We start from the raw sequence: 288358 nt of genomic DNA on the forward strand, positions 1-288358 counted from the left end.
TGTCAGTGCCTTGGTTTTCCTGATCCCATCCCTGCACAACAGCACAGCATTTCTGTACTCTTCCCAGGGCACATGGCCCTGTTTACACCATTTCCATCATGTGTGCATTTCCTTCTTTTGCCCAAGTTTGACCAGAAGATCCTTATTTGTCTGGCAATCATAGAAAATGGTAGGATTTGAACATGCAATTATCTGTCTAATGGAAATCTAAAACAGAATTTGTGAATTTTATAAGAACTTCAGGAATCTGAGTTTCATAAAAAAAAACAAAAAACAGGAAGTTGAGGCAATCCTGCATGGGTGCGCTAGTGACAAGCTTCCACATGACCAAGCACTGTTTGATCCACCGTAGTCAATATGACATTAAATATGCTGAGATTGCAGACACAAACAATTTTATGGAAGGAGGCAGGGCAAGGCTTAGAAATGTTTCTGTGTTTGGCATACCTGCCACATTTGCTTACAGCAATGGTTTTGTTATTTAAGCTATGCTAGTATGCTAGGTCCTCTCCAGAGAGTATCTCACCGGAAGAATTTTCTTATTTTGAAGGGGCCATAGTAGAAGACAAAAATAACTTCCAAGTTCTGTAGCTGGCACCAGAAATGGGTTGCAAAGCACTGGGCTGTACAGCTATAAGGCTATAATGTCATATTTTTGGACGCTACCATCCTTAATTTTGATAGTACTCTACTATTAAACTACTTTAAAATGTGTACGTATGGACATATTTTGCAAGGGAAAACTGGATTGGAACGGGAAGGTGAATTATTACGAGGACTACTAGGGTGGGATAAGAGCATCTCTGTTCCTTTAATATGGATGCAAAACAGCAGTAGGAAGAGATCCTCTTAAGTTATTAGAGAATAAAGGGGGCATGCAGAAACAGCAGGAAGCAGTAAGACGAGTCTGAGCAAGCACAAGCAATATGCACAAAACAAACAAGTCACTTTATTCAGCGAGACGGATAATTCAGTGGTAAAGCAAGTGCCAGTTTTTCTTCCACAGGAAAGCAGGTATACGGCCTCTTCCCCACCTATCCCAGGTGTAAGCAGAAGGACTGCTTGCCATTTCTCTTCTCCTTTTTAAGGTAAACCATTTAGATACCAGTAGGAAAGCCGCACCATACCAGCTTTTTTCCCCACTTCCTGTAATTTGTTTTTATTTTTCATGAGTAATTTGTTTTGCATGTCAGATATTTTTGCCGGGGTGGCTAGTCTGATGAGGCATACAGATTATATGGGATTGGATTTGGTTCCCAGTGGTGTGGAAATGCCCCCGCTACACGTGTGAACAGCACTGTACACAGTGGCTGTTCTTCAATAGCCACCGTGATTGTTCATGCCAACGCATTTACTCTTCTATTACCAGGACCAAGGCACAGCAAAAACAATCTTCTGAGATTAGCAGGGCTCCCAGCTGGCAAGGCGGGCTGTGACACCGTGTGTTTGCAATCTGGAGCCTGTTTGGTGACCTACATTTGAAAGCCGCGATCCCCGTGCTGCAGCTGGTAGCAAGCTGCTCTAGTCACAGCCGCAGAGGAGCGTGCTGGAGTGTTTGCATTGCTAGATGTTTTGGAGAGCTGTGCGGGTTACATTTAAATTTAACCTACAAATGAAGCTCTCGCGCGTTTAGTAAGCGTGTCGTTCAAAATCGATGCAGCCCAGCTTCCACGGGCACCAGCTTGTACACCTATAAACCAAGGAGGAACAACCACCGTGTAAGCAGGGCGCTCACACGAGCCGGGCGATGCCATTCCTGCTCCCCTCACCAACACCAAGCCCGGCTCAGCCACCACCGCACCGCGACCCCCCCCCCCCCCCGCTCAGGGCGGCGACAAGCGGCCGGGCCCCGTAATGGCGGACAGCCCGCCCCGCCCCGACACGGCACGGCACGGCACGGCCGCGAGCAGCGCTCCCCGGCGGCGGGACCGGCACCGCCACCGGCCCCGTGCCCGTGCTGGGCGGGAGGCGGGGCCGTGCTGCCGGAAGGGCCGCGCGGACGGCGGCGGTGAGGGACCGGCGGCTCTTCCGCCGCGACGTAATGGCGGGCCGGCCGTAGGGGTCGGGCTGGCCGGCGGCGGGTGAGTGCGCTTCGCTTCTCTCCGTGGGCGCTGACCGGGGACGGAACGGGACGGGACGGGACGGGGCCCCTCCGCCGCGGGCTGCCGGGTTGCGGCCGTTGAGCCGCTCCGGGTCGGGCCGGCTGCGCCCCGCGCCGGTGCCGGGGGCGGAGGGAGGAGGAGGAGGTGGAGGTGGAGGTAGCGGTGGTGGTGGTGGTGGTGACCCCCCGCCGGTAACCGGCCCGGCCGCCTTCCTCCCCGCTGCCCCCCTCGGGGACGCGGCTCCTGGCGGCGCCGGGCGTGCCTCGTCGCCGGCCTGCTGCCTGGGCGTGGGTTTGTTCCCCGGGATGACTCCGGGGTGAGCCGTTCGTAGGTCACCGGAGCACAGGTTCGGCGGACGTGTCTTTCGTGAAACAGGTAGCAAGTTCGCTTTGTGCGAGCTGGACTTTGTGGTTTGTTTTTTTTTTCTTTTTCGTTTTTGCTCCTGGCTAGAATGGCTGCATCTCCCTGATAACGCACAGCAGACTGTGAGTTCAGCCCCCTTAGGACAGGTGTACAGCTTATTTTGTCAACACATGTGAGAGCAAAGTTCTTCTGCGTACAAGCCATATAAACTCTAAAAGCTTCAAGCCTGTAGAAAGCAGACACTGATGTGCCTGAGGGCGCCTTTGGGGCCTGCAGAATTTTAAAAAAAAAAAGAAAAAAAGTCAAGAACATCAAGCATTATACTTCCATATTAAAGACAACAGAAGTATGTTTCCTACTTAAGTGCTTCCCTAGCTTTCTCTGCACCTTAACCTCATACATCTTTTTTCGAAATTTTTTCTTGTTTGGTTCTATGTGGCAGTAGTTAAACAACCGAATATTCAGCGTAGTTGTAAGCACTGCTTCGTGTGTTTGACTGATCTCTTCCAGGTAGTGCCCACTTTCACAGCCCATGCAGGTTTAAACTATTGACTATTTAAAAACTAAAACTATTTAAACTATTGCTTGAGTTGCAGCTGTCTGTAAGTATTTTACAGTAAGAATGCAGACATGACCAAGTCTGGAGAGCTAACTGGTAACGCAGGTTATTTTTTTAGATAATACCACATTACTATGAAATAAGTATACTTAGTACCCAGTAACGTGAAATCTCTGAATGGCCAGCTAGCTAAAAAGTGCAAAGTGCATTGGGCAGTGCAGGATTGGCTCTTAATCATCATGTGATCTTTGCCTCGCAGGCAGGTAGCAGGAGTTAAGCAACACCTCTGATCACAATTTTCATCCTTAACAAGGCGAATAGTATCGACAACAGGGGAAGGGGAATATTTGTTGGTGTAAACTGGCCATTGGGGCATCCTCTTTATTGCCTTCTACATATATTCTATACATGGCAAAGCCTTTTCAGTGGTTCTTTCAAAGTGTTGCTGTACTGAGATGAGTCTGGTGTGGACTCTGAAAAGTGTTTATCTGTCCAAAAGGCATCTAGAGCTTCCTATGCAAAAAAGTCACGGGCTGTCCCTGCGGTGAGAGACAACCACCCACTGGTTTTAAACATGTTAAGAGCAGAAACCTATGTGATTTTGAACTCTTTTGATTGGAACAAATTTTGCTTTCCACCAAGACTTGCTTGCGTTTATGGTATTACAGAACCATGGCTTTGATTGTTAATACCAAATAATAACCAGTGCACTTACGTTTATTGGTTGATTATTTTTAAAATACTATTTTTAACTTTTTAATTTCTAGGTGTGAATCACTAAATTGAATAGCAATAACCATGGGAGATGCTGCAAAACCCCCTTTTGCCAAACAAAATAAAGAACCAGAAATGTATGAAGAAGAATTAAAAGGAAGTCCATTACAGAAAGACTACCAAGCCATGGATGAATATGGGAATGGCCATAGCAATAACATGGATGTCAGCATGCAAAAGAAGAGGGGAACGCCAGGTCATTATGGAAATAGTCCTAGGCGAGGGCCACGTAATGTTTTGAGTAGCCCCCATTCACTTAAAAACACAACTCACAGTCAAGGATTGAAGTTCAGTGATATCCAAAAAGACCAGATAAAGAAGTGGATATCTGATGACCACCATGGTACTTCTGACAGTTGGAGAGAGTACAGATCTGTAGCATGGATCCCCATGCATAGCAGGACAAGAAAGGACTCTCTTCATGAGGTTGAAGGTGCAGGAAACAGAAACGTAAGACGACAACTTCAGAAAGACCTAACAAATGAAGACGTTCCAGAGATGCAGAAAGGAAACGCTGGTAATCAACATATTTGTTTATTTTTACATAGCTGTACAGTAGCTTTTTGTGTGTGTTACTGAAAAAGTAAAATGTCAAGAATCACCCTTAAGACAAAAATTATTTCTGTTCTGTCATATATTGAAAATTGACTAAAGTGTACTGGAGCACTTTAAATGAATTGACACAGTGTATGATACAGAACTTGTTTTATAAATTGTGTTGACTTGTTAAATTAGTTTTTAAATGGTAGGAGCTAGATTGCAGCATCTGTGTGTTATCCCTGTTTGCAGGTTTTCTGTTAAAATTTGATTGAACCTGTCAAGGCCCATAAGGGATTTTTCAGTTAAGTTGCTGCAGGATAAGATTTTGGTGCTACCAAGGAGGTCCATAAACGTACATCTTAATGAAGACTGAAAACAATGCAGCATAGGTGTTGATGTGAGCAAGAAACAGTGGTACATCAAGAACAAAAACAATAACTCTGTGTATATTAAACTTAGCTGGGGTAATTGATACAAATATTGGGAGTACAAACTCTAAATACTGAAATGAAGAGGAGGGCAGCCTGGATCAGGGTTAAAGTAATCGATAGCATCACATCTGCACTGAACATGAGTATCAGAAGGAAGTGTAAGTGGACCAGAGCAGTGAGAAGAATGACAGACTAGTACACCAGAGGTGCTATTAACAGGGGACAACTTCCTGTTAAAAAGAAATCTCTCTTATTTTGGTGAAGTCTAAGGGTCAAAAGAAATATTGATCTGCCCTCCTCCTGAGAAGGAGAAGTATTGCTGGTTGATGCAAAGATGTCTAGGAATTAATTGTCCTTTCCCTTGATATCAGTTGTAAAAAGAACAAACAAACAAAAAAAACCAAACCTGTGAGCTGGTGCCCAGTGTCTTTCATTGTTAGAAATTAATTGTATACTTGTCAACCTTAGATGGAAAGAGCAGAGTAGAATACTTTCTCAAGTCTATTTTCAATTTTGTTGTGTTTATTGAACTATTTTCGCTTGAAACTTCAGGAACTTGCTGAAATAGATTTTTGGAATGTGACAGTCACACCTAAGACTTTACTCAGAATAAGTGGGTTACTGGCAAGTAGGAAAGGGCAAGCATCTCTTAAAAATTGAATTAAAAATGGTATGCAACTTTAATTTTGGGAATCCATTGTGCAACAAATATTGTTACCTACTGTAAGTATTTGGAGGGTAGCAAAGAAATGAGTAGCAGTAAACATGGATTTGTTGAGAAGAAAGTCCTCCTAATTTATTTATTAAAAATGGTGATCAGTTCCTGCAGTCATGGGAAAAGCAGTTGGTAGGTACTGCTAGTAGTACTCTCAACACTCTTGTCTGATTGTGTGACAGTCGTATAAGTAAACCAGGAGAAAATTCTCTAGACAAAATTAATACAAGAAAGTTGCAGAGATGATCAAATAACTACTCAGAAAATACCAATGATGCTTTCAAAATAATAGGAAGCATTGATCAAAGCTCTACAAGGGCTCTCTTTTGTTGAATGTTTTTTTACAGTAATCTGATGATGAATGAAAACAAGATGCGTATTAATTTGAATATGCTGTAGAGCTGGTATGATCTGAATGTGGAAAAGCAGGAGGAATTAAAAAAATTATTTTTGCAGAACTGAAGGAATGACCTGCGTATAGGATTAAATACAAAATAAATACGTCCAAGCACAATTACTTAAGTACAAATGTCAACTGCACAAGTGAATGAGAAAAAGCTGTTAAGTAGCATTTTTTTCGGATAAGAATCATAATGAATAGGAAGATGGGAAAAGAGCAGTCAATGTCAAGGTGTTGTGAGGCATGAAGTCAATTGCAGTCTGAAGCCCTCCTTTTCTTAAAAGTAAACTCAGTTGCAGTACTGTGTCTAGGTTTGGCACCCCATTTGCATGAATTAAATAGAAACAGCCCAAAGAAAATCAATGGGAATGTCAGGACACCTAGAAAACACACACTAAACAAAGGTTAAGCAGTCCCCAGACCTACTGTAGAAAGTTAGCGTGGGGGGGAGGAGGGAGCGGGGAGCGGGAGGGCAGGCAGACAGATGGAAAAGATAACCGTTTTCAGCTATCTAGAAAGGCATTAACAAGATAGTAGTAATCTCTTTATTGATGATTTAGATGATGGAATTGAGTGCACCCTCAGTAAGTTTGCAGATGACACCAAGCTGGGGGGAAGTGTCAATCTGCCGGAGGTTAGGAAGGCCCTGCAGAGGGACCTGGACAGGATGGGTCGGTGGGCAGAGGCCAGTGGGATGAGGTTCAACATGGCTGAGTGCCGGGTCCTGCATTTAGCTACAACAACCCCATGCAGCGCTACAGGCTTGGGGCAGAGTGGCTAGAAAGCTGTGCAGAGGAAAAGGATCTGGGAGTGTTGGTCAATGCTCACCTGAACATGAGCCGGCAGTGTGCCCAGGTGGCCAAGAAGGCCAACGGCATCCTGGCTTGTATCAGGAATAGTGTAGCCAGCAGGACCAGGGAGGTGACCGTCCCCTTGTATTCTGCTCTGGTGAGGCCGCACCTCGAGTACTGTGTTCAGTTTTGGGCCCCTCACTACAGGGAGGACATCGAGACCCTGGAGCATGTCCAGAGAAGGGCTACGAAGCTGGTGAAGGGCCTGGAGCACAAGTCCTGTGAGGAGCGGCTGAGGGAACTGGGGTTGTTTGGTCTGGAGAAGAGGAGGCTCAGGGCAGACCTCATCGCTCTCTGCAGCTACCTGAAAGGAAGTTGTGGGGAGCTGGGGGTCGGCCTCTTCTCACGGGTAACTAGTGATAAGACCAGAGGGAATGGCCTCAAGTTGGGTCAGGGGAGGTTCAGGTTGGAAATGAGGAGACATTTCTTCTCAGAAAGAGCAGTCAGGCATTGGAATGGTTTGCCCCGGGAGGTGGTGGAGTCACCGTCCCTGGGGGTGTTCAAGGAAAGGTTGGGTGTGGTGCTCAGAGACATGGTTTAGTGCATAGGGGCTTGGTTGGACCAGAGGATCTTGGAGGTCTTTTCCAACATCTATGATTCTATGAATCTGGTTGGTATTTTTCTGATAGAACAAAAAGCAGTGGGCCTAGAATTTAGGAGGTATTGTCAGGGCAACTCATGCAGTCTCTACTTGAAGACCTTTAAAAACTGGTTAGGTGAGCATCACTAGGCGTAGACAAAGTTCATTTCATCCTGCTGTGAAGCACAGGCATGGCATAGCTCACCTCTTGAGGTCCCCTGAAAAACTCTTACTCTCTGTCAAGTAGCAAACAGTTGCTAGAAATTTTCCTTTCCGCATTTCCACTTACTTGACATCTTTGATCCGGTCTTTCCTTTATCTTTATGCCTCTTTACTGTAGCTCACACGGAGGAGTTTGCCCAGTCTGTGGCACTGATTTTGCTACATGATCTTTAGCCTGCCTTTAGTACCTTCTCTATTGATTAGTGTATAACTGGATTGTCACTACAGTAACTAACAAATAATACTAGAAGTATTCCTTCTCTTTGTAATTTTTTAAAGTTACTTAGTGCTTACAGAGGAAAATGATAAGTAGGTAGTTGTCACGCACTCCTGCAAAGATGTTTATTTAATACACTCTTTTCTACAAGTTCTGTCTGAATCGATCAGAAAAAAAGTAGTCAAACAAATGTTGTGGGTCAGAGGAGTTTTAGCAAGAGTCAGTACAGAAAATGAAAGGGATGTATAAAATTAAGACCAACTTCTTTTTCTGTTCTTTGGAATTTGCTTTGGAGAGTACTATCCCCATGACATATTTATTCCAGCATAAGCTTCTGCTGCCAAAAGGAATTATATTACTGTTCTTGCCCCGTTCCTGTTTACAACAGTAACGCACACATGCTGTTCAGTGAACTGAATCAAAAAACTGGTTGAAGATTCACAACTGCGGTGTTTCACTTCTGCCAGTTATTAAGAGATAAAAATTGTGGTCACAGGGAAGAACTCCAAATACATTTGGTAGACTGGTTGTGTTTTGTCATTTACTTTTCTAATTATTACAAATGAAAACCTCATGGTATAACAAGGGTTTTAGAGTTTAGGGAAGTTACATAAACTTTCTCTGAAGCAGGGAACTTTTGAAATTCCATGCATCTGGACATCCTGTGTAGCTAGCTGTTCAAATGAAAGTTAAGATGCAATCTAAAATGAATATCCATGAAAGTCCAGCCTATACATATTAATTCCTGAGTTTTAGTAGCAACTTCTGCTTCAAAATAATGACAAAGCTTAAAAGAAGTGGTATTTGCAGACGTTAGATACAGAACTTTTGCTGTAAACATAAGCTTTCTAACCATGTCTGTTGGCCAAGTTGTGTGGTTTTATTAAGCAACGGGTATAAATACTTAGCCAGTTCATTATTTATTGATGTGTAGCCAAAAAGTATTATTACTGTTTATTTTTTTTTCATTTGTCTACTTAATAATGTGAAGGCAATAGCGATCAATGTGTTGGTTTAATTGAAAGGCAAGTACACATTAAGAGACAGGTACTACTGGCGATAACAAATTGTCAGCTAACCCATTACTGCTATATCATAGTGCAGTTAGCTCTTAGAAATTATTCATATTGGCCTACAGTCACTAATTCTGTGATAGCCTTGGTAGCCTATGGGTTGCTTCATTTTATAGTTTATACGTGTACCTAAGCCTCACAAGGCATCCTGAAGCCCTTGGACATATTCTATCTTTTTTTTGTATAATGACATACAGATACGCCCCAAGTAGGCAGTGAAATCTATTGCATTTAATTTTTTTTCTTTGCCAGTTTTAACAAAACAATATAAATAAGGTTGCTGACCATTTTCAGTGAAACAAACTAGTGTTTCATAGTAGCTCAAAACAAAGATACTGTAGATTCTGACATAGCTATACAGTCTTGCTAGCAATACTAGACATGCACAGAACAGATTGTGGTACCATGCAGGGTAGATGATTTATATCTTCTTTGACTCTCACAGAGATAGAGTGAAAATTAAACAAAACCTAAAATGTTTTATTTTGAAGTTATTTGACGTGTTTACTCTCATAACTCTTTCTAAGAAGTGAAGAAACTCAAGAAAACAAGGAGATCAAGAAGAACTAGAAAAGATGAGTATGATCATGATGATGAAGTGGATGGCCCAGTTATAGATGAATCTCAGCTGTCAGCAAAAGAGCTTCTAGGGTTGCAACAAGCTGAAGAACGTTTGAAGCGAGACTGCATTTACAGACTGAAGAAGGTATCACTGTCTTTACCTATTGTTGTTTCCTAATTTTTTAATCTTTGAATTAAGATGTAGAGGATACACTTTGAGCAATTTATCTGACTATAGCTAGAGAGTCATTATATAATTGATGTAACTGACAAAATGGATACTGTTAATGAACTGTCGAGAAGGCAAGTTATCCTGTGTTTTTTACTAATTAAGTTGTGATTTGGCAGCAAGTTAAGCACAAAAAAGGCTGCTTCTTTAGTTCATCAATTAACATTAGTTCACTAGAGACTGGGGCAGTGTATCAGAAGAAAATAATTGTATATTCTATATTCTGCCATGTGTTTGATTTTTTTTCTAAACACAAAAGCAAGATGTTGGACTTCTTTGACCCAGTAGCGCTGTTCTTCTGGCCTTGTATTAGATATTCAAACTTTATGATTGTAACGACAGAGTTGGAACAGCTAGAGTGTTCATGGATTTCATTGTTACAATCACTCGTCTTAGCAAGGGTATTGAATGAAATGAGGGTAATGTTAATCTATATTTTAATGTTTTTTTTTTTTACCGTCTTTATTTTAGCAACCTCGAAACTATCCATCAGCAAAATATGCCTGCAAATTGTGTGATGTTTTGATTGAGTCAGTGGCTTTTGCTCATAAGCATATTAAGGAGAAGAGGCACAAGAAAAGCATAAAGGTGAGTTAAGGACAGTAGAAGCATAAATGCAGATCTGTGAAACTGTCATCACTCTGCTAATAACAGTGAAACTACATTATCTAAAATCAATCCTCATTTTTTTATGTATTTGAAGCTCCTTGAAAGCGTTTAGTGATGCTGGTAAAAAGAGTAAATATGGAACCTGGACTTTGCTTCCACCTTCACCTTTGAAATTTAATTTGTACTTTTTCCATGTCCATTATTAAAGAAAGTTCTCATTTAAAGTGTCACTCAGTAGTGTTGGGTACTGGTGGTTTAAATATAGTAAACATCTGTAACAACTAGCTCTTCTGCCATTCTCTTACTTTACTTGCGGATTAGTTATGTTTATTCACCTGATTCAGTGGGAGATGTCCCTGCCCATGGCAGGGGGTTTGCAACAAGATGATCCTTAAGGTCCCTTCCAGCCCAAAGCATTCTGTGATTCTGTGATTCCTCCTAATGTTTATTTCACTGACATATTTCAATGATTACATGTTTTGATCAAGTCCAGAGCGATGAGGAGTAGCAATAAGCAAATATAGTTGGTATGGCTGAATTAAAAATTATAACCTACATGTCTGGATGAAGACTGCTATTCAGAATACTGTATATGAAATTAAGAGCTTGTGGAATATTGTAGGCATATTTATATCTGAAGGAAATAGGTTTGTTTTGAGCACAATCAAGCATCAAAGCAACTTCCAGCATACTCTCCATTTTACTGTTTTTAAATTAAATATCTGATGTTCATTTTACTTTCTCGGTTGGAGTAGACAATTATCTTTTTCAGGTTTACTGCTTCTTCCTCATTAACTTCTACTCTTACTTCATCGGTGATGAAAGGGTTGATGATCTTTTTTACATTTCAAATAACTACATATATGTACACACACACACACACTGTATATTACTGAAGCCTTCTGGAATATGTATTTTTTATACCTGCTACATTTTCTCTTTTGTTATTCTTGCTTTCAGTTATTTCCACTGTATTGAAAACCTGTGTTAGTGTTAATTGAGATGAGTTGCATGCATTCATTCTAGTGCATTTAGCTAATGACCAGAATCATTAAAACATTAGTCTTATTATCTTTAAAGGAAAAGCAAGAGGAACAGATGCTGAGCACCCTGCCTCCTCCAACAGCTTCACAGATTAAAGCTATTGGTGTTGCGATTGAAAATGTAGTACAGGAGTTTGGCTTAAGTAATGAAGATTTAGAAGAAAGGCTCAACATTAAAACAGTGATGGAAGGTGTGCTGCATCAAAAATTGCCAGGTATTGTTTGTGATTTGTTCTAAATGCTAGCTATGTCAATTCTAAAAAAAAACATAAAGGCGAAAACTTAATTAAAAGCCTTGACTATTTGAAACGCTATATTTGGTTTCTAATCTGTTAACCGATATGAAGTGGCAATATAGTCTCATACCAGAATTAAGTTACAGTGGTGCTCATGACCCAAATAGACCTGTAGTAAAAAGTAAAGATGAGCAGGATGTGGGGAGCATTTGATCTTCGTGGTAGGCCTTTACTAGCTGCAGAATGAGAGATACGATTTATTAACTGACCTCTGTTCTATTGGAAGATTCTTCTTGAGTTCTTGTGATTATTAAAACTAGAAATAGGTGTAAGATCTATTGGTAATGTTGTAAAGTAGCTACGGACTTAAAATTGGGTGTAGAATAAATGCATTATAAATCTTTTCATTGCAGAGTGCTCATTAAGATTGTACGGCTCCTCCTGTAGCGGATTTGGTTTCAAAACTTCAGACATAAACATAGATATTCAGTTTCCTGCCAGTGTAAGTAAGACTATTTCATTAAATCTGTCGGAGTCGTTTGCACCTGTAAGTGTAGTTTAAATATAAATTACAAAGTGTTAATAGCACTTTTTATGAAAAAGCATTGGGAAAAACAGAGCTACCACATTAATACGGTCTTAAAAAAACATCCCTTGCTTCATAGGGCCAGTAATGGTCAGGTAATGTAACATGACTTTGTGCTTTATCAAATCTTCCTTCTAAAAATCTGAAAACAGCTAAAACATCTGGACTCCTAGCAGTCCTGTGCGACAGGTCAAGTTAACTGTCTTCTCTTAAAGCTGAATTAAATGGATGATCTTGCTTCTGTACTATATATTACATGCATTGGAATTCGATTGCTACATTATTTTTGAGCCATGAAACTATCTTACATCATTTGTTTGTGAGCTAATGTAAAGTCTTGATTTTTTATGCTCGTTGTTTCTGTACATTTTTGTGCTTGAAACTTTGAAAGAAATTCAGGCTGGTGAAAACCTTAGGCTTCCATGCTTAAACTCATTTCTGGTTTGACAGCCAAGTAGCTAAAATCTTGCATTTCTTCAGAGAAGCAAACATTGAAATGTAATGGAGAAAAGAATGATCGATGTTCATAAAATACATATAAAAGCTGTGATTTCAATCTCTTACATGAGGTCCACTACTGTCAGAAGGCAATTGTATTTAAGCACAATGAAACAGTATTTTCATTGTTTTTTTTTTTCCACAACCGAATCTTTGATAGAGATCAGAATAGATTTACTTAGAGCTACTCCAGGATGTTTTACATCTGTCTTCTTTCTGATATACTTTGATGATAGCTAAGAATTAAGATTAGGTTCTTCTCAGTTGCTCTTACTGTTTCCCCCTTGCTTCCCTCTCTGGAAGAAAAATGAAACTGTCCTAGAGGCAGTGTTTTAAAATTCTTTTTGAATTGTAGAAAATCACCTTTTTCACAGCAGTGAAAACAGCTTTATTACTTTTATTCACAGATGAGTCAACCAGATGTTCTCTTACTTGTTCAAGAAAGTCTGCAGAACAGTGGTAAGAAAAAAAATGCTTCCTTTTCAATTCAATTAAACTATTATTGCTTAGTAGTGTTGAATGTCATCTCCATCTAAAGATGGAATCATAGAATGTTTTGTACTGGAAGGGACATTAAAGATCATCTCATTCCATTACCCTCCTGCCATGGGCAGGGACACCTGCCACTAGACCAGGCTGCCCAAAGCCCCATCCAGTCCGGCCTTATACACGTCCACGCATGGGGCATCCACAGCTTCTCTGGACAACCTGATCCACTGCCTCACCATCCTTATAGTAAAGAATTTTTTCCTAATGTCTAATGTAAATCTACCGTTTTTTAATTTAAAACTATTTTTCCTTGTCCTGTCACTACGCTCCCTGACAAAGACCCTTTCCTGCTTGAACAGGTTAACCACGTGACTGTGAGAGTCTTTATAAATAATTTGAAACTGAAAAATATTGCAGAAAATACTACATTGTACTAAGCAAAACTTACGCTTGTGTTTATAGTCAGTTTTATGACTTCTGGAGTACCATCATTTCTGTTCATACCAGAAATGCCTAATGAGACATTTTATTCTGTATTACAAGGGAAGAAGGTGGAATGTGCTGCATCTCTTTCCCGAGACAGCTCTATTAACTATATATACTACCAAAAGTAGCCTAGGCTCTTCTAACTTGTCATCAGACCACGTTGATTGCGGTCTGTTTTCTTTTACCTGCATGACTCCTAATGCAGTGAGCTAATGTACACGTGTTTTTTCAGGTAATGAATACAACTGTATGTACTAATACAGGCAAGTAACATTTAAGATCTTAAAAAATGTACTCAAACCAATTAGAACATACCCAAGCAAAAAATCAAAAGATGGGAAAGAAATTTTGTCCTTTTAAATACAGATTATGACAAGTAACTTTTTGACTTTTTTGCCTTGCTTTGTGTCCACAGATGAGAAATCAGACTTTATGGTTCCAAACAAGTACATTAAACACGCATGTATTTTCTGACCTAGATTTTTTCATTCCTCATAACCTCCCTCCCCAGCCATTGTATGTGCATGTTCTTCTCTACTGAGTAGACTGTTACAGTCGTTGAGGATGGGGTTACTTATTCCTCAACCAGGGTGGAAGAATAGAGGAACTTACAATCTGTAACGTGTTTTGAAAGCACACAATGTTTTCTTTAGTATCTTGTGCAAAGCCTTTTTCTGTAAGTCAAGAGATACTGGGACAGAGTATTAGGTACATTTGAGGTACCTCAGTGGCAAAAGCAAGGTATTCTCAGAGAGATCATGAGTCCTAGTGGCTAGGTGGGAACAAGAAGATTTCCGTTTCACAGTTCTTAAGTTGGGTACCTAAAATTTTTGTTGTTGCTTCTGCACTTGACCCAGTGAAACAGTGAGCTATCAAGTAATAAGTCTAGTTTGGATCAATACTTCTCCAACTGGAAGAAGGACTGCAGTTGCATTTGTAGTTCTTGGTGTTAAGAAAAAAAATGAAGCTGAATTATATTTGGAAAGCTATGTAAAGAATATGGGGAGTGAAAGGGGTAGAAGCATAGCAGGGAGACGTGACAGCAAGCCTGTTCTAATACTTGCTTAAAGCAACGCTGGATTACCAGGGAAAATAAGATTCATTGCTTTCTTTCCACCTAATACTAAGGTAACACTATTTCTTTCATCTTTCGCACTAACGTTGTTTACAGATACCATTGGTCTGTCTATATGCCTGTAGTACTGAAGTTGTTCAAGAGTTTAATCTGCCTACGCTTCAGCTAGCACTTAATCAAAGTATACCTGCTTAACTATACCTACCATATGTATGAATTTTGAAAAGTTAATTTTTTCTTAAGAGTTGTTACTTAAGAAAATGCTTATTAGAGCATAGACCACACTCTTCCTATTGCATTTGAAAAACTTGCTTTAAAATAGTGAATGATTATCAGATCTGATATACTGCATTCTTGGCTGAGTTAATAAAATCACGAATGTTGAGATAATAAAGAAATTGAATGTCAGAAAATAGCTGCACGTCTCTAGTTGTGTCCAGGTCAACATATTTCCACAAACATAGGCTGGGTAGAGAATGGATTGAGAGCAGCCCTGCTGTCAGGGACCTGGGGGAGTGTTGGTTGATGAGAAGCTCAATGTGAGCTGGCAACGTGCGCTTGCAGCCCAGAAAGCCAACCGCATCCTGGGCTGCATCAAAAGCAGGGTGGCCAGCAGGGCGAGGGAGGTGATTGTCCCCCTCTGCTCTGCTCTCGTGAGACGCCACCTGGAGCACTGCATTCAGCTCTAGGGCCCCCAGCACAAGAAGGGCATGGACCTGTTAGAGCAAGTTCAGAGGAGGGCCGCAAGAATGATCAGAGGGCTGGGGCACCTTCCCTGTGAAAACAGGCTGAGGGAGTTGGGTTTGTTCAGCCTGGAGAAGAGAAGGCTCCAGGAAAACCTCATTGCAGCCTTCCAGTACCTAAAGGGGGCCTACAGGAAAGCTGGGGAGGGACTCCTTGTCGGCGATTGTATTGATACAAAGAGTGAAGGCTTTAAACTAAAAAAGGGTAGATTTAGATTAGAAGTAAGGAAAAAATTCTTTACTCAGAGTATGATGACGAAGTGGAACACGTTTCCTGGAGAAGCTGTGGATGCCCCATCCCTGGGGCTGTTCAAGGCCAGGCTGGATGGGGCTTTGGGCAGCCTGGTCTGGTGGGAAGTGTCCCTGCCCATGGCAGGGGGTTGGAACTGGATGATCTTTAACATCCCTTCCAATCCAAACCATTCTACGATTCAATGATATTTTCTGTCAGTACCATAGTTAATGTGGCTTTTTCTCTTTTTTTCCTCCCTAGAATCATTTATTGAAGTTGATGCGGATTTCCATACTAGAATACCAGTGGTGGTGTGCAGAGAAAAGCAAAGGTGTCTGTTGTCACTTTGTGTGTTCTAATAGTATATAGCTATGTAAATTGTGTGTACCAACATCTGACAAGTGACATTCCAGTACTAAATTATTACAATTCTGTTGATCTTGAAACATAAACTAACACTCACGGGCAAGTCATTCCTAGTCTAGAATAAGAGTGTAAGGGTTGTTCGGGCCCCAGCTGCATGTTGCCCGGTCCTTTCAACCTTTATGGTTTCCAGCATATGCCTTTACCGCTCCATTTGGGATAACTGCTTAACAGGAGTTCCTTTGCTGCCTTCTAGATAACTTAGAAACTATATTAAATTAAGGTTTTCTTTAAGGGCAAGATCAGCTTGCTTAACCTCACTAGTATTTCACAAATTTTATTTTGCCCATTTACTGGATATCACTTAAGATTCACCCAACGTTCTGTAAATACTTGCTGGTACAGGTATATTATCAGTTATTTGCTGCTACTTTGATCTCTCACTGCTTGAAAATGTTTCTCGTTCTGTGGAAACAGTGTAGAAACTGTTTTATGATGGGTGTCATGTGGGGAAAATGTTTTTGATTCATAAATGAAATTGGTACTTTAAGTTTTGTTTGTTAACTTTGTGGGTTTTTTTTAGTTCAGTGAATTAATATAATTAGAGTTGATGTCACTAGAAACATACTTAAGTTTGAATTGTACTTGAACACACTTTCACAGAAAGTTACAATGCATGTATTTTCAATCTAATCATAAATCAAATTGGTTTTCTGTGCTTCTTTTAATGTAGATAAGCTGTCTTGGAAAGGCTTTTAAATCTTTCCTGGCAGCCACGTTCTACAATGTTTTGTGAGATGTCTTCTAACCTACCACCATTCTTACAACTCCTTCAATATCTTTACTTTTTTTCTCTTTGTTTTTTAGTGGCCTTATTTGTAAAGTAAGTGCAGGGAATGAGAATGCTTATCTGACAACAAACCATTTGGCTACGCTTGGAAAACTAGAACCCACTGTTGTATCTTTAGTGATTGCCTTCAGATACTGGGCAAAGGTAAGAGTTATTTTTATTCCCCCATCTGTGAAAATATTGAATGAACATTGGTACTATGCTGGTGAGACAATACATATGGTTTAGAAAACAGTTGTTGAAACTGTTCTTAGAGTTGGAAAAGGGATATTCTTTTTGTTATAAGTTATCTCTAGTTGTTTTATAATGTTCCAGTAAATTTCAGAAGTGGAATTTTCAGATTCAGTTACTGGCATGCAAGGCTATAAGTGTCCTGCTCTTTTTCGTTACCAAAGTCAGAATGTATATGAAATGGAATTGGCAGTTTCCTATAAATGTAATCCATCATGAAAAAAAAATGAAAGAAAAACTGATTGTTTCCATATGTAGATTAAAACCTTTCTTTTTCAAGATTTTGTGTATGCAGTTAAAATATGACTTATAAAAGCATAGAAAATCATTTGAACTCAGTATATCTATGGAAAACAAGTCATCGTTTTGAAAATGTTCGGTGTGCTGTTTTGCCAGTCTATGTACTCTGTCTGTGCAGTATATTTGCAGACCAGGACTCTTAACGCTGAAAAGTTTGTATTAATGTTATGACTCCAGTAAACATTCATGCCTTGAGTGGAAGATGTGAATGTTCATGTCTCACAAGAGGTGGTCAAAGATACCTGAGTTTCTCTCAGTATGTGTACTGTGACATGCTTCTGAACAGGAATTAAAATGATATTTTGCAAGTTGTCTCTTGAAACATTAATGACTATCCAATATATTTTTACAGTTGTGCTGTGTTGATCGTCCCGAAGAAGGAGGTTTGTCACCTTACGTGTTTGCATTAATGGTCGTCTTCTTCCTGCAACAGAGGAAAGAGCCTTTTCTACCTGTCTACTTGGGATCATGGGTATGTATATTAATAAACTGAATATTGTGAGTGAGAGGACAATCCTTTTAACTTTTGGTGGTGGTGTAACCTGTCAGCTTTTTGCTATACTGAGCAAGCCATACACCAATCATTTCTGCTGGAATTCAGAAAGAATGTGATTTCAGCCATGCTACACTTAACCTTTATGTACTTGGCTGTAAGGATGCAGTTCACAATCATAGTCACTGAATTAAGTATTACTGTTGACCCTTTAGTGAGTAAGGAGAGTAGGCCATTGAATAATGCAATTTGTAACAACCTACTTCCTCATTTATTCAGTCTTTCTTCCATACTCTTGAGAACTCTGAATACATATAGCTATACCCCAAAACAGTGTCTTGGACTTTAACATCTAATGCTTCATTTCCAGTGAAGAATACGTAGACCACAGTTAGGGAGCACATCAGTTTAGTATTAGTCCATGGGATCAGACTAGGGGTTTAAAACATGTATTTCTTGACTTTAGAAGCCTGAGATGCATCTTAATATTAGGAGTGCTGTTAGCGACAACATCCGGTTTTCCAGGACATCATTCAGCTGTTTGTACCCATGGCATGCATTTTTATTTGTACAGTCACCTGTTAATATTTAGTGTGCATGTTCTAGTTTCCATAAGCAATTACATGGGCCTTGCAGTTAATGATTTCTTTCGCTATGTGATTGACTCATTCCCAAAGTTTCTCCGCACTGTGCACTGGGAGAAAAAAGCCCTATACTATATGACCATACAATTAAAATACATGTATTTATTGTACAGTGTGCCAAGACAAGGTTCGGTGAAATACGGATACCCTTCCAAAAGCACTGTGTCCTTGAGAGCTTTTTGTAGAGAAGTTTAGGGAGAAGAGAGAAGCAGGCTGGGATACTTTCTAGGGCCTGAAACAGCTATTTTTAAACTTTGTTCTGTTTTGGCTTACTACTATATGGGAAATGGTTTAAATTCAGATAATGTTAACTTGTGTTGCTTTTCCTATTTCTTCTAGATTGAAGGATTCTCATTAAACAAATTAACTAATTTTCATATTAAAGAAGTGGAGAATGATGCTGTGGTTTGGGAGCATAACCCTCCTGATGACGCTGATGTGCCACAAGAAACTTCCCCTAAAAGGGACAAGGTGTGAACCGTTTAATTTACTTCTGTAGTAGTCTAGTAGTCTTTGCTGCTTTGGGGGAAGAAAAGAAGAGCTTTCTATTTTTGCTTTGTTTTTGTGTTGCAAAACCATAAGATGAACTGGAAGGTTGCATAGCTGACTAGTACAAGTACAAGGCTTACTATGCTTATCTCTTGCTGCTTAGAAGCCGGCAGGTGTTAATTCAATCTCTTTGATAAGACCCTGGGTTTTAATCTGTTGGGTAGGAAAATGAAGCAATTTCATTTCAGAATTAGGTTAAGCATATGAATGCTGTTTTCTCTTACTGATGTCATCTACCTGGACTCTACCGGCCTGTAAGGCCGTTGACATGGTCACACATAAAGTCCTGATCTCCAAATTGGAGAAATGGATTTGAATGGTGGACCATCCAGTGGATAAGGAGTGGGCTGGATGACCGCACCCAGTGGTCAACAGTTCCATGTCCAGGTGGAGGCTGGTAATGAGTGGTGTCCCTAAATGGTCGGTCTGTCATGGCACCAGTGCAGTGTAATGTCTGTATCAATGGCATAGTGGGATCGAGTGCACCCTCAGCAAGTTTGCAGAAGACACCAAGCTGAGTGGTGCAGCTGATATAACGGAAGGGATGCCATCCAAAGGGACCTGGACAAGCTGTAGAAGTGGGCCCATGTGAACCTAATGAGGTTCAACAAGAATAAGTGCAAGGTGCTCTGCACCCTGACATGAGCATGGACTGAGAGAACTCATTGAGAGCAGACCTACAGAGAAGGACTTAGGGGTTCTGGTGGACGATAAGCTCAACATGAGCCAGCAGTGTGTGCTTGCAGTCCAGAAGGCCAACTGCATCCTGGGCTGCATCAACAGAGGAGTGGGCAGCAGGTGGAGGGAGGTGAAGGTGATTGTCCCCCTCTGCTCTGCCCTTTTGAGGCCCCACCTGGAGTGCTGCATCCAGGGCTGGGGCCCCCAGCACAGGAAAGATGTGGATCTGTTAGAACAGATACAGAGGAGGGCCATGAATCAGAGGGCCAGAGCACCTCTCCTATGACAAAAAAATGAGAGCTGGGGATGTTCAGCCTGGAGAAAAGAAGGCTCTGAGGAGACCACATTGTAATCTTTCAGTACTTAAAGGGGGCTTATAAAAAAAGATGGAGAGCAATTTTTTACATGGGCAGATAGGGATAGGACAAGGGGGGACATTTTTAAAGAGGGGAGATTTACATTAGAGGTTAGGAGGAAATTTTTCACTGTAAGGGTAGTGAGGCAGTGGAACAGGTTACCAGGAGAAGCTGTTGATGCCCCATCCCTGAAAGTGTTCAAGGCCAGGTTAGATGAGTCCCTGGGCAACCTGATCCAGTGGTGTCTCTGCCTATGGCAGGGGGGTTTGAGTTAGATGATCTTTAAGGTCCCTTTCAACCCAAGCCATTCTATGATTCTATGATTAGTTTTGTAACTATTCTTAGAAATCATTTATTTTATAATAATTGTGTAGGCAACAGTGTTACTATGTAGTTGCATGTTACAACATTGAGCAATAAAGTATAGGCTCTATAATCTATTCTGTCAAATGAGATTAGATGTGGGGTTTTTTGAAATTTATAAATTATGACACAGACACTTAAATAAGCAATTGTTAATAATTGACACCTTTAACCATTGCTGCAGTCTTTTGTTCTGAAGTATTACAATACAAGCTTATGCTACCATTTCTTTTTTTTTTTTTTTGCAATTTCTATTGCAATTGCAGGAATATAGAAGCCACTATAAATTTTGTAATATTACATTTCAGATAGAATACAAGGAAATTGAGCTATCTGACGTTATTTACAAATGCATATTCTAGATTAGCAGATCTTTTAAGAGCTAAATACCTATGTATGCATTATATTATTTAAGCTTTTCTTCTGTAATTGACAGGTTCCCTTAGTATTTGATTCGGGACAGCGGTGTTCAGCACCTGCTGGGCAGCTCTGGGTAGAACTGCTTCGTTTCTATGCCTTGGAGTTCAATATGGCTGATTTGGTTATTAGCATACGACTCAAAGAAACAGTGTCTCGTGAATTAAAGGACTGGCCTAAAAAGCGGATTGCTGTGGAAGGTATGTTATCAAACTGTATCAATAGACTTTATAGAACTGTTACCTTTAATTTTGCAGTGTACTTTCTTGGCTATTGACATCATGCGCAGTAACCTAGAATTCTTTAGCACCGAACAGTGATTCCCAATAATACAGTACAACATGTTTTGGTATAATCGGTTTAGTATTTCATTTGGCTATTTTTTAGTATTACCAAAAGTAGTGTAAGTGGATTTTAAAAAAAAGGAGAGGGGGATAATGGGGAGAGGGAGTCTTCAGCACAATTCACAGACTTTATGTGCTTATACAAATTTTTAAAGTAATTAACAGTAGTAGGGTTAATTTTTTAAGGATATAAGTTATAATTTAAAAAAAAATAGGTTAAATTCTACACTGCTGGTTCACTGTTTCTTTCTGCTAGACCCATACTCAGTCAAGAGGAATGTAGCAAGAACTTTGAACAGCCAGCTAATGTATGAGTATATTCTTCACTGCCTGAGAGCAACTTACAAGTATTTTGCCTTGCCTCACAAGAAGGATGTAAAATTGAGCAAAAAGTCCTCTCCAAATGCCAATGAGGAGAAATCCCAAAATCTGGACCATGGAAATGATGCCATAAAGCACGAAAATTCTGACTTGCAAACCTTGGATGATAGAATGAACACAGCAGTAGTGGAAGATTATGTAATTGAAACCACAGATATTCCCCAGGCGCATAGAACTGATTCTTCAAAGGTGTGTGATGGCTCAGAAAGCTTGACAGAAGAAGAATTAGCTGATGATATAAGTCATTTGGGAATTGCCCATGAAGATTCAGACTGCATAGTTGAGGAAGTTATTTCTGGAGATAATGAGGGGTTTAAACCAAGTTGTGAGGAGACAGAGAGTGGAAATGAAGAAGAGGAGGAGGAAGAAGAACAAGGAAGAAGATGGAATATCTTGACTACTGAGCAGGGAATAGATGAAGACAGCGATAGTGGAGATCTTCCTGTTACAGTGATTGAGCATGATATAGAGCCATGCTGTAATTCAGACTTGGAAGGTTTTCAAAACACAGCACTTACAGAGAGTGATGAGTTCGGCTTAGAGTGCAGTGGTATAATTGATGACAAGATTGATGTTGATGAGGAGAGCACTGAAGGTACTGATGAACTGGATGAATCCCCACAAAAATTCATGTGTTCAACACAAAGTCAGTTATCTGAGATGATTAACACTGATGATGAGGAGGAAGAGGAGGAAGAATCAAGTCTTCTAAGCCAAGCAGTGTGTGGTGGCATCATGAGAGCTGAAGGTGAACTAGATAACACATTCCCTGGATCTGGAGATGAGGATGCACTGTCAGAGGAAGATGATGATTTGTCCATCACCAATAAATATGAAGACAAACATTTCAAAGAAAATGTGGACGGATCTCTGAGAATCAATTTGAGTCAAGAGGATCTTACTGAAAAGGGAAGTCTTTATGAAGAGAACACAGCAATAGAACAGTGTTTAGAATCTGAACTCTTTTATAAATTTAGTAAAACAGCTTTTACAAAGGGCAAGGTAAGCAAGCTTTAACAGAACATAAGCATATTGCTAGTGTTCTATTATCAGATATATGAAAGTACTACTCGAATTCATTGAAGGGTTATACTTTTTAAAACCAATCTTGCTTTCTGTTCATGCAGTCTCCTACAGTAGTGTGTAGCTTGTGCAAACGGGAAGGTCACTTAAAGAGGGATTGTCCAGAAGACTTCAAGAAAATTGAGCTAGACCCACTGCCACCGCTGACACCCAAATTTTCAGTTATTCTAGATCAAGTTTGTGTCCAATGTTATCGTAAGTTTTTTCCTTTGCATATTGTGGGGAAGAAAAGAATTGTAAAAACCAATGTAATAACCACAGGCTAATGTTGTTATTATGGAGACCAGTTTATTTGCCACACTGCATCCAACTCTTACGGATATACTTCGTAAGATTTGTAAGGCTACAATAGGACTGTATCTAGAGTGTGTATCTGGAGAAATACAAAATACTTCCACACACTGTCTAATTACTCAGGCATCTTAATATAAATCTAAGAGTTTAGTTTGGGGTGGAATCTTTTGACTGATGCTTCCAAATAAACCATTCAAGTAATGGTTCTTAGCAAGCAAAGACTTCAATGTTCTAGAAGTCTTCAGTGGTCTTCTTCAATGGTCTAGAAGTATACTGTTTTATAACACTTCTCCACTTCTATTCTTTTCAGAGTGACCCAACTTTCCTCCTTTCTCTCTCACCATTTCTGACCTGACAAAATGCATTATTTGTCTAATTAATGTTTTTCTTTGAACAGGTATTTCTCTTCTTCTTCATCCTCGCTTTTTCCTTCACACTTGAATCTTCTCTTGCTCTTCTCTCCTCCCTGCTGTGTGCCCCTCACTTTTTCATTTGAATCTTTGCCATTGACACTTTCTACAGATCAGTTTACCTTAACTGTTTTTTGTTTGTTTATTTTTAAGAGGATTTTGCACCAAATACTGTAGAGGATCAGGCTCGGGAATATATACGACAAAACTTGGAAAACTTCATTAGACTGGAATTCCCAGGTAATTAGGTAGTTCAAGCTTTATATTCATACTTTGGTAAGTTCATAATTGAGTGTTTTCCAAGAAAACCTATCATACCATCATAATAAACATTTTAGTATTGAACATCTGTATTGCTGCTTAGCACTACTATATGTCATTACATTAATTTCTGTTATTTTTCATTAAAATAGCCATTAACTAGTGCAGCTTAATATCTCAGTGTTGTCTATCATGCCCTGGACTCCCTTCCTGTTAACACGAATTTTATTTCTTTGAACAAACAAGACAGGCTCAAACTATGTCAGTTCTTGTTTATTTTTTATTAAAGAAAAACAAGACCACACAGGTTTTGTTTTAAGCCTTCTTGGACTGAGTCATAAATACAACAGTAGCAACGAACAATGACAAGCTAAGGAGAAAATCAAAGTAATAGTAGAACAGTTTTATGATAGGTGGTTTAGCTGCATTCATTAACTAGGCTTCTTATTTATACAACAACAATAAGCTTTTTATAGTCTTTAAGAACCCTCTTAGGATTCCTAATTCCAAGGCTAAAAAACAATATTTTAGTTTATGAACGTGTTTCCGTTTGTTTCAGCACTTCTCTTTGATTTTATATTTTTTTATATTTTGATTACTAAGACATGGAAAAGATGGTAATACCTCAAACACTGCGTATATCTATCTATCTATATGCACTTACATACATATATATATATTAGTCTGTGAGTGTGTATAAATATATTTAAAAATTATGTACAGGGCCAAGAGAGTCTGATCCATATTGTCCCTACCAAAAGTTATTGATTTTGAAATATTTTAAAATTCTGACCTGTCTTCAGACCATATTTGCTTGAAACTATTATTTTGTTTCTGGATTTTTTTATTTAGCACCTTGGAATTCAGTTCATAGTCTTTAAAAATTCACAGAATTTTTTTTTTTTTTTTTTTTTTTTTTGCTGGAGCCTAATATGTTGACAGACGGGTCCCTTATTATGAAGTTTTCTTACAGAGAGCAATCTTGCATATTTTAGTAAGATTTCAGCCTATGCCTGCATGCTGATCATATAGCTCCAGGACCACCTAATTTGTTTCTGAATCTGTCAGACTTCTCTTTTGAACCAATAAAAATTGATATTTTTTTCCAGGTTGATAGGAAATAAATTTTGAAGTGCCATAAAAAAACAGTGTATTAAAACATATTAAAAAGCATACAGTGGTTTGAAGGCTATATATAGTTTGAGATTCTGTGTCAACGTGATTATAATCCATCATATCTTTTACAGGAACAAAGCTGAATTTGTTTGGTTCCTCAAAAAATGGCTTTGGCTTCAAACAAAGTGACCTTGATATCTGTATGACAATGGATGGGCTGGAAACAGCTGAGGTAGCTTGACAAGATTTTGCTGTTTTTCTAATAAATGCACAACTTTGTTTATATTGTACATATATTGTAGCAAATTTATGGTTTTGTGAAAGTTTTTCAGATTAGAATAGATCACTAGTAGGTGGCACAAAAGTAGATGATTCATTTTTTTGGTATTGGTCTAGGCATGAGTTCAAGAACTTCTCTTGGTAGTCAGTTTTCTTCTGAATTATGCACTAGCAAAACTTTGCTGTGCAAATAACACGCTTTGTAGCATGAACAACTAGAAATGGAAGACAATGGAAAAGGACATAAATCTCCTTTCATGCCTAACAAAAACTTTAAAAAAGCCTGTGTTGGGTTACTGTCTAGTGTTGAGATACGGAACTCAATTATCGTTTAAGCTCATTTAAACTTAAGCAACTTTATCTTAAGCAGCTTTAAGCTTAAATAGCAAGTAATAAAAGGCTCGTCTGAAATACTTGTAGCAGATATTTCAGTTTTGACTTTTTCTTTTTTTAATGTCTTAGGGACTTGATTGCATCAGAATCATTGAAGATTTAGCAAAAGTTCTCAAGAAACAGTCAGGTAACTCTTGAATATTAAAATAAGCGGTTCTGTTTGTGACTTCAATTGATGTGATAAAGTTCTGCAGCACTGTAGATGGAAAATCGTTAGTATAAAACTGTACTGATGAAGTTAATATTAGAGTAAGAGTATATATTGTAGCTATTTGGATTTATTTGCACATGCAGGTTTTAAGGTTACAGTGTTTTAAAACTGCATCTGAATTGGACAGATATTAGATTCATAACTTAAATGCATAAGAACAAGCCTTAAGTTTGAGACTTCAAGCTAGCAGTTATGTTGTATGTTCAGTGCCTAACAAGGTAATGGTAAAAGGTAGTCTAATACAAGCTTACACAAGATATTCTGCTCAATCTACAAGAAAATACTATTTTGTTTTGCTTGTTTTGATTTATCTTAAACGACTTTAATATAAGTGGAGTAAACTGTAACTCTGATCTCTTAAGTTTATTTTTGTTACATTTAGACTGATCTTTGTTTTATCGGGGGGCATATGTGTATTTGGATATAATGTATATAGTATATTCATAGTGTTTAACAAATGCCTAAAGTCATTGTTAAAATGTAAGTAATACAAATTTTGGTATCAAGTAAGATTTGATTTTGTAGCATTCTTACTATAGCTGGGCTTAGTTGTAAAGCATTCCATACTGTTATGACTGTATTGCAGCCATGTAGTAATTAAACATTTCTTCCTAGGTCTCAGAAATGTCTTGCCTATAACAACAGCTAAAGTCCCAATTGTCAAATTTTTCCATGTCAGAAGTGGTCTTGAAGTAGACATCAGTTTATATAACACTCTGGTAAGGTGATCTGCTTTTTAACAGAAAAATGTGGGGCTGCTTCTTGACAATAGAATGATAGCTTTGTTGAGGTTCAATAGTCAACTGTTTCCAGTTACCTATTTCTGTTTTAGATTGATAAGCCAAGGGATTTTTTTTGTTTTGTTTTGTTTTAACTGAGTGCAGTCAATTGCACAACTGAGACTTTAGAATTGTGACATCTATAAGACAATATATTAGTTACTCAGTAAGAATAAGCAGTAGAGTTTTAGGTGTTTAATTCTTTCCGTAAATCAGAAAGACAAATTAATACAACTTCAGCTTCCCCATCCCTCACTTCCCATCGCAGCTCTTGCCTAACCTTTAAGACCTGGGACAGTGATTTAGAATCCAGCTTCAGAAAAAAAGACCTTGGCTGAATATTTTAAACAAGTCTTGTTTATTTCAATATCTCTGTACTTCAGTAGCCAGTTCCTTGCAGCATCAAAGGAAAGTAAGTTTTAGAGTGAAACATTAAACTTTATGAAGCTTCTGTTTGAGCCCAAGGGGAGTCTTGAGGAGGATACTTCAACCCATAAGTAAGTCTGCAAGTCTGTTTTTGAAGTTACACGTCCAGATGGGTCAGTTGATCGCTCTCACAGTCTGAAATGAAATCTTTTAGTTCATGATCGTACTTTTTACCATATAGTTGGAAAATGGAGTAGTAGATGAATTCTTCCCTTTCTGTAATACTGTTCTGTGAATGCTGCTTTATACCACTTCAGAGCAGATGAAGGTGGTTTGTCAGCTTTTTAACAGATCAGGTGATAACCTCATTGTCGTATGCTTCCTTTCTCAATATACACTTTACTACACAGGGCTTCATCTGTGTTTGTTGAACACGCTACTCTGTAGACTTTTTGTGGACAAACTGATTATTTTTAAATAAATTAGAATGGAAGAAGTATGCATATACACATGTGAACTCAGTCTGCAGTGCTCTGAATCGTTCATTGACTTTTACTCTCTTAACTTAAAAAAATTTTGTGTTCTCAGCTTATTCCCTCATTTCTTCAGAGCTTCTGTATTTTGTACATGACTTTATTATTTTCATAGGCCTTACATAATACGAGACTCCTGTCATCATATTCAGCCATTGATCCTAGAGTAAAATTTTTGTGTTACACAATGAAAGTCTTCACAAAGGTGAGTTTGTTTCTGACATTCTAGAAGCAGTAATGCCTGCAGCAAGAGATAACAATCACAAAAGATGTAATTTGTTTCTTTTTCTAGATGTGTGACATAGGAGATGCATCTCGAGGTAGCCTTTCTTCTTATGCGTATACTCTTATGGTGCTTTATTTTCTTCAACAGAGAAATCCACCAGTCATCCCTGTTCTTCAAGAGGTATAGTGTATCAAAAGAAATGAGTATCTGTACACAGTATTGACCAGAAGAATGTCAGTGCTGAATCTTAAGGGCTCTTCTAATGAGTTTAATACTATCTTTTCAGATCTACAAAGAACCAAAAAAGCCTGAAATTTTAGTTGATGGTTGGAACGTTTATTTCTTTGATAAGATAGAAGAGTTGGTGAGTAAATCAGAAAGGTGAATTTGAAATGGTGCTACCTGTAGCTCTGCACATGAAAAAGAATTCAGTTTAAGAAACATCCTCAAATATGGTGGTTGAATAAAGAAATGTAACTGGAGTAGCTATTCCTTTGAAAATCCCAACGTGAAGCTTTAGGAATGTGGTCAATTGTATTCAACTCAGTAATGCAAGCATCTATACAACAACAGCAAAAACACCAAAAAAAAAAAAAACCCTGCATATTCTGAAAAAATAGATTTAAAAGAAATTACTTTAAGGTGTTAATCATGATTAGTTGCTGGATGTGCTGTATTACTGGGTAGAGAATTCCTTCAAGTATAAGCTACATATTTGGCAATAGTTGGTTAAATCTGTTGAATAGTTTTGTATTAAGTGAGCACTTAAAGTGAATTAATACTTCTTTTGGAAAACAGGCAAAATCTAATGTTAGAAATATTATTAATTCTACACTTTAATTGTTAATGTTTAAAAAACACACCACTTTAAAATCAATATTTGTCTATTAATACCAACTGTGAAGGGAAGGGAAGTATTCTGGAGTAACTGAATCATGTTTCTTTATAGAACAAAGCTTGCATTGTTGGAGTTTCCAATTTACAATGTTATTCTGCCTAATGTAAGTATTGAAAATATTCCTGTCGTTTTCAGCCAGACGTTTGGCCTGACTTTGGCAAAAACACTGAATCTGTTGGGCAGCTTTGGCTGGGACTTCTCCGTTTTTACACCGAAGAATTTGATTTTAAAGAGCATGTCATCTGCATTAGGAGAAAGAATCTGCTTACAACTTTCAAGAAGCAGTGGACCTCCAAATACATTGTAATTGAAGGTAAAAGCACATAATGTACACATGTGGAATTGCTTTCATGTCCACATGAAAAAAATGATCTTTCCACATGGCTTGCTTATTTTTCTGTTACTAGATTGCAAGTTGCTGTTTCTTCATGTTTTAAAGTCTTTGTATAAAAATTCCCATTGAGTTTCAGTATTGCTAAAAGTTTTTCTTTTTTTCTATCTGCAAAGAAGCTACAAAGCAGACTTCATGCCTGGAGATTTTCTCACTAACACTAATTTTTGCAGAGTCCATATTTGAATAACTGATTTAATGCTGTTTATGTATTACACTGCTAATACCAAGGTCTCGATCAAGAAAATAAAGTGATACATTTCAGAAGTGTTCCCTAAGCCATTTTCTGGCCTATATGACTTTCATGATAAGAACTTCTGTCTTACCCCCACATACAACTTACTCTTTCATAGTATTGTAGAATATCCCAAGTTGGAAGAAACCCACAAGGATCAAGTCAAATTCATGGCTCCACACACGACCACCCCAAAGTCAAACCATACGTCTGACAGTATCCAAATGCTTCTTGAACTTTGGCAGGCTTGGTGCCATGACTACTGTACTGGGGAGCCTGTCCCAGTACCCGACCACCCTCTGGGTGCAGAACCTTTCCCTAACCCCCAGCCTGACCCTCCCCTGTCCCAGCTCCATGCCGTCCCCTCGGGTCCTGTCGCTGTCCCCAGAGAGCGGAGCTCAGCGCCTGCCCCTCCGCTCCCCTCGTGAGGGAGCTGCAGGCTGCCATGAGGCCTCCCCTCAGCCTGCTCTGCTCTGGGCTGAACAAACCAAGGCACCTCGGCTGCTCCTCATATGTCATTTCCTCTAGGTCCTTCACCATCTTTGTTGCCCTCCTTCGAACACTCTCTAATAGTTTTATGCCCTCTTGTATTGTGCACCCAAAACTGGGTGCGTTACTTAAGGTGAGGCTGCACCAGTGCAGAGCAGAGCAGGATAATCACTTTCCTTGACTGTCTAGCTGTACTGTGCTTAATGCACTCCAGGATACTTAAGTCACTTTAGAGATGGACTGCTGTGATCCTGTGTCCATGAACTTTTTCTTTTCATTGGGAAAAAAAATTCTTTTTATTGGGAAATAGCTGCCTTGGCTTATCCATGTGTGTATACATATATTGCTGATCTTGCCCTGGACTTCAATAATGTCTATAATACTCTCTATACAGATCCCTTTGATTTGAACCACAATCTTGGAGCTGGATTATCAAGAAAAAGTGAGTTTCCTGTTGACAAGTTTGTGTACAAAGTGACGATCTTGTCTTAAATCTTATTTTACTGGCTTGCTTGGTGTTTTCACAATGTTTTCTCTTTTTTGTTTCCCTAGTGACAAATTTTATAATGAAGGCTTTTATTAATGGCAGAAGGGTATTTGGTACTCCTGTAAAAATATTTCCTAAAGAATATCCATCAAAAATGGTAAGCTGCTTCTAAGAGAAGTATGTACATGCTCTTGGATGTATAAATTATCGCTTGTGGGAACATGGTTACAGTCTCCTTATTTTCTCTTCTAAATGTCTACAGTTCTCTAATAAATCATTAAGCATTATAATAGATCATAATAATAAAACATTAATAATAATATTAATAAATATTATTTATTATAAATATAATAAATCATTAAGCATAATAATGCATTAAAAAGCATTATTATATACTGCTTTCATGTTGTATAAAATGTGGATGCATGCAGAATACTAATAAACAGATATTCATTGTGCAGATTTTTCAACATTTTAGTCTCTGTCAAAAACAGCTTACCTTTCTTTAAGACTGCGTTTTTAAAAAGAACTTGCAGACTTGGTAGTTGGCAGGCTGCCTGTGAAGAAGAGGCAGCAGTGGACAGTTAATCTCACCAGGTTTTTCAGGAGTTCAGCTGCACACAAAAGGTTTATACTTTTCCGTAACTCCTACTGTAGTTCAACATTTGCTTATCTGTTTTGATCGCCAAGTGTATGGATTTGCAATTTAAATGCATCTTTTTTTATTTTTTTTTTTCAGGAGTACTTCTTTGATCCAGAAGTACTCACAGAAGGAGAATTGGCACCAAATGACAGATGCTGCAGAATTTGTGGTAAAATTGGCCACTTCATGAAAGATTGTCCCTTGAGAAGAAAGTGAGTGTAGTTCTGGGATCTGTGTGCAACATTTCCTTAGGTTTGTTTAGAAGGAAGATTAGAATAGGAATGCTAAAGCTGCACACATGCTGATATATTCTATACAGCATTAGAGCAAAAGTCAATGCATCTCTGAGTCCTCTGTCCAGACACTTCAAATAGGACGTGGTGTTTACAGAAGGCACTCTAGTTGGCTGTCTTCTGGAATCTCTTCTCTTATATTCCACCATCATCTCCAGTTGCTGAATAAGAGATGATACAGCATGCACCTGCTCTGGTAGTCCTCATTTGTGGACTGGAGTTATTTACAATTTTATCTTTTTAAGTGTTTTTTCTGAACCTGATTCTCCTGTTTACCTTCGTTGCTAACTAGTTCCAGAAGTATGCTAAATGCTGTGTAAACTAGTACTACCTTCTTTTACCTCTTTTAAACCAAACTCATTTTAGTTTCATGAACATTTCATAGGCATAGCATTGTAGGGTTTATTCAGTAATGATACTGCCTTCATGGGTTTGTAAGCCATGATTGTGCTTCTTTCCTTCTAGCTTCTTTCCAAGTTTGCGCCATGGCCTTTTTTAATATTTCCTCTTTAGACAGTTGCTCCGTTCATTTTAGCTGCCTTTCTCTGTGCCTTCTCTAACTCCACTACTTCCTTCTTAAAGGATTGAGACCAGATCAACATGCAGTACTCAGATATTGGTACACCATGGTTTTACGTAGTTTAAAAAAAAAAAAGAAAAAAAAAAGTCCCCTTTCCCTTGTTCTTAGTGTTTCATCTGATGATAAACATTAACCTTTTTGGCCAGTACTGTTTGTCAGTTAGTTGATTATTTTTTTTTGAGAGATTTCTTTAAAATTTTTCCAAGATGTCTTTTCTTAGCTCTAATTGCCAGCTCCAAGTTCAACATTGTATGGACATGATTTAGAGTATTTTTACCAGGATGCATTATTCACAATTTATCTATGTTGACACTTGTCTGCCATCATTTTGAGTCATTCAGTTTTTTTAGTTTCTTCCAGTTGCTTGCCATTAGTGCTGCATCTGTGTGAACAAATGAGCTTATTGTCATCTTCAGACCCAGAAGTTTCACTGATTGCTCTTTCTCCATGTCATAGATAAAAAGTTAAATAAACCCAGTAACGACACCTGGGTCCTCACTAATAGGCGACACTTTAAGTCACTTTGAACATTAGAATCTTCTCCCAGATTTTTAGAGATACTGTGAATGTAGACAGTTTGGGAAGGAAGGAAGCTAGATTTCTGATAAAATTGTACAAGTAAGAAATTGATACCCTATTTTTATCTGTTAGCATTTTGCTTGGTGTTTCTTCCACTGTCTTTAAAGCTGCAGCACGCAGATCTTCCTACAGACATTTTTATGTTTTTGAGATATAATTATTAGCTTTTCACCTGTACTGTAATCTAATCGCAAAGTTAAATCATTAAATGTATTTTATATCAGTATAGGACTGTTTGTTAGGAGAGTCAAAGGAGTTAACCTTATTTGACCGTCTGAGGAAATACATTAAATACATTTATTGTCCATATGCAATGCTTGTGGTTTTTTTCCTCCATGTATGTATATAAGGTGTATGAACTCTGTAGCCTTTTCCTCTTGCAGAGTAAGGCGGCGACGTGATTATGAAGATAGCAAAAACCAGAGGTACCCAGAAAACAAAGAGAAAAAAAGCAAAGAGGACAAAGAAACCCAGAATAAAACAACAGAAAAAGAGAGCTCAGTGAAAGAGGGAAAGTTGCATCCATTTACACCTCCAAAGAGCAAACCAACAAGGGGAATAGTGGAAACTGGAAGAGAAAAGAGTCCCAGGCAATCAGCAGAGAAGTGGAAGCGTCTGGAAGACAGAGAGTTAAGAGAAAAACGTTGTTTCATCTGTGGAAGAGAAGGTCATATCAAAAAGGAGTGCCCACAGTATAAAGCAGCTGCAGGTATGAAGCTGATCAACCTGAGTAGCTTAAGCACAACTTATTGTTTGGGAATTTTTAGCAGTGTTGACTAATGGATAAAGATTTTTGCTTTGAATGACATCACATTAATGCTGTCTCAGGTTTTAAAAATGTAGTCACACTTGGTCAGTTTTCTCTTCCTCACGTTTCAAAACTCTGCCGTATCCTGAGATGTGACATGGTTTCTCTTAGCAGGTAAGATGGAAGTAGAAGAAAGAGTAGAGTGTGTGTTGAAATTGCTTTCATTGTCCTCTCTACATAAGAGTTTGCTAACATTTCAAATTACAGCTTCTATTTTGGTGCACTGAAATATCAGTAAAAGGTAGCCTATAGCTCTTCCCATCATCTTCCCATACACAAAATATTTAGTGACCATAAGGTCACTAAATAAAAGAAATTGCTCAGATAAAATACTGTGAATGAAATAAAATAAAGAATGTTCCTCTTTAATCTGTCTTTTTTCCTGGAGTGAAATTGTAACTTTGAGTTAAAAAAAAAAAAAATTACAAAAGGGCCCCACACCGAGATCTTTACCGACAGACTTGAACAAAACAGTGAACTGCTAAGCAGTATCTAAGTCATCCTTCAGATTAGACAGATTTCTTATCATCTGTGTTGAAATGAAAATCACTCTGTAATAAAAATGAAACTTTTTAAGATGATGAATGGTACTTTCAGCTAGCTTCCAAAGGAACACAGTATTACAGTTTTCCCTTACGTAAACCTAAGAGCATTTAAATTCATACTATAGAAAAAATGCTCTACCGATTGCTCAGTCCTTGACATTTTAAAGTAAAAAACAGGAATCTGTTGCATAAACATAATTTCAAACCAGCTTTTCTCTATTAGCAAAAATGTTCCTTCTAGCTCAGATAAGGAGACTCTTCTTAATCAGCTGTATTTAGCAGAAGAGGGCATAAGACTGTACTAGCAAAATACTGGAAGTGGGAGGAAAATGGTTGCAAATATATCCAGAACTTTCAGGGTATTTGGAAGTATTCTTCATTTGATAAACCACTAGAAGTATTAGGTGGACAAAAAAGATGTTTATAAAGTAAGGCCATCCAGCTTCTGATGTTTTGAAGGTGCATGTCAAGTTTAAACTTAACTTTTGAGTTTCTTTATCTTTGAGCATTTCTTGCTACCATTTAATTTGCCATCATGTTGAGTTTTGCTGTGGTGAAAGTCAGTATGTCTGACTGTTCTGTAGTCACTGATGGGAATGATGGGTATTTTGTGAATTACTATATTTGAATTTGAAGAGGAGGAGAATTGATCTAGGTTGGGCTTTTGTTTTTTGCTTGCTTAGTGCCTGAAGTGTTCTCTGTAGTTGAGTAGAAGACTAAGAAGGAGCAGACCCAGAAGATCTGATTTTTGTTCCTTGCTGTGCTACAAACATTCTATGGGACTTTGGACAATTCTCTTAACCCCATGTCTTCATTTGTTCTCTGAAGATCCCAGACTTTCTCTGTAGATCTGGGAGAAGATTCCTTAGATGCTTATCTATAGATGCATCTCATTTCATTGTGCCCACTTTCCATATTATGAAATGGAGGAAAATAGCAATGTCACGTGTTTTCTGTGCTATGAAAGTAGATGCAAGTATCTATGTATTTTTTTTTATGTTATGAAACCTGAAATGGAAACTAGTTTCAAATTAGTAAATCTTGGTTATATGATGACCTTTTCAGGAGGATCAAAGCTGGAAGCATTGTGTGGATCCCCTTCTTTACCAACTGTTGCCAAACATGGTGGTCGATTAAATCAGGTAAACACTATATGTTCCTTTTCCTGGATCTTTTTATCTTTAAATATTCTGAAGCCCATGCAAAGTAACTAAAAATAGCTTTACTTAAGCTTTCGAGGAGAACCTTTGGGGGTGGGGGGTTATTGTTATAATTCAGTTTTGTTCGTTCATCAATACATATGTGTTATTTATAGGGAATGCTTATACATGAAGAAAAAAAGAAACAAAAAGGAAAAGTATTTTTGAGTCCCCAGTCAGGTTTGTATGTCTTAATTTCAATTCAGAACTTCTGTGTAAAAGCATGCATTTTTAACTTGCTTTCTCCATCAGTCCTAACGGGAACTCTGCCCAATTTGCTGAACGCAGCAGTAGTCTGGACAGGTTGCTAGATAATTCTGAAGTGAAAACAGTTTTTTTTTTTCAAGCTGGAAATGTGCATTTTTTCTCAGTTGTGTTTCGGGAGAAGAACACATAAGGCATGTTAATTCTGTCAGCCATTTGTTCTTTATTTAACTCTGATAGATTTATTTTGCAGAAGGATATGGTGTTTTTATCAATCTTTCTCTTCTCTCCCTCTGTTTTGGCATACATGGGGTTCTGTGTTTCTCTTCAGGGACGACATGTGGAGCACTTTCTTGTGAGGCTTCCTCAGAGTAATCGTCTAGAATTCCATATGATCAGCTAACTTAGGAGAGACTATGAAAGCACATCCTTTGTCTGAGCTGCCAAAATGCAAGAAAGTTAAAATTACACTTACAAGTAGCAGTCAGATGATGACATAAAGGCCTTTATGTACTCTCTCTGGATCAGAGATGTTTTGTGCATTGTGTTAGATGCATGGTTGCCGCTGCAGCTTCCTTACAGTAATTTCACACACTTAACTTATTAACTGGTACAATGAAGATTTTAAAAGCAACTGCTTTTTTTTTTTTTAACTTGAGTTTTGAATGCGACTGCAAACCATTTAGCAGCTTGTTTGTTTTCTTTTTCCAGGAAATATATATAAGTCTCTTCTGGGGCACCTGAAGGGGGATTTGAGTAGTATTCACAAACTTCTGAAGACTAAACTGCTATTAAGTACCTCATTAGAGTCTCAGTTTTTTGTGGGGTGGGGATAGTACTTCCTGTTTGAATTGCAAGACTCTTTCAAATCTAAGTTTGGGGATTTAAAGCACAAAGCAGTTTGACATTAGGTGTTTAGTTGGAAAAAAAAAAGTCTTCCTTGTTTCTATTTTAGTATTTCCTACTGTTCTCCAGGAGCTGATGTTATAAAGTTGATCTGTGTGTGATTTCTTTGTAGTTTGACTTAACGGTATTTTCCTCCTGTCTGGTTGTTTCATTTGCTTTATGTCTGTGTTTTTTTTTTTTTAATATTATTTGAAACCTTTAAACCTTTAAAGTGTGATGCTTTTTTTTCCCCCCCAATCTCAGGCAGCCTTTCCAATAAATATATGACTCAGGGAAAAGCCTCACAGAAGAGGACCCAACAAGAATCATGAGGGATATGAAGCACTGTTAAATTGCAATACAGGCCCTTCATTCACTTAAAAACTTACTTTGGCTAAAGCATCTGGATTCACAGGACAGCAGCATAAACAATCTTCAACTTAAAATACCCATATCTCTTTAAATTTAATACAAATTGCTAGTAAAAGAAACTGGATTTTAATATGGTCTCATACCATGGACCCCTGCTCTTAAATAGGTTGTTTTTAAGCATTTTAACAGAAAGCCACCACATTTTGTATTTGTTTACTAGGTAAATCATATAGATAAGGGCAAGTACTAAAAATGGACCAAGGTTTTGTCATTCAGCCTGACCATTTTAAAATGCACTAAAATTGTGTGCAAGCCAAATATGTATTTTCTTCAAAAACTAATTTTTGAAAGAGCAAATATTTATAAATGTTGATTGTTTACTGAATCCTTGTGTAAAATTGTATGAAATGTTTGTAGACTGCTACAGCTGTGTTTGCAAACAGGTTTTTGTGGTGTTTTCTTTTCCCCCATGTACAGAACTGAAAACATGGACACTAGGAAACATATGTAAAAGTCTCTGCAAATAAGCAGTGCCATTAAGGTTTTTGTTTTGTTTTTTCTCCTTCTGTGATTTTATGGGAATTCATTTGCTGCTGTGCTTGTGTACAAGAGGGGAAAAAGAAGAAAAAAAAAAAAAACGGACTATGAAACAGGTCAGTCCTGTTTGATGCTGCTAAGAATCTTTTTCATGACCTTGGGGATACAGACATAACTGCTTTATGTAACAGAGAAATGATATATGGCAACTGGGGAAAACACGTCCATTTTCGTAAAATGTGAATGGAATCCTTGGACCAGCCAAGAATTTAAGTAGTATTATCAACTTGAGCTTTACTTGAAGTCCTTCCAGAGCTGGTAATGTACTCTCTATCTTGTTCAGGAAAGGATTAGTTATGTCATAAAGTTGAAACCACTGTTATTTATGACTTTTAAATAAATTAAAAAAAAAAAAAAGAAATTCAGACTTAAGTTTCTATATTTCTTCTTAGGTTGTAGTTTTCAGTATTCCTTTACTTAAATGTAAGATTAATGATTAACTTGTTAGAATAATCTGTTTTTTGAAATGTCATGTTTAAATCTTTTTTCCCTACCTATCTAATTTTAAACTAAAGGTGAAAGCTAGAATTTCTAAAGTGACTTCAAGAAGCTGAGATCCTATTTTGATTTGCATCCATCTGTAACTGGCTATTTATAAACTTCTAGATTGCAACTTTTCAAAAAAAAAAAAATTTCCTTGACAAATTTTCAATCTTAGCCAGCAACAAACAATAGTTTCTTTTTTTCTGTAACTTCTGTCTTCATATAAAATTAAGCCATTTTTTCCTCTAAAAAAATGTTTTTTCTGTACTTTTTCATTCATACCCCAAAAAGTAGAAAGGCTGACATGGCTTCTGTATGGTTTTAGTACTCTGTTGAGACTCCATTTTTTGCTGATGGGAATTACCTGTATAAACCTTCAAGAGACTAAGGCACAATCTCACAAATAGAAGGTATTTTTAAAATGAAATAAATAATATTTATACATACTCACCCTCTTCCCGTTGTGATATTTTGTAGTTTAACAGTAAAACTTAAAAAATGTGAGATTCTAAACTCACATCCAATTGCAAACTGTTCCGTAGATTACCAGTCTTGTCACTTTGAAGCTGCTGCTTCCTTACACGACTACTAAGTCTGTATACTTACCAATGGCACAGCCCTAGAATAAAACCTCTAAAGTTGGGCTGCACAGTACAGGCATTACACAAATGACTAGTAAATGTCTTTGCCTAAACTATAGTTAAAGAGCACAGTCATAACTTACTAACACAATGATGCATTACAGAGAATAAACACAGATGATGAAGCTGTTGATGATGATGAGCATATCTACTGGATTTGTATGTTGTAAAATTTAGTGAAGGGATTTGTAATTACCTGGACTTCAGTGAAGCATTTGACATTGTCCCCACATGCCATCCTTGTCTCTAAATGGGAGAGACGTGGATTTGGTGGATGGACCACTTGGTGGGTAAGGAATTGGTTGGGTGATCTCACTCAGAGTTGTGGTCAATTGCTCAGTGTCCACGTGGAGTTCAGGAATGAGTGGTGTTCCTCAGGGGTCGGTACTGGGACCAGCACAGTTTAACTTCGTGTCAGTGACATGGACAGTGGGATGGAGTGCACCCTCAGCAAGTTTCCTGATGACACTGAGCTGTGGGTTGCAGTCAACACACTCGAGGGAAGGGATGCCATCCAGAGGGACCTGGACAGGCCTGAGAGGTGTGCCTGTGTGAACCTCATGAAGTTCAACAAGGCCAAGTGCAAGGTCCTGCATCTGGGCTGGGGCTGTCCCAAGCACAAATACAGGCTGGGCAGCGAATGGACTGAGACCAGCCCTGCAGTCAAGGACCTGGGGGTGTTGGTTAATCAGAAGCTCAACGTGCACTTGCAGCCCAGAAAGCCAACTGCATCCTGGACTGCATCAAAAGCAGCGTGGCCAGCAGGGTGAGGGAAGGGGATTCTCCCCCCCTACTCTGCTCTCGTGAGACCCCGCCTGGAGCACTGTGTTCAGCTCTGGGACCTCCAGCACAAGAAGGACGTGGACCTGCTAGAGCAAGTCCAGAGGAGGGCCACAAGAATGATCAGAGGGCTGGAGCACCTCTCCTATGAAGACAGGCTGAGGGAGTTGGGGTTGTTCAGCCTGGAGAAGAGAAGGCTCCGGGGAGACTTTACAGCGGCCTTCCAGTACCTAAAGGGGGCCTACAGGAAATCTGGGGAGGGACTCTTCATCAGGGGGTGTAGTGACAGGACAAGGAGTAATGGCTTTAAACTAAAAGACAGTAGGTTTAGACTAGATGTAAGGAAGAAATTCTTCACGCAGAGGGTGGTGAGGCCCTGGCACAGGCTGCCCAGAGAAGCTGTGGATGCCCCATCCCTGGAGGTGTTCAAGGCCAGGCTGGATGGGGCTTTGGGCAGCCTGGTCTGGTGGGAGGTGTCCCTGCCCATGGCAGGGGGTTGGAACTGGATGGTCTTTAAGGCCCCTTCACACCCAAACCCTTCTATGACTGGAAATCAAAGTAAAATAAAAGTTAGGTTCTCAATAACTTTCTTTTTATCCAAGAGCCTTCTTGCCTTATTGGGAGTATATTCTCAAGAGAGTGACTTTTCACATATATAGAAAAAAAAAAAAAGAGATGCACTGCATCAATAAAAAGCTTCTAAAAAAAAAAAAAACAGCATCAAAACTCATAGTAATAAACTGAACTATTAGTTTACAGCTGAATACTAATATAGAATGTAATAAATATTAATAAACTAATAGTTTAGAAGATTTCTTCTTTACCACTTGTATGTTCAGTACCTCTGTTATATTCAGTCTCCCTAAAGACTACACAATGAACACTGTCCACTGTGCTGTTTGCTGTGATTTTTTTGTTTCAAAGTGCTGTTGTGCTCTTGACATTCTTGTTTCCACAGTTGGAAAATGTCTTGTGCTATGATTACTTAGTTATAAGTGCTGAATAAAGATGAAAGAAGAAGTTCTCTCTCAGGTATACAGCAGAGCTAACTGTCTTCCTTAAATCAGCAATTTAATCTTAGTTTAATAGTTATCTAGATACCTACCTTAATTCATAGTTCCTTTTAAAAGAAAGTGTTCAGACTACAGAGCCAGCTTTTCCAATCCAGTTGTTCTTGTGAGAGTTGCTTTATAGATGTATTTAAAACAGGTTTGTCATTCATTTAATATTTTATTTAAACATCTTTAGTACACAATACTTCCTTTTTTAAACCAATCACAGTCTTATAAGACCTGCAGAAACTGCATCAAAAATGGCCTTGCTAGTGAAGAATATACTTTTTCCTATCGTAATGAAGTTATCAATAATATTTCTTATTGTTTGCTTGAACTACTTAGATTTTAATACCGATTTTACCTTTATCTTCTTTTGGCGTTGTACTGATGATAAAAAACACCTTAACAAAAGGCTGTTTTTCTAGCCTATGCTCAGTTTTATACGCTGAGATACTTCAGTCACCTTTCTGCTCAATGGTGATTGGAAGCTCCCTGGGGAAATACAAGAAGGCGAAGCAATTTATGCCCGCATGGTGGATGGTAATGGTGGGTGTGCATTTGTACACGACTTTACAGCTTGGAAGCACTCGTCTTGCTGACTGAAGCTTTGGACTAATAATGATAATAATAATAATATAAGTCCTAATAATGGACTAATATGAGCCCCCGCGCCCACAGGTGGGTGTGTTTTAGGTGAGGATGTGTGCCCGAGTTTTGTGTAGCTAAAGAAAATGCAATTTTATGGACCTGGTATCTGCTTTCGTAGTTGAGGTAGAAGTGCTGTGCCTTAGTTCTAGTGTTGGAGAGAACAGGTACAATCATGTATGAAATAATAAATAAATACACTTAAAAAAAATAAGTATTTTAAAGCCATTTAAAACTTCTGAAGCTGGCGGTCGGAGCGCCAGGTGCCTGAAGGAGATGTGGTGACGAGGCACGGTGGGGCACGGTGCCTGTGTCTGGGCTTTGCACAGTGACGGTACGCAGGGCTGTCCCGGAGGCGAGAAGCCGGCAGCCGTCACGGCACCGAAAGCCACGGCTGTGTCGTCCCCGCTCTGCCGGGGCTGGCGGAGCGCCCGGGAGCTATCGCGAAACGCTGCCCTGCGCCTCCACCAAGAGCCGCTCAGCCGCCGCCCTCCCTGCTACTGCGCTCCTCCTCGGGGGGGGATGGGAGCGCCGGGCGCCGCCTATCGCCGCCTATCGCCGCCTATCGCCGCCAGCACCCGCCCACCGCCTCAGCGAGGCCCCGGTGGCGCAGCACGGCCGCGGAGGGCGGGGCGCCGCCGGAGGGGCGGGTCCTCCCCGCGCCCATCACAGCCCCTCGGCCAATGGGGGCGGCCGCCGTCAGGGCGCGGCGCGGCGGCCCCGTCACGGCGTGACGTCGGCGGTGCCCATGGCCGAGGGCAGCGCGGGGGGGCCATGGCCTCGTCGGTGGTGCGGGCCACGGTGCGCGCCGTCAGCAAGAGGAAGCTGCAGGCCACGCGCGCCGCCCTCACGCTGGTCAGTGCCCGGCGGCAGCCGGCGGGGCGGGGGTACGGGGCGGGCGCGGCGGGGGGCCAGCCGTTAACGGCCGGGGGGGCGAGCCGTTAACGGCCATGGGGGGGGGGGGTTGGGGGGAAGGGGGGCTGGGATCGGCCCGCTGCGGGCACGGCGGGCGTTGGAGGGGTTGGGGGTGGGGGGGGGGGGGAAGGAAGAGGTCCGTAAATTTTCTGTGCGTAGTTCATCCCTGTCTGTAATGTGCGTTGGGTAAAAGTTCCGGGCGAGCAGAGTTAACGTAGTGAGTTGTAGCAGTGACCTTGGGACAGCAAGCTGCTGTCACGGGGTGAAGTTGTTGAGGTGCCTGTTGGCTGGCAGCGTGCGTGGGGAAGGAAGTAAACAGGCGCTGTGCGCTGCGTGGGGTAGGCTCAGCAGCCTTACGGGGGGTAAACGTCTTGGGATCAGGCATCAGGTGCAAGTAGAGCACAGGGTGGTTTGGGTTGGAAGGGACCTTAATGATCCCCTAGTCCCACCCCCCTGCCATGGGCAGGACACCTCCCACCGGACCAGGCTGCCCAAAGCCCCATCCAGCCTGGCCTTGAACACCTCAGGGATGGGGCATCCACAGCTTCTCCGGGCAGCCTGTGCCAGGGCCTCACCGCCCTCATGGTAATGAGTTTCCTCCCAATATCTAGTCTAAACCTCCTGTCCTTTAGTTTGAAGCCATTGCCCTTGTCCTATCACTACACTCCCATAAGTGTATCTCACGCTCCCATAGGCTAGTCAGTACTGACAGATGGCTGGTGCCGAAGGTGGACGTCTCAGATAGAAAAAGAAGCTAAAACGTGAGACAAAATTAGGTTGCACACAAAGTCAGAAAATTTTACAATACGTGTAAGTATGTTACATGCTTCTTAGTATGTGCAGGCATTCACTACAAATAAAAAGGAGCATTTCAAATTGATGTGCATATTTTTCTTTTTCAGACCCCATCAGCCGTGCAGAAGATAAAACAACTTCTTAAAGATAAACCTGAGCATGTAAGTGTAAACAAGGCCACCCGATAGATAGTGCTGAGGTATTAAGGAATGTGCTAAGGAATTTAGAGATGTTGGTGTCTTTTGTTTGGAGGGGAATGTGTAAGCTTGTTTATTCAGTGTCTTTTTTTTTATAAAATGCAGGAAATAACTATAATGACATTTCATTGTACAGTTACTTTTGAGATAGATAAAAGTGAAGAAAAAGATTAAGCTTCAAAGTATTTTTAAGCTATTTTTTAATTAAATTTTCTAATGTGGCATAGTCATGACTTCTGGTAGAACCAGAGATCTTCAGCTGTTAATATTAGGATGTTACCAATTAGTTTTTGTAGGAATTCTCACTGTGAAGTAAATAATTACAAAACTAGATTAATACCTGTTGGAAAACATACAATTCTTGAGAAATTTGACATAAAATGCATTTTTCTTTATATATATGTGTATATAAAAAATATAGACGTATTTTTATATATTATTTATATTTAAACATATATATTGTGTATATGTATGATTTATGTCGTAATATATTATAAATATTATATTTGTGTGAATATATATATAATATGTATATATATTCATATATTTTAGAGAGAGAGAGTCTTTATGTATAAATAATCACCATTTTACAATGTAACTGAGCTTGTCATCTTTTTCTTCATAGGAAAAAAACACAGTTTTGCTTTCTAACCGTTATAAAAACAAGCGTTAGGTTTTCTGCTTCACAGCAAGTACTATTTCAAGAAGTATATTTCTTTTCCAACTTTGGTACAAGGCCCATTGTTTCTCTTGCTTCCTGTACATCTGCACCTATCTAGACTCTTTGTTCTAACACTTTAAACCATCATGAGGAAGCCCAAAGCCCACAGCTTAGCTGGTCAGTCACCTCCTTGTTACAGATGGTGTTCCTGTTTTCCAGCATATTTTTATCTAGTAGCTCCTGCAGAGAGAGCTGTTTAGTCTGGACAGATCATACACTGTTTGTCTGAAATCCCGCTTGGTGGCGAGTGATAATGTTTTGATCCATTTTTATCATAACATTGAATATGTGGATAGACGGCATATTTTTCCAATTTAATTATGAAGCGGTTGTGTGCTGAAAATGGAACAGCCACTTTTGAAAGATTCTTGTGCACATGTAGTTTTCTGGTTCCGTGCCACCTTACCTTAGTTCTTTACCTGCACAGATACCCTTTTGGTCAGACATAGAAGGCTGTGTTGGATAGCTGTCAGTGGTTACAAATATACCATCTGTGTTGGCTTTCAACAAGGATTAAAGCATGAAACAAATGGACGTGTTTGGTGTAAGGAAGGGATCGAGCTTTACAGGTGAATGGCAGTAGGGGTAATGAAGAAATTAAAGTAATTTCTTTCAGAACTTTGTATTGAAGTAAAAGTTTTCTGATGGTCATTAGAGGAGGAATGTAAAAATCTAGCCACTGCCCTTGGCCTGGCCTCACAGCTTCATAAATAAATTACTGTAAATAATCTTAAAATAGTGCCTGAATTAGCATCTGAATAATCTTTAACTTGAAGTCACAAAAACATGTTTAAAATTTCACCGTCTTTATGAGAGGAGGCACCTACAGGAGAGGCAATAGTTTATTGTTACTTCTATTGTACTTCAAGACTTTTTTTAAAAATGATTTAGAGCTTGGTCCACAGTTGTAATCATCTGATACTTATCCTTACCTTAGTAGTCAATTTTGTAAAAGGGAAAAAGTGTTACCTCTTAATCTATAATACTAACGCACTTCTGGTTTAGCACTGCCTTTGGGGTAATGGAGGACAGATATCAGCATTTTGTGTTCTATGTTTTATCTCGGTACTGCAGAACAGGCTTAAGAATGACTTTTTTCTATGTTTCTGGGTTGTGTTTTTTTCAGGTAGGTGTGAAAGTAGGTGTTCGTACAAGAGGATGCAATGGACTCTCTTACACATTAGAATATACAAAGTCTAAAGGAGACTCTGATGAAGAAGTAGTTCAAGATGGTGAGTTTCTGATGCAGTACAGCAAACTTGTGTGGTGATGGGGGAGAAGAACCTAATTACAGATTTGAAGGGACAGGTTAGAAATTCCTTGAAGTAGCAAGTTACAGCAAGAGGTTCTAGCTTTCCGATGCTGGGATTACTGTTGCATTGTTTTCTGTGTTGAAGTTACCGTTAAAATCTGCAGCTTTGCAGTCTCTGGTTCAGAGACTACTGCGTAAGTCATATAGCCTGTCACTCACGTCTTTGGAGGTGGCTGACTGCAGATATTTAGAGAAAATACAGAACCATGAGTGTATAAAGGGATTCTTTATCAGCATGCTTAAAGCAAGGCTTGGCAAAATAAAGATTTTATTTGCAAAAAGATTTAGCAGCTATTTTCTCTGATTAGTCTTATGCTTCATTGATAGGTAATTTGTTTTTAACCTGTTTATGCTTTTGATCTTTGAAATGTTTTGTAACAACACTTCTACAATTTGAATTAAGCATTTTTTTATTTTTTTTCATATGCTGGTGTTTAAGCTTGATTCCTGATAATTTCATTGTGTGTCCCATCACAGGTCTGTTGCTAAAGTACTGAAACTTCCATTAATTTTTTCCATGTTTATAAGAATTTCTTTTTGGTCTTCCCGTCAAATATGGATTTTTTTAATTTTTTTATTTTTTTACAGAAGCATAATAATTCTCCTTTTATAAAAGTTCCTAAAATATTTATTTTGTGTTCGGAGTTTTTGCTTTGTTTTGTTTTTAAGCTTTATTGAACTCTCTTGTATTTGCATTTGGGATAATTACGTTTAATCTAACAGAGAAGTAGGAGATTAGAATAAGAATGCAGTATCACAGTTACTTTCTTTTAAAAGGTATGCTGCTAGGCAGAGCCCATTCTTCCAGCTGTCTTGGAAATATCTATGACCAACCCATACATTTTATTATTTTAAAAAAAAGAAGTAGTCGGGGCTTCAGCAAATGATTAGTTTGAACTGGAACGCATGAGATTGAGAGTGCCACACAGTTCTGCAAATGCCTCTTGATTTCAAACTTAGCTTGCTTCTGGTATTACGTCTTCTGCTTGACTTAGAGAGCTGCTCTGACTTTATAGGGATGAAAACGCATTTTTCAGAATGCATTTCCTGATTTCAATCTTGAGGAGGGTAAAAGCAGTTTCCCTGAGTCAAGACAGAGACCTGCAACTCCAAAGCCAAACAGCATTTTGGATGTGTCTGTGCAGTTTTCTTTGGCTAGACTTTTATCCATTGGAGGCAGACTTCCACTGAAGGCTTTGACTTTTATATAGCTCTATACTCTGTGAGCTGGTGGCTTTGGATACCAGCCCAAATTTTCTGGCATTTAGGTAGCAAGTGGCTGCTTCATGGATCAAGTCCATAAACTCTTTCATTAGATATAGCCCTCCCCGAAAATGTATTTGGGGCAAATTCAACTCAGTTGCCCCCAGGCTTGTGTTGTTAGCAATATGTTTTGTATTTTGACCGTGATAGAACGGCTTTCCATCAATCTCTCATATAACTTAACCAGTTCTTGTTGCTGTTTACTGATGCAACTTTAAATTTTTCTTTTTGTTATTCCCTAGTCTGTAGATAGCTAAGGCAATTCACTCGTGTCTTTGTATTGGACTTGGAGATTTAAAGTTCAGTATCTTTGCAGGCTGATACTTTGCGTGCTTTAGAAAAGTGATCCCTTTCTGATTCCTAAGATGAACTACTAATTCTTAGTCCTTAAAAGTTACTATATCTTTGAAAGGCCACACATTTGGCTTGGTATAGGATTCAGTACTGCTAATAGTTCATGTAGACCTAATAATTTTGGTAGAACAAAGGACATTCCCATGTGAGAGAAGAACTTTTTTTGACCTCTTGTTGGTCAGATGTTGTCAGACTTTTAAGAATGGTAGGAAATGGGTTAACAACTATAATGCATGAGAAGTATCAAAGCTGATATTCGTTCCCAAATTCTACAACTTATTTCCCTGGTTATTGTGTTTCTAATTCCAAACAAAAAAATGTATGCATTCACATATACATACAAATAACAGTGCTAGGCTGTTATTAGAGTGTTATAGTAGGGTAAAAAATAAAATCAAAGTGTTTCAAGTTGGTCAAGGGAAAACATGTTTTAATGATAGTCTTGAAATTTTGCTTCCATTTTTATCAAGGTTGAAACAGAAAGTTTATCCAGTTCTATTCTAGTTGAAACAGAATTTCAAGGTAAGTGATGAATGATTTTGCTGTATGTAAATGTTTTTTCTTTGTCTTCAAGGGGTTAGAGTGTTTATTGAGAAGAAAGCACAGCTGACGCTTCTAGGAACTGAAATGGACTATGTAGAAGACAAACTGTCCAGTGAATTTGTCTTCAATAACCCAAACATCAAAGGAACGTGTGGCTGTGGAGAAAGCTTTAACATCTGAAACTTAGGACTAATTTTTTGACTTTGAACACCACGAAACACTTGCTGTTTTTCTTTCAGAAGCAAATGAATTTTCTTCAGGTTCTTAAGCTGTGTCAAGTGTGGATGCCATTAAGGAAAATAAAGCATGTTGAAATTCTAAATTGTGTGTTATATTCCAGCACTGGTATAGTCATGCTGTTTTTGTGATGAGTTGGGATCCAAAAGGTAAGAACAGTAAGTGCTATAGCAACATCTCTGTACTCTCACATGCCAAGGAAATAAACCTCACTGTTCCTTTCCTTTGCCATTTTCTTTGTCCAGTGTACTCACAATTCCCCATCCAAAACCCATGCAATTATCAGAAATATATTCTGATTTGATTTGGGGGGGAAGGAAATAACGAAAACCAACATTTATAGGTGTTTGTTTATATACACCCATCTATGGTCTTCAGCTTCAAAGTTCACGGATTATGTAGATGCTTACTTTATGTTCTTAGATTTCTGATGGTTTCATGTTTTTTATGTGTAGGTTTTCTGGTATCCTATTTTCCTGTAAATCCAAGGAAGTCCGAAAAGAAGTTAATGTATTAATGTAGTAGGCTGTTAGAGCACTGTTTGTAGAAATACTTCAAAATATGCTAATCCAATTTTAATCCTGCTCCTTGCCTTGTTGAAGGCAGAGCTTATGTTGTTTGTGTTTCAACAACTTGAAACACGTTCAGGCAATGGAGTGCTAAAGCAGGAGTAAAGCAGGTCTTGTTTCTCACATTTCTGCTGTTTGTCCTCATCCTTCTTGACTTAAATTGCAAAGTCGATAACACTGCTCAGAATTCAGATTTCCAGTGGTCACGGAACATGTATATGCTCTCATATGCTGTCTGTGCACCAAAGCTATATGCATGGGGTTTCTTGAGAGGAAAAAAAAAAAGTACTTTTTTCTTTTTGTAGACATGTGTGCTACTAATCTTGTTAGAATTTGAATTCTCTGTAATGACTGTGTAGGTACTAGGATTCTTCCCTTACAAAACTTTACGGTAACTTCTATTTAATTCCCATGTTGAGGTCAATTTACTAACAGGAAATGTTTGTGATTTAAAAACAAAAAACCTGTATTTAATAATTGTTTAAAAATAATCTAGTCGGTAATTAAAACAATTATACTTACAGGATGCTATTTTTTCTTTGGGATTAATGTACTTTCTTTTAATCAGATTATTCCTTTTTTAAGACAGTGTTTTTCAAGCCGATTGTCTTCAGTACTTCTTCTACTGGAGCTCAGGCAGAAGTGTAAATGTTTCTCCAGACCTTCCCAAAGGTGGTAGGAAAAAAAGTACTGTTCCATTCTAATGTATCTCTAATTTCCCTGATTGTCCAAAGAGGACACTGTGCAGCTGAGCTACTTAGTTGCGTAGAAGAGAGATGGTAACTTGTCTGCCTGGGAAACTGACCTGAGCAGTTAGTCAAAAGGCTGGAAATCGGAAGCAGAGGACAAGAGGAGTAAGGCTCTTAGAGTCATACCATGTGCCTGTGAACAACTTTACAGCAGCAATGTGCTGAAGTTGTGGGATTGCAGCTGGGTAGATCCAGTTTGAGAAAAGTTGTACAGAGAAAAATAAAAATGAAAAATTCTCAAGATGTACTGCGTAAGAAAAGAAGGCCAGGATTTCCACAGCTATAGTTAATATTAAGTACTTGAATTTTAGTTGTATACTGTATCACCTTTTGATGCAAAAACACTTTTCCCTGCAGTGGTCAACTATTGTACACAGTTACTTTATTTTATACAGTAATTCAGGAATAACTGGTAGTACACTGGTTAGCTGAATTTATAGTGCTGTATGTCCTTTGGTCTTGCCAAACAAAAATCCAGTTAATGTGATACAGCTGAATTAGTATGTCTAAAACTCTGAGTTAAGGGCATCTCTTCAGATTACATTTCTATGCTTCTTGCTAGGGGATAAGACTATGAATGTAGTAGCACTGGTGTTTCCTAAGAATGCTGTTATTTACTCAGCTTGTTTCAGTGTGCATTTGTTTTGTTTTGGGAGGGAGGGTTTTTTTTTTTTGTTAGTAGTTAAATATTTTTTTTTGGACCTGTGGTGCTCACAGCAATCCTTTTCATGTGTTTTGTGTATATGCCTTGAATGAGAGTTTGCACTTCCATACACCCATGAAATAATCCTCTAAGAATGATCAATTTACTGACACTTAACGCACAGTGTGTTAAAGTAAGCTTCTGTAAAGTGCTATTAACAGTTATATAGGAACATGGTTTTGTCAGTTGATACATTATAATTTTGTGCAATACTGTATGTAGAGTTCTCAGTTATAACAATAAATACTGCCTGTTCGTAAACATGAAAGATTCTGATCTTGAAATTCTGTTAAGAGTAACAAAGGAGGATGGGGCAGAGGGGGTGGAAGGGAGTTATGTTTGTGTGCCTTTAAAAACTAGATACAATGCTACTGTTACCTGAATTAATAACTCTTAGAAATACTACCAAATTTTGGAGAAAATGCTAGAGATTACTGATACATGCTCTTTGTCTGTATTGACTGGCCATACAGCAAGCAGTTTGTCCTGCTCTATTTTTATTACCACTTGCAAAATATGCTGCTTTGACAAGGAAAGCTAAAATGCAAATATTTAGCACAGTTCCACATGCATTTGGGTTTGAGCAGCATTTGAATTGTAATTTTTTAAGCAGTAGCTGTCATGTTTCTTAAAGAGAGATACAGTAAGGGAAGTCTGTCTGCTGACTTGAAGCTAGCTCTTCGCCCTCATCTCTTACAGCTCCTTTCAGTGGGTCATTTCTTAACCTGTGTGCATCTTAACTGGTAGCAGAGCTCCACAAGATCCTCAAACTGTGGAACCCGCTTTCCTAGACGAGGCCTGTCTAGCTTTTCCATGAACTCAACCCAGATTCCTAGTTCGTGGGAACGCATACCTGCTGCCACAGGATGGCAGCAAGCTTACAGTCCACTCATTTCAAAATGAGAACCGCCTCTGCCTTGATTCTCATGTTCTGTTTCCTGTTTTATTTCATGAATACTAGAGTGCTCTTGCTTATACTGTTTGAAACTGTTGTGTTGTTTGCCCTTTTATTCTGTTCTGTGCTTTCTGCCTCTTTCTGAAGGATGGCAGATGGCTACAGAAATGCAGAATGCCACATCACTGTAAGACCTCCTGATGGGAAGAGTAACAAAGTGCAAAGCATAGCTTGCTTGCCAGCTTTTGCTATTAAAACATTGGATTTTTCACTGTTCCGCTTACTAGTAGTGTGATAATGTACTTCATTTATGTTGTATCTAACTCTGAATTACTGCAAATGAATGCTCTCATCCCCTACACCTTACTCATCTGGGTTTTTACTGACTGCATAGTGATTTTACTACATTTTAGTGAAGAATTCCTTCCATAGCTTACTGAAACTAAATCGAGATAGCGGGAATAAGTTCCCCTTAACTGGCTAGTGAAATGAGAGAGCCTCTGAAACTTGAAATGGAATAGTAGAATTCATTTCACAGAGATTTCCAGCCAGCCACTTCCTTTTTCATCCATAGTCTGTAATTTGTTCATGGTGAGTCATTCACACAGACCTTTCATTCCTAAGCACAGTATTCCTTCTGATTCAATGCTAAATAGTTGTATGGGGTAGCAAAACTGTATTTAAATTAGATTGTTTTGCTGTTAATTACACTCTTTCCTTCTTTGCGCTTGTTTCACATCAGAAGCTTAAATACAAGCAAGTATTCAAATAAGGAGAAAAGGCAAGATTAATGTGGTGGGATGTTACGAAGAACACAGGTACTAGGGAATGGGAAATAGTCCCTCCTGTCAACCTCCATTTTCACAAGAAATTTACAGCGTGTGATCCTCCTGTTTGCAAATTAGATTTGGTTTAAGTGTATAGTAAAAATTGGTTCTCTAGTGAATATCTAATGAATATTCCACCCTCCACAAAAATAAATAAATAAATAGAAAATCCAATACTTGGGTGTAAATAGTGATAATGTAAATCTGATGTTTGGAAGCTTTGTTTAGAAATCATACTGCTTCTCCCTGAGATATATCTTCTGAATTTCTGCCTTTACTATTCAAGCTATGAACTAAGATTCAAGCAGATTAGTGAAACAAGTGCTTGAATCTAAGCTAGTGAAGCTGAGTTTATGTTAACATGTTGCATTGTGCATTTCAATGCTTTAAGAGAGGAACCTATTTTCTTTTGCTGAAATACGGAAAAACCATAGTGCAGTGATAGCTATAGTGAGTGTATGTTACTTAAACTACCCTATTAAGATGAGCTAGAGATCACATGCCTATGTCCTAGGGAGCCTCAACTACTTGCCGCAAGGTTATTGTCAGTTGCCTCCCACAATATTCTTTTCATGAAGAATCTGTTTTCTACAATTAACTTAGAATTTCAGAATGCTCATGCAATCCACAAATCCAAAGGCTGTTAGACATTTAACAAGGATCTTCACCGTTCTCATCTTACAGGCATTGCCCGTAACAGAACTGTGGAGCAGTTATGCTGGACTCGGAACAACTGTCATGAATTCCAGGTTTGGGTCCTTACAAAGAAAGCTATTCACATTTAATCTGTGTATGTGCCATCCTTTGTCTTAATGAAATCAGTGCAGCCAGGGCTGTCGCAAAGCTGGTTAGAACAGCCTCGTGTTATAATTAGGCCCATGTGCCTCAATAAAGAGGTTTTGCATGCACGCAATTCTAAAAACAGAACCCTTGGTTCATTATTAATTTGAAAAATATTTCCTGGAAAATAGTACTCCGGTGGGAATCTGCCCGAGCTGAGTTTTGAACAGAGAATGTTTTGGTGCATTGCAAAGGCAGTGGCTTTTTTTCCGTCTGCTGACACCTCCGGCCCTGCTAGCTCAAGAAACCTGCCTGCATAGTCACCTGCTGCCTGAAGAAAGCCTGCCACAGCTCACGGCACTTCTCACTCCCCAAAGCGGCCTTTGGGGCAGGAGGTGGGAGGAGAGTGAAAGCAGGCAGGAAAGAGAATTTTTTCACCCCAGGTAAAATATTTAGTAAAATTTAGGCAAATAAAAATTAAACACTACCAGCAGGTCAAGGCCCCACTGGTGGCGGCCATCTTCCCCCAGCCGCCATCTTCCCCCAGCCGCCATCTTCCCCCCCTGCCCCCGGCAGTGCCTCAGCACTCCCTGGCGCTCCCTGCTCTGAGCCTCTCTGAGGGCCAAGGGAGGCCAAGCTGTGGCCTCCATGGTGGATCCCCAGCAGGCCAAAGGGCGAGGCCCCCTCGGGTGTTTTGGCACTGGCAATCGTCTCGCAAGGAAAGGGAGAAATCCTGCCATTTTAGAGAGGCTTTTATACACTGGTGGGCAAAGTACTGTGATGCTGTGGTGGCTGTACCCTGCTGGGCAGCTGAACTCTACCACAACCGCTCTCCGCTCTCTCACTCCCCTCCCTTAGAAGAGGGGGGAGAAGAAAGTGTGCTGGAAAGAAAAAAGCTTACGGGTTGAGTTAAGGATAATTTAATTAAAGGGAAAAGGAAGAGAAAAAAAGAAAAAAAGAAAAAAAAAGCAATGTCATGCAGAAGAGAAGCACAGAGAAAGAGAGAGAGAGAGAGGAAAAAAAATTTACTCTCTAATTCCAATCAATAAGCAATGTTTGGCCATGTCCTGGCACGCAGGGCCTCAATATGCATAGCGGTTGTTTGGGTGAACAGATGTCTTCATAATGAGAGCTTCCACCGCCCCCTCCGCCTTTTCCTTTCCCACCCGTTATTGCTGAGTGTGACATCACGTGGCACGCAATATCCCTTTGGCTGGTTCAGGTCAGCTGCCCTGGTGATGTCCCTTCCTCCCCTCTTGCCCACCCCCAGCCTGCTGGCTCTGGGGAGCAGTCCTGATGCTGTGCCAGCACTGCTCAGCAGCAGACACAACACTGGGGTGATACCAGTGCTGTCCTAGCTGCAAGTGCAGCGCCCAGCGCTGTATGGGCTGCTGCAGGGAAAGTTAACTCCATCCCAGCCAGACCCAGTACAGATGCGTAATACAGAAATACCACTGTTAGTTCACAGGATGCTGAGAAACGTGGAATTGGGTCCCTTTTGGGCATTTGTATTTTTCCTATTAAACTTTTCCCCTTTTAAACCTATCATTTTCAGGTATTTTAATTAAAACGTCTTTCATTTTTTTCAGCAGAGTGAGGCCACAATGGATCAAACTGGGAATGATATAGTGCCAGAAGATCCAGAGCAGAAGAAACAGTCTTTCTCTTTTGGTTGTAAAGTAAGAACTGTAACAGTATAAAACCCATTTGTAGGCTTTCTGTGTCTACTTCCTTATATCTTCAGTGTTGGTGGGGTTTGTTTTGTTTTGTTTTTCCAAAAACAATTGCCTAGGTACCTCTACAGTACCAAATTAGTATTTGTTCAAAATGCTTTTTGGTATGTATAGTGGAACTGTCAGAGTGAGGAGATATGCCAGGCTTTAATGGAAAGATGCCTAGCAAGAAAATACAGAGGAACTTTTTTAAGAGTCACAAATATATTTGCATTTAATTTTTGTAGCAGAAAAAAGAATTGGTACCAGAATTTGTAGCAGTTTATCATTTCAAGTTCAGTATTTATAAGCATAGTATTTCAATTACTATCATTTGCTCCTATTCTGAAAATATATATTTGTCTTATGTTCATGCAGTAAATCAACAAGATCATTTTGTTTGTTTCTCGTTGTTCTATATATATGAGAATGCTTGATCAGAACATCAGTAAGTGCCAGATATCAGATTCCACTTTGTCTTTTAGATTATGTGTCCCTTAATACTCAGTTATCTTAATGGAAGCAGCTCACTTGATTTCTTCTGTAAACGTTGAGTGCTATTTGAATAAAACGAAGGACATTGTAATCTCAACAGCAGGCATTCTGTCTGAAGTAGTTTTTATTCTAAGCAATGCTAACTACATCTGCACAGAAATTGTCAGTTTCTATGAGTTTTCAGTAAAATAAAATAACTTTTAATGCATAATATTTGGATCCAGTACATAATAGTATATGACAGCAAATAAACAGCACATTCTTTTCCTGATTTGGTGCATCATCTTAGTAGCTTCCTGGTAAGAGATTCGCTGGCACTGAGTGTGGGACATAGGCTAAGTAGAGGGATACAAAATGTTACAGCTTCTCTACATTCATTTTCTCACTTTTAGTGATCTGTTTTATACACATAGCCTGTGTAGTGGAATGCATTTTTCAGGTCAAACGACATTTTAAAAGTAGTTTTGGACAATTTTGTTAATCAAGGCATGAAGTAGAAAAATTAGAGATGAGTTTTCATGGAGCTGTTGTCATCTACAGTCTGTTATAAACATTATAAAAGAAACATCTATACATATTGATATAAATCAATCCAAAGGGAACTGTCATCATTGTGGAGTATTGGGAACACAGCTCATTATATCTTACATCATCATTTTGCTTTTATCTTCATCTCTAGCCCTTGAATACTGTTTTATCTTATGTTTGTTATGCAAGATTTTTGTGGCAAGCATGATCTGTTTGCATGGTATGAAGATTAATGTCTACCAAACCATGATTTTTATCAAAACGTATATTCTTTTAAAGAATGAAAGTAATAACAAAATATTAACAAAATAAAACTTCTTAGTCATCCACAGAATTTATCTTCATAGCCATTAATGAGAAAAAAATCCTTTTTTTTTTTTTTCAGGTGTCAGAATTGTTGTTATCCCTCAGAAATATTAAAAATGAGCAGGAAAAGTACCGATGGCTTTTGGAACAAATGCACATCTCTCTCTTTCATACCATACAGTCAGCTGTAAGATCTAATAACTGGGATGCTGCAGCACATAACAAATGCAGTTTTCTTTGTCGTGATTTTGTTAGTAGCATTTATTCACAAATAGATTTTGTAAAGAAAAATGCTGACTCACCAAGAACAGAAATGACAATCCCAGGCAGTTTTATATCTGAAGATGTCAAACAGCTGCTTAAATCAAAGCCAAAAATATCTGTTGCTGGAGGACACAAAAAATATGATGTTTGTGGCCCACTGCAAAAACTTATTTTACCTTACGTGTTTCTGATCAAAAGTTGCCTTCCAATGCCAGTTTCTTTGATCCAAGACAAATGTTTCAGCGGGGAGATATTATGCAAGATACAATATTTCAGGAAAGAGAAAAAGCTCCAGCCAGCATTTGAGACTTCTGCCATTTCAAAATTACACAGTTCTGAAGGTGAGTAGTCTCTACTGATATTTATTTATGTGTGGCTCCAAATAGCACAAATGGGATTAGCTAGAAACAACAGGGGAAAAAAAAAAAAAAAAGTAAAAATAAAAAGGAAAATAACTGAGACTGAATTCTGAGATAGACCTCCTGAATATTCGAACTCAGGTATTAAATTCTGAACTGATTTCCAAATAATGGAAGTGTGAATATATGGGACATGGAAAGAATGTTTGTCAAAGCAAAAGCAGGCAAGCAGTCTGCAGTATTTATTTACACCAAACTTTTATTTTTCCAGACGAGTCTATAACAAATATTAAAAAGTTCTACAAAATCATGACAGGCTTTTGGGAATTCTCTCCAGTTGAGGCCCTTGTGCACTTTTGAGAATTCTGTCAGTGTTGTACACAGAGGCAGTTAATCCTTACAAGCTTTTTAGTTGCTCCTGACATTGAATTCAGTGGGAATCTTGGCTTGGATTTTTGTGAGAGTTGGGTTCATGTAAACAATTTTCACATTTAAACAAAGCAGTAGATTCTCCTAATCAACAGCTTCAATAGCTCTTGAACGATTTATTATTATTATCATTATTACTATTATTTTAACTGTACATCTGCTCTGAAGCATATTACCAGGCTTTTTTATGGATCTGCTACACCTAACAACTTGCAGACGCTGTGACCATTCTGCCTGGAGAGTCCACCACACCAGAGTATCTTTTTGCTACCACTCAAGCAGCAGAGTGCAAAATCTGTGCCAAAGCAACATTGTCCATATTCCTACCCCCACACACACTGGACCTGAGGACTGCCATAGCATCCACTTTTTCTTTGCAGACCTCAAGAAGCAGACAAGTGTTCAAGCTGCTAGTTTAAACTGGTTCTCATGCTTATCAGCCAAGGTCCCTCATAGGCCAACAGTGAAAAAAATATGCCTAGATGGCCAAGGACATTTTAATATGGAAACAGGATAAAACTAGGTGAATTGAGATCTGTTTTTTTACTTCAAATAACAGGTGCAACATAGGTGGCATCAGTACCCATATGTCTTCCCTGATTTGTCAGCAACTCACATCTGTGAGAGCGTGCAGCTGCTAAGTGTTGACATCTAGTCAGTTTTTGGCCTAGTGAATGTGACTGGGGTGACATGAGTGCCAAGCAGTGAGGATATGTGAAGTATTTTTCCTCCTGACGTGGTAATCAGGAAGAATCTCTCCACACATCCAAATGGAAGCAGTACTAGCTTTATGTGTTTCATTTTGTTTTGATTTCAAAACAACAACAATAACAAACAATATAGGCATTTATCGGTGTGTATACCTCACTGCAGATCTGGGTCCTGAACTTTAGTTTAGATTATAGCATACAGAGGTCAGTGTTCTGCCTTGTTACGGTGTATTTCTAATTATTTGAGAGGAAAGGTTGTTGTTACATATATAGTAACATAATACATACCTTATTGCCAGTGTCAGAAATACCATATGTGATCTTCCATAATCTGAGGGGACTGCAGTGGAAATTGTATAAAGGCATGGCGAAGAGGAAGGAGCCTTTCCAAATATTTTGGAGAGAAGCAAATTACAGAACTTTCACAATATTAGAGGAAAAACCTGAGAAGACAGACTACATCCTCCCTTTGATTTTTAAGGATTCAATAATTTTCTCAGTTTATCCTGCGTATCCTGTTCTACGCCTTGAATTTAAGTGGAAATGACTGCAGTTCACCAGAAAAGGAAATAAAGCTGCAAGTACCTTAGGCAATTAAAAAGCTATCGTTATTTTAATTATTCTTCTGACTATAGTAGTGGCTTGAATTTGAGCCTGGAGCATGACTTCCTCACAGTATCCAAACACAGCATAATAAAATGACTCCCGGAGATTTTTTGGCTTCTCAGTGTGGAGCAGCTGAAGGGAAACATAAGCCTTCAGACAAAGTTCACATATTTCTCCATCTCTCCAGGAATATAAGTTGCTGTTTGTATAACAAATGTTCTCTTTTTCTGTTAAATGTAGTTCTCAGTCTAGGGAGTCTGGCTCAGTTAACTGCTACCCAAGATACCCCCAAATCAGATGTTGTTTTGGAAGTAGGCATGTTCTAGGACAAGTCTGTCCTTCCTTTCCTCATCTTTCTGCCTTTTATACATCCCCCCCCCCCTTTTTTTTTTCTTCTTATTTGTCACTTCTCTATTTCTCCATTTTTTTCTACCTTCTCTTCAAACAATGCCTTAGTTCTTTTTTAATCACCCTTTTTCTCTCTCTTCTTGTTAGTCATGAATCGATCTTTGCATGCAGATGCCCAGGGGACAGCCTCTCTTTCAGTTTGCTTTGCTTCAGGAGTGAATTTCCCATATGTATTCCTCCCCCTTCTCCCATTTTCCTTTGACACATCAGGCTCTCCTGTTTTATGATAGGATTCTCTCCATCCTAATTACAAAGGGGATCACTCTGCCAGACCCACAATCCAGTGTCCAAGTGTCTGCAAGACCTTTTGCTTGCCTGGTTGGCACTGCTAATCAGTTAGTCCAGTTGTGTTGCCTCTCCAGGAGGACTCCTCTCTTTCCTGGTGTCCAGAGCAGCCACAGTTGTTGTCTTCGTGCTGCTTAGAGGCCTCCACCGATGGGAGCTGCCGAACTGCACTCTTTTTTTGTCTTCATCATGCGAGCAAGTTATTCCCTGGAGATGCATGTGACTATGAAACACAGAAGATTAAGGCAGATATTTCTTCATTGGTGAGATACTAAGCATGTGCAGTCCTCATACACCAGATGGTGTTTATGAAGATACTTAAAGAAAGAGGGCTGAAGTTGCCTTAGCTACCCACCTCTAGTCATTCTCATGAAAAGCCCACTGGGTGAAAGCTGGCTAAGGATTTATTCTAAAGCTGTAAATTATTTTCCTCAGATGCTTAAGGGTTGTGGGAAAGAGCTGAGTGAAAACCTCAACTGGGTTCTACTTTGCACAGCTTTTATTGTACCCCCACCCAGAGGCTGGTATCTAGGTGGTGGTGCACTACTTTGTGTCTCTTTTTCTGAAGATCTGATCTGAAACCTGTCAAAGTTAATGAAAACCCACAGGCTTCGGTGAACTTTGGATTAGGACTACAAACCGTGAAATGGATTTCTTCTGACATATGAAAGATAACTATTCAACGAGTTTCCCGGCTATTTTCTGGTAAAGGCTGTCCCTGCTTCTGAATTTTAGTTTAGAAGGATGCACAGCTTTACTCCCCAGACATGTACTGCTGGGACAAAGCACTGCTTCTAAAAAACGGTGTGCAAAAGGGTGCTAGCTGAAGGAGGAGAATAGAAATTTGCTAAAGAAATTATTCCTTTAAGAAGAAGGCTATGTTTTAACCCTGGCCAAAACTAAGACCGTGTCTTAGCTCTTGCATCACAAGCCTGATGGTGGTGTCACACTGCAGACATGTTGTTCCCTCCCAAAATGATCAACAGAATGATAAAATGGATGCTATACCTCTGATTCCTGAGTAATACACTCAAAATCTGAAGTTTATTTCTATTTAGACCACTTCATATTACTGGAGTGGAATCATCTAGTCCAACTGTTAACCTAGTGCTGCCAAGTCTACCACAAAACAATGTCTGAGCACATCTACACTTCTTTTGAGTATCTCCGGGGATGGTGACTCAACTACTTTCGTGGACAGCCTGTTCCAATGCTTCACAACCCTTGCCGTGAAGAAACCTTTCCTAATACCCAACCTAAACCTCACTAGCATATCTTGAGGTCATTTCCTCATGTTCTTTCACTTGTTGTTTGGGATAAGAGACATCCTTCCCCCCACCCCAACCTCCTTTGAGGTAGTTGTGTAGAGCAATAAGGTCTGAATAAAGACTGAAGCAAGTAAGGCATTAAGTACCTCAGCATTTTCCTCATCTCTTGTCACTATGTTTCCCCCCTCCATACAGTAAAGGATGGAGATTCTTTTTAGTCCTCCTTTTCTTGTTTATGTACTTAAAAAAGCATTTTTTATTGTCTTTAATAGTGGCAGCCAGGCTGAGCTCCAGTGGGGCTTTGACCCTTCTAATTTTCTCCCTGCATAGCCTCATGAGATCTTTGTAGCCCTTCTGTTTGTCCCCTACCCCACCCCACCCATATTACATAGGTCACAAACCCTTTTTCTTCCTGAGCTCTAGCGCAGCTCTCTCTTCAAACAGGCTGGTCTTCCTCCGCACCAGCTCATCTTTCAGCCCATGGGGACAGCCTGCTCCTGCTCTTTTATGATTTCCTTCTTGAAGAGTGTCCAGCTTTTCCGGACTCCTTTGCCCTTCAGGACTGCATCCCAAGGGATTCCACCAACCAGTCTCCTGAACAGGCCGAAGCCTGCCCTCTGGAAGTACAGGGTGACAGTTCTGCTAACACCCCCTCCTTACTCTTCCAGGAATTGAAAACTATTAATTCATGATCACTGTGGCCAAGACAGCCTCCAGCCTTCACATCTCCCATGAGCCTTTCACAGTTCACAAGAAAAAGGTCCAGCAGGATGCCTTCCCTAGCTGGCTCACTCAGCAGCTGTGTCAGGAAGTTATCTTCCACACGCCCCCAAAACATCCTAGACTGTTTCCTCTCTGCTGTGTTGTATTTCCAGCAGGCATCTGGTAAGTTGAACCCCCCCCCCCCCCCCCCCCCCAACAAGAACAAGGGCTACTGGTTGTGAGACTGCTGCTTATGGATTTCAACTTGTAACACAAAGCCTGTGTAGATCTTATCATATGTGCCTATAAAACAAAAGGAAATAGTACTTGTAATGTTTGTGCTTCAGTTATAGCACTGTCATAATGGATCCCTGTCTGTAAGTTGCAGGAAAAACAGCTTGCCTACTACAAAACAAAAATTTCATAATGTCAAGGAAGTCTACTTAGGCTGTTATTTATTTATGATACTTACACCCCTCCCCCCCCTGCCCCCCCCCCAGAGTATAAGCAATACTCTTATCTTTTTCATTTTACCTTGATAATGTATTCCTTTTGTTTTGTATGATATTAGAGCTTCACATTTCTTCCGTGTTATATGCATGGTTCACATAAACACACTGGACAACTGCTGACCTCACCAGCTAAAAAGCATGTAGTCTCTGTAAGGAATAAACATGCCGGGAGCTTAAATACAGAGTTTGCTCTCCCAAGGGCACACAGACAAAGTGTCACAGCTAGAAATAGTACTCGAGAGCTCTTGCCTTTAGTCTCTTTTATTATGCCCTGTAAAACATGCATTGTCCCAAAGCAGTTATGTATATTTTGCTTCCCTTGATTGTAAAGGGCCCTGTGCACAGCCAGAGCAGCATGAATGGGGGTACGTGTAACCAATTGTCACACTTCACAGCTGTAAATCTTGTGCAGTGCAGATGTAAGGTCCTGTCTGTGCTTTCTGGGAGAACTGTAGATTAAGAGGCTGCCAGATTTTGAAAAAAGTGCTGGGGCCTGAGGCATGGCAAGAGTTGGGGATGTAGCACAAATCATAGCAGATACAAACAGAGTCCCAAAAGAAAAGCTGCTCGGCTCTTCTTGCAATTGCTTCACATGATTGCCTTCTGTATTGGGGTTGGGATGGGGTCAAATCTGAATGGAGACAATTAAAGATGTCCCTGGATCCTCCTTCTTTCCCGAAAAGGAAACATAGGGAAGTGTTACAGGTCTAGGAAGGAAACCCTTGTTTTCTTTAAAGTTTTTTGTTTGTCTGCTCAGGTTGTTGAAAGATTTTGAAAGTTCCTACTGTCTGTGGTGGGAGAGTAATATTAGTGGGGTGGGTGGCACACAGATCATGGCCAACAGTAGGTCTGCAGACTTGGAACGCTGCTGAGCAAACATTGTAAGAAAAGCGAGAACAGGTTTGCATTCTCCCATGTCCTGGAGTATTGTGGGGCGGGTACAAGTCTGCTGGCAGCAGTCACTTGGGAAATGGTCCTCAGGTCTGTAATTGTTTGTGCTGGCAGCTGATCTCAGACTCTTAGATATTATGTTCATATGATCAGGGAAGAGAAATGATCAATGCAGTTAGTCCCCACTTACCGATCCTCAGGCACTGAGCGAGACAGTCTGTGCTGAGCTGTGCTCCAGAGCGCTGTCACATTCTGGTCTTGAGTGTATTATTTCAAATGCATTATTTTTAGAGCCTTTGCGTCTATAAAAGCCTATGAATGTTGGATTGGGGCCAGCTTTGACTGCATTTCTACAAGGGGTGGCCACAAATTGCTGTTCAGGTTGTTGCAGCGGACGACATACAGATCTGCTGAGCTCCAAGACTATTCTGGGCCACGTGTGCTTTTCTGTGCTGTTGGGGAACCAGCTCATGAAAGGTACTTGCATGCAGTTTATCATCAGACCTAAGGCAGTCCACAGCTGTGCAGAGGAGTATGAATTGATTTCAGGAGTTAGCCTTAGCATGCCATCGGCAGGCAAAAGAAAGCAGAGCCCCTACCTATCGCTGTGTTTCAACTGCATGTCTGCTTCCTTTTCTAAGATACGGCGACAGGATCACATCTCTGTGCCATGCATCATATCCTCATTGCTGCTGCTACGAACAGTCTTTTGCCTCCTGTTTCCTATACGAATTCAATGATAGGATTAGCACTGCAAGCATTAATTTTTCTACCACTGCCTCTCTGTTTATCCATGGCCCTATTAAAATAATTTAATGTTTTAGAGGAAAGGCGGAATATAATATCAAAAAAAAATATTTCTTCTCAAGGGAAACCGTAGCAACAGTTAAAGAGAAGAACACAGGTGCCTTAATTTCTGTAATGACAAAGGAGATGGTAGAAGCAGGAGCAAGGTGTCATTTATTATAAAGTCTTGGTCTCCCCTACTTCCGCTACTATGATCACTGTCCAGGAAACAACAGAGCAATGCAGACAGAGAATGTGGGCATTCTGATGGGATCTTGTCATACATATTTCCACCACAGATCTACCAGCTGCCACTACAGTATCAAGGGAAGAGGTAGAGACGAGACCCAGGAATGCATTAGGGACCAAGAAGAAGTTAGAGACAGGCAACTTACAACAATTTACCTCCGGGTACAGAAACCAGAACTGTTGTTTATACATATTTTGAAAGCAAAGCCATCCAAAACAGTGTCCTATGGTTCTGATGTTGTATCAGTGTATGTATCAGTGTTTTGCAAGCACAGGTCACTTGGCAAGCCAAGCAGCATGTCCATCCTTGTGCAGAGCTGGCAGATATATTGTGAACTCTTCAAAATCTATTCTTTCCTGTCAACATCTCAGCTCATAAGCGGTGAAGCTCTGGAAACAAAATAACAACAATTTTTACGGTGGAAGCTCCCAGAAGGCCTGATGCGCTATCCTTTATACTCTCACTCACTTTTGGAAACCTTCGAAAGTAGAAGAAACGACAATATTTGATTAGGATCTGTGTATGCATTTTTCAGTGGGACAGGACAGATTTCCATCAGTGCCTAGAACAGCCTAGGCATTGTTAATATTGGCTTAATAACAGCCGCTCACTATTGTTTGAGTGAGCAGCTGATATTAAGATAGAGTATGTTGCTCAAAAATGTTCCTGGAATGTGCACTATCCACTTTTCCAATCTTTATGCAGAAACTATCAGGCAAAGAGTTTAGAAAACACCACAGGCTGTTGGACTTCAGACTGAGAATCAAATCTGACAATGAAGCAGCTCGTTAATCAAATAGTACTGTCAACCATACTGCTGTTTTTTGCAGACATCCTAATTTCATATCACCTGTTTGCCAGAAGGAACATAAAGGGTGTGTTCTGCCAACAGGAGCAGTGACCTTGGAGAGTGTTTCTCATTGGTGTTTTTGGTGTAGGAGAGTTTGAGCATTTGTTGACAATTTTTGTAATATTTTTAGAGTTCAGCCCTTTCACATATATAAGCACACAGTAAAAATGTGTTAGTGATCACAAGAAATCCAGTGTAACTGGGAAAATTCAACAGATACCCGTACTCTGTGGTTGGTACCATCTGGCAGTGATCACCATACACTGCGTTTTTATTTGCTAATTATTTTTATCCTTTCAAACAGCAGGGATGCATGCAAAACCAACGGATTTATTTTTGATTTTGATTTTTTGAAAATGTGCCTGTTGTGCAGCACCAATTTTTGCAAGCTTGCAGAAGTAACAGATTATTGCAAAGGTTGTGTTTAAGCTGGACCTTCAGTCTCCGCGGCGGCACCCACGTTTTTACAGAACAGAAGCTGGGAAAGCTGTTGATGTGACACATTCCAAGGGTGACAAGTCCCTGTTCCTGCTGCTGTGCTGGGAGCGTAGCAACACCATTCACTCAGTTTCAGTGGCGTCCTGTACGCACCATCTTTGAACTGCTGATGGCAAAAGGAGATTTGACGCATGTAGCCAGTGAGATGATGGTGGCAGCAGCCTCACCACAAGTGTGGACAGCTATCTAGCAACCCTAGTGGAATTGTTTTGCCTTGTCTCCAAACTGAATCACTAGTAAGTCCCCTGTTTTAACCGTGAGATGACAAATCAGGTTCACACACAGGCGCTTGTGTCTCACAGGCACTAATCCCAGAAAACAACGTATTACCTTCACATAAACAAATAACAGCATGTGAAACTTGTGATTTGAACCTCTGTATATTTAATAGACTTTTTTTTTTTTTTTTGGCTTGCTAGTACTCTGGCATTTATAGACTCCCTTGCTAGATGATCCTGTTTTCCACCTGCATTTCCAAAGTACACATAGCTGTTCCCTCATGATTGCTACCATTGCTTCTCTCTCCTCCCTGTGCAGTACATGTGCTACGAACAAGGCAGTGCAGAATTTGTGTAACGAGGTGTAAGTCACCCTGCACTTTATCTAGAGCTCAGACCACTGTACCAAAGTGCACTGTCAGAGCAAAATGCTGTGGCTGGCAGGTGATTAGAGAGATACCCTATCGTACATTACCATAGCCTGCTGCACAGTGTGGACCCTGGCACAAGGAAATGATAAAATGATCTATATATGGTCTACCTTCCTGTAAGTTGAAGTGAGTAATACGTTAGCCAAAACTGTACGTAGTTACCATGTTAGCTACCACTTCCCCTCCTCGCAGAATTGCAGCTTTGTGTCACTGATGTTTTTTCTAAAAAATATGGAGTGAGGCCGTTGTTGGCTGGGTGGACATTCAAGATCTGGGGAGAATTTTTGTAACCTTTACCCTGTTTTATGAATATCGGACTAGCCATGTGCTATCCCTAATAAACTAAGCTTCTCAGTGCTCTTATTAGGAGGACAAAGCATCGTCATTCTCCTAAACTCACTTAAGGCATACTTGCTTGATTTCACTCAAATAGGACAAAGTTTTGCAAATGACAGACTATGTTCTAGGAAAAACAGGCTGTGTTATTCCTGCAACTTGTGCATGTGGCCACAAACCTGCACACAAAGTTGCAGCAAATGCCAGCAAATCTGGCGTCCTTTATTGCATATGCAGTCAGTGTAATGGAAATTTATCCATCTGTATAACATACATAGAAAAGTGCGTTGCATTCCTTTTACTGTCTTATACCTCCGAAAGCTAAAAGTGTAGAAAATAAGGGACTAATTTCATAATATTTTAATATCAGGGCGCTTTCTCTTCCTTTACTCTTTTCTATATTGTTTTGAAAGAGAAAAGACTAAATTCTGGCTACACAGATAGCCCAAGTGAACTATCAAGAGTGAATATAGATACTGACTTCAGGTAATATTCTTCCCAAGAAAACTGCATAACCAGTATTGAAGAGTAACGTTAGTCAGTGAACTCTCTGAAGCAACTTTCAGAGATATATCCTATGAATGAAAAACCCGTTTTGCAAAGCAGGACAGGGAAGCTGTCAACATACCATAGGGACAGAAGCAAGCTGAACAGAAAGAAGTTACACGATGAGGATCCTGGAGAGATTCAACCAGCTCCCAAAGCCAAAATGTTCTTTGCTAAGGTGTTTTTTTACTGCATACTGAGTGCGTATTTATTTTATGTCTTTCTACAGAGACATCATTGTCTAATTGTAACTCTTGCAGCTAGCCCAGATTTCCCATGAAGCAGTACGTTTTCATATCAGAGCATATCGGGCATTTTCTCTAAATGAGGCTGCACAATTAAGCAGGAGAGCTGATACTTTGAGGCAAATGCTCCAGAGCTGCAGAAGCCACAGTGGCGATGCCATTTGGAGAAGCTACGCCCAGGGCCAGCATCCAGGGTTATTCAGAGTAACTCAGAGAGTATACAAAAGCTGGGAAGGGCAGAGAAAACCTTTTTATCATCTGCCTGTGATAGTATGCCTGTGCTTCAGTAATGCAGGACTGCAGTCAGATTTCAGCTGACAGTTCCTCTGGGGACTGCCGCAGTGGGAAATAAACCGCTCCCTGATTCCTATTTGTTGTTGTTTTGTTTGTGCATGCCTTTTATTTTTTTTTTTTTAGCATGACAAAGCAATTACCTAAATAGAGAGTTTCTATGTCTGCAAACAAAGAGATGTGTTGGAATCCAGATGAAACACTCATTCTGAGTGCATTTCTTTTAAAATGGAAGTAGAAAATACTACCTAATACTAATTCCTATGTGAGCACATAATTACTCCTATTTCCAGTTAGCAACTGAACTCCAGCTCAATACAAAGCACTGTAAGTAAATCCAGTTCTAAGGAGTAAAAGAATTAAAACATGCAGAACATTATGTGTGCTGCTTGATCTTAATAGTGCATGTCAATCTTTTCTAGTAAATTCTCACTAGAAAACTCTAACTAGAAAATTCTCACTTCTTTGCTTTCATTATGTAAATTAATTGGTTTGTGTAAGTGTTAGTTTTCACTCAGTGCTTCAGACTGCACCCATTTTAGTGGAAGATTTGTTGGAGGTATATTTTCAAGGCCAAAGGAGGTCATTAAGTGTACATGCTGTAAAATGCAGGCTACAGAACGACATCCAGTGATGGGGAAGCCTGTAATTATTCTGATGTAAGAACAGACCCTGTGAATGTACACATAAGTCAGTATGAACTTAGAACAAATACATGCATATGTATTGTGCAGAAGAAAAGATCATATTACTTTTTGTCTGCTATAAAGAAACGTGTTGCAAATGTGTGGTTTTTATATCCTATAATATGCTCTGCACCTCTGAAGAACACAACATGGACTCTAGATGCTCTCCCTTGAGAAAAGGAGACAGGAGGTAAGGGAGATCATTCATCTCCCAGCAGCTGCCTTCAGCGTTTCAGTCCTTTCTGATTTTGGTACATAGCCCTGACTTAATGAAACATTAATAACAAACAACAACAACAACAGAACCCAAAAACAACAACAACAACAAAAGAGAAGACCATATTTTGTTTCATGTTAATTATTTTTGATAATTTTATGAATATTTTGGATGCTTAAAGTATAAATCTTAAGTTCCTCACGCTAGACTAGATGTTCATGGGAATCATACAGCCATTAAGGTTGGAAAAGACCTCCAAGATCATCTGGTCCAACCGTCCACCTACCACCAATATTACCCACTAAACCATGTCCCTAACCCTTTCCTTAAACACCTCCAGGGACCTTGAACTCTCTCTTCAAAGAACCAGACCTTGAAAGACAGGATCCTCAAAGAGATGAGACTGACAGGAAGAAACAGAGATGTCTGGCAAATTAAGTTAATAACATATGGAGAAAAGGGAATGCATTAAAACTTAACTTCACTGGATGCTCTGGGGAGTTACATGCCTGTTGTTTGGGACCTTTGGGAATAACAGTAAAACTGTTGACTATACTCATACTAAAACATGTCTAGTGTCTTTCTCTAGTAGTCTGAAATTTTCCACCTGTGCTGGGTGATAGCAATCTGACAATACTTTGATTATGGATCTCCAGAGAATGATCTCATGACTGGATTTGACCATCTTGTTCTACCAGAAAACTTTCAGTAGCTTTGGCAAGGTGGAATGATGTTTTCTTTTTTTATTATTATTATTATTTTTTAGTTTTTAGTTTTATTTTTTAATGAAAGGATATTGACAGTTGGACTGTTTTAGCTTACCATTTGGCAGGGAAAAAAAAAAGGCATATTAGGAAAGAAACAAATGGTTCAAGGTAATCTATTTCTATCTATTTCTCTACAAAGTCTTGAGAGTTACTCCTTCTCTGTCAGGTAACAGGAGAGGTAAAGTAGTATTAAAAAGGAAAAAAAAAGAAAAGGTCTTTGAGGATGAAGCAGAAAAGAGACTGGGAAGTAGGACTGATAAGGAAGAAGTTAGCAATTTCAGTTGCTATTAGACAGTAGTAAACTTGTTAGGTAAGATGTATACACGAAAACTTCTTGATTTTAAATCCTCTTTCTCAGTTTGCTTTGGAGTGGAAGAAGTGAAGAGCATAGCAACAAATCTGCTGATGTCAAAAGTGCAATCAACACCTCTAATGAAGTGAAGCTTTTTTTTTTTTTTTTTTTGTTTACATTTGGTGTTTTAGGATTTTTTTTCCCATCGATCCTTGAAAAGAAGTTCTGACTGGAAAAGACACAAGATAAAATCTTGGCCTTTAACATGTGAGTGACTAAACTTCTTTGGCTTTCAGAGGGACAGGATTCTCCTGCAGGAAAAGTGAGGCTGTTTGACATCATAGTTCAATAGTTTGTTAAATTCCAGTATCCCAGAGTAAGTGTAGGATCTACTTCGACAGATTTTCCTTGCACTTGACTCCTCTCTACCTTAATCCTTTCTCTTTATTGCTGTTGCTGGTGTTGTTCTCTGTTGTTGTTTTGTTTTGTTTTGTTTTGTTTTGTTTTGTTTTGGGAGGCAGGATGCAGAGAGGAGCAGCAGGCTTGTGCTTGAAATGCATTCAACCTGGATAGTTAGAACAAGTCTATCATTATGATGTTCTTCTCTGTGACAAAAAAGGTGACTCAAAATTAAATAATGCCCTAAATCTTGCTTTGCTTCATCTAGGCCTGAAGTTAGAGTTACGCTTACAGTTCTTCAGCATCTAGAATTGTAAGACACTGTATTTTTTCACTAGTTTTTGTGACTTACTTTTTATATGCATTTATTGTGTTTTCATAATGAGAAGAAACACTACCAAGTTGCAATTACTAACCTATGAAAAATTCCATAAAAAGCTTTCTATAAAAAACATCCACAAGAAAATACTTTTAAATCCTTGTGTTGCAGTAAGGACATGAGATATCTTCTGAAGTACCACCAGTTCAAAGACTTTTAAAAGGTGGGATACACAGTCACTACACAGTACTAAGGGAAATATTTTAAATTACTTTTGATTTTTAATTTTGTTTTATCCAAGGGCACTATATATATTTATATATGTGTATATATTTAAAAGTGAAAAGAAAATACTGAAACTTACTCTGCACCAGCTGTATGTCTTTTCCCTGTCTGTGAGATAGATATTTATTTTCCAACCTAACATTTTAAATGACATACTCAGGGCTGCACAGAAATCAATGTCAGGGATAGGATTAGAATCAGATTTCTTAAAATCTGTTCACTCTCTGCTAGACCAATGTTTTCTTGCCTGACTAATGCTGCTGGAACAAAACTTTTACAATTTTTTTTAAAGATGAAGAGGCAGAGCTTCTGGAAGTATTGGAGAGATGACCAGAGAAGTGCAGCTCACATCTAACAATCTGTAGGAGATATGTATTCGAATAGGGATGCTCAAGTGTTCATGGGGAAATTTGTTTACAGCAGTCAAGTATTACCCGTGTACTTGTATGTATGTACAAACGACCATAACAAAGGTCAGGAGAAAAGGTAAATACATTTGTGAGTGGTATCCTCAGGATCAAGTGTATTAAACTACTAGTTTTGCAAGGAATGAATATCTGCAAAACAGTGCAACTTATAAATATGTTTTTCCTCACAAGTAGGCAGAAACCTATGGAATTTGAAACAAAGGCTACAATTCCATCTCTCACACGTGTTTAAACAATGCAAATCACAAAAAAGATCAGCTACCTGTGTGATCAGCAGGTCACACTTACAGTTCATTTTACAGGAATTCATGAATTCAGATAACATATATGATTGCGTGCGTACAATGGAAAATAAAACACTTTTTGTGTTTGAGATGTACTGTAAGTTCATGCCACTGAGGTATTACACCTTAAATAACTAATAAACTTTTAGAGAAGCCTGAACTATTCAAGAAGAGCTTATTCAGAAGGGCCTGACCAACCCATCCTGAACAGTCAAAATGTGGCACTTAAAAATGATGTCTCTCTTTTCCCATATATTAGAAAGGTAAACAATTTGAATCCTTGTGCTTCAGATAATGAGGAAGGTACAATGCAAAATTAGAAGGCATTTTCTAAGATATCAAAGAGAAAGTGTTGTTGTTGTTGTTATTTTTAGCATTACTTTTGCTCATTACTGGAGATATCAGAAACATTACATTAAGCACAGACACGTTAACACTGGGCTGGTAGTATCTAACAGCTGTGGATTGTACATGTCAGGAAGGCTATACATCAGCCACTCCCTGAAAACTTAGTACTTCTGTGCTTCAGAACAATCCTCTCGCATGGATTAATTCTCCTGAGTTATTTGTCCAAATATTCAAGAAAGAGTGGATGTACTATCTCCATGGCATCAGCTGCAAAGTACGTTGTACCTCAGGTGTTTTTCTTTCAAAGGAAATTTTAACATCTGTCAAAACCTGATGTTTACAGTGAAGTTCTGATGCAGAGCCCTAGCAACACAACAGAACTCCTATGATAAAGGCTTGTGCTGAATCCTGTTCTCTCTCACAGGACAACTCTTAACGTTAAAAGAAAAAACTGCACTTCAGTCAGTTTTAATATTTATGACATGGATAAAACATTTTTTTCCCTACCATTGACTGATTTGCTGACTTTTTCTGTGCGAATGCATCCTGGTTTCATTAGTATGCCAGCTATATACATGTGTGTGCCAATGTTCACACATCTACTGTTGTGTTTCAGGTTAATTTCATGATAAATAACTATTATTATACAAGTTTGAGTCTTTTTAATTCCTCTTCCTCAAAGCACATCTAATTTTCTTCACTTTAACCTCTAGTCTTGATTTTCACAAATGTTTGCAAACAAACAAACAAAAATTACACAGGCAATCCACCTCCAGCACTTTTCTGCAAATCACTTTACTTCTAGATGACGTTTCTCATGCACAATATTTCAGCAGTAGTAAGTCACTAAAACTCATTTCCAGTGTGTAGTGTTTTCAATTACAAATCTGGCTTCACTCTCAGCACCAGCTCTGCCCTGGTCTGAGGGCTGCACTGTCTTGTGAAGCTCATATAAACAGACCTTTATCAAGTTTACTACTTCTAGTACTGGTCCCAAGAGACCTTGCTGAGTTACTTAACTTCTCTGCAGTTTAGCATATGTATAAGTGCATTTCTGTTGGCTCCAAAGAAGTTTTAGGACATAGTTCTGAAAGACCATGGTGGTATTGTGCGCATACAGGAATCAGGAAATAATGCTGAGCTGTTTTGCATTTTCTACTAATTTTTATGCAAGACTGGTTACAGTTGTAGCCTAGAGCATTTGTTAATAGGGACAGTAATGATGGCTATGAAACTTAAATACAGAAGGTTTTTATTTTTATGTTTTTACATAAGAGCCATTGCTCTGCAGCATCTGATGTTTTCGCAACTACCTCTCTGTCAGTATCAGTTACTAATATTTTCTAAAACATTGGTAGGTGATGGCTACTGACAAATGCTGTTAACTAGTTCTGTAACTGTCAATGTCCTTAAATGTTCATAAAATCACTTTTTGCAAACTGCATAGTGTAGTTTCTGAACTCAATTAATTTATTCTCATTGGATGCATACTGCAGACAGTGCTGGACTTGAAACCTTCACTCTTGCTATTGAAAACGGGCTTTATAGTCAATTAGCTTTTGAGACCTGTCAGCTATTTATGTATATAAGAGACTTTTTATTCCTGATCTTTCTGTACAGAACAGCTACTCATCAAGACAATCTACCGAGAAAGGGAAAATAATGGGGTTATGTCTCCAGAAGTATTGGCTGCCTGTAACGAAGCAGGGCAAAATTAGTCAATGAGTGGTCCCAGCTGCAGACAGTCCTCACATTTTCTGCTTGCACAATGATTCCTAATTAATATTTTTATCGGTGTTTATTTTTAACATCTTTCTTGTCTTACTTACAAAGACAAATGAGTTGTTTTCTGACTGCCATTGTGTTTCTATGAATCTTGGCAAACAGTTCAGTTCCCTAAACATCGAAGCCCTGTTTTTAGTCAAATTATAACTCTAGGCTTTGCATGTGCTGCAAAGAAGGATTCACTTTTCCTTAAAAAAATATGAAAGAGCAAATTGCTCCCAGTCAGGAAATTACTTATCTCCCTAACTAGATGAGAAGAGGGATGTGCTCCAACACGGCTTTGAACTTGCAACAAAAATTTGTTTCTGACCTAGACAAACGTTTTGTACATATTGTTAAAAAAAAAAAAAAAAAAAAGCTCTCTCAGGTGAAAATGCTAAAATGCATGTCTTACTCTGATCATTTTAAAATAGTCTTTAAGGAACAGAAGAAAGGATCAAGCACGGCATTGCTAGTTGGTTGAGGGAAATGATTGTCCCGCTCTACTCTGCGCTGGTGCGGCCTCACCTCGAGTACTGTGTGCAGTTCTGGGCACCACAGTACAAAAAAAGGACGTGAAACTGTTGGAGAGTGTCCAGAGGAGGGCTACGAAGATGGTGAAGGGCCTAGAGGGGAAGACATATGAGGAGCGCCTGAGGTCACTGGGCCTGTTCAGCCTGGAGAAGAGGAGGCTGAGGGGAGACCTCATCACAGCCTACAACTTCCTCGCGAGGGGGAGCGGAGGGGCAGGCACCGGTCTGTTCTCTTTAGTGACCAGCGATAGGACCTGCGGGAATGGAGTCAAGCTGCAACAGGGGAGGTTTAGGCTGGACATCAGGAAGAGGTTCTTCACTGAGAGGGTTGTCACACACAGGAACAGGCTCCCCAGGGACGTGGTCACTGCGCCAAGCCTGTCGGAGTTTAAGAAGTGTTTGGGCTGTGCTCTTAGTCATACGGTCTGAATTTTTGGGTAGACCTGTGTGGTGCCAGGAGTTGGACTCGATCCTTGTGGGTCCCTTCCAACTCGGGATATTCTGTGATTCTATGATCATGTTCAGTACTACCTTCTGATGGTGAAAGATATTTTTTTAAAATTTGAGCTACCTGTTCAGTCATAAATTACTTTTTAATTGTTTTATATTTTTTAATGATGCCTACTGCCCCAGATCTGTTAAGGACGCTGATCTCGGAAGAACAACCACTTCCCAAAGCCCTCGCACGGCTCACAGCCCAGAGCTGCGTTGGGGCAGCCTCGTGCCCGCCTGCCGCCCGCACCGCTCCCGTAACGCCGCCGCAAGCTGAGGGGCAGGAGCAATATTCAGGACCGCGGGGGGTGGAAAGCCTCGACGCGCCTCTGCCCTGCCCTGCCCGGCCCTGCCCGCCCGCCAGCGCCGCCCTCTCCGGCAGGAGGTGCCGGGGGCTGGGGCGAGAGAGGCGGCGGCCGCCTTCCTGCTCCGGCGGGGCCAGCCCGGCAGCGGTAACGGCGGCGAGGTGAGCGGGGAGAGCGGCGCCGCGGCCTCCGCCGCGCTGTGGGGCCGCGGCCCGGCGTGTGGGGGCGGCGTGAGGGAGCGGGGAGCCGCGGGGCGGGCAGCGCGGTGCCTCTCGCCCCGCTGTGCCGGGGGACCCGGCCCTGGCGGCCGGGCCGGGCACGGGCGGGCCGGGCTGGCTCCCTCCGGGCCTCCCTCAGCCGCTTTGCAGCCGCTGCTCGCGGCTCCGTGCCAACGGGGGGCGGGGGGGCGGCCGGGCCTCTCGTCCTGCGGCCCCGCTGAGCCGAGGGGTGCCCCGGGGGGCTGCCCTGCCCTGCCTCGGTCCTGTGGCAGCCCGCAGGGGATGCCCGTGTCTCTGGTTGAGCCCGTGCCAGTCTTGCATCTGCACAGCACCGTGCTCCCGAAGAGCCGCTCGCACCGCTGGTTTTCTGCGTTTCTTACTTCGTAGCGGGCGGTCTGTGCGCTTCCCAGCGAGACCACGCGTGTAGCCGGGCAGGGCTGGGAGCAGCGCGGTGGTGGTGTGGCTCTCTCAGTGCCTGCCTAAACCCGCCGTGACCCTTTTCCACTTACTGTGTTTCACGATCAAGTTGGGGGTCCTTTTGATTTAGATCCTAACAGGGTAGTTCATTCCGCATGGAAAAAGCACCGAGAGCAATCTGTTTTCTTGAAAAGAAATGAGCAGTCCAAGCGTTGAGGTTGCTCTCGTAACTTTCTCATTTAATTCTCTTTTCGTACACAAATTTTTATGGTTGCTGGTAGTGATGTCTACAAACGCATCCGGAAAATGCGTGCCTGAAAACTTCATGAGGGTGTTTTACAAGATTTTGTCCGGTTACTTTTGGTTATAGAGCTGCCTTAATCAGAAGAGATACCTAACGCAAACCACTAGCGACTTATTAGCTACAAGCCTGCTTGGGTCTTCTCTTCAAAATCAAAAGAGCGTAAAGAGCAGCACGTTGTGGGTGACGGAGTCAGTTCTGGTTGATGGCCTCTTCTGGTCAGCTGCAGGACGAAATTCTTCTGTAAAATTTGTAAAATAGCTGGTGGGGCAGCGGTAGCGACCGGCCTCTCCCTGAGCAGACACCTCTTCAGCGTTTTCATACTCTCCTGATCTGTTTAAAACATGGTTTAAAATGCTTGAGGAAGGGAAGACCTACAGACCCAATCTGAGTATCCAGTGATGATTTTTCCTGAGAATGGTGAAAATGCAGTCACCAAACCTGTTACACCAAGTGCCTCCCCTCCTCTTCCTGGGGAAAGTGTAACTTGATAATTTGGACAAATAGTGACTCAGTAACATCCTGCAGCATCTGTGTGTGAATTTTTCTGGCTAGTTGCCACCCTGAAGTGAACCAGTTGTCCGGAGCATGGAATTTTGTAAAGTGGCTGTTGCTGAACACTTCAGGATTATTTTTTTATTTATTGCTTTCAGCCTGCAGTTTGTGGGTTCCTGTGAAAGACGCTTGGGAAGAAGAGGTCTGGCTCTCTCAGCCCGCAGCATCCTCGTGCCTGCAGCTCCAGGTTGCCCTTCCCAGATACATCTGTGCTGTAAGGTGAGACAAGGAATCGAGCCTACTCTGGGAAAGGGTCGCTGCACTTCCGTGGAGGCTGCTGTGTTTCCCTGCTGGGTTTGTCTTCGTGCTGTTGCTTGTGCTGGTTTTGTGCCTTGCAGTGGCTGAGCAGTCAGCGGGCAAGGGGCAGGCAATAAGTGCCGGCAGGCTACGTGCCGTCCGCTTTGTTAGCTTGTAAGTGTTGGTTAACGAATGAGAACACTTGATCAGGATGTCATTATGATGTTGGTCTGGTGTAGCTTAGTCTGTTGATGAAGCTGATCCATTATATTTTTTAATTTTTTTGGAAAGTAGGGCTCACCCAATAAGGAATTAGGATATCAACCCCCAAGTCTCCAGTGGGTTTTGTCTTCGGGTTACTATGTCTGAGGGGAGGCAGAGGCGTTGCCCAGAAGTCCCCCAGGTTTTTAGTGAGTGCTTTGTTTGGTCTGCTGGCCCTCGCTCGGCGGGTCTCGCACAAATATGCCAAGCTGGGCCCTGTAAGCAGGGAGACTTGGCTTTCCTCTTGGGATTTTGGCACGCACAAATCATCTTGCTTTGTCTTTGCTTATAAAGTCCTTGTCCGGAGTTGGTGCGTTCGTTGGCTGCCTGTACTGGAAGCTGCTTGATAGCAACTACCTACATGACAGCTGTAAAAGAAAGATTTGCTTAGACTGATGGTATTTTCAAACAAGGAAGGATAGATGTTAGTTTGCCTGAATATCCTAAAGTCTAACACACCTCCTTCTCCATGGAGCTCTGCTAGGCTGGCAAAGTAGAAGACTGAAATCGGCTGTGCTGAAGTCAGGAATTTTGTGCTCTACCAAATGTAGAGCACTATATCTGTGATACAGCGTCTGATTTTCACATCTGTAGTAAACATTCATGAGAGATGGATTCCTTCATGTTCAGTAAAATCACTTTCTTACCCATAAAATCAGAAACATATTTTCTTTTCAACTCAAATCACTGTGCCAAACCAGATATTTCCTGGAAAACAGCACGACAAATACATTTCCATATAAATGTATTTGCTGAGCTGATTTGCTTATCTTTCCACCAGAACACGTGTGTATATCCCTGGTAGAAAGTTACGGAGATTTTATTTTTAGGCTGATGAGAGAGGAAATACCGATACTGCAACTGAGGTTATGTGTTGTGTCTGCACTGGTTAGACAGAAGGTCCTTCTGTGTGTCTCTCCCCTTTACTCTTCCTTTTGCCTTTCCTTCTGGTGGCTGTAAAATATATTCTCCATTAACATAAAGGCAAGCAACACCGAGTTTTCTAGAGGGGAAAAACATATGGAAGTTGAGCATGCTTTAGTGAAATCAGTGCTTGCTTCCCAGCTTTTAGCAGCTGAAAGAAGCAGGAAAGGAATTCAGGCTACTCAGTTTGCACGCTGGGTAGGTGTAACGTTTTGCACCTGTGCTTTAAGGTGTGCCCTGAACTAATCGTTTGTCCTTTGTATAATTGCTTTACCTGCTGAGTCTTCTGGAGCTAAGCAGCTAGTCTAAATAGTAGTTAATTTCCAGTGTAAGCTTCTATAGCTGATAAGATGTATTGCTTCCCCTGCTTCTGACTGGCAGGAGGAAAATACCAATTGTTTTATTCAAGTAATGCTTGGAATGACGCACTATATATTGCAGTTTATATTTGGTAATTTTTTCCATGTTTTTAAGTGTGCCAACTAATAAGTTTACGATGAATAACAGGATGCTGGTGACTTCTTGATGGATTTTGATATACATTTTTTGAAGTGTGGTATTTTATTTGTACAAGTATTTTAGATTTGTGGTTTTCTGGTAAGCAAAAATAAACAAATTACTTTGTTCTTAGCTGATGTGGTCATGCCCATTTGCTGCATGTTGTTTTTGCCACTCCGGACATCTGCAGTTCTAGGTTTTCAGGGAGCCTGTGGAGACAAGGATGCCGTGTAAATCTCAGGCGCTCCTCTTAACATGGCACAGCAGGAAGAACAGTCTGTACAATGCTGTACACACTTCCATAATCCTTAGCCTTGTGTTGGAAATGTGTACGTATCTATATGTGTGTGATTTAGTCCGCTGCATCTTGATTTTGTGCTTTATGACTAAAATTTGTGCCTCTTCCCCACCCTGCCGTGGCCTTGCACGTGTCCCTGTGGCTGCTGTCGGGGCTGTGCTGTGTGCAACCGCTGGATCCTTAGCAGAAACCTGGACTTGGGGTGTTGGACCCATGCAACTGTGTGCTTTGTGTGCTTCACCTGCTCCTCAGCAGGACGGGTTTACAACTCATAGAATCATAGAATTATTAAGGTTGGAAAAGACCCCAAATCATCTGGTCCAACCATCCCCCTACCACCAATGTCACCCACTGAACCATGTCCTTGAGCACCACACCCAACCTTTCCTTGAACACCCCCAGGGATGGTGACGCCACCACCTCCCTGGGAAACCCATTCCAATGCCTGACAGCTCTTTCTGAAAAGAAACTTTTCATTTCCAACCCAGACCTCCCCTGGCACAACTTGAGGCCAGCTGCCGGTCAAGGTGCGGCACGAGTGAAGAGGTGGCACTTTCAGGAAGCTGCCTCCTGCCGTTCGGCGCCCGTCCCCGAATAAATAGATAAACTCACACAGTGTTTTCAAATGAGCAAATAGACTTGAAGCACTTATCGGACTGGCAGTCTTGTGCAATTCCTGCTGGGGAAAGGTGAAGAAAGGTTGTGTCTTACGCTGAATCCAAAGAGGAGTGTTCCAGAGTTGGTTTTGCTCTGGATGCATGCACACATTAAATGTAGGTGAGCTGTTGTGGGACCTAAGCACTGGGAATAGAGTAATACCAACATCTCTGTTCCCTGCCAGCTGCTGACATTTTCTTCTTCCCCTGAGATTACAATGTATGTCCCCACATAAACCCTTTGAGAGTTGCTACCATTTATTAATTTATAAATACATTACAGCCTGTAAATTGCATCCATAGGGAAAAAGAAGTCATTTTAAGAGCATTCACTTGGGAGACTGTACGGTGTTTTAGCAGCAAATGCACCCATTTCATGTTGAGATAGTGTCTTGCAGTACATCAGTGTTTGCTGTTTGATCTTCTGTGTTTATTTTTGCTGGCTTTTGTCTGCAGTAGTACACAAAGGAGAGAAAAAAGGTTAATATTAGTTTGCAAGAGAGCAGTCGGTATTACAAACTGTGCCCAAGGTTCCCAGTCCAGTTTGAGGATTCGTTGAGCTAGGTGTTATTGCATTCATTAAGCCCAGATTTTATCGCATCATGGGAAGATTATGGCCTGTTGCAAGCAGAATTGCAGCTGCCCTTTGCCCTCATTCTATGTTGGAATAGGCAGCTCCACAGAATAAACCAAGGCTCAACAGCAATTGCTACTCTTCGTTTGTTAAACCTCGCTTATTAAATAAAGCAAGTTTTTTTTGTTGTTGTTGTTGTTAGGAGCAGAAGAAAGCTGAGTATCAAGAGAAACATCACTTGGTACAATTTCCCATTGAAATCAACAGAGTGTTTGCTTAACTTTTATTTATTTATATATTTTTTAGATTATCCATAAAATAATTTGGTACAATCTGATTTGTTTACTGACTGACTAACTAGTGTGGAACCAAAATGTTAGAATCATATTACCAGGGCAAAAAGTTGAACTACCCAAGTTTTGAAAGCAAAGTGTAAATTACTCCTGAAACCATGAGACTTGAATTTCGTTACTGACTAAATGAGATTACAAGGAATGTATCCTCTTATCTCGAGTCCAGCATTGTCTAATTAACTTGCTGGATGGAATATATGATAGAAGGATGGCTGGTTTGTTCTGTTCATTGCAGATTTTCATTATATCATCAAGAATATTCAAGACTTAACCCTGCACTTGATGTGAAGCTTTATGTAGAAATTAATAATATGATACGGCTTTTTCTTTTTTTCAGTCCCTCAGATCATAGAACCATAGAATCATTAAGGTTGGAAAAGGAAAAGACCGTCAAGATCATCTGGCCCAACCATCACCCTACCACCAATGTCACCCACTAAACCATGTCCCTAAGCACCACGTCCAACCTTTCCTTGAACACCCCCAGATAGAAATACCTAGGCAGAATGCCTTCCTTGCTAGGTGTAGTCCATTCAGCTGAGAGCTGTTGCATTATTACAGTAAAAGCTTGATAGTGTGTGTAAAGTAATCTAAGTGGAGAACGCGATATGTATTTTGATTTGTATGACATGTATTTTGATTTGCAGATTTCTACACTGTTGTGGTTGTGTGTTTTCGTTAATTTTTATGTTTTATTTTTTGAAATTGCAGGGCTAGGAAACAGCTGCTGAGGGATGAAGTCTCCACCTCTTCTCGTGGCTGCCCTCCTGGCTTGCATCATCGTTTTGGGTTTCAATTACTGGATTGCAAGCTCTCGCAATGCGGATCTGCAGGTAATGTTCCTATTGGTCTGCACGTGGTCTTGCACGTGTATGGTTAATAAGGGTAGTCCACAGCAAGAGGAATGCTTCCTCTGCATGTGGTGAGCTAGGAACTTTGGCTTGCTGTAGGGGTTTACACAAATATTACAGTTGATGCTCATCAGCCGAGGGAGATGGGGAAATGGGAGGAATGCCTGTTTGTAGGTAAGGGGGACCCAAAACCTGAAGACCTACATATGGTGCCTGTAACTTCCGCACACATGTGGCATTCAGCTGGTTTGTTCTGTTTCAGTTTGCAGATGTGGCATCCTGTTGTTTTTCTTATTTTTTTTTCCCTCAGAGCACATTGCAACTTGCCCCCCGTTTTTTAGTCTGAATGGGCCTCCGTAATTTGCTCATCTCCATAAATTATTTTCCTATATTTTCGCCATTCTGGTGACTTCTGTTTTTTAGTATAAAGTAAGATTGACCTCTTTTGATAAATGTTAGACGAATAAGGATGCACACACACTTTACCACCAAGGACAGAGAAATCTAGCTTGTTCAGAAATGGTATTGAGAAATCTGAATTTGTATTTCTTAGAAATCGTTCCTAAAGAAGGCACACAGCTCACATGGAAATAATAACTCTGCTGTTTTGTAGTGGTGACTGTATTTTCTGTGTCTGTTGAGCTTGGGTTTGTTATCCTTACTGGACTGCACATCCTGAAGTTGAGAATTCAGCTCTCCCCGCCCTCCCCTCCCTTTCCTCCCTCCCCTTTCTCCTTTTTTTTTTCCTTTCTTTTTCTTTAACAATCAGCAACAACAAAAACCTGAAAATTTAGTCAGGTGATTAAACATGGCTTATGAGAGCTCTTCCCAAGTTTTTCTATTTAATTATTATTTTCTTTTTAATTGAACTGAATTTTAACACTGCGTTGATGGCTGTTGGAACTGCATTCCTGTTCCACCCCGGAGCTGACACTCTTCAAGCAGGGCATGTCTTGGGCCATGCAGTTGAGGGAACGTCTTAGTTTTCCTGTGGTGACAGGGTATGATGTCATTTCTTCTGGAAACTTGGTCATCTCTCCTCTTTCCTTTAGTGAGGGGCCTCAGGGTGGTGGCTACCAGCTGTTTGTAGCTGTGGCAGTAATACTGAGGCTTTGCTGCACAATCATGGGGCAGCTGATATGAAAATAAGCCAGCATACCAGCTTATCTTGGTCTCAATAACGTACAGACATAAAATCCCGTTTACTGTTACTGATTTACTGTATCATCTTGTACACTTTCCCCAAAGAACACCAATGAATGTACTTTCACTTCTGTGTAGTCAAGCACTCTGACTAGAATAAAAGCACATCCAAAGCTATGAATGGAGCTTTTAAAACACTCCTAAAACACTCATATAACCCATTCGTTTGTTGGCAAGACTTTGCTGCTATTATGACTAACGCGGAATAAGTGCTTTTTTTTGCTTTTCCAGCCCAGCTACAAGTTGTTTTTTTTATTTTTTTATTTTTCCCTCCTCCTCTCCATTCTCTTGCAGTGGCAATGAAGTGGAGTAATGAAACGGTGCTGTCCTCCGTCCATTTTGTCCATGGTCTTAAGTAGAAATTTTTGATGATTTGAGAGATGATTTTTTTCCCTCTGAGTAAGTTTAGGATCAACACCAGAAACTGCAGTGATGTCAGAATGGGCATTTTGAGAAATGTTTTGACCTTGTACTTCAGAAAGATTGTAGACATATTTTTTAATGTATTTCGTTTGTTTTGTTTTTGTTCTGGTGTGTTTTTTTTTGTTTTTTTTTTTGTTTTTTTCTGTGTTTTTTTTTTTTTTTACTGTAAGTATTTAGACAGCTTTGTATTTATTTGATGATCTTTAACTGAAATTTTGATGGCTGCTACAGAATATGAGTTACCAATAATTTATGTAAGTCTGGTGTGTGTGTGTGTGTGTATGCTTACAGGTGGCTGACAGATATCACCAACTGAGGAAATATTTTGATGAGATTAGTATTGTTTGTCTGTTGTATTCTCTGAAGTTAGGTATTCTATGAAAGAATAGAAGAAAAGCCCAGTAAAAAGGAAATTGGGTTTACTTGTTACATATTCCAGTTCTGCCTATGTGAAGTTTGAAAGCATGACCCTCTTAAAACAGTCTCAGAGGGGAAACATTTCTCTTTGTCTTTTGCTAATGTGCTCTTCCCCAGAGTCGGATCATAGGTTTGGAAAGCAAAGTCCGCAGAGCAGCAGCGGAGAGAGGCGCTGTGGAGCTCAAAAAGAATGAATTCCAGGGAGAGCTGGAGAAGCAGCGAGAGCAGATTGATCAAATCCAGTCCTTGCATAGCTTCCAGATGGAAAATGCCAACAGAGCACATCAGGAAGAGAAGGTAGGCCCTGTTCTAGCTACACTTTACAATGAGACTGTGATTTACCATCATGCTCTCTGCAACAGTGTAAGGTTGCTCAAATGTGCAAGCTAATGGGGGTATGGTCAACATTTGTGTGGCAAAATGTTTAACATAAATTATCATAATGTTTAGAAAATGGACGTTGAATCCATATTATGAATGGTTTTAAACTAATCGTAGAACTACAGAATATCCCAAGTTGGAAGGGACCCATAAGGATCATCGAGTCCAACTCCTGGCAGCACGCAGGTCTATCCGAAAATTCAGACCATATGACTAAGAGCACAGTACAAATGCTTCTTAAACTCTGGCAGGCTTGGTGCAGTGACTGCTTCCCTGGGGAGCCTGTTAGTGAAGCAGTTCACCCTCTCAGTGAAGAACCTCTCCCCGGTGCCTAGCCTAAAAAAGAGTTAGGAGGAAATTCTTCACTCAGAGGGTGGTGAGGCAGTGGCACAGGTTGCCCAGAGAAGCTGTGGATGCCCCATCCCTGGAGGTGTTCAAGGCCAGGCTGAGTAGGGCTTTGGGCAGCCTGGTCTGGTGGGAAGTGTCCCTGCCCATGGTAGGGGGTTGGAATTGGATGGTCTTTAATGTCCCCTCCAACCCAAACGTTCTACGATTGTGATTTATAGCCCTCAGAGTGGTAGACTTCTTCAGCAGACTGTAATGGAGAAAACAGAAATACATTGTGGGGAAGAAAAAGAAAGAAACATACAGAATAAGACAAAATCTATCTCTATATATTTTTTTTTTACTGCTGCACATCATCAGCTTTTTGAATATGAAGTATTAAAACTGCAAGTGATAGCACTTCAGAATAATACCTCTACTGTCTCCCTAAGCCATCAATAGAGCTACATTGGGTTGGCCTCTGGCCATTTCCTGTACACTAATGTTTTAAAACTCGAGGAAAACAAGAAACTGTACCAACAGATACATTCGTATTTACTTCCTCAGTAGGCATAATGGTTGATGTTTATTTCTAAATGCATTGCAAATTTTGTGGCATCTTCAGCCTACAAAATATAATAAAAGTGAGAGACACCAGAAGGGTTAGAACAGCCTTTAGTGTTGATGCTCTTGACAGTGCAGTGTTGCAAGAGGCATGAAAGTCCTTTGTGAAGAATGTAAACATACATACTTAAATAACAGTATGTATGATTACCACTAACCATTTTATTTTGTATTTTCTTTGTGTTACAGACACTGCCTCAGATGTGTCAGTAAACCATTAATATAACTTTCTCACTGTTGCCAGGAGTATTTATCTGAGAGTAGTCATTCTGTGTTTATTACTTCTCCTGTAGAGTCTCATGGCCAGAGTTTATAGATCAACTTTCCAGGACTGTAGTTTTCAGCAGACTAAACAGATATAACTGGTGATGGTAATAGGTACTGTTCAGGTGAATGGTTCACTGTTAGATGGCAATTTGCTTTTCAAAACATTTGACAAGCAAACAAAAATTGACTAGAAGAATCTCTGAAAGTTGTAGAAAAAGAAAAACTGAATGAAAATGAGGGTGGAAGCGTGCCATTAATATGCAAATCAATGGCATATATTTTTAAATTATTTTGAAATCATTTTTATCCAAGGTCTTCAAAGAATTAATAAACCAATTATTTTTACCACTTTTGAGACGAACAGTTTTCTTTGATAATTTCTGTCTTCCATTTGAGTTCAATCTTTTGGTACGTTTTTAAAAAAGTGAGGTATGTTTTTGGTTTATTTTTTAATGTATGTGCATATTAAAAAGGTATTCCAGGATATTCAGACAGCATTCGAGTGAATAGAGTCATAGTGTGGTCTGGGTTGGAAGGGACCCCTAAAGATCATCTAGTGCAGCCAGGAGCAGAGCTTATAATAGATCTGGTTACCCAAAGGCCCATCCACCCTGTCTTTGAACAGAGCTGAATGTGGTACTGCAGCTGGGATCTCACAGGGTTGGAGTAGAGGGAGAGAATCACCTCCCTTGACGTGCTGGTAGCACTTCTGTTTATGCAGCTCAGGATACGATTGCCTTCCTGGGCTGCAAATGCACAGTCAGCTCATGCACATTTTTTCATCCACCAGTATCCCCAAGTCCTTCTCTGCAGTGCTGCTCTGAATCAAATCAGCACCAAATCTGTATCAATACTGAGGATTGCTCTGACACAGGTGGAGGACCTTGCACGTGTCCATGGTTTACTTCATGAGGACCACCTGAGCACATTTTTCCAGCCTGTCACGATCCCTCTGGGTGGTATCCTTTCCCTCTGGTGTATCGATTACACCACGCAGCTTGGTGTCATCCACATACTTGCTGAGGATGCACTCCAACCCATCATCATCTATATTATTAATGAAGATGTTAATATCAGCACCTTGAGTAACACCACTTGTTACTGGTTTCCATATGGACTTCGAGGCATTTACTGCACTTTGGATGCAGCTGTCAGCAAATTCCTTATCCGCACTGTAGATCATCTGCCAAATCCGTACCTTTCTAGTTCAGAGATAAGAATATTATGGGACACTGTGTCAAAGGCTTTGCAGAATCTAGGTGGGTGACATTAGTTACTTGTCCCTTTTCCACTGATGCAATTCTTCCGCTGTAGAAGCACACCAGGTTAGTTAGGTATGATTTGCTCTTGGTGCAACTGTTTTGGCTCTTTTTAGTCAACCAGTTGGGCCTCAACACAGTTCCACATGGCTTCTAGCAGGATCTGCTCCATGATCTTGCTGGGAATTGAAGTGTGGCTAACTGGTCGGTAGTTTGCAGGGTCTTTTTACCCTTCTTAAAAATAGGGGTGATATTTCTTCTTTTTTTTTTTTTTTTTCCCAGTCACTGGGAACTTTACCCGACTGCCACAACTTCTCAGATATGATAGGCAGTGGCTTGGCAATTAGGTCCTCCAGTTCTTCTGTACCTTGGAAAGCACCTCGTCAAGTTCCATGGACTTGGGCACATTCAGATCCCTCAGATGGTCTCCAACCCGGTCTTCTCCTATGAGGGGAGGAACTTCACCCAAGTGCTGTCTTGAGATCCGGGGACCTGGGAGATTTGAGAAGATTGATCACTAGTGAAAACAGAGGCAAAAAATTGTTGAGTACTTCAGCTTTTTCCATGTCTGTCATCGCTAGATCTTCTGACTTGTCAGAGAGGGTTCTTTTTCTTTGTTCCTCCTTTTCTGACCAATGTACCTGTAGAAGCCCTTCTGGTTATTTTTCACATTGCTCACCAGGTTCAGTTCCATCTGTGCCTTGGCTTTCCTAATCACATCTCTGCATGCTCGGGCAGCTTTCCTATATTGTTCCCAAGGTGTGTGTTCCTGTTTCCAGTGCCTATGCATTTCCTTCTTGCTCTTCAGTTCAGCCAGGAGGTGTTTATGCAGCCATGCTGGTCTCATGCCTTCCTTGCCTAATTTCTTGCACCTGGGGATCAAGAACTCTTGTGCTTGAAGAAAAATATCCTTGAAGAGCTGCCAACACTTTTCTGCTTCAGTGACCCTAACGGCAGTTTCCCACGGGATTGCATTCACCATTTCCTTAAACAGGTGAAGTTTTTTTTCCTAAAGTTAAAGGTCTTAACTTTGCTCTTTGCCCAGCCCATGTTCTTTGAGATCATGAAGTCTGTCAGGGCATAAGCGCTGCAACCCAGGCTGCCACCTATCCTGACCTCTCCCTGACTCCCCCTCCCAATTATATTATCTGTGTTAGTGAGCAGCAGGTCCAGTAAAGCTATTCCTCTGGTTCCTCTGTAACCTGGATTAAGAAACTGTCCTCTGGGAGACCTCTGCTGTCCTGCTTTTCCAGCGGGTGTCAGGTTGGTTGATGTTCCCCAGCAGGACCAGGACCTGTAAGCATAATGCTTCCTGTAGTTCAGGAAAGAGCAATTCATCAGTGTTCTCCTCTTGATCAGGCGGTAGTAAACACCTATCATGAGGTTTCCTTTGTTGGCTTGGCCTCTAATTCTCAACCGTATTTCTATCAACCTGCTTGGAATAATCTGTAAAGTTTGCTGTTGAAAACTGAGGAGATGTCACTGTAGAAAACATTAGATAAAAGTGATGCAATGGACTTATTTCCTCTCTTTTTCTTTTCATGACTGGAAAGTCTCAGGAGGTGAAGTGCTAGAACGAGCATGTATGTGTCCGTGCACCACTTCAGGGCAAGTTTAGAATTTGCTCTTGTTGTGACACATGAGCAAACATCCCACACAGATATTGTTTGTTTTCCAATTCTGCAACTCAAGAGTAGGGAGAAGTGCTTTACTGGAAAACTATATTTGTCAAAAGATGTCATCAACCAAGTTGGCAAGGATTCATCCACCATAAATTAGAAGCACCCCTGATGTGGCAATGGTGGTGGAAGAGAAGGAAAGCGTCCTTCTCCTTGCTAAGGACCTTAATCTGAAGAAGCTCTTCAGCATCAGTGTTTATTTAACAACAGGATGCAGAATATATAAAAAGACTATTTCTGAGCTTTTTCGTGTGTTTATCTGTATATACGTATGTATAAACATGTGTTGTATATGCACATATGCATACATATATATTTGTATACACACACAAATGCATATCCTTGTTTTTGTCTCCATGGATTCCTGAGGGACAAGTAATAAATTCACCCTTTCTGGTTATACAAACCTCAGTCCTTGAACTGAACTTTATTCCCCTCCCTGGGGATTAACAGTAGGTATTTACCTTTTCCAGGAGGGATGAATGCAAGTCCAAACCCCGAGTCACTCAGCTCTCTTTCCAAGTAATACAAACTGTCTAAATGTAACTAGACAGATGTTTGAATGATAAACAGGATTTTGTTTTAATTTTCATAGTTGTTCTTAAATAAGAACAGTGAAAGTGCAGATGTGTAGAAGTGAATGGTCTATCTCAAAAAAAAAAACCTGCTATTTTTCAGGGAGAATTTATAGGGCATCTGGATGTAGAAAAAAATCTGTACAGGGGCAAACCTTCGCAATCTGGACTTCTCACAAAAGCAACTCTCAGATAAGATTTGAGACCCAGATTAATTGCAGTTCGTCTCTGGTCACTGCATCTTGTTACTCTGCTGATTATATGGATAAGGATGTAGTAATATGCTGATAATATGACAAGGATAATTAAGCCACTGAGTTAGTTTTGTTCCAGACTTCTACACCAGTAAGATACTCTGCAAGTTAAAGTCATTGTTAGAGGCAACGTGACAGCCACTGAGAATTACATCTGCCTGCTTTTCTGGTTACATTGCCCCTGTGCTACTTCAAGAGCAAAGGCACAGAAGGTAGGAGATTGTTGGAGCCTGAAATACCCCATGGGCTCACCATTCGTTGAGGCAATGTAATCCTGGGTAATTGCTGTCATAATTCTTTTCCTATGTCTGAGTATGTCTAAAACATTTCTGTAACCAGTCTGCTTTCAAAAAAATTTGTTTGAACTTTTGAGGATTCATGTAGATTTACCCAATGGATTCTGGAAATCCATACAAAAATAGAGTGAAGAGATCAAGAGAGCTTACGTGAGCTCTCAGTAACAACAAATAAGAAATCGGGAGTGCAAAAGGGCTGTTTGTAATCCATAAACAATTTTCTAAAGCAGAACGATATCCAATCCAGTATGGTTGCTTTTCAGGACTTGTAGTTTCTGAGAGGTACACACCCACAGTAGTCTTTTTGGAGAGTGTAGCAACAGAACAACACACGTAACCTGTTTTTAGTTTTAACCCTTAGAACATACTTTTGCAATTTTCTTTTTCTGTGGATTTCTGTGATGCTTCCCCATCCCATATCTTGTTTTACTGAGGAAGAGCAGCAAGCTTTGTGTGCTGTGGGTGAGAAACACGTCACTGTTACTCATTTAACACTGGCCACAGCTGTTCTCATCCTTCCCTTTGGGAAAATCTCAATTCCCAGTGCAGCATTCTGAGGCAAAGTACCTGGTGGTGTGCTGAGAGTGGACTCTACTGAAACAGAGTGACGGTGGACAGGGGGAAGAGGGAAGAAAAGCCTGCTGTGAAGAGGCACCAATGTATGTTTTGTTTCTGTTTTTGAAAGAAGCAGTGTCATATCTTCTAGTTCTGGAAAGTTTTAAGGAAAGCAGGCACTGTCTTGCCCCCCGCTTTACTTGCTGCTGTGTGGCGTTTCTGAATTAGCGAGAGAAATCAGTCTGCTTACTCGTAACTCGTACAGCATATATCTAGAGAGTATCTCATTTTAAATTGTGTTTCAATATGGTGAAGAAAAAATGGGTGGGCTGGGACTGGCTGAACCATAGGCACCCCGAAAGTGGAAATGTAGAGTATGTGCAGCTTAAGATCACTGACGCTGTGTCTGACCTTTTTCTCCTTGTGAGTGCAAAGCCCCTTTTCACTGGTTTTAGTTCTGAAACAAATATTTACTCTTCTCAGCTACTTTGCTGTTTTATTCTTTTTTCCATCAGGAATCTCATTATGTGCCTGGATATGCTAAGTTCGGTTACTGTTGGAAAACACATACATTGGTTCAGGGTGCTGGGGCTAGCTTGTTTATGATGGTATAAAAAGCCATATACAGCCACTGCTGAAGGAGCTAGTGTAGTATGCCTCCCAGGAGTGTGTTTATTGCAACTGCTGTGTAAGGCATTAATCTGATGAAATGCTTATGTGTAGTTCAGAGCATGTGCTCAAAACATACGCTTTGAGATAGTTTATCTCAGTGCTTCCACGCATGCGTTTCTGTACGTTTCTATTTTTTTTAACTAACAATACCTTTAACGTTTGTGCTTCTTTAGTAGAATATGACTTATGTAGACATGTTCTTTGGTAAATAAAAAATATCTCTCTCAGCTGTCGTTAAAACATTTGCTGTCCAGCTGTAGCAAGATTTTTCCGTTATTTGCTGATGGCAGCATGGCTTTCCATTTGGTTTCTGAGGGCCTGCTGTCCACCATCGGGACCCCCAAGCCGGAGACTGACCTTTCCTGTCTGATAGTCGCAAGGTCTTCTGTGGAAGGCATGCGTGCAAGTACAACAAGCTGGTTCTGTCTAACAGAGTTACTCCCACAGTCAGAGATCAGACTCTGATATGGCAAAATACCGAGTATCCTGAGCTGAATAATCACTGCTAGGGATTATAGGTATTGTTCTGTGGGCTCAACGAGATTTAAAATGTAATTTTTTTTTTCCTAGCTCTGAGTTTAGGCTTGTGTTTGCTGACTGTTACTCTGCATTTTGAAAAATAAAATAGTATCTGCCTAATTCACAGATATGAAGCAAAGATTAGCTGGTGTTTGCATGCCAGGAGGAAGAATGGAAAGCCTGAAGCTATTGATACAGTCAGATAGAAAACTGGCAGTTGAAACACTGCCCTGTAAATTATTAAACAGCATTTCTGCTCAAGTTAAACAGGTGAATAGATTTCCATGATTTCTTACTGTACTCTTACCCTCAAATTCAGGAAGGTAGGTGTGGCATTGTCAAAAGGAAGTTTTATTTGATTTGGATTTATGCAGTCCAAACAAGTAAGATACGTGTTTATTTCTTAATGTTTCAAGGAGACTTTTTGGCTTTTCTGCACATCAGCTAATCACAGTTATTGCTGTTCTAAGGTACAAAACATTTAACTCTTGTCTTTTTCACTGTCAAAATGAAAGAAACGGTTCTGGTATTTGGGGGTTTCATTAAAGAACAAACAAACAAAAATCTGTCTGAACATAAAATGGCCATGTCAAACTAACAGTTTCTCCAGTAAACCAGTGAAAACAAATCCAGAGCCTATTTTATCTTGTCCTATAAGAAAGGAGACGACAGATAGGTAGGAGGTAATCCTAGGTATGTGCTGTTTTTCATGTCATTGCTATTTCTTTTCTTTTTAACAAAGGAGTAAAACCTTTGCTTTTGAGCTTTCACAAATGTTCATGTTTGTTCATAACACCATGAACAATAAGCTCATGGTCTGACTGTATGTATAGAATGGTGTAGGAATATTTCTTTTATTGGGTTGAAAATATCTGCCTCTTCATCAGGACATGAATGGCCACTTCTTTGATTTGGGACTTCTTAAAGGGTAGACAAAAGACAAATCCACGCCTCTGCTGTGTAGTCTCATTTGGATTGATTGAACACTTTCCTTCTCCTCATCAGTTAGTACTTGTTACTGTAGTCTTCAAGAAAATAGGCACTGACTGGCAGCATTGACTGGCATGACACGGGCAGACAGAATGCATGTAGGCTCTTCTTTTTTCCTTTGAAGTGATGTGGGTATGGGTATGCATCAGTACTTGAGCAGCAGCTTTGGGAAACTGTGGGCTTGATGTATCCTGACCTCAGACCCCTGCAGAATATAGGGGTGTCCTGGGAAAACTGCAGATCTAGAAAATTGCAATGAAACATAAGAAATACGCTCTTGAGACTGGATCATTGCTGAAGGATCAGTGGATCTCATCTTTAAGACTCCTGGACCAGGCTTTCTGAATGTTAAATATGAGCATGAGTTATGTTGATATTTGGCTCAGAGGAATTATTTTCATTTAGGCTCATGTTAGTTCAGTGAATATTCTGGTGTTTTGGGGCATTCGTATTTGTGTTGGGAGAGGGTGAGTGAGGGGAAAAAGGGACGAGTCATGTTCATATGTTGACTGCTTCAGAGTGAGAGAGCAAGTGCAAAGTGAGGGAATGGAGCAACATTATGCAGTGCTTTCTTATCAAAGCAGGAGTGGATAATTAGAAATGTGATACAAGGCAAAGGCTTCATGTTGCATTTGCAGAGTTCGCTTATGCTTTCTGTCTCATGCTTGTGTTCCTGAGTGCAGGTGAGCAGGAGTTAACAGCAAGCTATACTACAAGGTATTCTCTTTCATGGAATAAGATTAAACCAGAATGAAGCAGCAAGCAATTTTAGCAGTGGTCTCTGTAAATTCCTTCTACTTTTGTTTGTGATATCTGTGCAGTGATAGCTGTTTTTTCTGTATGTATACTGGGAAATCTGGGTTAAAATAAGTGCTTGTTGTTTGTAATAATAAATCTCTAGAGCAGCTAATAAAGTTTTTGTGTTTGGCTGTAACTCAGCACTCACAAATTAAAAATCCTGTTTTAAGTGCTTTGGTTGTTGTTGTTTATAACCTTAATGGTAACACAGGCCCTTCGCAATTAAAACATCGTTTTCTGTTTTGTGCTTTCCAGGCAGTGCTGATGAACAACATCACAACAAATGAACGATTAATCCAGAGTCTAAAAGGTATGATATAATACCTCCCTGTATCACTCTCATATTGGTCTTTAAGGCTTGTGTTATTACAGTGTCTTCTAGGAATGCTGCCTTCCTTCAAGTTGTGGGGAGGGTGCAGGAGCTGCTGTGACTTCGCTCCTGCATCCACACACTTCCTGTTCAGTGATCTGTCAGTCTGCATACGCCTCAACACCAGAGGGATTTCACAGAAGCATAGGATGGTTTGGATTGGAAGGGACCTTAAAGATCATCTAATTCCAACCAATTCCAATAGTGGGCAGGGACACCTCCCACCAGACCAGCTTCCTCAAAGCCCCGTCCAACCTGGCCTTGAACACCTCCAGGGATGGGGCATCCACGACTTTGTTGGGAAACCTGTTCCAGTGCTTCACCACCCTCTCAGTAAAGAATTTATTTTGAATATCTAATCTAAATCAACCCTCTTTAAGTATAAAGCCATTAATCCTTGTCCTATCAGTCCACACCCTGACGAAGGGTCCCTCCCCAGCTTTTCTGTAGGCCTCCTTTAGGTACTGGAAGGCCACTACAAGGTCTCCCCGGAGCCTTCTCTTCTCCAGGCTGAACAACCCCAACTCCCTCAGCCTGTTTTCATAGGAGAGGTGCTCCAGCCCTCTGATCATCGTCATGGCCCTCCTCTGGACCTTCTCGAGCATGTCCACGTCGTTCTTGTGCGGGGGACCCCAGAGCTGAATGCTGTACTCCAGGAGGGGTCTCATGAGAGCAGAGCGGAGGGGGACAATCCCCTTCCCTCACCCTGCTGGCCATGCTGCTTTTGATGCAGCCCAGGATGCGGTTGGCTTTCTGGGCTGCAAGCACACATTGCTGGCTCACGTTGAGCTTCTCACCAACCAACACCCCCAGGTCCTTCTCCTCAGGGCCGCTCTCAATCTGTATTTATCCATGTAGTGCTTAATGTGGGACTCCTGACCCCTAACTGCTAATGATGTAAAAATGATATGAAGTACAACTAGCTTCTGTACGTATTGTTTATATATTTTTCATTCCACTTTTTGTAGCATATGTTTGCATTCCTCTCTGAGGTGTTTGGGTCATAGGTTTTAGCACCAAGAGAATTTTCAAATTCATATAATAAACGAGAAAATGTAGTCTAATTCCTTTCAGTTCATGTTTGTGCTCCAAAATGTTATTAGCAATTTATGCCTCAGATGTCTCATCATAAGTTCTATAAACAGGCAAATAAATGTATTGCCAGTTCTTCTGATGTCCTCTCACAAAGCTTTCTATCAGAATGTATTTATAATGCTAGAGCGTGATGATGATTCTTCTAACATTAAAAAAAAAAAAAAGATGAATCTTACATTCCTCAAAACCAGAGGAATCTAATAGTAAAATGTATGTTATTCAGGGAAGAGTTGGAAACTTGGTCTTCTGACAGCTAATTAATATGAAAGCTATTTCATACTATGTTCTGATTAGTCTTCCATAGACCTGCATGCTTTTTGGGCTGAAATCTAGCAGAACAAGGGTGTGCAAACAAGTTTCCTAATGTATTTCTAATGAAGAAAAGGAGGTCAAAATATTAACACAAGCTGTGTGACACATATGTGCAGCTGAAAGACTAATCATGCCCAGTCCAGTGCATCTTTGATGAATCAGTTTAGCGATTGTCAGTGCATCTGTATACAAAATGTAATGAATGTAAGAGGAGGATAGAGCTAGTGTACTTACTGACAGATCTGTTGTGTGATATTTATGTTGTAATATATCTGGGTATATATGTGTGTGTATTTTAATACACATTTTAAACCTGTTACGATCAGAACACTTTAAAGAGTTACAGACAGAATATGGAAAACTACAGCTGGATGTTTACCAGTTTCAGAAGAACCAGACTAACCTTCAGAGAAAGTTCTCGTATGACCTGTAAGTATGCTCTTTCTAAATAATGGCTTCTGGAGTTGTAAGTGATTCAGTTATAACCCTAAGTATTCTTGTGATAGCTGTATCGCTGTCAGTAGATGTGCAGTTTTAAGATGAAAGCAGCACCTGACACATCTAAAATTGCTTATGGTCGATCTTGGAGAAGAATATAGTCCTTGCAATGCCCAGCATCTCAGTATGCACAGACTTCTCACACACTTCACATTCCTTCCAGTGCAGGAAGAGAAGGATAGCAATACTCTCATTTAAGAGCTGGGGGAAATGGCAACACAAAGAGGCTAAATGCTGAAGTTTGAGGACTAAGACACGGGAATACCCTTTGAGAAGCTGTACCTCCCTGAGTTGTGGAGGTCACAGCAAATTTCTGATAGAGCTACAGTTCTGCAGTGCACTTTGTACATAGTCATGGTTTTTTAGTTGAGATTTCTCATTGAATAGTGAAGCATGGATAACTGAACACGACTACATACCAGTATCTCTGGTAATACTAACATGTATTTTTGCTATTTCTAAGAATTTTTCATGGTTTCTTTCTGTTCAATAATCTTGTCTCCTCACTACTATTCTCCCCTCTGGTGTGCTGATATAGAAAACCAACAAAATTTGGTGTTTGTATGTTCTCATAAGGATTTACATCAGGCATATATTGTTCTAGTGATATGTATTTTTCCAACAGTCACATTTTAGCCAGATTTTTTAGGAATTCTGACTAGAAGCTCAACGTGTTAATCAAAAAACCTGAGTTTCGCAGGCCAAACTTGAAAACTTGAAATACCTTTTTTTATTATTATTTTTTTGTTTGTTCTTCATTTCCCTGAATTAAGAGTTAAGGATTTGTATTACCACATTTGGGATGTTTACTGATTGTCAGTTGGTTATGTAGTATGTTTCTTTTTTTTTTTTTTAAGACGTTGTTACTCATTTAGTAGTGATGACCCAGATGGAATATATTGGTGGATTTCTAATAATTTGGGACTTTAACATAAAAGTAAAAGGAAGTTGGAGATTTAAGTTTGTACCAGCCTTTTATTAAGCTGTGTTGCACTTACATGTCAATCAAGGTATTTTTTCCCCTTGAAGTTTATTGTGCGCCACAGCTGTGACATAGCTGGGACTGCTGGACCTTTGTTGATGTTTTTTGCTAGCCGGAGAAGAATATCTGTTTTCTAATGTCCTCCTTCGAAGGCTGTGGTCATCAAGAATAAATGTATCTGTAAGTGTACGTGCTGTATAGTCGTGCTCCACATAAGTGGTAAATCCTTGAACCACTGGATTGATAAGCACGTGCAGGAATGTGATACAGAGTAAATGTAGAAAGCCTGGTGTCTGAAAACGCACGCTTATTGCCCCTCTCTTGTGAAATATTTTCAAGTACATCTTGTTTAGCAGAAGGTCGGATCTGGAGGAAGCATCTCCAGGATCACAGCAGGCTCAAGGTGAAGGGATAAACAAGTTAGAGAGATGAAACCGTGCTACTTAGATGGGTTTGCATAGGTCAGGGAAGGTGCAGAGACAGGAATGATAATTCGGCCCACCATTAGATGAACAGGAACTAAGCCGCTAACTTGTCTGCCTTCTCTCAGTCCTGAAGCGGGTGCACTGTCTCCTGCAATCTCCCTTTGGTAATCCACAAAAGCAGTTGTTTTCTCAGTCAAGAAGCTACACTTTCTTCACTAGCTTTGCTGAATAATATTTAGATGTTCATTTTCTATGACCATGAGAGAGTGGTCGGCTACACAACTGAAAGCAGCAGTCCCTTAGTGTTATGACAGAGGAGGCACTGGTAGCACTGTCTAACTGTTAACATTACATATAAAATACTAAACGCTGTCTTCTTTAAGAAATATCCCTTTTGGAACTCACCATAGCTACCGAAGAACTCCTTTCTGTAGCATTTTGTTGTCTTACAGCACTGCACATTGGTGGAATATTGAGAAAGGGTGTGTTTAGTTTGCTAGCAGCAGCTTGCATCTGCTTTTGATTTGACCTAGTACTTTGCTGTTTCCTCTTTGTAACTAAAACCCAAATATGTGTTTCTGTTATCATAACAGAAGATTTTCAAGGATCAAAACTGATTTTGACTTAACTGAAATGGACTGATTAGTCAAAGACAAGAAAATCTGTACAGCTTGTTAAGCTGGTATAGCAAAAACAATTTAATTTCTTAAAGTGGAACTTGGACCACCTGCACCTTGAGTTTGTCTTTAGGACATAGGTTAACATCTTTTTTTTTTCTATGGACTTCTCAAATGTAAGCACAGGTAATAGAACTAAGAAGATTTAAAAAGTAAATAAACAAAAGGAATGGAATAAATAATGTTACAAAACAACATTTTATAAGAGTTATTTTATGGATATGGATGGAAGTTCATGACTGCTCACTTGTTCATGTTTTCTCCAGGTCACAGTGCATCAACCAGATGAAAGAATTAAAAGAACAATGTGAAGAAAGAATAAATGAAATCGCAAAAAAAGGCAGTGATGTATCACAAGTCAGAGAAAATAAAGACTTCCCAGAAGATTCCAAAAAAAGTGGCCAGGTATGGTGGAGGTAGTTTCTTACAAATCTTTTTCTATGTAATTGTTAAGTGGTTCTCCTCCTTTCTGCCATCTTCAGCTAACATTAGCTCATCTCATTAAGTTTTGTACTGCTCTGATTCATATCTGTTGAATGTTTCTGATTTATGTGAAATTGAGAGAATCTGGATACAGAACAAGGCAGAGGCTGCAGGAGACCTTGCCATTCTCCAAATTACTGTCTCTGAGATGCGCAGAGCTCGAGAGCCACTAATGAGAGTGGTGAGGAGCCCTTTCAAGAATACTTGTGCTGCTGAGCTTTGGTCCTTTTGACTTTGTTAAAGGACTTTACAAAGCTTTGTGTGTTGAAGTTGGATGAGGATACATGATGAGGATAAATGTACTGTGAATCACTTCAGAGTACCAGCAAGCCTCGAATATGATACTGTAGTCCATAGGTCTTCACTAGAGACTTTGAGGTTCATCAGTAGGTATAAAGTGCCGTGATTTTCCACGTGAACGCAGATTTCAGACTTTTGCAATGGGAATGAGGGGGAGATGAAATGTTTTAGCTGTTTGCTTTTGGTTATTCTGAATCAAAAAAGGCACGAAAAGCGTTGCTGTATGTACTTTGAGCAGTATCAGTGGAACAGTGCAGGGTTGCCAAAGGGGGTGGCTGTGTGCCCACCCAGTCTTTCCTCCTGAGGTGTGGAGGGTGGGAAAAATGCCGAGAAAATAGAAATCTGAGATGGTCATGTTGTCTTAGCATGTGAATTACTGCTGCTTCTTCAGTGAAGTGGGGTTAGATCAGGGACAGCTTGCTACGAACAACCCTGGAAACAGGTAGTGAAACTTCTGGGTGAAAAGGCAGCTAATTTGTTTGGATGTACAACAATTTATTTGGATGTACCCTTTCATCAAGACTGCAAGCACCTGTGGCAGATGTTACATGTGGCTGCAATTGGGCCTTTTTACCATATATGAGTGGCCAACTCATTGCAAAGGCAAGGGAGTTTAGGTAGTTTCTGCCTTTTAGTCCTTGCCTAGGAAAAGGCCACTTGGAGAAACAATTTGGTGATTTAGTAAGTGGAAAGGGTAAAGCATTGAGAGCTGAATTTGGGTTTTGCAAATAGCTAGAAATGATTGGGAGAATGGCTGAAACATCTTCCCATTGACCCCCGGCGTTCAGATAATGGTTCCAGTCTCTGTTCTATTCTCCTCAAACTCTTTATGTAAAAAGGGAGAATAGAGAACTGCTGAAGCTGTGACCTTTTATCCTGGGAACCTGTGTTATTTGAGAGAACTGCAAAAAGAACGAAGCATTAGAGATAGTAAATGCTAGCCATTTATCCCTTTAGAAGAAAGTGAAATTTCTTGTTTGTCTAACCGGTAATTTTTATGAACAGTGCCAGGTAAGTGAGTAAATAACAAACCCATCATTCGGACACGGCTAGGGAAACCTTGTACAGCAAATACATCTTATTTGATTGAAAGATGGAAAATACAAACCGTTTGGGAAGTTGATGTGGGGAAGAGCATACCAAAGAGGTGATCAACTCAATTTCCAGTGTTGCCTTGCAGCAGAGTTTCATTAACATTGCTTGTGCTGGATGTGGTTTGTTTAAAAGTTCCAGCCTGGTACCTGGGAAGCTCGGCTGAAGCCCCTCTGCAACACACTTACAGCCTCCTTCAGCAAGTCCCATAGCTGAAGGCAGTCATTGCTCAAAGCAGGCAGCAGTTTACCAGTCCTCCTTCCAATCTACAGATGGGTTGGTCCCAGCTGAGATAACCACTGATACAGCCGCAGCCAAAATAAATTCTGTTTCCTTGTGTTCCCTAGTGTCTGTGATAGTGCCTTTTATGTCAAGCTGTAACTTTCGCAGTAGTTTGTTTGCTCAAGGATTGCAACTTTTTCTTGTACAGAGGATGAGTTATGTATTGCCATGAATGTTTTTAACTGGAGCTTTTAGCTGGAATAATTCCGTTTTTTTACAGATCACATTGGCTGAGCTACTGTGGTTTCCTTTTTTTCATGCAGTTTGCAAGATGTACATGCTTATGTAATGGAAAGGTCAGGGTTAAAATAAATCAGAGAAAGATGATGGAATTTTCTCTATTGGTTTGTTAATAAATACAGAGCTACTCTTTACAGCTCTGTCTTTTGAGGACTGATGTATACTCCTTGGTTGAGGGATATATATATATAGTGTCTGTATTAATTTCTCTCTTACGTGTTTAAATTATTATTTTTTTTAGCAAGAAGGCCAACTGCTTCAACTTAAATTTTTTCAGCATACACACTTCTTTTATTCAACACTATCATTAAAAATTACAGAGTTAGATATTTAAGGTAATGTAAATTATGGGCTCTATGTGTCTAATTAAGAGCTGAATTGCAGCTGTTAAGTTCAGGCTTCATATTTTTATGGAATTATTTGTGCCCCAGCCTAAAGTGGAAAATAGATTTTTGTTCAGTGTCTGGTGGAGACGCTTAGTTATGTATAAAAAAGAAGCTTGTTTAAATACAGCATTTTTAGGTTTTAATGACTAGGAGGAAGATAGGGTTCTATTGCAGTAAACTTACCAAATCTTCTGTGGTAATAATTGCTTCTCGAGCTTTCATAAGAGTTAGTGTTATATTATTTGTTGTTGATGTTGGACTTTATGGTGTTGACCCAACAAGGTCTTTAGTTCTGCCTGGCCTCGACTGAGCTTAAACATTTTCAAAATAGCCAAGTAATCATGTCCTACAAATCCTCTGCAACTTCAGTATCTTGATTATTTAAACACTTCTTTCTGCAGATGTTTTCCAAATGACCATAGGAAGACTTGTCAACCTGGTATTTTATTGGCATGCTTAGAACAATAGGTAGCTGCAGTTCATCAACAGTTGTAACAGGAAGCTTTTTGTCTGCTGTATGACTTTCCACACCATGGGGTTTCTTACTCATTTGCGTAGTCAGGTATAAAAATGTTTGTCCCTAAATGTCTGTACACTTGCGCTCTCTGGATCTTTAAAAAGATAAATATGTAAGACAAACAGTTTCATTACGGACTTTTTTTTTTTATGCTGGAATAGTGCAACATGGCCTCCGGACATATTTCACGCCCATGTTTGTGTGAACTGAATTGACATAGCTCTTGGCCAGTTAAATGCTAATATGAGTAAAAGCAGCACAGAAAATTTTGACTCTTGAGTTGGAATATCTTCAAGACAATGTACAACTTAGCCATTAATCTTAAAGCAGATCATATGGGTCAGGCTCTGAGACCAGTCTAGTACCAGCAGTCGATAATCCTTAATTCAAAACTCTTCCTTAAGTGAGTTTCATCCAGTTAAATAGATACTGTTGTCTACTTGGTTGATTTGTATGTTTTGTTTTGTTTTTTTCTTCTCTGAAGCCTGCATTCAACATAATTTTAGTCCCGTTCTGTACAGCCTTGATTAACTGAACTCTGATTATGCACGAACTCGGTTTACCTGTCCCTGTACTAGCAGTAGCTAATGCTGTCTGTTCTTACTGCTCTGCTGGCCCTGATGTGGTAGCAGGGCAACAGCGGAGAAAGGTGCAGCACTACAGGTCTGTGGCCCTCACGGCGTAACAGGTAGTGTTTCTGGTGAAACATTAGCCAAAAACAGTAATCTCAGCTTTAATTAAATTAATGGTATCTTAAGTTCTTGTGATGTGTTACATGCTCTTTATATAGAAACATCACTGCATAATCAAGATCATAATTCCATCAACAGTAGAAAAAATTGAGTGTTTACATTTTTTTTTTTATCTCTACTGAAAATTGAATGGATTCTGACCTAATTTTAGCTTCCAAGTCCAGGAACAGATGTTAAGACCAATGTCTGTCTGTGTATATTCACTTTATAGGCTGATAGTCAGCTGCAAGCCTTGAAGCAATCTGAGTTCAAGCAGACTGACTCAGAACAGCCGAAAGATAACGATGTACCAAAAGAAGAACTTACGGTAAAGAAGACAGACCCTCTGCAGGCTCAAGGTGAGATAGAAATCACTGGTATCTTAGGAATTTGAGTGAGAAAGTTTGTAATTTAATGGAACACTTGAAAATATTTTTGTATACATGATTAAGATGGAAAAGTGACACTGGTAGGCTGAATTATAATCAATTTTCCTTTAGCTGTAGGAGGGTATAATTAGTATCTGTTCAAGTATTTTTATTACTATCATTTCTACTAGTTCAGTTATATTGAAATTGACGTGTTGCATGTAAAGGAAAATAAAAACAGTTACCATTCTATCATGGTCATATCACTCACGTACTGGTGAGAAAATACCTTGCTTTTGGATGCAAAGATTTTTAAGCATGTTTTAAATTTGCGAGTTTTAGTAAGTTTGATATATCTAGGCTGCTGCTCTTCTGTACAGAATGGCTGAAAGTTAGGCTTTAAACAAATGCATGCCTGTGCTTTCCATGTGTTGTCAATGAGCAAAATGCAAGTAATGGAAATGATATGCAGGAGATCAGATTAGATAACCTAGTGGTTGCTTATGGCATTAAACTCTCAAAAACTATTAATTCGAATGGATGTGCCTTGTGCATCAGTCTCACAGAGAACTGTGTGTGAGAAATCCAATTTCCTATTTAATTATTCTTTCATGCTATCTTAAATTACAATCCTGGGAGTAATTTTAGAGCAATTCAAGACAACATCTCCATATAACTTATTTGGGTAAATTTTGTCCTGGTGTTTTTTAGTTAAAAATACAAATACACAGGAAAAGTGATGTGGTAATGTCTGCTGAAAGCAGTAGCCTACCTCCACTTCCTCTGTGAAGGCTTTAAGAACAGCCTTCGTTTAGCTGAAAACCTGCCCATGTAACTGCTTTGTCCTGAGATGCTTTTGCACACCTGATCTGTTTTATTGCCAATAACGAAAATGCAACACACAGAAACCTGATGTTGCATAGCAAATTGCAATTTTTATTTAAACTGCTCTATTTCACCTGCCAAACTTTTTTTAACTCCACATGTGAGCATTCTAAGTAGGTAGCAATGTGAATATGTTGACAGTAGACAATGCCACTAGACTTTACAAGTCTCACCTTTTAGCTGTCCCCAGTCTGAAAAACATGGGTTGTCTTCTGTCTTTCTCTTTGGATCTGGTATGACTGAGAGAAAAACAAGAATTGAATGTAAAAAACAAAGCAGCATTTATTAAAGGTTTTTAACTTGTGCTGCCACTGAAAGATGATATTTTTTTACTCAATCATTTTTATTGTTTACAGAAAGAATAAGTGGCCTAGCTGCCATCAGAAAACAGGACCCTAAAGCAGAAGAGGAGAAACTTTCTGGTGAACTGAAACACCCACAGGGTTCAGTCAAGGCTGTCGCAGGTCATAAGGAGATGCCCCCTGAGTCAGAGAAAGAACTGAACCCGGCTGAAGATGAAAAACACGTAGCTGGGCAAGATGCATTACAGCCGGCCACAGAGCAGGTTGCCAATGAGGAGGTGGAGAGGGAGCAGCTCCTAAATTATGATGCTAAGCAGGGTGCATCACCCCCTGGAAAGGCTGGTTGGTAGCGTGTTGTGTGTTGCAAGTAAAGGAATATAAGTGTGTAATAGAGCGTGATTTCTGAAACAGTGATGGCAGCTGGCTGGACGTAGTATAAGGTTTCATAAAGGTTAGCGTGAGAGGTAAAAGGTTAGTTAATCCCCAGCATGCTTCTAATGTCAGTGGGTGAAGATGCAGGCTTCTGTTCGTGCAACAGGAGCTACCAGGCTGGTTTCTTTCGCACCGCTGTCCCAGCCTTTCCCTCTGTCTCTCCATTGTCTGTACACAGCATTTGGGGACGTTAGTCCCGGAAACCTCTTGGTATTGAGGCTGTGGAAAAATACAATGCTTTTGAAAAGGATGAGACATATTGCCCATCCAAAGCATTGATGAGTAGAGATACTGCATATTAATGTTTCGCACATAGTCATCTTATAATGTTGATGTGTAAACGCTAGCGACCCCTGTTTGAAAATATGTTAGCATGAGTGGAAGTTCACCTGAGACTTCAGGTATCTGAAGTTTATTATCATGCATCTGCAAAAGGTTGTCAGCAGAGGTGACGTTTTTTGGCATCCACCATGTGTGACTGTGAACCAGTGTCTCCACAGTGCTGAGATACTGATGTCTTGTCAAAACCTGGCCAGGATCTAGACATCCCCCTGTCTTGAGGAACTCAGTCTTAGGTAGACTTCAATTTGTGCACGCAGCATGGTGCTCCTAGGATGATCAGCACTTTTTATGGTTATCAGCACTTTTTCACAGAACAAAGCAGTATTTTCTGATGCAGTTGAAGCTTACAGCATTCATGCAGGCTCAGTTCCTTGCTTCTCCTGAGCTCATCCCAGCCTGTCTTGTGTATCTGTCTTTCTACCTGGAGTATCTATCCTAAGGACCTCACTGTGACCTCTTCTGAATGTGGAAATCCTTCACCCTTCCTTGTACGATGCAGTATTGAATCTGTAGCTCAGAGAGTAAACAAGCAGCCTGATGGACCACAGGAAATGCTGTCTATGCTTTTCAACCCAGTGAATGCATTCATATAAAGCATTATGTTATGATGTTACCACAGCGGACTTGGCAGGGATAAATAATCTCATCTGCATTGCAGAAGTAGTGTTTTTCCAACTGCATCAAAAAGATGCTGGCCAGAGCAGGCAGTTCTCCAAAGAGATGTGACTATACATGTTAGCTCTTTCCATTTTAACTGAAGTAACAGAACAATCAGGTGCAAAAATCATCCAAAAATTAGTGCAAGAAAAACTCTGTGGTGCGGCCTGTGAAAGGTCAGAGTTTCTGTGAGAGAAAGACCAGCACAGTATTCTTCAGGCTTGATTGCCAAGCAAAAATACCATACCTTGTGGTGTAGGTTCCTTGCAGCCAAAGGATCATCAAGTAGAAATGGATTTCTTTTACGTTCCCCAAGCATCCTGTCTGTCATATAAAGCTTCTTTTAAAACCTGGAGACCTTTAGGCCTATTACTGTAGGTGTTTTGGTCTGAACATGGACAGGATAAAGCTAAAAGCTTTCAAGCCTGTTTCTAAATCAGTTGCTGTTTAGATATTTTGGCTTTTCTTTCTCCTTGAGAACTAGAGACTCTTCTTCTTTTCTTAACTGGGGTATGGTTATACCTCTGCCACTATGTTTTTTATGGCTGGCAAACTGAAAAATAAAAGTAGGACTTCAGCAGTCAGAAATAATTTACTTCTGAGCAATCTGTAGTAAGAAATCTTCATCTTAAGCAAATTTTACTACATACAAGTTGTATCGAGCAGGATGATTCATGACAGAGTGAAGAAAATCTTTTACAGAAAACCACTTTTGTGTCCAGTTAGCACATAGTAAAGTACTCTTTTTATGCTGAATTGGTGGACAAGCCAAAACAAAAAGGGGGGAATCTGAGGTATGTTTTAGCAGTGGTGCTAATACATTTAAAAGCAACTCCATCAGGTTTTCAGTATCATCTTCAGGTTTCACTGTTTCTCTGGCTGTCATGTAATGTATTCTGAAATTGCGTAATGCTTTTTCTTTGTCCATCTGAATGCATTACTGAATTTTATTCCAAATCCCAAAAGATTGTTACCTTGCTCGTTATACAAGATTTACAGCAAAGGTTTTCCATTCAAAAGGAAAAATAATATTAAAACATACTCTTTAAACAGCAATTAATTCAACAGCAAAATAAATTTTGTGCTAGATATTTACAGTAACTGTATCTTGTGCAGCATAGAACTCATTCAATGTAACGTTTTTCCAGACAACCAGGCACAGGAAGCATTGAAGGACAAGAACGTTGACTACAATGTAGATGAGAATGAAGCTGAATCAGAAAGGGACAAGCAAGCAGCACTTGCAGGCATTGCAAATGGTAAATAGGAAAAAAAAAGAATGTTTTAATTCAAGCTGAAAATGTTACCATGATGTTTTGCATGTTACCCTGTAGCAGATACAGCTATTTTTTTCTCTGTTCTCTGAGCTTTCCCTAATTTTGAGTGTGACCTATTTTCTATGTAGCATTACTGAAACTATTTTTTAATGTGTGTTGGGGAGGGGAAGTATCTGTAACTTTACTCTGCCATGGAGTACTAACAGTCCTTTCAGAATTTTCTAGATGAAGACCTATTGCTTCTGAGCCTTAAAGAGATTTCTGTGTCTTTTTTTTTTCCTAATTAGTTCAAAACGCTGAAGAAAATATGAAGAACCACTTATATGACCAAATTGAAAAACGAGAGAGGTTGTGAACAAAGGAAGTTGATGATGCAACTTAGTCACCTCTTCCTATAAATGCAGCAAGGATGAGAGCAAAGTGATTTAAGAATGTCTGATTATCTTCTCAAGACTTAGATAAGGGCCCAAATGAAGTAATATTTTGTTGCGAAATGTTAGTACTGTTCCAGTGGTGAAAAAAAAAATCATTAAATCTTTCAAGGCTTTTTTTTAAAGCAGCTTGACCTCTGCAATGACTCTTTCCTTCCTACTGATTATAAAATTGAGACCAGCAAGCAATAACTGTAGTAACTTTGAAGTCAGATCACTTGTACAGTCATACTACAATCACAGCGTGCATGGATTGGGTGGTAGATGGGAAAGAGTCCTTGGGCAAGGACAGATTTTTTTCCCCTAATCAATGCAGCAGAGAAATCTCCAACCTAGGTTTAAAAGGGGAGGGTAAGCTAACTTGCCTTGACAAAACGTGAAAAGATGAAAAATGGCCCATGCATGCTGCAGTCTGCCCTTATGCCAGTTCTGACACCATTTTATTGCAGTGTAGGTAGACTCAGCATAATTGTAGTTCCTAGATATTGTGCAGTATGATATAGTTTTCTTGGTCTCATAAATGAAACTCCTAGCTTACATGATCTGTACTAGAAAGCAATCACTGTCTTGGTTGTGTTCTTAGCTTTAAGTTTAAAGTAGATTCTGATAATAGTATCTTCTTAAGAGATTAGCAGGAAAGTTTCCTGAAAGCCTTGCTGAACACCTGTTCACAGAATCAGAAGTACAGTATGGTTCAATTACCACTAACTTCCACAGAGTTCAGTCAAACAGACTCCTGACCTTTTGATGAGAGAGCCCTCCTGAAATGTTGTGCCACATCTACCCTTTATCTAGCCACCATCTTCTTCTGAAGAGTAGAAAGGCAAATGCTTGCCTTATAAAACAGCAGATTCAGCTGTTCAAAAAAGTGAATAATCTCTGCTGGACTTGTGAAGGCAGCAAAACAGACTATGCATTTTCCAGACATTTCACCTTCTCTCACAGATGAAGCTGTAGTCGTTGTGAAGTCGTGCGTTACACACAATGTATCATGTTGTTAATGTTCTGTAGTCTTTGTCTTTTCTGCATCTTTCTGAACGTAAACCAAAAACTAGTTCACTTCGGATAGCCTACAACTACCCGTTGCTGCCACTGAAACAACCTTTAACTTCAGTCTTACCTGCATTGTGTGCAGTCAGCGGTTTTGAAGATTGTGTCTGTCCTTAAGACCGACACCCACGTTTGGAAGTTTGTGAATGTGAACCAACCAGTGTGACCAGACGACAGACACGACCAACTTCCCAAACAGCAACTTCATTGAAAAATATAAAGACTTGTTGTGGCTTTCTCTCAATGTGCTTCATATTACAGCCTCCACGGTGTGTCATTCTTAAGTGTACTGTGCTACAGCTCCTGTACGTTAAGGCGTCTAAATGTGCAAGTAGAGGGTTGGTTCTTTTGTGAATGAAAAGAGTAGGGGTTGTCAAAAGAAGGCAGAGCTCAAGTCAGACAGCGCCTATTACACCCAAATCCGCAAACAGATCACTTGCAGACTTGCCAAATGTAATGAATTCTTTTAAGAGAATCACTAATTGTCCATTACTGAGTTCTTTGTTACTTTTTCACCATTTAAGTCAGATTTTACTGGGCTGGGCTACTATAGTAAGTAATAACAGAGAAATGTTTGTAAGCAGTGAGAAAAGGAGGTAATGAGCATCTTTGAATGACAAATGCTGGGAAACTTGGGATGTTTCTGTTATGCTGGTTCTTTTGCTTTATTTTTTTTTTTTTGCAAACCATGTTATGTTTTGACATCAAAATGTTTACATGTGTTCAGAGTAAAATGGGCATTATTTTAGGACTTGGATCTGTAAACTTATGTAGCTGAGATGAAGTTAATCAGGAATATAATAGTGATTATTAAAGAGCGTACATTTAACTGTATGAAATGTGCAATGAAATGCTGTATTCAAGTTGAATGAATGGCTTTAACTTGAAACTGGTAAAATGCCAAACAAAAAATCCTTTATGTTATTAATATATTGCCAGATAATTCTTTTAGAATTAGAATAGTTCACTTAAAACAGAACTACAAATATCAAGTCCAACTGCCTGACCTCTTGGGGGCTAATAAAATGTTATAGCCTATCAATAAGAAAATTGTCTAAATGGCTCTTGAACACCGACAGGCGCAGGGCATCAGCCAGGGCCTGTTCCAGTGTTTGGCTACCCTCGTATAAGGAAACTGCTCACTGTACTTCTGTACAGTACCTAAAATCTGACAAGGCTCCTTGCTAGCCAGCTAAATGGTGTCCTCCCCTTAAACACAACCTCCTCTGTGCAAATCACAACTGGTGTAACTCTGACAGTAGGGGTCTGAAAGCCTGTGTAAAAGCAATATTCAGAACCGTAATGGAATATAGTCTTAATAACTTTAAGTGCTACACGAATGTAAATAGGGTGGTAGGTTTCTAATGGACAAGGGACCTTTATGTCTACTGTACCGAACTTTAAAGTCCAAGGACTGACTTTTATTTGAACAAACGAGATTCACTGCAAACTGTGGTTTACATAGTGTTTAATCACTAAAACTTTTACTTGCATGAGGGAGGGAAAGTTTCTTGACTAGTCTTCTTGGGGTTAAATTAACACTTGTCCTTGATGTTTTTTAAAAGCAAAGCCTGATCCATTTTAGATAATCATTTTAAAATAAAAGTAATCTTCTCTACTGTGCGCTATCTTGTTCTGTACTGTTGATTCAATTCTAATGTTAATGAAAATGGGATAGGTGAGCATTTTTTTAGAGTTCTGTGAATGTGCTACGATGTAGAACTTGTACTCTCATACCTCCTGCTTCCTTTGGAAAAATATAAAAGGCCGTCCCTTGAGCTGCCGTCATGGAGTTAAAGATTTTGAAGACAAGAAATATTTTTATGATTGCTTACAAGGCAGCAGCAAAAGGTAGATGAATTCTTCATGTCCTGCACTACTACCAGTTTACGATCTTTACAACTGTATTTTCCAGGATTTTCATTCCTCTGGCAGTGATATAGAAACATTCAAGTATATGAATCCACATAAGCAAACATGTACAACAGTATGCAACCTCCTTACCAGAGAAATGAGAAACTACTTCTTGAGAGTTCCTCATTCCAGGAAGCTGCAAATTGCTGCCAGACAAAAGAGTTGTTCTACTTCAGAGGTTCGTTCCTGTTTTCCTGTTATAGCTTACCAGTGCTGTTGCTTATGTGATGCCATTGAAGTGGTATTACCCCATGATACAAAGGTATGTTATAAGAAACATAGTCAAGAGGGAGGTGAAAGCTCATCACTGCCTCATTTCGCAGCAGTATGGTTCATCAGAAAGCAAGTCAGCTTTTTAACATTCCTGTTCTCTTATAGTAGAAGGCTGCTTAACACAGGAGCTAGGCTGTTGTTGTTGCTTCACGCCTGGAAGCACAGGAGGAAGAACTCCTCCAGGAAGGGAAGGGTAGGACTGCGGCTTCCCCTGTTTGGGATTTCTATCCCTACTAACCCTTACAGAAGGCAGCAGTATTCAGCAGCAACACTGGAGTCAAAGCAACACAATGAAGGTCGTGCATCAAGAGCTGATGAAGCAACAGAACAAATTAGCAGTCCTTCCTTTGCATTGGCAAAGTTGTAACAGGATTGAAATCACATAGCAAATTAATTAAAATACGCTCCTGGTGTCTTGTGTTCCAGTGTTGCTAGTGCCTATTCTAGTATTAGCTATGCAGATTCTCAAGTGCCATAAAGAAATAAAAAATAACTTACTCCATTTCTTGCTGTCTTTAAGGACATCTCCTCCATTTGAAACAAAATACCTCCTCCACAACTGACTTCAGTAAAGTCAAGTCAGTGAATGCAGGTGCTAAATGAAGTAATCTAGTTTTTATCTGATTCTGATTTGTATAAAGATTGTTATAGCTTGCTGGACGTGGCAAGAAAGGAAATCAGCCTTTCTACTTGCAAAATGAGCACATCTGATTCAGTTTGGGCAAAAGTATGGAAATTGACCATTTCTCCAAGTGGCTTTGTTCAAAGTAGACTTATAGTAGCTCAGCTGTGCCTCACAGACAATAAGACTACACTGCAGTATTTTTATTCAGCCATGAGTGTTACTAAATCTTTAAAATGCCATTTTTCTGTCAGAGTTCATTCATAAAAATGATTTATGATTAAATCTAATAAAATCAAGTAAGGTACAACATTCTTCAACAATGCAGTTGATTAAAATCAGCTTCACCTGTAAGAACATTATACAAACCACTTTAAAACAGCAATTGTCATTCAGGTCATACAAAGAAGGCAGACTAGAGATATTTCATAAAATAATACTTTTATCCCAGAGATCCTGCTCGGTTGGTACAGCACAAGATACTCCATCTGACAGCCGGTATCTGATTATGCTTCAGGTATCCTAACAATAATCCCATCCTTCAAACAAGCTTCACAACTGGAAAGTATTTATGAGGGGAGAAGTCAAATTCTGGAGGAACCTAGAAGGAAAAGGTTTAAAATTTTACATTGAAGCACTACTGAATTTGTATTCAAAATGAGGTACACCCTGCAGATAGATGAAAACTTTCAAATAGCAGGCGGTTTAAAAAATAATCACAGCTCTTTCCTATCCGGAAAATATCCCAACCCAGTTCTGGATATTCCAGTCACTCTCCAGTGGTCATGGGCGCCAAGTTGTAGAGCGCTGGTGTGCCTTACTTCAGTGTGATCCTTCCCTCTTCCGTGCCCACCACGCAGCAGGAAGCCTGAAGGCCCTCTCCTGAAGCCTGCTACACAAGCTGATGATACGTAGCTACCAATTACTCTCTGCTTTTGAAGACTACCCATACTTGCACAGGTCATCCCACACACGCTTTATCCAATTTTGTTTCAAAGACATTTAAATAGAGAGTTTTATTTATTTAAATAACTACAACAAACTACTTCTAACTATGGCCTCAATCCGCTAAATCAGCTGTAAGAAATCTGTGGTAGCGTTGCATTTATTACTGTACTTCACATTCATTTCAATTGGCATTTTCTTACCTTAGAGTCTTTTTTGTGGCCTCCTGCCAGTAGCTTCATGACCACAATATTGGGTTTAGCAACTTTTAGGATTCGATTGACCTAAACAAAAAACAACAAGAAGTTTTCAAGTGGAAGCATATGACCTCAAAAATAATTCAAGGATAACACTCAAATGTTTACATACTCTAACAATTTTGCAGTCCTCTTCCAGCACCAGTTTATTTCAGATGAGATCAAGGCATTCTAGATGTCCTCTGAATTTCATTAATCCAATTGATATACTTAATTTATTTTAATATTGACTTTTTTATTCAACAGACCATAGAGACCACTGCTTTCCATGGTTAAGTTCAAGGATTGTTAAAATTATGGCAAGTTCTAAGGCACTTGTCCAAATAAAGGTTTAGACAGACTCTTGGTATCTTATCCCATACACTGATCCAAACCTGACGAGGAAGATCAACTTAAGCACCAAGCAGGCTGCTTTTTAATGGAAGTGCTCTGGGCACACTTGAACTACCTCGAACTACTGTTAGCCTCAACTAGCCAGCTCTTGTGTAAGCACCACCAGGAACCAGAGAAGAGGCAGGGATTCCTAAATCCTCAGAAGAACCTAATCCCGTAACTGTTCTTAACCTGCTCGGATGCGACAGAGTAAGTGTCCTTACTTCAAAATACAGTTCACAGACACGTAGTTTTTAGGCTATGAACAAACAGGGAAGAACTCCTACAAGGGTTTACAATTACTGCTGAGAAAACTGCTCCACGAAACAAATGCCAGATTCAAATCCTCTTTCCAGCCTGATGACGCTGAAGCCATTTTTCCCATCTCTCAGGGAAAATGACCAGTTTCCAGGTACGTGAGGCACATGTACGTGTCACCTTCTCGGTAAAAGAGATATGCTCTTTGAATGTGGCCAGAAGGCAGCAAACAAGCATAGATAAATTGCTTCCTATTGTTTAAGATACTCGGCAGGGAGAGGCTTTGGAACAGGGAGCACAACCCAGATTTCATTATCGAATATACTGAAATGAACCACTGCGACACCAGCCTCCTGTCTGCTCCGTAACCAAAACGTTCAGCTTTGCTCATCAGCAGAGTACACGTGAGGCACCCTCGATCTCAAACAAATACTGCTAAAAAACAAACACACTCATTCTGTTATTAGCAACCACTCCTTTTTCCAGTATTTCAGCCTTACCTCATGGTCTGGGTTAGGAATATTCTCAAGAATCATTTTTGCTTGCTGGAAGTGTTTGCTAGCTGCCATGTAGAGATCTGCTGACTGAGGAGGGGGACTGTACTTATTTAAATCAGACATTTCCTAGCATGTTAAAGAAAAATATAAAGACATAGTAAGATCAGTTGCCAAGGAATTTTATTTTTATTACCTTAATTGAAAACAAATTACTGTATTGAAGAAGAAAAATTTATGTCAACTAAATACTTTAAGAATAAGCAGTAAAGTTGAAAACATTAATTTTAAAAGGCAAATATCAAGCAGCAATAAATTATTTAAATATCATTTTGTAGTGCCACAAAATGCAATGAACTACTACTCTGGATAAAATTATCCCCGTTCTGAGCAACTTGACATTCACTTGCTTTTTTAGTCCCATGCAGCAGCAAGTGAAAGTACAGGAAAAAACAGGAGGAAAAAAGAGAACAAATGGATGTAATGTTAATTACTCGAGGCATGTTTATGGCAAGTGATAGACTCACGCTTCATTTTACATAATTTTGATCCCTTAACTCTTTTTTTACTCAGAGATAAAACCTTCTATGACAAGGGAGGAAGCCATGATAGTCTTCATTTTCACAACTGTTCATGACACTAATTCAGAAATTGTGGCTGGCATACAAAATAGTACAGTTTCAGTATGAGACAGACCTTTAGAAACTTAAAAGACTGGCCACCAGAAATCTAAGTTCAACATGAAATGTCCAAATTTCTGTATCTGAGGCAGAATAGCCCCACAAATCAGTAGAATGTAGTTGGTTACTAGGTACAGTGAACACCAAGGTGAATACAAGCCAACAGGGTGATCTTAAGCTCCCTGTTAATGGCACACAATATAACACAGGGAGAAAGACCACAAATTGCATGAGGAGGAAAGGCTAATAGCACAGCCCTGAATCAGGTTATCCAAAGACTAAGAGGATCTGAAAATGTATGGGATCAGGTTATCCAGACAGGTTGGAGATATCCCTGGATTTTTTTCAGACTTGTTAGACAAAGACACAGCTGGTTTGATCTATAATACTACTTCAGGGAGGAGACTGGACAGAACAAGCCTCCACAGATTGCTTCCAACCAGCACTTCTGTGATTTAAAACTGAAATTTAATTTTATCTTTGTTTCATTTTCCTATTTGCTTGCTGCAGTAATAAAAACATTCTGCTAGGTAAAACACAACCAAAAAGTGTGTCAATGGACTTTCAATAAACTTTATTTTCATGCAAACCAACACAAGCATCTCAAACTGCCGAAGATGACCAATTTTTAAGCATCTAACAGTCTGAGTTTACTAAGAATTCAAAACCATGTTTTTCCTTGCATGCAACTAAAGCTAGAAATCCTTGCAATTTTGACTTATAGAAACAGAATGGTTTGTGTTGGAAGGGACCTTAAAGATCATCTAGTTCAAACCCCCCTGCCATGGGCAGGGACACCTTCCACTAGGTGAGGTTGCCCAGGTAAGCCTTAATGTGAACTTCGAGATGTTAAGAGCAATTTTTACAATGACAAAATTGTCTATAGCAGGTAAACAAATGATTTTTATAAAAGAATGAGTGGTGCCACGTTTTAAGATTACTCACTTTAAACTGCAGGTAGTGCACTGGGGGTGGTGTGATAACACTGTTGAACGGAGCAAACCTGTGCTCATATCGCACTTGTTCACTATCCAGCTCAAACTTAGGCTTTCTTACTTTGCCATCCATGTCAAATGCGATCATTGTCTAAAAAGGACAGGACAGAGTACAGTGAAAAGGGTTAGCTTTATGTTGTATTTTGCTGTGAGCAAGGTGGAAGTTATGATTTAGCTATAATTGGAAGGAGGTAATAGTAGTAAATAATTTACTGTATCACATTATTAACTTGAAATTAATTTCCAGTCCCACTAAAAACAGAGGGTATGCAGGTATACTTCTTATTTTAAAAAAATTAAGCCATTGTTCAGCAAGCACATATAAATTACCTTGTACATTCCAGCACACATATTTTGGTATGCTTGACTCATGGTGATCTCTCTACTCAGAGGGCGAACTGCAAATTTCACAAAGATTTTTTTTTTATTCAACATAAGCACACATACGTATATCACATCAAAATATTTCCTTCACGTTTTCTGAAACTGATGTAATCCTCAAATATCATTAAAAATAAAGAAAGAAAACTGAAGCTTAAATATCAGGAACAAATTTTTGCTCGTCTGACCCCTGAATATACGAAACATCACGAGACATACTTAGTAACAACCATCACATGAACAGGATATTGCCTTCAATGGAATAACTCTGTTCAGACTGTCAATGGTATTAGCATGTCACTATATTACATTAAATGATCTAAAATTTACAGTTTGTTGTTTGCTTAATCCATGTATTTTTTAAACATTTAAGACTAGAAGGTTAAAACTTTTTAACTAGAAAGATCCTTACCCTAATAATATTCCTTGATGCTCCCCTTTAGCTTCCATTGTTTAACTGGCCCCAAATTTGGTACCTTTTTAGAAAGCATAAAATTTGGTAGTAATTTTCCAAATTTCTAGAGCAAAGGGAATTTAGTTGAAATGATCTTGAGCTGTTCATATCTAATTGTTTGTTCTCCTTAAGTGGAAGAGAAGGATATATAAACACAAAAAAGAAGGAACAGCAAAGAAGTAGAACTTCTGCATGCTGTTCAGTTCCAAAGTTAATGCTAAGGTAACTCCAATACATCACAATCTTAGTAACCACTTAGGCATGGAAAATCTGTATTAAATGCTATTTAAAGACTGGTTTGAGCTGCCTCTTTAGTAGCATGCTTATCACTCTGACTACAGTAGCAGTTGGCTATGATTTAGGAAAAGAAATTCTCATCGCCTGTTTTCTGACATACATCAGAGAAAGTCTGACTTTTGAATGAGGTTTCTGCATAATATTACTACCACTGAACTGAAATAGGGCAATTCACCATTGTAAAATTAAGAAACATGCTTGAACACATTCTGAAGCCAAAAAGAAATTACAGAAAGACACTGGAAGTTTGGTTTTTGAATCCAGCTACAGAAGCTTGTTAAAAAAACCATACCTTCACAGGAATTATAGACTGTAAAAATGTAGTGTTTTTCAAAGACAATTGCTCTGGTGCTGTTAATTACACCTTAGAGCATCTAAGACATAACACTACTGGTGAAGCTATGAATATAAATGAGTTTGGGATTTTTTTAAAAAAGCAATTCTGAAATAAACAACCGTGGAAAATTCTTATGCAGAGAATGTTCTTAGTTAAAATGCTTTACTTTCAGTCTTCATTAACTTCAGGAATCTTTTCCCACTCACATAAACGTTCACTTGATTAATTTTAAATTTTAGTTCTACATAGCCACAAGAAGAAAAGAAAAAGTCTGAGTTACACTTTACACCTCAGATACCTTTTTTCTTTTTCTTTGTTTTCTTGCTACTACGGCCTTTCTGTTGTTCCTCCATTATTCTCTCTTCTGCCATTTGAGAGCTGTCAGCACGGCTCAGTGTTGACATCAACCAAGCATACAGGAACTCTGATAGATACCTATGGAAGAAACAGTATGTAGCTGTTACATACCACAGTGTAAATCTTAATGCACACATCCCAACTGAGTGCTAAGTCAGCCAAAGAACTAATCACGAGACTACTAGGACATTTAAATCCACCTGTTTTGAAGAAGGTGCACTGCTGAAATCAACCACTTATTCTGTTTTGTTTTATTAAAAAAGACTCCACACAGAGTCTCAAGGTATGCATACATTTACTAAGTGAAGTGAAAGTTTCTTACTGTTTCAAAATCCATATAAGATTATTTTTTCTAGAATTCTTCCTTCCCCCACCATCATTTTAAAAATGCTTGGTTTGCTGTCTAAATGCTATGTCTCTAGTTTTATTATGAGTTACTACTAGTAACTGTTTCAAGCATTAAAAACCCATAAATAATCACCAAAAAAAGCCAATCCCTCAGGAACACTAGATCCACATGCAATTTCTCTTAATATTTAAGAGAAATCTTTAACAATTCTTTAAGAGACATTTCTTAGTGAGCGGCAGTGGATCCAAAAAGTTCGTAACCTGATTTCAAACCAAAAGGAATGGGGAAAAAAAGAGCAGAAATTACAAATCTGGAGCATGTGAAAAAAAAAAAGTTTCATAAGAAGTTGTAACTCAGAAGAAAAATTACTGAGAAATTTGCAGATCTCCTCTCAGACACTTCCTCTATTTTTTTTTCTTTTCTTCACTTACAGTGAGGAGACAAAACAGCTGATGTGATAGCTCTGGTTAAGAATGATTTTATTAAAATGGGGTTGAGGGGGAAATACAGACAGGTAAAATAGTAAGTTGCAGAAAACCTTGTATTACTTATTAAGGTAATACTTAGAGCATATTGCAATCTTCTGGTAAATATCTATAGTGTTACTTCTCCCACTTAATGTTTAATCCACTAATGAAACAATGCAAAACATAATGAGATGCACTGAAGTTCAAGTCATTTAAACCTGTCTCATCACTCAGAAAGAAGGCTGACAGCTTACATGGTAAGAGCTTTTTTTATTGGTAGCTTCATAAAAAACAAACAAACTCAAAAGTACAGAAGTACTTTAAGGTTCAACATCAATTTTTTAATGCTGAACCAAAAAAAATGAACTATTTAAAATCTTCTGATTTGGACCAAGACATCTACTATGAAAAATAATTTAATGTGAATGAAGATGAATGATAATGAGGTAAAGAAAAAAAAAGTATTTTGACTCCATATAGTGTGATCGTTTTGACTCAATGCAGGTACCTCATCAAATATGCTCAAAGAATAAGATGTTTTTACATAGTCACCTTTTAGATGACAGTCACAACTTTAAAACTCTGAAGTTCTTTTTAAAAATGCTAAAGGGATCAATGAGATTACTGATCTTGATAGGACAAAGACAGAAAAGAATAAAGGAAATTGTTTTCCTTCTGCATTCTCTTCTGCCAAAACCAGTGTATTTTTCATCTATTTTCATTCGAAGATACTGTTTTCAAAAGCTAAACAGAGAACCAATTACTATTTCAAGAAAATGTTAAGTACACTAATTATTAAGTCTAGGAAAGACAGCAATAGATTTTCCTTCTCCACTTGTAATTTTATGAATAGGTAACTAAACAGTGTGTTGAGCAAGCCTGAGATTAAAAGTAATAACTGAAGTCCCTATTTTAACTATTTGCAACTAGAACTCAGTGGGAGCAGCCCTCCCCCAAGAACTGTCAATAAGGCATCCTCTTACCAATATATGTAGTAATATTCATGCATACTGTAAAGTTCCAACTCAAAGCCACTCAGAAGATACTGTATCATAATACGAAGGTTATGATATAGGACCCAGGTGCCCAAGCATGCCAAATGTTGCCTTTGTGGTTCCTGCTTCAGTAACATACTATGAAGTGCTGCATCTACTTTTTCTGCCTACCGAAAAAGAAAGCAAAACAAACTACTCAATAACAGACAGGGAAGGAAGAACATATGACTGGAAGAGCATTTGAGTTCTGCCAGAAATAAAATCTTAACAAAATCTGAATACAAATTGGGTCAGCAAAGCTACGCTCCAGATTAAAAACAGAAATGTTTTTCCAAATACTGTCACCTCTATGCTCTAGAACTGTCAGAAATCAGAAAGGTTACTCACATGCCTGTAAGAAAATTCAGCTCAACAGACAAAAAAATGCTCAATACAGTCATACAGGGAAATAAGTTTATCAACCACTAATAACATTACTCCTATTAAAACTTAAAATTTTAAAGTTGTTAACAGTCATGTGAACACTGGACCTCAAAAAACACAAGTGGGTATCTGTTTTGCTATATTGGCAATTATCTGTTTGGTTTTTTTTTACTTTTTTATGTAGCTGCAATGAAAAAGTATATTTCTAAGCTTAGTATGCAAGAAACGCACTGTGGCCTAACACTGAAAGTAAAACATTAGTAAGACCTATGCAGTCTTAAAAAGTAATTGTACAAAAGATATGAAATATTCCACCGTAGGAATATTATCAGTAGTCCTGAACAAATCACCCCATGTTACCTATTACAAAGTGAAAAAACCAGTGCCTCTGAGCTGCAGTACTGCAGCAAACTCTCAAGCAAACCATTTTCAGAGAAGCCGGAACACACAAATTCTCCCCTCCCCCCCAACTTTCTGGGCTGTCCTCCTTACCATGAAGATCCTGGAAAATATTTGCTTATTTCATTACCTCTGACTGCCAAATAAAACATTCCCATCAAGAGGAAATATACCTTTTCCTGTGTTGTTTTTTTTTTTTGTTTTTTTTTTTACCGCCCATTCTGGAGAAATGTTCAAAACAAGCTGAAGCACATATTTTTTAAGAGTTATTATTTCCTTCACATAAACTTCTTAAAACTTAGAAAAATTTAGCAATTTGCATCCTACAGAGCTATAAATCTTAATTTTCAGAAGTGTCTTGCAAATATGTCTCCCAGAATCACGGAACAGCCCAGGTTGGAATGGACCTCCAAAGACCATCAGGTCCAACCTTTCACGGAACAGGGCACTTCTATGAGATTACCCAGCTCCCTATCCAACCTCATCTTGAAAACCTTCAATGATAAAGATTCCATCACATCCCTAGGGAGGTTGTTCCAGTAACTGGTTGATATCATTGTAAAAAAAAATGTTTTCTTATATCAGGATAAAACCTCTCGCAGTGCAGCTTGTACCTTTTGCCACTTGTCTTCCTCCTTTGCTGGTGCGGTAACACATGTATTGTTGTAACTACTTGATCGTGTGGATTTGGGCTCCAGCTATGCTGGTAAGATGGACGTAATGAAGGTACTGAGAACCTATACCTTGTCAGGATTCTTAGTAACCAGCCTCTCAGTCCTGTTCAACAACGGGTCTACTCTAGCAAGGTTTTTGTAGTCCTCAATGCATAGCTGGCCACAATTCCATACACAGTACTCTTCTTTTTTGCTTTTAAGCACAGACAAAAGCTCATTATTTAGCCAGGGTGGTCTCTTGCTCTGCCTTGTTCCTTTCCCTTTGTAGTGAGTGGTCCATTCTTGCAATTCCAGGAGTTTGTTCTTGAATAACTCCCAGCACTTACAAGCTTCTTTGCCCTTCTATGTGCGCTTCCTAGGAAATCCCTCACAGATGGGTGCTAAGCATACTAAAGTTGGCTCTTCTAAAATCTAGGCGTTTGTCCTATTACTGGTCTTCAGTGTGCTCAGCCAGAACCCAAACCCCACACTGTTACAATTGCTGTATCCAAGGCCACCATTAGTTAAGAACTTAACTAAGTCTTCTCAGTTTGCAAGCAGTAAATTTAGCAATTCAGTGTTCCTAGGTGGCATACTGAGGACCTGTAGCAGGAAGCAGTCCTCAATGCATTCCAGGAACCTGATGGACATCCATCTCGCCCATCTCTCCCTGCTTACATCTTGCAGACCAACAGTTTCAAAAAGGACACAAGACCACAAGCAGTGGAGTTGCCACTGGATTGCAGACACAAGAGCAGATTTCCCCAAAGACTACTTATAGGATAAAATTAATCTAAAATAATAATTAAAAAAAAACAGTATCTTTTTGTTCAACAGATCTAACAAACAGTATGAGTTGCTTCTTTTGCATAGAATCTAATACCATATGCTCCATGAGGGTACAAATATACTTAGAACAATAGGTTTGCTGGCCTGCTGTCTGGGATATTACCTCATCCTGGAGGGTGGCAAATTCCTCGAGAATATGACCCAGTTTATCTCTCTGACGAGCTCTATTGTGTCCATGGATTTGAATCAGACTACAGAATGGCTGAAAGAAACAAAGAGTAGTTTTAATTTTTCAGCACAACTTTGAGACTGCTATTGGGAGGAATACTGTGATGTCTGCTTGGGCGTGTTTTAAACGTGTATTAGGAGGTGGGTTCCTTTAGGTTCCCTGGGGAATGCAAGCTCTGTGGAGCAATGCAAGTGTCTATTTCTCTGTACGTAAGTCAACATGAGATTGAAGGAACATCCCTGAGGAGTCTGATCAGAACAGACCGCTCGTGGGAAGAGAGAAATTACTTAAATCTATTTTCTGATCTTTTCATTGTGCTGCGTTGTAGCAATAAATACAGAACCTTTTCAAACATTTTTTTTTTATTTTTCAAATAGAAGAGAAGGTAAAAAGTATTTTTTACTCTAGTGCTATGCATTTGTTTTGTGGTAGTGGGTGTGGATTTCTAATAATGTGAAGTGTTAGTCAAAATGTTAGTGAAAAACCTGGAAGAACAATACAGGCAAAAAACAGCCATAGTTATTATACCAGCTTTCTAAAAGCGTATTCATTTTCAAGATGGCAAAGTTTTGCAATTTTGCCTTCACATCAGGAATCTGTAAGAAACGGTTTCACTTTCAACACTAGGAAATCTTGGTAAGAAGTACTCATATATGCATTTATTTACTGTAATTGGAATGAACGCTTACCCGGACACAATGTGTCACAAACGAATCAATGTAGTCCTTAGCCTGGTGATTATTATAAAGACAACACCTAGAAGGGAAATACCAATATGCATACATATTAATATAAATGTTACCCATCTACATAGCACAAAATTCAAGAAGAAACATGAAGGCAGCAACAGTAATTAACTTCTTCATGAATAAGCACAAGTAAGTACAAAGTGTGCACGTTCTTCATATGTCCGCAGAAATATTTTTTTTATCATATATGTAAACACATGCAAGTCAATTCAAGATCCACTTACTTTGGAGAAAGTACTGGAGGACTGACAAAAGACCTTAAAGCATCTTTTACCATGTCTTGCATGAGGTGAGTACCAAACACCTTCTTGTTATCTACCAGAAATGTTGTCTGAAAGTAAAAATGTGTTTTTAGAAACATTCTTTAAGTTAAAAGTAATGCTTCAGAAATTACTAATAGGAAGCTGTTATGGTACCTAAATTGTATCAAAAACTTGCAAGATTGCTTTAAAAATTAAAATAATTTGTCTAGGTACAAGGTGACGGTCTCAGAAATAAAGGTATACTGAGATCAGTCACTTATGTGGTTAATCCCTTAATACAAATATAGCTCTGTAAGGTGCATAAGAAAACTGATTTTTTCTTGGACTTCAAAGACAATTGATCAGACAGATGTTTCTTTCTGAAGATTAACAGAAACTAGGCTATGCAGTTTCCCTGGAGGCAGAAAAGGCAAATCTGAAAAGAAATAGGCCTAATGCAGATTTTTCTCTATCCTATAGATACTACTGCTTTCATTGGTTATGTTTGCTGCTCATTCCACTTTTCTCCATGAGTGTGCACTGTCCCTTTCTTACATGGTTTACCAGCAGCTGAAGAAAAAGCTCTGCTGCCAGGTACCCACAGGGACTGCACAAAGACGTGTAGTAGAAAGTCAGAACACACACACACTATGAAAACGTTTTACTTGCCAATAGTTATTTTCCATCAGATGTATTCATGGCTTAATCAGGATCAAAGGGGATGTGATGTTCAGGGACACCCTATTTGAATCAAAATCTCTCATAAGGAAGTATATTTTACTCTGAGTTAAGGAATATATAATATACTCTCAAGGCAAGTGAAACAGTGAGAAAAAAAAATAGAAGCCTGTTGTGCCCTAACCATCAGTTACTCTTGTAGGAATATAAGCAGTCTATATATGAAATTCGGTCACAACAGGGAGACTGAATACAAACACCAGTCCCAGATTAAGGCAGTCTGTACAGAACAGTATAAAAATGCTTGTACAGTTTTAAGGTAGAGAAAAAAAGTTCAACAGTGTGCTCTAATTAGCATGTACTAACATGGTCTAAACATTATTTTAATGTGTTTAAAAAAATGACATCAGAACATAAACTCCATTTATCTGATACTTAAGTACCTAGAGAAAATGTTTACAACTTGTATATTATTAAGTGATATGTAAATAATTTAAATATTTAAAATAAGAAGATGAATCTGTATTTGTCATGAAATTTTAAGTACTTTACTCAACAACATAGATTAGGACTTGCCTGTAACAGAGATCTTGAAAGAACACATGGTGACTGCTCACTAAATTCACAGAAAAAATCCTAGTTATATTTAGGAAAAAAAAAGACAAGTCAGTTTAATATCCAACTTTTTTATCTATCTATATACAGATATATAGAGTTGCATTTTATGTACACATTGCACACGCACACATAAACACAGTTGTGTAAATACACCTATATATATATACACACACAAACACAGACATGCACATAACATAGCTTATACAAATTGTAAGAAAATAAGTATGAATAATTTGAACAAAACAGAAGATATAAGCTAAAATCTATTTCTTCTGTAATTATCCATTATTGAACAGAACAAAAGGTTTTGACTTTTCTTTTTCAGATGCAACAATTAAATGGTTAATATTACAGAAAAAGAGATACTGTGAAACAGCTCAGGTCTCAGCAACATTGAACCAGGTATGTAACAAAACTGCAAAGTTTAATTGGCAGCAGGTATTTCACGCAAATACTGTTTTAGTATATCCTGTAACAGATTACAGGAAGACAAAAGATTTTTGCTTGGTCTTTGAACTACACCTGACATAACTGTTGCTCTTTTGTCAGTCAGCAAATTGTGTTAGAAAGTATCTGAAGCATTTAAATCACTTATAATAAATGCAGGCAGTAACTGAGAGCAGCATCTCTATTCAGGGAAAAACACAGGCAGATGCTTAGCTTTATGTCTATCCAAGGAATTACATGCTTAAATGCAAATGTTTGAAGTGCTCTCTTGTGTTACAGGCACATATGCAGAATAAGGAATACAGTAAGGAATGGTGTCCTGCTATTGCAGATACAGCTCTTCAGCCAAAGAAATAAGAACCAGATAGAAATTAATGTGCTTATGTTCTGTCTTTGCCATGCATTATTACTTAACAGGTAATGGGAAAACGGGAAGTTTGAGTGAAAAGGTCTTTGAAAAAAAAGATGACGATGAAGTATCATGAAAGAGAGTAGGTTCTAAAATGGTACACAGCAATACAAAATACCGAAAGATTTATTGATACAGCACAGTTTTTTCTGCGGTGAGCAACAGCACTGTATATATGGAATGATTTTTTTCAAAAGTCATACTGTAAGATCTTATGTTTGGCTATAAATACAAAATATTAATGCTTACCAGTATACAGTGCAAATTAGTTAAGTTGACCACTTCACATACAGTTTTTATTCGGTCTATTAGTTTGGAAAAATAATTGACCATTTCTTCCCTTTTAATTATTTTTGCATATCGAGGGAAAGTTGGAGGCAGCAATCTCTGGTTAACAAGGGGTTCAAAGCCCATCATAATAGGATGATCTAAGAAAGGGGAAGAGAGAAAGAGAAAAGCTGCACATAAACCGTGTTTTCAGAACTCACTTTGAAGTGTAATACAAATGTTTCCACTAGCAAAAATTAACTTTTTTAACTGATGGCTAATTTCTGGTGACACAAACTCCCCAGCTGAGATAATGATTACTATTAAAGAAAAAAAAACTCAACGCCTTAGCAATTACCCACAAAGAAAGCGAGGTGGTGTTTCTTATCTTGAAATAGCATATGCACTAATTTGGAGTGCAATACACTTTACCAAAAGCTCACATGGTCTCTGGCTTTGACATGATAATATTACTTTCAAAAGAACCAACTTTTAGAGAAATAAAATTGAGATAAAAATGCAGATCTATAACAGCTTGTATAACAAGTATTATTAGTCCAAGATAAGCAGTGATTTTTTTTAAATATACTTCAATATTTGAGTTTATTAAGGCAACATATTTAAGAAATGAATGAAATTATAAAATTTGATACTTACCTCCTTTAGTGGTATCGTTCTGTGCCTGGATACCATGATGTAATGAATTGTGGATGGCAGAAAGCAAGTCAGCTGCCTGAGTCATCAGTTTCTGAGCTTCTGCAACTGCACTTGTCTGAAAGGCAGAGAACAGTTATTAGCACTTCCAGTGAACGTATAAAAAGTTTAAGACCTCCATAAGAGCTAACAGAAGCTGAACAAGATCCATAACTCCGCATAATATTCACCTATTATATCCACAATTCTACTACAATAATAAGCTGCTACACAGACCTAAATCAATTCAAAGTAGACTGTGAAGTTAACTTATACGGTAATCAGACTCTAAGATGACCTGGTTTTGCACATATCATTAACTCATAGCAATTAATACAGAGAATTTGCTTGTAGATCAGAGTAGATCAGTTCCACATCACAGTTTTATTTCCATTCTACAAATGGTTAGAGTGTAATTCTTCTGAACTACTCAATCCCTTTTTCTTGAACATTGATGTCTATCGATTACATTTGGACCTGACAATTTAATAAAGGTCTTTTAAACTGTCCTGTAGGCAGCTAGATATAAACTCAATACCCACATGGATGGAAAAGCTAATGATTCTCTAGAGATGGACACAATACAGCCCAGTGTCAGGTAACTGACAAAGAGACAGGACTTGAGAAAGAAAAGTTTTTCTTGTGAGTGTGAAAAGAGCGATCCCAAACCTGTAAATGTTTTCTTTATGTGTTCTAGAAGTGACATTGTCTCTCTGTACAAGGTCATACTAACATCAGTTACTGCCCATTCACACGTTTTCGTAAGAACTGAACAGAAACTGACAATAGCTACTATAAGGCCTTCCCCAACCCTGCACATGCAGCAACATCAACTCAGGTTCACAGAGTATTTTTTCTGCTTTAGAGAAAGAATTATAATAAAAACACATAAAAAAACAAACGTACCTCTTTTTTGGTAAATGCTATTAGAACAGTCAGTAGTACCCGGGTAAACTTTACTCTGCTGAACACAGCTAAACATTGTTGATGCTGTAATTAAAAAAATGCTTCAAATTACTAAGCAATACACTCAATTAACATTAAATCCTGAAACTTATTAAAATATCTTCCATAAACCTATAACATTATGCTCCCAAGTCTTAAAAACAGGTTATCTACTTTCCTGAAGAAGTGTTACAGAATTTATACAAGAAATCTGTGCTGCTGCCAGAAAAGCACTAACAAAAAAAAAAAAAGCACTAACAAAAAATACAAAGATGCTTTCAGTAAAGTATAACCACTAGCTGACTCCTATGCAAATGCCATTCAAATTTCAGCTTAGGTGAACAGTCACAAGCTATTAAAAGAAACTGACTTTTTCTCTTTTTTTTTTTTTTCCTGAAAATCCACATTACAGGTTATTTCTGAATAAATTAGGTTACTGGGAAAGAAAAACCATACCCTTCCATATGAACTACATCAAATACACTAATCATCACTCGTTTTGGAAGGAGTTACACTGCTTCCATCTTCTCTTCCTAGTTTCTCCCTTGACAGGGAAGCTGACAGCAGCAGTAAACGCTGTTGGAAGGAACTGAGGGAAGAAGGTAGAGGACTGATAATCTACTTTGCTAATTATCTTTTCTTGAGAGATGGATAAATAAATGGCAGCATTGCAGCAGCATCACTATTCTCCCAGCAGTATCAATCAAGAAGCTTTTCAGAGCTTAAAATCCAACCTACTAGGATGGGCTATGCTCAGGGCCACGTTTAGAGAAGCTCAGATATGCGAGCAGTAGCAACACTGGTGACACACACTTCTCACAAGTTGAAATACTGATTTAAGTTAACAACATACTAATTTGTGAAATCAGGAAGAAAAAAGTAACTAATTCATTACTTCAAGTTCAACTTCAGGATCTCTCTCTTCTCCTTGTCGACTTCGAGTGCTCTAAAAGGTAAAGGAATTTGAAATAATTTATTGAAAATTGCAAAGGGAAGCTGCTGAAAAAAACACCTTTATACTCTCTAGAACATCCATCTGTTAAACAGCCCTAAAAAACAATTCTCAAGTTCAAAATTTCGTAATATATAATCTACGTTCTTAAGTCATCCAGAACACTCGTACAGTAATTATACCGACCACGGTCTACTTTGCAAATAGTCAATTTCCACTTTTTATGGAAATTTTAAGAACATTTTATATAGTAGACTTTGACAAAGGAAGATTGAATTCTTCAATGTCACACAGTATACCTACATAAGAGCCAGAAGAATATCAACACCCACAATCAACATTTATAGACAGACTTCTCCCTCTCCCAAACCTACATTAAGCACCCCTTAAGTATAATCAGCAAGGCAAGCATAAGAGAAATACCTTCACTCGTCTTTGCATGTCATCTTCTACATCTTTTAGCATACCTGTAAAAGTGACAATACAGCTAAAAGCTGAGAAGCATTCCTAGGTACACCTACACCACTTAAAGCAAGAAAACTGTATGGAGAAGGCAAGTTTTGAAGTGCTTTAAACACGTATTAGCCAAATACTAGGAAAAAAAAATCATGCGGGATGACAGGATGTCACAGAATCACAGAATCATCTAGGTTGGAAGAGACCTCCAAGATCACCTAGTCCAACCTCTGACCTAACACTAACAAGTCCTCCACTAAACCATGTCACTAAGCTCAACATCCAAACGTCTCTTAAAGACCTCCAGGGATGGTGACTCAATCACTTCCCTGGGCAGCCTATTCCAATGCCTAACAACCCTTTCAGTAAAGAAGTTCTTCCTAATATCCAACCTAAACCTCCCCTGGCACAACTTTAGCCCATTCCCCCTCGTCCTGTCACCAGGCACGTGGGAGAACAGACCAACCCCCACCTCGCTACAGCCTCCTTTAAGGTACCTGTAGAGAGCGATAAGGTCGCCCCTGAGCCTCCTCTTCTCCAGGCTAAACAACCCCAGCTCCCTCAGCCGCTCCTCGTAAGACTTGTTCTCCAGACCCCTCACCAGCTTCGTTGCCCTTCTCTGGACTCTCTCGAGCACCTCCATGTCCTTCTTGTAGTGAGGGGCCCAAAACTGAACACAGTACTCAAGGAGCAGCCTCACCAGAGCCGAGTACAGGGGCACAATCACTTCCCTAGACCTGCTGGCCACACTGTTTCTTATGCAAGCCAGGATGCTGTTGGCCTTCTTGGCCACCTGAGCACACTGCTGGCTCATATTCAGCCGACTATCAACCAATACTCCCAGGTCCTTCTCCACCAGGCAGCTTTCCAGCCACTCATCTCCCAGCCTGTAGCTCTGCTTGGGGTTGTTGCGCCCCAGATGCAGGACCCGGCACTTGGCCTTCTTGAACTTCATACAGTTGACCTCAGCCCATCGGTCCAGCCTATCCGGATCCTCCTGCAGAGCCTTCCTACCCTCGAGCAGATCGACACACGCACCTAATTTGGTGTCGTCTTGCAACAACAGACAAATCAGAGTATACCCAAAGTTAAAGTGTTCCACAAATCTTCTAATATTAAACTAGTTCAAGTCTCTATGAATAACACTGCATAGAAAAGACTAACGTAAATATCTGTGTATACACTAATAACATATGTTATTATAGCTTTAGAACTACTTTTTCCTCAAAAGCACTCCATGTAGATCACAATAAATAGCAAAGTAGAGAAGCAGAATTCAAGAAGAACACTTAGGTGTGATTTGTATCTATCTCAGTCCTGGATGATCCCATGCTTAGCCACTTGGCTGGCATGTATTAAAGCACCTCTCCTGTTTTTCAGGCATTTAACAAATAAATAGCTGAAACTTTTCTTCAAGAAAAAAAAATATGGTTGGCCATATTTGCTTGGTTTTTACCAAGCCACTGGTTTTCACAGAACTAGAAAAAAATAACAACTGAGATTCCTGCTGATTCATTAAATTCAGTTGAAAGTAACCAGCTTGCTCAGACAAGACAGACTAATGGAAAGATAAACAGAAAGCAGAAGCTGTACCTGTAACTCTAAGATCTGTCACACTGTTGGCCATTTTAAATCCATAAGTCATTGATTGAAAATCTTCCTAAAAAAAATTGCAGAAGCATGAAGTAGTGAAATATAAATAAAAACTACAAAAAACTTAAAACTGTTAGCAGCATAAAATAAATAAATAAATAAAAAAACCATAAAATAGAAGTTCGGTTTTATTCTAAGCAATGGAATACAACCTTGGTTAGGGTGCTTTTCCTGCTCAAATCCAGCTTGGGAAAACCATTTTCTGCATAAACCCTTAATACCAGTATGCCTTCATAATTCTTACCAATTGTCATCCTCTCAAAACATTTCAAGAACGATGGATGCACAGTACTATTCAACCAATTTTAGATCTAGTCAGTAAGAAGTACTTGTCCAAGTTCAGAAAACATCAAGGTTTTCTCCGGTACAAGGGCACAGAAAACCAGGTTCTCGTTCCACTGATATATATACATTTCAAATAGACAGACGTGGTTATCTGAAGTAGAAAAATCAAAAACTAAACAGAATGAAAACCACAAGTAAATGTGATTTCAAATGGTTAGCCACAAAATTTGCATTATTTCCTGAATAAAATATTTATGTGCCTCAATATTCAAGCAAAATATAGGAAACATCTCCATTGAAGAAAAATGCATTTTAAAAAGATCAGGTCTAACACCTTCAGGAGGATGAAGTGCTGCTCCTATGGTACCCACCAATCAAACAGGAATAAATTTCTCTAAAATGCTCTTTCATTTGTGTTAAGGAGTCTACATACAGTGTAGCACACTTACCCATAAGATATACTGAAACGTACCTCCTCAAAAACAGCTGCTTTGTTAACTTTTTCTCTGGCAATATCACAGATTTTTAGGATCCCCAGAGCAAAAGCCTTCATAGCAGGATCTTCTATGAAGTCCGGATTATGAATGTAAAGGCAAGTGAATACTGTCTGTGCCAAGGAATGTCCCTCTAACCATGTTATCTAGGGAAAAGAAAATTAAGTGTTTTATTCATGACAGCCAAGTCCTCATTTTTATATCCCCATTCTTTTTGCATCTCACTCTGTGCTTCAGCAAGTAAGAAAGTCCATATCCTCTTAACTTTCCATCTAGCAAAAAGGGTTGGAGAAGGACTCTTAACCTGCCCATCTGCTGTCTGTGAAAGGCAGTAAGTTAATTAACCATAAGCACTATCAAATTGCAGTGTGGGGTAAACCTCTTCTACAGAGTTCAACTCTGCTCTCTAACTGTAGCTTACACATGACAAAGTTAAGAGACCATCAGACTTATAAATTTACTCTATACAAATACAGAACAAAAAAAAGTTTCCTCTATTCAAATACAGAACAAAAAATTAAAGTAGCTATGAAACAATTCAGCAATATTCTGCATGTCCTCTACAACTCACAGCTTCTTTTCACAAACCAATTTCTCTACTTTCATGGTTTAAACTAAAGGGAAAAAGCTTTGGTAATTTAAAATATTATTTCTATCATGCAATACAGTAGGATCAGATTTCTAACATGACCATAGTTCCTTAAAAGTTCAGCAGTTCACCAGTATTTCAAGGGGCTGGAAAAAAGGAATAATGTTACACCACATCAAATATACAGTGACCTTTCTATGGTTTGTTGTGAATAAACTAAACAAAATTGAACTGTTGCTTTAAAAAAAATGAAGTAGTTTTACTGACATAATTTTAAAGAGTATCTTAAAGTATTTTGTATCATCTACTGAGCAAATGAAAAGATACATATAGGAAGAATAGTCACAATTATCATATGTGAAAATATGTAGAAATGTGTGATAATTCACATAATTCCTTTCTAAATGGAATTAGATATTTTCTTTCCATTCCTCAAAACGCCAATGAAAGCTCAAAGTCAATGCTGACTGTACAAAGATGAGCAACAGGCTGCTGTACACTACTGAGTATCACTTGTCATACAGACAAACCCTGACAGACAGCAGGCAGATATACACATGAAAAAACTATCATTATAGAACCTTTTCACATTATTTAAAATATTATCAGTTCTCTTCCATAATGATTTCTAGGAATTAAAAAACAAGCAAACAAACAGAAACATAAAATCAAAGTTATGGCCTGGTATACGCCAGTGCAAATGTATCAATGGAAATCAAAACACAAAGTACATATTTTCTGCTTAGTGGATCCTTGTCCTCAAGTTCTTTTTTTTTTTTCTTTTTTAAATCTGGATTGGGGGATTACATTTGGAAAGCAAGAACATTTAACACTAAGAGCGGAGAAATCCTCACCAAACAACAAAAGCATGTATCCATTATTCCTATCAGCTCAGGTGAAGTGAGATCCTTTATTTTAATGGTGCCATCCTTAAAAAACAAAGAAACAAACAAATTTTAGGAATTTGGAAGACCACAGACAAAATGCGACTTATTATTGGTACAGCCAAAAAAGAAATTACAATTTGGTTAAGATTTCAGAACACTAGCATATGATAAGCTTCACAATGCCTCAAAAATTCTGGAAAAGTTTACTTTCTATCATCGTGTTGAACATCGACCAACAGAGAGCTTTTCAAAGAACAGTATAAAATAAAAATTCTGATTTATGAGTTGCCAATAACAGTTTAAAACCAAGTAACTGGCAACACTCAAAATCACAAAATAGTATGTGTAGCCACAGTAACAACTGAACAAGGAATAATATGTACGACCTATGAAGGCTGCTTTTTACACTGCAGATACTTGTATGTAGTTTTACTGCTTTGAGGGTCAGGAACGGAAGCAGCAACCCTATTTCTTTGATTTTATTTGTTCAGTGTGTGCACATCTGAATCAAGAATTAGATGGCTGTTATTTTACTGGGGCTTCTCTTTCAGTCTGTTCAAAGTATTATGGCAAATTTTTTTTTCCTCTCTGAGTCCATTAGTTTTTCCAAAGTAATAGACAGTCTTTCAGCCTAGCTTCAATCAGTTTTGACTATTCAGAAGTTAATTACCACTGTGAATGTCGTTAAATTTGCCAGCTTCTTTTCGGTGCTAATGAACTGATAGTCACAAAGCGTTAATTTACAGCTTTTGTAGAGAAGCTGGTTTCCTTTCATCTGGAAGATGGACTAACCAATTTATCTTCATATAAAAGACATGTTTTAGGGAAGCACGGGATGACTTGCCAAACTGTTTCTGAAATGTATTTATTTGAGGTATTAATACTTAACAGTTTTACAGTACTTTTCAACTTAAAGAGTTACTATCATTGTGGTAATGTAAATAGCAAAAAAGGCAAGCACCACAAGCTACTTATCCAAAATAAAGAGAAAAGTCAATTTATGTAAAGAGTGAAAACATACATGAAGTTGACTTATGTTTAACTGCAATTTGGTTAAGCTATACCATACTTCTACAGCCAGTGAAAAGGCATAAACAGAAAATTCCCACAAACCTTAATAGCTTGCTCAAAGTTAAGAACCTTTCTGTTAACTTGGTTTCCAATCATACCAGCATCCATCTTGGGATCCATCATTTCAATGGCAGACATGGCTTCAAAAAGACCAAAACTAAAGAGACAAAAATGATCCAAGTTTAATTACCTTATACAAAATGGTCTTCACAAACCAGCGTAAAAGAACATATAATGACAATCCTCTTAAATACATTGCGTTCTGACTGATGACAAGAACCTATAAGAGGAACTGCAGCCATGGGAGAGATTTGCACTGTATCAGGGGAAAAGTGCGAAGAAGGAGGAGCAGCGGAGAGGAACTGGTACGGACTGACTGCAGCACCCATTCCTCATCCCTCTGTACCACTTCAGGGTAGGGAAGGAGAGGTAGAGTAGTTGGGAATGAAGGAGTGAAGTTGAGCCTGGTAAAGAGGGGGAGGAAAGTTGTTGGTTTAATATTTAACTTTTTATTTCACACTACCTGAATGAGTAAATACATTTTAATTGGCAGTAAATTAATTTTCACTGAGAGGGTGGTTGGGCACTGAAACAGGCTCCCAAGGGCAGTGGTAATGGCTCCAAGCCTGTCAGAGTTCAAGAAGTGTTTGGACACCACTCTCAGACACATGGTCTGATTTTTGGGTGGAGCCAGGAGTTGGACTCAATGATCCTTGTGGGTCCCTTCCAACTCAGGATATTTGATTCTATTATCAATCTTGAGAGGGCATGGTTTTCAGAAATTTAAGGATTGTTCAAGAAGTATGTAAGAAAAGAGATGCTTAGCAAAAAACACTTAGTTTTTATTTTAAGCCAAAGAACACTACTTAACCAAATATCACACTAAATCCATGCACACGTTTCTATACACCCCATACAGACATATCACCTTTTTAAAAAATACATAAAATGATAAAATGATGTTAAGTTAAACAGATGTTCTTTATTATGTTACATCCAAAACCCTAAGTAAGGCATATCATAGAATGGCTTGGGTTGGAAGGGGCCTTAAAGATCATCTAATTCCAATCCCTCTGCCATGGGCAGGGGCACCTTCCACTAGATGTGATTGCTCGAAGCCCCATCCAACGTGGCTTTGAACACTTCCAGGGATGGGGCACTCACAGCTTCTCCATTCCAGTGCCTCACCTTCCTCATTGTAAAGAACTTCTTCCTACTATCTAATCTAAATCTACCCTATTCTAGTTTAGCACCCTTCCTCCTAGACTGCCCATGTAAAAAGTTGCTCTCCATTTTTTATAAACCCCCCTTTAAGCATTGAAAGGCTACAATGAGGTCTCCCCAGACCCTTCTCTTCTCCGGGCTGAACATCCCCAGCTCTCAGCCTTTCTTCATAGTTGAGGTGCTCCAGCCCTCTGATTATCTTTGTAGCCCTCCTCTGGACCAGCTCGAACAGGTCCACGTCTTTCTTGTGCTGGGGGCCCCAGATTTGGATGCAGCACTCCAAGTGAGACCTTACAAGTGAGAGCAGAGAGGGACAATCAGCTCCCTCAACCTGCTGGCCACACCTCTTTTGATGCAGCTCAGGAGGCAGCTGGCTTTCTGGGCTGCAAGCTCACACTGCTGGCTCATGTTGAACATTTTGTCCACCAGAACCCCCAAATCCTTCTCCACAGGGCTGCTCTCACAGGGCTGTTCTTCTCCCAGTCTGTGCTCATGTCATGATTGCCCCAACCCAGGTGCAGCACCTTGCACTTGGACTTGTGGAACCTCATTAGGTTCATGTGGGCCCACTTCTCAAGCTTGAATATATATATCCCCCACGAATTAATGGCATTACACATGATATAAACAGTAATATACTTTGAATATACTAGCTTTGTTTCAAATGGGCATTATAAGAAAACTGACACCAAAAATGAACCAAGCAGAAGAACTCCAGCACGTGACAATGTATCTCTTGTAGTCAGCAAGTTCATAAAAGCTTGCTTAAGAGATACACGCAATGAAAGACAGGCCTACAACAACAGGATATAGTGCCTCACTTTTTGTACACTGATATCCAGTGGATTTGCTGAAGAAGCCTTTCTTAAATAAAAAAAGGTTACTGCATGGTGGATGTCCTAATTCTGAGAGGCACTTGTGTATAGAATTATACCATGAAAATGTACTTTGATTCTACTGAGTAACTTTGTGACATCCTTGAACACAATTTTAAGAAATTATATAGCGTGTTTCTGTCTTCTAAGCTATTAGTCTTAAGTGGGCAGTTCTTTCCTTCTGCAAGTGAACAGACTTACACAGTTAAATAATTTACATTTTCTTCAAAATGTTTTAATCTCAATTAATTCTTAAAAAAATAAAAACATTAAGATCTTAGCACATGCTTTTTGTTTAAGTGTATTTTTTCTTAGTCTGTAGAGTTCTCAGTTTCCAATTTGGCATTACGTTTTAGAATTACTCTAAAGCACATCTATCTAAAACTTGCTAGTGACAATTGAGGTAACTGAATTTAAAAACTCTAAACCTTTCTGGTCTTTTTGTGTAAAAGCATGTCCATATAAAATAGGTCAGTAGGTTCACCACTTTCAGCATCACTGATGATAACAAGTTCCATAAACCTCTAATGTTCGCACTGAATCTATTAAAAGAAAAAGTAATGCTATACTGGCACTATGGGAAACGTTCAGCCTTCATATAGATGCATCACATACATACCAATGAGGATGAATGGGTATTCTGAATATTTCAACTACTTTAGTTAAATAAAAATCAAAAGAAACTTAGCTCATACTGCATGACTTCCTCATTAGTAAGTATTAAAGCATTTGCACTAATTCTATGAAAAAAAAACAAAACTATCCTAAAGGCATACTTACAGCTTGTCATGAAGCAGTTCTCCTAACTTCAGTTCTACAAAGAAACAGAACATGATAAATAATTAAAATCATCCTTCCAACAGAACTTGTCCAGGAGAGTTGTATTACTTAAAAATGGTATTACGCTACAAGAGAAACTTTTGGGAAGCAGGCATTTCTACCCTACCTTTATTTGCTTTTACTTAGAAAGCACTTTTAAAACTGAAAGGCTAGAAAAACAGCCCTTCATATTCCCTAATTCTTCGCTGCTATCCTAGCGCTTGAAGGGGTTTAAAATTACCCAACAGTAGCATTTGAATAGCCTGAAACACGGGACATCACTTTTCCGTGCTCCTTTATGAAGATGTCTAATTTTTCCAGAGAAGGTATTTACGGAAATGCTTACTTTTTCTCATTATTTTTAACAAAGCCTTTAGATGTGTTCGATAAGCAAACGAAGTACAGATCACCAATAAAAGGGAATTATTTCAAAGTATAAGGAAATTGTGTCTATCGTTGTGTAACTTCGTTGTGCGGTAAGCTGAAGTTTTACATTTTTTCCTTAACATCATCATAAAATCAATTAAAAAAACTTGCTGTCATAGTAAACTAATAGCTAATAACCATAAAGGTGGTCATTTAAATGAAACCAATTGTTTCCCTGCGAGTGGGACGTATTGCATCTCCTCTGAAAGTCACCCTTATTTCAAAGATGAAAAATGAAGCACTGACCAATTAAATGAAAAAAAAATCATCAGATGCTGCAGATTCAAAAATGTACAGAAAAAAATGTTGATTCTGCATGGATGAGAGGGCTTTCCACTTAGCATGAGACAGGAAAAACTCTTTGCAAAGAAAAAAAAATCAGATGCAAAAATGCATACGATAACAACAGAAAAAACATGACTAGAGAAGATATTTATGTAATCTGAAAGAAGCTAGGCAAGGTTCTTCTGATATTTCTAGCCTTGCAGTACATCAAACACAGGGAACCATAGCATCAGTGTGGTCCACTCATCTGGATCTTGAACGCGGGTCAAACTACTAAACCAAAAAATTATTCTCAGTTCTCCAAGGGTTTAAGTTTAAAACTCACCTCTACAGGCTTCTTCAAAGTCCTGGGTTATATCTATCCAGCTTGTATTACTCTTTTCCATCTTGTCAGGCATACCGAGCTCCCATCCCGAATCGTCATCTTCGACTGAAGCCTTCATAACCATGGTGCTGCACCTTTAAACCCACATCGGACACACGACACGTTACGCACAAATTACAGAAAGCGCTTCAACGGAACGTGTTTTTTTTTTTTTTTCCCTGCAATATCAGGGGAAACGGGAAAACAGACTAATCTGGTTTCATTCGAACAGCTACTACTACGTAAAAGACTGAAAAAATTACTCGTACAGTTCTTTTCTAGAGGATGCGTTGTTACCCACAGCTTCCCTACCACTAGCTTATAGGCTATGACGGAAAACCCCTTCCACAGCCTCGCCGGCGGCCCGCTACGTGCCGCCTCGGCCCCCCCGCCGGAGGCCTCCGCGGCGGCAGGAGGCACCCGCGGCGCCGGCACCGAAGGGGCGGCGGGGCCGGGGGCGCCGGGGCAGCCGCTGGGGACGGCCGTTGGGGGCAGCGCCTCGCCCGCTGCCGGGCGCCGCAACGGCCGCGCTGGGCCCGGGGGACGCCCGCACAGGACCGCCGGTGCCGCGCCTCGCCCGGTACCGCCCCCCTGCCCCCAGACACCCGCCCCGGGCCCCTCCGCGGAGCGTGAGGCGCCCCCCGCGGCCCCCGGCCCTCACCCGCCGCGCACAAGGAGCGCCCCTCGGCCGCCGCCGCCACACACGGAGATCGGAGTCGCCCTCGGTGCGCATGCGCTGTAGCGCCGCCGCGCACCCTCGTCTGCGCGTGCGCGCACCGCCGCTACCGGCTGATGGGCGGGGGGGGGGTCGGCGGCGGCCTGTGGAGGGCCCGGGTGGGAAGGGAAGGGAAGGGAAGGGAAGGGAAGGGAAGGGAAGGGAAGGGAAGGGAAGGGAAGGGAAGGGAAGGGAAGGGGGGTATTAATTTAAAAAGTGCACAACCCCGTGTTTGTGGGAAGCACCACCAGCTGCTAATACACTTTGCTCACCAAAAAGATTAACCAAAGCTGCCCCTCCCTCCAATGCTCGGAAGAAATACAGGGATTTGAATGCCAAAGCTGTCTTTGCGCGTTGGCCCTGCTGTTCAGCCTCCTCCAAGCACAGAGTGCTTGCACCTGCAGCGAGGCAAAAGGAGAGAAATCTGAGTGAGCTGTTAAGCCCATGACAGCGCCGACTTCTTCTCCGAAATAATTGCTTTTAATTCAACGGCTGCGGAAATGTCCGGGTGCTTCATGGCTGCGCTGTAGTCATACTTACTTCCTGGAAAAATACACAAATCTATGTAATACTTATCTTGTAATGATATTAAGGTTATGATTGCGAAGAGCAGGTCATTGCTGCTGAACCTGACGGTGGCTAAACATCTGTGAATGCAAACTGGTTATATCTACCTCTCTGTAGCAGAGAAAATGCCACCAGCACTAGCACTCTGCTCTGTAGAAAGAGGGCTGAATTTCTGGGGAAATTCTGTGTTTAATTTCAGGAGAAATAACTCAGATTATCGTTACAGATTGTTTCATAGATATTAAATAAAAACCTGCAGTACTTGATTCATTTCTGAAAATTTCACATGTTGGAAGCTTGTTGCCGATGCTTCCGTTATCAAATACCTGTTTATGTTTGTGTGCAGGCTGAACTCTAAGAACTATGACCTGGCTTTTGTGAGGTGACTGTGGCGATCTCATTCCAGTTCTCAGTAGACCAGTGGATGCGTCATGACTGGCTGTAAGCACTTCTCATGGCAAAAATACCAGGAGTCAAAGATGAGCAGGTTGGTTGCGTTTGTGTGAAATGACCATAGCAGTTTAAAAAGTGAACATGTGTTCCCTGCAGTAATCGGTAAGCTGAGGTGTTTTGTTTCAAGAACATCAAAGCACTTTATATGATACAATAAAGTGCGTTGATAGAGCAGAGTGAAGGACCGATGATCTAACTTCTGATAATGTGTGATACTCACACAGGGGCAAACAAAAAAAAATAAAATGTCTTTTTACTTATTTTTAGGTTCCACACATGCACTTTTGCTTTGGGGGGAAAGCGTATTACAAAAGTTAATAGTATTTAAAATGCCTTGGTGCTTAATGGAAAAATAGCCTTTTTTCTCTTAGACAAGCACATCTCTTTGGATGTGCTAATAGAGGGGTGGGGTGGAAAGCAACCTGCTTGTAGTTATCAGAGGCTGTGTCCGGAACATGTCATGTGTTTCCTTCTTGGTAGAGTGGGAGTAGCTTAAATGTAAAGATTATGAGGAACTCGGTTCAGTTTTAATTAAGAAGTACCTTTGTTCCTGTAATATAGTAAGAACATGTCACCATATACTTGATTTAAATAGGCTGCTTTGTTCAAGAAAAATTCAGCTAACCTTGTACCGATTTAGGGTATAGTCAGTTGACTGCCTGCTCTTTTTGTCTTTCCAGAATAATTTTATATTAATTTTGATGGTACTGATGTATTTTGTATGAGTGTGTAATACAGAGTCTATTTTTACACTGTAGGAACTTGTATTAAAGGATTATGAATTTTTTAACATTACTTATGAGGAGATAGGAGCAGATGTGTCATATACTGTTCAGCTTAAGGAAAAAAAAAATCCTGCAAAAGAAATTTTGATCTGCATAGAGAGAGAGGGAAAGAGAAAAAGCACCTGCAGTGTTATAAATCCATCATGGCAAGAGAGGTCACCTGCTGCAAGTTGTTTTCAGTTGGCGTTCCCCCATGAAGTAGGTATCTCATTGTTTTTGAAGGTTATTTTTTACCTTTTTCTTGCTCTAAGAACAGTGGTAATTTTCAAGAGCTTATTTATTTATATGTGCTTGTCAACAGAAATAATTGGTGCAGGGAGAGAAGGAAAATGGAGATGTGTTGAAGTATGTAAATATTTTCATAAATAGAAAGAAGGTGACCTTCAGCTGGGCCAAAGTTTATTTTAATTCTTGCCATTCCTTAACGTGTCTGTATGTGGAGGAATTTACCACAGGGTATTCCAGATTAATGGTCTGTTTAAAAACAAAATGAAACACAACAACGAAATCAACTGAAAAACTGCCCCCAGTTCACAGCTTCACAGAACTTTGCTGACGGTTTTGTACTAATGTAAGTTGTTAATCTCTGGTGCACTGATGTAACTAAAAATATTTAGATATTTTTCAGGATCAACCTTACATGGCAGGATATGCAGACATAGCAAAATATTGTCCTCAGTGTACACATTAATTGAGGTACATAAATTCTTCCCTTTTCATTTTTTATTTTTAAACTGTGAGAATGGAAGTTTTTGACTGGAATGCGAGCAGTTCACTCTCTTTTTTGAGTTTATACCCTGTGTGTATGAATAAAATTTGGTTGTCTTTAGGTATATGAAAAAAGTGTCTGAATTGGCACAAGCCTATGAGGCGTGATGCATCACTTCGGAAATCCCTCTCATTACCACCTCAAAACAACCCTCCCCCTGACCCCCGCCAATCCCAGAAGACTAGGATGAAAGTACCCAGTAGGGTACAAATCTATATACTCTGAATTAGTCTGTGCAAAGAATATTGATGGGTTATTTCTTTTGTAGTATTATAAAAGCAAGAATAGCTGAATGAACGACAGATGTGAGGTTGAACTGAAATGCTTTTGTATTTGTTGAAATACATACATAGCAGAGCACAAAAGATCTTCTCAAAGGTGAAAAAGAACAGAGGCTATGCTGGAAAAGTACCAAGTATTCTAATTGTTAGAGAGGAATGACATATCTAGAGATAAAGAGCCAAAGCCAAATTCTCCAGTGTGTATGTGGAAACAAGTGTTGGCTCTCAAATGAGGGAGTGATTATTTTTCACAGTTAAGGAGAGCTGGTAGCTATGTTTATTATCTCAGACTGACTGGATTTATACAGGGGGTATAGAAACAGGCAAGGCGGATTTAACTAGTGCAGGTTAAGATTTAATAGTAAACAATGAGTAACCTGGTGATAATTACAAGGGAAACTGAGAAAGGGAGAGGATAGGATCTAATGATGCTTACATATCGTTACCATTAAAGTATCTTGAAGAGCTTTCTCAATCTCTTTGTTCTTCATGCTCCCAGAGGGAATAGCCATTAACTTTAAAAATTGTTTCTGATTATTTTAATTATATAGGCTGACTGTGGAACACCCAATGTGCTGCATATGTATTAATAAATGTTTAAATAACGGACTGTAAGCATGCAGTTGGGGGAGGGGAGTCATTCTTTGTTTGCAAACTTTCACCTTTGCATAAGCTTCTGGAAAGTGTTGCTGGATTCATTGTTTCTACTACCTTTCCAAAAATAATAAATGAGTACAATATGATTTGTGTAAACATAGAAGCTACTTTTTTTTTTTTTTTTAACCTTACCTTGCTGGATACATCTCAGGTCCTTGCCTTTCCACACTGAGTGTAGATTGACATCTTTTTGCTACTTTTTTTGTAAGTGCATGGATTGTCCCATTTGCAAGAGTATACTTGTGTCAAAATTCTCTACAATTAGCAAAATCAGAGGCCTAGTCTTGTATGGAACCAGTTCTGTTCTGCAAGGCAGTGTTGCTGTTGCTGTTATTTTCAGAAAAGTGTGTCTGGGACCCATCAAGCTTTTACGTAATGGCAGTAATATAATTTGTCATCACCTCATTTTCAAAACACCACAGATTTATGGTTTTCTCTGGCTAAATAAAAACTTAATTGTTTCCAGTAGTTTTGTGTACCTGTCAAAGATTTCACTTGGAATGTTGTAAAACTGTGTGAAATGAAAAAGAATAATGAACCTTTATATTAATTTCATAGCATATGATAAATGTTCAGAATTGTGTTGTGTTTTAAGAGTGATCTTTTAAGTATATATTTACAAAGGATTCAAACTATTCACTTTTGCACACAGGAATGTATTTGAAAACAAAATAGGGGAAGTTCTTGCAATCTCATGTAAGTAAATTCCACCAGAATCAGTGAAAATTCTTTTGCAAATTAGAACAATATTGGCCTGCTACTACATTTATACATTTGTTCTAAAGGCAAACTTGTGTTCTGTAGAAATAAATTCTAAATGTGGAATCACTGTATCTGAAAAAAACAAAACAAAAAAGTTTGATAAATGAATGACCTTCAACATCCATACGCAGATGTTCTACTAGTAAAAATAGAAATGCACAGAAAAATTGTTTGGTGAAATAACTAAGATAGTTTTCATTTTGTGTTTGGGTCGCGTTTATGTTTTTGTTCTTCTGAGTACATTCATAATGTGAGAATTTAGCGGACTTCAGGAAAGGATCCAAGTATTTGTTTAGCCATGTTACTATCACTCATTTTTTTCTCAAGTGGAATGGCACTTGTCGCCAGTCTTAACCCAGTTAATCCAATGCTGTGTCCTCCTTCTACAGTAGAGAATTTTCATGTTTTTAGCTAATTTATTTTTGTCATGTGCCAGGATACACAGAGAGCTGTTTAAAAATATTCTTTTCTGAGCTAACTTAAGTAAACCGATTCTTTCTTCAGCTTAAAAAAAAGAGGGATTTTTATTTATATTCCCCTTCTTTGCTTTTTACTTGCCAGTGCCTGCCTGATACTATTTTTGTCTTTGACTGAGTCATACTTGAGTTTATTCTACGTCTTCTGCTAATGCCCTGATATTGCTGTAGACAGAGTTATGCATTTAAAATTATTCCATGAATAGAACTTCACAGAAAACTTGTAGCTGTACTGTTTGCTGCTTTAAAGTATTCTCTGTTAATAGCTGTCCAACGTGACTGCTGTTACGGAACAAGTGAGACTGTTCCTGCCCAGTGCCAATATGCTGGTAAATTCCTGCATTCTGATTCTCTGCATTCCTCTTACGCAAGGTACACGACTGAAGAACCTGTAAGGTAGGTGAGGGAGGAATCCCCATCCAAATCTGTGTGTATTTTCTGATCATAATCCATAGGTTCACAAGTTCTAGGAAGCATAATTAATGTTGAAGTATTTGTTACTAAATAAGATCAGGGACAACTGCTTATGTGCCTTAACCACTCCTATCCGTTCATTTTAATATGTTGGAGAGGGGAATTCGGAGGACATAATCAGCATTTATACAAAAATGATGTGATAATGGACTTAAGAATCTGTTATACCACTTTAAACTTGAATTAACTCCAGCAAAACAGCAGTTGGCTTCCATGACCTAATGGGCAGAAATTGGCTGCCACTAACTAGCTGGGCAAACATTGTATTTAAGCAGAGCCAGATAGGAGGACTGGTATCTCCTCTCAATCACAGGTACACAGAAGTAGTACCCTGGTCCTGACTTGCAGGTTTCTGCTGACTAAAGCAGCTTTGTTCTGTGTCCAGAAGGTATAGATGTGTATGTTCTCTGCACAGATCATCTGGACTGCATGGATGATAAGTGCAACTTAATCTAATACCATGACACCACTGGAGCTAAGGCAGTAACAAGCAGTAATGGTAAACTATTCAGGTGAATTGCCCCTGAGGAAGAGTTGCCAACCATCACCCAAAACGCAAAGCTGTTTGGTAGACAGTAAAGTCTTGGAAATCTTTGTTCCACTCCGTGGGGGTGGAATAAATCATGGTATATAAGGCAGTAGTTGCAGGTAGCGTAGCCAGTTGGGTAACATCTATGTATTTTGAAAGGCACGATGAGTAAAAGTGTGTATGCTTTAAAATCTGCTTTTTGCTGGATGAGAATCAGGATAGGTAGCTCTGTGGTTGCGCAGTGTTACTGGGTAACAGACACCGCAAATTTCTGTTAGGGATTACGGCCTTATGAGAATCACTGGCTGTGTTTTCTGGTAGAAACACTGATTTGATATCTTGGGGCCCACGGCTTCCCCCGCAGCTGCGGGCGGGCACCTGCAGCGACAGGCCGGGCGCCGCTCTGCGCGGGGGCACGGGCAGCGCCGCTCCCGTCAGGGGGGTGACGCCAGCGGCCGCGCTACCCCACGCGGCTCGTCGCGCCGGCCCCGCGGCCATACGACTCCCACACGCCGCCCCCTGAGGCAGCCCGAGCCCTGCCTCCCTCCTTCCCTCGCGGCGGCAGCAGGAGGACGAGGAGGAGGAGGCAGGAGGAGGCTGAGGCCCACACCCGCGGCCAGGTGAAGCCCTCCCCGCGGCGCCCGGTGCCGATCCCCGGCGGGGCCGCGGGGCGCCTGCGCGGGGCGGGGCGGGCGCTGCGGTGCGGAGCGGAGCGGGGTGGGCACGGTCCCGGTCCCGGTCCCGGTCCCGCCGCCGCCGCCGAGCGGATGAGGACGGCGGGGGCGCATCCCGCAGCCCCCGGCACGTCCCGCGGGGAGCCGCCCGCGCGCGGTGAAGCTCCGCGGGTGCCTGCGGAGATGTAAGGGGCAGCGCCCGTCTGGCGGCGGCGCTTCGGCGTGGGGCGGGGAGGAACGGGGGGCGAGCGGGGCGCCGGGAGCGGCCGGGGACCGGGAGCCGGGAGCCTTTGGGCCGGGCAGCGGCGGGTGGGGTGCGGGGGCTGTGGCCTGGGTGGGGGCGCGGTGCTTGCACGCGTGGGGGCAGAGGTGAGGCTCCTCGGCGTGCCCGCAGGATGCAGGAACACCGTGAAACTTTTATGCGGGGTCGTGGCACAAATGCTCGTTTTCGTCTTTATGTTTCCCTGAAGAGGGAACCGCCTCCCTAGCAATTTTATTTTATTTTTTCCCCCCTGCAAACGGTGTTCTTCTAGCCGAGCAGGTATGCTTAAACCACCAGAAGGACTACCTTTATGGGTTATGTTTCATGGAAAGGCTTCCCTGTTTTGCAAGTAGTCATTGTATATCTCGCTGCCGCATATAATGACAGGGCGATGCTAATAGGACAGCCCCACCTTCTGGTTAATCCGTCAGTGAAATCATACTTGTTGACCTAAGAGTTTTTCTGGAAATACCAGACGACGCACATTGTGAGTGCGAGTGCGAGTCTGTATTGGATTTTTTTCCTTCCTTTTTTTTTTTTTTTTTGGCTGGGGGAGAGTGGCAAGGCAATAGCCTTTTCTGGAAACCTTTGTATGTAACATCAGGATAATTTTATCACGTACCCCCATTTCAGCAGAATGGATTGTTATTGTTAGCTTCTGATGTCTTAACTCATCACTGTGATTTTTTTTTTATGCTAGCCTAAACTGTGGACTTCAAGAGCTTAATAAATATAAAGTCTCTGCTTTTATTTCCTTCAAAAAGCGAAGGGGGGGATGCCAAACCAAGGAATAGTCTTAGAGTGTGGATATTTGAAGGGTAGACTGTGAAGAGGTACCTAATCACAGAGGGGCAGTGCTCATGCTTAGATTTCCATCACAAATTGTCCTCTAAATGAAAGCTTTTGGATCGAAAAATACTGGTGTGCTTTGGTAGCTGCGGTGGGTTTGCTTTGCTCCTGTACGTGCCCTAAGTCTAGCTGAGGCTTGTGAGCCACAGCAGGCCTCCCTGTGATCGCTCCTTGGGCCAGAGAGCTCATTAGCAGCAGGGCAGAGCTCGTTCCCATGAAATCTCTCATGGGAGGTAAGGAAGCGCATCAGGGTCTAGCAAACAACCTGATAAGGGATCTGGACTCGACTACTAGTCAACCACTTTAACTAATAAATACGTTGCCTCATCTCCTTCTTCTCTGTAATCAAAGGAGGAGTCATCTTGACACCCTACCTCTGTTATCTGCGGAGTGTGGGCGAAGCCTGGCGCTGCCTTGCTCCCCTGTTGTGTACGTGTTGTGCACCTGCTGCGTGTGCGATGCAGGCCCCGATGGTCAGGCCTCCCCTCCGATCACGTCCACGCCCTGTGGTGTGGCAACGTCGTGAATAAGTGCTGAGGGGAGGGGGGTTGCACAACCTGGATCATAAACAAATGGGCAAAAGGCTTGAGTCCTGGAGAATTACTGATCAAAAGATGATGGTCTTGCAATCCTATAAATACTGATCCCAAACGAGAGCTCAGCTCTCCAGAGAACGCAGCAAGCTGCACCCTCCTGCCCCCCAAGCTCAGGCACCCCAAGGGGGTGTGCATCCTAGGGCTGGGGCTGTGAGGAACAAGCTCGTCCGTGGGCAAATAGGGAGTAGGGTGAGTAATTCACTCCAGGGGGTATTTTGGAAGCACATGGGACTGGTTTCAGACACCCTCAGGACTCTGCAGTAAGACCTGTGTGAACCTTGCCATTCACCTATCTTTAAGTAAGTCACTGTTTCTATTGTAGCAAATTCCTGTAGATCATTATGTTAATTGACTAATACTTAGATACTGATTAAATACTGTTAAAATTCATATAATCTGTGCTATCTGTTATAAAGCTGTATTATAAATCCTTAATTGCTGCTTCGTTAGAGTTGTGTAAATCTAATTCTGCAACAGTTGTAGACGGTAACAAGCAATCAGCTGATGCTTATTACAGGTAAGGTTATCCTTCTTGGAAGCATCTTTTCCAAAATTGTGCACGAGAAGCTACAACTAGAGAGGGGAAACCTGAGAGAAGGCTTTTTGAAGTCCTCTTGGCTGATTGAGGCAACTTGCTGTTTCATCTCATGTTTAGGTGTCAGCCTAGAGAAGACTTGCACGCACCCAGGGAGTCGGCAGCAACCTATCTCATGATAAGAGACTTTGCGGCCTTTAAACATGGTGATGCTCAGCTGAACATATCTGGGAACTGCCTGTTTTTTGGGTCTTGGCATACGTTAATTGAAACTTTTCTTTGATTTCCAGTATCTGTGAGCTCATTGCTCTGAAGAGATTGCTTCTGTGGTATGAATTGCTAATGTTTGAGAGAACTGAGTGCGGCTCAAGTCGCTCTGGCACTGGAGTGATGACTGCGGTAACTGAAGTATTTAAACTCCTTAAAGAACTTACAGAGGAAGTCAGGTTTCTTGGAATGAGCGTGAGTGCTGTACAAGGCAGCTGCCTGTGGGAGTGCTTAGGAGGGATTTGTAATGGCAGTGTATCTCTGAGTATGCTTTCAAGCCCTGCCACTATCCACAGCTTAACTGCCCAATATCCTGTGCTAAGCATCAAGAAGATTATGAGCAGTTCGATGCGTGCCCTGGATACACAGAGTTCAGCGTGGTTTACATTTGGAAATAGAGTTTTGTAACATTTACATGTAGAAAGACTGAAAGTTGGGAGGGAGGGGGGGAGCACCCAGTTATACTTCCTCTTTTAAATTTTTTTTTTGCAATAGCTACAGAGATGAAAGTCACGAAACTGTCATCCTAAAAGCTTAATACACTAAAAGATGCATATAAGTATTTTGCTACCCCCTTTAAAAAAAAAAAAAAAGCAATTTATGAGAAACAGGGTGTCCAGTGTTGTGTATACTCGAGGGAGGCAATACCATTTTAATTGTCTCATGTATAATTCACAACCTAAATAGTAGAAATCAAGGTTTTGAAAATGAGAGTGGTTGCTGAGAGATCTTATGGATTGTGATGTGATTGTATTTGTGCTTAGTGATGAGCAGAATTATCTTAAAGAGCTGGAAATGCATTTCAGTATATAAATCTGCAACATGGAGGCATCGGTTGATTGTTGTTGTTTTGTTGTTTGTTCTTCTCTTCATCTGGATTAAAAGGCTTGATGGTTTGCTCTAACTCAGCAGGTGAACTATAACAAGCATAGATTTTTGGATTATGTCTTTACAGACCTATGTTAGCTATCCTGACAGCGTAAGCCCAAGGGACCAGTCACTGGGTTAGGTGCTGGCAAGCACCTCTGAGGTTTAACACTCTGTCATTGAAGCATTGCCAAGAAATCAGGAATATTACTGGGGTTTCCAGTTCATGTTCAGTATGTGGCAAAGGGAAATGCTTAGTTTCTGCTATGGCAGTCCTTCCCCTCACGGCTATTTTTACTGCCCCCATCTCCCCCCGTCCCCATACCATTCACCTTCTGCCTGATGAAAGGGTTATATTATCTGTGCAAGAAGCAGCTGACTTTGGCAATATTTCTGTCAACTCAAATCACGCAAGTTCTGAATGTGATACTCTTGACTGTGACGTTGGCAAGTTTGTCATGTCTTGAGGAGTACAATTATGGTGCATTGGTAACTTTCTAGGAGCTTCTTTCCAGGCAAGAAATGAAGTGCAATTTTCTTATTTTTTATTTTTATTTTTTCTGGTGAAAGGCTTTGTGTGTTGGTGTTGTTGTTGCTGTGGGGTTTTTGTTGTTGTTGTTGTTTGTTTTTAAGGGAATGACTTAGGTATTTACAGCTTTTCAGGCAGCTCGTATCAGACTTGTTTTTACAGTTAAATGTGGTGGTGGTAATAGGCTGCATGACATAGCTGACAGGTTGCTGTGCAGGGCTTTGGTGCCGCAGTCTTCTGTGAAGCTTTATATGTGTTGTTTTGAATATCTGAGTGTGTACTGCAGTTTATGTAGTCATGTCAAAAAGTAATCATTGTGCAATAATACAGCAGTGAGTGAACTAATCAGCTGACTTTATTTTCTACTCTAAATATTTATAGGAAAGGGTACAAGGAAAAGGCAGTAGCTGATTTTTAAGAGCACTTTTTTATTCAAAGTTGTGTTTAAACAGACTTTTTCAGTGTCTCGTAAAGATTTTTTTTTAAGTCCATAAACAGTTTCTGAGGCTCTGGGGTATGTGAAGTGCTGTACTATCAAAAGCCTGTTTGCTTCTGGTTTAGTCTGCACTGGGACGGTGGAGGGTGGTACATGTATGCTTATGTGAGAGGTAAAGCTGTCTTTTTCAGAGCCTACCCTTGTTTGCAGCCTTCTGATCTTGTGGCAGGTTTTAGCTGAGTTGTAACTTCCCAACTTTTTGCTGCCTGGCATTTACAACGTTTTAAATCATTACATAATTTCTTCATATCTACTGTATTTAATTTTTTAATTTATTGTTACTTGACACAATTCTGTCCTCTGAATTGTTTCCCATCTCTTTCACATATATATATATGTATTCTTAATACTGCAACATTTAGAAAGATTTTGCTCAGCTACTTGCTTTCACTGTCTGAGAAAGAATTTGTTTGCTATGCACTTGTTACAGTTCCTTTTTTTTTTTTTTTTTCCTAAACCTTTCAAATCAGTAACTCCATGATGAGCATAAATGAAGACTGAGCTCTGGCTTTGAAAATACTTGGGATGCACCTAGCTTTGAATACAAAGCAAAATAAGGAAATAGAGATGAACAGTCCAGCAAGTTTTGCAGACTTAATGTGCCAAATTTACATGGAGAAACTGAATCTTTGTTTTGTCTCCTGGTGGATATGATTTGTTAAAACTCATGTATCGTGCAAAAATTTTTTTTTTTTTTTGAGATTTTGTGCAGCAAAGTCCTACTATTAACTAGGGTTGATTTCAGAGGTCTTTGGCTTTCTTAAGGTGTCTTTATTTTCTGTTTTTTTGTTTGTTTGTTTTGTTTTATGAAAAAAAAGAAGATATTTTAATGTTTTTAATCACATTTATTCTTCCATGACCAGCATTTTCCATATTAAAATCTTTTGGTCAGTTAAAGCATATGAATTCAGCTTATGTAAAATCAAAATGTCTTCCAGCTTCAGTAGCAGACAGATTAACTTATTTTCTTTCAGAGAGAGTCCTAATAGCAGGACTTCAGCACAAAAGCTTTGGGGCTTTTTCAGTCTCCATGGGGTTCCAGGCATCAGCTTCATCTGGCACGGCCCGTACGTGCTGCTTGTAAGCACATCTGTGTTTGTGGCAGAGTTGTTTTTCCTCGTCTGACTACTACTGCTGCTCACTTTGCTTACCGTTAGCTTGCTGAATTCTGCTAGATTTGTCTTCCGTGGCAGTTGTTTGAAAGCATTCTTTTGGGGAAGAATTTTCCATTTCAGGAAAATGGACATGATGGCAAGACAGTCTGGTATAATACCCCAAAATATATATTTAAAATGTATGTATCAAAAAACTTCAAGTTTCAGTGACAAAGGGGAGTGGGGGGGGGGGGGATCCAGCTCATGAAACCAGAGTTGCTGTTACTTAAAATAAACATTTTGAGCCTCAGATGTGAGGTTACCCTGTTTAATATATGAGAATTTTTCAGATTTGATGCGAGAAAAATGCCAATAAACCTGCTTAGCACTGACATGCTCTAATGGTTGTAGTAATGTGACTATGCTTTTTTTCTTAATATGATTACAATTTAGTGTAAAGATTGGAGTTTGATTTTATTTATTTTTTTAATGCCCATTAGTGATTAATGGGAGATAAAAGAGAAAACAATATACAGTGAATGTACTTAACTGCAAGTTCTGGTGCAGCTGAGGCGTACACATTACTGCATTGAGTATAATCTGATTTCTTCAATTTTATTTAAAAATGGCTGTTCACACTATGTAGAAATTCTGCCTGGGTGGCGTACAATTAAATAAGGCATGTATTTACTTTCTCCTGAAATATGCATGTCAGTTTAAGTATCAGAATCTCAAAGATGCAGGAAAAGCTCTGTGACAGTGCATATGAAGTATTAGGTTAGTAGCTTTTACTTTTTTGATTCCCTCTTTGCATTATTGAGTAGATGATGGAAAGTAAAGCTGATGATTTAGGTGGCTTTCTAATGCGGTATGGCATTGTTGGTATTTGTGTGAAAATGAAAAAGTATCCTCTGAGAAAAGACAAACAAGGGGAGTGGGACAGGCATACACCTGATTTTAGTGACGGAATTTCTTTATTGTTATTGTTGTTGTTATTGTTGTTGTTATTATTATTATTATTATTATTACTATTATTATTTTAAAGAGATGGCGTTCTAGGTACTTCTTCCCCCAAAATAGTGGATTTAGGATCATGAAAGCACATGATTACCTAAGATGGGAAAGAGACAGGTTTAACTGTACATCAGATATGGATAGGTGAGACCAAGGAAAGAGCTGGTGTCCCTAAAGAAGGGTTTGGGCAACAAACACCACAACTACTTGATGCATGTGTCGGGGGGGATGGGGGGGGGGGGGGGGGAGGGGGGTTGCAGAAGTAGGAATGCAGGCTCCACGTTACTCTGTTACGTTTCAGCACATTCTGAAGCTTATGAGAAAGGTAAATACTGGGTCTGTCCTCTGCCCTTTTGCTTAGGCTTTGCCCATGAGTCTTACAGGGCTGAAGAGATGGATCCCCAGCAAAGGTGAGTTGGAGGCTCAGTGACAGAATTTACCTGGGAAGCAGACAAATGCATGCCACATAATGCATGTCTTTACTTTTGGGGGAGAAAGGATAAGGTGAAAATTATGTGCAACCTCCTGCAGTCTGTTTCATTTGTTAGTGTTGGTAGCGTTGTTACAGTAAGTGCAGCTTCTGATTTGGAAATTTACTTGTCTCAAGAAATTTCCTCCAAGGAATTTGCCTGTTTGCGCTGTCCAGGTGGGAGACCAGAGGATATAATGTTCCACAGACAGTATGAAATGACTGAGGGAGATTCCACAGAATCCAGCGTATATCAACTTGAAATTTAACTAGTCAACACCTTCTACTCCCCTCTGTTTCCCTTCAATTTAAGGCTTGATTGTTGTTTTTCTTGTTTTGTTTTCTTCAGGTGCTCTTCTAAATGCTTAATAATCGTTGCTAATTTATCCTCTGCTCTGCTCTGTCCTGGCAGACTCGTGTCACTAGCTGTGTTTAAAAAATGTTTAAATCGAGCCCCATACACCTTCTGTCTTTACCTTCCTAGCAATATTGTATTCAAATTCAACATGATATATTTTTTTTTTTGCGTCATTTCATATATTCTACATTAGTAGAAAGTCAAAGAGAGAGTTTGTTACCTTACTATGTATATATGTTCCACCACAATCCTCTGGATTGCTGGTGTATGTGTTCTTTTCTTTTTCTCCCTGCTTGTTTTTTTTTTTAAGGGCTTCTCATACTTTCTTACCTGCTTGTCTTTTTCCCCTTGTCCTGGAGTATTTGTGCGTTGTGTTTACTGAAATACTTTGTGTCAAATTTAGAGTCGAACAAATTAAGACCTTGTAGTTCAAGATAGTTCATCTGTGTATCTGGCTGTACGTGTAAAGCAGTTCAGTACACTACACTATGTAGAAACCATTGGCACTGGCAGACTGTTCATCATCTGTCTGACAGCAGGTCAACGCTGCTAGCTGAACAGCACTTGGCTACTTGAACTCAGGAATCTAATATTTTCCCCCCAGTAAGACCAGCAGCCTGATTCAAATAATCCAGACTTTTTAATTTGTCAGATTGTCTGCTTTGTGGTGGACACAGTTATTGTCCTGTAACTATTCATTTTCTTTAAATGAAGTCAAGGTAGTTTACACTTGAAGGGTACTTGGTCAAATCTGGAACACCTGTTAGCTTGAGTCAGGCTGCAATTCTTTTAAAAATCTGAGCAATTGCTTCCTGGCTGTTGGAAGAAGATTCTGTCTTCAGGTAAGTCTGGAAATAAGCTTGTTGCATTCTTCATCTGCTTTAGGCTTTTAGCAGCTGCCAAATGGAATTTACCAGTAATCAAAAACTGGTTATTATATATATTGAAAAAATATTTTTGATAAGTCTTACAAATTTCTCTGTGGGGTCTGTTTCTTGTCTGCATTTCACAACTGCATTATTGCCTTCATTCTCACTTCCTATATCTTTGGACAACTTCTGTCTTAAAACTAACCACTGTGCCCTTTGAAAACACTGTGTTTTTTTTTTGTTGTTGTTGTTCTTGTTGTTTGTTTGGTTGGTTGTATTTCTTTTTTTTTGTTTGTTTGTTGTTTTTTTTTAGTAGAGTATTTGCTATTCATGTTAGATCTCAAATGGAAGTACTGAGGTTCAGTTAATGGTCCTGTAGACTGCAACCTTAATTGCTTGGAGACACCATTTGAGGAAACAGTGTAGCCTGAGGACACTATGTCCTTAAAAGGGTAGGAAAATTGTGTCCTTAGCACGATATGGGTTCTGTCCAAGAAATGTATTCAGGTCTTGCTTAAATAAGAACACCAAACACTCCGTGTTTCTTGTAGTGCCTCCGTTCCTAGTTATCCCATAGATGCATGAAATGGCAGTCAGAAGTAAGCATGTTGTGGTATCTCACAGCAATATCAAGGAAGTTTAAAAATGGGCATGTACTGACTTCAGGAGGAGCTTTGTTTGGTGACTTAGTTGTGGACATGAAAATGTTGGCTGTTAAATCTCTGATACCAATTCCTGCTTTATTGTAATCAGACTCTGAGCTTGGTAGGACTGAATTACAATGTGGAACCACACTCCATGCTTACACTGCAATGCTTTATTTTAAAAGCTGTGTCACAGGGTGAAGAGAGGAAAAGCTTCTGCCAGTGCAGAGAAGTGTGATCAATGAGGATTAACTTATTTAACATTTCTAGTGTAGAGATGCTCAATATGGTGGTAACGCTTCATCATTGAAGAGCAATAGATACTGATAATATGTAACTGTTTAATATCTTCCAGGTTATCAGAGATGGTGATTTGAAGAATCAGGTTTCCGATATGAACAAAGTAAAATTATCATCTGAAAAAAGGTAAATTTAAAACTATACTGACTTCTCAACATCAAGCTATTTGAGATTTGTGAAGACACGGTGCCTATGTTGTTAGTAATATAAGTAAAATATTCATCATGTGTCCCTGATGAGAGAGTGGGAATTTATGTCCTGAAAAACTGAGGGAGTTGATATTGGTTAGCATAAAGTAGCCTGATTTTTAAGAAATAACTTTTTACACTTTAAATTTGTCTGCATTTAATCTCAGACGTGTCCATATATAACTTTATATACATTCAATTTCATTGAAAGAAATATCAATTAATTTCATCATTTCATGCATATACAGGCAAAACATACAAATGATTACTACTGAATGAATTAAAGGACAAGTTTACTTTTACTGCCCAGGAAGTCATGGAATTTGTCACAAGATGTATTTAATTCTCCAACAACCCTACAACTCAGCATACAATTAGGGCAAACAACAGTGAAATTACAGAAGATTTCAAGAGTTGTTTGTTAGTTTCATGATAGCTTATTTTAACAAATATTTGAAAAAGCTATGCAATTAACTACAGAAGGCAATAACCCTTTTAAACATCAGGAAGCTTGAAATACTTTTTTATTTTTATAAATTTTTCTGTGTATAAAATGTATAAATCTGTAAAAAAAAAAAAGTGTATATTTAAAAAAACAGTTTTATTCTTTTGAGCTAGCACAGTTTGAACCACCTAGTTTCATCAAACTATCTGATATTTAAAAAAAATCCTCAGTGCAGCATAATAGGGTATTTTGGCTTCAATCTTATTTCTCTGAAATACCAATTCTTATTGAAACTTGTAAATCAAAGTATGCAAAGCATTACAATGAAGCTGTCTTTGGTTATTTAGTTTCTGTTTTTAGCAGGCTGTAAGGACAGGTTGGACATTTGTCTGTCAGGAAGTGCAAATGTGGCCTTGATTCATCTCTGAGGAGAACACTTTTGATGACCTTGTGAAGTTAGAGTTAAGGAGTTAAGGCTCCTCAGTTATGCTTATTGTAATTAGAGACAGTGGAAACACCATGTAAACCTCAGTGACTACAGAGTCCTCTTACGAGAAGGCTTTACAATGGGTGAGGTGAAAAATGCTTTCCTTGTTAAAAAGAAGGGTTCTGCACACTGTGGGAAAAGAAGTCTTACATGAAAGGCAGGCTGCAGTGTTCGGGGTCTTCATGTGAGGTTCTGCAATGTCAGCAACTTAAGAGGAAATTTAGCTTGACAGGACACTGCTTTTAGTGTGCTGTTCTGATTATTTCTGTGTTTTACCTGGCTGATAAGTTAAAAGCACTGAATTATGTTGTACCTCTTTGTTTTTGAGAGCTGTCTTCTAGATATGGATCCTGGGTTATTTATTTGACAAGACATATGTATTTGCATTACAGATATGAGAAAAGAGTTCCACCCCAAACTGGAGTTGCACTTGATTCATAGGTCAAATAGGTTGTCACGGTGATGTTATGAGCAGGAGCAGAATCAGTCAGCCTAGCTGACATAATTTGTGTCCTACAGACTTTTTAATTTACAGTGCAGGTACTGAAATCTGTCACAGTGTTGTATACCAGTATGTATATCATTGTAGAATATAATAAAAGTGTAATTCTTGTTTTAAGGAGAAAATTGAACTAAGAAAAATAAGCTAAGAAATTTCAGTTAGGAAAATAGCTAAGAAGAAATCGTGACTTTGATTTATATTTGAGCATAGCCACTGGGCAGGTGTCATTTCAAGAACATTTTACTGTGTGATCTGAGGATTTGAGGTTGATTTGGCTATATTTCTGTTGGAAGAATTCTTGCAAGATCAATAGCCAAAAATCATTCTAAAGATAACAGTTTAACTGCTGTGGTGAGTGCTTCTTGCTCTTAGTAGAAATTCTGGCCCCAGGAGGAGATTACACCCCTGAACTGCTGGGCTTAAATTGTTATACCAGACTGTGGTGAGGATTATTTACCCTTCCTAAACCCCTTAAATCTTTTAGTAAGTGTGAAGAGATTACGCTAGATGTTAACTGTCTCTACATGGTATATAACTTCCACGTGCCGGTGTTCCTTTTTGTAGTTATCTGGCCAGAGGAGTCAAAATTGGATGTGCTTTGAAGCATTAATTTCTTTAGTTTTGTGTTTAGAAAAACTTGTATTCCCTATTCCTTTGTTTGTTATTAAGGAACATCTTTGTTGTTGTCCTTGTTTGTTTCCTACTTTTAAACTACATTTATGTCATTCCGAGACCAATGGTACACCTAAATGGAAATACTCCCTCCCTACGCCCCACCATATATGCATGCTCTCACATGCATGTATAAAACAGCAGCTCTGCTACACAGTGACTTCTTTGTGGGTTGCCTGGACTATTATTTTTGCTATGGGGCAGGTGAAGTTAATGGCCTTTGGAAGTCTGTGACCACATCGACAGAGCTTGTGTATTTCATTACAATTTGGGGCTTACTTTGGAGTATTTCAAGTTCAGTGAAAAATGGAGAAGTAGAAGCAAACAGAACAAAGTTTAGGCAAATAAATAATTGTAGCTTTATTATTACTATTCAGCCTGGTATTGAATGGTGAGAAGGAACTGGAGGTAATTACTTTAGTTATAGATTAAAACATAGCATTTGAGCAAATCAGATTTATTTGAGATCAAAAATACTTTTAAACCAAAGTCTAGCAAATGACTGAAAAAATGATACACTTCTCAATATAAAATTACTTTGATTGAAGCTCTGTAATTAGTATTGCCGTTGCTTACTACTGGTGTATTTATACAGTTTATATACAATTTTATATTTATACAGTTTATATACAAGTTCTTATACAATTTATAAGTACCATGTATAATCTGAAGTTGTTTTTTGGTTATGCACGTTACTTTTCTACACTGACATCTAAATAATAGTTGTGGAAGCAGTTTCCTCTGCAACTGCTGTATCAGTTTGCTTTCACAGTGGTGTGACCTTTGCCATCAGCTACTTTTTTTCCTTGACTTTAACATTTATGCCTATGTGTAAACTAATTCCTTTAACAGTTAGCTGTGGGAGGTGTTTTCCAAGACATAAAATACAAATGAAGATGTAATAATTTTGCATTGTTATAAACAAAACTTACAGTATTTATAAGGTTAATGTTATATATGTCAGTTTTATTGCAGGTAGTCAGAAGAGTATGTGTCTAAATTGAATTATTGTTGATTATTGCAGGATTCTAATGATGCAGAAGTGAAAAGTCAATGTAGTTTAACCTTGGAAATCATTTCGTCTATTTAATTATACGACCATAATTCACATGTTAAACATTTGTCTGAAAATGACTTTCATGTAAGAATGTGAATTTGAAAACTATTCTGAATAATTGTTATGGCCTAAAACTGAAGAGTAAATAAAACAATTCTAGACTGACTTTATTGCGAGCACTCTAAATATTTACATGAATTCTTTCTCTTTCTCTACCTATAAATATAAATACTTGCTTTGAAATAGTTTCTTATATTAAAGTACATTTTCAAGGCAAGTATGTGATGTCAGGCCAAGATACTGTTTGTGTTCAAGATGAATCCAAACTCTGTTGATACATTTGGAGATTTTTTGAAGTTTTGTACTCAAAATTGTGATCTTTTTCTTTATCTGATGAGTGTTGGCTTTCTTACTTTGTGAATGATTATCTTTTCCTTCACTTCTTAAAGACTGGTCTGTATGACAGTAGTCTTTGGGACTACGAAGTAGCCTATTTTTCTTGAATAGTTGGTTTGATACATTAACCTGGCACTTGACTATATTCAATAGAAGTTACTCAAATTGACATAAACATATATCTGTATTTAACTTTCTGCAACCAGTTTACCTCTTCACACTTGCTCTTGGAGATGATATTCAAATATAATTAGTTTGCTGAAATGTAGGCTTTGCAAAATTGTTGCCAGAACAGTTAATAATAGTTGCCAGAATTAAGGAGAACTAAAGTGGTTTTAAAAATGACAGAAGTAGCCGCTCCTCTTACTCCCTCATGGGACTTCCTGTTTTTAGTGTTTTTTCCTTTTTTTTTCTGATTTAATGTTTGATTTCATGCTTTGTGTGGATATACAAATGAAGGTAAAAATTCTTTCTTTTTAGTGTTTCTACCAATTCTCGGACTATGTCTCTGCTGTCACAGCTGGAGAAGATCAATTTGGACTCTGTATTAGGAGAAGCAGATAATGCCAGATATGTTACCTCAAAGATCCTTCATCTGGTTCAGAGTCAGGGTAAATAACTGTTTTTTGTTTGTAGTAGTTTTCCTTTTGAGCCTTCCTCCTTCTGTTTATTCTTTGCTGGACTTTTTTTTTTTCCTGTTTGCAAAACTTCATTTTTTTTTTTCCTGCTTGTTAAACTTTTTTATCCATCTGTTTCTGTTGTGGGTTGTTGAAGGCACATGTTTAAGGCCATGTTTAAAATTACTTGGTATAATATTGGTTACACCGAATACATTTTGTATTGTCAATACAATATATTTTTCCAGAATTTATATCATAAATTATAGCATGCATTATATTATAGTCAATTTAAGTAATAATTCACAGTGTAAGAACAGCTAATGTGATACTGTCATATTTGGTACATTGTAAAATATTTAACTGCTGCAGTTATATTGATATTCAGTTAATACAGAGGGAGGTTTACTTCGTTTGATAAAAGGTACTTTGAACAGTATTCATATGAAGAATAATCTATTTACTGTTAAAAAGGCTCATGTTTATTTTCACTGCTGCTCACAGATGACCTGTTTCCATGGTAGACTGACCCACTGAAGATTTATATATCTGATTCCATGAATTAGCCTCATAAGTATATGGAGTTACAGCTGCTTTTGCTCTGCTTCTTCCCCTATCTTCCAAATGTTCCTTATTCCTAGCCCCTTTCAGGCTATCTTCACTTGTCACTTCTCAAAAGTCACTTTCAATCTAGAGACAAAAGTGTCTAGTGGTGTAATACTAACCAATATGGAAGATTAAAAAAAAATAATTATTTCATTAAAAGAAAAATGTCCTTCTTTTTCTTACTGGCAGAAAAAACCAGGAAAGAGATGACATCTAAGGGTTCCACTGGAATAGAAGTTATCCTGTCAACCCTAGAGGTAAAATCTTTTAATCTTTCTGCTTGTGTGTACACTGCAAGTTTTCCTATCCTCACTGGGCTTTGTATTTTTAAATATGTTGTTATTCTAGCTCTTCTATAAAACTTGAATTTGTCAAAGGACTGTCTAATGATTAAATAGGGTCTTTAAGTATCATAAAGGATTTAATTATTTCTCTCCCTTATTTTTTCAAATATTCCATTTAATATGTCATACTAAGAACTAGATTTTAATTGGTTCTGCGGTTAATTCAGGCTGCATGGTGTGATGGTTAGCTGGAAAGTAACATCTTAAGTTTTGTTTGACTTTAGTGACATTTAAATATCTAAAACACAATATTGGACTTCTAAATTAATCAAATATCTTTTTTATTGCAGAATACAAGAGATCCTCAAACTATTCTAAATATACTAAATATTCTCATTGAATTAGTCTCAATTGGTAAGTGTTCATTAAGATAGTAGTTTGTCATTATATTCTTGTATTCTTCTGTAGACGTGTTTTATTTATTTATTTTTCCCTGAAGGTTGCTAAAGCTGTCTTTATATACATTTTACGCTTCGAGAGAATCAAAAGAACATAAAGACTGAAGTGATTTTTTAAATAATTATGCACATATAATTTATGTTGCTGTAAGTCTAAGTCCAGCATGTTTTTCTTCACATTTGAAGAAAATATTTCTATCAATATTGCTATATAAAGTCTTCCTTTATGTTAACTATAGCTTAGATATTTAACTGCTCTTTGGTTATGAAGATACAAATTGTGTATTAAATTTCTAGGTGGTGGTCGGAGAGCAAGTGTCTTGGTCACTAAAGGAGGGACACAGATCTTGTTGCAGCTGCTTTTGAATGCCAACAGAGAGTCTCCTCCAAATGAAGAATTAATGGTGCTTCTTCATACACTTCTTGCAAAAATTGGCCCAAAAGGTGATGATGATGGACTTATGTAATATGGCTTAATACTTTGCAGTTTTGTAATTAAAGTTTAAGAAAACTTTATTGCTGAATAAACATCCATGTGCTCAGAATTAGTAGAGGAGAAGAAAAGGAGGAGTAGAGGTGAGGAAAACATGGTAAATATATATTTAATATGCAATATAAATTATATTTAATATAAATAAATATGCAAAGTTAACATATCACTTGTAGGAATTCACAGTTTATTTAACTGCCATTTTTTAATGATAATTTCAAAACTGATTTGATTGATCTTGCATTTCTTTGATGTCAGACAAAAAGATTGGCATGAAGGCAAGAATTAATGGTGCCCTGAACATATCATTGAATTTAGTGAAGCAGAATTTGCAGAACCACAGGCTAATTTTACCATGCCTTCAAGTATTACGAGTTTATTCAACCAACTGTAAGTATTGGTTGAATACTTTTATTTTGCTTATAATTTATATATTTTTGACATAAATATGGTTAAAAAATACAGCATCTACATACTTGTTTAATGTTAAATGCTTAAAGTTACTATGGTTACCAGAGAATTTGATTTTTATATTGTCAAATTGCTTGAGTCTAATAAAAGCTGTTAAGTTTGTGTACGTCTTGTGTATCTTTTGGTTTTTGTTCAGTGCACATATGGTTGGCATTCTTTAATGCATTTGAATATGTTGAATTTGGGTGCACATCATTTGTATAAATGCTAGTGCTGTATGACCTAAGCCATGAATGCTAACATTGTGCTTGCAAAAGCACTTCAAATGAAATAATTACTCTTTATTACAAATGCTCGTGTTTTTTTTTCTTTTTACTGTATTTTTATTTTAATTCATGATGGCAAATTTAAAACTTAGTAAATATTTCCTGTGAGAACTTTTTGTTTAACCTTCCCCTTATTGAAGTGCCCTACTGTTGGATGAAAACTCTTCCATAAAAGCCTGGTTCATTGTTTGTGCAGGTAGTAGGAAGTTGCTGAAAACAGCATCATTCTCACTGAACCTCCCATTTGTTAATTGCGCTGATTTTTTTTCCACTGAACTCAAAATGGCCATTCAACCTTTTAAATAAATGTATGAAGATGGAAGTGTAACCGCATTTTTCTGAGAGAATTGATTTGATGACCTTTAAGATTGTTTTCAGATTATTCGTGTGAGAATTTGTAGAGTTCCAGTACTTTATGTGGAAGCTTTATTTCTGTTGAGCTGTCTGATAATGAGGTAAAATGCTTTTAAACGGGAGAAGATAATACAGATGTTCATACAGGTTAGCTTTCATACAGGTAAACTTTCTTGAGCCTGAAAATGGAAGATTGAACTGAATCTCTAATTTGGATTATGCTTAGATCACTTCTGTCTTTCTATATTTCCCACTCCTTACAAACATAAAAAGTAGTAGCTTATTTCATGTTGATGGGTGGTATTACTTAAAATTTGTTTACATTTGCTACCAGAATAGAGTCCTCATTTTCATTAGCTTTTAGTGTTATAATAGTTCCGCTGATGATGAAATTGCAACTTGGGTACAAGTGTTGAATTGTACTCATGTGGCACTTACAGTGTTGAACTCGTCTTGTTGCTTAGTCGTCCTCTTCTTACTTTTCTAGGACTGTGTATTTGTAAGCTCAGTTTGGAATTGAATTCCTTTGTAAACCATGCAGCATGCATTCTGCCTGTGTAAACCATGCAGCATGCATTTTGTGAACAACACAAAATCAGCACCATTTCTCTTAATTTGTACCCTTCTCACTGGATTACTATTTTTTTCTGAGAAAACGTAACTCAAGGAGGGTTAGATGGAGTAATACTGTTTGGCATTTCTTGATTCTACAGCAAACGCTTAGCTTGCAAATACTGGTTGATAGACCTGTCTATCCAGATAATGAAGGGTAACAGCAAGTCATAGAACATGATAGACCCAAAAATTTAGAAACGATGTTGTCTTGATTAAACCATGAGCTTTACAAAAATACAAATCCTTTTTATGATACATATCAGTAACAAAGGAAGCAGAAGCATGCACAAGAACTAGTGTGTTAATTTTATCTGAAAAGTAGTAAGTAATGTTTTTTTTTTCTTTTGCAAGTTTTATCAGGAGTTGATTATTACACTGATTATATGAAGAGTAGTGTCTGCTTGTCATTGTTTGTCTTAGAGCATATGCGTCTGGTACTTGAGAATTTACTTGCCTGGATTTTAGTTTGTGTATTGATTTTCTTTTGCCTTTCTTGTTATATTATCTTATTTTTTTTTTTTTAACTCTTCCAGCTGTAAATGCAGTGTCCTTGGGAAAGAATGGAGTAGTAGAACTGATGTTTAAGATCATTGGCCCTTTTAGTAAAAAGAACACTAGTCTTATGAAGTAAGTAATGTCTTTTTAATACAGTGTATGGAAAAAACTTAAGATATGTTTCAAAACTTTTTATGAAAAAGAATATTAGAGAAATCAAATGTAACTAGTATTTGAAAGTTAAAGTGAAGGGAGGTGGGAAGAAGAACTACAGATATGACTTTTTCAGAGTAACACAAAATATCAGAATATGCAGTTATAGTCCAGGTAAAAGAATATAAATGTTATTTTTTGCCTCTAATATTTCTGCATGGAAACTGTACAGTGGCTATGCCCAAATCAGGACAAACTGATCAGGACAATCCCATCATTTTTCTGTCTGTTCCATTGGCTCACAGATGAAGAGTGACATTATCTGTTTGTTTTTTTTTTTAATAGAATTTTCTTTGTGTTCCACTTGAAAGCAATTATCAACTCTCAGAGACAATAGAATAGGAAGCTCCAGCTATCTAGTGCACTATTGTGTAAAATAAATAACATTTCACTGAGAACCTTAAAAGTGGTATCTTTAGATTTTTTTTTTTTCTTTCCAAGGGTGTTTTTTTTTTTTGGTTTGTTTTTTAGAGAGCTTAGGGTTACAATGAGTTAGTGGATCTTCCTGGAGATAGCAATTTCTTTACGTAACTACCAACTTTTTGGAGTTCATACTTGTGGGGAAACTGATTTTTTAAATCTGCTTAACAAAATAATAATACCAAGTTTTTCATATTTGAACTTTACTACAAACAAAATAATGTTATCTAAATCTGGTACTCGTGGTTGTTGGAGTGTCTCTATTAAAAAAAAAAAAAAAAAAAGCCCTGCCCCTTCAAGCCCCAGCTAAAATTAAACACATGAACTTACTATTCCATGATGTGAGTAATCTTGATATCCTTGTTTATGGTCTGAGATCAGATGTGTGAAGTCTATCCTTACAAAGCGGGTAAAAATAAATATATATGTTTTCTAGTTGTACATCTTGAGTTAGTTCAGACAAAACCTTGTGTGCAAAGTAACTTGTGTGATCTTGTATTGCAGTGCAGATAGATGAGCGTTACATCTGTATACACTGGAAGTTTTGACCTACAGTTTTCTAAAACAGTGTCCTTTATTTTACAGAAGTACTTGCTCAGCTGCAAACATAAAAACATGGGTGTCAGAAATACCTCATCCATTGAATATAGTTCATAAACATTGCATTGTCACTTAACTGTTTTTTTTGCAAAGACTGTAAGTTTGTATAGCCGTTATGTTGATGTTAAATTTCACCATCAGATTTCAGATATAGAAGAGATGCATGATATTTTAATAAAACATTTTTTTAACGCCAAAGCTGTGATACAGCACAAACAGGAAAACATTTAGGTAGATGCTAAAGAAATCTGTTAGCTGTATTTTTTTTTTACAATGTTGTAGATGAAGTTCACTAGTTGTTTGTTGTTTGACTTTTCTTGTTATATTGACAGGGTTGCTTTAGACACACTTGCTGCATTGCTAAAATCAAGTAAGTGTTTAACTACAAGAAACTGTTTGTCTAGCTGAGATATGTATGTGTGTGTATAAACATATAGATGTTTGTGTATATAGATAGAGAAAAAGAGTAGATCTAGTACTAAGTCTGTGGCCAAAACAAAACCAGGGCTAAGATAAGGTTACAGTTTTATCAGTCTCTGGTACTTCAGTTTTTGAATGGTACATATATATTTAATAATCAGTTACTGTCTCTTCAGTTCTGCTGCAGAAAGGCTGCACAGCTTCTGCAGAACTGGTCTGGAACCAAGGCGGTTTTACAGTCACTCACCTCAGCCCTGCAGTCATGGATACCTGTAGCTTATCTCCAATGCATCTTCTTCATACACATATCTGAAAATATCTGTTGGATGACAGGGGAAAATACAGGGTTTTTCAGATACCTTTCTGATGAATTAGGTCTTGGGTCCTAAAGACAAGTCTGTCTGTGATGACCGTGAAGTGGAACCAGGGGTAAGAAAACAATGGTCTGTTCCCAGATGTTGGCTCATGGCAGCAGACCCTGGCAAACATCTTCTCTGCTGATTTTGCACCAGGATTATAACTGGCAAGGGATTAAAAACTAATTCTCTCTAAAAACTACAGCATTCCTAGTAGTTCTAGTGGAGCTGGCTAAGAACGGAGGCATGATTAGATTTGCAGACCACTATTTCAGTTTTGACAGGAAAGTTCTGAGATGCTTCTTAGAGTGCTGTTTTCTCAGGTTTGATCAGAGTTGACACTTGGTCTTGTGGGTTTTTGTATTTCCTAATTTGGGGGTTTCTCCTTGGGAAATCCAGGGAAAGAAATATTTATGAAATGTCGCTGGTATTTTGTTCTGTGAATTTGCAGTCAAATTTTAGTGTTGGGAAGAGAAATTAAATGTTGAAAAGGTGTGTATTTGAAACAGGAGGTCTTGTGCATTTATTTTGAGATAATTCTTATTCAGTCCTGAGGGGTCTTGACACTGTAACTTCCTACACTTCATGTAAGTAAATCTTTTCATAAAAACATTAATTTCTGGTGTGTAGTTTTGGCATACTCATTACCCAGGAAGTGGGTTACATTTAGGGATCAAGTATTTTCAGTTGATAAATGTGAGTGATAGTTGCTATAATGCCATAAGGATTACAAATAGTATGAAATTTGTTTCAAGTCCTGTATTTACACAGTGTTTCGATATTGATAGATAGGCTTTATATAAGCTATTTTTTTTAATTTGCTAGCCTACATTATCTTACAATTACCTTTAAGTGTAATACACACTGTTCTTCTGTTAAACCATGAAAATGATGTGCAATGTTATTCTGAAGCACAAAATGTAGAGTACTGAACTCGGTCATTTGGTCAATTTTAATGGGAGTAATATTTCTTGTGTGTATTATCTTTAAGATGAGATTTATTCATACAATTTTGTATACAAGTTTTGTTTGGCAGAATACAATTATGTGAACACAATGCAAAATAAATTAGATAAGCAAATAATGTTGCTATTTAATAAGTTATTGCAAAAAAAAACAAACACCAAATGATGTGTTTTAAAATTGTGTAGCATATGTATACTTGGCATTTACTGGTGTCTATTATATACATTATTTTTATTGCATGTGTTTAGTTTAAAAAAAAAGAAGAGGAGGCGAGAAATTTTTCTAGTACTCATTTTTCCAAACTAATTTATGTTTAAATTGGGATTTTAATTGACAAAAAAATCTGAAAATGTTATTATTTATTAGTCGTATGTAATAAGACTTATTGTCTTGGAGCAATAATGACTGAACATATAGGTTCATTTTAACAAGGTAGAAATACCTGAGGAAATTCTGCTAATGATTTCCATATTGATTCGAAATATTTTGCCTATTACACATCGTGTTATTGATATGTTTGATATAAGTTCATCCTCTTTGTAATTATACTTCCCAATTGCAATAAGGAGTTAAGTTAAATGTGCAGCAGTCTCCTTGTACAGCTGATGTATATATGTGTGGCTTTGAATGACTTAAAATTTTGGCAATACTGACAAACATAGAGGAAAATAGGGCTTCTAAGAAATGTCCAGGAAATATGGGAACATACTTGCTATCATTTTTTATGATTAGGTTGATTTAAAACACTGCCAAGCGTGTCTGAAATAATACCTTAAATGCAATAGATCAATAATTGGTGTAAAAAGAATAATTTTAAAATAGATATGAAAGTAATACTGAAATAATTGGGCAATTTTTAATTTACTTTCTTAATTATTTTTTTTTTTAAATAAAGAAACAAATGCCAGGAGAGCAGTAGACAGAGGATATGTGCATGTGCTTTTAACAATTTATGTTGATTGGCATCGTCATGATAGTCGACACAGATATATGCTGATACGTAAAGGAGTTTTACAATGTATTAAAAGTGTTACGAACATCAAATTGGGAAGAAAAGCATTCATTGATGCAAATGGGATGAAAATTCTTTACAACACTTCACAAGTAAGTTTCTCTCTTTTTCTTGTTGTTCAGTTTGTCTCTTTAAAAACACTTTATCACCTCAAATTTGTCATAGTTTTTAACGATATTTATGATCATTCCTGATTGTGGGGTAAGGGTTATTTTCTTTACTTAAAGTAGAAGGAAAGGGTGCAGGAGGAGATTCCTGTTTACTCTTACTCAGCTATGATTATTTATGGGAGGGTGGTTTGATTTTTTTTTTTAAGGCCTTCTCTTTGAAGTCTAGGTTTTAAAAAGGTGAATTTAAGGGCAGACGGCAGAAGTTCTAGCCTTCAAAGGAGGCTTCTGTTTTCAAATTTCAAAATTTTTTTCATATCAAATATTTTAGCCATTAGTGAGTTTTAGAGATCTATAAAAACAAATGCAGTTTGACTACTAGTTTGAGAGATGCTTTCTCTTGTCTTCATTATTTTTCTGTTAATAGGAGTGCCTTGCAGTAAGAACTCTTGATCCCCTTGTCAACACGTCCAGCCTAATAATGAGAAAATGTTTTCCTAAGAATCGTCTTCCTTTACCAACTATTAAAAGTGCTTTTCATTTCCAACTCCCAGTTATTCCTGCCAGTGGTCCTGTGGCTCAACTGTACAATTTGCCTCCTGATGGTATGGTAATTTCATAATGTTTTTTCTTTGAGTATGTCTAAAACACAGTATATATAAGGTGGAATCAGCTGCAGGTGTTTATCTTGTCCACTAAGACCTAGACCCCAGTGAGATTCTTATCAGCTAGCAAAGGGTCTGTAGCTGTTAGTGTGGATCATCAGTTTCTAATATTAAGTTTTAACTGATGACAATTTTGTCTGTACATATGTGGTTATGTTACAGGTGTTATAATATAAAAAGAGGAACTAAATATGATCATCCTCTAAAATGGTCGTCGAACTCTGAATTGTAAAGCATAGGCTGTACATATTTATCTGCAAACTTATATGGGCTCTCTTTTAAGCTTATTATACATATTATCTACATCCTGTTTTACAGAAATACACTTTCCTTATTTTTTTTCTGTTAACCTAAATTCTATACATCCAGTTTATCAGAGTAACATGTACCATTTGAAGTGTTGATTTTAATCCTTTGTGATTCTTCCTTCATTTGCATGATGAGTAGATTCTTCTACATTGCTGACTCTTGCAATCTCTTGGGCATCACCTATCTGCAGACTACTTGTATGATGCCTTGTAGGAAATAGATTCCTATTGTGAATGCCTCTCATTATTTTTGCATAATTAATGCTTAGTGCATTTTCAGATATGGGGAAACAGTTTAGTATCTGGGTAAACAAATAATGGAATTGCTGCGAGAAAGTTACTCCAAAGTAAAGAGATGAAGCCTGACATTTTAATACCTTATTCAAAGCATTTTCTGAAACAAAATGTGATAACTATGAAAAAAGACACATATCTCTTCAGAGTTTATTTAGGACAGACTCAGACTGCAGGTGTTTAGAGATCGTTTTACTTTCAGAGTAGAAAAGCGATTTACAACTCTGTTCTAAAATCCACAGAAGTAACATCTCTACTTAATATAGTGTTACATACACGTAATACTTCTCTTGAAACTCCCTGTTCTGTTGAAGTAGGCTATTGATATTTTTTCTTTGTTTGAAATCTGTAAACAAATAATTGAAAAACCCGGAGAAATAAGATACAGAGGATTTTTATTTTTTAAGAAAAACTTCAGTATTAAAGGAGATATGGAGTGTGGAGGGTGGTAAAACTCTGAGTTTATTAAAACTATAATTTTGTATAGTCAGTATTGTAAAAGCAATACCTAAGAATACCTTATTAAATCAGTATAATTTCTAAACTGTGATTCTGTAAACTTCTAAGTGAGCCTTTTACTGACAGTCGGTAAATTTCCTGCGGGGTTTTGTGCTGAGCTCTGGTTTTGTGCTGAGCTTAAGTCATGCTGAGATGTTCTTGGCACCTCTATACTGTAAAGTATTTCTAAAGGCTGTGTGCTGTTTTGCATTGTTTGTGTTTTTGGTTTTTTTTGGTGCTTTTTTGTTTTTGTTTTGCTTTGTTTAAGCCAAAGATCTTTGTTCTGTCTTAAACTGGATGGAAATGTAATAAATTGAGTCAGCAGTATTGTGAAACAAACATTTTGGTTTTTAAATCTGGTAGTAATTAAAATTTATGGGGTTTTACAGGACTTAAAACAAGTTGATTTTTACATTTTTTTCAAGTGCTAAGTAGAAAGAAAATAAACCAAGTACATACACTTTTTTGAGCATATATTTTACCTTAAATGAATGATCTGCCTTACAAAACTTTTTTCATACCATAGTGGATGATGTAGTAGATGAAAGTGATGACAACGATGATGCTGAAGCAGAATCAGAAATTGAAACTGAAATTGAGGATGACAAGGACCAACATTTTAAGGTTGGTATGAGATAAAACTAAAGGGCAAAAATCAGATACAGCAATTATTTATTTATTTATTTTTTAAATTGCTTGAATTGTATATACAGCCATGGGTTTAAATATGAAAAGGGTGTGGAGAAGGTTTTCAGGACAATTTCTAAAATCAAAATACCTGCTGAAGCTTAAAAATGTTGACTACTGATTTAAAATGTCAACCTTTGTTGTTCAGATAGTCTCAAATTTTTTTTTAAAGCCACATATCCTCCACACTTCACATGGCTGGAGTACAGTAGAGCAGAACACTACAACTCTTTGCAGCTTTCTGTTACTGACTTGTGTCTCTCTTAGCTCTCTCTTCCTAATTACTACACTACTCAATTTGTAAGAGATGTTCTAAGTTTCTCCCTTGTTCTGGAACGGCATTGACTAGGTCAGTATTTTCAGCAAGGTAACCTTGAAGTTTAGCCAATTGAAGAGATTGGATCCCCCATTGTTTTATGGCTTTTGGAAGGTTTTCTTCCGCTCTCCGTCTTCCAGTCAGGACGTGAAAGGAAACTTAGTCAGAACAGCATTATTCTGTATTTTTATGTTACATACATTCAGGAGTTGATTCAAACATCTGTCTACAGACTGTAATGACAACTTATTCAAGGCACTCATGAGACCTGATGAAGGGAATATCTTCTTTCATAGAAGCAATTATTCCTTTGTCACTGCAGTCAGATGAAATCTCTACATGTCAGGTTGAGATGGTTGGGTTATGCATAGATCTTATGTAAAGGGTAGTCTGATGTCTGTGCATAATACATTTTGATGAAAGCAAGAAAATTGTTTTATGTTTCTGATGTTTCTGTTGAAATGGAAGTTTTGAGATACCGATGAAATCAAACTGCTTTTAATAATGGTGAAATGTGTGGTTCAGCTCATTTTAAAACAGTGATATTTGACTTTTAAAGCATGTCTGTGTCAGATATAAATGCTGATTATCATTATTTTAGAAGTTCATTAATCCTGGATTGAAGATTAATTTGTTTTGGTATTGTTTCAGAATGATGATATTGAGACTGATATTAATAAACTGAAGCCTAGACAGGAATTGGGACGACCCTTAGAAGAATTGAAAACGTATGAGAAATTTTTCCCAGAACTTTCAGAAAACTTTCAGGTAAAGTATATGATTTCCAATGCAGTCCTCATCATGAAGAGTTGACTCTGAAGCACAGTTTGATGGTTTTGTTTTGAGTGGATAGCTACTCCAGCAAAAAAAAAAGGGGGACACAGTTTGCAGTTCTAGAGCTACACATAGGGTTGCTGTTTAGTGAGTTGTTTAGTTTAATATTATGTGTTGCTTTAAAATGGCTGAGAAAGGGGTTGTGGGCAGATATGAGGGAAATCTATTTTCTGGTGTCTGATTGCTGCGCACAGCAGAAAGTAAAATAGTAAGAAAGGATATGAGATCATTCTGACAAACATTTATTATGACAGGTGTGTCCTTAAGTGCAGTGCAGCTATTGAGAGTAGAATGGTATGACTTGATCATTTCTTGTTGATAAACTACTTGTTTATTGTTTTTATGCTTTTTTTTTTCTCTTTAATATTTTAAGGAATGTGACTTAGTCTCTAAGGAACCAAAGCCTTTTGTACCTGATGCAAATCTGGGTGGACCTATTGTTGTTCCTACAGCAGGAGAGGAGGTTTCCGCTGAAGCAAGCCTCTCAGTAAAAGGAATTTCTTTGAAGGAGAGCAATCCTTTATTGACTGAGGAATGCAATAGGAGGCCAGCCTTTCTGGAACTACCAAAGAAAGATAGTATCAAAGACAGTAGTTTGCTTCAGCAAAATGATCAAAGGAAGCTGCTTCCATCATGCCAGTGTCTAAGCCAAGAAATTGTCAAAGGCTTGGACAGAATCAGTTTGCAGAACAGTACAAAAAGTGATCAGTATTATGCAGGGTGTGTAATAAAGAAGGAAAACAAAGCTAGCCTTACCCCACTTGCATGTAGTAAAACTTGTGAACATGTTTCACCCTGTGGAGGTAGTCTTTTTGAAGGATCATCTGTCCACCTGGGAAAACTCTGTTGCACTGGAGTGGATTCGGAGGAGGAGGATTCCAGATCTAGTTCATCAGGGGAACAAGTAGTGCTTGAAGTTTCTGATGTATCGCCAGTTCACGACTGTGATCTCTATATTGAAATGGTGAAAAACACAAAATCTATTCCTGAATATTCAGAAGTGGCCTATCCAGATTATTTTGGCCATATTCCACCCCCATTTAAAGAGCCTATTCTGGAAAGACCTTATGGAGTGCAGAGGTGAGTTACTGTATGCCTTTTGTTCTTATTGTCTCCCTTGAAAAATAATCTTTACATGCCTGTTAATCTTAGCCTATACAATTTTTACTTTGGTATCTAAAACTGCTTTAATTGAAAAAGCAATCTGAAGGTAAGTGAGTAGGCATTAATCAATGCAAAGCCCTAAATAAGAAGAGAATTGGAATCTTTGCAAATTCTCATTCAGTAATTCCAATTTCTAAATACTAAGTTTACTTTGTAGTCTTCCTTTCTGTCCCTGTCATCCCCCCATATATATCTTCTGGTTTTTATTTAAAAACAAACTAAACCCAAACCCAACAACATAAACAAAAAACTCCACAATGCTTTAACACTTTCTAAATCAGAAGAAAAAAGCTAGAGATGTGATGCTTTCTAACTTAACTGTTTAACTACAGAATATCTGACTTAAACAATGAGTTGCAGTGTATTTTATCAGTCAAAAAAACTAAGAACTGAGAGCTTGTGGACGTAAGGGTATATCAACAGTATTTCCTCTTGATGCTTTTTATTGGGTGCTTCTCTGTTTTGCCTGTAAATAAGTAAAAATTTGTAAAAATAAGTACAAATTCTGGTGTACGTGAATGGAATTCCTTCTGTTTGTATTAGAGGAACTGTAGAAGCACTGAAGGGACTATGTGCTAGACTGCTCATGTGTTCAGCATTAGTATTTTTCAGTTAAGATACCTGAACGTTCCCCTTAGATCTTATCAAATATTAATAGTTGATAGTTGAAAGGTACTTCACTTTTCCACATTCCTGTGCTAACAAAGCTATCTTTCAGTGAAATGCAGTGGGAAAAAATTTAAAATAATACTTTTTAAGTATTTGGTTTTAATGTTTGCAGTGTAACAGAACAACTGCTAAGGAAGTAATCTGTGTTAGATCTGCAAAATGGCACAGAATAAGCATGTCAACACAACCAATTATTTGTTTGCTGAGCTTTTCATTATTAAAAAATATTGAATGTCACTGGTAATAATTTGCAGAGATAGTATGAAGAGCTGGCTCATGTGTAAAATTAAGTTACTGTAAAGACATAAGAACATTTTTGCAAGAAGTAATGGTAGTAGATCTTGTCACTTGCTTAATTATTATTTTGAATGCTGTCAGCACATACCCATAAATTTAACCACTTTCATGAGATTCTTCATATTTACATTTAGTTATTGATTACAATGATAAAGAGATTAAGTGTCTTTAAAACTAGGCAGTAGAATTGAAATATTTCAGCTGATTCTCAGACCTGTCATAAAAACGTGATCTTTCTGATGAACAAATATTGAAACATTAATGGCATAATACATGTACTATTACTAGAAAGCTAGCTAGTGTTAGAGAAGGACCTTCCCCATGTGCTTATTTTTAAGGTAGATTCAGCTGATCTACAGATGAGTTGATTTCTGATGCATTTTAAGAAAATATTGCAAATCTTCATGTAGGGTTTTGCAGTACTTAATCATTCTGAATTTTCCTAAGTAACATTATATCAAGTGAAGTCTCTAAAAACAAATAAAATTTGTCATTCCATTGCTCGTTCTTCTTAGAAATAAAGCACTGTATTAAACTCTGCCTTTTGACAAACAAACCTACTTGTGAGGTTGTACATAAAGCAGATTTCTAAACTGTGAGAGTAATTCTATATGATATTTGTTTTAGCTTTAAAATGCTTTATTTTTGTTGGGGTATACTATGTATGATGGAAATACACTTTAGCTCATCTGTGAAACGAGTATGAAATTTCATCTTACAGTGCTAAGCTTGAATCAAAACTCCCATGTAATCTTTTTAAGGTACACTGTTCTAAGAATTTGGTTTTCTAGAAAGGACTTGGTCTTGTTATTGCAATGTAACAAATTTCTGAGAAAGGAATCTGTTTGAAGAGGGCTTAATCTTTTTAGGAATTTTAAATTTGCAGAAAGGTGTTAATAATGAGTTTGGTAGAGGACATGGAGAAGCTTTTAAGTCTTTTGCAAATTAGTGTCCAAATTCTTTTGGCATTCAGTGGGATTTATGTTCTCTTCACTGTAAGCAGTTAGTTACTGCTTGTCAGCTACGTCTTTTCTGGAAAACAATGTGTTGCCTTAATCCATCCTCTTAATTAAAGAACTTATCACAAGGGTTGGAGAGGGGGAGATAGTGGGTGTTCTTTTTTTTCGTTAGACATATGTGGGGTTTGGGTTCTGTTTCATTCTTGTGATGTGCTAGGAGATGCAACATTTTTGGATTTGTACTTTGGAGTGCTTTTAGATTTTCATTTACACTTCTTACCCAATTTTTCACCAAAGGATTATTGTTTTGAAAAATACCATCTGATAATAACAGCAGTCTTCTTTATTTTTCTACTATTCAGAAAAGAAAAATATTATTTAATGAAATTACCTGTGAATTAGGGATTAAATTCCACCTTTTTTCTATTCCTTAATTTTTTTTTTTTTTCTGTACACTTTAATATTTTCTAATCCTCTGGCTCTTAGAAGTGATCATTAGGTAAATCAGGATCCACAAAAAATGGCCTATAAACACAGAGCTGTGTGTCAACAGTATTGTTTTTTGTATTTTTTCCTTTAATTATCTTGAAATAGATTCTCCTATCTCTTGATTTTTTTGATACCTGAAAATACCCACTACAACTTTGCCTTTTAGTGTGCATCTTGAATACCATTTGTTTGTTCTTTCTGGTATTTTAAATGTCTGCTATTCAGTAATGGATTTTATTCTGGCACAACTGCTGTGATAGTAGAAGGTATTATGACTCTTTGAAACTGAAGCACGCTGAGAGCTAATGATTTGTGTAAGATCAAAAATCTGTTGTTCTGCCCTGAGCTGAACTTGGTGAAATAGGTGGCGGTGAGTCAGCATTTTTACAGTTCTGTCAGTATGGTGGACTTGTGACTTGCTTACTTTTCAGTTACTCTTAATTTAATGAGGTCCTAGAGTTCTGTGCTTACCTTCTTTTTCTCATTTGTCAACAATATTTATCTTAATTAAATGGACAGTTTCCAGCCTGAACGTTCTTTACAACTCTGTTCCTGTATTCTTCATTGTTAATCTGCCTCCTTTTCTTCTTATTGCAGGTGCTGTGCAAGCTTTTCCACACAGCTCTGCCACTATATTTCATTCTTGAACTGCAAAACATACTTACTTTTCCAAACCAGGACCTAGATACTGCCAGTTGTGCAATGGTTTTATGATCTGGATAAACATACACATGGCATTTGGCTGACATCACCAAATTCATTCTTATTTGTTACCTAGTCGATAAATGAACGTAGATCTCCAGAGGTGAAAAGCTAGTGCACTAACACACTCACTGCACGACCTACTCTCTAAAACTCTTTAATTTTAGTTACGATAGGACTCAAGTGAGTTACTAATACTATGAAGTGCTGTCCTAGATTAAAGCATTAACATAAGTAATGTTTGAGTAATTCCTGCTTCTACTATACATTATGAAATGGTACGTTTTTTTCTCATAAGATAAAACCCGGTGGGTTGTGTGCATGAAAACTCAGTTCCCTCACATACAGATATTGAAATCAGTCAGCTGTGAATGCAGGTGTTTAAACTGAAGTACACCTATAATTCGTGCACATAAGTGGGGATGAGGCTGAGGTCTCTTTGAAAATCTGTCCCACTGTCTTCATCTTAACGTTAGTTTTCCTTGTTGTATGAGGTAATTTCTCTTTTGTAATTGGAAACAGTATGCAACAATTTAAATAGTCATTCTTCTTTTATTTTAGGACAAAAATCGCTCAAGATATTGAAAGGCTAATTCATCAAAATGACATTATAGACAGAGTTGTATATGACCTTGATAATTCCAGGTAAGTTTTTACCCCACTGAAAACAATACTAAAATAATAGTCTAAGCCTATTCTCTTTCTTGATGATGTGATTTGGAATTTTAAAAACAGCAGCGTTATGATAGACTTCACTAGAAGTTTCTTCTAATGTAACATTGTTTCTGCTATTCAAGATATATTTGTGGAAATGTTCAAAATAATTTCTGAATTACCGAGTGTGGGCTAAAATTAACCTAATGAGTTTGTTTTAGTCAAATCTGCTTTAGTTATTTTGACCTCTTTTCTTTTTGTACCCTTAGTTGGTCAGTGCCAGAGGAAGCAGATGTTTTGAAGTTTAATTCCAAGTTTGAATCTGGAAACTTGCGCAAAGTTATTCAAATCAGAAAGTAAGATATTTCCGCTTTTCTTTTTACATGCAAGGCTTTTCATTTCTGATTTTTTTTTAAAAAAGATTAATTTGTTTTTGTTAATCTTTAGAAACGAATATGATCTAATTCTGAACTCAGATATAAATAGCAATCATTATCATCAATGGTTTTACTTTGAAGTCAGTGGAATGAAAACAGGCATTGGTTACCGGTTTAACATCATCAACTGTGAAAAGTCAAACAGTCAGTTTAACTACGGTAAGATATATTTCCCATACTTTGAGAAGAAATATGTAGAAAAAGCTCTGTACTAGACAGCTAAGCTGCTTCCTTTCCCCTCCCCCCTTAAGCCTCCTGGGGACTGGTACAATTGTGTTTTCTTACAGATCAGATTTTTTAAATAGCTTTATTAGAGAATGTTTTGACAAGCTTCGGTAAAAAGAAAAAAACATCTTAAAACACTGACTGTCAGTTTTTAAAATTTTGTGTTGTGAGTGAAACCACGTTTCTGGTTGAAGAATGTTACTGGTGGCTGCAGCTAAAATTTATGTTAAGACTCTTGTGGGGATGACACCACCAAAGTCTGTTGACCTGCACAGGTGGAGGAGAATGACAGCTAATGTCTTTAATCCCTTTCTGAACAAAGGTGTATTTTCAGAAGTGAAAGTAGGTGGACACGTTCTCAGACAGCTTTGTTTTACTGATAGGAGGAGAGGTACATCGTGTTTGAGAAGGAATCCTAAGTCTCTGAACTGCCATGCTTTGTAAATGACCCCTGTAGTCTCTAGCTATTATTGTTTCATGGTTGTGCCTCATCCAAAAATACTGGCTTACCTGATATGCCTTTATTCTATTTGTCTGGAATTCAGACATTCAGTGTAAAAACTTTTTTTTTTCTGATGGATATTCTAGAATTCTTTCTTTTAGTCATTTGAGGAGGAGAAAGAGAAAATCCCTTCTCCCACTCATCCTCAAACACCTGGGATAGAGTAACATCGCATCAGTCTTTGTCATAATTTATAATTCACATTGGTAGAATCCAGGAATACCCAAGGAGTTTGACCAGTAGTAAAATGTTTTTTAAATTCTGTATTCACCAGTTACCTTAGATCTTCGTTCGTGTGTTTCAAACACTTAATAGTTACTTTTGTTTTTTAAGTATATTGACTGAATCAGTCAATATATTTGACTAATTACCTAAGTAGCAAATACTGTTCAATTAAGATATATAATTTTCTATTCCAACTTGATATGAAGTATTCAACTTAACTATATTCTTCCAAAAATATAAACTGTTACTGTAAAAAAAAAAAAAAGAGTATTATCGTTCTGAAACATCAGTTACTTTTACAGCTATCCATGTGAATGGATTATAGTCTTTTTTTTTTTTTTTGAACTCTTTTTGAAGCCTTTTTTGTATAGGTGAATTGGATAGAGTAGAACCCTAGATTTTCATGGATTATCATTTGTGCTAACCACAGCTTTCAGTTACACATTTCGTTTTCACCTTGTGTAGATCTGTTTGTTTTAATTTGCTGTTTTCTGAAAACTAGGAGGAAGGACAGTCTTTTGTGACCTGATTGAAAGAATGTATAATATTTAGATATTCATAAAAGTGTACTCTTTGGTAGTAAATGAGCATAGCTAGTTTGGAGACTCACATAAAAATGTTGATGTGGTCCATTACTTATAAGAGCTTGATGTTTAAGGTTAAGCATTAAAATGAGATGCATTTTTCCTTTAAGGCATGCAGCCCCTTATGTATTCTGTTCAGGAAGCATTAAATTCTCGACCATCTTGGACTCGTGTTGGGACAGATATTTGTTACTATAAGTAAGTACACCCATCAAACATACGCCAAAGCTTTTACTGAAGATTAGTGTAAGTAGAATTTTTAAGGAAAAATGTTTGGTTCTGACTTTTAATAATTACATTTTAATAGTTTGGTTTTGAACACCGTTTTCTTCCTCAGCTATAGAGAATAACACAAGTGACCAACATATAGGGTGCTTTTTTTCTTTTTTAGCAAACAGCTAAGTAGTTCATCTTTCATCATATATTGCATACTATTCTAGAGAACCTTTCTATGGAATGTGCGTATACCTGTTTACTGAAATGTTAATGGTGATTTCCAGTAAGATTTATGAAGTGGTGTTCGTGTTTAGTTTTTTTTTTTTTTTCTATTTAATCATGCAGTCATTGTAGAGCAATCCTAAAACACAGGATGAGAAGGTAACAGCATATCCTTGTGTTACCCTTTTTGGTCAACAGTTGTTTACTTCCTTTTTTGTTTGTTTGTGTACTCGCATCTTCCTGATGTGAATGCATGTGCATCCCTACTGTGATAAAGTATCTTACAGATGATGGGAAAGAGTGGATTTAACCTGGATAAACAGGAAAGAGAAATAAAATCCCTAAAAATTTTCTTGCTCTTACAATGTGGTTCAGAAATAATCAACGATAACGAGAAGTGTTCTAGTATGTCTATTAACTTCACTTTACTCTTAGGAATCATTTTTCAAGAAGTTCGATTGCTGCTGGGGGTCAGAAAGGAAAATCTTATTACACGATTACGTTCACAGTGACTTTTCAACATAAAGATGATGTCTGCTACTTTGCTTACCATTATCCATATACATACTCAACTTTAAAGGTGAGAAGATTACGATCCATTACAAAGATAAATATTTACACATTTAGAGAATGTGATACATAAGCATTCATGATTGATTTCACTTCTTTCTATGGAGTTCAAAATGCTGCTTGAAATTGAGGATTATAAAATATTAGTACTTAGAATGGTGATGTGTAGGTTGTTATAAAAAAACAGTAACTGGAAAAATAAATGCTTCCTTTCAGGCTAAAAGGTTTTTCTGAGAATCACAATTCATAATTGTCTGGAAAACTATTAATTGAATTTTATTTATTTATTTATTTTGAGTCAAATGACTCATATCCTGCTATGTATGCATACCTTTTCATAACAGATTTATCCAAGTTACAATTATTTAAGATAATTAGGGACATTTTCAGAATAATGAATTACCTAAAAGGGGTATTGTAAAGCTTTTAGTACCAAGCAAAACTTGGTTGGAATTTCAGGTAGTTGTTTTTGTCATAGTATTAAAAATGTGCTTGGGGATTCAATGGCTAATATGAAACTGTGTTGAGCAAAGCTTTTTACAAAGGAGTATTTTCTCCCTGAAGAAGCATCCCTGATGGCAATATATAAGCAGCTGCTGCCTCCAACAGCTTTGAGGCCTGGGGTTTCTGCCTAACCCGCTGCTGGAGCCCAGCTGAGGGACCCAGGGGTCTCTGTCCCACGTTGATGGATGTGGCTGCTGCTTCCCTGTTTGCAGGTTCAGTCAGTAGTAGCAGTAACCTAGACAGAGACAGACTGACACCCACCCACCCACTCCCCAGTGTCACAGCTACACAGACTGGCACAGACAAGGTGCTGCCTTCAACAGCACTCATTTAACATTTCCAAGACTCACTTTAAACTTAGTTTCAAGTCTCTTTCCTTCTCTCCAGCTGGTAAAGATTGCTGTTCCTAGTGAAAGCACCCCCCTCCCCTAGATTCACAAGCACACACACGTTGTGGGGTGCTGCTATGGCCCATCTGTCCATGCAATCACCTGCCTGATTCTCATCCCTCTTACCTGCTGTACAGGCCTTCTGCTTGCAGGCTAGTCCAGATGGATGCTTACTGGCACATGGGTGCACACGCTCATCTGGCAGGCACTCTGCCTCGTGGTCCCTCCCAGATACTAGCATGACTCTGCCTGCTTGGTAACCCTGCCTGGACCTGGGTCCTCAAACTCACTGGCTAGTCCAAATAGCTTTCTCCAAAGCTTTGCCCGTAGTTTTCCAGGCCCATCAGTTTAATGCCTGGAGACATTTGATCTTGGCCATTGTTTCTATTATATCTTGCTTACCAGGTTTGTCTCTCTCTTGTTCCTGTTTATTACTTCCCCCTTTACTTGTTATCTTCTGCACTAAAAAGATCCCTGATTGGGTAACCTTAATGAATCACAGGCGCTCACCTTCCACATACCCTTACAGTTTCATTTGGTAGGAAACCAAGAAATCTGCTCTCTGTGCCTTCATCTGCCTCAAAGCAGTTGTAACAACAGGCTATATAAAGAAAAGCATTCAATTTGTTAGAGATACAGAGAATGGTATTTAATGGTCAAAATTACCATGGAAGCTTTAACACTGTTTAGAATGACAAAAAGAAAGGAGGATTAAACAGGACACATGGAATAAGCTGTCATAAATGATTGCAAAACATTTGATCTATTTTTTTTTCCATTATTTTGGGGATGAAGATGCATCTTCAGAAGTTGGAATCTATGCACAACCCTCAACAGATATATTTTCGACAAGATGTTCTCTGTGAGACCCTGGCTGGCAACAGTTGTCCCTTAGTCACTATTACAGCCATGCCAGAGTCAAATTACTATGAACATATCTGTCAGTTTAGTAAGTATGATTTTTCTTTCTCATCAACTGAAAAGAATGGAAAAACATCTCTTTATGAAAAAAAATAATTAGTATTAAACACTGTGCATTGTAAAAGTAGCAATGTAAAGTAAGATTAATGAATCTCATTAGATTAGAAGGGTGTTCATATTCAGGATTTGTTTTGTATTTAAAAATACATGTGGTAGTCAAGGATATTTACAAGTGACTTTTTCTTTCAAGTATTAAATAAGTTGCTAGATATTTTTGCATGTAGCATTTTGCAGGCAACACACCTTGGAAAGGGATACCTGAGTTCTGAGTTCCTTTTTTGTCTCCAAAAGTTCAGCATATTTGCTTGCCAAAAAAATTGTTCCTAGAGCTAAAGCTAGAGTCATGTCTAAGCTACTGTGATTTGAACTACACTTTGGTCATAACAGCATTCTGTTTTATTCTCCCCCGCCACCAGATTTTTTTTGTCTATTGCGAAAAAAAAAAGGCATCAAACTCATCATGTCATAATCACCAGCTCAAGCTGGTTATGCTCATGTGTCTTGGATTGAATTTAAAGTTCAGTTGTGAGAATTCTGTAATTAGCAGTCCTTATAACAATATTCTGGCAAGCTGTATCAAGAATTCCCCATTTATCTGAATATACTGAAAAATAACTCCCAAATAATCTATTGTGGTTTGTAATAAATGAGGCTGTTTTTTCCTCTCTTCAATTAACAGACTGCTTAATTAGCTTGAGTCTTATTTTGCAACTTCTGTGCATGCTTCTTTTTAGGGAATCGTCCTTATATTTTCCTATCCGCTCGTGTACATCCTGGAGAGACTAATGCAAGCTGGGTTATGAAGGGAACACTGGAATATCTTATGAGCAATAACCCAAATGCCCAAAGTTTACGTGAATCTTATATTTTCAAAATTATTCCTATGCTCAATCCGGATGGTGTCATCAATGGAAAGTAAGCATAAGTTTACTTACAGATATTTGACCTGTAATACAAAGTCTTTGAATCTGTTATTAAAAAAATTAATAAATCTAAACTAATCCCAAAACATAAATATATTTAACACAAAGCAGTATTTAATATGAAGAAAATTACTTAGGAAATTACTAGACCTTAGTTTTCCATTTTTTGGCTTTCCAAGGTAGGTGCAGTTGTTCCATGAATTCAAAGTTTATAAATATATATTCATTTTTTCATGGGTGATTTGATGTAATTTTAATTGTCTCTTTGAACTACTAGAAAATACTACTGTCCACAGTCTTGGATAGGTGTAGAGTGGTATATGATAGCACAGCTGCTTCTAGAAAAAGTATGAGAAGTTCATATTTATCATGAAAAGTAAGTTCTTGTATCTGATTCAGCTTTTTATGTAGTTCTCCCTTTTTTTCCTGTAGTTTTTAGAAGGATGTTATGGAAGTGGCTATTTTATCAGGTGTTATTAAAGGGGAGAACTGTATTAGGTCAGTAAGAGAGTATCCTGAATTTATGATAGCCTAATGGCAATACTTTCATTTACTACTACTTTTCTTACTAAATCCAAGGAATATTTCAGAACACTCTGATACTGCAATCAGTAAATATTCAGCAGTCTATATTGATTACAGGGAGTTCTTATAAAATGGTAATTCCAGTATGGTGAATCCACACTTCTTTCTTACCTAGTTATGAGTAGTATTTTAGAAGTTTTTCCTAAAAAACAACAACAAAACAAACACATTCAAAGCAATGATAGATTTGAGTAGAACCCTCTCTTTATATACATAAAAATATGCATGTAGCTGAAAACCTGGAATTAAATCATTCAGACTGTAAGTGAAAGTTTAATGCAGGGACAATTAACAAATCTGTCCAATCAGACACAATCAAAAGACTAATGTACTGAAAATGACTGTACAAATGTAGATTTCTGCAACCTAAACAGTTCTTGCTGAAAGTTTGCTGAATACAGAGATGATCTTTCTTTGTTTGCTGTTTTTTGGTATTGTTTCCTTATTTTCCTAATAGCTGGCTATCTCCTGTTGACTTCATGTTGAAACCTTAGATTTCTGGTTGACATTAGTATTTGTTACAGAAGTGAACACACCAAAACTGTAAAGATACCATATGTTTGAAGTTACTGATTTTGAACTAGCATTTAAATAAAATCGCAAGCTTTCAGTTTCAAGAGGACATAGGCAAGATTACAATTGAATTCACCTGAGAAGCCACTTCTGATTTATTTTTATGTTTTCTGTAACATGGCTTAAAAATAAAAACTCAAATATTTCTATACATTTCCATTAATCAGTGTTATAAAATTGAAGTTTCTTTCTTACCAGGCTCTTCCAAAGAAGCAGTGGTAACAACTAAAACTTGAGGTTGTGGGGGAAGCTTATTTAAAAGTATTCAGATAATACAAACGTATTATCATGTGTTTTTCCTTCTTCCCCTGCAATAGCCACCGTTGCTCTTTAAGTGGAGAAGACTTAAACAGACAGTGGCAAAATCCAAATCCAGATCTGCATCCCACCATTTACCATGCTAAAGGCTTACTGCAATATCTGGCTGCTATTAAACATTTACCTCTGGTGAGTATGTCTGTATAAACAATTCTGAAGCTTTTAAACGTAGCTGTTCTATAAAACAAACATTTTCATAAGGTCTTACCATGTATCACACTTAAAAATGTGACTTGGTGAAGTGAGCTTTTGCAGATTTCTAAGTCTGAATCTGTTTTTGTAGTTAGGGTAGAGGGTTAAATCTTCCATAGAAGAATCCTACCTTTTCTTCATAATGCAAAAGTTTATCATATAAAGAGTTTTGTTTGATAATTTTTTGGAACTTTCAACAGTGAAAATATAAATGCAATAGAAGGATAAATGAAGATTTTTAAAATTTATGTGCCGTGGCTTTATTTTGGTATATGGTTATTTGTAGGTTTACTGCGATTATCATGGCCACTCACGTAAAAAGAATGTATTTATGTATGGCTGCAGCATCAAAGAGACAATGTGGCACACAAATGTTAATGCTGCCTCTTGTGACATAATGGAAGACCCTGGTTACAGGGTAAGTTTGACATTCATACCTTTTTCATTTGGCATGAATTTGGAATATGCCTTTCAAATAACTTCCTAGTCTTATTCTGCGCACACAGTGACTTTATAGCATAACCAGACTTATTTGGAATGATGGCTTTTAGTTCATCTGTGTACGTCAAAATATTTTGATAGCTTTAAACATCATTTGTATGCTAATACAGCTTAAGAATTTACTCTTAGCGGTGTGCTTAATTTTTTTCAAGTAGCATTGTGTGCTTTTTCTGTTCAACACCATGTAGCAAATATATGGAAAATATGCTTCTGTGCATTTATAATTAGTCAATGGGAAAAAAAAATCATTTGAGCATGGCAAACAATAGAATAGCATCAAGAAAATCAGCAAAAATAACAAAATTACCCTGAGAAATACTCATATATATGGAAAGAAGCAAAGTTCCTGTTTAAAAACATGTAGTTAAGAGGCATGTGCCCCTAATACACAATTAATTTACACAAGCAACATCCACTGTATTATATAGCCTTTTAAAAATTCCTAAAATAAGATTCAAAGAATTATGTGATAATAGTTTCTTCTGTGTAGCTCCACTGCCGCCATGTGGTAATTGGAAATATGTGCAACCTATAATGTCCAAACAGCTTGTGTTTTCTAAAGAGATGCAAACTGGGAAGGACTTGTGGGTGATGTGATGGTTGGAAGCTGTCTTGAGCACAACAATTATGAAATGATAGGGTTTTTGATCTTTGGTAAAGTAAGGAAAGTGGTTAGCAGAACTGCTGCCTTGGATTTCCAGAAGGCAGGGTTTGGTCTATTTAGAAACCTGTTTTGGGAGTGGTTCTGAAAGGCAAAGGAGTCCAGGAAGGCTGGGCCTTTTTCTTGAATAAAGACCAGCCTGGCTTCTTCAGGAACTCAGCAAGAAAAAGAGTTCATGAACTCTGGAAGGAGTGGACGGCTCATGAGGACTATAGAGCTTGTTGTCTACTTGTGCGGGGAGAAAATTGGAAGGGCCAACTGGAACTCAATTTGTATAGTGCAGTAAAAGACAATAAAAAGTGCTTTTATAAATACATGAACAGCGAAGGAAGATTAGGAGAATCTCCATCCTTTATTTGATGGAGATTTCAGTAATTTGATGGAGATTTCAGTAATTTACCAGCAGTCTTGGCTAACCAGGGTGGATGCAGTTGGCAGGAAATTAGCAAATGTGACTAATCTACAAGAAGGGCAGTTTTGGGCCCCTTACTATATGAAAGATGTTGAGTTGCTGGAGTGCATATAGAGTAGAACAACAAAGCTGGTGAAGGATCTAGAAAACAAGACATATGAGGAGTGACTGATAGCACATGAGTTTTTTAGTTTGCAGAAAAGAAGGCTGAGGGGAGACCTCAGCTCTCTCTACAACTGCCTGAAAGGTAGTAAAAGGTTGTAACAAGCAGGGTGTCAGTTCTTTTCTCAGGTGACAAATGATAATCCTGTCAAGGAAATGGTCTCAAGTTGCTCCAGGGGAGGTTTAGATTAGATATTAGGAAGAATTTCTTTGCAGAGAGGGTAGTCAAACATTGGAACAGGTTGTCCAGGGAAGTGGTAGAGTCCACCATCCCCGGAGCATTTAAGAGGCATGTGGACGTGGCACCAAAGGACATGGGTTAGTGATGGGACCTGGTAGGTCAGGCTGATGATTGGACTTGGCCATCTTGAAGGTCTTTTCCCACCTAGATGATTCTATGATTTTCCACCGCTGTAATGTGAACAGCTTGAATTTTGATTCATAATCTAGAGGTTAAGCGTGTGCTTAGTGCTTTGCTGACTATGGATGACTATTTTGTATTAATAAAATCATGCCTGTTAGGTCTGCAGGTTGAATTGTTGGAACAGTTCAATATATGAATTATGCTTTCTTAACTGTGTGGGTTATGTAGGGCACTTAATTTAAGCAAAGTTATCTGGGTGAATTAGAAGGAGATAGCGATCACCTGAAGAATTCCTCATTCCTATACACATGACTAATACTTCATTTTAGGAACTGCATCTGAAAAATAGGATTTAAACAAGTAGGAAGTTACAAACCTGTTGTCATTTGAGCCTCCTGGGCTTAAAAAAGTCCAGCTGGCAAAATGTTTTTATTATTACTCTTATATTAATTTAAACTACAGACAGATTTTCTGATGACAGTTTGTGATTTAATGTTTTCCCTTGTCTTCCTTTCATAGGTGAAATAAAGAATCACTGTCTCTTTCGAATTATTGTCTTGCAGGCACTCCCCAAGATCCTGAGTCAAACTGCACCGGCATTCTGCATGGGCAGCTGCAGCTTTGTAGTGGAAAAGTCCAAGGAGTCAACAGCACGAGTTGTTGTCTGGAGAGAGATTGGAGTACAGAGGAGCTACACAATGGAAAGCACATTATGTGGATGTGACCAGGGCAAATATAAGGTAAGAAAGTGTATCAGTTAAACTGCTCTTGCTTTATAATTTCTACCATTTGCACTGGAAGCCTGTTTTATAATCCCGCTTGCTTGCTTGCTTACCTTAGACTTCTAAAACTGCTTTAAGATCTCTGTGTACTCTAAAATTGGTGAAATGACATTATTTGCAATATTACAAGTTGCATAACAGTCTTTGTCTGTCACTTAAAACACATCATAGTATGCTATGCTTATGGGCTGTTTTAACAAGCTTACTGTTAATTATTGCTTATAGCACAAATGAATGCATGTAATTAAAAAATTCAGAGAACTATTCTTTCCAGTAGATTATTCAGATTGGGTGGTAATAAATGCCAATACTAGAATAAAATCCTTCACATCTTGCAATTTTAGACTTCACCATGGCAGTTTTTGGTTCTTCAGAAAGTATTTAGTACAGAATTTTTGTAGATTGAGAAATAGACTTAGGAAGTGAACCACTTTCATATTGTCTTACCAACACTATTAAGTGTGTATCTTTAGGTAAACTCATTGTAGCTGTTTCACCTCTAGACTTAGAGCTTTTTTTCAAGTTGTGTCCTTCAAACCATTAACAGGGACGGATGTTTTAAAACAAAAAGTGACCCCCCTCACTAGTAGAAAACTTACTTCATAAGGAAAACCTTTGTAGGGAGAAAAAAAACAAAAAACAAAAACAACCCTAACATCAGAGCTTCAGCTTCTGTCATTGGGTTAAATGTAGCTACAAATTGAAGCAAGTTTGTAAAGTGAATGTTCAGAGAAGTCACACCTTCCTCTGCTTCAAAACAGAGTTTAGAAGTGCTAATCAAGAAAAAGTGGCCAGAAGGCTCAGATAAGGTGCTTGACCTCAGATAAGGTGCTTGAGAACCAGAATTCTGGGACAAAGAAGGAGGAGAGAAAAAAAAGGGATATAACAAAGTATATTTACCCATGCTTATCTTTTCAGACAGCAGGAAGGTATTTTGGCAGGAATTTTAGTAGGTCTGTAACTACTGAACGAGTGTATTAATTTTGTCAATTAACAACAGAAGCATTCCTGTTATTGTCAGAATATTCCATTACAATTTTCATTGTTCCTCAGATGATGACATTATGGAGTTTTAAAAAATAACCTATCCAGCTAGTTTGAAACTTCCAGAATATTCTTACAAACATCAACATTCATGGCCTTCACAGTGCTGCTACAGAAAGTTCTTATTGAAAGGTGAATAGAGATACTTTGTGGACAAACTTTTAAGATGCTTAAGCTGCAAAGCCCTTCTTCAGTAAGGGAGGAAGAAATGGCTGAATTCTGTGGAAAAATCAGTTACTCTAAAGGGAAGAGCAATCTCCTACATGCTGTAAACAAGTTGATGAGATTGAATTGCTGTTCTGTCACTTATTTTGTTTGGAATGAAACAGTTCATGAGCTCTTAGTCATTCTTTGTAACATACATAAAGAACCTTTGTTTTTTCTTCACTATGATAATGCTCAGGTTAATTAATGAAATTTGTCTGAAAGGCCAAAGTTACTAGACATAACAAGGAACGAGCAACATTTCTGCAAAGAGACTGTCAAAGAGAGAAGAGACTGGGCCTTTTTTCTATGGAGGAAGTGAAGCCAGCAACTCCATGAATGGACTTGTGATATATATTTATTTTCATATTTCATATGTTATTTCAAAACACAAAACTGAGTTAAGCTGTAGAAATTCTCTTCTCTCCTGCTTGCCACCCCAAAAGACATGACAGTTCTGATCTGAGGGACCGTGTGCTGTGTAAAGGTCTGAAGCACTTTTCTGCTCACCTGGCTTACTGTCATCACTGAATTTTGTCAAAGCACAAAGAAGATTACTAAAAAATTTTGTTCTTTGTGAAAGAAATGATGAGTCTCTGCCAAAGTTGGTCATCACTTTTGACTCGTATTATTTTTAATTTTACTCAGACAGTGGTGATGCTAGACTGCATACAGACAGGAAAAAAGTTGTTTAACTGAAGTTTGCAGTTCTCACCTGAATTTAGGATCACTGGGACAGTTATCTCTGGAAACAAACTCACTTGAACTGCTTGTGTGTTGTTTTTGTAACACACTGAGAATTAGTGCTGCAAATATTGTTTAGTCATCTGTGATTCAAGATACGAAAACCAAAAAGATGAGGTGAAAAGTTGCTCAGTAATCTGTGAAGGATAATTAAGATTCCAGATAACAGGAAAATTTTGTTACTAAACCTAAAAGTTGAACAATAATTTAACTAGGAAATCTGTTCCTCTACTGCTTGGAGACTTATAAGCTTGGCAGTATGACTTAATTTTTAAGTTAATTGAGAAAGCTTTGTCACTTGGAAATTTCATGATGCACAGAAAAGAAGACTTTAAGAGTCTAAAACAAGAATTTGGTCAACACACAAGCTAAGTTACCATGATCATTCTATCTCTACACTTTGAATTCACAAAAATGATCACGTCTTTGTAACTCCTACTGAATAGGAAAAGATGATTTACTGTCCAAATGATTTCTCCAAATCTTACTAAAACTTTTCAATTTAAATACATATTACAGGAAGATTCGTCTCAACTTAAGGTGGCAGCCTGTTGCACCTTCTGTCATGCATCTTTGTTTTCATGTAGGAGAGTCCATTGCTGAGAAGAAATATGAAGCCATTTACATGCCATACTTAGTAATGAAGACGCCAGTCAGCTGTATGAAGTATTACTGCCTACTGTCTAGGATGATGATCGTGTAAAATATAAAGGAAAAAGGAATGAAATTCAGAATTTCAAAAAGCCAAAATTGAAAGCATCCTTTTTTTTTTTTTTTAAGCTACCTTGAGGTGGCTAACCTTGTGCTTAACAGCAATGTTTGTAACATATAAGGAACTTAATTGGACCACAGTTGAAGGTATTAGAATAATAGTTGAAGGTATTTGGAAGACCAAGAAGCAGAGTATAATCAAAGCTTCAGCAAAAGTGAACTTTGTCTGAGTTCCTTAGTGCAACTGTTTATTACAATGTCTGGAAGCAGACTTTGGGTCCCTTGTTTCATGGAAAGTAAGAGAATTGTCTGATTCAACATAAAGAATGGATTAAGAAGTTCTATATTTGACAGGTCTGTGTTCATTGCATTCTCTGTTAATCAAAGAAATGATAAAAATCTAGACTTTAGCTTAGGCTTTTACTTCAAGCTTATAGACTCTTCAGTATAGCAAGTTCAAATTCTTGCTGTCTAGGTGCTTCACAGTTACCCATCTCCCATTTGATCCATTTAGATTTCTCTTTAGTTATATATTGTTTCTGCTGTGCTGAAAATAGCAGCCATGGAATATGCACACGCTATTTATCTTTCTAACAATTGTCTTTGCACTTTATTTCATACTGTACTCTTGTCAACTTAAACAGCCACTCCTCTGATACTCTCTGTAAGGAGTCTGTCAACTAACTATATCTTCTTCAGCAACAGATGTAGACAATGATCGGAAAAGTTTCTGAACATCCAGTTGTGCACCTTAGTAATCTTTGTAACAGTGAGATTACTGTTACACTTCTCCTTCCTCTTCTGCATACTTGTTGCCTCTTGTCCTTAATGTTATTTTAATCTTTTTGGGGCAGGGACTGTGTCTTCCTGTGATTAGCGTAGTGGAGCCCCAGCTATGATTGGGCTCTTCGAATGTTACAGATGTGCAAACAAATAACAAAACAAAAACAAAAAATTGGCCTCTGTGGATAAGGTACTGCACTGGGAGTGAGGAGAACTGATTTCTGTTCCCAGCGGGGTCAGTGACATGCTGTGAGACACTGTGCAAATCGCTTCAGCCCTCTCTGCCTCCATTTCTCCATCAATAAAATGAGGATAATTCTTCCTTTATTAATAAAGTGCTTTGAAACCTACAGCACAAAAGCACTATAAAAGAGGTAAGTAGTATTACTATTAACAATAATACTTAGTATCCAATTCTTGTTCACTGATAACAGGTTTCTGTGCCATTTGACAGGAGGATGACACTTTTATAGAATAGTAGGTATTGCTTTAGCTTTCTTGTTACTAAAAAGCACCTGGTTTATGAAGACTACTGATAAAAAGAGAAATCGCAAGAAAAATAAAATCAAACTTTCCATTTAAGTTTGCATATAGTCAAAACAGAAGTACGTGAAGTATGTGCAAACAGCAATACAATTCTTCTGAGCCTTGCATTTTATAGTACAGCATCAGTGTGGCAACATACAAAGCTTGTGTTCTAGCTTTTAGGAAAAAAAAAAGGGATACTCCGTTCTTTTTGCTTCATACATTTTCCTACTGGGTGAGAGCTTGCCACTGTTTCCTGGTTCGTCTGCTTTCTTGCTTGTTTTGTCAAAGCTTCTTTTTAACTACCCATTTCTTTAAGAGGCTTAGAAGAAGTACACTAAACTCTTCTTTAAATTCTCCTGAGATAAAGAAGTTGCAGAGGGCATATTGAGTTAGGTTGTGACACTGAATATGTTATTGTATATATGGTTCAGTACTGGCCAATGCTGTAATTTTTGAGGATGACTCTGTAATACTGTTCTCTTTTTGTAAAAGAGTTGAGGTCAGAGGTTCTGTCCTTATATAGAGCATTGCTCACTAAGTCTATAATCTGATGGGACACGTCACATGTAATCTTGGAGAATAACACAAATTCTACCTCTTCACAGAAGAAAATATCTTACTCAAGTTAGAAAACAACTTATGGCTTTTGATACTTCAATTTTTGTTTGTCTTTTTATTTAGTAAATGTGTGAATAAATGCTTTCAGAATTAACATGTAACCTCTAACTCATAGGAGGGGAAGAGATACTTGTTTATGTTAAAGAGTGACATTATTTTAAACTCTTGTTTATGTGTTAGAACACATCAATGAAGTTGATCATGGTTGAAGTGTGAATTTACTCATTTTGAAGGGACTTTTGCTTGAAAAATCTTGTATTCGAGATACTCTTATTTGAAATTCATTTTTTAAATTTTGTCTCAGCTTTTATAAATAATTTAGACTTATAAACTTGGACGTAGTATCTAATCTCTCTCTTCCAGTGTCACTGGGTAAAAGTTCTGTTAATATTGATGTGCTAGTAGTGTTAAATAGGAAGCTCTGAAGAAATGCAGAAGTGCCCAGAAACGTCTGTTTTCCCTTAGAAGACTCAAGTTGTTATTCTCTATTTTGTTTTGTTCCTGATACTTATGCTAAGCATTTACTCTGCAGTTCTTTAATGTGTCGTAAATAATAATTTTGCAGTATGTGTGGGTTCATCTGCATGTACCTATTTTATGTTTCTTAAATCTTATTTTTAAATTAGGGATTGCAGATAGGGACAAGAGAACTGGAGGAGATGGGAGCCAAGTTCTGTGTTGGCTTACTGCGTTTAAAAAGAATGGCCTCACCTTTGGAATACAATCTACCTTCTAGTCTGCTGGATATTGAAAATGAGTTGATTGAGTCGAGCTGTAAAGTGACAAGGTAGTACACACTTAATATATTTCCTTTTTTTTTTTTTCAGGAAAAAAGTTAATTTCTCAAATGAAGTGGGTTCTCTCAAAAAATGTTATTTCAGTCTTCAGAAAGAATGTTGATGTGTTGAGACATTTAGTTTTTCAATATACTCAGATTACTCTTACACTATCTTGTCAATTCAATTGCTTCAAACTTTTAAAGAAAGCAGTAATAAAGTTAGACTGTATGTTAACATTTGTTGTTGCTAGTATAAATTTTAATGTCATCGGGGAGTTGTTATATGCAGTGAAACCCTAAGTCTCAATTGTCTCTTTGAGAGCAGGTTTTTCTTTAATTTTATTACTGAATACAGTATTAAAAATTTGTTTGAACAGACTTGAACTATGTAAGCTGAAAATTACTGTAAGAACTGTAAATTTTTCTTCCAAATATTTTTTCCCTCTGGTACAGATACATAACAGTAGTTTAAGAATTTAAAACAAATAAGGTTTGTGACACAAAGTGTATCGTACCTGTTCAGTAGCTAGCTTATTACGTTGTGAAACTGTTAAAGCCTTAGATAGGGTTGCAAAACCATACGTATTGTTATATGTTTCCATGCATGTAATCACTTAGTATCCACGTGTATGTGGTAATTGGAGATACACAGGAAAAAAATGATTTCAAATGTGTAAACATCTCTTTCTGAAAACGTGGTTAGAGATGAAATAATGTAGAATTACAAATTTAAGAAAAGTGTTAGATGAAATTGGAAAAGAATAAGATTTGTGTGCTATATAATATGTTATCACTTAGTATACTTTAAGCCAAAAATGGTTTTACAGTGGCCTTGGCTATAGAAGGTTGGGGTAAAAAAATGAACGTATTTTTGCTTTTGTGGAACTAAAATAATAAGGTGCCTAAGACTTTAGATGCTACACTAAAGAGGAATTTGTCTGTAGACTGTGCAGAACTAGCAGAAATATGGGAGGGCATCTGTGGTACCCTGTGGAAGGTAGGGATGATGTTCAGTTCCAGTACTGATGCTTGAAAAGATTCCATAGTGCAGCTCCCCTTTCAGCAAAGGGGAATGTTCTACACTGCAATGCTTTTAGGATGGGATTCCAGATAGAGTTCCAACTTTAATGTACAGGAAGTCTTACTACAGCAAGTAAAATTAATTGTTTTGATTATAATTTTCCTCACAAGGCCTTTATCAAAATGAAAAGGAAAACTCAGAGCTGGAGGAGGAGGAAAGAATATGAGAGCTGTTTTCAAACGTAAAAAGCTAAATGCAAGGAATCTATTCTGTCGAGAGAAGACAGGATCAGAAGTAATGGCCTTAAATTTGAAAGGAGAAGTTAGCTTAGACTGTAGGTAAAATATACATGTGTGTATGTATGTGTGTGTGTGTGTATATAGATATATATATATGGCAAGCGAAAATGAAGTTCTCAAATAGATTAACTGGGAAAGCTGCACGGTCTCCGTGGGAGTTTAAGAAAAGTATGGACAGACTTCAGTCCAGAATAAGGGTGGGCATAGATGAATTGCCTGAATGCAGAGGTATACACTGAAGAGGCTGTGGGAGACTTCTTCAGTAAGTACCATACTTAAAATATGTCAATTATGCATAGATACGAAATAGTTGAGAGTAACTTTGAATCTCTTCTTTCAAGCATTGTTTTACATCATTATGGGGGGGAAAAAAAATCACAGAGCCTTTCTGGAAAATTATTGTGCTGGGGGTGCCTCTCTGCAGTGCCTGAATACTAATGTACACAGCATAGGGAATAAAAATAGTGAATTAAAGGTCTGTGTGGTTGCAATTCTATCATGTTGTTGGGATCACGGAGATGTGGTGGGATAGCTCCCATAACTGCAGTTCTGCAGTTGAGGGGTACAGGTTGTGTAGGAAAGCCAGATACCTGGAGGTGAGTTGGGGAAGTCCTTTTTGTGAGAGAACACTTGGATGCATGGAGCTCTGCCTGGGCAAGGATGAGGAGCCAACTGAGAGTTTATAGGTGAGGATTAAAGAGCAGACCGCTGTGGGTGACATTGTAGTGGGTATCTGCTGTAGCCCACCTGACCAGGCAGCAAGTAGGTGAGGACTTCTACAGACAGGTAGAAGTAGCCTCACATTTGCAGGCCCTGGTCCTCATGGGGGGCTTTAGCCATGCCTGATATCTGCTTGAGGAACAACACAGAAGATTGTAAGCAATCTGTGAGGTTCCTGGAGGGCACTGACGACAAGTTTCTGACCGAACGATCAGACACAACAAGGAGAGGTACTCTGCTGGACCTGGTACTTGCAGACAAGGATGTGCTGGCTGGGATGTGAAAGTGGAAGGCAGCCTTGGCTGCAATGGCCAGGAGGTGGTGGAGTTCAGGTTCCCAGGAGGAGCAGGGCAAAAAACAAGGTCACAGCACTGATACCACTGTGAGGCCACTCTCAATTATTTACTCCTGCTTGAGGAGGAATGTTGCCAGCAGCTCGAGTGAGGTGATCCTTTCCTTCTGCTCAGCACTGGTAAGCCCACAGCCCGGATATGTATCCAGGTCTAGGCCCTCCTTTACAGGACAGAGATGGATGCACTTGAAGAGAGTCCAATGAGGGGCCCCCTAGGATGATTAAGGGACTGGAGTATCTCCCGTAGGAGGAAAGGCTGAAAGAGCTGTGACTGTCCAGCCTTGAGAAGAAAGTGCTTAGGGGTGGATCTTGTCAAGGTGTCCATATACTTGAAGGGAGTCTGTAAAGAAGACAGAGCCAGGCTATTTTCAGTGGTATTCAGTGACAGGACAGCGGGCAATGGATGCAGACTGAAACAGAAGAAATTCCATTTAAGTATTTTAAAAAGTGTAATTTTAAAAGCTTGCTGGTGTTTTGTGCAGCTTTAAATTGGAGTACTAAGTCAGGTAGTCAGAATAAAAAGTTCCTTTTGTCCATTAGAGAAACATGCTAAACTTCAAAACCTAACACTGACATGTTGCTCTTTATCACTTGGAGCCTTTCTTACATTACAACCTTGAGTGCAAACTTTCAAGAATAGTTTGTATTTTATTTGCAGCTAGTATTATATGTTAAGGAAACTATATAATATCTTCTCATCCAGAAGTGTTGTATCATTGTCAGTTTTATTAGAACCAAGCTTCAGTATAGATGCATCTCTTTGAAATATTAAGCATCAAATTGTGGTATTTTGAACAAAGGTGTATTTGTGAGTGACTAATTATCAGGGTGGCATTGGAGAACAGCCCCAGATTTCCACATAACTTTATATCAACTGGTGCCTCAGATGCATAACTTTATCTCTCTATAAAAAGTTAGCATGTTAGTTCACAGATAGGTAGTGGCTATGTTTAAAAAAAAAAAAAAAGTGCTGTTTTTTCCAATTCATTAACGTTATTCAGGGCAGATTGACCTTCACACCTGTTGAAATGAGAAATGTCATACATGAGACACTCCCCATAGTTTCCAGCAGAGAGCTAAAGAAACATCCGAAACACATAAGCATCAGAATAGGAAAAAACAATTTGGTTATGCTTCACCGTTCTGGTATAGCTTTTAATTGATTCTCATACAGTAGAACAAATTAGGTGTGATTGTGTTGAAAAATTAGAGAACTATTGTCTGGATTAAATGCTTATGCTAGATGTTACCATAAGGTAAGAGCAGAATTAGTGTTTTCTTTGAATTGCATTTCTGAAAGTTCAGAAATGCAATTCAGTCAGCACAATCATTTGTTGAGATTTTCCGGTTTCAGTGAAGCTAAGTTTCACAGTAAAGCTGTTTGGTCCTAATTCTGCAATAGGTTTGCCAAAGTTAGTCTGCACATACGTTGATAACTTTCTTTGAGAGTATGTACAAGCATAAGTACAATCCTTTGGATTTACAGTTCTTCCATTTTGGACTTCTAAAGTGCATTGTTTATGACAGGGTGTGAAAGTGCCTCCAGTCAGTAAAAGATTGTTACTGCTTTCTGTTTGATAGAAAACTTCAGCAATGTTAGATGAAAAAAAAGAGAAAGCAGGAAGGTGGGTTGTTTTGATGCTAAGAAATAAAGCAAATCCTGAGGAGAAAGATATGGCTACGGATACACAGTTCAAACTTCTTTCTCAGCTAAAATACTGCTTTAATCAAGTTAGCTCTTAAAAACAAACAAACAAACAAACAAAACTATTGTATACCAAAATTAATTGCATGTAAAGTAAGACCACGCTGGAGCAGGGGAAAAAGCTGCCCCTGACATGACATTTATATTTTGTTGGTGAGAACAAGGGTTATGAGGGCTGCTTTATTCTGGATTTTCTGAAAGCACTAATATAAGACTTACTACTGCACAAATGCAGTGTAGGTTGGCACATGTGAGCAGAGATGAAAAATAACATGATGCTTATAAGAAAGTTGATGAGACTGTACACAGAACTGTTTATAATCCTATTGTGTAAGAAAAATAACTGGTACTAAGGAACTTAAAAAACAACAAAACCGAAAACATCCAAAAACCAGAAAGGTTCAGACTCCATTCCAATGGACCAAGTCATGAAAAAACAAAAGTAATTGTGCTGTTAGACAAAATTTTATATTGGAGAGAGATCATTTAAGAACTTCCTTGAACGTTTTGAAAGTGAATTTTTATTTAGAAATCATCTTAAAAACAAAATTTTCCCCAGTCATGACCTTTAGGTGTTACACAGCTACAGACAGTGAATGGTAATAGCCAGCTGCTACTGCAGCAAAGAAATGAAGGCAGTGGAAAACAGATCAGATTCTGTGCATGTTAGAGTTAAAACTTCTATCAGGTAAAAAACATTAACATAAAAAGTGTTAAGCTTTATTGGAGAAATCCGTTAACAACACTTTAGATTTTTCTAGTGTGTGATGGTTTTGTTCTTTAAACCTATTAAATGTAGATTCATGTTAATAACACTAACAAAAAACCATGTAGTGTGAACTGAGAAATTAAGTACCTTGCTCGGAGTGGTCATTTACCAATAGCATATGTCTGTGTAAGAATCTGTGATGGAAAAATTAAATGTGTGGTTTCCAACAATGTATCTTTAAACTATAACATCAAGAATGAAATATGTTGTTTATTTGTAGCTGACTCTGTATTTGGACACTATCTTAACAATTATGACTATCAAATCACTTTTCATTTACAGACTTACTTGACTGAATTCAGCAGAAATGCTTTTTACTTAAAAAATGGGAGTGGAATTGGACACTTGACAGGGAATCTTTTTCAGAGAAAAGTTTAAATTGTATGGCTGTCTGTCTTGCTACTGGAATATCAACCTAATATCACGCTGTTTCTTTCAAATGTGAATTTTCTTAAGCTTTGTGTAACTACAACAGCCCTATATTCAGCCACTGGTTTTCCTGAACTTGCTGATGCATCATCAAACAAATTTGTTTCACCAAAGTTACCTAAGCAATTATCTCTAATTAAAACTATTGAAAAATATTTAAGTATGTAATAACTAAACTGGCAAAAATGTTCATTTAGTAAATCTAGAAAAAGTGACTATTTTAAAAACTATAATTCTGGTACCCTTCTGAGATAAGCAAAACCCATGATATTAGGAAATTACTACCTGAGTGGCTGGGCTCACTTTTTTTTTGGGGGGGTTGGGGGGGGGGGGGATATCTGTGCTTTGTGCTATAAAAGCCATGTAAATACATGGTTTTTGTATAAGGAAGGTATAATTTTGTTCACAGTACCTCCACCACTATTAGCAATAAAAGTACCTTATTATGCATGTTAATACATCATCTTCTCTCATCCTTTGCTAAGGGGATTAACATTAAGTCCAAGTTTCCAGTCTTCTGTAGCACTCACTGTGTATCTCCGCAGAAAGTTCAAAAACCTGTACTGTTTATCAGTGATGATACTCACAGAGGAAGTCTCTATAGTTATATACTTGCAGGTACTGATTTGTGTTTAGAACTGAAACACTTTGTGAAACAGGGTGTAGTTAAAGCTTTATCATGAGTCCATGGAGATACCATGTTCTTCTATTCTAGATTTAATTTAAAATAAATTTTAACAAAATAATCTTTTTTTTTTTTATTATGAATCTTACTGAAAGACATTTTCTTCTGTCTCAGACGTTACTTGAGGGCTTGGTAGATAGGCAGTGATCAGATATTAACTCCAAAAATAAAATTGGATTGTCTCAAGTGGGAGCTTCTTCTCCTGAGTGAGGAACACTTAGATTTTTAAGCGCTGAAGAAAAGTGTGGTTCAGAACAGATTTTCCACAGGTCTTTCATAACTTTTTTTTTTCTCTTCAAGCATTTTTTTTAAGCAATTGGTGAAGTAGTTTTCAAGGCAGTTTTGCATTTCTGTTGTACAGCGAAAAAGAACACTGGTCATTGCCTCAAGGTGTTATTCATGTAAATTTCTTAATCATAACTTTTTTTTTGTCATCGTGTGTGGGCAGGTGTGTGCTCCAAAAGGTCTGTCTAGAAGGCTCTACCTAATTGCCATAGGTACAACGAATACCAGCTCCCAGTGACAACTCATAATGAGACTCAGCAAAGTTTTGAGCTCTCCTTTTCCCACTTAATCAGTCTGACAATAACGGAACATCAATGATCTTGTGGTATTTTTGCCAGGTGCTCTTAGGCCTGAAGCACAGAGGGGTTCCGTGCTTTTGGAGACCTTACTGCTGTTTTGATGAAAGGTTTGCTTGGTACGGTTTTCTTTTTCCCCTCCGCAGTAAGGAGATGACTACTTTTCCTTGGGTCAGAAGTCCCTGCCCTTGTCAAGGGACATAAATTTTCCTGTAATTTTGTTCTATTTCTAAGTGTATTAGACAAGTGATTTTTATTAACATCTCTTGAAATCTTTCTGCCAAATCTGTGAAATGTGGGCCATTTGCCCTTTGATGTATTCAGAGTGGTGAAGTTTTTGCGTTTGTGAGCTGTTCTAGACAAGATATTAAAAATCTCTATCAGCTGGTTTATTGGGCTTTATTTATTTATTCGCTTGAGCACTGGAAATACACTGAGTCTCTACTGAGATAAATTTATAAAGCTAGTTTCTATGCCTCCTCAGAAGCAATCGTGGACCAGAAGATAGTCAGTCATACACAGTTCCTGGCTTCATATGCCCAGACTTCCATTCTTATTATTCTATTATAGTAAAAGTACTGCTTATGATTTCATTGTGCTTACGTGATTCACAGCTCATTACTTACCGTTAGTGATGGCTGAGGAAAACTATTTACAGAAAATCCAGGTAAAAAAATATGAATAAGTAGTATAAAAGTACGTAGTTTTTACACAGCTGTAATGTCCTCGTTAGAGTAAAGCAGTGAAGAGGATTGTAGTTACTTCCTTTATATTTTGAATGTTACTGGTGTTACTGTAAAAACAAAAACCAATACAATTTTAATGCTTGAAAGGAAAAAACAGGCAAGTTTTAAACGTCAAAATTTAAACACAGAAGCATCAGTTTTATTTGCAAATGATTTTGAGGGTTTCTCAAGCTTTCCTCGGTTTTACTAGTCGTATTTACAATGACCAAGTAAATGCTAATATTTTAAAACATACCTCTGATATTTCATTACAAGTAGGCTCAGTTTCCATGAGTTCATTTTGAACCATGTCTGAAACATACTTGACTTAAGAAAAATAAAGCAGTCAGAAGATTTATTTCCCTCTGGCAGTGCACTTTAACATTTTAAGTGATGAATTAAACACTTTATTTTTCTTTAATTATTTCAGACCAGTTTGCCAATGTTTCCCCCCATTTCCAAATGGAAAAGATTAGACTGTAATACTGATCTTGTAGGAAGAATTATAGTTGTTATGCTGACAGGTTTGATAGGGTCTGTGTGCAATGAAACAAAAACACATGACTGCAGTCATAACTGTTAGGACTTACTGGAATTATCCCTTGCTCAATAACTTGACCTTTTTTCTAGTCCTTCCGTTAATTGTTTTGACGCTCATTGGTGTGTTCTAGAACATGTTGTATTTTTGTTTGTTAATTTGATTTAATTATAACAGAGAAGCAGAAAGCATCTTTTGGGAATGCTTTGGGCTATCTAGGAAATGGTAGAAAAGCAGACTGCCAACAGGAGCTGTGGGAAAGAAAAAAAAACATCTGTGAAATCCATTTCCTGCACTTACAGTGTTATATTTGAGAAAATACATCAGAGTGGTGGGGGCACATGCAAGAGAATATCTGACAGAGATCCTCTTGCAAGGGGTCTCTTTGTGGGCTGCCAGGAGGAAACTGAATTTGAGCTATTTTGTTTCCCTTCATCTTAACTCATAAGCTTTGCTCAGACGGAATGATAGTGCAAGAGAGACATGGACATATTGGAAAGAGCCCAACGTAGGCAAAGACAGTGCCTTCACAAAGACAGTGAAGGGACTGGAGCACCTCTCCTGTGAGGTGCTCTCCTCTCCTGAGAGTTACGTTCAGAAGTCTCGGGGGATCTCATCAATGTGTACAAAATACCTGAAGGGAGGAGGGTGCAAAGAGGATGGTGGAGCCAGGGTCTTCAGTTGTGCCCAGCACCAGGACACCATCAGCTGGGCACCAGCACTGGGCACCAGCTGGAACAGGAGGTTCCTCTGGATCATCAGGAGGCACGTCCTTACCGTGCAGGTGACGGAGCACAGGCACAGGCTGCCCAGATCAGCAGTGCAGGCTCCTCCTTGGAGATCTGCAAAAGCCCCTGGATGTGGCCCTGGGCAGCCTGCTCTGGGTGGCCCTGCTTGGGCAGGGGGTTGGGCCAGGTGGGCTCTGGAGGTCCTCTCCAACCTCACCCATTCTGTGCGTCTGTGATCCACTTCTCAAGCTTCTCTTCCGTTCTTGGTAGTATGATCCAAATATGATGGTGTAAACTACTAAAGTCAACAATTGTGGAATCCACCTAATTTAATTCAGTTTTGAGTTTTACAAGATGTATTTCAGGGTGACACCACAAAGAACGTGTTGAGATTACTTTTTGTTAAACTGTGGAGTGAAATAATGGAACGCTGTAAGTGGGGATATTTAAAAATAAAACTTAAATGGGATTTGGATACACAGCTACTCATGGTTGGGAAAGGAGCTGGACATGTAATTGTTCTCTTTAGTATTGGAAATTCTCTTTAGAAACCATCCTTACTATTTGGGAACATCACACAGGTGAAGAGCTGCTTAAGGGGACAGCACACGTAGCTGCATGTGTGGTACTGCCTCCTGGTGCAGCTTTGCTGATTCCTATAAAAGAATGTGGACCCTAAAGGGAAATCAAAGAACAGGAATGGATAAATGATTTCTTTGTGGTACCTCCTGACTATTTTGTTCCTTAAAAATTTTTCCTCCCCTGGCATTGCAATTTTAAAAGAAATTGTTAGTTCTTAGATTTTTCTCTCCTTCCTTTCCAAAATCCCCAGGCAGCAGCAACTTTACATTGTTTAGCAGAGAATATTTCTTATTTTTTTTCTTCAGAAGTTTTTTAATGTGTGTGCTTCCCCTGTAGTCTCAGAAAATTGCTTATCTCCATGGGCCTGAAATTGGTTGTGTTTGTGTCTGGCTTGTGGATTAATTTCTCTGTAATTGAGTCATATGGATAATGAAAAATCCAAGTATGTCTTTGAGGGACAAATAAAATTTTAGCTTGAAAAAATATATCATGTTAGTGAATGGATTTATTTTTGAATATGTTTGGAGCATTAATTTAAATATGAGAAAAAATAGGCATTGTTGTTAAAAATAAATGTTTTAGTAAGCTGCTGTGTTCATACCTAAATTCAGTGCATTTGGTGGCAGGTGATGTAGAAAATGCACTTTTTTAAATTAAAGGAATATTTTTGAAGTTCTTAATAAATATGAGGACCAAGAAATTATATCAGGTATATTACTTCACATTTAGGAATTATTCTTTTTACCCATAAAATGTTATTTAAGTAAAATCTCTGCAAAAGTTCAGAGAAGATACACCGATTATAACATCCATTAGGCTGCAAACTGTGGCTGTATGATAAACAATCTCTGTTAACTTGAGAAAAATAATGGTTTCCTTTTAAAAGCAAATGCAGTAGTTATAGGGGTAGAGGAAGAGGGATTATTGAGCAAGTTAATTAGAAACAGCCCAAGGGAAAAGTTAGGAAATTAAAACCCACCGAATCAGCATGATGGCAGCTAAAAGTATATTGTCATAAGATATGCTGAGGGTGGGGAGCGGTGGGGAGGCAAACGAAGAATTTGATTAAACAGCAAGAAATTTTTTCAGGTGTTTGGATTTCTATATTTCTTGTAGCCAAGCCTCAGTAAAACAGTGAGGTAGTAACTATGCTTTGTAGATTCACGCTAAACTATAGAATAAAGACTGATGGAAAGTTAAATATCCAAAGTTAGCATCTGCTACGTCAGAAGACACACCATGGGAAAGCAAATGGACGTGAGCGGTGTGCAACAGGTTTTTCCTTTGGATGTAAAACATTCTGGCGTACCATTTTGTGAGGAACGGAGACTCAAGAAAGGGGAAATGGAAAAAGTCATCTTAATGTATTTAATCCTAACTTTTGTTTTCAATAATTAATGATTGAGAACTGGTGGCACATTGTGTTTTGGAGGGCAGTAGAAAGCTTACGAGGCAGATTTTGGAGCCAGTTTCTACATTAAAAGTTTATGTAGTTTTGAGAGTGAGATCTGTTTATCTATTCTACTGGTACTTTTCTTGAGTAATGAAATTTATAATGTTGATTTTATTAAATAGGAAATGGCAACTAAAAGCATCCCTCAAGAATTTTGCATGTATACATGCCAGAGTAAACATCTAGACTGTCTTACATCAGACATAACAACGTTAAGACTGTGCACACTGGCTGAATTTCTAAAAGCCGGAAGTGAAGTGTGCATATATATATGTCATTATATGAAATACATTTTTATAAATATAATAAATTTACAGTACAGACATCTATTGTTTTGCAACACAGTGTAAAGCAGGACATATTCTATGAACTGAGAAGGCATTTCTACATGGTAAACTTCATGGTTTGCTTGCTTGTCCAGTTCTGTGTGTTCCTGTTAAAATAAGCTTCGTTGTTTGCTACTTTTTAAAACAGGCTTGTTGGTTGCTTTATCTACTTATTTATTTTTGTACTGGATTAAATATTTAAGCTTAATTTCCAAACAATGACATTTATTAAAAAAAAAAAAGTGGTAGAAGTTTTTCAGAGAGCTTTACTAGCCTATATAATACCTCACTAATGTGAATTTTTCTGAGTGCCTACTGTAATGCATTAATATCTTGCTGTCAATGGCTAATAAAGTATTTGTCATTGACACAGCCCATTGTAGTTTTTTGTTTCAGTATTCAGAATTATGAGTTAAGATAGGACCAACATTCAGATTTAATGGGTCCATTTCCTGTGAATTGAATTACACAATCTATCCTGCAATTGCAGTGTGGATTCCTTGCATGTGATACCCAGCAAATCAATACCTGTGTTAAGTGGTTAGAAGCAGGACCAAAAAAACAAAACAAAACAAAACAAAAAACTGTGCATTTTTTGAATATGATATATTTGGTGGTATCTCGTTGAAATAAATGAAACATTTCAGCTTTTTTTCCCTTATAGGAAAGTCTTGGCAGGCAGCAACTGCCTAGGGCATAAAGTATCACAAGATGAAAGCTCAAAAAAATTGTGTACCTTTCCCAGGGCTACAGCAGGTCTTTCAAATGAAGTGTGTATCCTTACTTACAGTACAGCGCTTTGCCCACCTGTGAAATGAAGAGGCACCTCAGTAAAGATACAGGTTGTTTTCCTGACGTGGTCTCTCTCCTAAATGGAAATAATTTTGTTCAAAGAGCTGGTACCAGTTCTTTAAACAACATAGCGGGTTGTTGCCCTAGTTACAATTTAAATAATCTTTGCAAGTATTTAGGTTTGTGGAGTATTCCCTTTTGCACTGATCAGTGTGTAAACAGCTTGTTCACTGAACTATGGTACAGATTGTTTTAAATGTACATCCAGAGACTCTGACTGAATTGAATTTTTGATAGTTTATTTTATTAATATTTTAGGTCTTATGTCTTTTTTTCTAAGCTGGGACTAGCAGTTTGTCTATTTGTTGTTCTCCCAAAATATGAATTAATTGCCAACTTCAGAAAATGTTAATGTAGCATGTTATTGGTATTATAGGTAGAAGAAAATAGTGTGAAGTTTATTTACAATGAATAAGGATTGCATTGCAGATTCAGGAGATCCACTTAAGCTCTTAACAGAACTAGAAAGAAGCAATGACTAATCCTTTTAATTTTGAAGCCACAGCCACAATGCCTTAAGACAAAATTCATCAAAATTAATATGCAAACATTTATACAAGTACCTGATGATTTTTTGTATGAGAATGCTCTTTTGGCTGAGTTCTGTGTACGCTGATTATTAGGTAAAATGCATTACAAAACTTTCTTAGGACTTCATCTGAATATAAAACTACTTATGAAATATTTAGCTATATTGAGTGATTTTAATCGGAAAGCTTTTTATGTCCCAAAGGAGAGTGGTAAAACTGGGTCTGGAAAACACACATACTTTTTTATTTTTTTGTTTATTTGCTTTTACTTTTGTTTTCATCTGTCCTAGGAAGGTGAGATGATCAGAAAGTTACTTTCTCTTGTTCACACTCAAAGTATTACTTATATTATTATTGGAGGCTATTAGTTACAAGCATAGATCATTTTGTGGACCGTGACAATGTGAGGACCAGATATAAGTCTTACGACACAAATGGGAACTTAACTTTAGTTGTAGGCCAGAAAAACTTGCCTCGATTTATCATCTGTAGTATGTGCAGTATAATCTGCTCACAATGCTTTTCAGTAAAATGTATTTAGTAAAATACACAGGTTTCCCACCCAAATTCTTAGACTGTGGTATGTTTTTAAATTTGTTCATAGCAGATACTGTTTTTGTATTTGAGTCCTATAACAACTTACGATAATGCTACAATTGTATAACATTTGCACAGGCAATTAGTGTAATTCTGTAACATAGAGTTGATTTCTCATGGCACATTTGGATAACAAGTTATATATGATTGACCAATTAGTTCAGGGTCCTACAAATGTGTTTTTGGCTCTCAGTTGTTTTACGTGCAATTAAAAAATCAGTCTTGGGTAAACCGCCCCTATCCTGAGGTCATTTTGTAGATTACTGTATGTTGGGATAGGGATGGGTCACAGCCTGAATGTTGTGTTCAAGGTAAAGCTTTTAACAACCTCTGGTTTGTTTTAGCCCTACTACGTATGTTTTGGATGAAGATGAGCCTCGCTTCCTTGAAGAAGTTGACTACAGTGCAGAGAGTAATGATGATCAAGACACTGAATTAGCTGAGAATGCAGGTGATTATGAGGCCACGAATCAAGAAGATGGACTCTCAGACTCAGACTCAACAAGGATACTCCTTTCCTGAACCGTCTTTGCAGCCAGTAATAAGAAGAATCCTGGTTTTTATAGTCATACACTTCCTCACTCTCATCTACTAAGGGGATAAGCTTTAGGAACCACAGATCGCTGGTTCCTTTTCAAGCTCAAGGACAATAAATATTTTTGATTTCTCATAAATTAGCATTTGCTTTATTTAAAAAATTGTGTTTTCTCTTAGCACGAACTAGATAAATTTATTTACTGTTTAGTTCATTTTCTACTAAATAGTATTGCATGGTGTTTTGTGTCCTTAAAGCCTATCATCAAAAAATGGATTATAATTTGTGGTGTGTCAGAGTACAGAAACTAATTCTGTGTGGTACAATTCTTTGAGTTGCTTTCTGAAAAATAACTTATGTACAGATTTTTTTAAATTATGTGTGTGTGTATATGCGTGTGTGTACACTGAGGTGAAGAGGTTATTTTTCAACATTATGTTAAGGATTTGATTGTGTTTGCAATAATGTAGTGCCTGCTCTGAAACCATTCAATAATTACTAAATTAAAAATTAAAGAGTGATGTATGAATTGTTGCACTGTTTCTTGCTTCTGAGGATTATATGGTTTTACCACAGTACTAGCTGAAAATATAATGTCTGTTCACAGTTCAGGAGTTTTGCACTGCAACCAATGCAGCCTGTGTTTACAAGACCTATATGCTTGTTAGAAGTCTCTCCCATAAAATAACTATGGTTTAATATGAAAAGGTTTCTTCTCAAGTGTACATGACTACAAGAAATGGTTAAACATGTACATTGTATATATATTTTAGTTACCCAGTTGCTCAGTTTTTCTTGTTCAACACGCACATAGTTTAAGAGTTCACTTTACTGGGGGCACATTAACTGCATATTTCTAGTTTAAATGCTTAACGAAGGAAGGTCCAATTTTGCTAAAACATCTTTTGGCTGGTTTGAACCCAGTGTTAACCCTGCTTTGAGAAGAAGATTGGACTAAGTAACCTCCTGAGGTCCTTTCTAGCCCAAATAATTATGCTGTGATGCTGTATTCTTCACTTTTCAAGCTGTCAGGCATGAGATTTAATCTTTTTTGTCTTCTGTCATCTGCCAGTTTCTATTGACTCTTGTCTCTGCTTAATATGAGATTGAATGCACAAATGAAGTTGCACTCTGTTGTTTACAAGAACCAACATGTTTTGCAATGAAAAATACTTTTCCAAAATGATTTTTACTTGATGTGACCCCATTGTGGCATTCATTTTCGGCTGCATGTGCAAGGCGTTAAGAGCATGAGTAATAACACTCCTAAGTTACAGAAGGCTTTTAACTGATGAGAACTCTGTGTACAATTACTGTTGCAAATAAAACTGTATTTTAGAGGGGAAGGGTGCTGTTGGTAGAAGGATTAAAAAAATCAGGGAATTAACTGTATGAAGTGATTCGCACTGGGAGATAGTTCTTTCACCAGAGTCTGCTGTTTCAAATGCAGCATTGTTTGGTGATGTCTGTCCATATTCTGATGTTCAAGTCCTGGTTCTGAAACTGGGGAAGGGGTTTTGACACTCCAGTGATATGCTACTGTACTTCTTGTTTAAAGACTTATATTTATGTTAATAGTCATGCACTGTTGAAATGTAAGGCTATAATGGAAATGCATTTTTGTCCCTCTATAAATTTATCTCTGTCTTGTGAAAATGGTCGTTCCTTGTGTTCTTTGACTACATACTGTAAATAAGAAAGTCCCTGTTGGAGAGGAGTCCCCTGCACTGAAGCTGCTGAGGAACTGAGAATCTGCCAAGAAGAAGGATTAACCTTGCCAGAAAATTTGAAATATCCTTAAGTCAGGCCAGTCAGAGCAGTGCAGAATGCCCGTATTACTGTGCCACTTCTGTACTAGCTCTCTGCATAAATTTTCATCCTTAAGGATTCATACTTCAGTAACTTCCATAAATAATTTTAACTTAAATTTTGGAAGGAGCAGGATGCCAAGTGCTAGTTAACCCCATTGTGCATTTCGTGAGACTAGAAACTTACTACACCCAGTTAGAAATAATTCTGGTTTAGCAGTACAAAATTGTCTTTTCATCCAAAGTGAATATGCACGTATGTTCTCAGATTTATACATCAGATTAGAATGCACTTAAACACTAGATTAGATCTATGTATTTGATTAGATGTCAAACTGGCAGTTGTGGGTCTGACCTTCAGTGCAGCTCCAAAGCCAGAGTGAAACTGACCTAGCACGTTGTGGAAAACACAAAGGCCACCCCCTTGCATGCTTTACTGCACCTCCTGTGGGTACAGCGTTCTGAGAGGCAGAATCTCCATTCGTGCCCAGGGGAACACGAGCTCACGGGAGGAACTACTGCAGCTGTAGCTGCTTCACGCTCTTTATCCCACTGCTAACAACAGTGTTGGCAGACAAACTCCAGCGTCCCCTTTTATCTGCTTTGGTGAGAAGTTTGGTGTTTTAGCTGAAACTGGAACAGCTGAGGCTTGAGCACATGCTCCTCTCCGTTCCTATGGCGTTCACCCCCATTAAACGGGCAGAATGGGGGTGAACAAAGGCTGGCAGCTTCTTGATCTGCCACAAATCAGTCTAGCACGGCCTGACCCAGACAATTGACTGTCTTCCTTTTATGCATTGGCATTCCAGTGTACCTCTGGTTTTAAATGAAACCCTTTTATTATAATCATGACTGATTCTGTATAGGAAAAGGAGCTATTATTATATCTTTTTTTTTCCCGTAAAAATAACAAATAAGGTTAGAAACAATAATTACATTTCTGTTACTCACAGTTACTGTCTGGCTTCTAAATAATTGCTGGATGATGAATTTCTTTATTCCTTTTCCAGGTATCATTCAGATAGCATCTAAAATTTGGTATTGTGTTTTCACTAGTGACATCTCTTAGTGTAACATAACTTACAGCTAAGAATGCAGTTTGTGCCAAAATCTTCTTGGGTTCTTTTTGGAAGTGGATTGCTTTACCAGCCTGATTTATCGAGGAGAACTGATTTTTATCTCAAACAAGACTGTAGTAGCAGTAAACACACTTCACAATGCAAAAATTCCACGTTTCAGAGAGACTTGCCATTGTAATGCTGTGATAAATACACTTGTTGCAGTGTTATTATGCATGCCCTAAGTAACAATAGTTATTAGTATATATATATATATATATAATATATATATGATAAAGAATGAATTACGATCGCTTTGCTTCCCTACACATTTTATTGGTTAGAAAATTTAAAGGATTTATTGTGATAGTCTTTGCTGCTCTGAACCTATTTATAAAAGTTGGGGCATGCTTAGCATTTCAGAAAAGAGGATCTTATGTTTGTTCCCTGCCAAATTAAAGTTAGTGCACTGCAGGCTTAGTGTACCATTTGCACATTTATAGATTTAATTATAGCTCTATAAAAAAGCTTAATATCCATGAATGAATCTAAAACTTCTGAAGATTTTGGATGAACCACAGTGGAGGACATCACAGAGCACATGGGAAGAGAGTCCTTTGATGAGATCTTTCCATCCTACACAGCAAACACTTTTCATCTAATCTAGGAAAGGCACAATTTTATTTTTCACTAAGTCATCCCTTTACAATCCAACTCAGACTGCAGTTGACAACTAGTAAAGGGTACACTACCTTAAATTATATATGGCTTGGCTAGGTGGCTGTTTTTAATAGTATATATTTTTAATAGTATAGAGAATTTGTTTAGTTGCTGTAAAGTAGTTCATAAATATGAAACATATCCACTTAATTCTTCTGCTATACAAAAAGTTAGGTGAAATTCTTTTTCTTTACAAAGAACAGAAAAGAAAAATACATATTCTTAGTCCAGCTTTTGAAGCAGTTCAGGAAGAATAGACTCCTCTGAAAATTATGGGTTTATCAACAAAGGAAACAGTACACCACAGAATTTGTTGAGCCAAATTATGTGGTTACCAAATGCCCATCAGCTGCAGCTTTTTGCTGCCCTGTGCAGCATTCTTACCATGAGATGTCTGTGCTTTGTGTGTGCCCTTCTTTCTTGGAATGGGGTTATTTAGCATGCATCATTTTTCACAGTAGATCGGAAGAATGTGTACTTAAGCTAGCAGTACCAAATAGCACTATTGTAAATTTTTATAGGACTGAATACTAAATAATACAAGAACCAGACTAACAAAATTCCACAATACTACTTCAATATGTGAAATGTTGCTGTTATCATGGTATGGGGAGACCGATTTAAAATGACCTGAAACAGGAGCTGCCTTTGCACCGTCTCTCCAAACTTAACAAGACCAGACAATAAATGCACAAAAGGTTTCCACAATGTAGTACAAGGAACTTCTTTTATTTTCCAAATCTTGTACTGCCCTCACCTATCTTTTGTCCTACTCAGGTCAAAAGAAAAATGTCCAGATTTGCTTGTGTATTTAGAGAATAACTCACTCCACTACTCAATTTCATTTCTTTCAGCCCAAGAGAGAAAACTGGGTTCTTAAAATCATGTAATATTACTGTAGATGTCTTCATACAGCTTAACCTGCACAAGGTCTCTCAACTTAAGGGGGGTTCTAAGCTTCTGAGAACAGCTAGGAAAGTCATAATGAGGTTTACCCCAGAACATGGAGGCCTGTGGTCCAGGAATGGCCTAGACAGGCAGTCAGCTTTAACAGAACAACAGCCTTGCTTTCCCTCAAACTTGAAAATCAAACAGGGGTCACTCGCCTAGCAGGGAGCTGGGAAAGGTGATGCACATCGAGTCCATGTTTTACCTCACAGCTTGTAGTCTTCTGTTTGATCCAATCACCTGAAACAGCTCTGGGAAGGTATTGGCTTACACAGTTGAACTGCTTTGCACGGGAGAGGTCGTTCATCACTTGACTGGTTGCAGACTGCACTCCTTACAAGACTCTGTTTTGGGGTTGGATCAGAACTGTTGTCTTCTCTGGCTAATTATTAAGTCAACATAAACAACACTTAGATGGCAGCATTACATTCATACTCAATTTATTCCCCAAAGAAAATGAATACGAACGTATTTCAGCATAACACAGGAAGTACAGAGTAAATAAGACAGGTGATATTGAATATTTTGTATAAAATTTGCCTGTACTGTATTTACATAAATCTTAAGAATGATACAAGCAGTCCAGCTAACCCCCAAATTAAAATGGCTCACTCATAAGTTTTGTGAAAACAAACTGGAATGAAGTCTCTTGCACAAACCCTCAGCCAACAGTCTGCCTTAATATTTGGCTTTGATTCAGCATCCCACTTAATTTAATTTACTACAATACACTGCCAAATGAAAAGTCCTAAACTGGGTCAGATAGTATTCCAAAATAACATATGCCTGTTTTTTTTTGTTCAGTTAAGACTGTTGCAAAATTTTCACATTCTCTGCAACAGTCATCCTACTGTTACCGGTTGTGTATAATCACAAAATGGATCCACAACCTCAATTTACGCACTTCTCATACTTGTGCACAAGTACACAAGTCCAATTGCATCCAGTAAGGTCATGCCAGTCCCTTAGCTCAAGTGATAAACCAGTAATAATTCCCTCTTCTTTTTGGTTTGACCTCACTGTTGACAAAATCCTTCTGTTATGAATCATGCTACTCGGGATTGCTTGAAAACTCTCCTGTTATCAAATGCAAAGCTTGAGTGTGTTCCAGAATGAAAGAAAGTGCCCCAAAACATCTGCTTAAAAACAGCAGGTAATTACTCAGCATGTCAGGTACTTTATCCTTTTGTGCAAAGCCTCAGTGTCCAGAACAGAAATAGACTGCATATCAAAACAAGAATTTTTCAACTCCATGTTACCAGAATAAATTAATTCAGGACGATACTAACTACACAGATCCTTTTATGCTAACCACCTGGACCCAAATTTTAATAAGGGAGTAGATCAAACATAATTTACTGAAGCACAGCAGCTCCTCGTCAGCTACTTCAGTAAGGAAGCCGAGTCACTCAGCGATCTCCCTCACATGGCTTCCTGTGTCGAGGCAAAAACGCTCTCGTTGACAGCAGGGGAAGCCTTCAGCTCAGTATCACTCCCTTGGCTGCATCTCCCTGGCAGAGCTTAAAGATCCTTCCTCTGCGTTTGAGCTGTGCTCTGCAGCAGGGGGAGGCAGAGGGGAGGGTGACTTGCGGCTTGCCGGTGGTGCAGAGTAACCACCCTCACCTCTGACCCGCCCACCAGGGCAAGGTGGCTGTTGCAGTGCGCCTACTGGCAGTGACCAAAAAGAAAAAAAAAAAAAAAGGATGGACTCGGTCAACATTTCCTTCATTTCTAGCTTGTGGACAGCAGAGACAAACAGGGCCTGAGGACCACCTCAGCCACCTGAGGCCTCTCTGCGGCCTCCACCCCGAGCCTCCCCCCAGGCCACGGCGAGGGCTGGCCGGTGCCGGGGTGCTGCTGGAGTACAAAATGGCGGGCGTGCCTCAGGAGCAGGGCTGCCAGAATTCGGGTCCTTGGGCGGGCATATAGGTCTGTGAGCAGGAGGGCCAGGGATCCCAAAGGGTTACAGGACTTTAGGTTGTGGCTTACACGTTCTATTTCTGTCATTCTCCCTCCTATATTCATACAGATCTTTAATTATTGCCAGCTGCATTCTTAATGCCTCAAGCTGAGAAAACAGTTTCATTCTAGAAAATGGTACAACTCTTTCCTTATAATTTAAAATCATCACCTTAAATCCAGGATCCACCTACAGCATTATCACTGTTAAATTGAGTGATTTACATCACCAAGATTTATGTTCATCTTTAGCAGGTGCTAATGTAAATGAAATAATAGAAATGGAATACTTCAACAAAAGTTTAAAGTGTTTGTCAAACGTGAAGTTGGAAAGAATGCGTCTGAGACCCCAGCCTTACATGCAGGAAGGCTTATGTGTTGATTGAGCTATGGGGTTTGCAGGAAGAGATGTTCAAGCCAAATGTGTCTGCTGGAGGCTAACTGTGAGGAAATTTGGAAAGGCATTTTCTCATTCCCAACTGAAACGCTGTATATGTCTCTAAGTGCTAAGGATTTGAGCAACGCCAAAAGAGGAAGAGAAGACATTGTGCTGTTGCAAACTGAGGAGATGGCAAAAAGGTTTCAAATAGCTTAAATGTACTTATTTTCAGTGCCTTAAAAAAAAAAAAAAAAAAGGGAAGAGGGAGGTGGTATCAGATTTGTTATGACAAATCCACTATTATTTCTGAAGTCACTAACACTCTGAATTTACAAAATTCAAGTTCTCATATTAGTTCAATTTAAAGCTAATTAAACCTTGTTATTCTCTTGATAGGAAAGATTTTTTTCTTGATATATTAACAGAAAAAGCACCACTGTTTCCTACAAAAAGCTACTTCAAGGCTGCAGCTGTGGATAGCACTAACCCAAGCCCATTCTTTCTTCTTCTCTTTGATGTCCTTTAAAGCTTCATTCATAATGTAGGTCAATACTGTGAAAGAAATGCACCATTTTCCAGCCCAAGGTTTGTAAATTGGGAAGGGCAGCTATATTATATCATGTAAGGATATAAAATATTGATTGTTATAATAAAAGATTATGATGACTGGTAGTACACTTAGAATGCATTGCCAGATAGTATTACATATGTAAAAGATTCACATCCCCACATGATGCCAGTTATTAGAAAAATCCCTTGAGAAAGCTTGTAAAGAAGTGAAAAAGCAGTCCATATGGCATTCAGCAGAGTGTAACGTTTCAAAGCTGCAAGACTTTTCTGAGGAGAAGCTGTATCTGATTTTTACTTAGAGTTCCTCTTAATGCATCCTAGATTTCTTTATTTTCACCGTACACATCTGTCTGCCTGTTAATACCTTACGGGAGAGGAGACCAAACAGTAGAACATTGCCCAGCATAGCTATGAGAGTGCTGGAGGAGGAAAGCAAATGTTTCTCCTTGTTTGTGGCCAGGAGCTTTTCCAGGCAGTCCTGTGAGTGGCAGCTGAAGGTCATACTGATGATGTGTTTCCTTGATGACTGGTCTAGTTCAATGAGTGCCTCTAGCTATGGGGCAGGCCTTGGCCTAATGAAGTGGTGAAGGAGATGTCCTTTAATAGGCATTGACCATTGAAATGCTACCAGGAATCATTAAAAAAAATAAAATCATTAATGTTTTCCTGTACCTTCTTCCTCTACTTTGTTTTAATTTATAGTGAGGGTTGCTGTTGTCTTTTATTTATCAAATAGTCAGTTATTAACCTATGAACTAGGTGATACTAGACGTACGTATATTATGGAAAAAAATACAGAATGGAATAGAACAGAACAGAATAGAATAGTTCAGTTGGAAAGGACCTTCAAAAATCCTCCAGTCCAACTACCTGACCACTTCAGGGCTAACCAGAAGTTACAGCATGTTCTTGAGGGCAGTGCCCAAATGCCTCCTGAACACTAACAGGCACGGGGGACCAGCTGGCTCTCTATGAAGCCTGTTCCAGTGTCTGACAACCCTCATGGTACATAAATTTTCCCGTGTCCTGTGTGAACTTCTCTGCAATAGCTTTGTGCCACTCCTGCGCATCCTTTTATTAGTTACCAGCAGCAGAGACCAGCACCTCCCTCTCCATTTCCCCTCCTCAGGAAGTTGCAGAGAGCCATGAGGTCTCCTCTTGGCCTCTTTTTCTCCAAATAAACAACCCGAGTGTCCTCAGCCTCTCCTCACAGCCCTCTTACCGGCTTGGTTGTCCTCCTCTGCACACTTTCAAGTGCCTTAATAACCTTTTTATACCGTGGAGCCCAGAACTGTACACAATACTCAAGGCGAGGCCACACCATATTAAAGACAGCAGAAGAATCACCTCTCTTGACCAGCTGGCTGTGCTGTGCTGAATGCACCCACAATGGGGTTTGCCCTCTTGGCTGCCTGGGCACACTGCTGGCTCATGCTGAGCGCCCCCAGATCCCTTCCTGCTGAGCTGTTCTCCAGCCAATCTGTTTTTGTATCCAGCATTAGCACCTTATACATATATCCTCTAAGTTTCTATGCAGTGGCACACAATTTCCAGGTTAACAATTCTCCTTCCTCACTGAGTGGAAAAATTGTAGGACCTGTACTACTGGACCAGGGAAAGGGTTTGTAATCTCATGTTTGCCATCAGCCAGTGTTGACAGTTGTTGAGAGATATGAAGAGCAGTTTATAGCCTGATTCAGCCAGAGCAACATTATCCTTCGTAATCACATATTGTTCAAAACCATGTAGCAAAAGAGGTTGTTGTCTTTTTTTTTCCTGCTTCATTAACTAACTATATTTATCCAGTGAATGCAGATACCACTATTTTTAACATTGCTTAGTGTCTTCACTTAAATTAAGTGCTGTTTCAGATTCATTCCTGTAAAAGTCCTGTGTTCCTTTTTTTTTTTCCAGTCAATATTCCCCATTTTTTATGTCCAAGAACATAGATTCTCACAATCCACATTTTGTTTTTCTAGGTGGAAATGGCTACAGTCTCAAGCCAGTGAAAATCCAGGACTCCCTTTAAGACTTAATACAGATACTGATGATACCTTTAAACTATTGTTATGAATTCAGAGTTGACAGAAGGGAATCTAAGCACTTAAAATAATGGAACACCTCAACAGAAACACTCGAATGGTCTCATATCCAGGCTGGCAGTAATGCTGCCATGAAAAGAAATGGCAGCTAACAACATGAATTATGGTGCTGAGTGGAAGTCAAGGATGACTACAAGGAAGTCATCCTTCAATCTTTTGTTGTTTCTGTTGCTGAAGCAAGTAGACTGCATTTCTTCAGGCTGCTTTGATGTAAACCATCATGCGAAACTGGATTCATCCTCACAGGTTTTTCTGAATTTTCCCTGGGTCACCAGCTCCTTTTCAGACGTGGTCACTGGAGACCATACAATAGCCATGCACTTTATTCACAGATTTCCTGATGTTGTGGGCAGCGGAATAATGCATTTCTTCTTCTACTAAGCCTTTTCCTGGTCATACGTAAAAGCACATCATGGTCTCTGCACTGGAATTTGACATAATTTATCTGCTTTGATTTTCACCTCTTTGTCTATGTTGTTGCTCTCCAAAACTATAGTCCCTATCCAGAACTCTTTTTTGTTTTTCAGATGTCTAACCTTAAATTTATGTGCAGGAACATGTGTGAGCTTAGCTAGCCTTGTAGTTTGCTCTGTGTTCAGGAGGTAAACACTCATGCTTTGGAGAATATACTCCCTATTCTTCTTGTGAAAAATAGATTTATGTGCAGATTTTTAACTTAAATGAATCTTAAAAAATCACTGAGCATAATTTACCATTTCAAAACATGTCTGCTTAAAATTCAGTGTAAACTTACTAAAATCTACATTTAAGCAGATTTTAGAAACAATTAAAAGGGTTAAATCAAACTTATTTCAGTATTTAATGCCTTTGAAAACTATTGAGCAAGTTTTTACTTGCTTCTACTAGTATGAAAACAAGTCAGTATGTAGTCGGTGAGCTTGATCTAAGTAGATGGGAGTCCTCTTGTGTGGCAAATAAAACACAGATAGAAATGAAAAAAAAAAAAAAGCCCCTGGTAATGCTAGCCTGAAGATCTAGATCCCTATGTTGAGTTAAAGCAGGTCTCCTGCTCCAGGTTGTGCTAGCTGGTGAGTGTCAGTTTTTGAATGCCTGAGTTGAGACAACCCAAACGCTGGCTGAAACTGGTGGGAGCTAGGTTTGAATACATGAAGTGCAGTGTAATGCTTCACATCTCTGACATGGCACTGACTATGTGCAGTTACTTTTTATCTTCAATTCTCAATGCCTCAGGTCCCAGGCAATAAAATGGATGAAAAAACAAACAAACAAACAAACAAAAAAACCACTCTGTTAATTAAATAATTTTGGAGACATGATTTAGACTTGATGAGCATCATTGTGTGTTTAAAAATATGACTCTAAGAGTCCTGCGAGAACCTTGAGGAATTTGGCTTCAGAATACTTTGAATAGTGTGACATTAATAAGGCAGGAGATCCTGCAAAGAACAAGAGGAATGAAACAAGTATATCCAATAGTTGCTCATTAAGGGTATGGAGTCTCTTTCATGCAGTGAATGAAGCACAGAAGAAAAAGCATATACCTGAAGATTGCATCACAATTTATAAGCATATGGAGGCTAAATTAAGTTTGCAAAGATGACTTTTGGAGTTCTCCACTGCAGTTTTATTACTTCTTGAATGAATTTTTCTGTGAAGCATATTGTTAGGTCTTTCAGTGCACTCCAGCAACCAGTAAATTCTGTTTCAATATCACTGTCCTCAAATTATTCCATCACATTATATATGTAAAAAGGTGTAGTGGGTTTACGTGGCAAGGTTTTGGTAGCAGGGGGCTATAGGGGTGGCTTCTCTGAGAAGGATCTAGAACCTGCCCCATGTTAGGTAAGGGCCCCGCTGCTGACCAGAGCCAAGCCAATAAGTGATGTTGTTTTGCACCTCTGTGATAGCATATTTAAGACAGGGAAAAGAAAAACGCTGTACCACACAGCAGCTGGGAGAGTGAGAGGAGTGAGGAACAGCCTTGCAGGCGCCAAGGTCAGTGAAGAAGGAGGGGGAGAGGTGCTCCAGGCGCCGGAGCAGAAGTCCCCTGGGGCCTGTGGTGAGGACCATGGTGAAGCAGCCTGTCCCCCTGCAGCCCATGGAGTACCCAGGTGGAGCAGGGTTCCACGCTGCAGCCCGTGGAGGAGACCACGGTGGAGCAGGTGGACCTGCACTGACGGAGGCTGCAGCCTGTGGAGGACCCCTGCCGGAGCAGATTCTGGGCCGGAGCTGCAGCCCGTGGAGAGGAGCCCACGCAGGAGCAGGTGATCTGGCAGGAGCTGCTGCCCGTGGGGGACCCAGGTTGGAGCAGTTTGCTCCCGGGGGATGGACCCTGTGGTAGGGACCCATATCTGGAGCAGTTCTTGAAGAGCTGCTGCCTGTGGGCAGCCCATGCCGGATCAGTTCAGCAAGGACTGCATCCCGTGGGAGGGACCCCACAGCACAGGGGATGAGTGACTGAGAAGGAGCGGCAGAGAAGAAGTGCTATAGACTGACCATAACCCCCATTCCCCGCTTCCCCTGTGCCGCTCGGGGGGAGAAGGTGGAAGAGGGCAGATGGGGGGGAAGGCGTTTTTGGTTTCTTTCCTTTGATTCTCACTTCTCTAGCTTGTTAGTAATAGGCAATAAATCTTACTATCTCCCTATGCTGAGTCTGTTTTGCCCATCACGATAATTGTTAAGTGATCTTCCCATCCTTATCTCAACCCTTGAGCCCTTTGCATCATATTTTTATCCCCCTTTCCCTTTGAGAAGGGGGAGTAAGAGAGCGGTTGTGGTGGAGCTCGGCCGCCCACCCGAGTAAAACCATCACAAAAGAACAAAATAATATGAGAAGAACTTTTTCATCTTTGCTTTAGTATGTGCAGAGCACATAGACATTTTGACAGGGTAACTGCAAAATATTATTAGTTTATTTACATAATAAAAAGGCTCAAAGTTCCCTAAGATATCCACATTCAAGAATTCAAACATCCGTTTTTATCTCATGCTTATTTTCAAAGGAAAGTATGCAAAATAAGTATGTTTAAAGCAGAATAATAATTAGTAACTTGCCAAAAGCAAACTTATCTCCCATATTACATTCCTCACTTGCTCTGTACATAACTTGCTTTTATTTTAAAGGCCTTTATATGAGCTGTTATTTCTACTCATTTGCTTTTTATGTCCAAATAATAAGGGTTAATAGTGTATTTTCAGCTGTTTGGTCTTTCTTTCTATACACCTTAGAAGACAAAAAGTACCAGAATGCAGAAAGAGGACTGTAAACCTTTGGTGTGTTTTTTGCTGTTTGACATAATAGTTGAGGTTATGTAAGATCAGGTGTCTCTTTGAGTGTCACAAATAAGAACAAAGGTAATTCAGGTTCTCACTAGCCTAAAAATGGACAAGAGATAAATTTAAATGTGGGATGTTGGTAATGAGGTCAGGCACAGTGAAATGATTATATTCCACTTATCTTTTCCCTACTGAACTTGCTAAAAGTACCAGAGAAATTCAGAAGATTTTAAAATATGAAACACAGCTTTCTGGTGACTTGGTGTGTCTAAAAACCAAGAAGGGGATCATCTGTGGCTTTATAAAACACACATTAAAATTTGCTGTCTTCTACTTTTCTCAGCTTTGTGGAGGATACAACATCTTGTTAATGATGTTCTACGTGGAAACAGAATAAGCTGTTTCTCCTGAATTTAGGTCCTGGACTTCTTTAGTGCTGTTTTAAGAAATACTTACATCTTTACTTATGAGATCTTTTGAGACATAATGGATTATAATATAAACTACCCAGCATGGAAGGTGAGAATTGCAATAATGCATTTTTTAAGTGCTCAGCCTGTTTTTCATGGGGTAGACATTCCCCTCGTGCAGAGTTATGGGATCAGTTAAACTAGTACAATGCCAAGGATATTTTGGGAGGCTCAGCAAGCACAGTGGCTGTCATTAATACAAACTAACTTTGCACGTCAAGGAGAAGGAAGAAAGGAAATGGGCTAATACCTAAGACAATTAGTTTCCTAGTTAAATAAAGACTTCTAAATTTGAGAATGTTTATGATCCAGAGTGAGGACCTGAATTTGAGGAAGAGCTCATGCTTCTTTTTGCTTTTATTACACTACAGATTATCTACTATATAGATATAGTGGATTAATTTATTTACTAATAGATTTATTTTTTTCTTTTTTCTAGCACCAAAATCCTTGAAAAGGATTTTAACAATGATGTGGTTCTTCAGCATTTTCATCCTATTTTGTACTAATATTTTGTGGGGATTGATATACATTTTTTTCCCCTGGAAGAGATATCTAGACCTGCTATGGTGAAGCTTCCACCAGACTACATAAAGGTTGATCTTATGGATTAAACACTGGGCTAGGGTGCATGTGGCCATGGAATTCTAATTCTCTATTTCAAACTTTATGTGAGCAATGTAATTTCTCTGCACTCCATTTCACTGTTTTCAGAAGGGGATGATCACCCATTCTAACCTCACAGGGACAGATGCTTGCAAGATCAGTACTCAAGTAAGTATTAATCCGGCCAAAATAACAGCAGTAAAGATGCTAAAACCCAGGACTATTTAGAAAACACCAAAACCAGCTAATAGTCTTGCAAAATTTATATCAAAAGAGAGTGCTGAATAATCAATACAGCACATTGGCCCATTCTTTCCTTTATTCATACTCTTCTTGTCCAGTCCTCTCTTTTCAAATGTCATTAAATCTAAATTTTTGCACCTTATAACTCAAATTGCTAGGCTTTTTTTCTTTTTTTTTTTTTTTTCTTAGTTAATCTCTTGCTTCTCACCGGAGTTATGTACATTTGTGATAACTGATGACTTGAAACACAGTCATTTACAAGAGAACTCCTTCACATAAAGTTTTCAGTAGTGAAATGAATAGACAGTACTAGCCAAGAGCCATATATGAAAAGCCTGTAATTTTAGCATTTGCCCCTCTTCTGACACACAGGTCCATGACCACTTCTCCAGGCAAGCCAGCCATGCAAGGTGGGTGGAGGGACAGCAGGCAGCTGATGGCATTGGCAGCAAGAGCTGCTGCTGGGCCCTGTGTAAAGACCCAGGTGCCAAGGCCAGAGCCACGTCCGGCCCTGCATGCCTAAGACTCGCTACAGAAGCTGAGCTGCGTGAGGCTCTGCAGGCAGCCAGGAAGAAAGCTGTGAGCTGACTGGGCCCCACTGCTGTGGGGCTACACAGGGGCAGAGGTCTGCCTTGAGAGGAGAACCCCAGCTGGACAAGATCAGAAACCTTAAGGGGAGCCACATGACCTTCAGATGTATCCCACTACTCAGACTCAGGAGTAATGCATATGCTGTCATGTAATCAACTTCAGGAGTTTGACGCAAATCAATGACTTCTTTTTGAAGGGAATTTTCTCCCCTTTTTCTTTTCCTCATCCAAGGATCCTATTCACAAAGTATTCTCCTGAAAGCTGCTGAAACAAATTATAAAAGAAAGTGTATTTCTGGCATGGAATCTTCTATAAGGTGTTGCATATGTAGAAACATTGCCTGCACTGTACGCTGGCAATGCTTTTCTCTTCCTTGACTTCACAGTGTAGCCAGCTTTCATGGGCTCTTGACAGTTGCTAGGTCTGCTTAAGCAGTCTAAACACATGCAAATCACACCTATGGTCAACATTTTTGGGGAAATTCAAGCAGGGGATGCTCTTCTTCTCTTCTGGACCTAAGGCTCACCAGCTGCTCTGAGGTATTCCCCAGGCCCCAAGGACTTACTGTGTCCAGTCTGGGGGGTTCCCACAAATGCTACCTCTTGGCTATGCTTTGGGCACTGTCAAGTAGAGATGCAGCTGCAGATACACAGGAGAAAAAGCAATGAACTAGAATGACTAGCAATGACTAGAAAACATTTCTTATTCTCACAATGCACAGATGTTTCCAATGGCATCCATTCACACTCTGAGGGGAAACAGAGATTTTGGAAGACGTAGGTAGAGGCTGATTTTGTAAGCTAGAAGAACTCCAGAGATGAGAGAACTCGGTTCAGGTGCCCACTTCAAAGCCTATGTAATTCATATCAGTTCCTCTAATGGTATTGTGCAAAAATTAAAACAAAACAAAACAAAACACATTATCCCTCTCTTACTCCCCCTCCTCAAAGGGAAAGGGAGAGAAAATACTATGAAAAGGGCTCAAGGGTTGCGATAAGGACAGGGAGATCGATCAAAAAATTATCATGATGGGTTAAACCGACTCAGTGTAGGGAGATTAGTAAACATTATTGCCTATAACTAACAAGCTAGAGAAGTGAGAAACAAAGAAAAGAAACAAAAAACACCTTCCACCCATCCACCCTCTTCCACTTCCACCCCCAAGCACTGCAATGGAACAGGGAAGTGGGGGTTGCAGTCACTCTATAGCACTTCGTCTCTGCTGCTCCTTCACGGTCACTCTCTGCCCCTGCTCCCCGTGGGGTCCCTCCCAAGGGATGCCGTCCTTCCCGAACTGAGCCTGCGGGGGCTGCCCACAGGCAGCAGCTCTTCAAGACCTACTCTCATATGGCTCCGTACCACGGGGTCCATCCCCCAGGAGCAAACTGCTCCAGCACAGGTCCCCCACGGGTGGGCGGCAGCTCCCCCCAGACCCCCTGCTCCTGCGTGGGCTCCTCTCCACGGGCTGCAGCTCCGGCCCGGGGCCTGCTCCTGCGGGGGCTCTCCATGGGCCGCAGCCTCCTCCAGGCCACCTCCACCTGCTCCTCCGGGGGCTCCTCCACGGGCTGCAGCGTGGAGATCTGCTCCGTGTGGGACCCATGGGCTGCAGGGGGACAGCCTGCTCCACCAGGGGCCTCTCCACAGGCCGCAGGGGAACATGTGCTGCGTGCTTGGAGCACCTCCTGCCCTCCTGCTGCACTGATTAGGGGCTGGTGGGCTGGTATTTCTTATTTTCTACTGAACTGGTGTTTCTGTATTTCTTCTTTCCATATATATAGATATCATTCCCTGCTGTTTACGGCAGCGCCCCAGGATCTTGAAGGGAAGGAGAGAAAAGCAGAAAGGATAGACTGCTTTCTCCATTGATAGGAGAAAAATCCCAAAGAGAAAGCCAAGGGCTGCCTTTGACCTGGATTGGGAGGACCCAGAAGGCTGGCCTGCAGTGCTGCGGTGTAGGCTTTGGGACTTTGGAGAGTTTGGGACTGTCCCCTGCAGCCTCCAAGTCAGGCAGGAGGTGGTTCCATCGAATACAGCCTCCTGCTGGCTGTGCCTGGAGACATGGGGCCTGGCCAGGGCGACAAGGCCAAGGCCTCAGTGATTGATGGCAGAGATGGATGCTGAACACAAGGCAGAAGCAATGGGGATGGCGCAGATGGTGTAATCGTGGTAGCCCTGGATTCGTGTACCAGGGCCAGAGCAAGCCCTGAGAACTCATTGTGATGTCCCCCAATGAGGGAGTGTGACTGCCTCATGCAATGGACTGTGACTGTGTTCCCTGCTGCTTATATGCAGGCGCAGAGTCCGATCCTGCTGGCTGGTTCCCACACTCCGGCTGAGCGTTTACGTGAGGTCTGGAGTGAGGAGCAAGTTTGGCCTTGGTGCTGGTGTTGTGCCCTGGGAGTTGCTGCAGCAGCTCTCGGTGCCATTCCCAGAGCCATTGGAGCTTCTTCTGCGGTCCTGCCTGGTTCAGGCCGCCAGGAGACCCAGGAGGAGCGCTCGAGGCAGCAGAGGTGAGCACTGCAGGGACAGATCCCCCTGGGCAGCTGGAAGAGCTTCCTCCTTGATGACCTGGAGATCTCTTCCAGATGCCCCTCCCTCAGTCAGCACCTGACCAGGGCCTCTCTGCCTTCTGCAGTGTGACACCTGCTGTGCCAGTGCCAGTGAGAGGAGCAGGCCATACCCCATTGCTCTCCCCTGCCCCTGTCAGGAGGTGGAGAACATGGCCACAGCGCTGGACAGTCGCTGCCCCATATGTCTGGACAGCTGGGATGACGCCAGCTACGTGCTGCCATGCCTCCACCAGTTCTGTTTTCGGTGTATCCAGCGGTGGGCCGAGAGCAAGCCTGAGTGCCCCCTGTGCAAGAGGACTGTCACCTCCATCGTGCACTCAGTGCGGGCGGATGACAAGTTTAAAGAAGTCACCATCGCAGCGTCTGCAGAGGCATTGGACGTCGGCCACCCAGCTGCCCCTGGCCCCCAGCACCCCGCAGGATCCCAACCACAGGCTGCGGGCCCGCTGCCTGGGGCTCCTGTGGGCGGCCTCCATCCCACCACCTGGGCCTTCATCTTCCGCCTGTACCCGCAGGTCCTCCAGCCCCTGCTGCCCTGGCTGCGCCGTGAGCTGGAGCAGCTGCTGGGGGCTGACACCCGGGCAGCGTCTGAAGCGCAGCACCTCGTCATCTCCAGCCTGCGCTTCTTTGGCCTAGACGAGGGCGCCCTGGCCCTGCTGCTGCGCACCTCCCTGCGAAGGCACACGGCTGGCTTTGTGCGCCAGCTCATTGACACCTCTGCGCAGCAGTGCAGCGGGGAGGTCCACCGCCTGCTGGGTCGGGAGGAACCCCATGCTGCTGCCTCCGGCCCCTCTGCCTCTCCTGAGGGGAATCCTGCCCCCGGCCCAGTGCCCTCCCGCAGCCCTGAGGCAGCCAACATGGAGGAGATCCCCAGCACCTCAGCAGCAGTTGCCCTTCATGGGGGTCCCAGCCGCCCCCTCTCCGCCCAGGAAGAGCCTCACGAGGAGCAAGGGGAGGCTGCAGCAGGGCCCTCCACTGCCAGCCGGGTCAGGGACCGCTCACGCAGGACGCCCCAGCGGCCTCCAAGGAGGAGGGCCACCAGCTCCCAGGACTCTCTGCCAACCAAGGAGAGGCCACCCCGCTGCTGAGATGACAAGAGTGCCCCAGCAGCTGGCAAAACCAGGGCTGGGCCAGCAGACAGGGCTTCATCAGCAGTAGGGGACCAGCGTACTCTGCTGAGGACTTTCCATCTTACCATGTGGAAAGAAAATAAAGACATTAAAATGACAGATAATTCTCCTCGTGTCTCTGTAGAGTCTCCGGTTTCGTCATCCCCACCCCTGCTGCCTTCTCCCCACCACTTCCTTGCACTTCTGTTTGGCCCTGAGGCCGGGGGGTCAGTCTAGAGGGAGCGGGCGTCCAACTGTGCCGCCCTTGGCTTGGCAGTGGGGGCCCTTAATGTTGCTGGCTCCTTCTTCACGTGCCGGCCACAATTTCTTTGCTCCCCTTTGTTCACGGAAGCATGTGCTGCCCAGCTCTGGGCTGGCAGCAGGCCCCAGCGGAGGTGTCTCCAGCCTGGGGTCTCCCAGGCCAGCCCGTGCCACAGTGCTTATCACATGAGAGCTGGTGTCCTCCCCACCACACCCTCAGGATGGGGCAGGGCCCTTTGGCCTTGCACGGCCCCTTTCCTGGGAGCCGGCAGCCGTGTGCTGGGCACTCCGTTGAGTGCCACAGAAATGGCTTTGGCAGGACCTCTTTCCCCTGGGTTGGGTGACATGGCACTGAGGCTCTGCTCAGCCTCTCTGGGCAACCTGTTCCAGTGCCTCACCATGCAGTCTTCCAATACCTCATGGTGGTTACGGGAAAACTGGAGAGCGACTCTGCATCAGGGAGTATAGTGATTGGAGAACGATAGAATTTCTTCCTTACATCTAATCAAAATCTACCCTTTTTTAGTTGCAAGCCTTTACTGTCTGGCCTATCACTACACTTCCCTACTGGTAGGCTGCAGAGCCTTCTCTTCTCCAGGCTGAACAACCCCAACTCTCTCAGCCTGCCCTCGTAGAAGAGGTGCTCTAGGCATCTTTGTGGTCTTCCTCTCTACTTGTTCCGATACTTTTGTGTCCTTCACATGCTGGCAGCCCCACAGCTGAACACAGTGCTCCAGGTGGGGTCTCACTGGAGCAGAGTAGAGGGGGACAATCATCTCCCTCCACCTGCTGGCCATGCCCTTTTTTTGATGCAGCCCAGGATGCAGTTGGCTTTCTGGGCTGCAAGCACACATTGCCAGCTTATGTTGAGCTTCTCAAAATTCATTCTCCACCCAGCTTGTATCTGTGCTTGAGATTGCCATGGCCCAGATGCAGGACCTTGCACTTGGCCTTGTTGAACTTCAGCAGGTTCACACAGGCCCACGTCTCAAGCCTGTCCTGGTTCCTCTGGATGCCATCCTTTTGCTCCAGTGTGTTGATGGTACCACACAGCTTGGTGTTCCTGTTTTGCAAGGAAGTGAATTGCTTAGGAAAAAAAAAAAAAGGAAAAAGTACTGTGATGAGATTTGGCACTCCTGTGGTGGTTTCACTCAGGTGGGAAGCTGAGCTCCAGCACAAGCGTTCTCTCACTCCCCCTCCTCAAAGGGAAAAGGGGAGAATATACGATGCAAAGGGCTCAAGCTCTGAGGTAAGGATGGGAGATCGCTCAGCAATTATCGTGACGAGCAAAACAGACTCAGTGTAGGGAGATAGTAAACATTATTGCCTATTACTAACAAGGTAGAGAAGTGAGAATCAAAGGAAAGAAACCAAAAACACCTTCTTCTCATCCCTCTTCCATTTTCCTCCCCCCCCTCCAAGTGGCGTAGGTGAACGGGGAAGTGGGGGTTGCAGTCAGTCCATAGCACTTTGTCTCCACCACTCCTTCACGGTCACTTTCTGCCCCTGCTCTACGTGGGGTCCCTCCCGCGGGATGCCATCCTTCCTGAACTGCTCCATGCCTGGAGCACCTCCTGCCCTCCTTCTGCACTGACCTGGGGGTCTGCAGGGATGGTTCTCACTCCTCACTCTCCTAGCCACTGTTGTGCAGCAGTGCTTTTTTTTTTTTTTTCCTTTTTTTTTTTCCTTTTTTTTTTTTTTCCTTTTTTTTTTTTTTCCCCTTTCTTAAATCTGCTCTCACAGAGGCGCAAACAGCATCGCTTACTGGTTCAAGTCCGGCCAGCAGCAGTCTCCTTATCTAACATGGTGCAGCTTTTGCATTCTTCTCACAGAAGCCATCCCTACAGCTCCCCGCTACGAAAACCTTGCCACATAAACACTGTACAGTTCCCAAACCAGTACTTCTCACTTTTTGATAGGTTCAGTGGACACCAGGTAAGCAGGTGTTTGATGGCACTCATGTAGTTTTGGTAATCCAGAGGTAGCACTTATCTCTAGCACTGGTTTTCAACCAGCAAACTCTCTCCATCGAATTTGTCCATGACCCTTTTAAATTACAGGTCTTTACAGGTTCCCATCGTGGTGACCGAGCTGAGGCTCTCGTCCTCAACATGGCATTTAATTCTGGACTGTCCATTAGTGTCGGTCCTTAGCAGCACTAGCAATGGTTCAGTGAATGGAGCTGGGGAAAATCAGACACATCACTTAGCGTTGGGGTAGCCTTGGGGTCAAAGCCACACTTTGCTATTCAGTCAGTGTCTGTCCCAGTGTTTGAGTGCACTGTGAATTTTGCAGGGTGAATGGTGGGGTTCTTCCAGTCTCCAGTCACCCAGGTGGCAATCGCTAAAGCAGCGCTGCTGGAGTGGATTTCTGTATTTCTTCTTTCCATATATATAGATATCATTCCCTGCTGTTTACGGCAGCGCCCCAGAATCTTGAAGGGAAGGAGAGGAAAGCAGAAAGGATAGACTGCTTTCTCCATTGATAGGAGAAAAATCCCAAAGAGAAAGCCAAGGGCTGCCTTTGACCTGGATTGGGAGGACCCAGAAGGCTGGCCTGCAGTGCTGCAGTGTAGGCAGAGCCTTTGGGACTGTCCCCTGCAGCCTCCAAGTCAGGCAGGAGGTGGTTCCATCGAATGCAGCCTCCTGCTGGCTGTGCCTGGAGACATGGGGCCTGGCCAGGAAGACCTGGCAGGGCCCTGGAAGGACACGGCCAAGGCCTCGGTGAATGGTGGCAAAGATGGATGCTGAACACAAGGCAGAAGCAATGGGGATGGCGCAGATGGTGTAATTGTGGTAGGCCTGGATTCGTGTACCAGGGCCAGAGCAAGCCCTGAGGAGAACTCATTGTGATGTCCCCCAATGAGGGAGTGTGACTGCCTCATGCAATGGACTGTGACTGTGTTCCCTGCTGCTTATATGCAGGCGCAGAGTCCAGTCCTGCTGGCTGGTTCCCACACTCCGGCTGAGCGTTTACGTGAGGTCTGGAGTGAGGAGCAAGTTTGGCCTTGGTGCTGGTGTTGTGCCCTGGGAGTTGCTGCAGCAGCTCTCGGTGCCATTCCCAGAGCCATTGGAGCTTCTTCTGCGGTCCTGCCTGGTTCAGGCCGCCAGGAGACCCAGGAGGAGCGCTCGAGGCAGCAGAGGTGAGCACTGCAGGGACAGATCCCCCTGGGCAGCTGGAAGAGCTTCCTCCTTGATGACCTGGAGATCTCTTCCAGATGCCCCTCCCTCAGTCAGCACCTGACCAGGGCCTCTCTGCCTTCTGCAGTGTGACACCTGCTGTGCCAGTGCCAGTGAGAGGAGCAGGCCATACCCCATTGCTCTCCCCTGCCCCTGTCAGGAGGTGGAGAACATGGCCACAGCGCTGGACAGTCGCTGCCCCATATGTCTGGACAGCTGGGATGACGCCAGCTACGTGCTGCCATGCCTCCACCAGTTCTGTTTTCGGTGTATCCAGCGGTGGGCCGAGAGCAAGCCTGAGTGCCCCCTGTGCAAGAGGACTGTCACCTCCATCGTGCACTCAGTGCGGGCGGATGACAAGTTTAAAGAAGTCACCATCGCAGCGTCTGCAGAGGCATTGGACGTCGGCCACCCAGCTGCCCCTGGCCCCCAGCACCCCGCAGGATCCCAACCACAGGCTGCGGGCCCGCTGCCTGGGGCTCCTGTGGGCGGCCTCCATCCCACCACCTGGGCCTTCATCTTCCGCCTGTACCCGCAGGTCCTCCAGCCCCTGCTGCCCTGGCTGCGCCGTGAGCTGGAGCAGCTGCTGGGGGCTGACACCCGGGCAGCGTCTGAAGCGCAGCACCTCGTCATCTCCAGCCTGCGCTTCTTTGGCCTAGACGAGGGCGCCCTGGCCCTGCTGCTGCGCACCTCCCTGCGAAGGCACACGGCTGGCTTTGTGCGCCAGCTCATTGACACCTCTGCGCAGCAGTGCAGCGGGGAGGTCCACCGCCTGCTGGGTCGGGAGGAACCCCATGCTGCTGCCTCCGGCCCCTCTGCCTCTCCTGAGGGGAATCCTGCCCCCGGCCCAGTGCCCTCCCGCAGCCCTGAGGCAGCCAACATGGAGGAGATCCCCAGCACCTCAGCAGCAGTTGCCCTTCATGGGGGTCCCAGCCGCCCCCTCTCCGCCCAGGAAGAGCCTCACGAGGAGCAAGGGGAGGCTGCAGCAGGGCCCTCCACTGCCAGCCGGGTCAGGGACCGCTCACGCAGGACGCCCCAGCGGCCTCCAAGGAGGAGGGCCACCAGCTCCCAGGACTCTCTGCCAACCAAGGAGAGGCCACCCCGCTGCTGAGATGACAAGAGTGCCCCAGCAGCTGGCAAAACCAGGGCTGGGCCAGCAGACAGGGCTTCATCAGCAGTAGGGGACCAGCGTACTCTGCTGAGGACTTTCCATCTTACCATGTGGAAAGAAAATAAAGACATTAAAATGACAGATAATTCTCCTCGTGTCTCTGTAGAGTCTCCGGTTTCGTCATCCCCACCCCTGCTGCCTTCTCCCCACCACTTCCTTGCACTTCTGTTTGGCCCTGAGGCCGGGGGGTCAGTCTAGAGGGAGCGGGCGTCCAACTGTGCCGCCCTTGGCTTGGCAGTGGGGGCCCTTAATGTTGCTGGCTCCTTCTTCACGTGCCGGCCACAATTTCTTTGCTCCCCTTTGTTCTCGGAAGCATGTGCTGCCCAGCTCTGGGCTGGCAGCAGGCCCCAGCGGAGGTGTCTCCAGCCTGGGGTCTCCCAGGCCAGCCCGTGCCACAGTGCTTATCACATGAGAGCTGGTGTCCTCCCCACCACACCCTCAGGATGGGGCAGGGCCCTTTGGCCTTGCACGGCCCCTTTCCTGGGAGCCGGCAGCCGTGTGCTGGGCACTCCGTTGAGTGCCACAGAAATGGCTTTGGCAGGACCTCTTTCCCCTGGGTTGGGTGACATGGCACTGAGGCTCTGCTCAGCCTCTCTGGGCAACCTGTTCCAGTGCCTCACCATGCAGTCTTCCAATACCTCATGGTGGTTACGGGAAAACTGGAGAGCGACTCTGCATCAGGGAGTATAGTGATTGGAGAACGATAGAATTTCTTCCTTACATCTAATCAAAATCTACCCTTTTTTAGTTGCAAGCCTTTACTGTCTGGCCTATCACTACACTTCCCTACTGGTAGGCTGCAGAGCCTTCTCTTCTCCAGGCTGAACAACCCCAACTCTCTCAGCCTGCCCTCGTGGAAGAGGTGCTCTAGGCATCTTTGTGGTCTTCCTCTCTACTTGTTCCGATACTTTTGTGTCCTTCACATGCTGGCAGCCCCACAGCTGAACACAGTGCTCCAGGTGGGGTCTCACTGGAGCAGAGTAGAGGGGGACAATCATCTCCCTCCACCTGCTGGCCATGCCCTTTTTTTGATGCAGCCCAGGATGCAGTTGGCTTTCTGGGCTGCAAGCACACATTGCCAGCTTATGTTGAGCTTCTCAAAATTCACTCTCCACCCAGCTTGTATCTGTGCTTGAGATTGCCATGGCCCAGATGCAGGACCTTGCACTTGGCCTTGTTGAACTTCAGCAGGTTCACACAGGCCCACGTCTCAAGCCTGTCCTGGTTCCTCTGGATGCCATCCTTTTGCTCCAGTGTGTTGATGGTACCACACAGCTTGGTGTTCCTGTTTTGCAAGGAAGTGAATTGCTTAGGAAAAAAAAAAAAAGGAAAAAGTACTGTGATGAGATTTGGCACTCCTGTGGTGGTTTCACTCAGGTGGGAAGCTGAGCTCCAGCACAAGCGTTCTCTCACTCCCCCTCCTCAAAGGGAAAAGGGGAGAATATACGATGCAAAGGGCTCAAGCTCTGAGGTAAGGATGGGAGATCGCTCAGCAATTATCGTGACGAGCAAAACAGACTCAGTGTAGGGAGATAGTAAACATTATTGCCTATTACTAACAAGGTAGAGAAGTGAGAATCAAAGGAAAGAAACCAAAAACACCTTCTTCTCATCCCTCTTCCATTTTCCTCCCCCCCCTCCAAGTGGCGTAGGTGAACGGGGAAGTGGGGGTTGCAGTCAGTCCATAGCACTTTGTCTCCACCACTCCTTCACGGTCACTTTCTGCCCCTGCTCTACGTGGGGTCCCTCCCGCGGGATGCCATCCTTCCTGAACTGCTCCATGCCTGGAGCACCTCCTGCCCTCCTTCTGCACTGACCTGGGGGTCTGCAGGGATGGTTCTCACTCCTCACTCTCCTAGCCACTGTTGTGCAGCAGTGCTTTTTTTTTTTTTTTTCCTTTTTTTTTTCCTTTTTTTTTTTTTCCTTTTTTTTTTTTTCCCCTTTCTTAAATCTGCTCTCACAGAGGCGCAAACAGCATCGCTTACTGGTTCAAGTCCGGCCAGCAGCAGTCTCCTTATCTAACATGGTGCAGCTTTTGCATTCTTCTCACAGAAGCCATCCCTACAGCTCCCCGCTACGAAAACCTTGCCACATAAACACTGTACAGTTCCCAAACCAGTACTTCTCACTTTTTGATAGGTTCAGTGGACACCAGGTAAGCAGGTGTTTGATGGCACTCATGTAGTTTTGGTAATCCAGAGGTAGCACTTATCTCTAGCACTGGTTTTCAACCAGCAAACTCTCTCCATCGAATTTGTCCATGACCCTTTTAAATTACAGGTCTTTACAGGTTCCCATCGTGGTGACCGAGCTGAGGCTCTCGTCCTCAACATGGCATTTAATTCTGGACTGTCCATTAGTGTCGGTCCTTAGCAGCACTAGCAATGGTTCAGTGAATGGAGCTGGGGAAAATCAGAAACATCACTTAGCGTTGGGGTAGCCTTGGGGTCAAAGCCACACTTTGCTATTCAGTCAGTGTCTGTCCCAGTGTTTGAGTGCACTGTGAATTTTGCAGGGTGAATGGTGGGGTTCTTCCAGTCTCCAGTCACCCAGGTGGCAATCGCTAAAGCAGCGCTGCTGGAGTGGATTTCTGTATTTCTTCTTTCCATATATATAGATATCATTCCCTGCTGTTTACGGCAGCGCCCCAGAATCTTGAAGGGAAGGAGAGGAAAGCAGAAAGGATAGACTGCTTTCTCCATTGATAGGAGAAAAATCCCAAAGAGAAAGCCAAGGGCTGCCTTTGACCTGGATTGGGAGGACCCAGAAGGCTGGCCTGCAGTGCTGCAGTGTAGGCAGAGCCTTTGGGACTGTCCCCTGCAGCCTCCAAGTCAGGCACGAGGTGGTTCCATCGAATGCAGCCTCCTGCTGGCTGTGCCTGGAGACATGGGGCCTGGCCAGGAAGACCTGGCAGGGCCCTGGAAGGACACGGCCAAGGCCTCGGTGAATGGTGGCAAAGATGGATGCTGAACACAAGGCAGAAGCAATGGGGATGGCGCAGATGGTGTAATTGTGGTAGCCCTGGATTCGTGTACCAGGGCCAGAGCAAGCCCTGAGGAGAACTCATTGTGATGTCCCCCAATGAGGGAGTGTGACTGCCTCATGCAATGGACTGTGACTGTGTTCCCTGCTGCTTATATGCAGGCGCAGAGTCCAGTCCTGCTGGCTGGTTCCCACACTCCGGCTGAGCGTTTACGTGAGGTCTGGAGTGAGGAGCAAGTTTGGCCTTGGTGCTGGTGTTGTGCCCTGGGAGTTGCTGCAGCAGCTCTCGGTGCCATTCCCAGAGCCATTGGAGCTTCTTCTGCGGTCCTGCCTGGTTCAGGCCGCCAGGAGACCCAGGAGGAGCGCTCGAGGCAGCAGAGGTGAGCACTGCAGGGACAGATCCCCCTGGGCAGCTGGAAGAGCTTCCTCCTTGATGACCTGGAGATCTCTTCCAGATGCCCCTCCCTCAGTCAGCACCTGACCAGGGCCTCTCTGCCTTCTGCAGTGTGACACCTGCTGTGCCAGTGCCAGTGAGAGGAGCAGGCCATACCCCATTGCTCTCCCCTGCCCCTGTCAGGAGGTGGAGAACATGGCCACAGCGCTGGACAGTCGCTGCCCCATATGTCTGGACAGCTGGGATGACGCCAGCTACGTGCTGCCATGCCTCCACCAGTTCTGTTTTCGGTGTATCCAGCGGTGGGCCGAGAGCAAGCCTGAGTGCCCCCTGTGCAAGAGGACTGTCACCTCCATCGTGCACTCAGTGCGGGCGGATGACAAGTTTAAAGAAGTCACCATCGCAGCGTCTGCAGAGGCATTGGACGTCGGCCACCCAGCTGCCCCTGGCCCCCAGCACCCCGCAGGATCCCAACCACAGGCTGCGGGCCCGCTGCCTGGGGCTCCTGTGGGCGGCCTCCATCCCACCACCTGGGCCTTCATCTTCCGCCTGTACCCGCAGGTCCTCCAGCCCCTGCTGCCCTGGCTGCGCCGTGAGCTGGAGCAGCTGCTGGGGGCTGACACCCGGGCAGCGTCTGAAGCACAGCACCTCGTCATCTCCAGCCTGCGCTTCTTTGGCCTAGACGAGGGCGCCCTGGCCCTGCTGCTGCGCACCTCCCTGCGAAGGCACACGGCTGGCTTTGTGCGCCAGCTCATTGACACCTCTGCGCAGCAGTGCAGCGGGGAGGTCCACCGCCTGCTGGGTCGGGAGGAACCCCATGCTGCTGCCTCCGGCCCCTCTGCCTCTCCTGAGGGGAATCCTGCCCCCGGCCCAGTGCCCTCCCGCAGCCCTGAGGCAGCCAACATGGAGGAGATCCCCAGCACCTCAGCAGCAGTTGCCCTTCATGGGGGTCCCAGCCGCCCCCTCTCCGCCCAGGAAGAGCCTCACGAGGAGCAAGGGGAGGCTGCAGCAGGGCCCTCCACTGCCAGCCGGGTCAGGGACCGCTCACGCAGGACGCCCCAGCGGCCTCCATGGAGGAGGGCCACCAGCTCCCAGGACTCTCTGCCAACCAAGGAGAGGCCACCCCGCTGCTGAGATGACAAGAGTGCCCCAGCAGCTGGCAAAACCAGGGCTGGGCCAGCAGATAGGGCTTCATCAGCAGTAGGGGACCAGCGTACTCTGCTGAGGACTTTCCATCTTACCATGTGGAAAGAAAATAAAGACATTAAAATGACAGATAATTCTCCTCGTGTCTCTGTAGAGTCTCCGGTTTCGTCATCCCCACCCCTGCTGCCTTCTCCCCACCACTTCCTTGCACTTCTGTTTGGCCCTGAGGCCGGGGGGTCAGTCTAGAGGGAGCGGGCGTCCAACTGTGCCGCCCTTGGCTTGGCAGTGGGGGCCCTTAATGTTGCTGGCTCCTTCTTCACGTGCCGGCCACAATTTCTTTGCTCCCCTTTGTTCTCGGAAGCATGTGCTGCCCAGCTCTGGGCTGGCAGCAGGCCCCAGCGGAGGTGTCTCCAGCCTGGGGTCTCCCAGGCCAGCCCGTGCCACAGTGCTTATCACATGAGAGCTGGTGTCCTCCCCACCACACCCTCAGGATGGGGCAGGGTCCTTTGGCCTTGCACGGCCCCTTTCCTGGGAGCCGGCAGCCGTGTGCTGGGCACTCCGTTGAGTGCCACAGAAATGGCTTTGGCAGGACCTCTTTCCCCTGGGTTGGGTGACACGGCACTGAGGCTCTGCTAGCCAAGTGCATCCGTGCCGTGGAGCGACCAGCGCTGATGCTGGTTGACTGCTCTTGGTGGACCTTCAACCCACATTTGATGGCTGTGGAACTTGGTCCTCTGCTCTTGCCGGTCCTCTGTTCCCTGAGCTGAGCATTATCGTACCTCCTGCTCTGCTCCTGCAGTATTTCTAAGCAACGATTCAAGACCCACGGGGCTTGTCCTTCTGGTCTTTGAAGGCTTTCTTCCTCTCACTTGAGCACCACAGGTAGTGGCCCCCTGCTCTCACACGGTCTCTAGGCCCTCTTTTTATCACCATGGTGGCTAGCTGTAGTGCTTGCAAGGCACTCAAGTCAGGACAGGGAAATGTGGCAAGAGCTGCGGGCCAGGCCCTGCGGTCACAGAATCATAGAATGGTTTGGGTTGAAGGCATCTTAAAGATAGTAGAAGTCCAATCTCCCTGCCATAGTCACGGACCCCTCCCACTAGACCAGGTAGCTCAAAGCCCCATCCCACCTGGCCTTAAATACTTCCACGGATGGGTCATCCACAGCCTCTCTGGGCAACCTGTTCCAGTGCCTCACCACGTAGTCTTCCAATACGTCAAGGGGTTACAGGAAAGCTGGAGAGTGACTGCATCGGGGAGAGTAGTGATAGGACAAGGACATAATTTCTTCCTTACATCTAATAAGAATCTACCCTTTTTTAGTTGCAAGCCTTTACTGTCTGGCCTATCACTACACTTCCCTACTGGTAGGCTGCAATGAGGTCTCCCCAGAGCCTTCTCTTCTCCGGGCTGAACAACCCCAACTCTCTCAGCCTGCCCTCGTAGAAGAGGTGCTCTAGCCATCTTTGTGGTCTTCCTCTCTACTTGTTCCGATACTTTTGTGTCCTTCACATGCTGGCAGCCCCACAGCTGAACACAGTGCTCCAGGTGGAGTCTCACTGGAGCAGAGTAGAGGGGGACAATCATCTCCCTCCACCTGACGGCCATGCAGCCCAGGATGCAGTTGGCTTTCTGGGCTGCAAGCATACATTGCCAGCTCATGTTGAGCTTCTCAAGATCCACTCTCCCCTTAGCACTGGGCTGCAAGAGGTTGGTCCCTGAGAAGAATCCTGAACCTGCCTGCCTCTTGTTAGGTAAGGGCCAGTTTCAGTCGGCTCCAAAAGGGACCTCCCTATGGTCAGAGCTGAGCCAATGAGCGATGTTGTTGGTGCCTCTGTGAGAGCAGATTTAAGAAAGATAAAAAGTAATGCTGCACAACAGCAGCTGGGAGAATGAGGAGTGGGAACCTGTCCTGCAGCCCCCAAGGTGAGTACAGCAGGAGGGCAGGAGGTGCTCCAAGCATGCAGCACATGTTCCCCTGCGGCGTGTAGAGAGTCCCCTGGTGGAGCAGGCTGTCCCCCTGCAGCCCATGGGTCCCACACGGAGCAGATCTCCACGCTGCAGCCCGTGGAGGAGCCCCCGGTGGAGCAGGTGGATGTGGCCTGGAGGAGGCTGCGGCCCATGGAGAGCACCCCCATCTCTGCTGGGACCTCAGAGCGATGTCCACCTCACCCCAAGTGACCTGCAGGTACCCAGCACTGAAATTGAGCTGGAAAAGTGGCTGTTTCCTGAGGTGTCTCCATGGTGGGAGCTGGGTGCAATCCTCTTCAGCAAACGGAGAGGGAGAGTTTGCAGCTGAAGGCAGCCATGGGCAGTGCGTGCCCTGCAGATAGGAAAAATTGCCCAAGGAGCAGCCAGGGGCTGCCTTTGACCTGGTGTGGGAGGACGTGGCTGCACCCAGAGGGTCAGCCATCAGTCTGGCTAGAATATTGCAACTTTTTGGTGTCCCTATTTTGCAAAGTGCATCTCTTGTAATTAAAATAAAATAAAATAATAATAAAAAAATAATCAAGTTTTGGTTCCCCCTTAACAGTACTTCTCACTTTTCGATAGGTTCAGCAGACACCAGGTAAGCAGGTGTTTGGTGGCACTCATGTAGTTTTGGTAATCCAGAGGTAGCACTTATCTCTAGCACTGGTTTTCAACCAGCAAACTCTCTCCATTGAATTTGTCCATGACCCTTTTAAATCACAGGTCTTTACAGGTTCCCATCATGGTGACCGAGCTGAGGCTCTCGTCCTCAACATGGCATTTAACTCTGGACCGTCCATTAGTGTCGGTCCTTAGCAGCACTAGCAATGGTTCAGTGAATGGAGCTGGGGAAAATCAGAAACATCACTTAGCGTTGGGGTAGCCTTGGGGTCAAAGCCACACTTTGCTATTTATTCAGTGCCTGTCCCAGTATTTCAGTCAATCTTGCAGGGTGAATGGTGGGGTTTTTCCTGTCTCCAGTCACCCAGGTGGTGATTGCTAAAGCAGCGCTCCTGACAATGGAGTTTCAGAATTTCTCCTTTTACTATATACAGATATGATTCCCTGCTGTTTATGGAAGATTGGTACCCTCACTTCAGTGCTCCCCTCCTCCACCACCACTACCTCATCTGTGTGTGCTCTCTGCAGGACCCTTCCCAGCACATCTCTAATCTCTTTCAAGTGACACCAGCAGAAAAGGTAGGAGTTTTTTTTGTTGTTGTTTGGTTTTTTTGTTGTTGTTGTTGTTGTTTTTGTTTTGTTGTTGTTGTTGTTTGTTTTGTTTGTTTTTTTTTCACTTGCATGAAGTCTACTAGGGTCTGAAGTTCGCAGTTTTATACCGTGACAGTTACATGTTAACTGATGATTTTTTCAGATGATGTATACTCAGAGAACAAGTGTTCATTGCTGTTCGTCACTGTTTTGAAAGGCCTTTGTTTAGGTGTGGTAGGGTCTCTCCTGGAGATCTACTGCAATGGTCTCTCTGTTCTTATGTAGGGGTGTCTGAGTTGCCTAAAGACCAGCTTTTGGCCCCAGTTGCTCCTTGTCAGCTAAAAACAGCGTCCCTAGGGGAAACCAAGGTCTGCAGCCAGCCCTGCAGTTTGTGAAGTTGTTCATGATTGGTGGAAAAATTGTGTCCTGATGTTGCAGGAAATGCTGAGAGCCAAAGATCAGTTATGTCATAGTAGCAGGAGGAGCACTAAATCTCCTAGCCTATTTTGGGATACTCCACTGAATAATCATCACCATTTACAGTAGTCTCTGAAACAGCTGTAAGTTCTTCTCCTCACAAATATGGGGTATTTTAAAGCCAGCTGTCCTTGCAAGAGACCATGAACAAGCAGCTAGAATAGTGTCAGTCTGATTCTGCACTGTAAAGCATGTCTTTACAGATTCAGGTTTTCTGCTCAAGTGCTACATTATCCCACTACAAATCCCAACAGTTTCTCAGATTCTTGTGTTTTCATCTCAGAGCCATGCATTCTCAACACCATTTTTTTCCCTGACTCTTTTCTGCTTATAAGAGCCTTGAATTATTTTCCAGTTTACATCCTGTTAACTGCTTGGTTCATCATTTCATGAAACACTCTCTTGTTTACTGATTTCTGGATTTAGCAGTATGATGGGGACAATAGCATAGTAAAACCTGCACAGCTAATGCGTGAGTAATACGATAACCTGAGACAATAGCAGATGATAAGAACTTCAGTGTCAGTGACTGACTAGAAAGGACATTACAGAAAGACATAGATACTGCCATATCCACTATCTGGGAAACAAATCTGATTGCAAATGCTTGATAATGATGTACGAGCAGAAATTTGGGAAGTTTGGGGATGATTATATTGCATAATGGAATATGCTGTAAGCCTGAGCAATATCCTGTAACCCTACAGTGTTACATTAAGCTCTCCCATGAGTGCAGATTTTATTTTACTATCAGTTAGCAGATATTGTACTGAGTCGTAATTCATAAAACAACTGCTTACAGCAAGCAAATTAGCATCAGTTGTTTGCAAAGTCCTGCAAAATGAGAATTGCTTCAGTTTGCTCTAGACTCACTAAGAAAATACTTTTCAGGACTTGATGAAAGTATTTATATTTTGAAAAGGATTACCAAGGTTATCACAGCTTTTGCATGTCTATGGAATATGATTTTCTCTGTTTCACACAGGTCCATAAACAATGCATATATGCTTTCAAACACTTGGGACTTGTATGTCCTCATTAACTTTACTGTCTTTCCTTTCTTATCTTTGCTGGTGTATGTGTTTAATATTCTCTTTCATAATGTTTCTTCTCCTGACTGACTGACACAGGATTGCTGATCTAATTTAATACTAAATAGGATAGTCACAGATGCTGGTCATGGCATTGCAGCTGTAAGCATTTGGAAGAGCACTGAAAAAGAGAAAAACCTTATTTATTTACAAACAGCATTGTAATTATCAGTGATGGATAACGTGAGTGGGTGGAGAAAGGCTCTGTCCCTCATTTAACAGCTATTTCAATATTGCCCCTGGGACAGGGGATTCCAGAGTAAACCATCTCTAATGCCAGGAAGGAGGGACTCAAGACCAGGTTTTGAAGCAGGGGCTGGCTTTTCCACCTGACTGTTTGCAGGATTTCAGTACAGATGTGCAATCCAGAGAAGTATGTGATCCACTGAGTCTAGAACTGACAGTAAATGCAACTACAGTCTTGATTACCACCACCAGGTAAATTGCTATCCCTGTCTGATATTTCCGTGTCAGCCCATGAACTGAACCCAGTGATTTGCTCTTCCTAGCTACATAGATTGAAAAAAATGCATTGCTTAGTTTGTCAAGGAGTGTTAAAATTTGTGTGGCAATAGATGTAGTCTACTGCAAGTCAAAAATTTTCCCTATTTTTTTTTGTTAGTTTTATGACAAATAGAAGCCAAATGTTCACTTAAATAGTTGAGAAAAATGGCATAATTGCCTATTGCTTGCATGTATCTGATGATAAGCTACCTTTGCACAGAAAACAGGAGCTATGTACAGCTGCTCCCTGTGCTCACAAAGGATAATTGAAGAGACTGTAGTCTTCAGATTTTCTTGAGAACAACACTTTGATCTGTCTATAGCATTACCATGGTCCATCTGAGGCCAGGCTACGTCAGTTACGGGTTATTTTCTCATTTTCTTGGGATTGTTGATAGCCAGGGGATGGATGTCTGTCTATGAGCTATACTTGCAAATGTAGAATGTTTTGCTCTGATTATAACTTTGTACTGAGAATGTCTCCCAAAGCAAAGCAGTATTAGAGATGGTTATTGTTGTATTCAGGTAGCAGTACAGTCCTTGCCCTGTCACAGGACTGCAGATCTTGGCAATCAGGGAAGGCATCAGAAATGCTTGCAATCTCATTTTTGGATGGGTGAGGCTGGAGGTGCCACAGGTGCAGAGTGGAGGAGAGAGGATGAAAAGAGGGTCTGGCCACTAAAACAAATTGGATGTTTGCGATTCCAGATGCAGCTGGTTAGTAGTCATCCTGACACATTCATTAATGGGAAAACACATGTAGCACAGAGCAATTAAAAGGCTGTCTAATATATGTGATGGTTTTACCTTGCCAGGCAGCTGAACTCCACCACAACCGCTCTCTCACTCCCCCTCAGAAAGGGAGGGGAAGAAGAAAAGGAAGGAAACAACTCATGGGTTGAGATAAGGATAGTTTAGTTAAAGGAAAAATCATTATTAAAATCATTTAACCAACGGAAAAAGGGAAAGGGGAAAAAAACAAAAAACAAACAAAACCAAGCAAAGGCCGTGCGGAAGTGCAGAGGAAAGAAGTTACTCTCTGCTCCCACCAGCGAGCGACGCTTGACCATGTCCTTGAAGCAGGGCCTTATAGCACATAGCCGTTGTTTGGGAGGGCAGATGTTCACAATGAAAACCCACGCCTCCCCTCTTCTTCCTTTTTCCACATTTTATTGCTGAATGCAACATCATATGGGATGGAATATCCCTTTGGTTGGTTTAGGTCCCTGCCCTGATGATGTTCCGTCTCCACCTCTTGCCCACCCCTAGCCTTCTTTTCCACAAGAAGTCAGGTTTTAATCCCATGCACTGTACCAGAAGGTGCTCCATGGAGACAGAGGATTTGACCTGCACTCTGCCTCAAAGGGGAAGACCCAGAGGAATGAGGAATGGGTGAGAATAATCAGCTCTGAAATATTTGCTTCCTTCCAGCAGTCATGTCCGAGAAGAAAATTGTGGTTTTCTATACCAGTGAGTGAAATCTTGAAACAAACCTCACACTGTCTTGGGATTCAGGAACTGGTCTTTATATATCTCGCTGTAGGGCTTCCATTGATTTTTAATGAGAAACTCAATATAGTAAGGCCAAAATAATAACTGTAGAACAGTCATTAAGAGGGGAAAGGTGGGTATAGGGGAGGTCTGTAGGAGGTGAAAGAGGGATAGATGTGCAAATAGCTTGGGCTTGGGCAACAGCCCTACAAGAGTGCTACTCTTTTTGGTGCGGAAAGAGCCTGACAGTATGCCGTGTGGCATGACATGTTGTCAAGCATTTCAGGCCATGGGCTGCTGCAAACAGAAGCACCAGCCCGTTTGGTCACACTATGCCCACTGCTCATGTCCTGCCTTCCTGGTACAGCCCATCCCCAAATCCCTCAATTCAGCTTCAGTTTCTGCCCAAACACAATGTTGGGGAGTGAACAGCAGCTGCTGGTATCTGCAAGAAGAAACGTTCTTCTGTCAGGCTATGAGAAACCCACCAGGACATTGTTGTCCTAAGTGTGCTTTAGAAAATTGTCTCTGTTGGCTTCTTGCTGCCATTTCTCTTGGAGATACTTTGTACTGTGACTTTGGAAGTAGGTAATTCAGTAGGAGAAACAGACTTAGGAGCAAAGGGAAAGTCCCACTGGAAAGTAAGGTACCAGTGCAGAACTCTTTTAGAGCTAAATCTGCATAATATCTAAACCAAAAGGTTTATGTCATCCTTTCGCAGTGGATGAAGACTGAGAATTTTCATGAATTCACTGTATATTTTAAGTTTCTGTCAAAAATATAAGTGGAGAAAACAAAGGAGTACCAAAGAAGTCAAGAGTTAGGAAGAGGAGAAGGAAAAGGAGAAGGAAATGCAGTTTTAGGGACCAGTGGCTACACCAAGAGTATCATGGTCAGTGTATCACAAAGGAATAAGCAAATTTTCTCCCTGTTTTGAGAACCAAACAAAAGAAAAACATAAAGGATATTTAGCATTTCATTGGAATCATTGATTTCCTTGTGGTAAGTATCAGTTTTATAAGGCTAAAACTGATCTGGCTGACCAACCTGTTTTTGACTTCATTGGGTTGTATCTTAGGAAAGAAAATCTGTTCATAAGGACACTATATAAAGTAGTCACTCATTAGTCATTAGGTATCAAGAATTAATTAGGTATTTCTAATGCAAAGAACAAGCAGTCATAAGTCACTTTTTCAGTCAAAGAATATTTCTATCTGAAGTACAAAATGTGTCACTGGAGGATGATGTATATGTTTTTCTTTCCCTCCCTTCCTGATCTGCAACCCTAAGCATAAGCTTTACTGAAAGCCAGTTCAGGATTGAAGAGGTTATGCTGTAAAGACTTCTGCTGTGCACTTGTTAAAAAAAAAAAAATCAAGACAATCCACAGAGTCCTTTTCTTTCCCTAAAAACATTTAAAGATGAACAAACATAATGGCTGACAATGAATGTACTCTCTTCCTCTCATGGATGCAAACTTGGCCTTAGCAGTACAGAGTGAGTTGCACCCTTCGATTCCATCTAAGCTATTACAGAAATATTACTGTCAGAGTGTTTTGGTAGTACTGTGTACTGGAAAAACGTTGACAGCTTGTGCTTTCTTAGGGCTTTATATTTAGTGCAATCAGTGGATGCTCAGAGATAGATGCATTTTTTTCTGAAGACTTTTCTGATAGCTTTCCAGTTGTTGATACAGAAGTGTGCTGTTAATGCCATTTCTGATGTACAGTATGCTATGTATATATTAGCGTAACACATACCGTGGGAAATTATAGATGTTTTTAAATATGCCCTTTTAGATTGAAGTTGTAGGGAAAACCTGAGGTTGTCTGTGTGGAAGAGAATTATTTTTGTGATAATATTTAATACAGTTTTTAAAGTAAGAAAGCCTTAATCTTAAATTCATTGTGGGCCCAAAGTCTAGACCCCAGCTTATGCTTTCCTATCCCCTTAGGAAGAAGACATAGTAGAAATCTTATCACACACATATGCAGTGTTAGCAGAGGAAACAGAGCTTCACAGACCCTTTGAACCTCACCGAGCTTTTTAAAGTGTAATTGCATTGGGTAGTTCAGTGATGAAATTATTCTTTTTTTCTGTAGTGTTGGCAGTGAATTCTGTCTTGGGCTAAAGATCTTCCTGGCAAAATCATCACTTTGCAATAGGAATTGTGAAATAGAATTAACAAGATTGGATTATTTTTTTTACTTGATAAAACTTTAGATATGATATGTTCAATTCACTGATTTAATTGCATTAATATCTTGTAATCCTCTTCTTTCTTTTTGCTTCCTCTGTCTTCTTAACATCAGCATAATTTGCTTAGTGGAGCACATAAATTCAGGAATGACCTGTGTTTGGATAAATAAGAAAGAATCTAATAAAATACAGAATTTAGTTAGGGTTAATTTATCTTTAATCATGATTATACCATAATTTCATGGCCTTTAAAAAAAAAAAAAGTGCTACAGTCATAAGTGATTTTTTTGGTCCTGTTCTCTGGAACCATACTTTTTGGCAAACTGCAGGACTTCAGGCCAAAAAGCTGGGTAAATTTCACTGCTGTGAAAGTGCATCAGGCTTTCTTTTCCAAGCACAGAAAGAGACAAAAAAGGGGAGATATATTTAGTCCCTCCACACTTTTCAAATGTACTGTGGACAAATAGCTGAGCTGCTGTAGGTGACCTCTTTGCTTCTCTACAAGGTTGGCTGATACTGCCCCATTCCTGAGTACATTGCTGGTGAGGGGCCTTGTGTCCCAGTCTTACACAGGGGTCAGAATACCTCTCACAAGCTGTGGAAAGGTTGCACAGGATCATTTACAAAAGGTGGAGCAAGTATTAATGAACAGAGAACGCTTTGAACTGCTTTCAGATCTTAATTTATGAAAATGCTAAATCTTTGGTTGTTCTCGAATGTACTGAGTACGAAAACAACATTGATGAGGAATGATGAGACTTTAAGTGGTGAGAAAGGGACAGGGAAAAAAAAAACAATACAAAATGTGAAGTGTTGCAAGCAATAGAACTGTGAGGAATGTTTCCTTGGTGAAGAATTAATTATTCATTATAGATTTTCCCTGAATGTCGGCTGATTTATTTCTTTTGTACCACAAGTTATTTATTATACTGCAGCCTACGCATATGTACTGATTCCTCTTTCACACCACCCTTCCTCTGTGATAGATCCATGACTATAGAGATGATCACACCGAGCTTCAAAAATGTGCTTGCCTCTTGGCTAATGCCATGATGCTATACATGAATCTGACAGTTCAGTCTCATAGGATTTTATCTATTCCCTGAGTTACTGGTTTTGTTTTACGAATGCTCAGGCAAGCTCACTTACTGTGGGTTCTGTGCAGACCCAATGGAAAGCACAGCCCTTGACACATGGGAATCTGTGTATGTAAGGTGACAATACTGCGGGTGCAGGAGGGACATAATGAGACCTGTACGTCAGGGTGGCCAGAGGGTGGGGTGCAACTTGTTTGCTATTTGGGGGCATTTTACATGGAATTCTCTTGCTAAAAGTCTGGATTTTCTCCGGGCTCTGTAGATGTGAGTAGTCCTCCTGAGCTTAAAGAAGAGCTGGCATTTGAAGAAATGGTGTGTTGCCAGGCAAAATGCCTGCCATGGGGGACAAGAGCTGCAGCCTTGACAGGGAGAGGTCCCCAAGTGCACCCACCAGTGCCAGGCCTGCCCTTCCCCACACGGAAAACAGAAGAGCAAGGGAGAGGAGGAAAGCAACCTGGGAAGGTGAGGAGGATGCAGGACATCAGAGGGTCTCCCAAACTGTGGGTATTTATGAAACTGCAGCAGGAGGATGGGGCCTTCAGCTACATGAAAATGTGGGTGTGCAGCTCAGTGAGTTGGCAGTCAGCCCCTGCATGGCATGTCATATAACTCTTCTCTGTCAGATGTCCTTCTTTTTATTCTGGTTTTAGCCAATACCTTGCATTCATAACTGGCTATTTCAAGTAAACAGGTGGAAGTAGTGGAGTATGTATTTATCAAAAGAAAGCTGGCTAGTTTTAGACTGACCATTGTATACGCAAGAAAAAGCAGAAAGAAGATGAAGCCATGACTGCAAACAGAAGCTGATGCCTTTTGTACTTCAGATGTATGACTTTCTTTACCATCTTGTTCTGAGATGATTTAGTCTGTTTTACCAAGTCAGTGAATAAAAAGCATCCTTCTGTACAAGGTCTGTGTTTTTAAATGTTGCTGAGAAGTATTTTAATATGTGCCCACCAATACATTTCTTTGACTTCGAGGTTTTTATGGACATCAACTTTCCCTGCAGGCTCGTATTATTCTGATCTTCAAGAGCATTCACAGAAGCACAAACTAACACAAAGCACAAACACTAACACAAAGCACAAACATTCACTGGCACAAACTAACATCACTAACTTGATGCAATGAGATACAGCTACAAATAACATCTTTACAGAGCTTATTAAAAAAGGGGGGGGTTGTAGTAAAATCACAGGAGTTTGCATGTAATGTGAAAGTAGTCATAAGCTAACAAATTAATACAATGTTTGCAGAATATTTATGTTACTTAATCTTTGTGTTTCCCAGTGTTCAGTCCTTCAGGAGGTAGATTCCTTACACAACAGAAAATAGGCTCTGTGAAAGCCACTAAACAGTAACCAGAGTTTTTGTTTGGTGGCAAATTTTACAAGTTTAACAGAAAGTTTTGAATTTCCCCTTAAAATAACTGTCATGAAGAAAAAGTCCTTTGTGATAATTAAAACAAGATGTCAACACTCTACAAATATATTTTTCAAGTGAAACTAATAAAAAAAAAGTTCTTTTCAAAATGAAATACCAAAACACTCCATTCTGGAGTTGTCCTCACAGAATATTAATCAAATTTATTTCCTCTTCTTTCTTTCATGTGGAGTAATGTCAGAACTGAATATTTGTGTAAAATTCTGCACTTTCAAGCAATTGGTAATTTCTGCTGGGGAAGAATACTGTTGGTAAATTTCCATTCATCTCTGAATATCAGAATCTGCAAATGATAAGTGGTGACTTGTGGGATGACACATGAGTATTTCTCAGCTGAAGGAAGGAGTTTGATTCAGGTTTGGTTTAATGAGATTTGGTCCAGCTCTCATTTTGCTTAATTGCTTGTTCATTCATGTCTATTATTATTATCTAACATATCTGTTAGCCCCTTCTCCAGTATAATACTGAGTAGGCCAAGAAGAGTTTTATTTGTTGATGCAATTGGCTACTGTTTTTTTTTTTTGTTTGTTTGTTTTTTTCCTCCTGTGAAAACACTGCGTGCGTGACTATTCAGGGCAGAATTATAATGCCCTTCATTGCAAAGCAACGATACACCACTGTTAAGTGAGCTGTGCCTCCTTTCTATTAGCTTGGGCAAAATGAAAAAAGATGTCTGGGTAGTTCAGGGAATTGTTAAAGGACTAAAAACTCTTTTTATGTAGTTCGTTGGTTTGGACAGCTGGCCCTCTTCAGCACTTATGAAGAGTTGCTATGTTGGCTTCTTTATAATCCCTTGCTGGGAAGTAAACTGGTAGTCTCAAGCCAAACACCAGTGAGAAGGTCTGTAGTCACAAAAACCACCTGATGGGCTGCAACATCCCAGCACCATCAACTGAAGAGATGCACGTGAGCCAAAGACTCACACTGGATGAGGAGACAGACCACTGTAAAAAGTAGCTTGCTGGCAACCTGTTTGCTGGGGAGCTGCTACCAGTGGGGCCGCTCTTGGAGGCGCACAGGGCACCAGCAAAATAGGGATCTTGGTGGGAAAAGAAAGCGATGGGGGACCTAACAAGGCCAGGAGTCGTCCAGGCAGGTGCTGCAGTGGCCATCTCCTTGGACGACTAAATGTTGACTTTTGTCCTTTCAGTTTTTTTGTCCTTTTAGTTTGTTGTTGCTCTCTCTCTCTCTCTCTCTCTCTCTCTCTTCCTTTTCAGAAGTTGTGCAAAATAAATACGTGACTATTGCATGTGATTGAGGGAAGTGCATGGTTTTCTGCTTCCATCTTGCTCCAGAGTATGTAGGAGGATTTTGTTTTACTTACTTCCTCCAACCTACTTTCTAAGTATGTAATACTAGTCCAAAAGACAAGTCTGTGAAATTTCAGACTGAAATGTAAAAATTGCAAAAAGTTGGGTATGAATGAAAGCAAAAGTTTCTAGAAATACAGTTCGATAAATTTAATTCTCTTCTTTGGGGTCACTGCAGGTTCAGCAATAATGCTGTCCTCATTTAGTGCTACATCACATTCCTAGGGAACCCAGAGAAGAAAATAGCTACAAGATTATAGATGCCTGCATATCTTAGAGTGACCACAAAGGAATCCCTTGTAATATGCCTGGGAATTAAATGAGGTAATTAGCTCTTGCCTCCCTCTCTGCTGGAACTTGCATGTTCTTAAGCACATGTGTTATCCTGCTGTTTCTGATCACGGGAGATGTGATCGCTTGCCATGAACTGTGTGCATATGTTACTTTCACAGCCTGGGAGGTTGAAGGGAGCCTCGTGTCTGCAACAGAAGCCTGTAGATGACCCCTCTCATTTGCAGGCTAGGTGTGTTCAAGAGAAGTTGCAGGCCAGTTTCAGATGCCTTAAATAGGAAGCCTGGGATTTGAATGTAAAGCAGCCGTTCAGGAAAAACACATCTTAAGGATCTTGTTGCCAGGCAAAACTATATGGTGCATAAAATGAAGTTATAACACTATTTTCAACAGGATACCAAATGAACTATCCATCACAAAATAGGCAATACATTTATTGGCCTGCCTAATGGTACTATCTCTGGTGAACGGGTTACTGCAACATTTTTTCCACCCTTTATTAGCCTAGGGGTGAGTGATGAGTTTTCAGTGGGTTCTATGGCTGCCTCTCCCCAAATGCAGATTAAAATGACTTTTCTTTCCCAAATATTTGACTCCTTCTGTCACCAAAATATTGTTTAAATTATTCCAGACATGAATGAGAATGATAAAAATAAATCCTCTTTCACTGAAAATTGTCCCTCAAAGCAAATCCTGCCTCTTTACTGGTAATAAAAAATATGGCATTGATGGGATTATTAATTTTCTGATTCTGATACCAGATATGTGTCAGGAAATAATACTATTGGGTTAAAGCGTAGCATTTCAACACAGATATAGGATTTGTGTCTTCAGTGTGAGTATGCTCTATAAACAACATACCCAGTATCACCCCGTAGTTCATATTGTGTAATGGGGGATAATTGGGCCCAAATTCCATAGTGCAACTGGTATATCTCTGGATTTTATGTGTTATGTGCAGCCTAATAGTCTGAGACATTTTTCTACAGTGCTACCCATGTGGGAACTTTCTATTTTGTGTAAATGCTAATTGTGCAACTAATTTGCTATAAGAAATATGGTAATAACTGTGGGTCATCCTCAATTTTTGTTTTCCTGCTAGTGGTATTGCAGTTAAAATCTTTGTGTACATGTTGGAAAAAGGAAACTGTGGGAGTTGTGGTTGCTTTGTACTTTGTTGACACCACATTCAGAGTGACTTGAAGCTTCTTCAAGGCCACCTGAACAGGCTGGACCAGCGTTTGAACAAATGTTTCTTTAAAATGACCTCTGCCTTGTTTTCTTGCACCTCAAATTCAAGAGGATTGTTTTCAAATTAGCATGCAGAAGGAACATACACACATGTTTCTTGTCAAAATGATTTTTTTGGTGAAAAGGTTTGCAGGAAGTTTTTTTTCAGCAGTTGTAATGTCAAAGCTACCCAAGGACAGAAGTAAGATCATTGTGAAAACAAGCAGTGCTGAGCTAGAGAGAAAGGTCCAGGAAAAGAAAACAAAAAAAAAAAACCAACACAATGTAAGCAATTACTGCAAAGAGCTGTTAGCTTCTTTGCCATTGAAGGAGAATATCTTCCAAAGCCAATGTGTTTTCTTTGTTTTCTGGCTTACAACAAACCATTAAAAAGGCAAAGAAACACTAGAAGAAACATAATTTAAAAACCTCACAGAAGTTAATCCAAGCCCTGGAGAGCAAATAATTTTGTCCCCTTTTCAGGCTGATGGATTCAGCATCTGATGATTTGTATGAAAAATAATAAGAAACATGGCTTTCATTACTCCATTATGCCTTTGATTTCTCTCCTCAACTGCTGTTTGCTTGTTTGTTCAAGTGATCATGACTCTGAGTCACTTGTGATGTGTGGAGCAGCACAGCTCAGAGCCGGCTGGCAGCAGTTCATGTCTCTCCCCGGAAGAAATCAGAATTGAACATGCCTGGTCATGGTGTTACCTGTGTGACATGAGCAGCAAGTCTGCATCCTAGGAGCTGGTTGTGCTTCTTCTACCATGCCCAACCCCACAATGACTTACTTCCCAAAGAGCACCACCGCAAACCGAGGGCCTTCATCCTAATTTCTTTGATATTCTGTCTTCTGGGTAAGGAATGCCTAACAACAAACTTGTTAATAACTTGTTAGTTACACAACTAACTATGCACGATATCAGGCGTCCTTTCTGTTGGAAAGAAGTTTATTGCTGGTACCTCTCAGGCCCTTATCCTGCCAACTTCTCATGCAAAGTTTTTATCGGAGTTCATAACTGTGGAAAGTGACATACGAAAGGAGGTGAGTTGGCTTTAACTAATGAAGTTTGAGAAACATTAAAAAAAATTGTCCAAAGTCTTTGTCCTCCATCATCTCTTTACAGATTCACAGATTTCTCTAGGTTGGAAGAGACCTCAAGATCATCGAGTCCAACCTCCGACCTAACACTAAGTACTCCACTAAACCATATCCCTAAGCTCTACATCTAAACGTCTTTTAAAGACCTCCAGGGATGGTGACTCCACCACCTCCCTGGGCAGCCCGTTCCAATGCTTAATAACCCTTTCGGTAAAGAAGTACTTCCTAACATCCAACCTAAAACTCCCCTGTCGCAACTTTAGCCCATTCCCCCTCGTCCTGTCACCAGGCACGTGGGAGAATAGACCAACCCCCACCTCTCTACAGCCTCCTTTCAGGTAACTGTAGAGAGCGATGAGGTCTCCCCTGAGCCTCCTCTTCTCCAGGCTGAACAAGCCCAGCTCCCTCAGCCGCTCCTCGTAAGACTTGTTCTCCAGACCCCTCACCAGCTTGGTCGCCCTTCTCTGGACTCGCTCGAGCACGTCCATGTCCTTCCTGTAGCGAGGGGCCCAAAACTGAACACAGTACTCGAGGTGCGGCCTCACCAGAGCCGAGTACAGGGGCACAATCACTTCCCTCGACCTGCTGGCCACACTGCTTCTTATACAGGCCAGGATGCCGTTGGCCTTCTTGGCCACCTGAGCACACTGCTGGCTCATATTCAGCCGACTATCCACCAATACTCCCAGGTCCTTCTCGGCCAGGCAGCTTTCCAGCCACTCATCTCCCAGCCTGTAGCTCTGCTTGGGGTTGTTGCAGCCCAGGTGCAGGACCCGGCACTTGGCCTTGTTGAACTTCATGCAGTTGACCCCAGCCCATCGCTCCAGCCTATCCAGATCCTCCTGCAGAGCCTTCCTGCCCTCGAGCAGATCGACACACGCACTTAGCTTGGTGTCATCTGCAAACTTACTGAGGGTGCACTGGACGCCCTCATCCAGATCATCAATAAAGATATTAAAGAGGACCGGCCCCAGTACCGAGCCCTGGGGGACTCCACTAGTGACCGGCCTCCAACCAGATTTGACTCCATTCACCACAACTCTCTGGGCCCGGCCATCCAGCCAGTTTCTAACCCAGCGAAGCGTACGCCAGTCCAAGCCCCGAGCAGCCAGTTTCTCGAGGAGAATGTTGTGGGGAACGGTGTCAAAAGCCTTACTGAGGTCAAGGTAGACCACGTCCACAGCCTTTCCCTCATCCACCAAGCGCGTCACTTGGTCATAGAAGGAGATCAGGTTCGTCAAGCAGGACCTGCCTTTCATAAACCCATGCTGACTGGGCCTGATCGCCTGCTTGCCCTGCAAGTGCCGCGTGATGACCCTCAAGATAATCTGCTCCATGAGCTTCCCCGGCACTGAGGTCAAACTGACAGGCCTATAGTTCCCCGGGTCTGCCCTGCGGCCCTTCTTATAGATAGGCGTCACATTGGCTAGCCGCCAGTCAACCGGGACCTCCCCCGATAGCCAGGACTGCCGATAAATGATGGAAAGCGGCTCAGCCAGCTCCTCCGCCAGTTCTCTCAGTACCCTTGGGTGGATCCCATCCGGCCCCATCGACTTGCGCACATCCAAGCTCCGTAGCAGGTCGCCAACCATTTCCTCATGGATAGCGAAGGCCACATCCAGCTCCCCATCCCCTTCCACCAGCTCAGGGCACTGGGTGTCCGGAGAACAACCGGTATTGCCGCTAAAGACTGAGGCAAAGGCGGCATTAAGCACCTCAGCCTTTTCCTCATCCTTAGTAACTAGGTTTCCCCTCGCATCCAGTAAAGGATGGAGATTCTCCCTAGTCCTCCGTTTCGCGTTGATGTATTTGTAAAAGGATTTTTTGTTGTCTTTAACGGCAGTAGCCAGATTGAGCTCCAGATGAGCTTTGGCCTTTCTAATTTTCTCCCTGCACAGCCTCGCTACATCCTTGTAGTCCTCCTCAGTGGCCCGCCCTTTTTTCCAAAGATTATAAACCCTCTTTTTTCTGCTAAGCTCCAGCCGCAACTCTCTGTTGAGCCAGGCCGGTCTTCTTCCACGCCGGCTCATCTTTGGGCACGTGGGGACGGACCGCTCCTGTGCCATCACGATTTCCTTCTTGAGGAGCGCCCAGCCTTCCTGGACTCCTCTGCCCTTCAGAACCGCCTCCCAAGGGACTCGGCCAACCAGCGTCCTGAGCAGCTCAAAGTCGGCCCTCCGGAAGTCCAAGACAGCAGTTTTACTGGTCCCCTTCCTGGCCTCGCCAAGAATAGAGAACTCTACCATTTCGTGGTCACTCTGCCCCAGACAGCTTCCGACCACCACATCTCCCACCAGTCCTTCTCTGTTTGTGAAGAGAAGGTCTAGCGGGGCATCACCCCTGGTAGGTTCGCTGACCAGCTGCGTCAGGAAGCTATCTCCCACGCTCTCCAGAAACCTCCTAGACTGCTTTCTCTGTGCCGTGTTGTGTTTCCAGGATATGTCCGGGAAGTTGAAGTCCCCCACGAGGACAAGCGCCGACGATTTTGCAACTTCTGTCAGTTGCCTATAAAACTCCTCATCCGTCTCCTCATCCTGGTTCGGCGGTCTATAACAGACCCCCACCAGGATGCTAGCCTTGCCGGCCTTCCCGCGGATCCTAACCCACAGGGATTCAACCTTATCATTCCCAGCCTGGAGTTCCACAACATCAAAAGATTCTCTAATGTAGAGAGCCACGCCACCACCCCTTCTGTGCTGCCTGTCCCTCCTGAAGAGCCGATAGCCAGGCATTGCAGCACTCCAGTCGTGGGAGCGGTCCCACCACGTCTCCGTGATGGCAACCAAGTCGTAGCCTGCCTGCTGCACAATGGCTTCCAGCTCCTCCTGTTTGTTACCCATGCTGCGTGCATTAGTGTAGATGCACTTCAGCTGGGCCATCGCCTTCTTCCCCGGCCTAGCCATTGTTTCCCCCGGCACAGCTCCGACAAGCCTTGTTTGAGCCCCGTCCCCCTTCTTACCTAGTTTAAAGCTCTCTCTATGAGCCCCGCCAGCTCCTGGCCTAGGATCCGTTTTCCCCTTGGAGATAGAGACCCATCTGGGGCCATCAGGCCGGGTGCCGAGTAAAGCTCCCCATGGTGAAAAAACCCAAAATTTCTATGCTGGCACCAGCCTCTGAGCCACCTATTAACCACATGAGCTTTCCATGTCCTCTCCGTGCCTCTCCCTTCCCCCGTAGGGATGGACGAAAACGCATGTCACCACGAAGCTGGTTCTAATGGAGCAATACCCCTCAGCATGAAACGCCAGGTGTCCTATGGTCCAAATGCAGTCCAAAAACACATCTAGTCAGGGGACAGCTTCTCAGCCCCACTTTTCTCTCTGGCATTGCCAGGCTGCCTTTCCAAAGTCTGGGGAGCTTTTTGCACTTTATTTATCGGCAGTGACTTTAATCACAGTGTGGTTGTTTTTTTTTTTTCTTTTTTTCTTTTTCTCTTCTTCCTTCCAATGATGGTAGTGTATCTTCAGCTTCTTGCTCTACCTACTTTATGCAGCTGAGCTGGAGTGCTTTGTGGGCTTGGTCCGGCTGGTTCCTCCATATTTACTTTTTCTAGTGGGATTAAATAGTTGCATTTGCTGTAAATTCTTACAATGACAGTAGTTCTTCCAGCAGGTAGGAGGATGATGGCTCACCTCGTCTCAGGTCTGTTTCTGACTGACCACAGAGGACAGGAGTAACCCTTCCTATGCTTAACAGTCCCTCGAAAGGCTGGCTGCTGGCAGCCAAGTAGTGATTGTTACTACCATCAGTCCTGCCCTTGGAGCTGCTAGCAGCACTCATGAGACGAGAAAATGAAGCAATTTCATGTCCTTTGTTTATGGAGAGCCACAAAGTCTGCGTTAAAGGGGACTCTGCTCGACTCCAAGTGGCGTGACAGGAAACCTCCGTCTCTCTCCTCCCTTCAGCCTAAACTCTGCGTGACAATCTTGTTGCTCCAGGAAAAGGATGAGGATGTTCTTACAGAGAAAGCAGAGCCCACCCTTTTTGCTGTGGTAGTGGGTGATCCGTGCACTGACGTGTGAAAACAGATGCGAACATTTACTAGCCACGGCTGATGATGCATCCTTAGCTCATGAAAGGGCTGTTAACATTGTCTAAACAATTGCATCACACTTATTGGTGTACCCTGTATGCAAAAGAATAGAAAACATCTGCTTCAAACAAGAAAGTCTGGACATTGGGTTTGTTACGGGATCCAATAGGAACAGACTGGTCTAAGTTCTGGAGCCAAACTCAGTCCCCGTTTAATTTCATTGGTATGATACATATTTTTATTTTTATTATTTCTTTGAATAATAGCAGAGACAAGTTTGTTCCACAGTCTTGTTATGACACTATGGTTAGTGGCAAATTTGGAGGCTAAACATTTTCTCAGAGATCTGCAACACTTTACAGCTTTTGGGGAGATGTTCCTTGAAACTGCATACTCTAAAGCGTCAGGGGGCCAAGTATCTGACAATGGATGTTTAATAAAAACAAAGCCAACACTGTGATCACCTCTTTTTTCATTCTATGAAAATCTGTGGCAGACAAATGGAGATGAAAAAGTTAATTTTTAAGGTGTATTTCTCTTCATTTGTAAGTACTGACTTTAAGATGTTGCTGGGTCTGTGTGTAATGGTGTGGAGTGGAAAACAGCCTGACTATCTAGAAGGAAGAGATGCCAATTAAAATGATGCAGAGTAAGTCAGATTTATTTTTTTTCAAAATCGAATCAAAATAATATTACGTCTTTGTAATAAGTCCATAATCACTCCTTTGCTTGAGAAAATAAAACTGGTTCTGAAAATTTTAACTGTCTTTTCTTTCAGCTTGTAGAGCAAAATGATTCTCATTAAACCTAGAAAGTCAAAAGCTGAATTTCCTGATATCAGTGGGAGTCTTTGTTGTTTTTAAGAAAATAGCAATTTCCTTCATAACATTTGTCATCTTTTTGACCCCCTTCCCTTGACTTTTATTTTTATTTTTATTTTTTATTTTTATTTATTTTTATTTTATTATTTTTATTTTATTATTTTTGATGCACTTATAGGAATAAAAGGAGAACCAGAGGGAACTGTTTGGAGGTACAGTATGTCTACCATGTGTTTTCAAATGTTCTACCTTCTTTTTAAAATATGAATTTCTTTTCAGATGCCTCACATAAAAATTAACATACTGATTTACAATACTTCTGATTTTACAGTGAAAGCAGTAGCACACAGACACTTGTGTCTTTCAAATTATAATATATAGTCTTTAATAACAGACGGTGATAGCTGATCTCATTTCAAATAATATCTTGGTTTTGTACACAGAAGAGTACATCTTGGCTTCTCACAGCAATTTAAAAATAGATGAATCTTTGTTTACGGACAGGGAAAATGAAACACGGAAGAGTGGAAGGATTTGCCAGAGGGATTTATATCCACAGCAGATCTGGAAATAAAACTTAAATTTCCTGACTGAGCACTCCAGTGTAACCAAAATGTATAACTTTTCCCACTTTTGAATGTTGATGTTTCTGAACTGAAAAGCAGAAACCATCGACAGAACTCCCAATATTGCAGAGAAAACTGTAATATTGGGAGTTTAAGGCAGGTTATGAAAAAATGTCATATTCCGTGGAAAAAACACTTACCAAAACCATGGAGTTAGAATGAATTTTGACTTCTAATTCTGTACTGAGAAGGTAGCTGAGCAGTTCTTTGGGTGCACTTCTTATAAAATAACGTTACTTCTCCCCCACACACCTGAATCAGTAACTTTGCAGAGCAACAGGATCAGCTTAAATATACAATATTTAATTATGAGTTAGCAAAAAAACTGTGAGGATCTCTCTCGATATGCTGCATTGCCTCCTCAGTGGTTGTTTCTAATGGTCGGGCTATGCTTTTTATTGTTCCTGTTTCCTCATCTTTTATTTTTCGTCATGCACATGCATGGTCATTTTCACTGTGTTTTCTCAGCTGAGAAGCAGACTTGTTTGTCTCAGCTGCAAAACAGCAAAACGGGGGTAGGACGTTTCTCGCAGACTCGACATGGTCACTGCGCGGGACGTGATTTCCTGCCCGCTAATCTCCTCCCCAGGCACAGGAGCCTTCCCAGGCTGGCCGAAAGGCAACACGGTGTCCGGTGTTGGAGGCCTGAGCGCTGGGTCGCAGAAAGGGAAGAGCAGCCCTTCGCAGCCAGCCTGGCAGCACCCGCAGCTGCAAATCAGAAGCAGGCCCGTGCTGGGGAGACATCTGCGGTACGAGAAAGTTCACAGGTTCACAGAGGCCTCATGCAGAACCCAGAGGTGGAGGAGACAAAGAGGATCGCTAGGAATTTCCCAGGTGCTGCCTGGCAGATGACAAAATACATCCCAGTGACCCTGAGCCCCAGGGCTGCATCCTTGGCCACCGGACCGAGCACACACCCCTGCCTTTGGGGTGAGGGCAGATGCCTGGTTGTGCGCCTGCAGCTTGCAGGACGCAAGCAGATACAGGTTCAAACTCGCTTCAGCAAGATGCAAATTAACAATAAAACACAAGGCAGCTGTGGGGGGCTTTTGGGAGACATGAAAATCACCTTGGGACCTGGTTTTGTGAAGGCCCATGAGGTGCCAGCAAACACATGTGGGCCCTCAACGCCTGGTGTCAGTGCACTGCCCGCACCTAGTAGGTGCCTGTGGCAGACCCATAAAATAGGCTTTACTTTTTCCTCACTGCTTTTGTCTTAGAATATTGGAGTTTTTATGATTCATTTTGTGTAAGTACCCAAAAGAAATGAGTTAAATATTAGATGGAAACATATTTATTTCCCCTTTCATAAGAACATGTGCATCCCTGCTCTCTTGTGCTCTTTCTCTTTTGTGTTCATATCCTCCCAGGCAGTTCTCGTGCTCACAGTTTTTTTAACAGGACTTTTTTATTTTTTATAAAATTTAGACTTATAAAAGAAATAAATCTCTCTATTGTTCTCTTGGGGTGCAGCTGTGTTAAACTGTAATCATGGGAGTTGAAACAGGTTTTGTCTCACAATAACATTTATATTCGTTTCCTGACACTCTTTCCTAATAACATGAGTGTCTTCAGCTGACCGAGGGGAAAAAAAACCTCCACTGAGCACTTCTGAAAGTAAAATAACACTTGCACAGCACAGAATAGTTACTGCCATATTACAGTATTTTTAAAATTTTCTTGCATTTGATAAAGATCCATTAGATCTCTAACTTACAAGTTATTATTTCCATTTTCCCCTGTTTGTCCTCTGCCAGAAGTTTCTCCTACACTTCTACTACTTTTGCATTGAAGATTAATTAAGCCACGTCTCATCATCTACCTTATATGCCTCCATTTTTGCTTGGTTATTTTTTTGTTTTTTCCCTCAAAGATGAGCACAAAAGAATGGATCAAAACATCTGGGAAAGAGGCACAATAAAGCTTGCAAAGTCTCATGAAGTTGGGTAAATGGGAGACGTCCAGCTCGTTGGGGCACTTACTTCTGCAAGGAGAGCGAAGTGGATGTCTCTGTATTTCAGCTTTTCCACCTGTAGAAGTTATTAGTGTAGTAAAAGAATGTTGTCTGCATCTCCTCTCTATGCCCAGACCTTCAGACAGAATATTAGTCTAAATATTAATCTAATTTTAAGCAGTGATACATGCACAAATGTGGTAATCTTGCTTTGGAGAAAAGATGCTAGAGATTGATACCTTAGTGGCTGAAAGCTGACGTTAACCCTTTTTAAAAAAAAGATTCATTTTCCTTTCTTTTTTTTGTGAGTGTGGTTTGTTTGCTTGGTTGGTTTTATAACATACTATTCAATAAAAGATGTTTACAAAGGACATAAGATATTACAAATATTATTGAAAATATGAAAAAGTGAGCTCTTTTCACTTTATTTTTCATTTCTGAAGATGTTGCTGTGGAAAGCAATAGTCTGCTTTAGATGAGTTTGAAAAGCCATACAGAAAGCTTGTTTTTATGAAGTTAATATTTGTAACCAATAACCTATCTTTGTTTGTATATGAGAGAGACTTCCAAGCCCTTTAGGAATGCCTGCATAAGTAGGATATAAACACAAAACAGTTCCATGTTTTTGTTTGCATCTTCCATGTCTGCCCTGAAGCTGACACATACCCCTCTATGCCTTAATGAACACTAAAAGCACTGTGAGTCTTTGTTATTATAACCTTTCCTTTAGCACAGGAGAGTGTCTGGATCCAGGACTGAGTAAGTAAGAAAATAACACGCTTTTTTTTCTTTTTTTTTTCTTTTTTTCCTTTTTTTTTTTTTTTTTTCTTAGAGCAGGGTTGTGAAAGTGATAATCTGCAGGATGCAATGGCTGGGTAAACTGCTCGCATGGAAGGAGCTGCCAATAGGAAGAACATCTGTAAGGGTCTCTGTATTATCTCAGCCTCACCATGTCTCTGTTATTATACACCAAAGAGTACTTTTGGCAGAGTGCTGTCACAGACCTTTTCTGAATGTAATCCTCAGGGGCAGGGTAACAGATCCAGTGAGAGGATATCTGACCCAGCTGGTAAGTACCTGCTGCAGAAGTGACTCAGAGCTGCTCTTCTCTCCCACATCCTCGTGTCCGCAGCTCTGTGGGAAGTTAACTGCTTCCAGTGGTTTGCAGTGTTATTTACAGCAAGGTAGACACACAAACCTTGCAGATGTCACCCACAAATGGCACTCAGTATAAATCTCTCCTTGTAATTTGACTATATGAAAACCAGCAGGAAGGAAAAGTAGAAAAGACAAGTAAGTTCAGGTTTGAAGAGAACAGCCATCCAGCTCAGAATCTTTACCCACCACTAATAATTGCTTTATTTCTTGCTCCAAAGCAGGCAAAAGTGTAGGAAAGAGGGTTCAAGAGCTTATTGGCCACAGCCCTCTTGTTTAGCCTAAGAGAAACACCATTGAGGATAAGTACTCAAAGCATGGGGCAGCTAGAGGGAAGGCACTGAGGTGGCTGCAGCTAGGAACAAGGCATTTTGGACTGGTCTCTTTAGAAACGGGAGGACAAAGTACAACCACTGAGGCTGCAAGGGATTCTCTACTAGTAAAGGTGCTGGAGGAAAAACGTATGAAGGATGAAACAGATACAATAAAGGAGAAGAGGTGACTGGAGAAAGGAAAATAATTTTGGTTACAGAAAACTGCTTTTTTTGTGAATTTTGCTTCACCTAAAAAAGAAGTAGGAAGGCCAGTAGCAGCATATGCCTGCTGGAGAGTGTGGCTGTTTCTGTTAGCATAGCATTAAGCTTAACAGTCAGCAAAGCCTGACTTCAGGAGTCTTGTCTTTCATGCTCCTTGCATGCTATACAATATTTATATTGCTCAAAAACAATTATCAACAGTGTAGTGAAGGACAACAACATGTTGGAGAAAAAAGCCTGGCCCTGAAAGTGATGTGGTTGGGCTTCAACTCTGTAAAGCTTCAGCTTACTGTGAGGTCTTACGAAGGACACTTAATGCGCACATAATATGTGCGTGTCAAGTCATTCACCATGACCAACTGTTTTTAACATCTCTCAACTTCTGTAAGATATACAGAAAAGCCCTTGGGAAGCTTTATGTATAACCCTAGCCCAGTCAGTCGTCCATGTGACCCTGACATGGCTCTATCTCCTACCAGCCTGAAACTTGTGCGTGGGCTTTGAGTGAGGCTGAACTGTTTTTGAAAATTCTGGAAGAAAAACATACAGCCATGCCATTTTGAAATGTAATATAAGAGGAAGGAGGATGATCCCTAAACAAACAAAAATGAGCAAATGAGTCCTAGGGATTTTATGTGAACGTGTTGGTAGTGCCAAAGCCACATAAGGCCAAAGTCTGAATAATCTAATTCTAAGAAAAGACTTAGTGAGTTTAATAAGCGCTACTGATTGTCTCAGTGAAAGATGCCTGAGATTTAGCAAAAATGAACCTTTGAAAGGCATTATTTCAGTAGTTCCAACCATAGCAATGTTTTAGTCATGCTTTGCCAACTTTTCTGTTCAGATGCTCTGCGCATGCCTGGATAGCTAATTAGTCTCCTTGCTAAAAATATGTTAAGTTAAAACAGTTGCCCTTCATTCCAAAAAAGCTTCTTTCTTTAATTTTGGCCTCAACCTTACCAAAGCACAAGCACAAGGTCATTTTAATTACAATCACCCAAATTAAGGTATTTACAAGAAGGCTCAGATCTTTAATTCCCTGCTCAATCATCTGTTAACTGTTGATCGCTTAATGACAGAGAATGTGTTCTCTGACTATAACACAAAGAAAATATCTAATTTTAGAACTAGTGACATCATTCTTTCTCCCTTCAAACCACAGAAGTTAAGTCACAGAAAGCCAATGTTATCTGATTTGGACTCAAAATAAGAAGATTATTTTTTTTTGTCTAAAAGCCAAAATCTGTCCTTGGATACAAACACACACCTCTGGAGTTCATTTAAAGACCAATGTCTATAACTAAAAATAGAATAGAGCTTGCTTGGTTTGGGTTAAAGTTCAGTGCTGCTGTGCCACCGATGAAGGGATTATCATAGATTACATCATTGATGATCCCCTTTCTCAGCACTGATTCAAAAGGCTGAAAAAATCACCCCAAATTTATAGGAAAAATAAATATATAGAAAGCTGCGTGTTTAGAGTGCTGTAATGGGCTTTGACTTACTAAATCATACTTAGAGGAAAGAAAGTATTTCTTGCAGTAATTATAAAAGATTTCATAGGAAATACTTGTCTGGTTAGAGAAAGTTATCACATTAATATTGGTATAGAGGGCCTGTCTAAAAACTCTATAAATCGCGAATTTGTGTTTTTGCCCTGTCTGTGCACTTGGCCTGTGCAGTGTCAACTTTGTGTACTCCGTGTTAACTTAAATCCATATAGCTGGACTGATACCTGACATCAGCTCTATTGATGTTCATCCATCTTGTGCCAGGGCATTTTTAACATAAAGAGCAAATTAGCCAAAATAAAATATTAAAAAGTGCCTTTCTTTGTGGTGCTTATAGTGGAAAAAGATGGGCAATAGTTAAATACTTTCAGAGAACTGTGCTGTGTATGTTGCCAGCATTTTTTTCTGAATTTAGAATGAAATTACTATAGTATTGTTTCTCTCTTTAAACTTTTTCTTCCTTTTGAAGCTTCAGTGTCTATGATTGAAAATACATCTCCAAACATATAAAACATGCACTGATCAGATTTCTGTCCCCTCTGCTATTTTATTTTACTTTGCAGATGTGTATTGAAAATGGAGTTGAAATGCAATATACATACTGGCAGGAGGAAGGTTCATTTTCTGAAATTTTCCTTTTAACTACATAACAATACTGCTAAAAACACTCACACTACCCATATGCTACCAATGGATTCTGAACCTTTGATGATGTAAGAAAATGGTAGCAGCGCTGATTTCAGTCTCCTCTGGATTTATATTGCTCTAACAAATGTTTCAGGTTTCCCAAGTACTTTGTCTTGTGCTGAGGTGCTGAAGGTGGTGCAATGAATGCTGCAATGACACGGTCTTGGATAGAATAAGAGGGTTTTTTACTAAATGGTGTCAGAAGGCCAGTCCGTGGGACAGAATGTTTGTTCCAAGGGAGGAGTTCTGGAACTGAAAACTTTGTGTTGTCCAAAGGGCTCCTCTGGCTGATTTCACATCATTAAAAAAATTTCTTTATGTGCTGAACCATCTTTGCTATTTGATAGTGCAAAGCATTCAATTTTCAGAGTCACTGACTCAAAGAAATAATAGTAAATTGCAGTGGGCACACTTCTATTCTGAAATGTAGTAACAGAAAAATTATTTTAGTCTTGCCCTCTGTGAAAATCAAAAAAGATTTGGCTTATTTGAATGATGCAAAGCTGACTGCATTTTGTATAACAGCATAGTTCAGTCACTTAGACTGTGTGCATGCAACTAGTGACTAGGTTCAGAATAATTCCCAACTTAGGCCAAGCAGGAGCATTCAAACCCACTGGTGCTTTGTGATTTTGTTGTGGTTTGACCCCAGCAGGCAGCTCAGCACCACCCAGCTGCTCACTCATTCCCCCCAGGAGAGAGAATCAGAAAGGTTAAAATGTGAGAGTTCATGGGTTGAGATGAGGAGAGGTCAATAATAAGCTCTGTCCCAGCCAAACCCATGTCAGATTTTTACCTGCAGAGCACATGAAGAAGGGGGGATCACTGTTCTCAAGTCCCCCTTTTTAGGGTGGATTAGTCAGCAGGAAGTCCATTGTAAGAGAAAAGTGAGTGAAAGTTACAGGGCTGGGTGGACGGAATGAACTTGCTTGTTAATGCAGAGTTAATTTGGATGTGCATTGGAGAGAGACCGCAAAAGTGTGAGACATCCGTATCGCCTGGGTGGGCAAATGGTGATGACACCAAGAATCCTCTGCAGGGACAGGGTTTGTTTCTGAGTCACTGAGCCAGCACACTGTAACTCTGCTAAGTGGTTCACACCTCCCAAGTGTTCACAGGGTGTGATTTTATGTGATCTATTGCATGTGTTTTATATTCAGCAGATTATGATCAAGTTGTTAAATTGAAATTTTTAAAGAAACCAAATGTTCTTTTAAAGTGAATTTTCAGAAGTTTTGGTACACTTAGGTAAAAATCCACTGCCCAGCAAAACTTACCCACTACTTGCAATAGCAATGCTAATTATACTGCTTATGGGAATTGGAGCCAAATTACCAGCATGGTAGCAGAATGTGAACTAATAAAATGATCAACATTTAATATGACAGTCTTTGGTTCGTTGTAGCTGTTTAACTGTATACACACACGCAAACACACACAGAGACACACATATACACGTATATATTACTGACAACTGTAGGGGTCTGTGACAAGTTAATCCCAGACTAGTTATCCCCAATCAGCCAATTAAGGATGCTTGTTTTTGTTGATGCTTGTTTTCTTGTTTTTGTTTCAGTGAAAGAAAAGACTGAGTCTTTTGGAAAAGCTTTGTGTTTTGTGCATCACTTCAAAAATCTATTAGAATCAGAAAAGAGAGACCACGGCCAAAATTATTGTTGAATGCTACCACATTCACTGTGACACAAACTCAGCCCTAGGTTACCTGCAATCCAAATAGGCAAATGTGAAGGAAAGAAGCTCAGAAGGAAAAAATGATTTGTCCATGGCAGATAGGAGCAAAACACAGGTCTTCTAACAGTTGTCTTCCTGCTGATGTCTGCCTGGCCACAAAGCACCCTGAATTTAAGCCAGACTCAGAGCTAACATGGATGTCTCTTAGGCAATGCATCATGTATGGTATAGCAGTACAACATGGTATATGCCATCTCATATTGGTCATTTATCTGTTTCCTTGCACTGTATTGGAATAATGATTATCAAGCCCTTCATCAGACAGGCAATGAACTCACTTTCTGAGTGTTATTTGCATGCTTTTTCAGGAGCAACTGAAGTGCTTCAAACTGTGTTATGCAGTGAAGAAAACCTTAACTCTTCACATATGACAACATGATTTGATGGCATGGTTTTGCTCTCAGGGCTTGTTACTCTGGATCCCCAGCACTCTCTTGTTTACAAACCCTTGTGGTCTTTTGTTCCTTGATTCCGCTTACCAGACAGGATAGGGCAAGGCAGTGTATAAATTTTGCATAAACATATATATAAAGTTTGTCAATTTTTATGTTTTTATAGACCATAAGCATAGGCACAGGCTGTTTGGAGTGGTGGTGGACTCTCTGCCCTTGCACATCTTCAGTCTGGACATGGTTCTGGACAACCAACTCTAGGTGGCCCTGCTAGAGCAGGAGTTTGAACAAGATGAACTGCAGAGGTCCTTCCCAACCCCAGCCACTCTGTGACTGTGTGAAACTTACAGAGAAAACAAATTAGATTTGCCCCTCCTAAGATGTATATAATGTACAGAGGCAAGACAGACAAGAGGGTAAGGCAGAGAAAGGGCGAAGGAAGTGTAGCTTCGTTTCTTTTGTATTTACAGAGAAATGTGATGATTTACTGAAGGTTGCTACAAGAAGCCCATGCAATTCTAGATGTGAACAAATGAGATAAGGGTCCTCACCAGCTCTTTACAGAATCAGACTCAATGTGTTAAAAAACAGCAAAACCACCTTGTCATAGACAGAAATATCTATGTACAAAGAGGAGCAATGGAGCTCTAGACTTTAGCAGTATTTGTTTTCAATGACTTTGAGATCTTTATTTTTCATTCCTCCTAGTGCCATTCTTTTAACTGCATTTGGACATTAAATAAGTGATTCGTGTGAGGTAGTCATCTATTTTACAGGAGGTGAAAAATAAGAGCAATAGGAACCAAAGGAATTAGGGCTAGAATCTGGAAACCATGAAATGTGGTGTTTGTGTAAACCTGATGAGAACAGATCTTTTAATCAGAAGTAGAGCATGAAAAATTCTGTTGGAAGCAGACCCAAGGAAGCTATGTTTAAGCTCTTGCTTCTGAAAGATTTTTCCCTGAAGCAGATTTGAAAAGGAAGAGGAGGGAATAACAAGTGGTTCCATATGACTTTTTTGGAAATTACTTTTCTTTCTTTTTTTTTTTTTCCCCAAGACCATCTCTGCTGAAATCAATTTCCCCTAATGGAGCTGCCCCAACTACTGTTCTATATTAAGGAGCCAGGTGTTCTGCTTAGTCTGTTTTAAATAAATGGCATTTCTAAAAGACAATTTTTCATCTCCACTTTGTCTTATTTATTTGTTCTTTTCCTGTTTCAAATTGTTGACTTTGCTACTCTAAAATTAAAAGGTCTATGCTGAGCACTTGCAGCTCTTGTTGGCTCTAATTAGAATTTTAAAGTAATATTATCTTCCAAGACATGGTTGTTGTTTATAGCATTTGAAATACAGAATCATGAACAAGAAAGTATAGATATTTTTCCCTTGGCCAAAGAAGCTGGTCAGGTTTTATAACAGAAAGTGTAGAGTTACATTACGAATATTTTGGTTTTCCTAAGTTTTATCATGGGCATGTTTCACATAGGCTTAGCCCAAGTGGCTCTCTAATATTCCAGTTTCTTCAAACAACTACAAATATTTATTCCCTTTTAATTAAATTAGAATGTATTTCCCTACTGTTACAAGCCACTCCCTGGGAATCCTGCCCTGTTCAGTTCTCATGATGTGGAGTCATCTTCCCGTTGGCTGAACAGCCCACTGACATCTGACCACAGGAACAGCAGGGGGCATGTAATATGGCCCATAAGGACATCTAATAAACCACAGCCCATGTGGTCAGCCACACAACTGGGCTACTCCTATAAGCATCTGCATGTGTCACTGGGTGTGTGAGTAAGAGTCTGAATGCGAAAGACAGGAGGTCTCTGTACGTTCAACTTCTGGATGTTTACAGTGATGTATATAAATTGACATGGGCTTGCAAAATGCACTAGAAACAGAAAGGTAGTATATGAACTCATTGCCTGGTGCTGAACAGGTAGGGCTGTACCCTTGCTGAGAATATTGCTGTAGTAATTTCAGTGCCTTCTCCTTTGAGAAAAGTTGGGGATAACTTGCTTCCAGCAAGGAAATCTTCTATTCTTTTAAAGCATTAATTATTATGTGTAAAATAAAATTTATTCTAGTTTGAACAGCAGTAAATTTTAATGTTCAGATGAGTAGTAGCAATATGGAAGCATTCAGTTTTCATCATTGTATGATATACAGTCAACACTGTTTCAATGAAATATGGTCTTGGACTTCTAGTGTAGCAAAAGAAGTAGGAAATGAGGTAGGAAAAAGAATAAGGAAATTATTATAGTTGGCTCTTTGTGTAGTAGCACAAAGCTACAGGCGAGTCTAGGACATTGAAGGTTTAGCCAGCCAAGTTAGGAATCTTTGCTTCTTGCTGTCACTTTTCGGAAGTGTTTGTGAAGAACAGAATCGGAAGACATCCATGGCCTGCTCTGAACAACAGAAAACACATCAGGAGGTGCATTAACAACCCTGGATCTAAACACCGACAGTACTTTTCTGGTGGTTGATGCAAGGAATAATTATTGGTCGTGGTGGGTTGACCTTGGCTGATTGCCCCCACCCAGCCCACCTCAGCCCCCACCTCAGCCACCCCCACCAGAGGACACGGCTGGGGGGAATACGATGGAAAAACACTTGCGGGTTGAGATAAGGGCACAGGGATTGTTCACCAATTACTACCGCACGCAAACAGACTTGATTTGAGGAAAATTATTTTATCACCAATTAAAAGTAGAGAGAGGAACAAAGACAAAAAATAAAATGTCCTCCACCCCAACCCCGAGGCTCAATTTCTCTCCTTCTTTCCTGATTCTTGTACCTCCTCCTGCTCTGAGCAGCGCAGGGGAGTGGGAAATGGGGGTTGTGGTCAGTTTGTAACATTTGCTCTCTGCTGCTCCTTCCTCCTCACATTCCTCCCCTGCTCAGAGTGGGTCCCCCACAGGATGCAGTCCTTCACAAACTGTTTCAATGTTGGTCCTTCCCATGGACTGCAGTTCTCCAAAAATTGTTCCAGTGCGAGTCCATACCACTGTGTGCAGTCCTTCAGGTACAGGTTGCTCCTGTAAGGGCTCCCACGGGCTGCAGTTCCTGCAGGACCCTGCTCCTGCGGGGGCTCTCCATGGGCCGCAGCCTCCTCCAGGCCACCTCCACCTGCTCCACCGGGGGCTCCTCCGTGGGCTGCAGGGCGAGAACCTGCTGCTGCATGGTCAGTTCCACAGGCTGCAGGAGAACTGCTTGGGCACCTGGGGCACCTCCTTCCATCCTTCTTCACTGACCCTGGTGTCTGCAGGGCTGTTTGTCTCACTTTTCCACAGCAGTGTCACCAGCTGGGCTGACAGGCTCGGCTTTGGTCAGTGGTGGGTTCATTTTCGCACTTGCTGAAACTGGTTGTGTCCAGCATGGGGGCAAGCCCTGGTCCTGCCACCTCTGCAGCCCTTCCTGCTCCCCTCTCCCCCCAAAACACACACCTTTCCACGTAAACCCAATACATTGGTATTAGCTCGTGTGATAGAGAGTGTTGCTGCTCTTCTGTGTTGGCTGCAGAGGCACCGGGCCGTGAATGCACTGAGCACAACACCCCTGGAGCGTGCATGAGAATTTCTCTTTGGTCACAGAGGGTGCTAGTCTCCTACACTCAGGGTATGCTCTCCTGGTCCTCGCATAAAAATTGCCATAGCTCTTTCTGGAAGCCCCTGTTTCTCCATGTAACGACCCACATTGTGTGCCCACATAGCTCTGCAGCTGCAGACAACACTGGCAGGCTGTTTTGTTGCACGTGGCTGCTGCGATGAGGTGCACGAGCACAGCTTTGGGTGACATGCACATATTAAATGGTGTGGTTTTGACAGACCATAAGGATGTGGGTGTGAACACTCAGTGAGTGTTCAGCATTTTGAAGTACAGGAAACAAGGCCATAGGCACTGAGAGAGAGGGAATTTCCCTGGGCATTGCAACAATAAAACAGTGAGCTCTTATGTCTGGAAAGGATATTGTTCCAAAATGGGAGATAAGGATGCTGTCTAGTGGTCTGAGTGCTTGCTTAATACGTACAGCCAACTCACTGCTACGTGTCCATTCCCACAGCACTGGAAGTCTAACAGCACTGGCTGCCAGCCAGAGACTTAATTTCAAAACCGAAAGCATTTACTCATTTCTTTATCCACCTGGGCTATTAAATCAGGTTATTTTCATTTATTTTTTATTTTTTATTTTTTCTTCTGTAGTGCCTCGTAGTAAATCAAAGTGTCTAGATTCTTTGAGATCATGTCCAGGAATGTCAGCATGCACACAGAAGATTTGGGGGTGGTTGGGTGTATAGCTAAATCCTATTTACTGCTTCAAAACATGAGAGAATCGACTGTCTTAATAAGGAAAATACCGGGCAGTGAGAGGTGATTTTTTCCCCTTGGCTTACTCAGTTGACATCTCTAGCCTTTCTAAACTATACCAGTAACTTCATCTTGTTTATCACTCCCCAATTTCCCATTCTTCTTTTGTTGTTGTTTTCTTGTTTGTTTTGTTTGTTTGTTTTGCTTGTTAGTTTTGTTTTTAAAACTTGTTCCATTGTGCTATACTGTAGGCTGAATTGCAGAGCAGAAGAAGTATTTGTAAGGAACGTGAAAGTGGGATAACGTTTCTAGGAAGAACTCATTTAGCAGTCCACAGCTCTTTGAAGTAACATGCGTCTTAGAAATTAGCTACCATGAATCAGCGAGCACAAACTAGAAAATCACTTTGCACCACCATTATGCAAAGCCTAAGGTTACCACTTATTAAGAGAGAATAAACTCATGTCTAAATGGGGGAAAGCTATCTTCAGCAGCTTAGTGAAACTCCTGGTCTTCTGTAACAGAAACACACAGGGTACAGAGTCTTGTTGTCTCCATTAGCAGCAGTCAAATAATGAGCATTTAGTGGGATTCTGTTCTATTACAGGAAAATATCTCATGGTAACTTTAACCACTGCAGTCGTTAAAAAGAAATTCCTTGAAATATTAGTCCATTTTTATTGTTTATACGTTTACTTAACTCCGATTAGAAGGTCATACTGTCCAGATCACTTTTCCTTTCTGTCTTAGTGAAAGATGAATAGTTTAATTTTCCTGCTAATATTTTTAGTTGCATGACCCCATGGAATAGTAGCAGACTGTCCAGCCCTTTCCTCACCCCTGCCTCAATGTTATATTCATTTCCTGGTCATTTCCTGGCCACCATTTACTATGTTACTTAACTCTGTTTTGTTTTCTGTTCCTCAGGCAGAGTAAATGCAGGATGCTCATAACTTTTTTTTTGGCTAAATGGTGGATGTTAGTGGATCTTTCCTATCCCTCAGTTGTTGCAATGATGCCAGAAATGCTAGACTGCATCCAGGGACTGTCATTTCAGCTGGAAATACCCTCTGCAGGTCAGAGAGTTCTACATCCACTGGGATAAAGAAAAAAGAGCTTGAATTGCAAATGCACTGACGTGAAAAACCTTTGTTTATTTGTATCTGAGGCATTTATATTTGAGGCATTTCTCTAGTGCTCCTTTCAGCTACGTATGATATACAGGCTGCACAGAAACCGCATATATTACTATCACTGAAGGAGAGCTTATAGTTATACACAGCCATAAAGCACAGGCATGGTTGCAGAGACTTAATTCATGACATAAATAACATGCATTAGAGAGCTTGGCTAAAGTCATGTTAATTTCTTAGGAATAACAATTCACTTGAAGTTTATGGCCACTGCAGAAAATACAAGATGAAAAGCCTACCTTACGTCTCATCATTTCCCAGAACATAACACAGTGTCTTCGTTTTTCCATTCTTTGATCTTTTGTGCCTGTGTGTTTCTTCAGTGCTTCCTAGGCTCTTTGGTCAGATACCAGTTTTATGCACAGACCACTTCAACTGGGGACCAGGATTTTGTGGAGCTACCCTTTTCTTTCAAGTGTTTACAGACCACACAGACAGATTTTTATTTTTATTTTTCCCTGTAAAGCCTTCTTGCCTGTGTAAAAATACTTTACCTATTTCAAGGAATCTGCTCCTCTGTGTGCTCCTTAGATGGGAGAGGATGAGTTAAAATAGAACCGCTGAAAACAGTCAAACACAAAAATGTCTTTGCTCGCCCATAACAACATTCGCAAGAAAGAAGAGGTTTATTTCCAGTCTGAAATGACGTTCACACCTTGTTTGCTTGGAAACGTCTTGCTCTTTCAATGGCACACTTCGGCTGGTAAACAACCATTAAAATTCTGAGCAGATCTGCATAGCTTGCAGGAAAACCTCTCGAAACAGCTGCAGCCTCCTTTCAGCAGATGGGAATTAATAACAGCCTTTGTTCTACCGGCCCTTCTGTCTGCACCCGCAAAACGGGGCGAAAGCCGCATTTCCCAACCACGGCACCCACAGGAGGACCCCGAGGGGGCGAGGACGAGCCGGGACGGGGCAGCGGGGGGGACGGGGCCCGTGCCCCGCGGACACCGGGGCTGGCAGGGCGAGCCCGGGGCCAGCTCTCGCCCCTCGGAGCCCGCTGGGCATGACCGCGGAGCCGGCTGCGAGGCCCAGCCGCCACCCGGGCTCGCGGCCGCCCGCCGAGGCCGGCGCCTTGCTGCAGGCCCCGGCGGCCGGGCGCGTTTCCCCGGTGCCCGTTAGGGGGTGCTCCGCGGCCGCCTTTCGGCGGGGCCGGGGCCCGGGCAGCCCGGCCCGGGGCCCTTCTCCCCTCGGCGGGCAGGGCGGGTGAGGCCGCCCCTCGGGGCTCCTCAGGTGCTCCAAGAGCCGCCCCGTGGCCCCCCTTCGCCGGGCTTTGCTTCTGAGTGAAGGAGGCTTGCCCGTGGCAGTGAGCTGTAGGCTTTCCTCCAGCCTAAACCGCCGAGGTCTGCCGAATTTCTTTCTTATTGCCATCCGACTAAAGAAAGAAAACGCTTTTCCCAATCTCTTTTTAATAATTTACTTTGCATTGTTTAGGATTGTGTAGGTTTTCTTATTTTCATATACATGTTGGTGACGTGTGCCTAGAAGTCTCTTCATTCCAACTATTACCAGGTGCCCAACTGCAGGGTGACGAAAGTTTTAACCCAGGTGATGATACGAAGTGCTGCAGGTGAACAAGAGGAGCTTTTCTCTGTAGTGAAATCTCAAACAAATATCATTTGCCTTGCCTCTTCTCCTTTACCGCAGCTCTGATAATATTTTATTCCTTTGTGTCAATAGAATATGAGAATTAACACCACACATACCTGCTCTTTTTTTTTTTTTTTTTCTCCTTTCATTATGAGATGGAAGCAGGAAGAGTACTTTTGCAACCTGGTGACAGGTTGATTGAACTATCAACATAAGGATAACAGATTGTATTTTTATGTACCAGCATGTGATACCTCAGTTAACATCTATAGAAGTAGCTGAGTAGGCAAATATTCTCTGTTATTCTGAGGAAGGAATATCTCCATTTTCAGTTTCTAGCATTCAGTGTTTTGCAATCAGCTATGGCTATAGCCTGCGATGTTAGACCTGCAATGTTTTGGGAATGTAAATTTAACTTTCAGATAAAACTGGTTATGCATATTGCCCCATGAGCAGCAAGACTACTCCCTAGACAAGTCACAGTTCTCCTCCAGATGCCAAAGTTTGCAAGGGATCAGTAGGGGGCCAGTAAGCAATTCAAGTTGAGTATCATCAGTGACCATCTACCGCTGTTGCTTTTTCCTGATGACTCATGTAATCATTTTGTTTGGCTCCATTTTATAGAGGGAACAAACGTTGCTTCACTGGCAGCAAAAAGGAGCAGAAGCAAACTGAACGTTTCTGTGCTTTCTGAAGGAAGAAAGAAGTCAAGAGTTTGTCTTTCAAGGATGACTGCTCTTCAAGTACCCTGAGTAGGATCCAATCAGGTACGACATCTGAAGTGCACTTCAGATAAACTCAAGATAAATTCATATTAGGCCTCAACTGTTCCCAAATTTGTAAGTGTTTAGCTAAAGTTAGAGTTTAGACACATCTCTTAGCTACCGAAGCCATAAGTTAGGAGGTAGAAATAAAAAAAACAAACAACCCAAGTCTCTGCAAATTACATCACAAGACATATATTGTAAGTATGTGCATAGTTTCCTTGTAAGCAGTTTGCTGAAGGGAGAAATAAATGTGAAAATGCGAAAAGAAGAGTATTTTCTTCCACACAGTAAGTAGGTAAGGGGTAAATATTCCTGTCAATTTCAGTGAGACTAGTTACAGACAAAGGTATTCATGCAATACTTACAGTACAGGACATGTGTACTATAGCTTGTCAGGGACTTCTTACTGTGAAAACAGTTGCAAAACATCTGCTTTGCTTTACTGGAAAACCTGCTCACATTTCAGGGAAAAGTCCCAGAAGAAATGGTACCAAAGAGATGAAAGGAGGAAAAAGTATATTCTTTGTATTTTCGCTTCTGCCTGAAAACTAAATCAAATAATAAAAACATCCAAGAAATTACACTTAAGTGTTAAGATTCAAGATCACAAATAACAAAATCAAATAACCTAAACTATTCCCCTACAACAAAGTAGGGGAATGAAGGAACCCATATAGACAGAGTAATTAGGCAGTCAATGACTTCAGAAAATAAAAAAGGACAGCTAAAGCAAAGCGAATTGCCTCCATGAAATAACTTGATGACAAGTGGACAGGATTTTATCAGTATACTGGGGAAGTAGCAGTACTTGGTAGAAAGTCCATAATTAATAAATTGGAATGGAAATTGAATTAACAGACACTTAGCATGGTTGAAACACTGAACATATTTGTGCATTCATCTGAACAAAAATGATAGACAAAGTGGGTGGAGAAAGCAGTAAATGCAACAGGGAATAACCTAGAAAAAAAAGAAAAAAGAAAAAAAAAAGATCTGGGAAATCTGGGCACATATGTGTAACCTGGATGACACACATCCTTAGGTGTTAAAGATACAGCTTCCTGAATAATTTTCTCCCTCTGACAGCTGTTGGAAAACCATGGGCAACTGTGGAACTGCTGAAAGATGGAAGGAAAGGAAATACGACACTGCTTTTCTAAAAAAGAAAGCAGTACAATTCTAGCAAGAGCCACACTACATATCTGGATCCCAGCCCTCCCCAAAAGGTAGAGCCCACAGGGCCATTCCTCCTTTGCCCTTTGTCTTTCTTAGCTCAGGGAAGCACCTCAGCCTCTCACACCCAAGCTTACCTTCAGCAATATGTAAGCTTAGGTGTAAGTGCTTACTTGGATCTGCGCCCCTGAGAATACTTTCTGAATATCTCAGTGCAGACTCTTGGCAATGGAAAAGAAACACGCAGATACACAGGAGATGCTGGAGAAAGAGATGAATGGGATATAAATACTATTTAGCATGATTTTAAACATCTGGGATTAGCACAGCGAAATGCAGATGATCTGAAAACTTATAGAGAGAAAATATATTGGTGCAGCACATCACAGTTTCAAGAGTAAAGCCAAAAATCTGCAGCAGTATAAAAAAGTGCAAAAATAAAAATAACTCTATTCCTCAGGCAGGATGCCATTGATTTTGTCTTTTGTATGCTGAATAAACAGGGGAGATACAACAGAAATCATGAGATTCATTTGCTATTTTTAATATACAGCAATGAATTTTAGTCCTTAAAGTGCCCCAGCGGGTGTGGATGTGGATGTGGAATAAAGAGATGCATGGATATTCAAAATGATGAACAGCTCAACAAAAACATGCAATCTCCTGGCATTATGAAGAATATCAGGATATTATTAATTGCAGTAATTTTTTCCTGTTTCAAGAGAGAGCTCTTCTCTGCTGGGAATGTAAATATACTCACTGCAGCTTTATTAAAGGGTTTCATAAACTAAGTTTCATTAAAGGGAAGATCTGCAGCATTTCATCATGCCTCTAATGTCTCGTTTGGACAGATCAGCTTCTTGATCTAAGCTTCTGATACTTGTGGAGCCCTGATTCAGGGAAGCATTTGTATTCAGAAGCAGCCCTTAGTATCAACTAGACATAAGTGTTTTTCTAAATGGGAGAGGCCTCAAAGACATATTTAAATTCTTGCTTGGCTCAGGGGTTGCTTGCGGTCTTTTCTGATGCCGTGAGACAAACAACTGTGGCTATTACGAGATGTGAGATGTGAACTGCAGCAATTTCAGCTGGAGATGCCCTTCTCCCTTAGTTTATGAATACCCTTGAATAGCCTGAGCCCAAAGGAACTGGGATCCTGCTTTTACTAGGTTTATTTCATTTTCTTATTTGGAGAACTAGGGATGCATTAAAAAAAAAAAAAACTAAGAAAAAGAAAATAAAAGAGAAAAGAAGTTATGCATACACATTTTTGGTTTGGCTGTTGAGGAAAAGCAAGTATTTGCAGGTCTGTCTTGGGAGAAGTTACATCTTGGGGAATATTGCTGTTTCTCGGGAGGAGGCTTTCGTTCAGTAGTGCTATACTCCCATAGATAACTCAGCTGACGTCTGCAGAGCCAGATTTCCCTGCCTTGAAATCCAAATTCCCCTTCCTTGAAACCAATAGCAAAACTCACTGAGACCATTTGTTCAGGATGCATGCAAAGGGATTTCTACCGGGTGAGTAAGATCAGGTACTTCTACTTATTGTGATACTCCTTGAGGATTTCTTTTGGGATCTCGTGCTATTTTTTTTTTGATATTTTTTTTTTGTGATTATTGTGTCCTTTAATTTTTGTCCCTTGTGTTATAAAGTGGTTTGTGGGGTATTTTTTGTGGTTGCATTTTACATTTCACAGAAACTTGGTATGCAAGAAGGTTTAAAAATACTCACTTTAAAATGAATTCCAAATGAAATTCATCTTCAGCAATTTGGCTGTTGGAAATGAGTACATAGTGTTTCAAGAGGAATGCTTTCTCGTTAGCCGATTAGGTGGGAAAGCATTTCGCACAGTCAAACTGAGTTGCAAATCTGCTCCCCATATAAGCTCTGCCACTGCTTTTCTGTGAGTATTTTGGGCAAGTCACTTTGCTTCTCAGTGCTTTTTTTTTAACTCTTGGTGTGTTTTGCCTGTCTTGGCTATTTAGATTGTAACCTCTAAGTGCCAAAAATTGGTATGATTTTTTTGTCTTAAGGATGTTACACATATACCTACCCTCCCACTTCTTCAGAAGGGAGGGGAGGGACCCTAAGGCAGACAGTATTTAAAATTGCCTGTTTCAGGCTTCCTTACACTGCTGACATCGAACTTTCACAGCAGGTTTTGTTCCAAAGAAAGGAAATCAATACTTTTGCTTACCTATCCTGGAGCAAATGAAACTTTTAGCACAAGGAATCTGGTAATCTACATCAGCTATCTTATTTCCTTCTGCCTGTGACAGCCCTTTCTTACAGGATCACAATGCTGGCAAAACAGACTCTTAATCTATCCTTTGGTATTCTGATCTGCTGGGCCCCCAGTAAGATTTACGGGGATGGAGGACTGTGGAATGAAAACCAGATCTTACTGGTCCTAAACTAACACTTGCCATCCCTGGGTGACTTGTGGTAATTGTGTTGCACAGCTCAAGCAAGCAGTGATGGAGATGGAGCCCTGTCCTCTACAGCACAAGATCCCTCCCCATCGGTCAGCTGCAAGATGCCAAAAATTGCATCCTCCCTGCTATCTTGGGGCAGCACCTGTGTCAGGAAGAGGCAGACACGACATGGCAGGATCCTGCCGGCAGCTCAGGTTGGCATCTGCTGGGCAGTGTCCCAAGGCAGGGAGGCACTGGGAGCCTCACTGCAGGGCTCCAGCCCAGCTGGCAGAAGGTCTGTCCTGCTGTAGGGCACAGGGCAGGTCAGGAACACGCACATGTGGGCTATGGGGTCCTCCTGCTGCAGAAATCCAGCAGAGGGGGGTGCAGGGCCCTGGGAGCCATGCGGGCGAGTGCAGGGATGGGGGTGCGCCTCTGCTTCTGCCTCTCCTTTCTCTCCGATTTCCTTTCTCTTGCCATCTCTACTTCTCCTAGAAGCGTTTCTCCCTCAGCCCCCGCAGCTCCACAGGAAACCTCACCCACTCTACCTATTTTTGCCCGCTGGCATGTGGGCAGGTATACCTGCCCTGTGTGCCTTAGCTCAGCACTGCATCATGGAGCAAGCACTTTTGTTCAGAGCTCTTTTTAAAGCTATTAAAAAAAAGAAAAGGGAGAAGAAAAGAAAAGAAACACGCACTGTGAAGCCTGAATAGCAGCGTTTCTATCATCTGTTGTCATGACACACAGCTGACGTGGGAACACGGCAGTAAGGCTGACTGCTAGATAGGTTTAATTTTGGTGCAGAAATTTGCTAGAAGAATCTTTCAAAAATATCTCTGGGTGGGAGGAAAACAGGTGGGTGCTGGTTATGTGTACGTAGCAGGAGGAAATAGTTGTCAATCTTAACCAAGCATTACTCTACATCCATCAGCCCTTTGGTACCCTCACTACTCAGCAGGGGGGAAAATGATGCTGTCTCTCACTGTTCTTCTCTCCTGTTACTTCTGGAGATGGTGCTGGTAGGCCACAGAGCGCAGGAAGACTCTGCACGGGTTGACTAAATAACACCATGGTTGGCTTGGTCAAACCACACACTGTCCACTCAATCTTGGTAAAGATATCCATAGCCAGCAGAGGAAGGCAATATCAGTATCATCCACTGAAGAGAGGTGACAGCGAGACCCTCCCAGGAGACACTTCTGGGCCAGTAGTGGCTAAAATGACAGCTAATGTTGGAGATGGGTCCCGCGTGACGAGTAGAGTGATCTGTAGGAAATCCTAGACTGAATATAGTTTCTGTGGTTGTCCATTCTGGTGAACGAGAGGAGTCAGTAGCCCAGGTGGTCTTATCAGCACTCTGTTCCCATGCCCCATACACACCTTTGTTTCAAATGTGTTTCCCCCTCAGTGTCCCTAGGCAAGTCATACCTAGTCTGGTTTCTAGGTGCTCCTAAGCAGTCACAGCTCCTGCTGGCTACTGAAGAGTGTAGGTGTTTAGAAATATTCTCTAAAAATCACTCTGCTAACCCATTTGAAGCTCATTTTCCTCTTCCACAAACTACTCTGTATTAGCACATTTCTCATCTCTGTTAGTCATCTTGACTAATGACTTTACTCATCTCGACTAGTTTACTCACCCATTTCAATACTTAGCTAGATCACAGGAACATTCTGTGACTTAATTAAGTAATCAATTAGAGCTCAGAGGTCTTTGAATGAAGTGTTATGTTTTACAACAGCAAAATACTATGATTACGCTTCTGGAAAACGTAATTCAGTGTCAGGACTTACTTTCTCTTCCCCAGCTGGTGTTTGGACATTCACAGTAATGATGGTGGTGAGACTGGAACTGAAGTCTCCAACCCTTAGCACTGAAAAGTTTGAAAGAGGAACGATTGTCTGAAAGAGAAGAGTTTGGCAGAAAGCCATTGCAAATCAGTTGTATGGACTGAGATGTAGGCAGAGAGGAGGAAGACCTTTTTTGGAGAGGAGGTGCACTGGAACAGAAACACACTTAAGTCTGTGTGAGCAAAGGAATAATTCAGAGCTTCTCTTGCAGAATATAGTTTGTACCTAACGTGGCCATAAACCCAAAGGAACTATATTTTTTTCTTCTATCCCATTATCATTGTTATCTCAACTTGGTTGGAAAATCTGGGTTTTCCCATACCACTGCTGCAATTTTCTCAGCGTGTCAGATGTCCCCTCCCTGGTCCTCATTAGGAGCCCCACATGAGAAGTCCTGTTGAGTGAAAAAAATGTTATCTATGTATTCATTGCATCCTTGCTTTGTTTTTTGGTTTTGGTCCTCTCTTTTTCTCATGCTACTTTCTGTTTCTAGCCTGTACTCTGAATATCACATAATGTGCTCAAAAAATTTGAATAGTTTCCACTTTAAATTCTAAAAATGGTTTACCATTCCCAGAAAGTGTCAGCACCAGTCTTTTACGCAAATAGCCACCTTGTTGCTACTTACCAAAGTATCTCATGCTGCTCACAAATCAGGCTCTCAGCCCTTCCACTCAGACGCCCTGGGACTGCTGATCTTTCTTCTGCAGATGCCCAAACCATTGCTGTTCACCTTGATTCTGGCTAGAGCAGCTATTGAGTGTATAAAGGCTAGGAGCTGTTGTCCAGGGAGGAACTGACCTTACCAAGCTCCTCTTCCTGCTCCAGGGCATGTCCCTGTGGTTCAGTCCGTCAGAAGATATGTTCAGTGTTCAGACCCAACTTTGAAAGCAAGTCAATGCTTGGTGGGTGGCATTAGGTCTATGGGGTGAAACTTGGACTAGGTACAGGACATCCATGCTACCTACACTCGCATATGAAGTGGTGGCAAAGAAAAAAGGAGAACTAGGATGGTTTTTCTGTATTCCTGACACTCCTTTTTTTTTTTTCTTTTTTTCCCTTTTCCTTTTCCTTTTCCTTTTCCTGTTCCTGTTCCTTTTCCTTTTCCTTTTTCTCTCATATAAATTCTAGGGGACTGGAAAAAAAATTAATTTGGGATTTGTCACTGAGGGAATAACCATCTGGGAAAAATATAAGCATTGGCTGGAGGGTAAATCTAGCTTCCCATGCTAAATAAAGGTATTGATTTTCCCTTCTTTCAGTTATCGCACTTCAAATAATTTTTTCTACCCACCTTGAAAAGGCAGCTTGCAATAACATTCTTCCTACATAAACAACTCTGTCTTTAGTAGAAAGGTTGTTTTCCTGTACGTAATTTGCAGCCATGAGCTTTCAGCAGAACACCCTAAACAAGAAAAGAGTCAATTACATTTTTAAGAAGCATGTTTTCTTTGTAGGCTCTCCTCTGCCTGCTCCAAACTGAAGACAAAATGACTGCCTGTCTGAATACAGCAGACATCTCAGAGATGTAAATGTTGAGCACACCTGAATCAAAGCCACAGCACGGCTGACTACAGTATTGTATAAAGAAAATATTGACTGTCTTGGTGTTTGTTTATTTTTTATGTAGGGGGTTGAAAATACTGGTGATGTTTAAACACCTCTTTAGAGTCATTACCAGATATTGTGCAAATATAGTAAATTTTCTCCAGTAAACAGGCATGAAATACACGTTTGCTTATCAGAATGAAACAGTTCCAGGGGAGGCCTTGAAGTCTGTCAGGTGAATCATCTAATCTCCAGCTTTAATGTATTGAAGGGGGTAAATAAGTCACTTTTTAGAGATGTCTAAATATACATTTTGGGAGAGCTTTTTCAGTCTCTAGGATAAATAAATCATACCTATATAAAGATTGATTTATTATTATTATTATTTAAAAGATGTGGTTTCCTGAGTAAATAGTTGTGACATAAATATGTAGTACACATACCAAACATACTTAATAACATACATTCTTCACTGCAAAAATGCATATTGCCAAGCTGTATCAGCCATTCGGGATTTAATAATCTGCCATAAGATATTTCCCCCTCCCACTTAGGAAAGAAAGAAAAGCAAAAAGAAAACAGGTACAAATTTCACAATCAGGAGAATTGCCATACCTTTTAGGAATGTTCGAGTTACAATATAACCTGACAAAAATAAGGAAATTAAAATGCAAAACCAACCCTGTATCCTTAATTCACCCTTTTGTGCTTTTTCTTATTATCATGCAGAAGAACACGGCCATTTCTCCTGTGAATCTTTGCAACAGTATGCTTCCCTACTGCGTTTTCAATATGACTTATTCTTGCTGTTAGCTACCTCCAAAACTGTTACAGTAGGTCATATAGTACATCACTGCCAAAGTGCAATTAATCCCTACTGCACATTTAAAAGGGCTTATCCTGCCTAATGTAAGTGTCCCGTGTGACCTGGCTTTCTCTTTTTCTTTGCTTTAGCATCAAATTGTTTTTGGGACTTGGAATATTTAAAAACAAAATATGTCATTTTTAAATCTGGATCTTTCTCCTGATTTCATTAATTTTGCAACAGAAAAGGGCATTTGGTCTTTCCCTACATCTGCACAACATGCCTCACTATATTTTCCTCTCTTCCCCCAAGACAGCATCTAGAATTATTGTCCTCTTCTTTGTTACTTTGGAGCAGGCCACGAAGCACTGCCCATTGGGCATGAGTTCTTGAACCCTAGCTCCCCCTTGCAGGGATGTTCTTCACTGCTGCCTCAAGAGCGCTTTGTCCTCAGTTTGTCAGCCTGGCCAGGCTCCCTCACTTTCTGTCACCAACAGGCTTAGAGATAAAACACATACAAGATTTATTCAGAAAGTGGTTTAAGGCACTGTCCATCTCTTCCTGCTTTATCTTTGTAGCTCCTACCTCGGAGGTCATGCCTGAATCTGAAAACTCTCTTAAAGACTTCAGCTGAAAGCACATGCCTCACGTATTTGTCCCATCCTATATTCTCTGAAAAACACCCAAACTATTTGGCTTTTGCAATTTCTCCTTGGGGCAGGGTACCTAAAATATGAAAGCCCTGTTTCTCCAGGATGCCCAGTCAGACTCAGCAGCATTACAGAATCACAGAATCATCTAGGTTGGAAGAGACCTCCAAGATCACCAAGTCCAACCTCTGACCTAACACTAAAAAGTCCTCCACTAAACCATATCACTAAGCCCTACATCTAAACGTCTTTTACAGACCTCCAGGGATGGTGACTCAACCACTTCCCTGGGCAGCCAATTCCAACACCTAACAACCCTTTTGGTAAAGACGTTCTTCCTAATATCCAACCTAAACCTCCCCTGGCACAACTTTAGCCCATTCCCCCTTGTCCTATCACCAGGCACATGGGAGGAATTGCCACTGACTGACCCAGGCTCTTCACTTGAAACAGACAAGACACATCTTGGCCATGATTAATGCTGATAATACCTTCACACAATTGACTGATGCCGTGGTTTACATGCGCTGAGCCAGGCACAGATGTTCTGGAGAGATCATGTGTGGCAGAGTCTCATGTGGCCATGTTAGAGCAAGCCTATGAGAACCTTTCTCCTTTGCCCATTTTGCTGTGTAACCACTTAGCCAGGCCACTCTTTCTCAATTAGGTAAGTGATTCACCAGCACTTGCTCTATGTCTATGTTCTAAGTGGTTTTCTGCCTTTACATTTAAGTTTTGCTAATGTGGGGAGGGAGAATTGAAAGAAGAGCCAGAGAAAATATTTGCAGAACTTTTATTTTCATTCATATAATTTGTATAATATGTAAATCGCAAAGAACACTAGTGGGAACTTATTTATTAAAGGTAAGTAGCAGTATGACTTTGTACAGCCAATCACCAAGAAACAGATGATAGTGTATTACCATATAATCTACTCTGCTCTTATGAAGCTGGGAATAAACTGCAACATCTACTAACAGCCTTTAACATTTCCTTTGTTTTATTTCCCCTACCTTTAACCATGATGTGAAATGGAGCCAGGAAGGAACTGGTTATTAGCCTTGCTAAGTGGCAATTCTGCACAGTTTTGCTGGCATCCAGAGGACTGAAACAGGCACAGACTGTTTTTGGAGACTGTGGTAGAGAAGAGCAAAGCCATGATCCCAAATTTTGCCTGAATCGGAAAACAAGTGGCTGGAGAGCCTCCATTGGTTTATGCTTGAATTACCAGATGCCATTGATAGTACAAATATATAAATGCTAAACACAAACATTTATATTGTTATTAGTAGTGTAATGAAGAAATAAAAGTAAAAGAACTAAATTACTTATCCTTACTTATACACCAGAGCATCTTTTCTTCTGTTTACCTGGATCTTGCATCCCTTAGTACTAGTTTATGAGCATTTTCTCATAATTTACCCCTTTTAGAGAACAGTAGTGTCCCAATTCTGCGGGTGAGTAAACCAAAGACAGAGAGTGTACCTATTTAACTAGCGTTCAGGTAACCGAAGCAGAGGCCAGGACTGCTTTCTCTGAGAGAGCAGCAGGGCAGAACAAAACTAATTTCAGCTCCCCAGTGCCAGAGAGCACCACAGGAGGGAATATCACCGTCTTCCAACCACATCTTTTTGTGCCTGTGCTATGATCTGGGTCTTGTCTGTGCAGGGATAGGACCTTCAGGAAAGTTAATCAAATTCATTTTAAAATGCACTGCTTAAATTGCATTACCTCACTGTGGTGACATTTTCATTTTGATTTGAAGGAGGCTTTAATTCTGTTTCTTTTAATTCACTTTGGAATGTAATGTGGTTTACCTGATCTAATTTAAATTCACACCTCGAATTAGCTCAGCTTAGCTTTCCTCAGCATCCCCATGTAGGCAGGACCTAATTTTGTTCTCCAAGTCCTGAAGCTATGCTCCACCTTCTCTTCTCAGTGCTGCTGGAAGACTTCTTGAATTGTGCACTTCACAAATTGCTGCATGCCTTGCCATCACATAGTTAATTTAACCAGCTGTTAAAATGACTGTTATATTAACAGTTTTTGTCTACGAGGAACTACTTAAAAAGCTGATGATTAAAAAGAAGGTGAAAGAACAGGCTGAAATAGTAATTCACAGAGTAAAAATGATGAAGTGATTGGGAAATTATAGCCTGAAAAGCCCCCCAAAAGCCATACAGACCACCTACGGGACTTGTGGCAGTTTCATTAAGGTGAGGGACTGAGCAGAGGGCGAGATTATTGGCTTTTAAAAGCCATCCTCCCTGCATGGGGGATGTGGAGGAGCTGGCTTTGCACTTGGTGGCAGTGCTCTCCCGCGCTGCTGGCAGCCCCGCTGCCCTGGACTGCTGCTGCGTGCAGAAGATGGAGGGGGAGAGATGGCTCTGCACAACCTGGAGCTCATTATCTGCCTAATATTGTGTTCTTAATTCATTTTAAATACTTCTCCTCTGCTGTGATGGAGCTCTGCTGTTTTATAGCTTTGATTACTGTATGAAGGACCCCCTTGAAAGGAAAGAGAGGAAAGGAGGCAGTGGAAATGGGTGAAGATGTTTCTATTTCAGCCTAGAGGGAGCCTCTGTTATTCAGAGTCCCTTGAGAGTAAGGGTAGATGGTGGGGAGAAAGGGATGGGATGTGTTAGCCATACCTGCTAGCACAGCACTGCCCCTCATGAACCATCTATCCCTTCCTTCCTTCCTTCCTTCCTTCCTTCCTTCCTTCCTTCCTTCCTTCCTTCCTTCCTTCCTTCCTTCCTTCCTTCCTTCCTTCCTTCCTTCCTTCCTTCCTTCCTTCCTTCCTTCCTTCCTTCCTTCCTTCCTTCCTTCCTTCCTTCCTTCCTTCCCTCCCTCCCTCCCTCCCTCCCTCCCTCCCTTTTTCCCTCCCTTTTTCCCTCCTTCCCTCCTTCCTTCCACTCTTCTTCTCTCCCTCCCTCCCTCCCAGCTGGCTTTACTCCTGTAAGGAAAATGCCATGACTTCCCCAGCCTCATCTGTGACACACATGAAAACCATCACAAGGAGACACACCAGCCTCCAGCAAACACCTGTTGGCCAGGAATTCATTGACTGTCCAAGAGCTCTCCAAGAGGAGAGGGCAAACGTTGGTGGAGGTGGGGCTTATTGCAAGAGTAGCTTTCAGTAAGAGCACCACAAGCCAAAGGCTGCTCTGGAGAAGCTCTGGTTCCTATCGGACTTGCTAAAATTACGAGGATTGAGTGCACCACACCCAGAGCTGTTGCCTCTCCTTCAACAAGATTGCGTTTCACTGTGTGTGCTGGTAACAAAGAGTTGTCTGTCATCTGTCTAGGATGAAGTCACCTCTGTCACCACCTATCTATAGGATAGCCTTGCAGCATGTTGTAACACAGACCTACTGAACCCTCTGTAGGATGTAAGAAGTTAATGTATGATCTGACATATTTTTATCTGGAGAACAACAAAGGGAATGTGGTGTTGTCAACTCACAGTTTTGTTATGATTCCATAGCATTAACTGCTTTTCTCAAACCTTCAGTCTGAATTCGTATGGCATGTCAAGAAGCTCATCTCCCATCTTCTTTACAAGGGAACGAATGGTTTTCCTGGTTGTATGGAAGAGCGTGACAATGTGAACAACAAATACTCTGAGAGCAGTAAAGAAGTTCCCTCCTTTTGTCCAAGAATATGCAAGGCACTTTTGACTTCTGATTTTTGACGATGCCTGATGGTCAATGCTGAGTGAGTTTCCACCATAAAGCATTAATGAGGGTGGATGAAATTACTAGAGATGTCCCTGCTGCAGCAGCATAGATGCATTCTTGGCTTAACAAAGTAAAATGTGGGAGATGGTGCGGCCACTCCCTTAAGGTATGTTATACCATGGTGGAAAGAACTATGTAATCAAAGGACAATAATGTTGCCAATGGGGAAAAAAAGGGTCCAAACTGACCATGTCAGTACAGGATGGAAATGGGAAGTCTTTGAAAAATTAGAATATGGAAACTTCCCCACAGAAGCAGTAGGCAAGAGAAAATAAAATTTTTTAAATGTAGTTTGACTTCTTCCTGAGAAGGTGAGGCTGCTTACAAGGCTGGACTCAGTCACGTAGGACAGCTCTTTATATACTCAGACCTGGAGGTTCATTATGCATCACATGAATTCATAGTCCATTCTGGGTCCAGAGGTTAAACATTCAGTGCTCAGCAGGGCCCAAAGCACAGAAATCATCTTCCTTCAAATAACCCACAATAAAAAGCAAGGTTAATGTGGTTTCTATAGCTAGCTAGGGCTGGCTGTCCAGCAGAAGATGTCATTCAAGGATTTATCTATCAGCAGAGATCAGCTTCACTTTTTACTGTTAGGTGGACCTCCTGATCCACCCAAACTCGGTAACGAACAAAGACTGTGAAATAACTTGTATCCTCTATTAGAGACAAACAAGCAAGAACAACACCACTTAAGGAAGCAGCATAAATAATGAATGAGTAGAGAAATGTGGTCCTTTCTGACAGAAATGATGCTGGTTTTAATTTGTGTTTATGGCACCTAAAGTAATGGGCACATGAAATATGCATGGAGAGAGAGAACCAGGATAAAAATCCCCACAGAACCCAACCACAGTCACCTGGACTTGGACCAAAATTTGCAATGGGAAAAGGGTAACGAGGAAAAATAAAACTCCTTTAGGAAGACAAAATAATAAACACTGGGAAAATACATTGTATACCTTTCTCTGGTGCCAGCTGCACTACTAGAAAACCAAAGCACTGTTTAGGAAACAAGCTCAGAGTGTAAAATTGCCGAATGAGACAAGACAAGTCTTTGGCATTTGGCATAACGGGTCCAAATCTTCATGGAGGGAAAGATGCTTCTTGTATATAAAAAGTCTTGTTTAAAATATCTGAATCCCTCTTTCAGGACACATTCAAGAAAGCTCTCTTCTAAATTTAAAGGTAGTATGTCAAGTATCAGATTAAAATAAGCCCATCATCTTGAATCTTCCCCTGGAATGCTAAGCTCAGTTTAGATTGAACTTTAGCATGTCAGGTATGTAACAAAAGTCTCTTAATGGCTTAAAAATATTTCAGAAAAATCTGGCTCATGGGAAAGATCCTGACAAATTCTCAGGAATCATTAACAATTTTTATAAATTGAGTATGTCTTTGGCATGAGCTGTAGCATGGCCATTTTTCTCCTGAAGAACATTTTAAAATGGGTAAAGTAAGGACTAAAATGATTTCAGCTTTCACAGCTGAAATTAGCTCCTTCTTGGACTTTGTACAGGAAATCTACAGAGGTGCTAATGTGTCTGAATATGATAAGCAAAGCTATGAAATTGTACATTTTTTGATTGAGCTACTGAATGATAGTGTCCCAAACCTGCAATGAATCAGACAGATTACAGGAATTTTTATCCTGAAACAACAGTGCAAACATTTTCAATTGAGCTTGAACATAAAATCTGATTGACCCAAAGTAGCATATTTCATTTTCACTCCAGGAAGCAAAGGGCTAGTTTTTTCTGCAGGGGTTGAAATGGAATGGGGTGCAGGTGGTACGTACTTGAATTTTAAATGTGAATTTTTCTAAATGGATTTTTCTGCAAAGGTGAAATGATACCATAAATTTGATACTAGGACTTCTACATATCATAACAAAGCTCCTGTAATTTCTTTTCAAAAACAGCCCAAAACCAGGTGGTTATAACACCCTGGTAGTTGTGTGACCTAGCTGTTAAAACCATGTCTCCAAAGACAGTGTTTGATCAACATGTTGCAGTTATGCATCATAAAGACTGAATTGAAAATCATTTGTTCAGAAAGGGGTGAAATATTTCAGATAGTTAAAAGGTTACAGTAAAGAGAGAAAAAGCCTCCAACCAAGGAAGAAATTCAGAGAAAAGCTTTCCAAAGGTAAGGATAGCCAAAGGGTAGATGCCCTGGTTATGGAGTACCCACCACTGAGGTGTTAGAAGAACATCATAGTACAATTCATGTCACACATGACTTTGGCACAGACAATTCAGCATGATCATAACATTCATGGGCATGTGGGAGAAGATAAAGGAGAAGGCTTCCTTGAGGTCTCTTCCAGTCCACCAGTTCAGGAAGCAAATGTAACAACCCCACTTCTTGATGGTTCATGGAAGTGCTCAGATTGTGGGACCTCCCCTGTGGCACTTGTTCACATTAACTCCACATCTAAGTCAGACAGAGGCTGTGATGTGCAGTGTCCTATCTACAGGGTATATGTCGGTCCTTGTATAAATCCTCCATATATATTCTTCCTCCCTGGCTGAAAGATTACATGCATGCAACATGGAAAAACATCAGCTGTTGAGAGCGAGTACAGGCCACACTGTAAGTGAGAGCTGTAGGACAGCACAGGTGGGCAAGGAATTTTCACCTGCCTCAGGGCACTGACAGTCCTGGCAGGTGAAGGTGGTACATCTCCTTCTCATCTGATTATACTAGCCTGAAAATACAACGTTTGAGAATGCATCTTTCCAGTGTACTCTTGAAGAAGTGTTTTATTATACTCATTAATTATTTTGTCTTCTTTCCTTTTCTCTCTTTCTTTCTTTCTTTCTTTCTTTCTTTCTTTCTTTCTTTCTTTCTTTCTTTCTTTCTTTCTTTCTTTTTCTTTCTTTCTCTCTCTCTCTCTCTCTTTCTCTTTCTCTCTTTCTCTCTCTCTCTCTTTCTCTCTTTCTCTCTTTCTCTCTTTCTCTCTCTCTTTCTCTCTTTCTCTCTTTCTCTTCTTTCTTTCTCTGTTTCTTTTTTTCTTCTCTGTCTTTCTTCTCTTTCTTTCTTCTCTTTCTTCTCTTTCTGTCTTTCTGTCTTTCTGTCTGTCTTTCTGTCTGTCTGTCTTTCTGTCTCTCTTCTGTCTCCCCTTCTTAAGCTGAAATTTCCTAGCAAATCCCCTCTGAATCTACAGAGAAGTCTGGCCACCTAGGCACCTAGTCTGGCACCTAGTGAAGTGCCTCCACTTGCACACAAAAATGGACTGAAGCTGTGATGATACCAAAATGTTTCAAAAGGATATAGGCTTGGATCTTCAGCTGGTGGAAGTCAGTATATCTTCATGATTTTTAACGGTTTACATAAGCATTATCTGGGCAATATATTTCACCTGGGGCAAGGAGAGAGTTCAAGATTCCTGTGCAAGGACTCCCTGACAGAGACTTCTCATTCTTACATGTTCTTTACCCCAAAACAGCCCATGAAAGCTGTTTTGTGAAAGTTAGCAAGCACTTGAGGGTGAGCACTATAACAGAAAAGCCACTTCATGAATCTCTGTCTTTGTGCTAAGTACCATCAAGATGTACTCTGTGTTGGTTACTACAGAAGTGATCAAGGCAGAACAAACCAGCAGCAATGGCCAGTGGTGCCTCACTGAGCTCAAGATACACCAGGAAGGTTGGGAGGGCTGTCCCACTTCAGGACTGATGGGAGCTAACATAACGGTTGGACTTGATGATCTTAGAGGTCTTTTCCAATCTAAATGATTCTATGATTCTAAATAATTCTGTCAACAAGCAAAACTTTGCTCACATGCTAACTTTTGACTGTGGATTTCCTATTCAAAATCCTTTTAGCAGAATTCAGAATAAGTGAAAAAATGCCAAACTACTAGTAAAAATTTACAAGACTGTTAGTTGTTGTTCAGAAAGGTCCCTGGCAATAAGCATGGATCATATCTTACTATGAGATGCATGTACCATGTGGGAGTATACCTGCTAATATTTCTTTGTTCTTTAGACAACTAGGCTGCATCTGAATGTCTGGGAAACGAAACACTCTTTCCCAGCACGTAGGACCATATTTTATGTTGCATTGTGCTCTGCAGGAATCCTGAGCTTAAACCAAAACAAGAGAATTGTTGCTCAGCAAATCCCAGGTTGGCAGTAAAACCGACAAAGCTAAGTAACAGAAAGAAAAAACACAACTATCACTGCAGTATGTGTGCTGTTTGCAAAAGAAAGCAGCTTGTTTCTTTTCAGGGCTCTTGCTTTCTCTTCAGATATGTAGTAGCATGTAATGGTGGCCTCAAGATAAATGGCAGCATTTCACTACCTCAAAAACTTCTTAATGCTCATTAACAGCAGAGCCAATGATGAGCTTACAGAAATATTTCCAAATGTAATGGGGCTAGGTAGGTTTGGGCTAGGTGTGCTCTGAAAATGGTTGCAGTACAGTTGTGGCGCCTCTTATGTGCATTTTGTAAAAGATAATCTGAGAGTCATAAAACCAAGACATCACTCGTGGTCGGCTACCTCTAGGAGCCCTGCTATCAAACATTTAGATATTCCAACAGAACAACATCCTCGGTAGGGATGAATTCCCACAGAAACATGTGATGTGTGATGCTTGCTGAAGGTCTAGTCTATTTCGTGGTGCTGGAGTAATCCTGCCAAGGAAGAATATGATTCTGGAGGGCAAGGACTTATTGTGAGCTACCCAAACTTTCTTAGAAGTACTTGTAGTGTATCCCCTTCTCTTGCACAAGACGAAAGGCAGCATGATAGACTCTGTACTATGGAGTACAAAGTACTCCATCCTGATAGGAGGTTCCAATGCCTGCAAATTTTCAAACAAGTGTTAACAGCTTCACGATCTTTGCATTGTTAAAAACAAGACCACACACAATTTGCAAATATACTTGCTTGGAAGAGCTGCTTAAGTAACTTTACGCTGTGCTTCAGCTGAGTCCTTTTCAGATAAAGCTAAGAAGTAAAACACAAATCAGACTTGCACAGAGACAGCACAACTCCAGTTGTGTCGTACACAGTTCTAAAGTAAGCAGATCTTTCTTTGATAATTCACTTTGGTTAGCTGAGTATTGATCAGCAAAGCTGGTCTTCATAGAAGGAATTACTTTTTCTTTCCAGTGGAAAGACAGAATTTCCTGAAACATAGGCAGGCCAAGAGCTAAAATCCCTGATGAGTGTTATTAAGGACATTGTTATTCAAAAGTAATACATGTTGGAGCTCTTTGGAGTAGGGATTTTTCCTGCCACAAGAGACTGTAGTATTGTAACATTTATTTTAATATGCCAAAATGTATTTGTTTAGACAATTTTCTTTCTTCTTCCATGGAGCAGGAAGTTTCAGAATGTATATTTTTTTGGGAAAGTCCATGTGGAAATTGCCATGAAAAGACTTGCTTTGAAGTACTGGCATTTTTATATTTTATCATACTGAAATGTTGAAATACCAATCTAAAACACAAGTTTTCACTTCCATATGTTGGTTCAACTGATTTTTTTCTTAAACATTTCATCTACTAGCAGAGTCAAAAAATATCAGAACTTTCCCCTAAAATATAAAATGTCCATGTGACCCCATTCTCACTGTGAAACTGTTTCAGTGGAAAGTAGTAGTCATTGCCAGAACTCATTAAAAACATTCTTTTTGCTGACTTTAACTCCTCAGCACTTCTCAGAACAGAGAAGTACATATCTTTTGCATCACACAGTAGAGCCACCACTGTTCCTGCCCTAGTTGTGCACAGAGAAAATTGAAAACGGAGAAGTTTCCAAAGTCTGCTGAAGTTCTGGAAATCAACAGCGAAGGCTGACCTTTTGCATGTGGGATGAATATATCACACAGCAATTTCAGCCCAGTGCCAACTCTAGTGTGATTTTTTTTTTTTTTTCCAGAGCAACTGCTGGCTCTGAGCTGGACCAAACTGCCAAATTCATCTCCCAAACACACCCAAGTGGCATAGGCCGGAACTGGCCCTGGCTTCATGCAATTGCAAGGATGTGAGGTGTGCACACTGCCAATTCAAGCAGGCCTGCTCCCTAGAAACTTGCCTGGCATTAGGTGGTTTATCACTATCGAATATTCATCATATTGTCAGAGGATAAAACAAGGGCTAACTGATAACTTCCATAGCAGGGCCCAACAATGTGTGCTGTTTATTGGTCATGAGAGGTTGTCTTAGGCAATTTAAGGAAAGTTGCTTCTCGGATGAGTTTCTTCTTATTTATTCAAAGCCCCATTCACCTAAACAAAGCTGGCAAGCTGTGTGTGGATATCTGCCATGCATACAACAGATCAGAGAGGAAGGCACATCAGGCTGGCAAAGCCACCCTCATCAGCCATGTAGTGCAGGCATAGTCAGGTCTGGGGACAAGTACCAAAAATGCTTTGGCTGGTCTCTGTCACTGCAGGTAAAACAGGAAGCGAAGGGACAGTGTTAGGACCTGAAACATCTTGTATTAAGGTGAAGAGGAAAGGCTCTGCAATCTTTGGAGAGAAGAAGCTACAAGCAGGTCTGGCTTCTGGCTGGAAGAAAAATATCAGAAGAGTGTTTTCTGTGATCATCATGATCATAGAATCACAGAATAGCTTGGGTTGGAAGAGACCTTAAAGATCATTTAGTTTCAATCCCCTGCCATGGGCAGGGACACCTCCCACTAGGTCAGGTTGCCCAGGGCTTCATCCAACTCCACCTTGAACACCTCCAGGGATGGGGCATCCACAGCTTCTCTGGGCAGCCTGTGCCAGTGCCTCACCAACCTCTGAGTGAAGAATGACATGATGGTGCATTTGCTCCTGTACAAGTCATGCAGAAAACAAAAGAAAACCCAGTGAAAGTACTAGATTTAGGTTCAGATTGTTCATATTTGAACTCAGATGGTTCATTCTGTCTTTTTCTTGATCCATACAGATCCTTATAATGAGATTTTTACTGCAAAAAGAGCCTGGGGCATCTAAAGGAATAAAAGTGTGGAGGTCCAGAAATGCTTAGTTAAATTTTTGGCTCTTTCACTACATTGCACAGAGATTCCAGCTGACTAAGTCATTTTTCAGGGCCTTAGATGGTTCATCTGTAAAAAAAAGAAGGACACCAATGTCTACACAGAATAAGTGATCAGAGGAATAAAACTGGGTGCCTAAATATGTACAATAGTAAAAACTAGAGAAAATACAAATGAGAAAAATATGCTTATTTGCATGATATAGTGGCAATGTAAATATCTGAGATTTCTGCTAGCTAAGGGATACAGCTCCTTTTGGCTTTGCAAATTCAAATTTTATGTTAGTTACATGTTGACCACTATCAGGGATAGCCAGCAGGGTATATATTTATACAGCTTAATATTATGGAAAATGACTTTGTTTTGATATTTATGTTTGAAAGCTATTTCAGTGGTGGATTGATTGTAGTGTGGAACACAAACAGATAGGCTTCTGTCCATTAGGTTATAAATACAGAGACGTGATCTATGGCCAACTCTTCTGAGTAGCTTTACAAAGCCAAAAAGAAATTAAAGAATCAGTTGAAGAGATGTCATTTATGGCCAGTGTTACGTGAATTTCAATAATGGATAAGAGAACTCTCCCTCACACCTAATGAAAGGCCTCTGCTGTCCTTCTGGGCATGAATCTTCTTTAATGTCAACTACAATCTGGGAGGGCTTGAACTGTTGGGCCAGAGCCTTGCATGAATGTGGCCAATTTTGTTTTCATGTTGACCTCCAATGCTGTTGTGTGTGGCTTTGTTTCCATTCATAATATTTCTCATGATGTTAGAACTGAGCTTTAGTTTTTATTTTTATTTTTCCCATGGAGATTGATGTAAATATAAAAGCAGGCACAGATAAAAAAAAATATTCAAAACATTGAACTTTGAATTATGTTTTGTTTTGGAATAGATTCCTCCAGCATGTGCAGATTCAGAGATATAGGAGTTTTTCTTGATATTGAAAACCAGGAGAGTTTCCACAAGGCATCTGACCACACGACAGGGTGTGTGTTGTTGTGGTGGTTTTACCGTGCTAGGCAGCTGAACACCACAACCGCTCTCTCACTCCCCCTACTTAGATGAGGAGGGGAAGAAGTAAAGAACAACTCATGGGTTGAGATAAGAATTTAATTAAAGGAAAAAAGAAATAATTATTAAGGAAAAATTATTATTAATTAAACAATTTAACTAAACAATTTAACTAAACAATTTCACTAAACAATTTAACTAAACAATTAACTTAATAATTTAACTAAAGGGGAAAAAAAGGGAAAGGGGAAAAGGGAGGGGGAAAGGGAAAACTAAACAAAACAAGTAAGGCTATGTGGGAGTGCAGAGAAAAGAAATCACTCTCTACTTCCCACAAATGAGCGATGCTTGACAACGTCCTTGAAGCAGGGCCTCAACACACGTAGCCGGTGTTCGGGAGGACAGACGTTTTCACAACGAGAGCCCACCCCTCCCCTCTTCCTCCTTTTTCCACCTTTTATTGCTGAGTGTGACATCATATGGTATGGAATATCCCTCTGGTTGGTTTAGGTCAGCTGCCCTGGTGATGTTTCTTTTCTCACCTTTTTGCCCACCCCCTAGGAGGGTTAGAGGGAGTCCTGATGCTGTGCCAGCACTGCTCAGCAGCAGACACAACACTGGTGTGATACTACTGCTGTCCTAGCTACAAGTGCAGAGCACAGCACTGTATGGGCTGCTGCAGGGAAAGTTAACATCCCAGCCAGACCCAGTACAGTTGTTCACCTGCTGGAGAGGAGCTCTGAGGAGAAGGACCTGGGGGTCCTGGTGGATGACAGGCTGACCATGAGCCAGCAGTGTGCCCTCGTGGCCAAGAGGGCCAATGGGATCCTGGCGTGCATTAAAAGGAGCGTGGCCAGCAGGTCAAGGGAGGTGATCCTCTCCCTCTACTCTGCCCTGGTCAGGCCTCACGTGGAGTACTGTGTCCAGTTCTGGGCTTCCCGGTACAAAAAAGACATGGATCTCCCGGAAAGGAGGGCCACAAAGATGATACGGGGCCTGGAGCATCTTCCCTATGAGGAAAGGCTGAGAGACCTGTCTGTTCAGCCTGGAGAAAAGAAGACTGAGAGGGGATCTCATCAATGTGTATAAATACCTGAGGTGTGGGAGACAGAGGGATTTGGCCAACCTCTTTTCAGTGGTTTGTGGGGACAGGACAAGGGGTAAGGGCCACAAGATGGAGCACAGGCAGTTCCGCACCAACATGCGAAAGATCTTCTTCACGGTGAGGGTGACGGAGCACTGGAACAGGCTGCCCAGGGAGGTTGTGGAGTCTCCTTCTCTGGAGATATTCAAGGCCCGTCTGGATGCCTACCTGGGCAGCCTGCTCTAAGGAACCTGCTTTGGCAGGGGTGTTGGACCCGATGATCTTTCAAGGTCTCTTCCAACCCCTTCAATTCTGTGATTCAGTGATTCTGTGAAAGCTTTGCCCATGATACACTGTTGGTAAAGGTCTCCCGTTGACTCTGACACAGTCTTTGGTTATTTTAAAAAAAACAAAGCCCTGGAATTCCTGGGATGATTTCTGTTGCGGAGAAGTGATGAGCTGACTGACAGCTGAGAGCATGGTCATTGTCTTGGGTTAGCAGGTGTGGACTGCCTTAAGAAAACAGAAGAAAAACACATGGAGTTTGTGTGTGCCTTTGTTCATCCTGAATTTTTGTCGTGGTGAGTCTGGCTTTCTGTCAAACAGATCTCAACCTGACTCTGACCTGTTGTTTCAAAACCTCTTCTTGGTTTGCACAGAGTTTGTGCTAACAAGTAAAATCTACTGGTACTCACCAAAGTCCCTTCAGAGGAACCCCATGTGGCAAATCTTTCTGGATACTCTCTGTGGGTTACCCTATCAGCCTTGGTATTCAAACATACCTTAAGCTCCAGACATATTTTGGAAAAGCACTTAGTAAGACAAGGTCACTGAAGCGCAAGGGTGAGTTGTTGGCTTTATAGCTTTCCTGAACATGCTTATTTTCTTGAACTGGTCTCTGAATAACAGCCTTAAGTTCTCAGTGCTTTACAGAAATAGGAAATATGGCAGAGTGTTTCAGTATATAGTTGCTATGTTCAGTAAATATAGTACAATAAATGTTATAAAATGGTATAGGCCCTGTACAAATGGCTGGAATCATCTTTGTCCAAACAGATGTAAAGATCTAAGGAATTTTAAAAAGGTTCTTATGTCACCTTGTAGATTATTCTATTCCTCTTGCTTTTAGTAAGAGGTATTTCCAGAGAAAGAAAACTATGTTCTTAAGATATGTCCAATAGGACTGATTATGAGATGGTGAGGTGTTAGCTAAAAACATACTTTCCACTTACCTCTCCATACATTTGTTTCTTTATTTTGATTCCCTACACAGCAGAACTAAGTCGGCTCCAGCTGCCACTCTGCAGCCTGTTTCCACACTAAGCCAGTCACTGCCGTTGCTTTCCACAGGAGCTGACAAGGAAAAAAAGATGGCAACACTGCTCTCCAGCTCTGCTGGCCAAGATCACACTTCCAGAATTCCCAGAATTCATCCCTAAGCCTTTCCCTAAGAAACCAGCTTCTCTTTCCAAAATGTGTGAATCAGCAACATTAAATCAACAAGATTTGTGGCCTATCCTTTGGGAGAAACCACTGCAACAGTACACACGAGGAGTCACTGGATGATAAACAATTCTCATCATACATCATTTTAACTTTAAGGAGGAAGTGCGTTTTCATATTAAAGCATCGGACTTGAATGTGAGATTATCTATTGCAATATATGGCCTCTGCTGTAATCCTCTACTGTAGGTTTTCCAAAGTTAGCCCTGTTCTTCACCTGTGACATGCAGAAAACTGGACAGTAAAATACCCACTCCCCAGTGAATCTATGGAAAAGTGTACCCATTAGCTCCTCACAGGATGTAAGAGAAGGGCTCCGTATTTGCACTGTCTGAGCTCTATTATACAGGTTTCACCACTTTGCCTGCAAATGTTGCTGTTTTCGCAGGAAGTATGTGCAAAAGTCTCATAGAAGAGGCTGTATAATTGCATTTTTAACCCACAGTATTTTAGAGCAGTCAGCTTCTTTTGGGGCTTGGCAACATCATTAGTCTGCTGGACTCTAATAACTCATAATTGCATAACCCGTGAATTGGGCAAGTATCCAGTTCTGAGGTTTTCAGACTCAGTTGATGAATTTAATCACAACTGAAAGGCTTCACCAGATGAGTATAAAGAGGTTTATGCAGTGCAGCACGTGTCTGCCTGCCCAGCTGGTTGTTCTGTGTTTAAGTATTGTAACTGCATCAGCAGCTCAAAACCCTTGAACTTTGCTTTTCCACTTAAAACTAACCCCAGGTTCCTGCTGGCCCACAGGACCTCTCCTAGAAAGGGGCATACCAGTGGAAGAGGAGAGAAAAAGAAAAGAACAAAAGGCTTTTAACTTGTGCTGTACATGATAACGATAGACTGCCTTCAAAGAGCGCTGGGGTTTTTGAAAATCACAGGAGTGCAAAGAGGTCACCCATAGATATTTGAATTATTAACACATGTTTAACCATTAAAGAAAGATATATTGATAGAATATCAATGTGATTAATTATTTAGCTACACAAAGTATGGCATAGAAAACAAATTAACTATTCACCACTCTTTAGGAAGGACGAACCTTGAATAAATGCATCATAAAAGGGCTTGTTACCAAAAGCCTTGTTAATAACGGATGATCTTAGAGTATCATGGAAAACGTGTACACGTCAGTTATGTTTATTTTGGTTATAAGATGAGCCTTCATCACTTGATCTATAGTGAGATGGAATGGAGAAAACCACAAAGAGCCAACTTTGTGTTTGACAGGAAATGTGGCAGCTGTTTAGCTTGTGGCGACCTATTAAAACAAATAGGTTTTCAAAGGAATTGTGTACAGCTATTTGAAAAAAAGAAAATCCACCTGGTAAGATATCTTACACATGCCGTTTTCAGGGTCTGTGTTAAGCAGCTTTGCCTTCACTGCTAATGCAGATTCTGTGGGAAGGAGAGAACATCCCTCTGTTAAGATGTGCTGGCAGGAAAAAATATTCTGTTGGAAGCAGTAGCTCACTCCCCCCCCCCCCCCCACCCTTTTTTTTTCCTATGTATTATAGCAAAGAAAAGCTTGAAAAAATGCATATCCACTTTGCAATTCTCTCATGGCTGAAATTCCTTTTAAATTTTGATTCTGTTTTGTGTTATTTCATTGTTTCTTCTGTTTCAGGCCAATTATTCAAACACTTGCAAGCAGATTTTTAATATCAAATTCCTAGAAGTATGGTATTTTCTATATGCATATGAGTATTAGAGACTGTGGATTAGAAAGCATAGTTTTAGGAAAGCCTTTTAAGGTCTGCCTTTATTTTATTTTTAATTTGTGGGCACTCAGTGGATTGGGGGCTCAATACTGAGCACAGTGTCGCATCAACAGAGCAGTGGTAGGCTGAGGTCACTCATACATGCTTACCCGTGTGCAGTGTTGGGGGGCTTGCCTTAGCAGGCAGGCTGTGTGCTGGTGCCATACATGCCTAGAGAGAAGCTGGGTAAGGAGTGCTGGTGTATATATATATACGTTTATATATATATATATATATATGTGTTGCTCTCTTGGTGGAGGCAAAGCTCAACACTTGCTCTGTTTCCTAGCATGTTCTCTTCCCAGGTATCTGAGGATAACCTCTCTCTTGTCTGGAGCCTCAAGGGGACACTCACGATGAGCAGGAAGCAAACCAGTGCCCACAGCCACCAAGGGGCAGAGGGAGGTGAAAGTCCAGAGTCCTCCCGGGGCTGCCAGGGCGTCTGTGGCACAAGCTGGCACCAGCAGCCTTTGTGCATGGCCGAGCATAACCTCTGCGGTGAGCTGCACCGGGACTGCAACAGTGACTGATATACACCTCATTCATGATGACTCCAAGATGGGAAAAGAAATCTCAAGTATTTGGATGTAGCATTTTTATATCACTGTATTTTTCAGATGCCAAAAAATCTACTTTCCTTCTGGTGTAAACACGTGAGATACTATTGTACATAGCCAACTGGACAATCCATCTGGAAAGGTAGTACGAAAGAAAAAGAACAAAAAGGCAGGAATAATAATAATTGTATGAAGCACATTTGTAACCAGCTCCTGTTCAAGCAATTCTCATTGTGCTGGAAATTGAATGAAAAATTAAACATCAATAGAACTAAATATCAATACATCATATGACTTCTACTCTCTATCATGTCTGGAGAACCATATCTGAGACATTTTTGTTGTTTTGTTTGTTTT

The 288358-nt window shown here is 40.2% G+C and overlaps 8 protein-coding genes and 2 long non-coding RNA genes across 36 annotated transcripts; 9 read left to right on the forward strand and 1 right to left on the reverse strand.

Annotated features, from left to right (window-relative positions):
• The first annotated feature begins 1945 nt into the window (after positions 1–1945).
• TUT7 (terminal uridylyl transferase 7) lies at positions 1946–37100 on the forward strand. 6 transcript variants are annotated; one of them, XM_083818127.1, is made up of 29 exons: positions 1946–2081; positions 3792–4315; positions 9355–9533; positions 10089–10205; positions 11307–11484; positions 11919–12007; positions 12997–13048; positions 15876–15945; positions 16845–16971; positions 17711–17830; positions 18835–18966; positions 20878–21058; positions 21459–22585; positions 22711–22861; positions 23524–23610; positions 24879–24979; positions 25489–25546; positions 26246–26349; positions 27424–27513; positions 27601–27714; positions 27821–27898; positions 28568–28745; positions 29942–29989; positions 30100–30191; positions 30774–30889; positions 32513–32838; positions 34548–34624; positions 34798–34861; positions 36035–37100. In XM_083818127.1, the coding sequence occupies exons 2-29, from the start codon at positions 3823–3825 to the stop codon at positions 36100–36102; spliced, it is 4617 nt and encodes a 1538-aa protein (XP_083674253.1). In that variant the 5' UTR covers positions 1946–2081; positions 3792–3822; the 3' UTR covers positions 36103–37100. The 6 variants fall into 6 exon arrangements, with proteins under 6 accessions (XP_083674253.1, XP_083674252.1, XP_083674254.1 ...); XM_083818126.1 differs by lacking the exon at positions 36035–37100 and adding an exon at positions 35597–35861; XM_083818128.1 differs by lacking the exon at positions 36035–37100 and adding an exon at positions 35217–35400.
• A 3937-nt stretch (positions 37101–41037) lies between these two features.
• ISCA1 (iron-sulfur cluster assembly 1) lies at positions 41038–48969 on the forward strand. The gene is made up of 4 exons (XM_083818129.1): positions 41038–41198; positions 42161–42214; positions 44098–44203; positions 46475–48969. The coding sequence occupies exons 1-4, from the start codon at positions 41118–41120 to the stop codon at positions 46621–46623; spliced, it is 390 nt and encodes a 129-aa protein (XP_083674255.1). The 5' UTR covers positions 41038–41117; the 3' UTR covers positions 46624–48969.
• Positions 48970–52521: 3552 nt separating this feature from the next.
• On the forward strand, positions 52522–54447 carry LOC310889894. Its single transcript, XR_014576875.1, has 3 exons — positions 52522–52659; positions 52793–52882; positions 54324–54447. It is a non-coding gene; the product is annotated as an uncharacterized lncRNA (long non-coding RNA).
• A 17805-nt stretch (positions 54448–72252) lies between these two features.
• GOLM1 (golgi membrane protein 1) lies at positions 72253–102839 on the forward strand. Of its 8 annotated transcripts, none has more exons than XM_083817732.1 (11): positions 72254–72409; positions 73838–73958; positions 78252–78373; positions 80552–80731; positions 89883–89937; positions 91731–91833; positions 94253–94391; positions 98250–98376; positions 99627–99914; positions 102152–102262; positions 102568–102839. In XM_083817732.1, exons 3-11 carry the CDS (start codon positions 78275–78277, stop codon positions 102633–102635), a joined length of 1170 nt encoding a protein of 389 aa, XP_083673858.1. In that variant the 5' UTR covers positions 72254–72409; positions 73838–73958; positions 78252–78274; the 3' UTR covers positions 102636–102839. The 8 variants fall into 8 exon arrangements, with proteins under 8 accessions (XP_083673865.1, XP_083673858.1, XP_083673860.1 ...); XM_083817734.1 differs by having other exon boundaries at positions 73838–73953; XM_083817735.1 differs by having other exon boundaries at positions 73838–73926.
• A 3919-nt stretch (positions 102840–106758) lies between these two features.
• On the reverse strand, positions 106759–132944 carry NAA35 (N-alpha-acetyltransferase 35, NatC auxiliary subunit). Its single transcript, XM_083817731.1, has 23 exons — positions 132791–132944; positions 132091–132224; positions 131016–131049; positions 128179–128293; positions 127033–127107; positions 125568–125735; positions 124751–124817; positions 123125–123168; positions 122645–122695; positions 121711–121794; positions 120769–120883; positions 120094–120272; positions 118947–119006; positions 117675–117781; positions 117391–117457; positions 116636–116734; positions 114197–114375; positions 112339–112475; positions 110902–110969; positions 110522–110662; positions 108903–109025; positions 107719–107799; positions 106759–107171 (listed from the first exon to the last, which is right to left on the reverse strand). The coding sequence occupies exons 2-23, from the start codon at positions 132212–132214 to the stop codon at positions 107112–107114; spliced, it is 2178 nt and encodes a 725-aa protein (XP_083673857.1). The 5' UTR covers positions 132215–132224; positions 132791–132944; the 3' UTR covers positions 106759–107111.
• A 104-nt stretch (positions 132945–133048) lies between these two features.
• On the forward strand, positions 133049–200274 carry AGTPBP1 (ATP/GTP binding carboxypeptidase 1). Of its 11 annotated transcripts, XM_083817729.1 has the most exons (27): positions 139287–139456; positions 146142–146190; positions 148476–148546; positions 152648–152778; positions 153580–153647; positions 154025–154088; positions 154430–154576; positions 154881–155012; positions 156862–156955; positions 158389–158426; positions 160694–160902; positions 161345–161522; positions 163209–163306; positions 164337–164453; positions 164893–165599; positions 169361–169444; positions 169723–169809; positions 169901–170049; positions 171537–171624; positions 172300–172444; positions 174123–174276; positions 175043–175223; positions 176707–176836; positions 177186–177317; positions 179563–179739; positions 185040–185200; positions 198428–200274. In XM_083817729.1, exons 3-27 carry the CDS (start codon positions 148515–148517, stop codon positions 198603–198605), a joined length of 3681 nt encoding a protein of 1226 aa, XP_083673855.1. In that variant the 5' UTR covers positions 139287–139456; positions 146142–146190; positions 148476–148514; the 3' UTR covers positions 198606–200274. The 11 variants fall into 11 exon arrangements, 10 of the variants coding, with proteins under 10 accessions (XP_083673850.1, XP_083673854.1, XP_083673853.1 ...); XM_083817724.1 differs by lacking the exons at positions 139287–139456; positions 146142–146190 and adding an exon at positions 133049–133898; XM_083817728.1 differs by lacking the exons at positions 139287–139456; positions 146142–146190 and adding an exon at positions 138991–139217.
• A 9732-nt stretch (positions 200275–210006) lies between these two features.
• LOC310889205 (E3 ubiquitin-protein ligase Topors-like) lies at positions 210007–217137 on the forward strand. 4 transcript variants are annotated; one of them, XM_083816335.1, is made up of 3 exons: positions 210007–210139; positions 215109–215840; positions 215966–217137. In XM_083816335.1, the coding sequence occupies exon 3, from the start codon at positions 216050–216052 to the stop codon at positions 216986–216988; it is 939 nt and encodes a 312-aa protein (XP_083672461.1). In that variant the 5' UTR covers positions 210007–210139; positions 215109–215840; positions 215966–216049; the 3' UTR covers positions 216989–217137. The 4 variants fall into 4 exon arrangements, with proteins under 4 accessions (XP_083672461.1, XP_083672458.1, XP_083672459.1 ...); XM_083816332.1 differs by having other exon boundaries at positions 215109–217137; XM_083816333.1 differs by having other exon boundaries at positions 210096–210203; positions 215109–217137.
• A 2928-nt stretch (positions 217138–220065) lies between these two features.
• On the forward strand, positions 220066–221709 carry LOC310888995 (E3 ubiquitin-protein ligase Topors-like). Its single transcript, XM_083815946.1, has 2 exons — positions 220066–220412; positions 220538–221709. Exon 2 carries the CDS (start codon positions 220622–220624, stop codon positions 221558–221560), a length of 939 nt encoding a protein of 312 aa, XP_083672072.1. The 5' UTR covers positions 220066–220412; positions 220538–220621; the 3' UTR covers positions 221561–221709.
• Positions 221710–224551: 2842 nt separating this feature from the next.
• LOC310889075 (E3 ubiquitin-protein ligase Topors-like) lies at positions 224552–226169 on the forward strand. Its single transcript, XM_083816065.1, has 2 exons — positions 224552–224982; positions 225108–226169. The coding sequence occupies exon 2, from the start codon at positions 225192–225194 to the stop codon at positions 226128–226130; it is 939 nt and encodes a 312-aa protein (XP_083672191.1). The 5' UTR covers positions 224552–224982; positions 225108–225191; the 3' UTR covers positions 226131–226169.
• A 35582-nt stretch (positions 226170–261751) lies between these two features.
• LOC310889759 lies at positions 261752–272308 on the forward strand. Of its 2 annotated transcripts, none has more exons than XR_014576759.1 (6): positions 261752–261878; positions 262750–262892; positions 263979–264118; positions 265457–265583; positions 266529–266695; positions 269786–272308. It is a non-coding gene; the product is annotated as an uncharacterized lncRNA (long non-coding RNA). The 2 variants fall into 2 exon arrangements; XR_014576760.1 differs by having other exon boundaries at positions 261843–262083.
• Positions 272309–288358: the final 16050 nt, after the last annotated feature.

Source organism: Anser anser (genome assembly GCF_964211835.1).
Source record: "Anser anser genome assembly, chromosome: Z".
NCBI classification, from domain to species: Eukaryota; Metazoa; Chordata; class Aves; order Anseriformes; family Anatidae; genus Anser; species Anser anser.

Excerpts from the sequence above, each read along its gene's own strand:
- TUT7 (XM_083818123.1), top strand. The coding sequence starts at position 3,823 with ATGGGAGATGCTGCAAAACCCCCTTTTGCCAAACAAAATAAAGAACCA. Across the intron at positions 24,980-25,488 it reads ATGGGCTGGAAACAGCTGAG|GGACTTGATTGCATCAGAAT; the intron begins GTAGCTTGACAA and ends TTAATGTCTTAG. Across the intron at positions 29,990-30,099 it reads AGCTGGATTATCAAGAAAAA|TGACAAATTTTATAATGAAG; the intron begins GTGAGTTTCCTG and ends TTGTTTCCCTAG.
- ISCA1 (XM_083818129.1), top strand. The coding sequence starts at position 41,118 with ATGGCCTCGTCGGTGGTGCGGGCCACGGTGCGCGCCGTCAGCAAGAGG. Across the intron at positions 42,215-44,097 it reads TTAAAGATAAACCTGAGCAT|GTAGGTGTGAAAGTAGGTGT; the intron begins GTAAGTGTAAAC and ends TGTTTTTTTCAG. Across the intron at positions 44,204-46,474 it reads TGAAGAAGTAGTTCAAGATG|GGGTTAGAGTGTTTATTGAG; the intron begins GTGAGTTTCTGA and ends TTTGTCTTCAAG.
- GOLM1 (XM_083817732.1), top strand. The coding sequence starts at position 78,275 with ATGAAGTCTCCACCTCTTCTCGTGGCTGCCCTCCTGGCTTGCATCATC. Across the intron at positions 80,732-89,882 it reads GAGCACATCAGGAAGAGAAG|GCAGTGCTGATGAACAACAT; the intron begins GTAGGCCCTGTT and ends TGTGCTTTCCAG. Across the intron at positions 99,915-102,151 it reads ATCACCCCCTGGAAAGGCTG|ACAACCAGGCACAGGAAGCA; the intron begins GTTGGTAGCGTG and ends ACGTTTTTCCAG.
- NAA35 (XM_083817731.1), bottom strand. The coding sequence starts at position 132,214 with ATGGTTATGAAGGCTTCAGTCGAAGATGACGATTCGGGATGGGAGCTC. Across the intron at positions 120,884-121,710 it reads TAGCATTTACCAAAAAAGAG|ACAAGTGCAGTTGCAGAAGC; the intron begins GTACGTTTGTTT and ends TCTGCCTTTCAG. Across the intron at positions 107,800-108,902 it reads TTCCTAACCCAGACCATGAG|GTCAATCGAATCCTAAAAGT; the intron begins GTAAGGCTGAAA and ends TTTTTTGTTTAG.
- AGTPBP1 (XM_083817723.1), top strand. The coding sequence starts at position 141,856 with ATGTTTGAGAGAACTGAGTGCGGCTCAAGTCGCTCTGGCACTGGAGTG. Across the intron at positions 169,445-169,722 it reads TATGACCTTGATAATTCCAG|TTGGTCAGTGCCAGAGGAAG; the intron begins GTAAGTTTTTAC and ends TTGTACCCTTAG. Across the intron at positions 185,201-198,427 it reads TCGAGCTGTAAAGTGACAAG|CCCTACTACGTATGTTTTGG; the intron begins GTAGTACACACT and ends GGTTTGTTTTAG.
- LOC310889205 (XM_083816332.1), top strand. The coding sequence starts at position 216,050 with ATGGCCACAGCGCTGGACAGTCGCTGCCCCATATGTCTGGACAGCTGG.
- LOC310888995 (XM_083815946.1), top strand. The coding sequence starts at position 220,622 with ATGGCCACAGCGCTGGACAGTCGCTGCCCCATATGTCTGGACAGCTGG.
- LOC310889075 (XM_083816065.1), top strand. The coding sequence starts at position 225,192 with ATGGCCACAGCGCTGGACAGTCGCTGCCCCATATGTCTGGACAGCTGG.